Below are 288,358 nucleotides of genomic sequence, written 5' to 3' on the forward strand. Positions count from 1 at the left end.
GATGGCGAGTCCCGGGTGGTTGGGGCGGTCCTTCCTCTGGATCTTGTAGCTGTCCGGGATGGCGGTGTTGATGTCGGGGGCGGAGGCGGCGTTGGTCCAGGTCTCCGTGAAGAAGGCGATGTCGGGCGAGAGAGAGTCGTGTTGGTTCCAGATTTCCATGGCGTGTTTGTGTACGGAGCGCACGTTGAGGAGGATGCATCTTAGGGTGTCGCCGGTGTTTGCGTCGGTGGTGTTGAAGGCCAGGGCGGTGGTGAGGGTCTGGTGGCAGTGGAGGCAGAAGAACTGGCCGTGGGTTGTGTTTGGCGAGGCCTGTTAGCAGTCTCTGAGTCTTCCGGGGTTGAGTTAGAGGAGGGTGGTGGTGTCGTAGCGATGGATGGTTTGAGATCCGGGGTTCCTGGCGCTGGCCACGGTCGGGCAGCGGGAAAATGGCAAAGCTTGGGGCTGGCGGGGCCAAGGAGGGGGCATATGACGATTAAGGTGGGCAAAAATTAGAAGGAGGGCGGCAAGAGGGCGTGAGAAAAGATCAGAGGTAGAAGGGGGCGAGGAGCGGAGACGGGTGCAGCTTCAGGCAGGAGACTGGAGCGGGTAGCCGGTTTGAACCCTCACCAGGGGGAGGACTCGGTGCAGCGGAGAAGCGCACAGCAATGCGGAGCTGCTGGGGAGAGAGCTGGCTGGACCTGAGGTCAAGGTTTCCCTTAATAATACGTGTATCTGTTTATTGTGCCACATATAGTAAGACTACAGTACAATGTAATTTGACTCTACTTATTAATGATCTCATTCATTGGATTACATGTATGTTGTAGAGTTAATATGCATCGAAAGAGAACTGTTAAGATAGCGTGGCTGTGGGCCCTAAGCTTACAGTCGAGACATTTAATATTTATATGAAAGTTATTTTCTTGCATGTTTTCTCCTCCGCAGGTACAGATGAAAGCCATTCATTAGTTAATAAAAAGCACATTGTATTTCTGAGATAGTGAGGAGAGAAAGAATTGCCAAGGTCAAATAATTTTAATGAAGAGCAAAGGGAGCGCTACCAGTTGGTACCATCAGACGAAGGAACCCAAGGACGCTTTGGAAGCAAGGACCGAAGCATGGGAGTATTGTTCAGGGCTCCAAGTTTACTTCTGGGAACTGGAAAAGTACAGCGATGTGTATGAGGTTTGTTTCTCGGATGTTCTTTGTGCATTTTAATTACTGAACCCACCTTGGGTTCAGTCAGATACCCTTTAGATATGGAGAGGTACAGACCTCTGTTGACATCTTTTATTGGGTGGCTTCATGCTATACATGTTTCCTTACCTATAGAACTTCTACAGGGGTTCTGATGCTGACACCTTTCATGCTTCTTTAATTTGATTTGGGTTTTCCAATCCTTAGTTTAGTGTTAGGTTTATTAGTTATTTCAATTATGACACGGTACCTTAAGATTCAAATTCCTGTTAGCCCCTTTTCCTCTCAGGCTACTACAAATGTCTGTTGACCGGAGTTAAATTGGATGAAACGCCCCAGAGCGTTCCCATAGGATGCTTCAGGATTGGTATTTGGGGGCCACACAATAAGAACATGAGAGAGCCCTTACACACGTGTGCTGTCCACTTGCTGATGCAGGTCATACTTTGCATGCTGAAAAGGGTGACTTTCACAAAACAAAATTAAAATTCTTTGGGAACATTTTCTATGATGGGCGATGACTCGAGATCCAGCCAAAGTTCAGGCTCTGCCATCCTCCTCTCCTCTACGAGATGTAACCATGTTGCGTTCTTTTCTTGGTATGGTCAGTAACTGCTCCAGGTACATCCCTGACTTTGCGGCTGTAAGTGAAAGACATTACGAAATGGAATGCTTCATTTCATTGGTCACAGGAGTGTGATAAAAGTTTCAAGGCATTCAAACATGCAATTGGAAATGATAGGATATGGCCTACTTTGATCCAAAAGAGATTGTTGTGGATGCCAGCCCAGATGATTTGGGCACGATGTATGCCCAACATAGTGGCCATGCAAATGCGCGAAGGCACATTGTAGCGTATGCTAGCAGGAGTTTGTCTCGGACTGACCAAGCTTATTACCAATCTGAAAAAGAAAGCCTCGCTGTTGTGTGGGCCTTTGAACACTCATAAGTTTCTGTACGTAAAACATTTTACGCTTGTTAATGTTTGCCAAGCACTACTCACTATTTTTGGAAATCCAAACGCCAAGATGCCCCTCACATTGAGAGGTAGGGCTGCGACTGCAAGAGTATGACAACACTACTATTGTGTATCGGCTGGGAAAAGATCAAAACCCTGCAGACTACTTTTCTTGACTGCCGCTACACTATCAGGGTACCCCGTATCAGTGGCCAAGGCCTACTTTAACATCATAGTCAGATCCAGTACCCAGAGTCAGCCGCCCTGGCTGCTGCACCACACCTCTTCCCAGAGTGAATGGCGTTACCCAACGCACTCCGCTGCTAGCGGAGCTCCAAGTAGAGTGGCTGAAGTATTTGGTCACTTTTTGGAGTTCTGCTATGCGAAACTCTGATCACTCCACCCAGCTCTAGCTGCTACCAATGCAGGTAGACATATGCTTATACTCAAAGACATTATTGTGCATCAACCCTGGAGAATACATACTTGACATCTTGATAACGACATTCAATATAATAAATTTAAGAATGTGCATGATTAGCTGTCAGTTTCATGAGAAGGGACTATCTTAAGAGGTTCGAGAATTGTCATTTCTGAAAGTCTAAGACAACAAGTCATTGAAGTGGTGCATAAGAGACATTGTGGAATTGTCGTGACTCAGCAAGCCCTTTCGGGACTGTGTTTGGTTTCCCCATCTTGATGAGCGACTTGAGAGAGAGCTCTAGGCTTGTCATTTGTGTTATTGCTTATCTCCAAAACAACCCGGCATCCTTTGAACATGTCGGATCTTCCCAAACACATCTGGGAGAAACATGCAGTTGACTTCTTTTGACCCCTTCACAATGGCTATTACCTCATGGTAATCATAGACGAGCACTCCCGGTTTCCTCCGGTGGAAGACCTTTCATCAATCACTCATGATCGAGTCATTGAAAGACTAGAAGGCATTTGTGCAATCTGGTCTGTTCCGTCAATTCTAAAATCTGACAATGGCCCAGCATTCAATGGCCGGGAGTTCAAAGACGTTCTTACTTATTTAAATATCAAGCATCAGAAAAGGATACCTCTATGGCCACAGGCTAATGGCGCTGTTGAACGTTTTATGAGCAATCTTAAGAAGGCTAAACAGCGTGCTGCACTAGAAGGACTTGAGCTCAAGTCCATTCTTCAGTCTACTCTTCATGGATACCGATCTACTCCCCATTCTAGCTCCGGGGAAAGCCCGGCCACCCTGATGCTCGGGAGAGCCATGGGCACCAAGTTGCCCCAGTGGACCACTGAAAGAATAATTCATGCCAAGAAGGTTAAAATCAACAAATCATCTCACAAGTCCAGAATGAAGACTTATACAGACAAGTGTCGATGTGATCGAGACACTACCTTTCAAAAAGTAGATTGTGTCCTTGACAGACAAAGGCAAAGTTGCAAGTCTGATGCTCATTCGATGCTGATCAATTGCAAGTTGTGACGAGTAAATGACACACGGTGACGCTCACCGCCCTGGAAAGTCCATTACGAGGGATCCTCACATTTCAAGCACCTGCCTCGGAGTCTGTCAGTTCCAGACATTCGGAGTTAGACTCTGTTATCAGAGGGCCAGGAGAGCCCAAGGAGTGCAACTGTGTTTAGATTGCCAGTGCCAGGTGTGGTTGTTTGTCCTGTGTCTCCTCAGCCTCATGCAATGAGATCTGGAAGAATGGCTTGAGCGCCTTGACGACTCATCGAGGAACTATGATATAGATATGTTTTGCTTCTACCTTTTATTTAACAAAAGGGGGAGATGTAGGTGTCTTGTGTATTATAGAGCACGGGGATCCCTCTGGTCTCTAACGGACTACGTAGCCTAGTGACATAAGTGATTTGATGTGGTTAATGAAATTCATGAAGCAATACGTTCCAGTTAACGGTTATACTCTAAAGAATAAAGAAGTGTGATATCGAGCTCCATGTGTGGGGGTATTCATCTACATGCTACCAGGCTGGGAAGGACACGACACCCTCCAGCATCTCTCCGGATTGTCCAACTTGCCTTTTAACCACTTTGTAAATGAACCCTTTAACTGCTCCTTCATTTTCTGTCTCTCCTTCTCTGTAGACATCCTATCACATTTATTTAGTGCCTCGAAATCTATGTCTAGGTAACAGCTTTCTCTCATTCATTGCCTGTTTTACCAAAAATAGCTTTCTAATGTTAAAAGTACCCTCAAAGGGAAATTGAAAGTCCTTGTCACCAGAGGTATATTCATGCCAATGACGAATCCAGGTACTCGTTTAAAACCCAATATTCATCATCATCATCTCACACACATGCGAACTCTCTACAGGTATCTCCTGTTCCTTTATGGCAGGTTTGCTCGGAGCTTTAGGCTTTATCAACACAGCCCCCATTATACTCACTCAAAAAATCCCAAAACAAGCAAAACAAGCAAATGGACAATAACCAATCTCAATGCACCTTTGCTAAAGGTCAACCAATCACAGCACAGCTTTGACAGTAACCAACCTATGACAGCACAACGCTATGGTGACATCTCACCAATCCCTGTGTAACTCTATGGTTGACTAACCAATTGCTTTCTTTGTGAATGCGAAAACAATTGCACAACCTTTCTTACTGAACACACACCACATAAACCAAAAGAAATCCTTAATGATCAATCTAAATCGGAGAAAATCAGCATATTAGAATAAATAATCTCACAAACAATAGAAACAAGACTAGTACCACGGCAGCACTTGTCAATCTCAATTCACACTAAAACAAACTCCCGTCCAGCGGCAAGCTACCTCTGACTAGGGCACTTACTCCTGTGCACAGAAGAGCAAATAACACCAAACACTGGACAGAAGCTCAGTAATTCAGAAAAATCTCTATCTGTGTGTATATGGCACCTTGCAAAACACACTACTTTTATGTAGACAAGTTCAACAATAATATCTCGAGATCTTGGATTTCGGTGAATCCGATTACCAAACCAACCAATAATAAAACCAAAACATCTTCCACGCAAATCACAAATAAGAAAAGCATATCAATATCATAGTGATCAAACCACCAATTAAACTAAGAATCAACAATGCATAAGTAAAAACCTCACATGCAGCATAATAATCCATCACACATCACAGTCTACCATTCTTCAACAACACACCAAAATGCTCTCAATCACAAGATTCATCCCACACTATTCATACTTACAATCATGGTTGGGAATGGCTCTACATGTCAGTAACATGGAAAAATCCACCAGGAAAATCCACATGTAAAAATCCACAGCAACAAAGGACAGGGGAATAGAGAAATCTCTAAAGCAGAAATGAGGTGCTCTTATCTTGCAACCATCCTCTGCTACCAAACATTTGTGGGCATGGGGAATGCTGAAGATTTGTACACGGCAACATTTACAGTACTCCCACACAATGATGAATTGGAGACGGTGTTACAACTCAGTTTCATGAGGCAATGTGTCCCCAAGATAAGACACCTTGCTGCTTGTCAAAATACAATCAATTAAGTTGAGGCAACTCAATACGTGAGTTCTAGAGCAGGGGAATACATTTAAAGCATTTATTACAAACATTTATAAGGTGTGGTACAGAACTGGTAAATGCAAATGCATAGCGCCATTGCCCTAAAGTCTCTTAGCAGATAGAGCATTACAGAAGAATATGCAGAATCAGGAACAGTCTAAGCCTCAAATGAGCCACAAAATCAAAAGAGAAACGGACAGCATCCCTAATAGATTTGAACGTCTCAGGAAAGTGTCCTAGTTTACTCCGAGACTTGAGGGTTTATATACATTATTTTCAAAATTAAAAGTGTGAAATCATCAGGATGTGAGCAAAAGTGTTATATTCTTGGGAAATCTGAGAACTTTTTTTTTAAATGTCATATTGCCTTAGCACCTAAGCACTATCCCACTGCATGAATATTGATTCTGCCCACTATGTGTTAATGTCATCCGGAGATGGCAGGCAAACTAGTTACGTGAACAAAAGCAAGTTATAACGAATGAACAGGGTGCAGTGAGCTGGAGGAGGGACCAGGGCATTGAAATGTTACATGTCTATGTCCGCGTTGAAAGTTTTCATTGAGAGCAGCTAGAACAACATCAATTGAAATGAACAAACATGACTCTGCTTGACTATGTTTTGCAGAAATAATGACCAGTGAACCGTGCAGAGGGAAGACATCCATTTTGAACAAGATGGCATCTATTCCTAAATTGAGGCCTAGGTAACACGAGTCAGGAAAATATACCTCTGCAAGTCATAGGAAATACGTTTCAAATGCATTAGCACTATATCTGTATGCACTTTTAAAGTCAAGAGTAAATCCAAGAACAGATACAGACATTACCATTTTTTACACTAGAGATTTGTTTACCAATGGGAGAGTCGCCAAATTTCATTAAAAAACTCAGACACTCTGACAGAAATCCTCAAATATGGCAAATGTGTCTCTGGCACTTTAGTTAAAAAAAACTAAATTTTCCTCTGCTCCCTTAATAGAAAATCGACCACAAAGGTGGGTGAATTTATGTCTTGGCTATGGGCGTGATTACGATCTCAGCGGACGAGTTATTCCGTCACACTGATGACGGATATTCCATCCGCCGAAATATACATCTCATTATATCCAATGGGCTTTATATTTTGGAGGACAGGATAACCATCGCCGCTGTGACGGAGTACCCCGTCTGCTAACACTTGATCAGGACTCTTACAAAACACAGCAGAAAATGCTAACTATACCAAGAACACTAAAGGCCTGATACACAAAAGTAAGTTACACTTTCGAGCAGGTTTACTAAGTTTTGGCTATTCACAGAATCCGAGTGCAAATTACTCCTAAATAGTAATTTATACATCTCCACCACATTGAAGAGTTGGGGGGGCCTTCACAAACTGTAGGGGCTATTCACAAATCTAACTTACACTGTAGAGTAATTTACATGTGAAATTTACTCTCACAATTTTGAGTCACTTAACTACCTGTGGCTTTTCACAAAATCAGAGTGCAAAGTTACTCTAACGTGTAAGAGTAAAATACACCTGTAAATTACTCAAAGGTGTAAGTCACCTTTATGAATCAGGCCCTAAGACTCCGGTGCTTCGGTACCATTCTCTTTTAAACACATTTCATTTTCCTTTATCACCTTAAGTCTTGTTGGTGTGAGTCTTGAAATAAACACACTTCACCCACACTTCAAGGTGGCACCATCATTTCTCCTTCGGGTAAAGAACAGCAATTCTATCATGTATGCGGGAAACTTTATGTCCCATGGTAACTATTATTTATGCTGATGGGAAAGACATGAACTGATAACTTTATGGTGGGAGAGGATGAAGAAGAAAAAGAGTCTGCGTGCCGCCCTGGCAAATAATGTACAATGTAAAGCCTGTGGCTCAGGAGTGGTGTAGGAAGACGGAGGTCTGGTAAGGTCCTGGCCTGGCAGCTAGAATACAAGGTAGGAAATGAGGCTCAGGAGGGGTGTAGGAAGAGCGAGGTCTGGTAAGGTCCCACTACAGCAGCTAGCATACAGGGTAGGAAATGAGGTTCAGGGAGAAGTGTAGGAAGACCGATGTCTGTTAATGTCTTGCCCCGGCAGCAATGACTCACTATAAGGTTTGAGACTTGGTGGGCAGTGGAGAAAGGCAGAGGTCTGGCAAGGTCCTGTCCTAGCTGCTAGGAAGCAGTGTAAGACCTGAAACTCGGGGAGGAGTGGCAAAAGACAGAGGTCCAGAATGGTCCTGGCCTGGCAGCCTGGTCTGAGGCTCAGGGAGGGGTGTAGGAAGACAGAGGTCTAGTAAGGTCCTGCACCAGCAGCTAGGGTACAGGTTAAGACCCGAAGCTTGAGAAGGGGTGGTGGAAGATAGAGGTCTGGTAAGGTCCTGCACCAGCAGCTAGGGTACAGGTTAAGACCCGAAGATTGAGAAGGGGTGGTGGAAGATAGAGGTCTGGTAAGGTCCTGCCGTGGCAGATTATATACAGTACAAGGCCTGGAGATCAGAGAGGGGTGGAGGAAGAGAGAGGTCTGCTAAGGTCCTGCCCTGCCTGAGGCATAGGGAGGGGTGGAGGAAGGCAGAGGCATGGTAAGGTCCATCAATGCCTGAGGCACAGGGGTGGAGGAAGGCAGAGGTATGGTAAGGTCCTGCCCTGCCTGAGCCACAGTTTGGGGTGGAGAAGGACAGAGGTCTGGTAAGGTCCTGCCCTAGCTGCTAGGATGCAGTGTAAGACCTGAAACTCGGGGAGGAGAGGCAAAAGACAGAGGTCCAGAGTGGTCCTGCCCTGGCAGCCTGGTCTGAGGCTCAGGGAGGGGTGTAGGAAGACAGAGGTCTAGTAAGGTCCTGCACCAGCGGCTAGGGTACAGGTTAAGACCCGAAGCTTGAGAAGGGGTGGTGGAAGATAGAGGTCTGGTAAGGTCCTGCCCTGCCTGAGGCACAGGGAGGGGTGGAGGAATGCAGAGACATGGTAAGGTCCATCAATGCCTGAGGCACAGGGTGGGGTGGATGAAGGCAGAGGTATGGTAAGGTCCTGCCCTGCCTGAGGCACTGGGGTGGAGGAAGGCATAGGTCTGGTAAGCTCCTGCCGTGCCTGAGGCACAGAGAGGGGTGGAGAAGGACAGAGGTCTGGTAAGGTCCTGCTGTGCCTGAGGCACAGGGAGGGGTGGCTAAGGACAGAGGTCTGGTAAGGTCCTGCCATGCCTGAGGCACAGGGAGGGGTGGAGGAAGGCAGAGGTATGGTAAGGTCCTGTCCCGCCTGAGGCATAGTGAGGGATGACGGATGGCAGGGTCTGGTAAGGTCCTGCATTGCTTGAGGCTCAGGGAGGGGTGGAGAAGGACAGAGGTCTGGTAAGGTCATGCATTGCTTGAGGCTCGGGATGAGTGGAAGAAGACAGGGTCTGGTAAGTCCTACCTGCCTGAGGCACAGGGAGGGGTGGATGAAGGCAGAGGTATGGTAAGGTCCTGCTGTGCCTGAGGCACAGGAAGGGGTGGAGAAGGACAGAGGTCTGGTAAGTTCTGCCCTGCCTGAGGCACAGGGATGGGTGGAGAAGGACAGAGGTCTGGTAAGTTCTGCACTGCCTGAGGCACAGGGAGGGATGGAGAAGGACAGAGGTATGGTAAGGTCCTGCCGTGCCTGAGGCACAGAGAGGGGTGGAGAAGGACAGAGGTCTGGTAAGGTCCTGCTGTGCCTGAGGCACAGGGAGGGGTGGATAAGGACAGAGGTCTGGTAAGGTCCTGCCATGCCTGAGGCACAGGGAGGGGTGGAGGAAGGCAGAGGTATGGTAAGGTCCTGTCCCGCCTGAGGCATAGTGAGGGATGACGGAAGGCGGGGTCTGGTAAGGTCCTGCATTGCTTGAGGCTCAGGGAGGGGTGGAGAAGGACAGAGGTCTGGTAAGGTCATGCATTGCTTGAGGCTCGGGGATGAGTGGAAGAAGACAGGGTCTGGTAAGTCCTACCTGCCTGAGGCACAGGGAGGGGTGGATGAAGGCAGAGGTATGGTAAGGTCCTGCTGTGCCTGAGGCACAGGGAGGGGTGGAGAAGGACAGAGGTCTGGTAAGTTCTGCCCTGCCTGAGGCACAGGGATGGGTGGAGAAGGACAGAGGTCTGGTAAGCTCTGCCCTGCCTGAGGCACAGGGAGGGATGGAGAAGGACAGAGGTATGGTAAGGTCCTGCCCTGCCTGAGGCACAGGGAGGGGTGGAGAAGGACAGAGGTCTGGTAAGGTCCTGCCCTGCCCGAGGCACAGGGAGGGTGGAGGAAGGAAGAGGTATAGTACGGTCCTGCACCAGCAGCTAGGGTACAGGTTAAGACCTGAAGCTTGAGAAGGGGTGGTGGAAGATAGAGGTCTGGTAAGGTCCTACCGTGGCAAATAAGATACAGTGTAAGTCCTGGAGATCAAGGAGGGGTGGAGCAAAGGAGAGGTCTGGTAAGGTCCTGCCCTGCCTGAGGCACAGGGTGGGGTGGAGGAACGTAGAGGTATGGTAAGGTCCTGCCCTGCCTGAGGCACAGGGAGGGGTGGATAAGGACAGAGGTCGGGTAAGGTCCTGCCATGCCTGAAGCACAGGGAGGGGTGGAGGAAGGCAGAGGTATGGTAAGGTCCTGTCCCGCCTGAGGCATAGTGAGGGATGACGGAAGACAGGGTCTGGTAAGGTCCTGCATTGCTTGAGGCTCAGGGAGAGGTGGAGAAGGACAGAGGTCTGGTAAGGTCCTGCCGCACAAGGAGGGGTGGAGGAAGGCAGAGGTCTGGTAAGGTCCAACAATGCCTGAGGCACAGGTAGGGATGACGGAAGACAGGGTCTGGTAAGGTCCTGCCCTGCCTGAGGCACAGGGAGGGGTGGAAAAGGACAGAGGTCTGGTAAGGTCCTGCCGTGCCGGAGGCACAGGGAGGGGTGGAGGAAGGCAGAGGTATGGTAAGGTCCTGCTGTGCCTGAGGCACAGGGAGGGGTGGATAAGGACAGAGGTCTGGTAAGGTCCTGCCATGCCTGAGGCACAGGGAGGGGTGGAGAAAGGCAGAGGTATGGTAAGGTCCTGTCCCGCCTGAGGCATAGTGAGGGATGGCGGAAGGCAGGGTCTGGTAAGGTCCTGCATTGCTTGAGGCTCAAGGAGGGGTGGAGAAGGACAGAGGTCTGGTAAGGTCATGCATTGCTTGAGGCTCAGGGATGATTGGAAGAAGACATGGTCAGGTAAGTCCTACCTGCCTGAGGCACAGGGAGGGGTGGAGGAAGGCAGAGGTATGGTAAGGTCCTGCTGTGCCTGAGGCACAAGGAGGGGTGGAGAAGGACAAAGGTCTGGTAAGTTCTGCCCTGCCTGAGGCACAGGGATGGGTGGAGAAGGACAGAGGCCTGGTAAGTTCTGCCCTGCCTGAGGCACAGGGAGGGGTGGAGAAGGACAGAGGTATGGTAAGGTCCTGCCCTGCCTGAGGCACAGGGAGGGGTGGAGAAGGACAGAGGTCTGGTAAGGTCCTGCCCTGCCTGAGGCACAGGGAGGGTGGAGGAAGGCAGAGGTATGGTACGGTCCTGCACCAGCAGCTAGGGTACAGGTTAAGACCCGAAGCTTGAGAAGGGGTGGTGGAAGATAGAGGTCTGGTAAGGTCCTACCGTGGCAAATAAGATACAGTGCAAGTCCTGAAGATCAAGGAGGGGTGGAGCAAGAGAGAGGTCTGGTAAGGTCCTGCCCTGCCTGAGGCACAGGGAGGGGTGGAGGAACGTAGAGGTATGGTAAGGTCCTGCCCTGCCTGAGGCACAGGGAGGGGTGGATAAGGACAGAGGTCTGGTAAGGTCCTGCCATGCCTGAGGCACAGGGAGGGGTGGAGGAAGGCAGAGGTATGTAAAGGTCCTGTCCCGCCTGAGGCATAGTGAGGGATGACGGAAGACAGGGTCTGGTAAGGTCCTGCATTGCTTGAGGCTCAGGGAGGGGTGGAGAAGGACAGAGGTCTGGTAAGGTCCTGCCGTGCCTGCCGCACAAGGAGGGGTGGAAGAAGGCAGAGGTCTGGTAAGGTCCAACAATGCCTGAGGCACAGGTAGGGATGACGGAAGACAGGGTCTGGAAAGGTCATGCATTGCTTTAGGCTCAGGGATGAGTGGAAGAAGACAGGGTCTGGTAAGTCCTACCTGCTTGAGGCACAGGGAGGGGTGGAGGAAGGCAGAGGTATGGTAAGGTCCTGCTGTGCCTGAGGCACAGGGAGGGGGGGAGAAGGACAGAGGTCTGGTAAGTTCTGCCCTGCCTGAGGCACAGGGAGGGGTGGAGAAGGACAGAGGTCTGGTAAGGTCCTGCTGTGCCTGAGGCACAGGGAGGGGTGGAGGAAGGCAGAGGTATGGTAAGGTCCTTACACCCGCTTCCAGATAGGGTAACATTACTCCTGCGCTAGCATCCTTACACCCGCTTCCAGATAGGGTAACATTACTCCTACACTAGCATCCTTACACCCGCTTCCAGATAGGGTAACATTACTCCTGCGCTAGCATCCTTACACCCACTTACAGATAGGGTAACATTACTCCTGCGCTAGCATCCTTACACCCGCTTACAGATAGGGTAACATTACTCCTGCGCTAGCATCCTTACACCCGCTTACAGATAGGGTAACATAACTCCTGCGCTAGCATCCTTACATCCGCTTACAGATAGGGTAACATTACTCCTGTGCTAGCATCCTTACTCCCGCTTCCAGACGGGTTAACTTACTCCTGCGCTAGCATCCTTACACCCATTTCCAGATAGGGTAACATTACTCCTGCGCTAGCATCCTTACAGCCGCTTCCAGATAGGGTAACATTACTCCTGCACTAGCATCCTTACACCCGCTTCTAGATAGGGTAACATTACTCCTGCGCTAGCATCCTTACACCCACTTCCAGATAGGGTAACATTACTCCTGCGCTATCATCCATACACCCGCTTCCAGATAGGGTAACATTACTCCTACGCTAGGATCCTTACACCCGCTTCCAGATAGGGTAACATTACTCCTACGCTAGCATCCTTACACCCGCTTCCAGATAGGGTAACATTACTCCTGCGCTAGCATCCTTACACCCGCTTCCAGATAGGGTAACATTACTCCTATGCTAGGATCCTTACACCCGCTTACAGATAGGGTAACATAACTCCTGTGCTAGCATCCTTACATTCGCTTACAGATAGGGTAACATTACTCCTACGCTAGCATCCTTACACCCGCTTCCAGACGGGTTAACATTACTCCTGCGCTAGCATCCTTACACCCGTTTCCAGATAGGGAAACATTACTCCTGCACTAGCATCCTTACAGCCGCTTCCAGATAGGGTAACATTACTCCTGACCTAGCATCCTTACACCCGCTTCCAGATAGGGTAACATTACTCCTGCGCTAGCATCCTTACACCCACTTCCAGATAGGGTAACATTACTCCTGCGCTAGCATCCTTACACCCGCTTCCAGATAGGGTAACATTACTCCTACGCTAGGATCCTTACACCCACTTACAGATAGGGTAACATTATTCCTGCGCTAGCATTCTTCCACCCGCTTACAGATAGGGTAACATTATTCCTGCGCTAGCATCCTTACACCCGCTTACAGATAGGGTAACATTATTCCTGCGCTAGGATCCTTACACCCGCTTACAGATAGGGTAACATAACTCCTGTGCTAGCATCCTTACACCCGCTTCCAGATAGGGTAACATTACTCCTGCGCTAGCATCCTTACACCCGCATCCAGATAGGGTAACATTACTCCTATGCTAGGATCCTTACACCCGCTTACAGATAGGGTAACATTACTCCTACGCTAGCATCCTTACACCCGCTTCCAGACGGGTTAACATTACTCCTGCGCTAGCATCCTTACACCCGTTTCCAGATAGGGAAACATTACTCCTGCGCTAGCATCCTTACAGCCGCTTCCAGATAGGGTAACATTACTCCTGAACTAGCATCCTTACACCCGCTTACAGATAGGGTAACATTACTCCTGCGCTAGCATCCTTACACCCACTTCCAGATAGGGTAACATTACTCCTGCGCTAGCATCCTTACACCTGCTTCCAGATAGGGTAACATTACTCCTACGCTAGGATCCTTACATCCGCTTACAGATAGGGTAACATTATTCCTGCGCTAGCATCCTTCCACCCGCTTACAGATAGGGTAACATAACTCCTGCGCTAGCATCCTCACACCCGCTTACAGATAGGGTAACATTACTCCTGCGCTAGCATCCTTACACGCGCTTACAGATAGGGTAACATAACTCCTGCGCTAGCATCCTTACATCCGCTTACAGATAGGGTAACATAACTCCTGCGCTAGCATCCTCACACCCGCTTACAGATAGGGTAACATTACTCCTGCGCTAGCATCCTTACACCCGCTTACAGATAGGGTAACATTACTCCTGCGCTAGCATCCTTACATCCGCTTACAGATAGGGTAACATAACTCCTGCGCTAGCATCCTTACATCCGCTTACAGATAGGGTAACATAACTCCTGCGCTAGCATCCTCACACCCGCTTACAGATAGGGTAACATTACTCCTGCGCTAGCATCCTTACATCCGCTTACAGATAGGGTAACATTACTCCTGCGCTAGCATCCTTACTCCCGCTTCCAGACAGGGTAACATTACTCCTGCGCTAGCATCCTTACATCCGCTTACAGATAGGGTAACATAACTCCTGCGCTAGCATCCTTACATCCGCTTACAGATAGGGTAACATAACTCCTGCGCTAGCATCCTCACACCCGCTTACAGATAGGGTAACATTACTCCTGCGCTAGCATCCTCACACCCGCTTACAGATAGGGTAACATTACTCCTGCGCTAGCATCCTTACTCCCGCTTCCAGACAGGGTAACATTACTCCTGCGCTAGCATCCTTACTCCCGCTTCCAGACAGGGTAACATTACTCCTGCGCTAGCATCCTTACTCCCGCTTCCAGACAGGGTAACATTACTCCTGCGCTAGCATCCTTACACCTGCTTCCAGATAGGGTAACATTACTCCTGCGCTAGCATCCTTACATCCGCTTACAGATAGGGTAACATTACTCCTGCGCTAGCATCCTCACACCCACTTCCAGATAGGGTAACATTACTCCTGCGCTAGCATCCTTACACCTGCTTCCAGATAGGGTAACATTACTCCTACGCTAGGATCCTTACACCCGCTTACAGATAGGGTAACATTACTCCTGCGCTAGCATCCTCACACCCGCTTCCAGATAGGGTAACATTACTCCTGCGCTAGCATCCTTACACCCGCTTCCAGATAGGGTAACATTACTCCTGCGCTAGCATCCTTACAGCCGCTTCCAGGTAAATGGTTGAGCTTAGATCAGGTCTCCTTGCCTTCTTCAGGCTGGTCTAAATGTTTGACATGATTCCCCTGATGCCCAGAGGGGTCAGTCGCCCATTCACAGCTCTATTCTGAGATGTCTTTGCAGGGGTGGGTGGGCCTCCTCCATTACAGGGACCTCCCTCTGGACCACCAGGCCACCGAGTCTGTGGAAAGAGCAGCCCTGCTGAGCCAGCTCACAAAAGCTTCCAAATCATGGCTTTATCCGCATTAACATCCGTCTCTCAGCTTCTGTAGCGCCAGGAAGCCTTCGAGTGTAAGGTTGAGCTTCATAACTCCCCCCCTCCAAATACAAATGAGACACATACATTCACTCATACATACATGCATAAAGCACATGCGCAAGCCCTGTCTGCACTCGCATTTCTGAGGGAACGAGCTTGGACTGTTCTTTCACACTCGGTGCCTCGCGCTCTTTCTCTTGCACCAGCGCGTGGCAGGGACCTCCAATCAGGGAATGTTCACCACTGGTGGCTTGTCACCCGAAGGACATGTCAGATGTCAGGCTTTCAGCAGCAGACTCGTCCGTCCTCAAGGCAACGTGAACATGTATCATCTGTAAAAGAAACAACAATATCGTAAGCAAAGCTGTTTTACCACATAAAGGAGAACAAACTTTGACCCATTTCTTGAAATATTTTTTACAAGTAGCCCCACAAGCAGCATCTGCGATCAATGTTTCTTCACTGTTCTACCAGGAGGTTTTATTCTATTTTTAGAAAGGAAAAGGAATCAGGATGTGTGACTATGTAAAAAGTGCCTAAGAGTGGACTGCAGGGGCATTTCTGGGTGGGTGTACCAAAAAAGACATTTACTTATACATTTGTGGGCTTTTATCAACGATTTGTGGCACATTTCCACATGTGCTTCTGGCAAGAAAAGTAATAGGGATGTACAGAAAAGGAGAGAGGTTTCTGCACAAGGTATACAAGGTTCCGCAGTGGAGTAATATTCGCTAAAACACATTTGAATTGAAAATACAGCTAAGGAGTGGGTCACCTATTGCGATCACACCTGCAGAAATCCATACACATGTGAGCATGCAGGAATCTACAACAGTCAAAAATTTACTTGCCAATTCCTTAAATATTTCAAGAATTTCAGAAACTTGTACTCCAGCGCCAAACGTACAAGGAGCCCAGCAGCGCAAACTTCCAACTATGTCTGTTTGTCAAGCCATAGAGTGGCCACTGCGTGTTTGAAATGTAATTACTTTTTGTGTGTTGACCTTAAGCATGAATTATGTAGCCATTTTAGGAAACAGATTGACACCATCAAGTATTACTAAAGATGTTATGGATCACTAAACCTTGGCTTCCAGGTACAGTGTTTAATTTGAGCCGGTGGTTTCCGGAGCTCGGCACCGCACTTGATTGTCAACACCGGCACTAGTGACCATCTGCCACATGGTGGTGCTTTTTATCTAATTTAGAGATGAGCACAAAAACAGTTGTTTACTAATTCAACATATATTAAACAAGCATTTGCAATGTAATAGGTCTCGCATATGTGAAAGCTAGAGGTCTTTGTTTTGAATATGACAATGTTTTTTACTTTTGTTTTTTGTATGCAGTGGAGTAATATTTGCATATCGCTAATAATGAAATCAATCATGTCAAATATATCATACAGTACCAATGATCATGTACATAACAATAGTAGAAGTTATGGTACCGGAAGAAGGCCCATGGCAAGGGAGGTTGCGTTTCGATTAAGGGCAGGTGCCCTCAAAGGTGTGTTGAGGCATATTACCACATGTGTGGGGAAATGGTGCAACGTTAAACCATAGCTGCGTGTAATGGGTGAGAATGCTAAACATGGAAAGACTCCAACCTGCATAAAACAGAGCGGCGGAAGCAAATTTTCCGGGGAGCGAGTCAGGGCAGCCCAAGAAGATAAACTCACCAACCTGAAAATGAACCAAACGGGGCAAGGTAACTAATTGTAATAAGCACCCCGACGGAGACTGTCAATGTCCCTACATTGATAGTCTCCGTCGGGGTGCTTATTACAAGGGGCGTCACTTAAGAATGAGCGTGGTGTGTCAGGACCTCGAACGCCAGGATCAAGAAAGGTCAAGCAGTGAAGCTTGTAGTGTGCATTCTAGTCTCGCACGCTGTGTAATGACGCGGCCCGCGAGAGGAGAACGCGGGCGGGAGCACTGCGCATGCGCGAGCCACGAGGCGCGGAGATAGAGCCCGCCGCTGCGCGAGAAGGTTGTGTGGCCCGGCGCTCTAATGTGTATTTGTAGTTACTGAATAAATAGTGTTGTTCTACACAGCCTGCATCCTGTGCTGCTTGAGGGTACATTCCACCATTATTACAGTGGCGACGAGGGTGGGATTGCTGCAATCTTAACCAGCTGAAGGACCCTGAACCACCGACAGGGAGCACAGGCCAAGGCAACAGTAACAAGCAAAAGGGGAGGACTAGAAGCGGAGCGGTCCCCAAAGAACACACACGAAGAGCGCGGCAGAGGCAGTGAACACAAGGTACAGACCACGTGCAGAGGCCTATAGACAGGGGCGCAACTCCGATAAACACACGTGAAGCCCAGTCGCAGAGGCACAGACCACGTGCAGAGGCCTATAGACGACGCGCAACTGCGATAAGCACACGGGAAGCCCAGTCGCAGAGACCCTGGCGGAAGCGGCAGCAAGCAGCGCAGGGGGGGCCAAAAGAGAAGCGACAGCAGGAGCAGGGAAGACCAGAGCGGGGAGACACACCGGGAAGTCCAAGAGGCCCAGGCGCTGCGCCAAGTAGGAGGGAAGAGATGAGCACCCAAGGTTCCTCGCTAACGGCGCTGATACCATTTCTGCCAAGACCGGGAGAACCCCAAATGAAGTGGGAGGACTGGCGGGAATATTTTAAGAACTACCTGGCGGCCCTCGAAGATGAGAACGGTGAAGAGTTCCCCAGCGCGAGGAAGAAAAGAATACTCCTGCATAATTTAGGCCCGGAAGGCATAAGAGTCTACCAGAATCTAGTGCCACCACTCAGGCAAAACGCGGACGATGACGTATTCAAGCACGCCATGGAGGACCTTGATGCCCACTACCGCCCGGCGGTGAGTGTCTCTATAGACAGGTACAACTTCCAACAGAGGAAACAGGAGCCGGGAGAAACCATAGATGAATACGTGGCAGCCTTGAAGAAACTGGCAGTGACTTGCAAATATGGAGCCCTGCACGATGATTTCATCAAAGACCAAATCGTCATGCATACCACGAATAAAAGTGTGCAAGATAAACTGTGGGCGAATAGCGAGGCGCCTCTGAAAGACGTAATAGCGATGGTGAAGAAAGCGGAGTTGACCAAACGGTGTGCGGAGGCAGCAAAACGGGAAGTGGTCCCCAAAGTCATGGTGAACAGAGTGGATACAGCAGACGCGCAGGGAAGAAGCAGGCAACCGGCGCAGGAGGGCAGAGGACCCCCGAAGTGGAAAGGGAAGACGGGCCAAACGGGGAAGCAGGCAAAAGACAACAATGGAGCCTGTTACAGATGCGGCAGTCCCGCACACGCAGCCCAGGACAAGAGATGCCCCGCGTTCCGGGCGAAGTGTATGTTCTGCGGCATAATGGGTCACTACGAGAAAGTCTGCCGGAGGAAAACGAAGAGACCTGTGGTGAAGTATGTGGAGCAAGAGATACAAGGAGAGGAAGAAGAGCAAGAGGAAGACGTGGAGATCCTGTGCATTGAGGATCAGGTGCTCGGGATAGACGGGAAGAGAACCCGCAAACCCCAATGCGACATGACGATTGGAGGGGTGAACATCCAAATAGTAATAGACTCGGGGTCTCCATACACCATCATCCAGAGAACAGTATGGAAGGAGCAGTTCGAACCTACGCTGGGACCGAAGCTGGAACCCCCAGACATTCGGCCGGTAACGTACACAGGAGATCCAATACCCATGGTAGGGTACCGGAAACTGACCTTTGAATTCCGGGGAAGACAAGCTGAGTGCAAGCTGTACATAGCGGAGAAAGGCCCCTCTGTACTGGGATGGATGGACCAAGGGGATCTAGGGATCAAACTAGATCCGGGAGGCGACACACAAGTCCTCTTGACAGCGCCAGGGAGCTGGCCGGTACTGGAAGCAATGAAGCACAAATTCCCGAAGGTGTTTGGAGGAAAGGTGGGGAAACTGGAGAAATTTACACACAGGATAGTACTTAAGGAAAACTCCAGCCTGGTGTCCCACAAAGTCAGGAACATACCCTTGGCGGTGAGAGAAGTGGTGCAGACGGAGCTACACAGGTTGGAAAAAGAGGGAATAATAGAGCCGATCGACAGTGCGGAATGGCTTGCCCCCCTGGTAGTGGCGATGAAACCCAACGGGAAAGTCCGTCTCTGTGTGGACCTTAGGGAACTAAACAAGTGCCTCATAGTAGAGAAATTCCTGCTACCTCGTATTGAGGAAATGCTAGCCAAGACCAAAGGGATAAAATGGTTCTCCACCATCGACCTAACGTCCGCATATCACCAAATAGACCTGAATCCATCAAGCCGGAAGTTGACATCGTTTATCACACCCTTTGGGTGCTACCAGTTTCGGAGAATGCCATTTGGACTAGCATCCGCAGCAGCGGTGTTCCAAAAGCTGATGCATCGGCTGTTTCAGGACATTGAAGGCGTCCAGTACTTTCAGGATGACATACTCGTGATGGGGACAGACAGAAGAGACCACGACGAGAGGTTAGAGAAGGTACTCAGAGTGCTAGAGGACAAAGGCCTCACGGCGGAATGGGAAAAGTGCAGGCTGGGAATGACATCAGTCACCTACCTGGGGCACGAAATAGGAGGTCATGGCATCACACCCAAAAGGGCGAATGTGGAAGCGATATGCAAGGCGACCGCACCCAACAACAAAGAGGAAGTGAGGTCCTTCTTAGGGATGGCCGAGTACTACAGCAAATTCGTGCCACACTTCGCCACCAAGACCCATCACCTTCGACAACTAACAAGGGACAAAACAACCTACCAATGGACAGAAGACACACAGAAGGAATTCGAGGCACTGAAAAAGGACATCAGTCAAGCAGTACCTTTGCAAGGGTATGACCCTCATGGTCGGTCGATTCTGACGACAGATGCCAGCGAGAAAGGCCTAGGAGCTGTGCTCATGCAGGAAAGGAGCGATGGACAGGTGGAAACACTCAGCTTCGCGTCCAGAACCCTATCACCTACGGAGCAGAAATATAGTGTGATTGAGAAAGAGATGCTAGCGGTGGTGTGGGCGATGGGAAAATATCGCCAATTCCTATGGGGCACAAGATTCTTGCTGAAAACAGACCACAAGCCACTGGTAAAGGTGCTCACCTCAAGCGGGCATGCAGGGGCCACACCCCGCATAGCGAAAATGACAGTCAAACTGCTGGAGTACCGGTACGATGTGGAGTACATCCCGGGGACGAGGAACAAAGTGGCAGACTATCTCAGCCGAGCAGCAGCTATGGAAGGTGCCCCAGACATGATGCCCGAAGAAGACGAGATGGTGGCAGTAATGGATGACCCCGAGAGGGTGATAAGCAAACAAGAATGGATACAAGCGTATGAAGAAGACGAGGCCATCCGCAAGGTCAAGGAACACATAATAAAGGGATGGCCAGAGAAGAGACGGTTAGGAGAGGCTCTCCGGAAGTATTTCGAAGTGCGAGAAGAGTTATCGGTAGGAAACGAAGGAATATTCCTGTACAGGAGAGACAAAGTGGTCCCTCCAGAAACAGTGGTCCCCCAATTACTCGCAATGCTACACGAAGGGCACTTGGGAATCGTAAAATCAAAGGCGAGGGCTAAACACATGTACTGGTGGCCCGGAATGGACGCCCAGGTGGAGAGGCAAGTGAGAGAGTGCGGCCAGTGCCAGGGAGCCGACAAGACGCTAGTCCCACTACGGCCGGCGATAGGGAAATTCCCATTACCAAGTGGGCCATGGGAAGACGTGGCGGTGGACATCCTGGGACCAGTGCTGGACATCCACGGAACGCCCCAATACCTCTGTGTCCTGGTCGACAAGTATTCCAAATGGCCGGAGATTCACATACAGGAAGAGATGGAAGCAGAAACAGTGATAAAATTCCTCACTTCCGTTTTTCTAAGGGAAGGCATCCCCAGAACGCTATTGAGCGACAATGGACCCCAATTTAGGTCGGACAAATGGAACAAATACGCAGAACGCAATGGGATAAAATTGCTGCACACGGCGGTGTACCACCCGGCGAGCAATGGGCAGGTGGAGCGCTTTAACAGAGTACTGATGGGATCTATCCAAGCAGCCATCATGGTGGGGAAAGATTGGGAGAAGGAGGTTCAGAAAACAGTGTGGGACTACCGCATCACCCCCACAGGGACGGGGTACAGCCCCTTCCAAATCCTAAGGGGGAGACACCCCTTCACTAAAGACAACGTCATCTGGAGAGAAAAGACATTAACGAGTAACTGGTCGCCAGCAGTAGTGCAACACAACCTGGAGAAGGCCCAGAGGCTGTACTCGGAGCATTACAACAAGAGACGGACGGTCAAGAACGCCACTCTGGAGAAAGGAGAGTGGGTGAGAGTCAAGCTAGCGGTACAAAAGAAGAAGGGAGATAGCAAGTACAGTCCCCCTCCACAGGTAGAAGAGGCATACGAGAGAGCCGCCTTACTCAGTGATGGGAACGTGTGGTCCCATGACCGCATGGCGAAATGCAACAAGATCCTGAAGTGGCCAGAGGAAGAGATGGAGCAGTCAGGCCAAGGGACACTAACAAAAGACAATGAAGGAAACCAACACCCTGAAGGGAGAAGCGGACTGGAGAAAGAGAACAGTGAGGAGCTAGCACACCAGGGGTCGATGGTAATGGAAGAGCTAGTGACGGGGGAAGGCCACAGCCCGGACAGAGTGGGGCGAAGCGAACAACTTGGCCACAGCCCGGCTGCAAGCAATGAGTCTGGTAATCATGGCACCCCGGTAAGGCGCACTCGAACGGGCAGAGCGATTGTGAGGCCCAGCCGCTTCAAAGACTTTGAACTGGAGGGAGGGTGCATACCCTAGAGACTGCGAGGACAGTGTGTTATCAGGGCCATGGAAAAGGAGGGAGATATGTAGTGTGCGTTCTAGTCTCGCACGCTGCGTAATGACGCGGCGCGCGAGTGGAGAACGCGGGCGGGAGCACTGTGCATGCGCGAGCCGCGAGGCGCGGAGATAGAGCCCGCCGCAGCGCGAGAAGGTTGTGTGGCCCCGCGCTCTAATGTGTATTTGTAGTTACTGAATAAATAGTGTTGTTCTACACAGCCTGTATCCTGTGCTGCTTGAGGGTACATTCCAGCATCATTACAAAGGTGTCTCTATTAGTGAAATTACTAGGCATGCGTGCAGTGTGTAGGATGAAAAGAAGTAAAAGAAGTTTTAGGAAGAAAAGAAGTAAAATAAGAGAAATTAAAGAACATGGACAAGTGCGGCCATGTTGGAGTGGTATTTAGTCACTTGGGATAAAGCGCATGGACCTGAGTAAGACAATAAAATAAGCAGAAGTCATCAATTAAGACATGACACAGCAGCCACATCTTAATAATTACTAACCCTAATTAGAAAGTGAACAGTGCTGCCCTCAAAGAGCTCAAAGCTCACGAGCAAGAATGTTTTCTTACTTGTGGAAAAATATGTCTCTCCTTATCATACCTGTTCCTGCAACCGTAAGCAGACAAGGTCTGCGCCATCTTCACGAGGAGCACTAAGCCTGCCGCACCTTTTTAAGAGAGGACGAACAGCGCCTACTGTTTTCTGTTTAAGCGAATAATAACTAGTGTTTCACTACCATTTAATAGCGTCTTAATTAATTGAGTTAAGGGAAATAGACGCTACTTCTCCAGTCACCAAAATGGCCGAAGCAGCTTCATTAGTGAATTTCACGTGACCGTAATATTTCCTTTCATCATAGATTGAAGCTGTCTTGCCATGTCTGTGCTGCTACATAGACTGAAGCTGTCTCGCCATGTCTGTGCTGCTAGTCCCTCCCCTTGATCAAACACGAAGTGGAGCAGAATAAATTTTTCCCATTGCCTGTGCTGGATATGGGAATGTTTTGACCAGCAGCCATGAGAGACAAAAACAAGCCCTATCCCCCTTAAAAAGAAGCCCAAACTAAGTAATATCCTACGAAAATAAGCCCAACTGACAGTAAACATCGAAAATTGTAGGTAGTCTAAACAAATACAACCAACAGAGCTGTAGGCACGGCGTGGGAGGCAGCACTAACACAACTGTAGCATTAGGAGAAGGTGGGAGGGAGGAATTCTAAAGTTAAATCTAAGCACATACGGCTCCAAAGCTGAACATAGGCAAACAGTAACAGAGCAGGAAACCAAGAAAAAAATAGCCCCCCAAAGAACCGATAAAGAACCATAGCATAATGAGACAGTACTTAGTCACTGCTGCTTGGGAGGAACAGAAAATAAAAAGGAAGAACAAAGAGGCAGGACTGACCACTAGCAAGCAAGGATTTTTAAAGGACACTGAAACAAACAAATGAATAGCAGGGGGGTGGCTTTAAGTCCACAAGTTACAACAGGTCTCGAATGCTTGACCTAGAAATGACTAATACCTGACACCCCTGCCCTTCCTATAGCTTTGGGGGCCTGGAATACCCAGAGCTGTCACACTTGTAGGAGTGTAATGGTTGGTAGTAGTGTTGGTGCTGTCATTGGCGCATGGTAGGGGCAAGAGGTGGTGCAAGCTGCAGTGGTCTCCTGAGAAGGGCCCTGCCCCTTATTTTGTTTACAAATTCAGTGATGTATCACGTGTACGCCAAGTATTCCAATTAATATCTCTTCCACTGTACATATAACTCTTTTCAAGAGACAACACCCAACTATACAGACAAAAACCACAGTGCTTGTGCGCAAAGTCACAATTACAATCTTTGTCTTCAGCAGAGTTAAAGTTGGATTCCTTTCCTGATAAACAGATCTTACCCACTGTGAGAGACGCTGAATTTTGGTCAAAATTAGGTTTAGCAATATCATTGAGTGACAGCGACTTTCTCTCAAAAGCAGGTTTGATGTGTTGCCTGCCAGTGGTACAGAACTTTGGATTCGCTAAATCAGCTGAATTAAATTTGCCAGTTTGTAGTCCTGGGCAAAGCCATGCATTGTATTTATAGGAAGCCACAAATACAATGGTAGTCCATGTTTTTACCAAAGGAAGAAAGGTAAGGCCTTGATGCAAACCCTGTCTGAATCAGAAGATAAAGGAATATCTTGGTCGTGGCTTTCGGGAAAGTTAAACAAACTTAATTTGAACAAGAGCTATAAAGTGCCTTTTTACCCATTGAATCCAGCAGGTTTGCATGTCGATAAAATGAATCAAGCGGCAAATCTCAAGATACCCAAAATGTGTCTGCGGGAGACTTGGTCTACTTGACACTCCACAATAGAAAATACTATGCACTTAGCACCCAGAGCACAGGTCCAAAAAAGTCCACGGCATAGGGGGGTCAGTAGTGATTTTATCAACAGATTAGAATTGAAACCATGGGGTCATACCTATCACTCGTCATAATTAACATTCAATACATTTGCATTTATCAAAGCACAAAACTTTTCCTGTTGAAAATTTACAGACCACCAGGTCAGCAAAACAACCATGAAAAGTGCTGTAACACCTCTGGGTAAAGTTTGCGCTTTATGAAAAGGCATAAATAAATAAATAAATGCAAAGATCATGAAGCAGGATGGGACAAAGGCATCTGGTCTCTGGATCATTTATTGTGCCGGGTGGGAGGCCATGGGAGGGAGGAGCTACACAGAGGGAAGAAGCAAACACAGATGGTCAAAGAGAGCAGACAGCAGAGCCGGCTACAAAACATGCCCTCTGTAGAGTGGCTCACCAAAAAGAAACAAGCATTGGCTAAGCCAATAGGTCTTGCCTACGCAAGAGCTATTGGCTTTGCCAATGATTTAGCCATGTTGCACACCAGCGTGGCTGCTGTTCAGCGTGGCTAAAAGATAGTGGTTAAGGGAGACTGGTGTGGAGTGCTGTAAAGTAGAGAAGAGTGAAGTGACATGGAGTGGAATAGAGTAGTGTAGAGTTGACTGGCGTAGAGTGTCTGACTGGAGTAGAGTGTCATGGAGTGGGGTAGAGCAGAGTGGAGTGGTGTAGAGTGTGTTGTGTAGAGTGGAGATGAGTGTCATAGAGTAGAGTGACTTAGAGCAGAGTAGATGGTTGTAGAGTGGAGTGGCATAGAGTGTAGGAGGGTGGAATGGCATAGAGTGGAGTAGAGTGTTGTACAATCGTGTAGAGTGGAGGGGCACAGACTGGAGTTAAGTGGCATAAAGTGGAATGGAGTGGGGCAAATTTGGTTACATTGGGGTACATTGGAGTGAGGTAGATTGGAGTGCGGGTATTGGGTAGTTTAGCGTGGTAGATTGGGGTAGATTAGGGTGGAGTGGGGTAGATTGGGGTGGAGTGGGATAGTTGGAGTGTAGTAGATTGGGGCAGATTAGAGTGGGGTAGATAGGAGTGGGTAGAAAGGAGTGGGGTAGATCGGGGTAGATTGGAGTAGAGTGGAGTGGGATATACTGGGGTGAAGTGGAGTAGATTTGGAGAAGTGTGGAGTGGGGAGGATTGGAGTAGATTGGAGTGGAGTGGGGCAGACTGGAGTGGAGTTGGGTTGATATGAGTCGGGTACATTGGAGTGGATTATAGTAGGGTAGAATGGAATGGAGTGGCGGTAGATAGGTGTTGGTTGGAGTGGGGTAGATCAGAGTAGAGTGGAGTGGGGTAGATACAGGGAGTGGTGTGAGGTAGATTGGGATGGGGTGGAATAGATTGGAGTGGGGTATTTTGGGGTAGAGAAGAGTCGATTGGAATTAAGTGGAGTAGATTGGAGTGGGGTAGATTGGAATGGGATAGATTGAATTGGGGTAGTTTGGGGTGAAGTGGAGTAGACTGAAGTGGGGTAGATCGGAGTGAAGTGGGGTAGATTGGAGATACATGGGGTAGATTAGGTGGGGTAGAACGGGTAGAGTGGCGTGGGATATATTGGGGTAGACTGGAGTGGACGGGGGCAGATTGGGGAAGTGCGTAGTTCAGTGGACTGTGATAGATTAGAGTAGTGTAGGGCAGATTGAGTGGAATGGGGTAGATTAGGGTGGAGTGGGGTAGAGTGGCATGGGGTAGATTGGAGTGGGATAGATTGGGTGGATTATGTCAGGGTAGTCTGTAGTGAAGTGGGGTAAGGGGTAGATTGGAGTGGGATAGATTGGGTTTGAATTATGGCTGGGTAGTCTGTAGTGAAGTGGGGTAAGGGGTAGATTGGAGTGGGATAGATTGGGTGGATTATGGCAGGGTAGTCTGTAGTGAAGTGGGGTAAGGGGTAGATTGGAGTGGGATAGATTGGGTGGATTATGGCTGGGTAGTCTGTAGTGAAGTGCGGTAAGGGGTAGATTGGAGTGGGATAGATTGGGTGGATTATGGCAGGGTAGTCTGTAGTGAAGTGGGGGTAGATTGGAGTCGAGTAGACTAGAATAGAGTAGATTTGAGTGGAATTGACTAGAGTGGTGTGGGGTAGATTGGGATGGGTGTGGTAGTTTGGTGTGGGGTATATTGGTGTAAGGTGGATTGGATGGGGTAGATTGGCATAGGGTAGAATGGAGTAGGATGAATTGGGTTAGACTCAAATTGGGTGGCCTGTGGTAGATTGGAGCGGGGCAGATTGGGTATAGTGGAATGGATTGGGCTAGATTGAGATAGAGTGGAATGAGGTAGGCTGTGTGTATTTGAGTGGGTAGAGTGGAGTGGGGTGGATGGGGTAGAGTGGAGTGGGGTAGATTGGGTGGATTGGAGTGAGTGGGGTGGGATAGATTGGGGCAGAGTGGAGTGGGGTAGACTGGGTTGGATAGATTGGAGTGGAGTCGACATTGGAGTGTAGTGAGATAGACAGGAGAAGAGTAGAGTAGGGTAGAGTGGAGTGCAATAGGGTAGATTAGGGTAGAGTGGAGTTGGGTAGATTGGGTGGATTATAGTAGGATAGATTGGAATTGAGTGGGGTAAATTGGAGTGGGGTAGATTAAAGAGGGATGGTTGGAGTGGGTTAGTTTGGAGTTGGGAACATTGGAGTGGAGTAGATTGGAGTGGAGTTGAGTGGGCAAGATTGGAGGGAGTGGGTAGGTTTAGAGTGGAGTAGAGTGGGGTTGGGTAGATTGCTGTGGGTTGGGATGGAGCAGGGTAGATTGGGGTATATTGGAGTGGAGTAGATTGAAGTGGAGTAGATTGGAGCAGGGGAGATTGGGGACAGACAGATTGCAATAGGTTATATTGGGGGAGTGAGGTGGGGTAGATTGGAATGGGGTGTATTGGAGTGAAGTGGAGTGGGGTAGATTTGTGTAGAGTGGAGTGTGGAAGAGCGGAATGGGGTAGATTAGAGTGGAGTGGAGTAGACTGGGCGAATTGGAGTGTGGTAGATCGCAGTGGAGTGGAGTAGACTGTGGTAGATTGGAGTGGGGAATAATGCATTAGAGTGATGGAGTGGGGTAGATTGGAGTGGCGTGGGGTAGATTAGAGTGGAGATGAGTTAGAGTGATTGCAATGGGGTTAGAGAGGACTGGGATAAATTGGAATGGAGTCGGGTAAATTGGACTGGAGTGGAGTAAAATGAAGTGGGGTAGATTGGAGTGGGGTGGAGTCATGTAGATTGGAGTGGTGTGGGTTGGATTGGGTTACATTGGAGTGGGGAATGGGGTAGATTGGAGTGGATTGCAGTGCAGTGGTGTAGATCAGAGCAGAGTAGGGTAGATTTGAGTGGAGTGCTGTAGATTGGGGTGGGGTACATTGGAGTGGGGTAGACTGGGTTGGATAGATTGAAGTGGAGTCAAGATTGGAGTGTAGTGAGATAGACATGGGAAGAGCAGAGTAGGGTAGAGTGGAGTGTAGTGGGGTAGATTAGGGTAGAGTGGAGTTGGGTAGATTGGGTGGGTTATAGTAGGGTGGATTGGAATTGAGAGGGGTAAATTGGAGTGGGGTAGATTAAAGAGGGATGGTTGGAGTGGGGTAGTTTGGAGTTGAGAACATTGTAGTGGAGTAGATTTGAGTGGAGTTGAGTGGGCAAGATTGGAGGGAGTGGGTAGGTTTAGAGTGGAGTAGAGTGGTGTTGGGTAGATTGCCGTGGGTTGCGATGGAGCAGGGTATACTATTGGAGTGGAGTGTAGTAGATTGAAGTGGAGAAGATTGGAGCAGGGGAGATTGGGGACAGGCAGATTGCAATAGGTTATATTGGGGGAGTGAGGTGGGATAGATCGGAGTGGAGTGGGCTAGATTGGAGGGAGTAGGTAGGTTTGGAGAGGAGTAGAGATGGGGTTCGGTAGATTGCAGTGGGTTGGGATGGAGCAGGGTAGATTGGGGTAAATTGGAGTGGAGTAGATTGAAGTGGAGTAGATTGGAGCAGGGGAGATTGGGGACAGGCAGATTGCAATAGGTTATATTGGGGGAGTGAGGTGGGGTAGATTGGAATGGGGTGTATTGGAGTGAAGTGGAGTGGGGTAGATTTGTGTAGAGTGGAGTGTGGAAGAGTGGAATGGGGTAGATTAGAGTGGAGTGGAGTAGACTGGGTGAATTGGAGTTTGGTAGATCGCAGTGGAGTGGAGTAGACTGTGGTAGATTGGAGTGGGGAATAATGCATTAGAGTGGAGTTGGGTTGAATATGATGGAGTGGGGTAGATTGGAGTGGCGTGGGGTAGATTAGAGTGGAGATGAGTTGGAGAGATTGCAATGGGGTTAGAGAGGACTGGGATAAATTGGAATGGAGTCGGGTAAATTGGACTGGAGTGGAGTAGAATGAAGTGGGGTAGATTGGAGTGGGGTGGAGTCATGTAGATTGGAGTGGTGTGGGTTGGATTGGGTTACATTGGAGTGGGGAATGGGGTAGATTGGATTGGATTGCAGTGCAGTGGTGTAGATCAGAGCAGAGTAGGGTAGATTTGAGTGGAGTGCTGTAGATTGGGGTGGGGTACATTGGAGTGGGGTAGACTGGGTTGGATAGATTGAAGTCAAGATTAGGGTAGAGTGGAGTGTAGTGGGGTAGATTAGGGTAGAGTGGAGTTGGGTAGATTGGGTGGGTTATAGTAGGGTGGATTGGAATTGAGTGGTGTAAATTGGGAGTGGGGTAGATTAAAGAGGGATGGTTGGAGTGGGGTAGTTTGGAGTTGGGAACATTGGAGTGGAGTACATTGGAGGGAGTAGGTAGGTTTGGAGTGGAGTAGAGTGGGGTGGGGTAGATTGTAGTGGGTAGGGATGGAGTAGGGTAGACTGGGGTAAATTGAAGTGGAGTGGAGTAGATTGGAGTGGAGTAGATTGGAGTAGGGAAGATTGGGGACAGGCAGATTGCAATAGGTTTTTTTGGGGAGTGAGGTGGGGTAGATTGGAGTGGCGTGTATTGGGGTGGAGTGCGTTAGATTGGAGTGGGGTGGGGTAGATTTGAATGGAGTGTGGTAGATTGAAATGGGGTAGATTGGAGTGAAATGGAGTGGGGTAGATTTGGGTAGAGTGGAGTGTGGTAGAGTGGAGAGGGGTAGATTAGAGTGGAGTGGGGTAGTCTGGGTGAATTGGAGTGTGGTAGATTGCAGTGGGGTAGACTGTGGTAGATTGGAGTGGGCAATATTGCGTTAGATTGGAGGGGGTAGTTATGGTGGAGTGGGGTAGATTGGGGTGGCGTGGGTAGATTAGAGTGGAGATGAGTTGGAGAGATTGCAATGGAGATTAGAGTAGACAGGGATAAAATAGAATGGAGGAGGGTAAAGTGAATTGGGGTAGACTGGACTGGAGTGGAGTAGAATGAAGTGGGGTAGATTGGAGTGGAGTCAGGTAGATTGGAGTGGAGTGGGTTGGATTGGGTTACTGAGCCAAAGTGGAGTGGGGTGGGCTACATTGGGTTAAATTGGAGTAAAGTGGAGAGGGACAGATTGGAGTGGAGTGGGGTGGGTTGGAGTGGGGTAGAGAGGAGTAGGGTATGTGGTGTGGAATGGAGGGGCATAGAGTGGAGTGGCTTGTTTTGCCGTGGAGTGAGTGACGTAGATTGGAGCGGTATGGAGTTGAGTGGCGTGGAGTATAGAGTGTCAGAGTCGAGGGGCGTAGAGTGGAGTGGCATGTTGGAGAGTGGAGTGGAGTGGTGTAGAATGGAGTGGGATGGCATAGAGTGGAAGTGCATAGAGTGTAGTGGTGTAATGTGGAGTATGCATTATGTGGTAGTGCATTGCCACTACAGACAACACATTTTCAATTGAAATGACCATTACATTTGGACCGAAATATGATTTTCCTGCACACAATCGTTAATTTGTGCAAATGTCATCACCCAGTTTATTGATGTGTTTTGATTGCATTCAAATATTTGTTTCCACCACTCTTCGGAATTACAAAGAAAAGTGCCTAATTTGTACTAATTCTGATATATTATGAATAGGGCTCCTGGTTTTATGGTGTTTATTCTTTAAATATTCTCTTCTGTATTTATCCATATTTATTTTTTGGCCATCTTATTCACATATATCCATTTTTATTTTATGTTTTTAGAATAAGTGATTTCATAAAATGGCATATTTCCACATTAATTCAACTGATAAACAAGCACGCATACTTTGCTGCCTGTCGTGTCTTAGCAAATTAAGAGCCAAATATATTGAAATATTACACTCACTGGTAAATATCACCATTATATTACAAATCGATGTTAACTTGTGCATGTATTTAGGGAAAGCTCAATCTGTTTTCAACTTCCCATCCTGTCTGTCTACTCAGCTGTTGTCCTGGAAGTCACGAAAGACAGCATGGTGAGCCACCCACAAGAAGCACAATTTTCTGTATTATTCCACTTTTGAAAATAAATACAGACGGGAAACACATTGTTTTCTGTCTGTATTTATCTGTAAAAATCAGTAAAAATTTAAAACTGGGTGGCATAACTATGAAACATAAACACAGTTCAATTTTCTTTTGTTGTGTACCAAAAAAAACACTTGCTACACCCTCTCCCCTTACATGGATGCTCAACAGGATTGATACATAAATTCCCTGACTTTGAAGTCAGGGAAAAGTAAACACCAAGCTCCCTGGAAGAGAGAGCCTGACATGTGACCTCTGTCTTTGAACACACATCAAATGTGACAAGATAAGAACAAGCTTAAAAGGCCTGTTTACAGAAGGTGAGTTAGTTGAAGAATACAGTAAACACGATTTGGGCAATGGGAGGGACACACTCAAGCTGGAGAGCCTAAAGCAAATAAAGCCAGCAAATAGAAAGCAAGGAATGTGAGTAACAAACCACAAAAGCAATGATAAGCACTGGGCGGAATACATTCCTAGGTAAGCTACCTGAATTACCCCAAGATGTCTTTAGCAAACCAGACAGCTGTGCTGTCTGGTAGACTGTGACCTAAAAAGGACAGACCCACATTCACCCGCTCACAACACCAGAACATGATGTCATTGCCTTGGACAGCCACAGCTCTTGTCTATGGATCTACAGAATTCACAAATCAAAGTGCTTCTAAAATAAAAAAATACTACAAGAAAGAAGAATATCTTTTACTTAAACATGGTGGGCGGATCTTTGTGTACACTCTAGTAGAATTTGAGCAAACCCTCTGCCTGCATGTGGAACCTGCTGCGCCAGCCGGTAGGAGTTTTATCAATGTTATGTGCGATTTGTCATGCATCACACATTACCCCAAGGTCCTCAGTGTGCGAAGGCATGGCACAGCCTGAATGAACAGGAAGTGCTATACTCACAGGTGGGTCTAGCGCGGCATAGGGTAGAGGCAGTCAATCAGCAGAGGCAGTGCAATCAGAATAAGGAGTCCCGCCCCGACAAGAGCTGACCACAGGATGCAGCGGCTTCGGCATTCGCAGGCGCCTCCTCCTAGAGGGAAAAGAACTCTGGTTAATAGGAGAGCTGGTGGCCCACTCCCAGGTCTGATGTCACCAACCCCAGAGTAGGGGCGAGTAGGTTGATGCTACTCCTCCCTTCATACTACACCCCTCACCCTGAACATGTCTACACTGACTGCTCAGGTTAAATATATAGTGAACTCTCATGTCAAAGTTTTTATATAGTGTAATGGTCACTTGTTTCAATGGCACCTTGGAACTGTTTGGAATTAAAAGCCTGATAAGGGTTGTCCCTAAAAGCAGCGCTCTAATTGGAGTGTGAGGATTGGGTGACATGTGCATGTGTGCACGCGCGGGCATGTGTGTGTGTCCATGCATGCATGCATGCACGCATGTGTGTGTATGTTTCATATTATTTCATTTTATATAATGCGGACATGGGCCACGGGCAGCAGAGTGCTGTACAAGAGTACAGTTACCAACAATAAACACAAGAATATATCTGTGATACAGTACAGGAAAAATGAAAAAAAGACATTTAAAGGTTTGTGGGAGATCATAGATTTAGCTCAAGTGTCTTTCAAAGAGAAGAGTTTTGGGTTCATGTTTTGTTCAGCATGGCATGGGACCAGATGGAGGCTAAGAGAAGGGAGTTCCAGATTCTTGTAGCCTTCCTTAGAATGAGAGGTTCATGTATCGTTCTCATTTAAAGTGAGAGGCTCCAGAAGAAGGAATGTTGTGTTTCTTGAACACAGCATCGTACTCAAGTTATTGAATTTTCCAGTTCCGTAGATAGAGAAGAGGAATGCAGGGCCTTGTGGGTAGTGTAGGCAATTTTAAATTGAGGTCCAGCCTCAATAGGAAGCCACCAGAGGGATGGCAGGAAGGATGTGATGTAGTCATATTTCTTGTGTCCAGCATGTAGCGCTGCTCTGAGAGGAGCTAAGTGTGCTTTGGGGATGCCTGGGAGGAGAGAGTTCCCATAGTCTAGTCTGGGGAGAACCAACGCCTGAATAACTGATTCAACTAGAACCAATGTGTTGACCCCTGATTTTAATTCTTGTTCTGTAATGAGATGGCTGATCCTCCGTAAGCAGTCGCAGTTGGACCCGGGTGCTCTTGGACATGGTGTGATTGGACTATGGCGGTTGAGTCAATTGTGGAGGATGAAGTCAAGCAAATTAGTATTTTGAACTGTGGAGCGCTGGTACTCCAAGGCAGGGGGGTGTGAGAAGGTGGCCTGATATATGCTGTCCACTAGTTCTAGTGGGCACCTTGTATCAGTCCAAACAACCCCTTATGGTGATAGGTTAAAGACAACCTTTATTGAAAGCTACCCTAGTGGTAGCTGTGGAGAGCAGCCTTCAAGCTAAGTCTTGAAGGAATGTAAAGCAGCTTGTTTTACCAGTCTATAATCTCTTGAATGATCAAATGAAAGGACAACCACACCAGGTATATATTAAAAATATATGTATTTAGATTAAAACACACCCTTCTAGTCTATTTATGAGGCTGGAGTTCAAAGTACTTTGTTTACAAGTTAGCCATTATCAGTAATAGCACAAATACACATTTGGGCCCTAGGGGCGTACCAAACCATATACCAATAAAATGGTATAAGAACCACGACTGAACTAGACACAAGGCCTAGAGCCTGTAAAATTGCTGGGACCCCAAGGAACCACCCAAGGTAGTGACACAGGGGACCCACGGGGACTGTATGCAGTGTGTAAACACAACCCGGATTTAGGTTAACACACACCCCTCTAGTCTCTTTATGAGACTGGAGTTTGAAGTACTTCGTTTACAAGTGAGCAAGCATCAGTAAAAGCACAAATATAAGTTTGGGCCCTAGGCGCGTACCAAACCATATACCAAAAAAGTGGTATAAGAACCACAACTGGAATAGTCACTAAGCCTATTGCCTCTAGAATCGCTGGGACCCCAAGGAACCACCCAAGGTAGTGACACAGGGGACCCACGGGGACTGTATGCAGTGGGCAATGTCGCAGTTGGAAATTTAAAGACTAGGGACACTTAGAATCGAGTCAGGACCAAACCCTTTTGGACTTAAGAAGTTCTAGGGCTAGCACCCATGGGAGCACTGGAGTACTCGAGTTACCTCACCCAGGGAAGCAGGGTGCATAGGTGTCTTTTGGTGTCCGAAGAGATCCAAGCCTGGATCTAGGATGTAAGGAACCTGAAAGCAGAGGGGACAGAGTCTGGGTCACTAGCCAGTGACCAAGGGCAGGATGGACTAATGCCCACAGATGTCAGGTGCTTCAGGTTAGTGGATGGGTGTCTTGACTCTTCAGCTACGAGGTCCAGAAGGTGCCGATGACAACCAGGAGCTGTATTTGAGCTGTCCCACGAAGTCTGTCGAGTGCTGCAGTGTCGGCGACCAGATTGGACCCAACAAGCCTTGGCAACGGCAAGTCACTGGAAATCAGAGAAAGGACTGCGGTGCAGACCAGCAAGGTCTGAGGGACTCACCCAGTGAAGGTAAGTCATCGGGGCACATCTGCAGCAACCAGGAAAGCCCAAGTAGAAGAGGAGTTGCCTTCATGGGGACCTACTAGCCAACGGGCTAGTGATCGGAAAGGAGCCTCAATCTGTCGCACTTGAAACTGGCATACGGGTCACTCGTGGAGTGGAGGCCAGCAATCTTCGGTGCAGGAGGTGCTCAAGGCTGGGGCTACTCGGAGCCCAAAGCACAACTTCGAGGAAGTCCCAGAAGATAGTGTTGCTGCAAAAGTTCACGGTGTCCAGGGGTCACGGTTACACGTCACCCACGATAGCCACGGGCCTCAGCATTGCTGTGGACTCACGGTAGCCTTGGGGAAGTCTGGAAATCCACATCTGGGGATGCAAAGACTTCGGTGTCCGGCGGGAGCTTCAACGATGCAGACTGGTCAGTTGCTTCTTTGGTGCCTGCCAAGCAGGGGAGTCACTCCTTCACCCCAAGGGAGATTTCTTCCGTCTTCTAGTCGAGATAGAAAGTCGAAGATCCAGGATATATGTTGCAGAGTTTCTTCCAGGGTAATCTAAAGTCGCAAGGACTGGGTTCCCATACTTATACTAAGTTTTGGGGGTTGGACATACTCTAGGGACCCACCTATGGGAGGGTTTGGAAAGAGGGTTGGTTTCCTTTGTCTGGTTTAGGATAGCTTTGCCCCTGCAACCGGTTTGAACTGGACTATGCACAGGGACACCAAGTGTGCCCCCAGTGCAGGACTGCAAAGCACCAGAGAGTGCTCCAGCCCAGCCCCAATACACATCTGCCTATCTGGGGAGGTGGTTTCACCTCCCTGGGGCAGGAAACCTATTGTCCAGGCCTCCCCTGCCAGAGTTTCGGTCAGCAGCAGGAGGCCAGACCCGTGTCTGTGGCAGAGGCATCCATTTTGGGATGCCAGGGCTCAAGAAAGTCCTACCGGGTTAGACCAGTGTGAACATGTCTCTCCCTCTAGAAGGGTGGAATGCGGGGGGGGGGGTGGGTGTAGTATACCAAAGCGTTTGACACCAAACACGACATGTTTCTGTGCAGCCATCCCAAAGTTAGCATTTACCGCGAGGTTATAATGCACTTAGGAGTATATGTTCAGGCTGCACCACAAACAGCATCAGAGGAGGTACTCCGAGCGCTGCAGAGGGACTCTGATCATGCAGGGGCATCCTCTCTCATAAAAACCAAGCACTCTGCCTTCAGGATTGTTAAGGCCTGCCAAAGGAGTGACTTATAGGTTTTATATGTGTGCAATGGTAGTGATAAAGGTAGCCTATACCACTGTAAGGGGTGCATGCACACCCTTACCCAAGCTGCAGTAGCAGTCCCTGGTGCCATTTTGGAGTGCTTCCCAGGGGTGGCATAATACATGCTTCAGCCTCTGGTAAGCCTCTGAGGTACCTATGCCCTAGGTGCACAGTATACCATATACTAGGGGCTTATAAGGCACTCCAGAATCCAATTAGAAATGTACCTAATGTACATGGAAACCATTTTACAGAGAAAGCAGATAGACTGGGGCCCTGAATAGCAGGATCCCAGTCCAACTAAGTCATAAACCGGCAAAACACCAGGCAAAAAGTGGGGGCAACCATATAGTCAGATTCCACCTTCCTACGGGGGGATGGGGGGGGGGGGGGGGGGATTTTTTCCATTCTTGTACAATTAGGTTGGATTTCTTCAGTGATAAGAAAGAATTTTGTTTTCGGAGGGTTAAGTTTAAGGTGGTGACTTGAAATCCATGTTTGAACTCTTGCAAAGGTGTTGGATAGGAGGGTTATGTTGTCCGGGGATGAGACCTTTAGGTAGATCAAGGTATCGTCAACATATAGGTGAGCGAGGGTCCAAGAGTTCCTGAGGGTCTCACAGAGGGGCTCCGGAGAGAGGTTAAATAGGTTTGGTGAAAGTATCGAGCCTTGAAGAACCCCTTGTTGCAAAGTGACTTCATTAGAGACAGAGCTCCCAATTTTCACTACTTGTGATTGGTTCATCTCATAGGAAGTAAACCAGTCCAAAACTACTGCTTTGATGCCCATTCGATTCCACTTGATTCTCATGAAAGCACGATGGTTGATTGTATCAAAGGCTGTGAGAGATCGAGGAGAAAAAGGAGGCACGATTCCCCGCTGGTAAGGATGCAGAGTCATCAGCAATCTGCGGAAGTGCCGTCTCGATGCTGCAACCCTGCCTGGAGCCTGACCGGAGAGCGTCTAGGAGGCTATGTGTTTGGTGGGAGACTACTCAGCCTTTTATCACTTTAGGAAGGGAAGGGTAGAGGCTGGACGGAAGGTATCTAGGTGATTGAGGTCCAGTGATCATTGGTTTTTAGAGGGGATATTTGATGAACTTGTTGACAGAAGGGAAAGTACCTTGTTCGAGGGAAGCGTTGACCAGGGTGAATGGAAAGGGCAAACGCTGTTTGGTGAGATCTTTCCTTATAGAACCAGAGATAACATCAGAAAGTTGGTTAGATGGTTTCACCTTAGTTATGTTCTACAGAATTTATGACTCATAAAGTGGGGTGAAAGGAGACCAAAAGCACTCCAATTTGCAGGTTAATTTACTCTCAGCTATATTGTCAGAGGTGGTTGGCAGGGAAATGTCTATGGCCTTTACTTTTTGTTGAAGAACTTTGCAAAGTCATTGCATATGGCCTCAGAGGACATGGACGTGGTTGCAGTAATCAAGCTGTCTGCTTGATTACTTCAAACATATGCTTGAGTCTGTTCTTTGCTGAGTCGTGAAGGGATTTGATATGCTGCTTTGGTTCTGAAATGTGGTCGTTGTTTCTTTTTCCTGCAGTTCTGAGCCTGGCCAGATTTAGCAGAGAGGGTGAATGTCTCAATTGTTTTGCATGCAATTTGAGATACTTCCCCTATCGAAAAGGTCGTTTCAGAACCAAGGGGGAGAAGATTTGAGCCTTAGGTGGTTGCTCTTGAGATTTGTAAATTCCTCTATCAAAGTTTCCATGCAGTTATTAGATTTGTCGGTGGCAGTGCTGACATAAACTTGGGGAACTACAGAGTTGAGAGTAGGGTGAGCCTTGATCACAAGCATCTTTCTATTGATGGATCTTACATCTCGTTCTTTGGTTGACCAGAGGTTTTAGTGCAGGTAAAGGTCATTGTGAAGGGGATCATATGGTAGTCAGATCAATCTACCAGGAAGGAACCGTCTCCTGTTAGGTGGGGTGCTTTGAATATGATCAGATCCAGAAAGGAGCCCTTGCAGTGTGCAGGTTTCTGGCAATGTTGCAGGAGATCATTGTCGCTGAGAAAGGAGGAGAAGGTGTCCATTGGTTGTCTGCCCTTGGTCGCCAAGTTAAAATTGAAATCACCCAGGAAGGTGATGTTGGAATGTGATGAACTCCATGCATTCTTCAGAAAATGTGTTCATTTTGCTGGGAGGGGGATGAATAATGTTCCCCAGGGCCGGCTCCTGCACTGTCCCGGGGTGCCCACCCTGCCATAGCAAACTGCTTTGCTATTTGGAAGAGAGAGCATGTTAACTGCTCCCAGTGTGGAAAAGCAATGCCACGGTGCAAGTGCTCCCTATGTAAAATATATATGTTGGTTGGATTCCATGATTGGCTTATTTGGTTTACTATCAGCCCCTAGTAAAGTGCACCAGGAGTGCCAGGGCTTGTAAATACAAATGCTGCTGGTGGGCCTGCAGCACTGGTTGTGCCACCCACAGAAGAGTCCTAGTAAAATGTGTCTAAGGTCTGCCATTGCAGAACCTGCGTGCAGTCTGGTACTGTCATGCTGACTGCGCAAGTGCACCTACTTGCCAGTCCCTAAACCTTCCCTTAACTACATATTAGTCACCCCTCTGGTAGGCCCAAGGGCAGGGTGCATTGTAGGCATAAGGTAGGACATGCCCTGATGTGTGTGGCATATCCTAATAGTGAATTACAGCCATTTTCGTTTTTCACTATTGAAGGCTACCTGCTCTCCATAGGCCAGAATGAGCTGCTGGAATTATTACACTCTATAATCCCAGCGGACTCAGAGAGCATGGTAGAAAGTCAAGTTTAGTACGCCTGAACTCAGAATAATAAAATACTTCTTTTAGTAAAGTTTATTTTAATATCCTGTGTTTGTAAATACTACTTTTAGAAAGTTAGTATTTACTTGCCTAACCATTTCAGTCCGCCTCTGCTGTGTGTGTGTGCTGCCTAGTTTCAGTGAGGGGCAGGGCTGGGGAATTCCAGGAGACAGGGTGGCTGCCAGGTGGCGAATAGAGAGATTACACCTGGATGGGTGGGAGGAGTACACCTTGACTCTGAATAGGGCTGTGCTCTGCCACCACAATGCTGGCTCCACCCCCTGTGGAGCGGCTGATGTCTCTGCCCTGTGCACTGAAAGGAAAGAGCAGAGTCACCACAGCAAAGTGCTCCAAAACCGGACTGAGCCAGGCACAGGCCCCCTGGCCACAAAGAACAAAATAAACTGTGTATAAAAGAAGGAGCCCTGCTCCTAAGAAATTAGATCCTGTTTGCGCCAAGAAGAAACTCTGCCTGAAGAGAAGGACCTGGGAAAGCTGCATGGAGGAGTACTGTCTCTAAGCCTGAGAGACTGGCCTGTGGTGGGTGCCTTGCTGCAAGAAGGAGAGAGGAAGGAAAGACTGAAAGACTTTTTGTTCACTTGTGCATCTGAAACAATCTCCAAGGGCTTGCTTGTGAACTTGCCCCCTGAACTGCGCCCCAGGAACAGTGGGCGCTACCCCTCCCTTGAAGAAGCAAGCTGCTGCTGGTGTATTCCCCCCTTCAGCGCTGACTCCGGAGATCTGAGTGCGACGGGGAATCTGTCCCGCACTCCGAGAACCTGTGCGCCCCCATCCCGCCGAGCAAAGTGACCTCTGGACGACTGTGCCGCAGTTAGCACCGTAACGGCCTTCCCCGCCTGGCCTGAACACCGCGAACCGCTGCCCCCTCGAGCCGGAGCTCGCACCTCAAGAACGGACCATCCGGTCCAAGCAACGTGAGTCTGTGGCCCCCGAGCCGTAGAGCACCCCGTAAAGACCGCCTGCACCTGAGTTCGTCTCTCCAGGACGACGCTCTGCTGACAGCGCCTCGCCGCTGGATTCACCTCAAGCCGCCGCCCCCTCCCTCTTCAACATCGCAACGGACGTCGAAGTCAAGAGGCGCCCCACAACGCATTGCTGCCCTCCAAAAAGCAGGACCGCACCGCGACGTGGGACGCCCCCCTCTACGACTGCTGGTCCGCCTCGAACGCCCAAGAAGAAGCAGGGTACTGTGCGCTTTCCCAATCCCAGCATACAGGCAGCGTACGGCTGCCTCATAGAGAACTGTGCGCTTTCCAAAATCCCAGCGTACAGGCAGTGTCCGGCTGCATCGTAGAGAACTGTACGCCTCATCGTAGGCGAACCGTACGGCGCGTACTGCCCTGAAATCATCGGCCCCGTACGCTTGCTCATGTGGGAAGCGTGAGGTGTAGTGGGACTCTTCCGGTAAAGTGGTACGACGCGTACGAAGAGCGCTACGAGGCGCACAGACCTCAAAGAAGTGCAGCCAGCGCCCCAACCTTGCAGTTATAAGAACGGTGACATCCTAATACCGAATTGGAACATTGTGACAAGTAACTGGAACCGTTTTTAAAGCCTAAAAGACTGGAACTGAAGCCTGCTTAAGAAATCTATATAAAGAGATATATTTTTACAGATACAGTCGTGTGCCTCTGTGTGGTGGGTTGGTGATTATTGTGGAACATTACAAATGCTTAACCATATGTACTCTAGAGTTTAGCCTGACTGCTCGCGCCACACTACCTAGAGGGTGAGCAGGGGTTATTGTCTGGGAGTAATCCTTTGCCCTGACTTAGACGAGAAGGTCCCTGCTTGTCGCAAGTGCATACTTGCGCCAACAAGAGATCCCCGATTCTAACATTCAGATAGATTTACACCAGACTGTGCATATATTCAGGTAGATTTACACCAGACTGTGAATACATTCAGATAGATTTGCACCAGACTGTGCATACACCTGGATAGATTTTCACCAGACTGTGCATAAACCCAGATAGACTTACACCAGACATGGCATACATCCAGATAGACTTACACCAGACATGGCATACATCCAGATAGATTTACACCAGATTGTGAATACATTTAGATAGATTCTCACCAGACTGTGCATACATTCAGATAGATTTACACCAGACTCTGAATACATTCAGATAGATTTACACTAGACTGTGCATACATTCAGGTAGATTTACACCAGACTGTGAATACATTCAGATAGATTCTCACCAGACTGTGCATACATTCAGATAGATTTACACCAGACTCTGAATACATTCAGATAGATTTACACTAGACTATGCATACATTCAGGTAGATTTACACCAGACTGTGAATACATTCAGAGAGATTTACAACAGACTGTGCATACATTCACATAGATTTACACCAGACTGTGCATACATTCAGATAGATTTACACCAGACTCTGAATACATTCAGATAGATTTACACTAGACTGTGCATACATTCAGGTAGATTTACACCAGACTGTGAATACATTCAGATAGATTCTCACCAGACTGTGCATACATTCAGATAGATTTACACCAGACTCTGAATACATTCAGATAGATTTACACTAGACTATGCATACATTCAGGTAGATTTACACCAGACTGTGAATACATTCAGAGAGATTTACAACAGACTGTGCATACATTCACATAGATTTACACCAGACTGAACATACATTCAGATAGATTTTCACTAGACTGAGCATAAACCCAGATAGATTTACACCAGACTGTGCATACCTCCAGATAGACTTACACCAGACATAGCATACATCCAGATAGACTTACACCATACTGTGCATACTTTCCAACAGAATTTACACCAGACTGTGCATACATTCAGATAGATTTGCACCAGACTGTGCATAAATTCAGATAGATTTACACCAGACTGTACATACATTCTGGTAGATTTACACCAGACTGTGAATAAATTCAGATAGATTTACACCAGACTGCGCATACACCTGGATAGATTTACACCAGAATGTGCATACATTCAGATAGATTTACACCAGACTGTGCATAAACCCAGATAGATTTACACCAGACTGTGCATACATTCAGGTAGATTTACACCAGACTGTGAATAAATTCAGATAGATTTACACCAGACTGTGCATACACTTGGATAGATTTACACCACACTGTGCATACATTCAGATAGATTTACACCATACTGTGTATAAAGCCAGATAGATTTACACCAGACTGTGCATACATTCAGAGAGATTTACACCAGACTGTGCATACATTCAGATCGATTTACAGCAGACAGTGCATACACCCGGATAGATTTATACCAGACAATGTATACACCCAGATAGATTTACACCAGACGGTGCATACACCTGGATAGATTTACACCAGACTGTGCATACATCCAAATAGACTTACACCAGACCTGGCATACATTCAGATAGATTACACCGGACTGTGCATACATCCAGATAGATTTACACCAGGCAGTGCATATATTCAGATAGATTCACACCAGACTGTGCACATATCCAGATAGACTTACAACAGACAGTGCATACACCCAGATAGATTTACACCAGACAGTGTATACACCCAGATAGATTTACACCAGACAGTGCATACACCTGGATAGATTTACACAAGACTGTGCATACATCCAGATAGACTTACACCGAACCTGGCATACATTCAGATAGATTACAATGGACTGTGCATACTTACAGATAGATTTACACCAGACAGTGCATATATTCAGATAGATTTACACCAGACTGTGCATACATCCAGATAGATTTACACCAGACTGTGCATGCATCCAGATAGATTTACACCAGACAGTGCATATACCCAGATAGATTTACACCAGACAGTGCACACACCCAGATAGATTTACACCAGACCTGGCATACATTTAGATAGATTTACACCAGACAGTGCAGATGTTCAGATAGATTTACACCACACTCTGCATACATACAGATAGACTTACACCAGACTGTGCATAAATCCAGATGGATTACACCGACTGTGCATACATCCAGATAGATTTACACCAGACACTGCATATATTCAGATAGATTTACACCAGACGGTGCATACATTCAGATAGACTTACACCAGACCTGGCATACATTCAGGTAGATTTACACCAGACTGTGCATACATTCAGATAGACTTACACCAGACCTGGCATACATTCAGGTAGATTTACACTAGACTGTGCATACATTCAGATAGACTTACACCAGACCTGGCATACATTCAGATAGATGTACACCATACTGTGCATACACCTGGATAGATTTACACCAGACTGTGCATACATTCAGATAGATTTACACCAGAAAGTGCATACACCTGGATAGATTTACACCAGACTGTGCATACATTCAGATAGATTTACACCAGACTGTGCATACATTAAGATAGATTTATACCAGACTGTGCATACATCTAGATATATTTACAGCAGACTGTGCATACATTCAGATAGACTTACACCAGACTGTGCATACATTCAGATAGATTTACACCGGACTGTGCATACATCCAGATAGACTTACACCAGTCCTGGCATACATCCAGATAGATTACACCGGACTGTGCAAACATCCAGATAGACTTACACCAGACCTGTCATACATTCAGATAGATTTACACCAGACAGTGCATACACCTGGATAGATTTACACCAGACTGTGCTTACATCACACAAAGAGGCTGGAACATCTCTGGCCGATACAAATGAGATACAACAAGCAAACTTTATACAATGCTTCCAGATACATTGTTGGTATAAAACAGCATCTTGAGATATAGGGTGAGGTGATGCAGCATTGTTTAAGAACTTTTTAAGCAGTGTACAACTTTGGAAAATATGGCGATCATGTTGAAATCATCATATATTACATAAGTATTATATACTGGTTCGATAAGCATATAACACTCAGCACAAGTTTACTTTGCCATTTGTTTTAGAAACAAAGGGGCAGATTTACAAGCCCCTAGCTCCACCAGTGTGTCACTTTTCCCATGTTAAAAGTGACGCAAAATTGGCGGAATCGGCTTGTAAATCCGCCCCAATGGGACTTATTTACGTCTCTTTTTCCCATATAAATAGTGATGCACCGGCGGCGCAAGGGGATTGTAAATAAGCCCCTCAGAGTTCCATGTAATGACAGCTCGGTCGTGGAAGCAGGTCACAGTGCTATTTAACACAGGTCATGTTCTCCCCGCAGCCTGTCCTCCCACAACAAGGTACACATCCTTCCCCAGGCGAGGGGTCCTTGCAGCTTCTCAGGTTTGCTGTTCCTATTGCTTCTACTGATGTAAGTGCACATCACTGGTAGAGTGACTGTGTCAATCAATAATAGTTTGCAGGTATTAAGTGCACTGATAGTATTTCAGAGCTTTAACAATAATCAGGCGCTGGGCTGAGTGGGGACGCGTTTGCTAGAGAGTCAAGGGCTGGTGCTGCACGACTGACGAGAAGAGACTAGTGGGTGTCAAGGAGCGGCCGCGGCCCGTGCAGGTAAGTGTGGCCCGGTGGGGGGATTTCGACAGACGATGACGAGGGAAAAAATTATTATTTATTTAATTTCCCCTCGCTGTCGTCTGTCGAAAGTCAGACGCCCCCCCACCGGACCCCACTGCCCCAGCCCTCTTACCTACACGGGCCGCGGCAGTCAAGTAGTACTTTGATGGCTGGAAATGACAACGTTGACAAACACAGCTACTGTTCTGCTTGGCTATCTTCAGAAGGATGAGGCTTTAAGGAGCAGTAAATGGTTGTCTGTCTGGCACAAATGGCCGGACAGAATCTTGTGTGCTGCCATGGGTAGCCAGGGTGCTGGTGGTCATTCGGCGTTCTGCCATGGAGAGACTGACCAGAGCGTTCGTTGAGGGTTGACTAGTATGAAATCCAGAAGGTGGCCTGCAGTGTAGCAGATATTGTTTACATGTCTCTGAATAAGATACTGTCCGCTGCAAGGTTTAGTCGCAGTACTTGTGCTTGGCAGTCACTAAGAGGAAAAGGTCTTGGTGGACAGCAAGGTTTGCTTGGCTGGCAGGAAATCCAGTGGAAGCCTCTTGTGCTTGGCAGCATGGAAGATGTTGTTTCCAAAAAAGACAATGGAGAAGTGAGCAGTTGACTCAACTTAAGATCATTAAAAGAACCATTCAAAACAGCCCCTTGAGTGAGGGACAGGGCAAAGATAGACCACTCCAATATCGCATCTCCTTCCATGCAGGCAAAAAAATCACACCAACCTAGCCAACTCACAGCACGGCAATCTGACAAACACCACACACACACACACAATGGTTCCCTCTGAGGATGCCGACACACAAATGCTCATAAGACACAACAACAATCCTCAAACCACTCTCACATCTCCATAAAATCCTCACAGTCCAACACATTAGAAGGCAATGCCAATGGAAGATGTGCACCATGCAAACATTCAATGAGTGGAGTGGAGCTAGAACTGTTCTTTCTGGAATTACTGTCACATATTGTCCAGTGCTGTATTCAAAGCCATAAAACATCACCCGCATGCTGCACCATCATCCCTTTCACATACACCTTCCACCTCAACGAACACAAAAGAAAAGAACTCCACAACTATCGGTAACCTCGCATCCCCTTGTCTATCGCACAATAAGTCTACCTTTCAGACACAACTCCACGGTCCAACCCCTCTAATACAATGAGAGTCGCCACCACTCAGACATGCAGACCCAAAACATGTCTTCTAAACCTTTTAGGGAAGGTAACGATAAACAAAATGAACACATTCTCCGTCCTCCAACAGTTAACACCACCATCAATAGCACACCACCTACATCTTCGAAGGACAAAACTCACTCTACTGCAGCACAAACTCACACCACCTCTAACAAAATGCTTCAGACTACCTACTAATAAATGCTTCTTTTATTTCAAAAACAAGTACCACATACTCAGTCTACTGATAGACACAGAACCTGACTTACTGTTTATAACTGAATTATGGCAGGGGGAAGACATGTCACAGATACCGTATGCAGCTCATTCACCAGGCCATGAAACTGGGACACTGAATCACATAGGAAAAGAGGAGGCAGCTTTGTCATCATATTTCAAGAACGAACAAGTCTCGCGGAAGCTGAGGACTGTCTTTGCAGGGTTGTGAGGCCTTCATTGTCAGATGCGACCCCACCACAGTATTTTCATGTAACCTTCTCCTTCACTACAGACCACCAACTAGCAATGCAACCTCCCCTGCCACATTTCCAGACACAATCTCTTTAAATGTCTTACAATCTATTCAAGACCACACATTCTTGGTGACCTGAACATATGGTTTGACAAAACTGGTATGCCACACCCAGAACCATCCTCGCTGGCCTAGACACACACAATCTACAACAGCTCATTCCCAACCCCACAAACATCGCAGAACACACCTTAGACGTCACTTTAGGCACCCCAGACCTGCTCTCGTTCCAAAGGATGACTGCAGTCCCACGGACAGACCACTGCCTGATTGCTTTCCAACACAAGACACAACAACTCACTTTGGACAAACTTATCTTACCCGCAGCTACATGTCGAACTTGGAATAAACTGAATTTGGAGGAACTAGAAAACCTGCTTACTTCCAACAATATGTTCTGTACTAACACTCTATGGATGGCACCAGCAAGCTTGTGATCTCTCAATTCCACTTAAAGCATCCACACATAACAAAAGAAAACCTACCCCTTGGATGAATACAGAATTAAAAAAGATCAAAAAACAAAGGGGCAGATTTATGAGCCCCTTGCGCCTCATTTACGCCGCCGTTGCTTCACTTTTGTGACGCAGCGGCGGGGCAAATCCTGCGCCATGCTGAGGGGTATTTACAACGTGACGCATCTGGGAGATGCGTCACGTTGTAAAGCCCTGCGGCAGCAGTAGGCGTACCTGTGCAGGGGGGGGGGGGCGTTCCGTCGCAGGAACGCCTCCTAAAAGTGGCTGAGTGAAATCTACAAGATTTCACTCAGTCACTTTTGAGCCCATGCTGCGTCAAAACCCTGCGCCTGCTTGAAGCAGGCGTAAGGATTGACGCAGCATTGTAATGATAGGGCACCCCCAAGCCTTGCAGGAGCTGCGTCGCGCTTGCGACGCAACTCCAGCAATGTGCCGCCTTTCCGACAGGAGATGCGTCACGCATCGGCCCATCCGAGTGCCACGGTGCGCCGCATTGTAAATGCGGCGCATCAATGGTGGCGCACGGGTGGGCAGATGCGTCGCAACTCTTCTGGCGCATCTCTGCTGATTAGCAGAGATGCGCCAGACGTCATAAATCTGCCCCATATTGCTTATCTTCAACGGAACTGGTTAAAACAAGCAAACCTCAAGTCAAAATACTCCCATACAGACATAACAGAATAGGGAAACAGCCTTAATAACGAAGTTTTAAAAACGACTGACCTGAACAACGAATCTTAAACAACAATGACATCCTTAACCACGACTTACGCGAACACCGACTTTCCTGAACTACGAAAAAAAAGACCTCGTGACTGGCCAACAGATGGCACTATTGTAATTACAATCACAAACAAGCCTATACAGATTAGTTCCCGCTCATGGCAGATATTGGGCCCGATTCACAGAACTAACTTAAGACAGAATCCTAAACTTACAAACATTTTGGTATTCACAGAAGCCACTTACTCATCAATGAGTAAGTGCCTTCTGTGAACACCAAAATGAGTAAATGGTAGTAAGTTTAGGATTTTGTCTCAAGTTAGTTCTGTGAATCGGGCCCGAGGCCTTTGAATGCCGACTTACTTGTTGTGTCCTGCGAGACACGTTCTAGTGTCTCAACAGGCACAGAGTTAGTAGCCACTCCCCTATGGGAGTGAGCACACACACACCCGACACCCATCCATCACCGGCGTCACGAGTGACGTGACCCGGCTAATAAAGGGGCCCGAGTGCACGTGCTCGTGGCCAGTTGAATATCTAAAGATAATGTGTCCGTGTCAGTCCTTTAGAATCATGTGGGCCTAGGGCCCACAACACAACAATGGCGACGAGCGGGCGAATCCCGTGTGTGCAGCCGCTTTGTGGAAGCTGGTGAGGGGGAGAGCTGCCCGTGCGAGGGGCACCCCCCTGTGAATCAGCGAGAGATGGATAATCGCCTGTGGGGCATGTGAAGACGGTGACCGGGAGCCCACCCCCCACCGCCGCGAAGACCTGCGGGGCGTGCACCGTGCCCCGGGGTGAAGGTGAGGAAGTCGGGTGCCCACCTCGACCCCGTAGTGCCTGTCACTAACTGCACCCCCCACGACCAAGCGCCGGACGCGCCGCACCGTCTGAGGGCGGACAGAAGAGCCCCGGGGTGTGAGAAGCCAAGCGGGTGCCCACCCCGCGTCGGAAGAGCCGCAGACGGCCGCAGCAAGGGAAGAGACCCGTGGGAGCCCACCCCGCAGCTGAGGATGGAGGTGAGCCCGGAGCGGGACTGGAAGGTGCAGCGAAGTGGAGGTGAAGCGGGAGAGCGGGGTGGCTACCCATTCCCCCACCCCCGCGAAGGAAAAGGAACTTTGCCCCACCACGGAGAAAGCGATCTCTGGTGACAGCTCCAGTCCCCCCCCCCCCCGCGCAGCGAGGTGAACTGTGTGAGGCTGCTGCGGTGGGGGCAAAGCCGTGGAAAGGAGACAGCGGGCGGTCCGTGGCCGTGCAAAGCGGCCAGCGAGAAATTAAGCCCGCCACCCCGTCCCCGCGCAGCATGCGTATAGCGAGGCTGCCTGCGGATGAGAAAAGAGAGGGAGGTGGCCGTAGGCAGAGGCACTGGCAGCAGTGAAGAGCACCTCCGGAGGTGCCTGGTGTATGAGCAGCCTCTGGTGCCAGTGCCCCACCGTCCCGCAGAGAAGTGTTCGCATGAGGCCGCAATAACAACGTTACAACAAACAAATGATGGACGGAATGCTGACAATGCAGACATTCTCCTCCAGTCAAGAGATCTGGGTTAAATCCATCGATCTTTTGCCCACTACGCCACCCCAGTTTAGACATGGCCATATGCAAATCAGTCTTGACCCTGTGCCTCATGGGAACAGTCCAGCCCGAACTGCCAAGCCAGGTCTTCCCTGGACCGGAATCAAGCATCCTAGGACCGGTTTCTGGCTATCAGCCGTCATCAGCCAGGATAGCTTGACTCCAGTGGCGTAGTGAGCACGGGTCCCACGTCTGGGAATACCCATCCCACTTAGGGCGAAAAGCGTTACAACAAACAAATGATGGACGGAATGCTGACAATGCAGACATTCTCCCCCAGTCAAGAGATCTGGGTTAAATCCATCGTTCTTTTGCCCACTACGCCACCCCAGTTTAGACATGGCCATATGCAAATCAGTCTTGACCCTGTGCCTCATGGGAACAGTCCAGCCCGAACTGCCAAGCCATGTCTTCCCTGGACCGGAATCAAGCATCCTAGGACCGGTTTCTGGCTATCAGCCGTCATCAGCCAGGATAGCTTGACTCCAGTGGCGTAGTGAGCATGGGTCCCACGTCTGGGAATACCCATCCCACTTAGGGCGAAAAGCGTTACAACAAACAAATGATGGACGGAATGCTGACAATGCAGACATTCTCCCCCAGTCAAGAGATCTGGGTTAAATCCATTGTTCTTTTGCCCACTACGCCACCCCAGTTTAGACATGGCCATATGCAAATCAGTCTTGACCCTGTGCCTCATGGGAACAGTCCAGCCCGAACTGCCAAGCCATGTCTTCCCTGGACCGGAATCAAGCATCCTAGGACCGGTTTCTGGCTATCAGCCGTCATCAGCCAGGATAGCTTGACTCCAGTGGCGTAGTGAGCACGGGTCCCACGTCTGGGAATACCCATCCCACTTAGGGCGAAAAGCGTTACAACAAACAAATGATGGACGGAATGCTGACAATGCAGACATTCTCCCCCAGTCAAGAGATCTGGGTTAATTCCATTGTTCTTTTGCCCACTACGCCACCCCAGTTTAGACATGGCCATATGTAAATGAGTCTTGACCCTGTGCCTCATGGGAACAGTCCAGCCCGAACTGCCAAGCAATGTCTTCCCTGGACCGGAATCAAGCATCCTAGGACCGGTTTCTGGCTATCAGCCGTCATCAGCCAGGATAGCTTGACTCCAGTGGCGTAGTGAGCACGGGTCCCACGTCTGGGAATACCCATCCCACTTAGGGCGAAAAGCGTTACAACAAACAAATGATGGACGGAATGCTGACAATGCAGACATTCTCCCCCAGTCAAGAGATCTGGGTTAAATCCATCGTTCTTTTGCCCACTACGCCACCCCAGTTTAGACATGGCCATATGCAAATCAGTCTTGACCCTGTGCCTCATGGGAACAGTCCAGCCCGAACTGCCAAGCCATGTCTTCCCTGGACCGGAATCAAGCATCCTAGGACCGGTTTCTGGCTATCAGCCATCATCAGCCAGGATAGCTTGACTCCAGTGGCGTAGTGAGCACGGGTCCCACGTCTGGGAATACCCATCCCACTTAAGGCGAAAAGCGTTACAACAACCAAATGATGGACGGAATGCTGACAATGCAGACATTCTCCCCCAGTCAAGAGATCTGGGTTAAATCCATCGTTCTTTTGCCCACTACGCCACCCCAGTTTAGACATGGCCATATGCAAATCAGTCTTGACCCTGTGCCTCATGGGAACAGTCCAGCCCGAACTGCCAAGCCATGTCTTCCCTGGACCGGAATCAAGCATCCTAGGACCGGTTTCTGGCTATCAGCCGTCATCAGCCAGGATAGCTTGACTCCAGTGGCGTAGTGAGCACGGGTCCCACGTCTGGGAATACCCATCCCACTTAGGGCGAAAAGCGTTACAACAAACAAATGATGGACGGAATGCTGACAATGCAGACATTCTCCCCCAGTCAAGAGATCTGGGTTAAATCCATCGTTCTTTTGCCCACTACGCCACCCCAGTTTAGACATGGCCATATGCAAATCAGTCTTGACCCTGTGCCTCATGGGAACAGTCCAGCCCGAACTGCCAAGCCATGTCTTCCCTGGACCGGAATCAAGCATCCTAGGACCGGTTTCTGGCTATCAGCTGTCATCAGCCAGGATAGCTTGACTCCAGTGGCGTAGTGAGCATGGGTCCCACGTCTGGGAATACCCATCCCACTTAGGGTGAAAAGCGTTACAACAAACAAATGATGGACGGAATGCTGACAATGCAGACATTCTCCCCCAGTCCCTCACTACGCCACTGGAGTCAAGCTATCCTGGGTGATGACGGCTGATAGCCAGAAACCGGTCCTAGGATGCCTGATTCCGGTCCAGGGAAGACATGGCTTGGCAGTTCGGGCTGGACTGTTCCCATGAGGCATAGGGTCAAGACTGATTTGCATATGGCCATGTCTGAACTGGGGTGGTGTAGTGGGCAAAAGAACGATGGATTTAACCCAGATCTCTTGACTGGGGGAGAATGTTTGCATTGTCAGCATTCCGTCCATCATTTGTTTGTTGTAACGCTTTTCGCCCTAAGTGGGATGGGTATTCCCAGACGTGGGACCCGTGCTCACTACGCCACTGGTGTCAAGCTATCCTGGCTGATGACGGCTGATAGCCAGAAACCGGTCCTAGGATGCTTGATTCCGGTCCAGGGAAGACATGGCTTGGCAGTTCGGGCTGGACTGTTCCCATGAGGCACAGGGTCAAGACTGATTTGCATATGGCCATGTCTGAACTGGGGTGGTGTAGTGGGCAAAAGAACGATGGATTTAACCCAGATCTCTTGACTGGGGGAGAATGTCTGCATTGTCAGCATTCCGTCAATCATTTGTTTGTTGTAACGCTTTTCGCCCTAAGTGGGATGGGTATTCCCAGACGTGGGACCTGTGCTCACTACGCCACTGGAGTCAAGCTATCCTGGCTGATGACGGCTGATAGCCAGAAACCGGTCCTAGGATGCTTGATTCCGGTCCAGGGAAGACATGGCTTGGCAGTTCGGGCTGGACTGTTCCCATGAGGCACAGGGTCAAGACTGATTTGCATATGGCCATGTCTGAACTGGGGTGGTGTAGTGGGCAAAAGAACGATGGATTTAACCCAGATCTCTTGACTGGGGGAGAATGTATGCATTGTCAGCATTCCGTCCATCATTTGTTTGTTGTAACGCAATAACAACGGCAGAAAGTGAGGCCTGCTGGGGACATTCGCAGTGCAGCCGGGTGCATGCATGAGGGTGGAAGAGAAGTGCCCCGTTTGTGTGCATGTACCGGCAAAGGATGAATGCCGTCTGGTGAGATTGGACAGAAAGAAAAATGAACAAGAGGTGCACTTACCTTGCTGCAAATGGTAGTGCTTTGTGAGGGAAGTGACTATGAGCAATACAAGTCACGGAGGCACTCTCTGAATGAAGCGTGCGTGAGGCATCGGATGCTGGGGAACTGCCTGGGCCACGTTCCATGGAAAGCAACAGTGCCATCGTGTGGCCTATTAGCGGTACTGCACCCGCTAAATAAAAGAAAGGACTGTGTAGCACATGATGCCACAAGAAGTCATGCAGACACTGCAGAAGGAGAGGCAGCTCCATGGGTGTATTTGGAAAAAGAGGAAACACACTGCCAAGCACATGCACAGCAGCACAGGACCGGCTGTTTGCAGTACATGATTGAAGGACAAAAAAAAAAGTACTAGCAGAAAGAAAAGCAAGGCCCGCAGCATTTGCAGAGCTCCTGCGGCCAATCCAGGCTCTGGCAATGTGGACGCATCACAGGTAGCATTCAGAGAGGCACACAGGTGTCTGCAGTGTGAGGGCATTGGGTGCAAAGAAGGCAACACCCGCCACATGTCGCCCTCCATTTCTCTCCCCCCAACAACGCCTGCGAAAACAGGACAAACAGCAGCACCACGGAACCGAGAGAGGTCCCAGATAGAAGGTCCTATAGTTAGCCCTGCAGAGCCACCTAGTGGCCATCGAGCGGCACCACACCCGCTGAACGAATGAAGTGCAACAGACCCAGGAAAGAGTGACCGAGGAGCACAGAAGTTGATCAGAGAGAGTCAGTTCCAGGCTGCTGAAGGGAAGTAAAAGCGGGAGAAAGACTGGATACTGCAACAAGGAAATCCATACTGCAGTAAGAGACTGATGCATCCAGCAGAGAGCCTCAACAAGCTCCAAGTTGCCCAGCCAAGTATGCTGCCAAGGGTCCAGTGATGCCAGGAGCAACCAGAATGCAAAAGCCTCCAGCCAGCTGTCCCCATCTCGGCACACAAGAAAGACTGGTGCAGAGTGCAACCCCAGTGCCTGTTCGTACGCCACCGCAAGTGAGATGAGTGTGCCACACGCCCGTGGCGGTGAATGACCATCACCGCAAGGAGAAAGAGCAGGCACAGCCAGTGCCAGAAGAGGATGCCCTCGCAAAGATGAGCACGCAGTCTGAGACAAGCGCTGCATGCACCCAGAAGCGCGCCAGCACAGGGGCACGCCCAGAAGGAAGAGAGATCTCTCCAAAGAAGCACTGCTGGAATCAGCAGGGAGATCCCATACATCTCCACAGCAGCAATGAAGCAAACGAAGGGCGCAGTCAGAATCTCGCCGGAGCGATGCAACCAGAGAGAGCACAGAGAAATGGTTGCGCAGACGCACAGAAGCACGAATACTCAGAAGAGGGTAGAAGAGCGCCAAGTCCGAGGTGCGCGACAAAGGCCCCCAGAAGTTTGATTGCATGGGCAGTCGCCCAGGAGAGCAAGACCTCTTCGAAGAGAAAGGGCAAAACGCAGAACAGTGTCCTGCCTCACACTGCCTCACGCCGGAGTCGTCAGTGATCCAAGGCTAACGAGAGGAGAGTTGCACACCACTAGTGGACAGCCACCCCTACTAGCTCACTACTGCCCACGGAAGTCATTCCCTGGAGAGGGAACGCCCGGAATAGGGGCGTCAAGAAGCTGCCTGAAGAAGGAGCACCCAAGATGAGCGGCTACTCGCCATGCAGCTGAAAAGAGCGACTGAAGCCTCACCTGGATGGTCAAGAGACCATTGAAGTTAATAGACCCGTTGGCCTTGTTAGAACACGGTGCATGTCACTGCACCCTGAGGAGAAGCAGAAGAAGAGTGAAGATCGTGTCACCCCGACGAGCTGGACAAACGGAGGTGTGTCAAAGACACAGGAAGGAGAAGCAAGAGGACTCATGGCACCACAAGCCAAGAACACCATCAAAGACACCAGACAGCCACCAAGGCGGACCGATGGCCCTGGCGAGAGCACCAAGGGAGAACCACACGTAAGCCACAGCACGCGCAAACCGCGTTGCTCCCATCGCTTCACAGTGCGAGAAGATACAGAAGAAGCAATCATGTGCCTACGACGTCCATCCAGAAGCTTCATCTCCTAGTTAATCGTCACCACCTGTCGTCCATTCCCAATGGCAGCTATGTCATCAGTGCCATGTGCATGACACCGCACTCAGCAAGAAAACGTGGAAGTGTGACCGGAGGGTCCGCGCCAAGAATCGGACAACCAACTGAGGCCAGAAGGGGAAGTCACGATTGGCAGCCCGGACGATGAAGAGAACCTAAGCTACAACAGGAGTGAGTCCTGGCACAGCGACAGCAAGGGAAGAGGATGATAGCCCGAGAAGGAACTGGCAGCCGCACAGTGGGAGTCCGAGAGTAAGCCGCACAGCCTGTGCGAACCGAGTCTCAAGCCTTATGTTCCTCAGCGTGTTCATCACTCCTCCGTCATCAAAGTCCCACCAGCCCAAGAAGCACAAGTTGACAAATGCCAATGCCTCCCCAGAGAACATGGAGGTACCTGGCCACTCCCTGCCTCAGGTGATCGACTCCCGACTAGATGCCTGAACCCATCAAGGCAACCGCCATCGTCCAGATTCACCACACGGCTGGCAACGCCACCATGGCAGTCCTCATCAAGTGCGTCAACCGACACAATCTCGAAGACACATGGAGCGGAGTCCTTTGCTATTGCCAAACTAGCCAACAAGACAACTCAGAGGCTACCTGCTAACCTGGTCTGCACCTGAACTGCGGCAGCAAGAGCATGTCCTGACCAAGATCCATACACCCTTGAGGTTTGTGCGAGAGACTGGCTACTGGCTCCTCGGTGGCTTGCAGCTGCCCCCAGCCGGCACACACGCAGCCCCAATCGCAGCCTATCAGCAGTCCCGTGGCAAGCCCGAAGAAGGGCCTCCCCAGGCGGGAGAGCTGGAAGAGACATTGTTCCACCGACAGGTCACCGGACACAGCAAAGCAGCCTCATAGAGACTTCCAGCTATACAGAAATAATCCAGTGAACTTTCACCATGGACTCCAACCATGATCTTGACGCACCCAATCTATGAACTGTTTTTAATCACCACACACCATCCTCACGGTCAGCGGAATGAAGCCATCTGGGACCAAAGGGCATGATTCCACAGACACGCTACTAGAGTGCCGCGGACATCTTCAAGCAAGCATTCGTGTCCTGAATCACACAGGTTAAATGATGAAGGCTCGCCGAGATCGTCCTGCTACCGTTGGAGTCACCCGTCCTGGTCTGTTGTCTTCTGGATGCCTGACCCGAGAAACTGATGGACCGTGGTGTATATTTTATTGTTATTTCTCCCTACAGGTTGGACTAGGGAACTTTTGTTTTTATTAAAATTTGGGAGGAATGTTGTGTCCTGCGAGACACGTTCTAGTGTCTCAACAGGCACAGAGTTAGTAGCCACTCCCCTACGGGAGTGGGCACACACACACACCCGACACCCATCCATCACCGGCATCACGAGTGACGTGACCCTGCTAATAAAGGGGCCCGAGTGCACGTGCTCGTGGCCAGTTGAATAACTAAAGATAATGTGTCTGTGTCAGTCCTTTAGAATCATGTGGGCCTAGGGCCCACAACACAACACTCACTCAAGTTGCTTAAGCTAATTAACGAATTGCACCCAGCCGAAGAGGACCATCAAGGGAGTGAGGTTATTATTTCCAGCACAACTAAGACCCTCATTTCCCTGTCAGCTCTGTTTACAGTGTTCTCGCTAGAAACAAGTGATAAAGGAGACAACTAAAGATATTTCAGTGAGCAGAACAAAGATGCCACTTTTTTAAAGCAGTTGCCGCATATCTTCCTTGAACTGGGCTCAGTTGATAAGGGAACCCATCCCTTTCGAGCGACTTGTTTGTCATCCCTACATTGAAGATGTCATTAACAATAGTTATCAGTACAAACATCCGGACATTCACTCAATACACACGACGGTGCCCTTCAGGCATCTGTTCCTACCAAGATAGACTGAGGCACGGAAAGCATCGGAAGACCGTGCAAGCATTATGATGCATGGAAGAAGGAAAGATTTGTGCAGGCGGTTTGAGTCTATGGTAGCTATATAAAAGCATCTAAATTCTGAAGAGTGAATTTGTGAAATGCTGCTAAAAATATTATTGTTTTCCTGGAGAAATGCAACTATATCATAAGACCGAACATCAAAATGAGAACATTCTAATAAAATAAATGTTTACTGAAGCTTTCTAAATGTTTGATTCTGGAAAGCCATTAAATTGGAATATTTTTATGGTTAGGGAACTCGTGGTTAACAATGTAGTGGTTTGACATTGCTCGTGGTTTAGCCTTTGTGGTGAAGGAAGTTGTTGCTTAGGCAGTAGTTGTTTAATCATATATCACAAATCAAGAATCAAAAAAAGGTTAAAAAACTATGCTATTCCAGCCGAAATCACTCTGCAAAATTAAATCTCTCTCCAAAGAGGAGCAAACATGGAAGTCTGCTCCTCGCTGGCTGGAGATTTGCTACTGCCAGTTGGGAGCTGACTTGTGTACTGTTTCCCTGCCCACACTCCTACGGGCAGGGAAACAGAACACATACTGCTCCCACCTGGAGGGATCATGCAAAAAACAGCTGCTCCCTCCAAACAAGAGCAATGCTGGCTCCCGCACAATGTGGGGAGCTGGCTGGAGCTGCGGGGACTCTGGGGCTCCCCCTGTGTTGTTTGTGAGTACCCAGTGTGGGCACCAGGGCACCCTCCTGTAATTAATGCAGGGGGATGGAGTCCCAAGGGCCAAAATGGGCTCGGGGATGGGGCGGCCCCTCAAACTAACACATTCATTGGATGATGTCATCAGTGATGTCATAAATGATGCCATCGAACATATGACGAGTGATGTAATGTGTAAGGCCATAAGCAGTGCATGGCCGGGGCGCAGGTTATAGTTAGCTCAACTGGTGAATTTCTGTGTTTCACTTCACTTTAATTTTTGGTGTTTTCTGAGAAAAAAAAAGAATATATATATATATATATATATATAGAGAGATATATATATAGAGATATATATATATATATATATATTGACTGAAAAAACTATAGGTTTTACAGACGTTATAGTTAGGAATTAGCATTTAAAAAACCTTTGAAATTCACTGAAAAAACCATAGGTTTCAGGGACGTTATAGTTAGTTGGACTTTTGACTCACATAAAACCATAGAAATTCCCCCGTTATAGTTAGTTGAGCTAACTATAACTCGCGCACCCGCAATGCACTGCTGATGACGTCACATATTACATCACTCATGACATGGCCAGTGACATCACTGATGACATCACTGATATTCCCCATGGAAAACAGAAGAAAGTAAGAAAACAAAGTGAAGGTTTACTACTGCCAATGCTTGTTAATACCAAACAGTGTTCATTAGTAACCCTTGGTTGGAGTACTCTCACAGGTGTGGATTTACTACTGTCTCTAACCTCTTTCACAGACAGTCTGCAGATGAGTCCAAACACAGGCCACTGGCCCATAGAATGTTTGCTCTTACCAGTGCAGGTGACATTTACAGGCCGGCTTTCTCTCTGGCTGATCAGGTTCCTGGCGGTGCAGGTGACGGTGACCATCACAGCAGCATCTGTGGTAAGTTCTTGACCTGAGGCGTTCTGTTGAGTCCCATTCACACTCCAGGAATACAAGGGCGCTGTCCCATTGGCCACGAGGCAGATGAGCCGGACGGTGCCGTTAAGAGCACAAGTGGCTTCCATCTCTGGCTCAGACACAGGAACTGAAAAAGACAGACAGAGAAGTCTAAAATGGATGGTTCTGTATGGAGGAATCTTTGTGTTCTGCTGTGGGAGAGTTGTCGCTTGTGACAGTATTGACTTTGTGCTTCTTGGCACTTTAGCACTTGAGCTCTTGAAGCTCTGCCTGGGAGGGTTTTAAATCCCTTAGTTTAGGGTGTTCCTTATAATGGATTCCCTGCCCCACCCCCCATTCTACTCTTGGCTGGGTCCTGAAGGTCTCTGATTGGTCTATTTGTTGGACGTATCAGGCGCTCTATGGTCTAAAAACAATCTGTACAGAGTAACGTGGGCTGATTACTTTTCAGCAAGAAAGCCAAGCATGCTCTTGGCTCAAACTGGGATGAAACACTCGGCTATGACAACCCCTGAAGAAATCCCTCTAGCCGAGGAGCCCCCCTTACTCTGTGCCACCTCTTTGAGGTGTGTGGTCTCTCTCTCTGCTTCTGCGCTGCATGAGAGTGGGCGAGGGCTGTGATAGGACTCCCTCGACGGAAGGTGGGATAGGATCATCGCAGCTGAAATGGACGGCTGATGCATGGGAGAGGCCGAGGGTGCCCAGGCTTTGACCATCTTCTGGAAATAAATCAGGTTGTAAATTCATTCTAGTAGGAAGAGAGGAGGAAGCGGCTGATGTGACCAGCCTATTGCAGCAGAAGCCTTCTCTTTCTTACTCAAAGCGGGCTGGGTGACGGTACAACCCCCTTGCTAGATGGGCCTGGTGAAGCTCCAGGCAAACCTTTCAGTTTTCTCTACGTCAATGGACCTTTGTTGTAGCCTGAAAAGAAAAGGGGCTACTGACACATTTAGATTCCATAACCAGTGGGACCAGTGTGACCACACGTTGAGAGTCAGAGTCCGCATCTTAAAGTTGAAGTTAAAGTTTATTCATCATAAACTCAAAGCCAGGGTATTATAAATCAATCGCAAAACATACTGTAAATATACAGGATTATTAAGGGAAGACCACATTGAGGTACAATATTGGACCTAAGCAGTAAAGGACAAAGCAAGGTTTCCGTAATTGGAATGCAGGAAATTAAGAATAAAATCTGATGAGTGGACGAATGGCTTCGATCCTTCTCTCCAGACATGGAAAAGATTTACAGTATCTGGCTATCTCTGCACTAAACTAAGAGTTACGGAAACCCTATTAATCCAGAAGCAAGAAGTGTGTTAGCACCAGAACTCCTGTAGAAGTTCTGTAAATAAAGGATCGTGTACAGCACAAACCCACAATCCGAAGTCAGGAGAGATCCGCGCCTCCCGACGTCTAGAGGCTTCTGTCTGAGTGCAAAGTAGGGTCACTAATAAGAGACACACAGAGGGTTCGAGACACGTGACCTCACATGATTCTATCTCCTTTATTTAATTTCCCATGAAGGGTCTCGGGGCCTGGTCCGATACTCCCATATGGCAGTCTCCGCTTCCGAGGCGTCCCTTCCACAGATATTAACAACTCCCTTGCTCTTCTCATTACATGTAAGAGACCTCGCCGGTTCCTCCTCGCCTCACTATCTCAAGAATGCAATGTTCCTTCACTAGCTGAGAGTGCTGTGTCTGCACCTGGAAAGGAAAATACATCGGACCCCACTTTCACGCTCAATGTTAAAGGTCCCAACTGGAAGCTTAAGGGCCGCAGTCACACTAACTTAGCAAGATACGTTCAAAAGCATGTAATTGTGCAGCACACATATAATCCTGTACATACATCAATAACATATACAACTATTCATATATGTATGCATTGTACTTTCACACATGGATACACTTTATTAATTTGAGCAACAACTGACCATGCTATAGGCACGAGCCCGACACGCTCGCGATTCATTCTTTTGTAACCTGTGGAGAATGCACTGAATTAAATGCATTTTAGCGCAACCCCAGTACAATCTGAGCCTATTGATGAATTTTATTGATTGGCCAGTTGTCCCTAAAAGAAAATAGTTACTGCACATATCCGTTTAGAACATTGCATTACTGCACTTTCTATACCAGTGCACCTCGCATTCTGATTATAATTAATTTATGCGAGCACGTATGGCTAAAGGTATACACATATATACGTGTCCTCAACAAGATAAAAGAGTGGAGTCAAATGATGCTACTCCGCACCTTGCATAGTGAGTAAATTAGTAAGCGGAGCCTTCCCTACAGACAGTGGGGTGATTGTCAATCTCACCCGAGGGCTTGAGGTACCATTGAGAGTTGGGTGCCAATAAACATCTGTTATTCAGCGCCTTGAGACCCACGGGTGATAAGTGCGCTTTACAAATACACGTGTTATGTTATGTTATGTTATGGACAGGATATCAAGCTAAAGATTTATGATGGTGGATCCTATTTCTGCGAGTACCCTGAATGCAACCAGCAGTTCACGCGGTTCTCCTGCTCGGCTCCCCTTAAATGACTCTCAAAGTCTGAAGACCCAGTAATTGAATACATCAGTGCACTATTAAAGAACCGCCAAGATATGAGCAAGAGAAGGTCTCTGTAGACGTCCTGCATCTTGAGACTCAGGCGTTCACTCATGAAACCAGTCAATGCCATGTCAATGCCGGAGACATCCTCAAGCCGCCCACATGAAGGACTCGTGCAAACTTACCAAGCGACCCAAAGCCAGGCTCGCTGTCACCTCTGCTACGCCTCTCCCTGCGCTCGGTTTAGCAGCCGTGCTCTGACACCCCACAAGGCCACCCCTCACCTCCTGGATGAAGGCATCATCCCAGGGCTCCTCCACCCTCGCTTCTCCCCCATACACTCATCTCCCTCGTCTCTGAAATCAAGACCTTCTTTTCCAACCTTCAAAGAACTTTTATTTACTTAGCTTCACTCAAGAAAAGTATTCAGTCACGCCTCCCCTGTGTGATGCCCTCCTACGGCTAATCTGAGCATTTCCATGCAGCAAAGAAGATGCCCAAACCAGCAGAGCCTCTCACATCCTCTCTTCCAAAGCCCGGCTCTTAGAGTACCAATCCCACGCCCCAAAAACCCTCTTTGATTCTTGCACCTCGACTCCAAGGAGAGCGGAGTCCCAGCCTCCCTTTAAAGGTGTTCAAGTCAAAGATCTTATCTAAAAATGACTATTTCCCCCCCGTTTCCAACACTATGCCTTCACCCTACAGCTGCTGCTGAGACACCGGCAGATCAGCAGTCAAACAATCTCCTGGAGCCTCTAACTAGTACTCTTTACTGGGACCCGGTGAGCGACTCAAGTCAAGTCAAAAAAGGATCATCTCAAGCCAAGCTCATAAAACATAAACATAGATTAGATACACATAATAATAATAATACGAAAACATCTAAAAAAGGTCAAATCTGTACATTCAAATTCATACTTTCTACAAACAGAGGAAAAGGACAAGCGTAAACCAAAGCATGACGTATATGCTACGCAGAGCACCGCATCTGGAACAGCTGCCGACAAGTCTACTGTGGTTAGTTACAAGTCCTGCCCGACGTTCCTCCTAGTAAGCCATACTCTGTGCAAGACCCTGATCGGATAGACAACAGGTAATACAGAGGAGTCCGTTGAGTGTCCGCTCTGCCTCCAGGTATGACCTGAGCCCCACGTCTACGCATAGGGCGGATCCATCCTCTACCTGCACTTTGATAAGCAGTGCAGACGAAAGGGACACGAAACTTGGTTTGCTGCTGTGTTTACTGTTTTTGCTGTAAACTTGATATTCATTATTCTCTCTTCTGTCGCGGTACTTTAAATGTGAGCACCTCTCAGAGCACTTTTTCATGGAGCGACCACAGTAATATTTAGTAAATGTATGCACCATTGATGAAAGAATATACAAACTGAGCTGATTTCATATTTCTTTATGTAGTGGATTCATTTTCTTTCTCTCTCTAATTACTCAATTTGTGTTGATTTAAATACGGGATGTGATATGGTATTTTTGTACATTTGTATCCTTCTACAATAGGACTAATTGTTGCTTGTACCATACCGGCCTCAAAGGCTGGGGAAGATTTGAACTGTAGGAACTGTCAGTCAAGGTGCCCTTGTGGGGGTTTGGGTTATGAAAGAACGTCATATAATCCCACTATGCCCTCTTTAATGGCACTGGTGGGCGGCATCTACCGAGGGTGGGGGGCGGGCAATCAAAAGAAAAAAAGAAGAAAGAAGTGCACTTATGGATCCTGACGACGGTGACGACGTCCTCCTCACTCTGACCTCGTCTGCTGCTGGGACACAGTGCATGCCCCAGCAAACTGCCTCGACCAATCCGGGACTGCTCACGTGCTGTTAAGCAGCATGAGAGCAGTGCCCTGATTGGTGGCAGCGGCCTCTGTCGCTGCTCTCGAGGGTACTGGATGCCTGCACTTGCACTCAACCTAGCTGCGTTGAGAGGTTTGAAGTGCGCATGCATGGCTGGCCGACTCACGCCGGCCGGCCAAAGACACATGCGCACTTTGAACAGGTGCAGAAGGCAGCCCACTGCCCACCACTCCTCCCTGCTCACTGAGCAGGCCCTGCCCCATCCTGACACTCGGTTCAGAACGGGATGATAATAAAATGGTAATAAATTACCTTTTTTTTTTATCCCTGGGGCTTTGGGCGGCGCATAAGTGGGGCGACGCGCCTCAGGTCCAATGGAGGAGCCGCCCCTGTTTCACGTCTTCTTTAACACCATTTGCAACAGCAGGGGTTCATCCCATAGGGTTGACAAGCCCAAAATTGCAATCCATTTTTTAACATGCCTAACTCGTGGTGAGGAGTGTGAACCCTTTAACCCCAGTAGTTCTTCCAAACCCTTCTGTAGTAACCGGTCTTGTATTTATCTTGGTACTTTCTCCAAAGCTGTTCAGCCAGTGTGAATGTGCTGCATGGAATGTTGGTGTGATGGACATGATTGGAATGTCTGGGTGCCTGGATACTTGAGTGGGGCCGTTGGAGTGAGAAAGGAAACTGCTCCTGGTGGGGCTGCTTCACATGAACTCAACAACTTGTAACTACAACTAATAAATCTACCTGAAGTACATCACACTACCTGGACTTTATTACCACAGATTTTTGGCAACAATTTACGGAAGAAGAAACTTTGCGAGCTGCAAAAGGAGTTACTCAAAGAAGAAATCTTTAAAGGAAACCCACAGACACCAAGAAGATACCTCAAGACTGAAGTACCAAGCCTGCCAGCCCCACCAGTGTCCTTCACATTGGTCAGCCCCAGTCTGGGTGTAGTTCATTAGCATAAAGGACTTGTGTTTACTTTTAATCTGAAAACGTCCAAGAGCTGTAGTATGTCTAGCCGTGTGATCAAAGGAACAGCCATCCCCAAAGTATGCGCCTGCAGTGTGGAGTCAACTTTTATTGGTGACGTTTTAATATGATACAAGCTTCATATTTATGACATTGTACAAGCTTCAAAGTCATCTACGCGTGGGCTATGAAAAGGAGTTTCCTGCTCACTGTGCCTTCGTGTTCGACTTAATTGACTCTGTCAGCGTTGGATTTGACGAACGTAGCCAGTTTCACATTTGTCTGCTCCCAAAGTATCAGTAACATGTTTCAAAATACCTTGTAGAGAGCCACTCGGGCTCTCTACTACAATGTTGCCGTTTTCATGCATGCACACACCCCTCAGGGCGGGCTCGACCCGAGGGGATAAATAAACGGCCGGAGACCGCTCGGGGTCTTACGGCCACAAGAGTGAAAGTGAGAGTCTCGTGTACATTATTCAGCGCTGCTGCGGCCTAGTAATTTCCAGGCCATGCCGCGCTACATTGGTGACGAGGCCGGTCGCACCCCACGCGTGCCCGCCTACCTGTCTAGCTTCTGTCGGGAGCGTGCGGTGCCTACCCGCGCTGTCCTGCTCCCTTCTGCCACCGATTGGAGGGCACATCGCCTCCCACGCACGCACATATAGCCACAAGGCAGTCAGTGGCACGTGGTCACGCGCTAGCACGCGCACCCAGAAACCGAGTTTTGATACCCAGGCCACTCCCTCACGCAGGTACCCCAATGCACGGCCACCATGAGCAACCCGCCGACAGCTGGCACTGCTGCCCAGCAGGATGGAACAAATAATCCAAGTGGGGGTGCCAATGCGCCTCCCCCAGGACACAGCCACACGGCAGTTGCGCCTCTACCCCCCTCCAGTGAAGGTTCAGACCCAGCTACAGCTGCACCAAGATGGAAGGCATCGGTTGGACGGCTCAACCACTACTTCAAAGTGACAAGGGAAACAGATGGCAGTGTGAAATGGTTGCTTCTCAACTATTATGGAGGCGCAGTATCTATGACCTCTTCGAGACACTTCCCAGCACAGGAAATGACGACGACTACGATGCGGCGGTCACCGCGCTCAACAGGCACTTTGACCCTCAACTCAACCCCGATTTTGAAAAATTCAAGTTCAGAAGGGCGTGGCAGTTGGACTCGGAGTCTGTCGACATGTTCTATGCACGGCTCCGCCGGCTGGCCAGCACGTGCACGTTCACAGACCACCGAGAGGAGATACGGGACCAAATCATCCTGGGATGCCGCTCCAAACTCTTGCGGAAGCTGATCCTTTGTCAGCCAGGGATCTCCCTGGACGATATCCTGGTCCTGGCCCGCTCCCATGAGCTGTCGGACATCTGAGCAGAGGAGATGGAAGCCACCCTGCACACGCCTGTTGCTGCGTCACACGCGCCCAGGCACCCACCGATCAAAGAGGAGCGGGTGGAAGCAATCAAAAGACGCCCCACCACGACCCGACAAGCACCCAGACCGTCACCAGGAGGACCGTGTGGATAATGTGGAGAAGATCACCCCGCGACGGCCGCCTGTGGGGCAAAAGGGAAGACGTGCTCCCGCAGTGGCAGGCTGAACCACTATGCCAAGGTGTGCTGCGGCAGACGGTTCAGACAACGCTTGTCGCGTCTCAGAGGCATGCCACAACGGATTTGCCAGATCTCTTTCGACGATTCGCCAGCAACCATGGAGGACCAGCCACAGGAACGATGCCCGGTGTATGAAGATGATGACGAGGAAGTGTTTGTGGTGTTGTACGTCAGTAGAACGGACTGTCGCCGAAGGCAACCTCCCATGTGCTCCGCCTCAGTTGAAGGCACTGATGTACAAACCCTCATCGACACAGGCGTGTCCGTCAACGTGATGGACTCCGAGCAATATGATCGACTGTCACCTCGACCCCCGCTTGCGCCTTCCAAGGCCCGAATCTATACGTATGGAGGGACTGATCTGCTTCTTCTCAGAGGAGTCATTACGGCCAAAGTCACGAGTGGAAGCTACGCCACTGAGACCAGGATCCACATCACCGAGGGAAGAAAGGGGACACTGCTCAGTTGCCACACGGCTCAGGACCTGGGACTCGTTTTCTTTGCCAACCAAGATCACGACTCTCACGCTGAAGCGATGTTGAGGGAATTCCCCGCTCTCTTCAAATGACTAGGGAAGCTCAAGGGCAAGAAGTTCAAACTCCACATCGACCCCTCTGTAAGACCTGTGGCTCTCAGACACCGGAGGGTGCAGTTGAATCTTTGCCTGCAAGTGGAGGAAGAACTGAAAAAGCTTGAAGATCTCGATGTGACTGAAAAGGTCTCTGGCCCAACCCCGTGGGTGTCCCCGCTGGTCGTGGCTCCCAAACCCAAGCAGCCTGGAGCCATCCGGCTCTGCGTTGACATGAGGCTGCCAAACACGGCCGTGAAGAGTGAACGCCACATCACTCCCACAATGGATGACATAGTCGCAGACCTAAACGAAGCCAGGTGGTTCTCCAAGCTAGACCTGAATGGCTGCTACCATAAGCTGCAACTGGAGCCCGAGAGCAGGTATATCACCACCTTCTCGATGCACGTTGGTCTCCGAAGATATAAGAGGCTCAGCTTCGGAGTATCATCGGCAGTGGAAGTCTTCCAGAATGTCATCAGGGAAGCACTGTCAGGCTGCAAGGCGTGATCAACCTTAGTGATGATATACTAGTGTTCTCGAACATGCTCGAAGACCACCACCCTCATCTCCGAACCACCCTGAACAGACTAGCAGACTGTGGTTTAACCCTGCACAAGTCCAAGTGCTCGTTCTACCAAGAAACGGTTGACTTCTTCGGGTACACCTTCACCCGAGAGGGGCTCCTCGTGGACCCCAAGAAGGCCACAGCCATCCACGCAGCCAGCACACTGAAGAACCCCACCGAAGTGAGGAGTTTTCTTAAGATAGCCACCTACTGCGGGCAGTTCATTCCAAACCTGGCTGCCATGCCGGAACCGCTCCAGACCCTCACACGCCATGATCACAAATGGGAGTGGACTGGGGCTGCTAACAAAGCATTCAACGACATCAAAGCGGGGCTGCTAGACAAGACAGTGAGGGCCTACTGTCATCCAAAGCGGCGCACGCAACTGGTCATCGACGCCAGCCCAGTGGGCCTGGAAGCAGTCCTCCTTCAGGAACATGGACCTGAGACCTGGAGACCGGTAGCCTACGCAAGTAAAGCCCTCACCGACACAGAGACCAGATATGCTCAAATCGAGAGGGAGGTGTTGGCCATCAAGTGGGCGTGCCAACATTTCCTCTTGTATCTGTGCGGCCAGGAGTTTCACGTTGTGACTGACCACAAGCCCCTACTCCCGCTTTTTGAAGCTTCATCCTGGCTGGCGCCCCCGAGAATCGAACGATGGGCAGTGCAGCTGCAGTCCTACAACTTCAAGGTCATCTACCGTCCAGGGGGCCCACAACCCGGCTGATTATCTTTCCTGGCACCCTAAATCGACGGAGCCCTCAGATCAATCGACGGATGTGTGCAACACGGAAGTGTTCGTAAACATGGTGTCGCAAGTGGCGTGTCCCACAGCCATGACGCTCGAAGAAATTGGCCAGTGAGGAACTTCGATTTTCGATCGTTGTTAGAAATGGCGATCTCTGGTTGGCTAGGGCTTGCCCCAAAGCCAGGCAGAAACCACCACTCTAGTCAGGGCTGGGGAGTTACACGCCAAAGATAACCCCTGCTCACCCCCTTGGCAGCTTGGCACGAGCAGTCAGGCTTATCCCGGAGGCAATGTGTAAAGCGTTTGCGCGCGCACCCAGCAACAACACCCAAGGCCCACCACAAAGGAAACTCCACACAAGGTTATATATAAAAATAGTCTTTGTATTATACCAAAACACATTAGATAAAAACACACACTTTACAATGTGCCAACAGGCACGGGCGGAATTTACAGGGGATATGTACAAGACAGGGCCACCTGGACCACTGTCAGGAATAAGCACTTTTGGTACTAGCACGTTGTAGAAATATCACTTTAGAACATAGAATGTAAATCACTGTAGCACACAACCAGTAACTACTGGTAAATGTTAAGTACCACCTACGCAACCCTAGCCACCTTAGGAGAATATTACGCAGGGAACCAGGACCTCACTAGCACCACCTGTACTAGGAGAACAACAACCACCTAAGTATCACAATACCTGTAGGGGTATAAGCACATTATACATGATGCATCACAACACATTCAGAGGTGTAAACACAAGGCACATGATGCATAAAAACACATTCAGAGGTGCAGGAAAACACAATTGCGCCAAACTCACATAAGTCACCACCTGTGACTGTCCCTAGGCCAACTGGCCTTGTTGGGGCTAGGACGCCCTGTGTCCCAGTGTCAGGGGCCTAAACGGAGCAGCTGCCCACGAAGTGCTGGGCAGCTGTAGAACAATGATGGGGCCAACGCTGGAGCCTTGCAGGCTCTGGCCAACTGACTGTCCCCTGAGCCCCTCTGGGCTCTAAACAAAGGACTGGCCCCTTGGAGCCTCGCTGGCTCAAACAACAGGAAATGTCCCCTAGAGCCTCCGTGGCTCAAGAACAAGGTGCCCCCGTCGTTGGAGTCCCTCTGGACTCTGAGCAAATGTGGGGGCCAACGTTGGAGCGGCCCGCTGCCTTCCGGGGCCGCTCTGATTACAAAACAAATGCCACTTGGTTGGAGCGCCTAGCGCTCTAAATACTCATGCCCCCGACGTTGGAGTCCCTCTGGACTCTGCACCAATGTGCCTCGTGGGAGTCCTTCTAGACTCTGCACAATACTGCCCCCGTCGTTGGAGCCTCGGGGGCTCAAAGAAATAGACCGGTCTGGACAACTCCCGTCCGCTTCTCTGCTGCGGGGATCCCAGGAGCGCGGGGTAGGCTCCCGTCCGCTTCCTGGTTCGGGGAGCGCCCCACCCACACCAAGGCGGGCCTTCTTCTATTTACGGGTCGCCACAGGCAGCGCGACGGCCCAGGGCTCTTCAGCGGCGGCGGTGATACGGGGTAGGCTCCTGTCGAACTATGGCATAAGCGGGGTGGGCACCCGCCAACGGTAAAACAAAGTCGATAACGTGGAGGGCACCCGCTCACCAAGGGATATAAAAACGTGGGGTGGGCACCCGCTATAAGCAAATCACTCCTCAAGGCGGCACAAGTATGCGGGGTGGGCTCCCGCAATCAGGACAAGGAAACAAGCGGGGTGGGCACCCGCGATCAAGCACAATACGGGGTAGGCTCCCGTGATTTAATTAAAGGCAACAACAAGCGGGGTGGGCTCCCGCTTGGGAAGCAGCCAAAAAGCGGGGGAATCCCTACGTCGGGATTCCCTTGCAAAGGATCGCCGTCCAGCGCTGTTCAGCTCATGAAGGCGCTCCTCAGGGCGGCGAACACCAAGTCCAGTAGGTGATCAGGTGGAGAGCTTCCCCACCAACCAGGCAAGGTCCATGGAAAGTCTTGCAGATGCAGGGGGGCAAAGACTGGGCCCAGGGGCCAGCTCACAGGACCCTCCAGTAGGGAGGCAGTCCCCAGTGGCGGTCTCTCCTGGCGCCCAGCAGCAGCAGGCCCCCCCTCAAGTGAGGATCAGAAAGAGAACATTTTACTTCGGGTCACAGCCCCATTTTATACACAGGTTCACCTTTGTCTCAAGGTGCAGGGGAGGGCCGAACCAGTTACAACTGGTTCCTGAGCACTTTGTTTTGCTCAGCCCTCTCCCTATTCAGAGAACAGGCCAGGGTCATCAGTCGCACCACAGGGGGCAGAGCCAGCATTGTGTGGGGAAAGCCCAGCCCTATTCAGGTCCTAGGTGTACTCCTCCCACCCATCTGCCTGCTGATCTCCCCATTCACCACTGGGTGACTCCTCCTGAGACTGGGGATTCCCTAGCCCATCACATGACCTCAGCCAGCCAATCACGCGCCAGGCAGTCACTGCACATTTATGCCAGTGTCTAGAAGTGGCACTTCCCCACTAGCTACATAGACACCGCACACATCATCGCGCAGCATTTAATCACACAAGTCTGCACATACCAAACTCGGCCCTGTACTCCCCACGCATCAGGAACCACCAGGGACACATACATTCCCCCATGCATTCCTATGGGAGGGCCGGCCAACCTCACTACACGCACGCACTTTACCCTGGGACACAGCGGTAAAGTGCGCAGAAACCAAAAATCACTACCACCAGGTCACCAGTAAAAGCATAAAGTTTAGGGGTGAACCTGCCAGAAGGGCCAAGTCCAACAATCGTGATCGTATCGACCCGCCATTTTGTGATCCGCCGCCATTTTGTGTTGCCCTCACTCAGGCAGCACGACGATCGAAGTCTTTTTCTGCTTTTTCTGCAGCTTCGTGTCAAAATAAGCCTTCTGCCTCTATTTGCAAAGATGGTGTTAGGACTGGCCGAATACACTAATCCCTGTCTGGTTTTTCTAATCCCCGTCTCAACTATCTGTTGGTTCACACTATTCTCCTCTGACTTTATCTTATCGCCTGGCCTTCGCTGTCCTCTGCTTGCATTCTCTCGTTTCACAACTGTCCTCCAACACACACAAACGTATCTCGCCACCTGCAAGTTAATTGCAGATCAGTTAATGAATTAGCTCGTGGGGAGGATGACAAACACAGTTGGAGGAAAGGTTTCTTCGAGTCATCTGATACTTTGTTTTCAAACCTTTCCTATTGGTTCTGTTCTGTTTTCCAACTTTTCTTATGGGCTCTTTCTTATCTGTTCTGGGTGTGTATTTGGTTAATGTATATTTTACATATGTGCTAAAAGATATTGCGCCACGGAGTGAAGTGGCAGTCTCCTGAGAACCTACCTCGTGTACTTCTGGAACAACTGTACTAGCTGCAGCTAATAAATCTGATCTTTTACGCCGACAGAGTGTCCCGGTGTCTCTGTGTAGCTAAGCAGGAGAACCCAGGAGATTAAGGCGTACCCTGCGCCGCCAGGTCCAAAAGGTTCTGGTTCTTCAAATGGCGCCCAAGTGGGGCGGCTTCAGTGGTACCGGTTCTGCCCGAAGGTCGTGAGGAACCCCGCAAGAAAATTCTGGAGGAATCGCGAGAAACGTCAAGCGACCCCTGTATGTCGAAAGTGGTCTGAAGGTCTTTTGCAGCGGGGTTACTCCTTCCTGACGGCTACTAACGACTGCTGCCCTGACTGCCGCCCTGCTTTGGCCCTTCCTTTGATGATGTATGGTAAGGCGAGACGATAGACGGGCCTCTGTTGGTGTAAGAAGACGTCCTTAGTTAAGTATTTTGTGGGTCGCACCCACAATTTTGGTTCTTAGTTCCTTAGTAGCTTTTATCCTTAGATTCGACTATTGCAATAGCCGAAGCCGAGGGTATGTGCATTTGTTCTGCGTAAACTGAGTTTTACCCCCTTGAAGTTTGTGAACAGTCAGGTGAAATCACAAGATGCCTGGTCTGACTAAGTTTGGAAAACTTTGTTGCTTTGGTTGTAATAGGGATTCCCGGCTTGAGGACTCGTGTCCGATTCCTTCGGTTGGAACTCCCACATATGAGCTCTATTCTAAACATGGTGTTGGCCCCATTGCCTTTAATGAGGCATGGACCCGATACACGAAGAAAGATGGTGTTTTGAAATGACCAGAAAATGGTAGTTTCGATTCTGATGTGCTAGATAATTTGGAAGTAGTTCTATTCAAAAGAAAAGCCCGGCCGGCAATGTTTGACTCTTTCCGCCTTTGGCGTAAGGAAGCCAAACAGAGAGAAATTAAGCAAGCAAAACGAGATAGGAAAGCACAGGGTATGACAATTATACAGGCTGCCCAACAATTCAAAGATGATGAAATTAATAATGCGATGGAAATTTCAGAAAGACAGCATCATATGGCAATAGATAAATGTTATCCGGTGTTGCCTGTTTCCCCTTCCGATAATAAAAAAGATTTAGAAGAAGATCCCCTAATGTCCCATTTATTGAGGTTGCCTCCGCCCTATGCACAAGGTACTAATGCACCCCAGTTGTTACAGCCTGTTCAGCTACCAGTAGTACCTCCGCCTGTTCCAGCTCTTCCGCCTTTGCCTCTTTTAGTATCTCCGCCTCTAGCAGTTTTGCCTTTAACTTCAACTTCTTTGCCCTCATCTCCTGATCTTCGATCTCCTTTGCCTTCTGCTCCTTCTGCAATTATCGGTTCTCCTTCCATTAGTTCACCTAATACCTTGTCCCCTATTCTTATGTCCAATTCTCCATCTGTGCGTAAGCGTCTCACGGACACCGTCACTGGTATTCTATCTCCTTTCTTTGAAGCTTTAAATGTGTCTCCGGCTTTTGCTCGAAGACAGTCTCGTAGTCAGTTCCCAGATTCTGAAGAACGAGAAAGGTTGGACTCTCTCGCACGTAAATGGATCAAGAGGAGTCCCCAGTATAGTGCGCCTGATATTATGTCAACTTTCTCACAATGGAATGCGCCTACACAAAGATATGTTTTTAATGTAATGTGTGATACTCTCATTAAAGAATGGGAGGATGTGAATTCGAGTCCGATTCCACAAGATCTGTTAGATGTTCAGACTGATTTCGATAAAGGACTTGTGGTGGGTTCTAAGGTTGAGAAAGCTGTAAGGACACTTATTTCCTATAGATCCTTATTGTCCTCTCAGACTTTCCTTGATTCCGATCCGTCGGTTAGACTGACACTGAAAAATTATCCTATGAGAGAGGTTCCTCCAGTTTGGAAGGAGGAAGTTGCGGCTCAAGGTAATATTACAGCTATTCCTGCTCATTTTCAACGTATATGGGTACATGTTCCATGGAAATGATCTGAAGTTTTAGCTCTTAAGCAGACTCTACCGGATCCTCGTAAGAATCCTGCAGGTTATTATAAAGAATTATCACAGACGGTTGATGCTTGTTGCATCATGAATCTAGCTGATAGTGATATGTTGATGGGAAAGGTCGTTCCACAAGCATTATGGGCTAAGATTCGTAGAGAGGATCATGCTCAAGCATTAGGTGGTAATTGGGCTGCTATAATTGCCGCGGATGCAGCTCAAGTGGGTGGTGCTAAGCCTGATGCTTTAGTTTCAGAACTCCCTGGAAAGATTATCACATTAATGAAAACGATGAAGCCTGCCTTGAGAGTTAACTGGGATAAATTAGCAGCATGCAAACAAAAGAAAGATGAGAGTGTCTCTGATTTCTTTACTCGTTTTGAAGAGATATTTATTGATCACAGTGGTCAAGATATGGCTACAGAGGGTGGTCAGCCATTATTTGTGGACAAATTTGTATTTAATTTGCTTCCCGAGTTGTCACACAAATTGAAAGATTCTGAAAGTTCATGGGCTGTTTCTTCCTCTGCCCAGATATTAGCTACTGCACAATATTATGAAAATAGAGATAAAGAAGAAAGAGAAAAGCAAGAGAAAAAGACGAAAGAACTGAAAACGAAGGTTCTCTTGCAACAAGCTTATCCTCCTCGCTATGTTCAGCCTCAGTTTCAACAGCCTCCGCAGTTTCAGATGTTGTATCAAAAACCTGAGCCATATATTCCGCGACCTTTGTTAGGACCTAATCAATGTGCATATTGTAAAGAAGAAGGTTTTATTGCAGCGAAATGGAGCATTATCTGCTCCACGAGGTCGTGGTGGCCTCCAGTCAGCAAACAGAGGTCGAGGTCGAGGTATGTCGACTCAAGAACAACGTTCCCTTCCTCTTCCTAATTCCGTGAATTATTTTGATCAGCAGAATGTTAGGACTACACAGTATTATAATGAAGACCATTATATTGAAGGCGAGAATGAAAGTCTTCATGCTAACTAGGACAGCCATGGACAAAGTAAGGGAGTTGTGTCGATTCCAGTAGATCAGAATGGACCCTGTGTTAATGTCACTACAATGGGTGTTTCAGAGCCATTTCTCCTAGATACTGGTGCGATGAGAAGTTCTATCATTCATTCCAAACTCCCTGGGGCACCTTTGTCTGGCTTAACTAATGTTTCTGTAGGATTTTCTGCTGCCCCTGTTCGTAATCCGGTTTCCTGCCCTTTGCCTATTTCAATTGGCCCTTATGATTTGGAAGCTTCACTTCTTTTGACAAATGGTTGTGGTGAAAATCTGTTGGGTTTGGACTTATCAAAAAGGATGCATGCTACGATATATTGTTCTCCTTCTGGTGTACATCTTACTTTAGGACAGAAACTGATTTCTCCAATGTATTTGTCCAAAGATCAGTTTCCACCTGAATTGCTTTCTCTTCCGGCGACACTTTGGGCCACGGGTCCGAACGATGTGGGCTGTCTGGAAATTCCACCTTATGTTGTCACTCTTAAGCCTAATGTTGAATTGCCACGTATTCCGCAGTATAGAATTTCTACTGAAGGTGAAAAAGCGCTTTTGGAAATCATTCATGATTTGATTCAGAAGGGTGTGGTTGAGGAAACGAGAGATAACATATTCAATAGTCCTATTCTTCCTGTTCTTAAACGCACTGATCCTTCTCAGCCTCCTGTATATCGTTTCGTAATTGATCTCCGGGAGGTAAACAAAATTGTTGTACCACAATTTCCCGTAGTCCCAGATATCACTGCTTTGTTGACGATGATACCGTTCTCAGTTTAGTAGTAGTATAGTTAGGACTCCGAACTTTAGGACTCCTAAATGCCTTCTGTGAATATCGAAAGTCTTAAAATTAGGATTTTTCTCAATTTAGTAGTAGTAAAGTTAGGACTCCTAACTTTAGGACTCCTAAATGCCTTCTATGAATACCGAAAGCTTTAAAATTAGGATTTTTCTCAGTTTAGTAGTAGTAAAGTTAGGAGTCCTAACTTTAGGACTCCTAAACTGAGAAAAATTCTAATTTTAAGACTTTCGGTATTCACAGAAGGCATTTAGGAGTCCTAAAGTTAGGACTCCTAACTTCTGTGAATACCGAAGTGAGTAAGTGTCTTCTGTGAATACCAAAATGAGTAAGTGCCGTCTGTGAATACGAAAATGGTAGTAAATTTAGGATTTTGTCTTAAGTTAGTTCTGTGAATCGGGCCCTCAACCTGCACCTACACACCCATAACCTTAGACTCTAAACCCGCACCTACAAACCCATAACCTCAGACTCTTAACCTGCACATACAAACCGATAACCTCAGACTCTTAACCTGCACATACAAACCCATAACCTCAGACTCTTAACCCGCACCTACAAACCCATGACCTCAGACTCTAAACCTGCACCTACAAACCTATAACTTCAGACTCTTAACCTGCACCTACAAACCAGTAACCTCAGACTCCTAACCTGCAACTACAAACCCATAACCTCAGACTCTTAACCTGCACCTACAAACCCATAATCTCAGGCTCTTAACCTGTACCTAAACACCCATAACCTCAGACTATTAACCTGCACCTATAAACCAATGACCTCAGACTATTAACCTACACCTACAAACCCATAACCTCAGGCTCTAAACCTGCACATACAAACAAGTAACCTCAGACTCTTAACCTGCACCTACAAACCCATAACCTCAGACTCTTAACCTGCACCTGCAAACCCATAACCTCAGACTCTTAACCTGCACCTATAAACCAATGACCTCAGACTCTTAACCTGCACCTACAAACCCATAACCTGTGACTCTTAACCTGCACCTACAAACTAATAACCTCAGACTCTTAACCTGCACCTACAAACCCATAACCTCAGACTCTTAACCCGCACCTACAAACCCATAACCTCAGACTCTAAACCTGCACCTACAAACCCATAACTTCAGACTCTTAACCTGCACCTACAAACCCATAACCTCAGAATCCTAACCTCCACCTACAAACATGGAACCCCAGACTCCTCGTGTGGGCCTCCAGACTCAAAACCATAGACTCTTATCCTGAACCTACAAATCCTTAATCCCAGAGACCTTACATGGAACTACAAACCTATAACCTGAGGCACTCAATCTGTACCTATAAATCCATAACCTCAGAATCCTTACATGGACCTACAAACTCAGAACCTTATAATCCTTAGATGGACCTACAAACCCATAACCTTATAATCCTTATGTGGACATACAAACCCATAAACTGGGGTTCTCAATCTGGTCATACAAACCCATAACCTTATATTCTTAATCTGTACCTACAAACCCAAAACCTCATACTCTTAACCAGGCCCTACAAACATACAACCTCTGATTCCTTACATGTACCTCCAAACTCCAAACTATAGACTCTTAACTTGGACCTACACTCCCGTAACCTCAGAATCCACTTACAAATCCATAACTTCAGACACGTAACCTGAATCTACAAATCAATAACCCCTGAATCCTTACATAGACCTACACACCCATGAGCCCTTACTATTAACCTATATACAAACCCAAATTCTCAGAATCCTTCTGTGGACCAGTAAACCCATAACCTCTGAATTCTCACGTGGATTTAAAAACCCATAACTGCAGACTCTTAACCTGGACCTACAAACCTGTAACCTCAGAATCCTTAGTTGGACCTACAAACTCAAAACCTCAGATTCGTCAAATGGACCTACAAATTCAAAACCATGGACTCTTAACCTGCACCTACAAACCTGTAACCTCAGACTCCTAACCTGCACCTACAAACCCGTAACCTCAGACTATTAACCTGCACCTACAAACCCGTAACCTCAGACTCTTAAGATGCACCTACAAACGACTCTTAACCTGCACCTTCAAACCCATAACCTCAGACTATTAACCTGCACATACAAACCCATAACCTCAGTCTCTTAACCTGCACCTACACACCCATAACCTCAGACTCTAAACCTGCACCTACAAACCCATAACCTCAGACTCTTAACCTGCACCTACAAACCCATAACCTCAGACTCTTATCCTGCACCTACAAACCCATAACCTCAGACTCTTAACCTGCACCTATAAACTAATGACCTCAGACTCTTAACCTGCACCTACAAACCCATAACCTGTGACTCTTAACCTGCAGCTGCAAACTAATAACCTCAGACTCTTAACCTCCACCTACAAACCAATAACCTCAGACTCTTAACCTACACCTACAACCAATAACCTCAGACTCTTAACCTCCACCTACAAACCCATAACGTCAAACTCTTAACATGCACATACAAACCCATAACCTCAGACTCTTAACCCACACCTACAAAGCCATAACCTCAGACTCTAAACCTGCACCTACAAACCCATAACTTCAGACTCTTAACCTGCACCTACAAACCCATAATCTCAGACTCCTAACCTGCACCTACGAACCCAGAACCTCAGACTCTAAACCTGCACCTACAAATCCGAAACCTCAGGCTCTTAACCTGCACCTACAAACCCATAACCTCAGACTCTTAACCTGCACCTACAAACCCATAACCTCAGACTCTTAACCTGCACCTATAGACTAATAACCTCAGACTCTTAACCTGCACCTACAAACCCATAACCTGTGACTCTTAACCTGCACCTACAAACCAATAACCTCAGACTCTTAACCTCCACCTACAAACCAATAACCTCAGACTCTTAACCTACACCTACAAACCAATAACCTCAGACTCTTAACCTGCAGCTACAAACCCATAACCTCAGACTCTTAACCTGCACCTACACACCCATAACCTCAGACTCTTAACCTGCACCTACAAACCCATAACCTCAGACTCTTAACCTGCACCTACAAACCCATAACCTCAGACTCTAAACCTGCACCTACAAACGAATAACCTAAGAGTCTTAACCTAAACCTACAAACCCATAACCTGTGACTCTTAACATGCACCTAAAAACCCATAACCTCAGACTCCTAACCTGCACCTACAAACCCGTAACCTCAGACTCTTAACCTGCACCTACAAACCCATAACCTCAGACTCTTAACCTGCACATACAAACCCATAACCTCAGACTCCTAACCTGCACCTACAAACCCGTAACCTTAGACTATTAACCTGCACCTACAAACCCGTAACCTCAGACTCTTAACCTGCACCTACAAACCCATAACCTCAGACTCTAAACCCGCACCTACAAACCCATAACCTCAGACTCTTAACCTACACCTACAACCAATAACCTCAGACTCTTAACCTGCACCTACAAACCCATAACCTCAGACTCTTAACATGCACATACAAACCCATAACCTCAGACTCTTAACCCACACCTACAAAGCCATAACCTCAGACTCTAAACCTGCACCTACAAACCCATAACTTCAGACTCTTAACCTGCACCTACAAACCCATAATCTCTGACTCCTAACCTGCACCTACGAACCCAGAACCTCAGACTCTAAACCTGCACCTACAAACCCGATACCTCAGGCTCTTAACCTGCACCTACAAACCCATAACCTCAGACTCTTAACCTGCACCTACAAACCCATAACCTCAGACTCTTAACCTGCACCTATAGACTAATAACCTCAGACTCTTAACCTGCACCTACAAACCCATAACCTGTGACTCTTAACCTGCACCTACAAACCAATAACCTCAGACTCTTAACCTCCACCTACAAACTAATAACCTCAGACTCTTAACCTACACCTACAAACCAATAACCTCAGACTCTTAACCTGCAGCTACAAACCCATAACCTCAGACTCTTAACCTGCACCTACACACCCATAACCTCAGACTCTTAACCTGCACCTACAAACCCATAATCTCAGACTCTTAACCTGCACCTACAAACCCATAACCTCGGACTCTAAACCTGCACCTACAAACGAATAACCTAAGAGTCTTAACCTAAACCTATAAACCCATAACCTGTGACTCTTAACATGCACCTAAAAACCCATAACCTCAGACTCCTAACCTGCACCTACAAACCCGTAACCTCAGACTCTTAACCTGCACCTACAAACCCATAACCTCAGACTCTTAACCTGCACATACAAACCCTAACCTCAGACTCCTAACCTGCACCTACAAACCCGTAACCTTAGACTATTAACCTGCACCTACAAACCCGTAACCTCAGACTCTTAACCTGCCCCTACGAACCCATAACCTCAGACTCTAAACCCACACCTACAAACCCATAACCTCAGACTCTTAACCTGCAGATACAAACCCATAACCTCAGACTCTTAACCTGCACCTACAAACCCATAACCTCAGACTCTTAACCTGCACCTACAAACCCATAACCTCAGACTCTTAACCCGCACATACAAACCCATAACCTCAGACTCTAAACCCGCACCTACAAACCCATAACCTTATAATCCTTATGTGGACATACAAACCCATAAACTGGGGTTCTCAATCTGGTCATACAAACCCATAACCTTACATTCTTAATCTGTACCTACAAACCCAAAACCTCATACTCTTAACCAGGCCCTACAAACATACAACCTCTGATTCCTTATATGTACTTCCAACCTCCAAACTATAGACTCTTAACTTGGACCTACACTCCCGTAACCTCAGAATCCACTTACAAATCCATAACTTCAGACACGTAACCTGAATCTACAAATCAATAACCCCTGAATCCTTACATAGACCTACACACCCATGAGCCCTTACTATTAACCTATATACAAACCCAAATTCTCAGAATCCTTCTGTGCACCAGTAAACCCGTTACCTCTGAATCCTCACGTGGATTTAAAAACCCATAACTGCAGACTCTTAACCTGGACCTACAAACTCAAAATCATAGACTCTTAACCTGCACCTACAAACCAATAACCTCAGACTCTTAACCTGCAGCTACAAACCCATAACCTCAGACTCTTAACCTGCACCTACACACCCATAACCTCAGACTCTTAACCTGCACCTACAAACCCATAACCTCAGACTCTTAACCTGCACCTACAAACCCATAACCTCAGACTCTAAACCTGCACCTACAAACGAATAACCTAAGAGTCTTAACCTAAACCTACAAACCCATAACCTGTGACTCTTAACATGCACCTAAAAACCCATAACCTCAGACTCCTAACCTGCACCTACAAACCCGTAACCTCAGACTCTTAACCTGCACCTACAAACCCATAACCTCAGACTCTTAACCTGCACATACAAACCCATAACCTCAGACTCCTAACCTGCACCTACAAACCCGTAACCTTAGACTATTAACCTGCACCTACAAACCCGTAACCTCAGACTCTTGACCTGCACCTACAAACCCATAACCTCAGACTCTAAACCCGCACCTACAAACCCATAACCTCAGACTCTTAACCTACACCTACAACCAATAACCTCAGACTCTTAACCTGCACCTACAAACCCATAACCTCAGACTCTTAACATGCACATACAAACCCATAACCTCAGACTCTTAACCCACACCTACAAAGCCATAACCTCAGACTCTAAACCTGCACCTACAAACCCATAACTTCAGACTCTTAACCTGCACCTACAAACCCATAATCTCAGACTCCTAACCTGCACCTACGAACCCAGAACCTCAGACTCTAAACCTGCACCTACAAACCCGAAACCTCAGGCTCTTAACCTGCACCTACAAACCCATAACCTCAGACTCTTAACCTGCACCTACAAACCCATAACCTCAGACTCTTAACCTGCACCTATAGACTAATAACCTCAGACTCTTAACCTGCACCTACAAACCCATAACCTGTGACTCTTAACCTGCACCTACAAACTAATAACCTCAGACTCTTAACCTCCACCTACAAACTAATAACCTCAGACTCTTAACCTACACCTACAAACCAATAACCTCAGACTCTTAACCTGCAGCTACAAACCCATAACCTCAGACTCTTAACCTGCACCTACACACCCATAACCTCAGACTCTTAACCTGCACCTACAAACCCATAACCTCAGACTCTTAACCTGCACCTACAAACCCATAACCTCGGACTCTAAACCTGCACCTACAAACGAATAACCCAAGAGTCTTAACCTAAACCTATAAACCCATAACCTGTGACTCTTAACATGCACCTAAAAACCCATAACCTCAGACTCCTAACCTGCACCTACAAACCCGTAACCTCAGACTCTTAACCTGCACCTACAAACCCATAACCTCAGACTCTTAACCTGCACATACAAACCCTAACCTCAGACTCCTAACCTGCACCTACAAACCCGTAACCTTAGACTATTAACCTGCACCTACAAATCCGTAACCTCAGACTCTTAACCTGCACCTACAAACCCATAACCTCAGACTCTAAACCCACACCTACAAACCCATAACCTCAGACTCTTAACCTGCAGATACAAACCCATAACCTCAGACTCTTAACCTGCACCTACAAACCCATAACCTCAGACTCTTAACCTGCACCTACAAACCCATAACCTCAGACTCTTAACCCGCACATACAAACCCATAACCTCAGACTCTAAACCCGCACCTACAAACCCATAACCTTATAATCCTTATGTGGACATACAAACCCATAAACTGGGGTTCTCAATCTGGTCATACAAACCCATAACCTTACATTCTTAATCTGTACCTACAAACCCAAAACCTCATACTCTTAACCAGGCCCTACAAACATACAACCTCTGATTCCTTATATGTACTTCCAACCTCCAAACTATAGACTCTTAACTTGGACCTACACTCCCGTAACCTCAGAATCCACTTACAAATCCAAAACTTCAGACACGTAACCTGAATCTACAAATCAATAACCCCTGAATCCTTACATAGACCTACACACCCATGAGCCCTTACTATTAACCTATATACAAACCCAAATTCTCAGAATCCTTCTGTGCACCAGTAAACCCGTTACCTCTGAATCCTCACGTGGATTTAAAAACCCATAACTGCAGACTCTTAACCTGGACCTACAAACTCAAAATCATAGACTCTTAACCTGCACCTACAAACCAATAACCTCAGACTCTTAACCTGCAGCTACAAACCCATAACCTCAGACTCTTAACCTGCACCTACATACCCATAACCTCAGACTCTTAACCTGCACCTACAAACCCATAACCTCAGACTCTTAACCTGCACCTACAAACCCATAACCTCAAACTCTAAACCTGCACCTACAAACGAATAACCTAAGACTCTTAACCTAAACCTACAAACCCATAACCTGAGACTCTTAACATGCACCTAAAAACCCATAACCTCAGACTCCTAACCTGCACCTACAAACCCGTAACCTCAGACTCTTAACCTGCACCTACAAACCCATAACCTCAGACTCTTAACCTGCACATACAAACCCATAACCTCAGACTCCTAACCTGCACCTACAAACCCGTAACCTCAGACTATTAACCTGCACCTACAAACCCGTAACCTCAGACTCTTAACCTGCACCTACAAACCCATAACCTCAGACTCTTAACCTGCACCTACAAACCCATAACCTCAGACTCTTAACCTGCACCTACAAACCCATAACCTCAGACTCTTAACCTGCACATACAAACCCATAACCTCAGATTCTAAACCTGCACCTACAAACCCATAACTTCAGACTCTTAACCAGCACCTACAAACCCATAACCTCAGACTCCTAACATGCACCTACAAACCCATAACCTCAGACTCTAAACCTGCACCTACAAACCCATAACATCAGACTCTTAACCTGCACCTACAAACCCATAACCTCAGACTCTTAACCTGCACCTAGAAAGCCATTACCTCAGACTCTTAACCTGCACCTACAAACCCATAACCTCAGACTCTTAACCTGCAGATACAAACCCATAACCTCAGACTCTTAACCTGCACCTACAAACCCATAACCTCAGACTCTTAACCTGCACCTACAAACCCATAACCTCAGACTCTTAACCCGCACATACAAACCCATAACCTCAGATTCTAAACCTGCACCTACAAACCCATAACTTCAGACTCTTAACCTGCAACTACAAACCCATAACCTCAGACTCCTAACCTGCACCTAAAAACCATAACCTCAGACTCTTAACCTGCACATACAAACCCATAACCTCAGACTCTTAACCTGCACCTTCAGACCCATAACCTCAGACTCTTAACCTGCACCTACAAACCCATAACCGCAGACTCTTAACCCACACCTACAAACCCATAACCTCAGACTCTAAACCTGCACCTACAAACCCATAACTTCAGACTCTTAACCAGCACCTACAAACCCATAACCTCAGACTCCTAACCTGCACCTACAAACCCATAACCTCAGACTCTAAACCTGCACCTACAAACCCATAACCTGTGACTCTTAACCTGCACCTACAAACTAATAACCTCAGACTCTTAACCTGCACCTACAAACCCATAACCTCAGACTCTTAACCTGCACATACAAACCCATAACCTCAGACTCCTAACCTGCACCTACAAACCCGTAACCTCAGACTATTAACATGCACCTACAAACCCGTAACCTCAGACTCTTAACCTGCACCTACAAACCCATAACCTCAGACTCTTAACCTGAACATACAAACCCATAACCTCAGTCTCTTAACCTGCACCTACACACCCATAACCTCAGACTCTAAACCTGCACCTACAAACAAACCCATAACCTCAGACTCTTAACCTGCACATACAAACCCATAACCTCAGACTCTTAACCTGCAGCTACAAACCCATAACCTCGGACTCTTAACCTGCACCTACAAACCAATAACCTCAGACTCTTAACCCACACCTACAAACCCATAACCTCAGACTCTAAACCTGCACCTACAAACCCATAACTTCAGACTCTTAACCAGCACCTACAAACCCATAACCTCAGACTCCTAACCTGCACCTACAAACCCATAACCTCAGACTCTAAACCTGCACCTACAAACCCATAACCTCAGACTCTTAACCTGCACCTACAAACCCATAACCTCAGACTCTTAACCTGCACCTAGAAAGCCATTACCTCAGACTCTTAACCTGCACCTACAAACCCATAACCTCAGACTCTTAACCTGCAGATACAAACCCATAACCTCAGACTATTAACCTGCACCTACAAACCCATAACCTCAGACTCTTAACCTGCACCTACAAACCCATAACCTCAGACTCTTAACCCGCACATACAAACCCATACCCTCAGACTCTAAACCTGCACCTACAAACCCATAACTTCAGACTCTTAACCTGCAACTACAAACCCATAACCTCAGATTCCTAACCTGCACCTAAAAACCATAACCTCAGACTCTTAACCTGCACATACAAACCCATAACCTCAGACTCTTAACCTGCACCTTCAGACCCATAACCTCAGACTCTTAACCTGCACCTACAAACCCATAACCTCAGACTCTAAACCTGCACCTACAAACCCATAACTTCAGACTCTTAACCAGCACCTACAAACCCATAACCTCAGACTCCTAACCTGCACCTACAAACCCATAACCTCAGACTCTAAACCTGCACCTACAAACCCATAACCTCAGACTCTTAACCTGCACCTACAAACCCATAACCTCAGACTCTTAACCTGCACCTAGAAAGCCATAACCTCAGACTCTTAACCTGCACCTACAAACCCATAACCTCAGACTCTTAACCTGCACCTACACTCCCGTAACCTCAGAATCCACTTACAAATCCATAACTTCAGACACGTAACCTGAATCTACAAATCAATAACCCCTGAATTCTTATATAGACCTACAAACCCATGAGCCCTTACTATTAACCTGTATACAAACCCAAATTCTCAGAATCTTTCTGTGGACCAGTAAACCCATAACCTCTGAATCCTCACGTGGATCTAAAAACCCATAACTGCAGACTCTTAACCTGGACCTATAAACCTGTAACCTCAGAATCCTTAGTTGGACCTACAAACTCAAAACCTCAGATTCATCAAATGGACCTACAAACTCAAAACCATAGACTTTTAACCTGCACCTACAAACCTGTAACCTCAGACTCTAAACCTGCACCTACAAACCCGTAACCTCAGACTCATAACCTGCACCTACAAACCCATAACCTCAGACTCTTAACCTGCACATACAAGCCCATAACCTCAGACTCCTAACCTGCACCTACAAACCCGTAACCTCAGACTATTAACCTGCACCTACAAACCCGTAACCTCAGACTCTTAACCTGCACCTACAAACCCATAACCTCAGACTCTTAACCTGCACCTACAAAGCCATAACCTCAGACTCTTAACCTGCACATACAAACCCATAACCTCATACTCTTAACCTGCACCTACAAACCCATAACCTCAGTCTCTTAACCTGCACCTACACACCCATAACCTCAGACTCTAAACCCGCACCTACAAACCCATAACCTCAGACTCTTAACCTGCACATACAAACCCATAACCTCAGGCTCTTAACCTGCACCTACAAACCCATAACCTCAGACTCTTAACATGCACCTACAAATCCATAACCTCAGAATCTAAACCTGCACCTACAAACCCATAACCTCAGACTCTTAACCTACACCTACAAACCCATAACCTGTGACTCTTAACATGCATCTAAAAATCCATAACCCTAGACTCTAAAGCCGCACTCACAAACCCATAACCTGTGACTCTCAACCTGCACCTACAAACCCGTAACCTCAGACTCTTAAACTGCAACTACACTCCCATAACCTCAGAATCCTAACCTCCACCTACAAACATGGAACCCCCGACTCCTCGTGTGGGCCTCCAGACTCAAAACCACAGACTCTTATCCTGAACCTACAAATCCTTAATCCCAGAGACCTTACATGGATCTACAAACCCATAACCTGAGGCTCTCAATCTGGACCTATAAATCCATAACCTCAGAATCCTTACATGGACCTACAAACTCAGAACCCTATAACCCTTACATGGACCTACAAACCCATAACCTTATAATCCTTATGTGGACATACAAACCCATAAACTGGGGTTCTCAATCTGGTCATACAAACCAATAACCTTACATTCTTAATCTGTACCTACAAACCCAAAACCTCATACTCTTAACCAGGCCCTACAAACATACAACCTCTGATTCCTTATATGTACCTCCAAACTCCAAACTATAGACCCTTAACTTGGACCTACACTCAAGTAACCTCAGAATCCACTTACAAATCCATAACTTCAGACACGTAACCTGAATCTACAAATCAATAACCCCTGAATCCTTACATAGACCTACACACCCATGAGCCCTTACTATTAACCTATATACAAACCCAAATTCTCAGAATCCTTCTGTGCACCAGTAAACCCGTTACCTCTGAATCCTCACGTGGATTTAAAAACCCATAACTGCAGACTCTTAACCTGGACCTACAAACCTGTAACCTCAGAATCCTTAGTTGGACCTACAAACTCAAAACCTCAGATTCATCAAATGGACCTACAAACTCAAAACCATGGACTCTTAACCTGCACCTACAAACCAATAACCTCAGACTCTAAACCTGCACCTACAAACCCGTAACCTCAGACTCTTAACCTACACCTACAAACCCATAACCTCAGACTCTTAACCTGCACATACAAACCCATAACCTCAGACTCCTAACCTGCACCTACAAACCCGTAACCTCAGACTATTAACATGCACCTACAAACTCATAACCTCAGACTCTTAACCTGCACCTACAAACCCATAACCTCAGACTCTTAACCTGCACATACAAACCCATAACCTCAGTCTCTTAACCTGCACCTACACACCCATAACCTCAGACTCTAAACCTGCACCTACAAACAAACCCATAACCTCAGACTCTTAACCTGCACATACAAACCCATAACCTCAGACTCTAAACCTGCACCTACAAACCCATAACCTCGGACTCTTAACCTGCACATACAAACCAATAACCTCAGACTCTTAACCCGCACCTACAAACCCATAACCTCAGACTCTAAACCTGCACCTACAAACCCATAACTTCAGACTCTTAACCTGCACCTACAAACCCATGACCTCAGACTCCTAACCTGCACCTAAAAACCCATGACCTCAGACTCTTAACCTGCACATACAAACCCATAACCTCAGACTCTTAACCTGCACCTACAAACCCATAACCTCAGACTCTTAACATGCACATACAAACCCATAACCTCAGACTCTTAACCTGCACCTACAAAGCCATAACATCAGACTCTAAACCTGCACCTACAAACCCATAACTTCAGACTCTTAACCTGCACCTACAAACCCATAACCTCAGACTCCTAACATGCACCTACGAACCCATAACCTCAGACTCTTAACCTGCACCTACAAACCCATAACCTCAGACTCTTAACATGCACATACAAACCCATAACCTCAGACTCTTAACCTGCACCTACAAACCCATAACCTCAGACTCTAAACCTGCACCTACAAACCCATAACTTCAGACTCTTAACCTGCACATACAAACCCATAACCTCAGATTCCTAACCTGCTCCTACAAACCCGTAACCTCAGACTATTAACATGCACCTACAAACCCGTAACCTCAGACTCTTAACCTGCACCTACAAACTCATAACCTCAGACTCTTAACCTGCACCTACAAACCCATAACCTCAGACTCTTAACCTGCACATACAAACCCATAACCTCAGTCTCTTAACCTGCACCTACACACCCATAACCTCAGACTCTAAACCTGCACCTACAAACAAACCCATAACCTCAGACTCTTAACCTGCACATACAAACCCATAACCTCAGACTCTTAACCTGCACCTACAAACCCATAACCTCAGACTCTTAACCTGCACCTACAAACCAATAACCTCAGACACTTAACCCGCACCTACAAACCCATAACCTCAGACTCTAAACCTGCACCTACAAACCCATAACTTCAGACTCTTAACCTGCACCTACAAACCCATGACCTCAGACTCCTAACCTGCACCTAAAAACCCATGACCTCAGACTCTTAACCTGCACATACAAACCCATAACCTCAGACTATTAACCTGCACCTACAAACCCATAACCTCAGACTCTTAACATGCACATACAAACCCATAACCTCAGACTCTTAACCTGCACCTACAAAGCCATAACCTCAGACTCTAAACCTGCACCTACAAACCCATAACTTCAGACTCTTAACCTGCACCTACAAACCCATAACCTCAGACTCCTAACCTGCACCTAGGAACCCATAACCTCAGACTCTAAACCTGCACCTACAAACCCGTAACCTCAGGCTCTTAACCTGCACATACAAACACATAACCTCAGACTCTTAACCTGCACCTACAAACCCATAACCTCAGACTCTTAACCTGCACCTACAGACTAATAACCTCAGACTCTTAACCTGCACCTACAAACCCATAACCTGTGACTCTTAACCTGCACCTACAAACCAATAACCTCAGACTCTTAACCTCCACCTACAAACCAATAATCTCAGACTCTTAACCTACACCTAGAAACCAATAACCTCAGACTCTTAACCTGCAGCTACAAACCCATAACCTCAGACTCTTAACCTGCACCTACACACCCATAACCTCAGACTCTTAACCTGCTCCTACAAACCCATAACCTCAGACTCTTAACCTGCACCTACAAACGAATAACCTAAGACTCTTAACCTAAACCTACAAACCCATAACCTGTGACTCTTAACATGCACCTAAAAACCCATAACCTCAGACTCCTAACCTGCACCTTCAAACCCGTAACCTCAGACTCTTAACCTGCACCTACAAACCCATAACCTCAGACTCTTAACCTGCACATACAAACCCATAACCTCAGACTCCTAACCTGCACCTACAAACCCGTAACCTCAGACTATTAACCTGCACCTACACACCCGTAACCTAAGACCCTTAACCACAAACCCATAACCTCAGACTCTTAACCTGCACCTACACACCCATAACCTCAGACTCTAAACCCGCACCTACAAACCCATAACCTCAGACTCTTAACCTGCACATACAAACCCATAACCTCAGACTCTTAACCTGCACCTACAAACCCATAACCTCAGACTCCTAACCTGCACCTACAAACCCGTAACCTCAGACTATTAACCTGCACCTACACACCCGTAACCTCAGACTCTTAACCTGCACCTACAAACCCATAACCTCAGACTCTTAACCTGCACATACAAACCCATAACCTCAGTCTCTTAACCTGCACCTACACACCCATAACCTCAGACTCTAAACCTGCACCTACAAACAAACCCATAACCTCAGACTCTTAACCTGCACATACAAACCCATAACCTCAGACTCTTAACCTGCACCTACAAACCCATAACCTCAGACTCTTAACCTGCACCTACAAACCAATAACCTCAGACACTTAACCCGCACCTACAAACCCATAACCTCAGACTCTAAACCTGCACCTACAAACCCATAACTTCAGACTCTTAACCTGCACCTACAAACCCATGACCTCAGACTCCTAACCTGCACCTAAAAACCCATGACCTCAGACTCTTAACCTGCACATACAAACCCATAACCTCAGACTATTAACCTGCACCTACAAACCCATAACCTCAGACTCTTAACATGCACATACAAACCCATAACCTCAGACTCTTAACCTGCACCTACAAAGCCATAACCTCAGACTCTAAACCTGCACCTACAAACCCATAACTTCAGACTCTTAACCTGCACCTACAAACCCATAACCTCAGACTCCTAACCTGCACCTAGGAACCCATAACCTCAGACTCTAAACCTGCACCTACAAACCCGTAACCTCAGGCTCTTAACCTGCACATACAAACACATAACCTCAGACTCTTAACCTGCACCTACAAACCCATAACCTCAGACTCTTAACCTGCACCTACAGACTAATAACCTCAGACTCTTAACCTGCACCTACAAACCCATAACCTGTGACTCTTAACCTGCACCTACAAACCAATAACCTCAGACTCTTAACCTCCACCTACAAACCAATAATCTCAGACTCTTAACCTACACCTAGAAACCAATAACCTCAGACTCTTAACCTGCAGCTACAAACCCATAACCTCAGACTCTTAACCTGCACCTACACACCCATAACCTCAGACTCTTAACCTGCTCCTACAAACCCATAACCTCAGACTCTTAACCTGCACCTACAAACGAATAACCTAAGACTCTTAACCTAAACCTACAAACCCATAACCTGTGACTCTTAACATGCACCTAAAAACCCATAACCTCAGACTCCTAACCTGCACCTTCAAACCCGTAACCTCAGACTCTTAACCTGCACCTACAAACCCATAACCTCAGACTCTTAACCTGCACATACAAACCCATAACCTCAGACTCCTAACCTGCACCGACAAACCCGTAACCTCAGACTATTAACCTGCACCTACACACCCGTAACCTAAGACCCTTAACCACAAACCCATAACCTCAGACTCTTAACCTGCACCTACACACCCATAACCTCAGACTCTAAACCCGCACCTACAAACCCATAACCTCAGACTCTTAACCTGCACATACAAACCCATAACCTCAGACTCTTAACCTGCACCTACAAACCCATAACCTCAGACTCCTAACCTGCACCTACAAACCCGTAACCTCAGACTATTAACCTGCACCTACACACCCGTAACCTCAGACCCTTAACCTGCACCTACAAACCCATAACCTTAGACTCTTAACCTGCACCTACAAACCCATAACCTCAGACTCTTAACCCGCACATACAAACCCATAACCTCAGACTCTAAACCTGCACCTACAAACCCATAACTTCAGACTCTTAACCTGCACCTACAAACCCATAACCTCAGACTCCTAACCTGCACCTAAAAACCCATAACCTCAGACTCTTAACCTGCACATAAAAACCCATAACCTCAGACTCTTAACCTGCACCTACAGACCCATAACCTCAGACTCTTAACCTGCACCTACAAACCCATAACATCAGACTCTTAACCCACACCTACACACCCATAATCTCAGACTCTAAACCTGCACCTACAAACCCATAACTTCAGACTCTTAACCAGCACCTACAAACCCATAACCTCAGACTCCTAACCAGCACCTACAAACCCATAACCTCAGACTCTAAACCTCCACCTACAAACCCATAACCTCAGACTCTTAACCTGCACCTACAAACGCATAACCTCAGACTCTTAACCTGCACCTATAGACCAATAACCTCAGACTCTTAACCTGCACCTACAAACGCATAACCTGTGACACTTAACCTGCACCTACAAACCAATAACCTCAGACTCTTAACCTGCACCTACAAACCAATACCCTCAGACTCTTAACCTACACCTACAAACCAATAACCTCAGACGCTTAACCTGCACCTACAAACCCATAACATCAGACTCTAAACCTGCACCTACAAACACATAACCTAAGACTCTTAACCTAAACCTACAAACCCATAACCAGTGACTCTTAACCTGCACCTACAAACCCATAACCTCACACTCTTAACCTGCACCTACAAACCCATTTCCTGAGACTCTTAACCTACACCTACAAACCCATAACCAGTGACTCTTAACATGCACCTAAAAACCCATAACCTCAGACTCTCAACCTGCACCTAAAAACCCATAACCTCAGACTCTTAACCTGCACCTACAAACCCGTGACCTCAGACTCTTAACCTGCACCTACAAACCCGTAACCTGTGACTCTCAACCTGCACCTACAAACCCATAACCTCAGACTCTTAACCTGCACCTACAAACCCATAGCCTCAGACTCTTAACCTGCACATGCAAAACCATAACCTCAGACTCTTAACCTAGACCTACAGACCCATAACTTCAGACTCTTAACCTGCACCTACAAACCCATAACCTCAGACTCTTAACCCACACCTACAAACCCATAACCTCAGACTCTAAACCTGCAGCTACAAACCCATAACTTCAGACTCTTAACCAGCACCTACAAACCCATAACCTCAGACTCCTAACCTGCACCTACAAACCCATAACCTCAGACTCTAAACCTGCACCTACAAACCCATAACCTCAGACTCTTAACCTGCACCTACAAACCCATAACCTCAGACTCTTAACCTGCACCTATAGACCAATAACCTCAGACTCTTAACCTGCACCTACAAACCCATAACCTGTGACTCTTAACCTGCACCTACAAACCAATAACCTCAGACTCTTAACCTCCACCTACAAACCAATAACCTCAAACTCTTAACCTACACCTACAAACCAATAACCTCAGACGCTTAACCTGCATCTACAAACCCATAACCTCAGACTCTAAACCTGCACCTACAAACACATAACCTAAGACTCTTAACCTAAACCTACAAACCCATAACCTCAGACTCTAAACCTGCACCTACAAACCCATAACCTCAGACTCTTAACCTGCACCTACAAACCCATCACCTCAGACTCTTAACCTGCACCGATAGACCAATAACCTCACACTCTTAACCTGCACCTACAAACCCATAACCTTTAACTCTTAACCTGCACCTACAAACCAGTAACCTCAGACTCTTAACCTCCACCTACAAACCAATAACCTCAGACTCTTAATCTACACCCACAAACCAATAACCTCAGACGCTTAACCTGCACCTATAATCCCATAACCTCAGACTCTAAACCTGCACCTACAAACACATAAACTAAGACTCTTAACCTAAACCTACAAACCCATAACCAGTGACTCTTAACCTGCACCTACAAACCCATAACCTCAGACTCTTAACCTGCACCTACAAACCCATTTTCTCAGACTCTTAACCTACACCTACAAACCCATAACCAGTGACTCTTAACATGCACCTAAAAACCCATAACCTCAGACTCTTAACCTGCACCTAAAAACCCATAACCTCAGACTCTTAACCTGCACCTACAAACCCGTAACGTCAGACTCTTAACCTGCACCTACAAACCCGTAACGTCAGACTCTTAACCTGCACCTACAAACCCATTACCTCAGACTCTTAACCTGCAACTACAAACCCATAACCTCAGACTCTTAACCTGCACCTACAAACCCGTACCCTCAGACTCTTAACCTGCACCTACAAACCCGTAACCTGTGACTCTCAACCTGCACCTACAAACCCGTAACCTCAGACTCTTAACCTGCACCTACAACCCCATAATCTCAGACACTTAACCTGCACCTACAAACCCATAACCTCAGACTCTTAACCTAAACCTACAAACCCATAACCTGTGACTCTTAACATGCACCTAAAAACCCATAACCTCAGACTCCTAACCTGCACCTACAAACCCATAACCTCAGACTCTTAACCTGCACCTACAAACCCATACCCTCAGACTCTTAACCTGCACATACAAACCCATAACCTCAGACTCCTAACCTGCACCTACAAACCCGTAACCTCAGACTATTAACCTGCACCTACACACCCGTAACCTCAGACTCTTAATCTGCACATACAAACCCATAACCTCAGACACTTAACCTGCACCTACAAACCCATAACCTCAGACTCTTAACCTAAACCTACATCCCATAACCTGTGACTCTTAACATGCACCTAAAAACCCATAACCTCAGACTCCTAACCTGCACCTACAAACCCGTAACCTCAGACTCTTAACCTGCACCTACAAACCCATAACCTCAGACTCTAAACCTGCACCTACAAACCCATGACCTCAGACTCTTAACCTGCACCTACAAACCCATAACCTCAGACTCTTAACCTGCACCTATAGACCAATAACCTCAGACTCTTAACCTGCACCTACAAACCCATAACCTGTGACTCTTAACCTGCACCTACAAACCAGTAACCTCAGACTCTTAAACTTCACCTACAAGTCAATAACCTCAGACTCTTAACCTACACCTACAAACCAATAACCTCAGACGCTTAACCTACACCTACAAACCCATAACCTCAGACTCTAAACCTGCACCTACAAACATATAACCTAAGTCTCTTAACCTAAACCTACAAACCCATAACCAGCGACTCTTAACCTGCACCTACAAACCCATAACCTCAGACTCTTAACCTGCACCTACAAACCCATTTCCTCAGACTCTTAACCTACACCTACAAACCCATAACCAGTGACTCTTAACATGCATCTAAAAACCCATAACTTCAGACTCTTAACCTGCACCTAAAAACCCATAACCTCAGACTCTTAACCTGCACCTACAAACCCGTAACCTCAGACTCTTAACCTGCACCTACAAACCCGTAACCTGTGAATCTCAACCTGCACCTATAAACCCATAACCTCAGACTCCTGACCTGCACCTACAAACCCATAACCTCAGACTCTTAACCTGCACCTACAAACCAATACCCTCAGACTCTTAACCTACACCTACAAACCAATAACCTCAGACGCTTAACCTGCACCTACAAACCCATAACATCAGACTCTAAACCTGCACCTACAAACACATAACCTAAGACTCTTAACCTAAACCTACAAACCCATAACAAGTGACTCTTAACCTGCACCTACAAACCCATAACCTCACACTCTTAACCTGCACCTACAAACCCATTTCCTGAGACTCTTAACCTACACCTACAAACCCATAACCAGTGACTCTTAACATGCAACTAAAAACCCATAACCTCAGACTCTCAACCTGCACCTAAAAACCCATAACCTCAGACTCTTAACCTGCACCTACAAACCCGTAACCTCAGACTCTTAACCTGCACCTACAAACCCGTAACCTGTGACTCTCAACCTGCACCTACAAACCCATAACCTCAGACTCTTAACCTGCACCTACAAACCCATAGCCTCAGACTCTTAACCTGCACATGCAAAACCATAACCTCAGACTCTTAACCTAGACCTACAGACCCATAACTTCAGACTCTTAACCTGCACCTACAAACCCATAACCTCAGACTCTTAACCCACACCTACAAACCCATAACCTCAGACTCTAAACCTGCAGCTACAAACCCATAACTTCAGACTCTTAACCAGCACCTACAAACCCATAACCTCAGACTCCTAACCTGCACCTACAAACCCATAACCTCAGACTCTAAACCTGCACCTACAAACCCATAACCTCAGACTCTTAACCTGCACCTACAAACCCATAACCTCAGACTCTTAACCTGCACCTATAGACCAATAACCTCAGACTCTTAACCTGCACCTACAAACCCATAACCTGTGACTCTTAACCTGCACCTACAAACCAATAACCTCAGACTCTTAACCTCCACCTACAAACCAATAACCTCAAACTCTTAACCTACACCTACAAACCAATAACCTCAGACGCTTAACCTGCATCTACAAACCCATAACCTCAGACTCTAAACCCGCACCTACAAACACATAACCTAAGACTCTTAACCTAAACCTACAAACCCATAACCTCAGACTCTAAACCTGCACCTACAAACCCATAACCTCAGACTCTTAACCTGCACCTACAAACCCATCACCTCAGACTCTTAACCTGCACCGATAGACCAATAACCTCAGACTCTTAACCTGCACCAACAAACCCATAACCTTTGACTCTTAACCTGCACCTACAAACCAGTAACCTCAGACTCTTAACCTCCACCTACAAACCAGTAACCTCAGACTCTTAATCTACACCTACAAACCAATAACCTCAGACGCTTAACCTGCACCTACAATCCCATAACCTCAGACTCTAAACCTGCACCTACAAACACATAACCTAAGACTCTTAACCTAAACCTACAAACCCATAACCAGTGACTCTTAACCTGCACCTACAAACCCATAACCTCAGACTCTTAACCTGCACCTACAAACCCATTTTCTCAGACTCTTAACCTACACCTACAAACCCATAACCAGTGACTCTTAACATGCACCTAAAAACCCATAACCTCAGACTCTTAACCTGCACCTAAAAACCCATAACCTCAGACTCTTAACCTGCACCTACAAACCCGTAACGTCAGACTCTTAACCTGCACCTACAAACCCGTAACGTCAGACTCTTAACCTGCACCTACAAACCCATTACCTCAGACTCTTAACCTGCAACTACAAACCCATAACCTCAGACTCTTAACCTGCACCTACAAACCCGTAAACTCAGACTCTTAACCTGCACCTACAAACCCGTAACCTGTGACTCTCAACCTGCACCTACAAACCCGTAACCTCAGACTCTTAACCTGCACCTACAACCCCATAATCTCAGACACTTAACCTGCACCTACAAACCCATAACCTCAGACTCTTAACCTAAACCTACAAACCCATAACCTGTGACTCTTAACATGCACCTAAAAACCCATAACCTCAGACTCCTAACCTGCACCTACAAACCCGTAACCTCAGACTCTTAACCTGCACCTACAAACCCATACCCTCAGACTCTTAACCTGCACATACAAACCCATAACCTCAGACTCCTAACTTGCACCTACAAACCCGTAACCTCAGACTATTAACCTGCACCTACACACCCGTAACCTCAGACTCTTAATCTGCACATACAAACCCATAACCTCAGACACTTAACCTGCACCTACAAACCCATAACCTCAGACTCTTAACCTAAACCTACAAACCCATAACCTGTGACTCTTAACATGCACCTAAAAACCCATAACCTCAGACTCCTAACCTGCACCTACAAACCCGTAACCTCAGACTCTTAACCTGCACCTACAAACCCATAACCTCAGACTCTAAACCTGCACCTACAAACCCATGACCTCAGACTCTTAACCTGCACCTACAAACCCATAACCTCAGACTCTTAACCTGCACCTATAGACCAATAACCTCAGACTCTTAACCTGCACCTACAAACCCATAACCTGTGACTCTTAACCTGCACCTACAAACCAGTAACCTCAGACTCTTAAACTTCACCTACAAGTCAATAACCTCAGACTCTTAACCTACACCTACAAACCAATAACCTCAGACGCTTAACCTACACCTACAAACCCATAACCTCAGACTCTAAACCTGCACCTACAAACATATAACCTAAGTCTCTTAACCTAAACCTACAAACCCATAACCAGCGACTCTTAACCTGCACCTACAAACCCATAACCTCAGACTCTTAACCTGCACCTACAAACCCATTTCCTCAGACTCTTAACCTACACCTACAAACCCATAACCAGTGACTCTTAACATGCATCTAAAAACCCATAACCTCAGACTCTTAACCTGCACCTAAAAACCCATAACCTCAGACTCTTAACCTGCACCTACAAACCCGTAACCTCAGACTCTTAACCTGCACCTACAAACCCGTAACCTGTGAATCTCAACCTGCACCTATAAACCCATAACCTCAGACTCCTGACCTGCACCTACAAACCCATAACCTCAGACTCTTAACCTGCACCGACAAACCCGTAACCTCAGACTCTTAACCTGCACCTACAAACCCATAACCTCAGACTCTTAACCTGCACCTACAAACCCATAACCTCAGACTCTTAACCTGCACCAACAAACCCGTAACCTCAGACTCCTAACCTGCACCAACAAACCCATAACCTCATACTCTTATCCTGCACCTACAAACCCATAACCTGTGACTCTTAATCTGCACCTACACACCCATAACCTCAGACTCTTAACCTGCACCTACAAACCCATAACCTCAGATTCTTAACCTGCACCTACAAACCCATAACCTCAGACTCTCAACCTGCACCTACACACCGTAACCTCAGACTCTTAACCTGCACCTACACACCCGTAACCTCAGACTCTTAACCTGCACCTACAAACCCGTAACCTCAGACTCTTAACCTGCACCTACAAACCCATAGCCTCAGACTATTAACCTGCACCTACAAACCCGTAACCTCAGACTCTCAACCTGCACCTACACACCCGTAACCTCAGACTCTTAATCTGCACCTACAAACCCATAACCTCAGACTCTAAACCTGCACCTACAAATCCGTAACCTCAGACTCTTAACCTGCACCTACAAACCCATAACCTCAGACTCTTAACCTACACCTACAAACCCATAACCTGTGACTCTTAACATGCATCTAAAAACCCATAACCTCAGACTCTAAACCCGCACCTACAAACCCATAACCTGTGACTCTCAACCTGCACCTACACACCCATAACCTCAGAATCCTAACCTCCACCTACAAACATGGAACCCCAGACTCCTCTTGTGGGCCTCCAGAATCAAAACCATAGACTCTTATCCTGAACCTACAAATCCTTAATCCCAGAGACCTTACATGGATCTACAAACCCATAACCTGAGGCTCTCAATCTGGACCTATAAATCCATAACCTCAGAATCCTTACATGGACCTACAAACTCATAACCTTATAATCCTTACATGGACCTACAAACCCATAACCTTATAATCCTTATGTGGACATACAAACCCATAAACTGGGGTTCTCAATCTGGTCATGCAAACCCATAACCTTACATTCTTAATCTGGACCTACAAACCCAAACCTCAGACTCTTAACCAGGCCCTACAAACATACAACCTCTGATTCCTTACATGTACCTCCAAACTACAAACTATAGACTCTTAACTTGGACCTACACTTCCGTAACCTCAGAATCCACTTACAAATTCATAACTTCAGACACATAACCTGAATCTACAAATCAATAACCCCAGAATCCTTACATAGACCTACACACCCATGAGCCCTTACTATTAACCTGTATACAAACCCAAATTCTCAGAATCCTTCTGTGCACCAGTAAACCCGTTACCTCTGAATCCTCACGTGGATTTAAAAACCCATAACTGCAGACTCTTAACCTGGACCTACAAACCTGTAACCTCAGAATCCTTAGTTGGACCTACAAACTCAAAACCTCAGATTCATCAAATGGACCTACAAACTCAAAACAATGGACTCTTAACCTGCACCTACAAACCAATAACCTCAGACTCTTAACCTGCACCTACAAACCCGTAACCTCAGACTCTTAACCTGCACCTACAAACCCGTAACCTGTGACTCTCAACCTGCACCTTCAAACCCATAACCTCAGACTCTTAACCTGCACCTACATACCCATAACCTCAGACTCTTAACCTGCACCTACAGACCCATAACTTCAGACTCTTAACCTGCACCTACAAACCCATAACCTCAGACTCTTAACCCACACCTACAAACCCATAACCTCGGACTCTAAACCTGCACCTACAAACCCATAACTTCAGACTCTTAACCAGCACCTACAAACCCATAACCTCAGACTCCTAACCTGCACCTACAAACCCATAACCTCAGACTCTAAACCTGCACCTACAAACCCATAACCTCAGACTCTTAACCTGCACCTACAAACCCATAACCTCAGACTCTTAACCTGCACCTATAGACCAATAACCTCAGACTCCTAACCTGCACCTACAAACCCATAACCTGTGACTCTTAACCTGCACCTACAAACCAATAACCTCAGACTCCTAACCTCCACCTACAAACCAATAACCTCAGACTGTTAACCTACACCTACAAACCAATAACCTCAGACGCTTAACCTGCATCTACAAACCCATAACCTCAGACTCTAAACCTGCAGCTACAAACACATAACCTAAGACTCTTAACCTAAACCTACAAACCCATAACCAGTGACTCTTAACCTGCACCTACAAACCCATAACCTCAGACTCTTAACCTGCACCTACAAACCCATTTCCTCAGACTCTTAACCTACACCTACAAACCCATAACCAGTGACTCTTAACATGCATCTAAAAACCCATAACCTCAGACTCTTAACCTGCACCTAAAAACCCATAACCTCAGACTCTTAACCTGCACCTACAAACCCGTAACCTCAGACTCTTAACCTGCACCTACAAACCCGTAACCTGTGAATCTCAACCTGCACCTATAAACCCATAACCTCAGACTCTTAACCTGCACCTACAAACCCATAACCTCAGACTCTTAACCTGCACCGACAAACCCGTAACCTCAGACTCTTAACCTGCACCTACAAACCCATAACCTCAGACTCTTAACCTGCACCTACAAACCCATAACCTCAGACTCTTAACCTGCACCTAAAACCCGTAACCTCAGACTCCTAACCTGCACCAACAAACCCATAACCTCATACTCTTATCCTGCACCTACAAACCCATAACCTGTGACTCTTAATCTGCACCTACACACCCATAACCTCAGACTCTTAACCTGCACCTACAAACCCATAACCTCAGACTCTTAACCTGCACCTACAAACCCATAACCTCAGACTCTCAACCTGCACCTACACACCGTAACCTCAGACTCTTAACCTGCACCTACACACCCGTAACCTCAGACTCTTAACCTGCACCTACAAACCCGTAACCTCAGACTCTTAACCTGCACCTACAAACCCATAGCCTCAGACTATTAACCTGCACCTACAAACCCGTAACCTGTGACTCTCAACCTGCACCTACAAACCCGTAACCTCAGACTCTTAACCTGCACCTACAACCCCATAATCTCAGACACTTAACCTGCACCTACAAACCCATAACCTCAGACTCTTAACCTAAACCTACAAACCCATAACCTGTGACTCTTAACATGCACCTAAAAACCCATAACCTCAGACTCCTAACCTGCACCTACAAACCCGTAACCTCAGACTCTTAACCTGCACCTACAAACCCATACCCTCAGACTCTTAACCTGCACATACAAACCCATAACCTCAGACTCCTAACCTGCACCTACAAACCCGTAACCTCAGACTATTAACCTGCACCTACACACCCGTAACCTCAGACTCTTAATCTGCGCATACAAACCCATAACCTCAGACACTTAACCTGCACCTACAAACCCATAACCTCAGACTCTTAACCTAAACCTACAAACCCATAACCTGTGACTCTTAACATGCACCTAAAAACCCATAACCTCAGACTCCTAACCTGCACCTACAAACCCGTAACCTCAGACTCTTAACCTGCACCTACAAACCCATAACCTCAGACTCTAAACCTGCACCTACAAACCCATGACCTCAGACTCTTAACCTGCACCTACAAACCCATAACCTCAGACTCTTAACCTGCACCTATAGACCAATAACCTCAGACTCTTAACCTGCACCTACAAACCCATAACCTGTGACTCTTAACCTGCACCTACAAACCAGTAACCTCAGACTCTTAAACTTCACCTACAAGTCAATAACCTCAGACTCTTAACCTACACCTACAAACCAATAACCTCAGACGCTTAACCTACACCTACAAACCCATAACCTCAGACTCTAAACCTGCACCTACAAACATATAACCTAAGTCTCTTAACCTAAACCTACAAACCCATAACCAGCGACTCTTAACCTGCACCTACAAACCCATAACCTCAGACTCTTAACCTGCACCTACAAACCCATTTCCTCAGACTCTTAACCTACACCTACAAACCCATAACCAGTGACTCTTAACATGCATCAAAAAACCCATAACTTCAGACTCTTAACCTGCACCTAAAAACCCATAACCTCAGACTCTTAACCTGCACCTACAAACCCGTAACCTCAGACTCTTAACCTGCACCTACAAACCCGTAACCTGTGAATCTCAACCTGCACCTATAAACCCATAACCTCAGACTCCTGACCTGCACCTACAAACCCATAACCTCAGACTCTTAACCTGCACCTACAAACCAATACCCTCAGACTCTTAACCTACACCTACAAACCAATAACCTCAGACGCTTAACCTGCACCTACAAACCCATAACATCAGACTCTAAACCTGCACCTACAAACACATAACCTAAGACTCTTAACCTAAACCTACAAACCCATAACCAGTGACTCTTAACCTGCACCTACAAACCCATAACCTCACACTCTTAACCTGCACCTACAAACCCATTTCCTGAGACTCTTAACCTACACCTACAAACCCATAACCAGTGACTCTTAACATGCAACTAAAAACCCATAACCTCAGACTCTCAACCTGCACCTAAAAACCCATAACCTCAGACTCTTAACCTGCACCTACAAACCCGTAACCTCAGACTCTTAACCTGCACCTACAAACCCGTAACCTGTGACTCTCAACCTGCACCTACAAACCCATAACCTCAGACTCTTAACCTGCACCTACAAACCCATAGCCTCAGACTCTTAACCTGCACATGCAAAACCATAACCTCAGACTCTTAACCTAGACCTACAGACCCATAACTTCAGACTCTTAACCTGCACCTACAAACCCATAACCTCAGACTCTTAACCCACACCTACAAACCCATAACCTCAGACTCTAAACCTGCAGCTACAAACCCATAACTTCAGACTCTTAACCAGCACCTACAAACCCATAACCTCAGACTCCTAACCTGCACCTACAAACCCATAACCTCAGACTCTAAACCTGCACCTACAAACCCATAACCTCAGACTCTTAACCTGCACCTACAAACCCATAACCTCAGACTCTTAACCTGCACCTATAGACCAATAACCTCAGACTCTTAACCTGCACCTACAAACCCATAACCTGTGACTCTTAACCTGCACCTACAAACCAATAACCTCAGACTCTTAACCTCCACCTACAAACCAATAACCTCAAACTCTTAACCTACACCTACAAACCAATAACCTCAGACGCTTAACCTGCATCTACAAACCCATAACCTCAGACTCTAAACCTGCACCTACAAACACATAACCTAAGACTCTTAACCTAAACCTACAAACCCATAACCTCAGACTCTAAACCTGCACCTACAAACCCATAACCTCAGACTCTTAACCTGCACCTACAAACCCATCACCTCAGACTCTTAACCTGCACCGATAGACCAATAACCTCAGACTCTTAACCTGCACCAACAAACCCATAACCTTTGACTCTTAACCTGCACCTACAAACCAGTAACCTCAGACTCTTAACCTCCACCTACAAACCAGTAACCTCAGACTCTTAATCTACACCTACAAACCAATAACCTCAGACGCTTAACCTGCACCTACAATCCCATAACCTCAGACTCTAAACCTGCACCTACAAACACATAACCTAAGACTCTTAACCTAAACCTACAAACCCATAACCAGTGACTCTTAACCTGCACCTACAAACCCATAACCTCAGACTCTTAACCTGCACCTACAAACCCATTTTCTCAGACTCTTAACCTACACCTACAAACCCATAACCAGTGACTCTTAACATGCACCTAAAAACCCATAACCTCAGACTCTTAACCTGCACCTAAAAACCCATAACCTCAGACTCTTAACCTGCACCTACAAACCCGTAACGTCAGACTCTTAACCTGCACCTACAAACCCGTAACGTCAGACTCTTAACCTGCACCTACAAACCCATTACCTCAGACTCTTAACCTGCAACTACAAACCCATAACCTCAGACTCTTAACCTGCACCTACAAACCCGTAAACTCAGACTCTTAACCTGCACCTACAAACCCGTAACCTGTGACTCTCAACCTGCACCTACAAACCCGTAACCTCAGACTCTTAACCTGCACCTACAACCCCATAATCTCAGACACTTAACCTGCACCTACAAACCCATAACCTCAGACTCTTAACCTAAACCTACAAACCCATAACCTGTGACTCTTAACATGCACCTAAAAACCCATAACCTCAGACTCCTAACCTGCACCTACAAACCCGTAACCTCAGACTCTTAACCTGCACCTACAAACCCATACCCTCAGACTCTTAACCTGCACATACAAACCCATAACCTCAGACTCCTAACTTGCACCTACAAACCCGTAACCTCAGACTATTAACCTGCACCTACACACCCGTAACCTCAGACTCTTAATCTGCACATACAAACCCATAACCTCAGACACTTAACCTGCACCTACAAACCCATAACCTCAGACTCTTAACCTAAACCTACAAACCCATAACCTGTGACTCTTAACATGCACCTAAAAACCCATAACCTCAGACTCCTAACCTGCACCTACAAACCCGTAACCTCAGACTCTTAACCTGCACCTACAAACCCATAACCTCAGACTCTAAACCTGCACCTACAAACCCATGACCTCAGACTCTTAACCTGCACCTACAAACCCATAACCTCAGACTCTTAACCTGCACCTATAGACCAATAACCTCAGACTCTTAACCTGCACCTACAAACCCATAACCTGTGACTCTTAACCTGCACCTACAAACCAGTAACCTCAGACTCTTAAACTTCACCTACAAGTCAATAACCTCAGACTCTTAACCTACACCTACAAACCAATAACCTCAGACGCTTAACCTACACCTACAAACCCATAACCTCAGACTCTAAACCTGCACCTACAAACATATAACCTAAGTCTCTTAACCTAAACCTACAAACCCATAACCAGCGACTCTTAACCTGCACCTACAAACCCATAACCTCAGACTCTTAACCTGCACCTACAAACCCATTTCCTCAGACTCTTAACCTACACCTACAAACCCATAACCAGTGACTCTTAACATGCATCTAAAAACCCATAACCTCAGACTCTTAACCTGCACCTAAAAACCCATAACCTCAGACTCTTAACCTGCACCTACAAACCCGTAACCTCAGACTCTTAACCTGCACCTACAAACCCGTAACCTGTGAATCTCAACCTGCACCTATAAACCCATAACCTCAGACTCCTGACCTGCACCTACAAACCCATAACCTCAGACTCTTAACCTGCACCGACAAACCCGTAACCTCAGACTCTTAACCTGCACCTACAAACCCATAACCTCAGACTCTTAACCTGCACCTACAAACCCATAACCTCAGACTCTTAACCTGCACCAACAAACCCGTAACCTCAGACTCCTAACCTGCACCAACAAACCCATAACCTCATACTCTTATCCTGCACCTACAAACCCATAACCTGTGACTCTTAATCTGCACCTACACACCCATAACCTCAGACTCTTAACCTGCACCTACAAACCCATAACCTCAGATTCTTAACCTGCACCTACAAACCCATAACCTCAGACTCTCAACCTGCACCTACACACCGTAACCTCAGACTCTTAACCTGCACCTACACACCCGTAACCTCAGACTCTTAACCTGCACCTACAAACCCGTAACCTCAGACTCTTAACCTGCACCTACAAACCCATAGCCTCAGACTATTAACCTGCACCTACAAACCCGTAACCTCAGACTCTCAACCTGCACCTACACACCCGTAACCTCAGACTCTTAATCTGCACCTACAAACCCATAACCTCAGACTCTAAACCTGCACCTACAAATCCGTAACCTCAGACTCTTAACCTGCACCTACAAACCCATAACCTCAGACTCTTAACCTACACCTACAAACCCATAACCTGTGACTCTTAACATGCATCTAAAAACCCATAACCTCAGACTCTAAACCCGCACCTACAAACCCATAACCTGTGACTCTCAACCTGCACCTACACACCCATAACCTCAGAATCCTAACCTCCACCTACAAACATGGAACCCCAGACTCCTCTTGTGGGCCTCCAGAATCAAAACCATAGACTCTTATCCTGAACCTACAAATCCTTAATCCCAGAGACCTTACATGGATCTACAAACCCATAACCTGAGGCTCTCAATCTGGACCTATAAATCCATAACCTCAGAATCCTTACATGGACCTACAAACTCATAACCTTATAATCCTTACATGGACCTACAAACCCATAACCTTATAATCCTTATGTGGACATACAAACCCATAAACTGGGGTTCTCAATCTGGTCATGCAAACCCATAACCTTACATTCTTAATCTGGACCTACAAACCCAAACCTCAGACTCTTAACCAGGCCCTACAAACATACAACCTCTGATTCCTTACATGTACCTCCAAACTACAAACTATAGACTCTTAACTTGGACCTACACTTCCGTAACCTCAGAATCCACTTACAAATTCATAACTTCAGACACATAACCTGAATCTACAAATCAATAACCCCAGAATCCTTACATAGACCTACACACCCATGAGCCCTTACTATTAACCTGTATACAAACCCAAATTCTCAGAATCCTTCTGTGCACCAGTAAACCCGTTACCTCTGAATCCTCACGTGGATTTAAAAACCCATAACTGCAGACTCTTAACCTGGACCTACAAACCTGTAACCTCAGAATCCTTAGTTGGACCTACAAACTCAAAACCTCAGATTCATCAAATGGACCTACAAACTCAAAACAATGGACTCTTAACCTGCACCTACAAACCAATAACCTCAGACTCTTAACCTGCACCTACAAACCCGTAACCTCAGACTCTTAACCTGCACCTACAAACCCGTAACCTGTGACTCTCAACCTGCACCTTCAAACCCATAACCTCAGACTCTTAACCTGCACCTACATACCCATAACCTCAGACTCTTAACCTGCACCTACAGACCCATAACTTCAGACTCTTAACCTGCACCTACAAACCCATAACCTCAGACTCTTAACCCACACCTACAAACCCATAACCTCGGACTCTAAACCTGCACCTACAAACCCATAACTTCAGACTCTTAACCAGCACCTACAAACCCATAACCTCAGACTCCTAACCTGCACCTACAAACCCATAACCTCAGACTCTAAACCTGCACCTACAAACCCATAACCTCAGACTCTTAACCTGCACCTACAAACCCATAACCTCAGACTCTTAACCTGCACCTATAGACCAATAACCTCAGACTCCTAACCTGCACCTACAAACCCATAACCTGTGACTCTTAACCTGCACCTACAAACCAATAACCTCAGACTCCTAACCTCCACCTACAAACCAATAACCTCAGACTGTTAACCTACACCTACAAACCAATAACCTCAGACGCTTAACCTGCATCTACAAACCCATAACCTCAGACTCTAAACCTGCAGCTACAAACACATAACCTAAGACTCTTAACCTAAACCTACAAACCCATAACCAGTGACTCTTAACCTGCACCTACAAACCCATAACCTCAGACTCTTAACCTGCACCTACAAACCCATTTCCTCAGACTCTTAACCTACACCTACAAACCCATAACCAGTGACTCTTAACATGCATCTAAAAACCCATAACCTCAGACTCTTAACCTGCACCTAAAAACCCATAACCTCAGACTCTTAACCTGCACCTACAAACCCGTAACCTCAGACTCTTAACCTGCACCTACAAACCCGTAACCTGTGAATCTCAACCTGCACCTATAAACCCATAACCTCAGACTCTTAACCTGCACCTACAAACCCATAACCTCAGACTCTTAACCTGCACCGACAAACCCGTAACCTCAGACTCTTAACCTGCACCTACAAACCCATAACCTCAGACTCTTAACCTGCACCTACAAACCCATAACCTCAGACTCTTAACCTGCACCTAAAACCCGTAACCTCAGACTCCTAACCTGCACCAACAAACCCATAACCTCATACTCTTATCCTGCACCTACAAACCCATAACCTGTGACTCTTAATCTGCACCTACACACCCATAACCTCAGACTCTTAACCTGCACCTACAAACCCATAACCTCAGACTCTTAACCTGCACCTACAAACCCATAACCTCAGACTCTCAACCTGCACCTACACACCGTAACCTCAGACTCTTAACCTGCACCTACACACCCGTAACCTCAGACTCTTAACCTGCACCTACAAACCCGTAACCTCAGACTCTTAACCTGCACCTACAAACCCATAGCCTCAGACTATTAACCTGCACCTACAAACCCGTAACCTGTGACTCTCAACCTGCACCTACAAACCCGTAACCTCAGACTCTTAACCTGCACCTACAACCCCATAATCTCAGACACTTAACCTGCACCTACAAACCCATAACCTCAGACTCTTAACCTAAACCTACAAACCCATAACCTGTGACTCTTAACATGCACCTAAAAACCCATAACCTCAGACTCCTAACCTGCACCTACAAACCCGTAACCTCAGACTCTTAACCTGCACCTACAAACCCATACCCTCAGACTCTTAACCTGCACATACAAACCCATAACCTCAGACTCCTAACCTGCACCTACAAACCCGTAACCTCAGACTATTAACCTGCACCTACACACCCGTAACCTCAGACTCTTAATCTGCACATACAAACCCATAACCTCAGACACTTAACCTGCACCTACAAACCCATAACCTCAGACTCTTAACCTAAACCTACAAACCCATAACCTGTGACTCTTAACATGCACCTAAAAACCCATAACCTCAGACTCCTAACCTGCACCTACAAACCCGTAACCTCAGACTCTTAACCTGCACCTACAAACCCATAACCTCAGACTCTAAACCTGCACCTACAAACCCATGACCTCAGACTCTTAACCTGCACCTACAAACCCATAACCTCAGACTCTTAACCTGCACCTATAGACCAATAACCTCAGACTCTTAACCTGCACCTACAAACCCATAACCTGTGACTCTTAACCTGCACCTACAAACCAGTAACCTCAGACTCTTAAACTTCACCTACAAGTCAATAACCTCAGACTCTTAACCTACACCTACAAACCAATAACCTCAGACGCTTAACCTACACCTACAAACCCATAACCTCAGACTCTAAACCTGCACCTACAAACATATAACCTAAGTCTCTTAACCTAAACCTACAAACCCATAACCAGCGACTCTTAACCTGCACCTACAAACCCATAACCTCAGACTCTTAACCTGCACCTACAAACCCATTTCCTCAGACTCTTAACCTACACCTACAAACCCATAACCAGTGACTCTTAACATGCATCAAAAAACCCATAACTTCAGACTCTTAACCTGCACCTAAAAACCCATAACCTCAGACTCTTAACCTGCACCTACAAACCCGTAACCTCAGACTCTTAACCTGCACCTACAAACCCGTAACCTGTGAATCTCAACCTGCACCTATAAACCCATAACCTCAGACTCCTGACCTGCACCTACAAACCCATAACCTCAGACTCTTAACCTGCACCTACAAACCAATACCCTCAGACTCTTAACCTACACCTACAAACCAATAACCTCAGACGCTTAACCTGCACCTACAAACCCATAACATCAGACTCTAAACCTGCACCTACAAACACATAACCTAAGACTCTTAACCTAAACCTACAAACCCATAACCAGTGACTCTTAACCTGCACCTACAAACCCATAACCTCACACTCTTAACCTGCACCTACAAACCCATTTCCTGAGACTCTTAACCTACACCTACAAACCCATAACCAGTGACTCTTAACATGCAACTAAAAACCCATAACCTCAGACTCTCAACCTGCACCTAAAAACCCATAACCTCAGACTCTTAACCTGCACCTACAAACCCGTAACCTCAGACTCTTAACCTGCACCTACAAACCCGTAACCTGTGACTCTCAACCTGCACCTACAAACCCATAACCTCAGACTCTTAACCTGCACCTACAAACCCATAGCCTCAGACTCTTAACCTGCACATGCAAAACCATAACCTCAGACTCTTAACCTAGACCTACAGACCCATAACTTCAGACTCTTAACCTGCACCTACAAACCCATAACCTCAGACTCTTAACCCACACCTACAAACCCATAACCTCAGACTCTAAACCTGCAGCTACAAACCCATAACTTCAGACTCTTAACCAGCACCTACAAACCCATAACCTCAGACTCCTAACCTGCACCTACAAACCCATAACCTCAGACTCTAAACCTGCACCTACAAACCCATAACCTCAGACTCTTAACCTGCACCTACAAACCCATAACCTCAGACTCTTAACCTGCACCTATAGACCAATAACCTCAGACTCTTAACCTGCACCTACAAACCCATAACCTGTGACTCTTAACCTGCACCTACAAACCAATAACCTCAGACTCTTAACCTCCACCTACAAACCAATAACCTCAAACTCTTAACCTACACCTACAAACCAATAACCTCAGACGCTTAACCTGCATCTACAAACCCATAACCTCAGACTCTAAACCTGCACCTACAAACACATAACCTAAGACTCTTAACCTAAACCTACAAACCCATAACCTCAGACTCTAAACCTGCACCTACAAACCCATAACCTCAGACTCTTAACCTGCACCTACAAACCCATCACCTCAGACTCTTAACCTGCACCGATAGACCAATAACCTCAGACTCTTAACCTGCACCTACAAACCCATAACCTTTGACTCTTAACCTGCACCTACAAACCAGTAACCTCAGACTCTTAACCTCCACCTACAAACCAATAACCTCAGACTCTTAATCTACACCTACAAACCAATAACCTCAGACGCTTAACCTGCACCTACAATCCCATAACCTCAGACTCTAAACCTGCACCTACAAACACATAACCTAAGACTCTTAACCTAAACCTACAAACCCATAACCAGTGACTCTTAACCTGCACCTACAAACCCATAACCTCAGACTCTTAACCTGCACCTACAAACCCATTTTCTCAGACTCTTAACCTACACCTACAAACCCATAACCAGTGACTCTTAACATGCACCTAAAAACCCATAACCTCAGACTCTTTTTTTGATAAACAAGTTTTTATTGTTTTCTCGTGCAACAAAAAACAGTGAGCCTTTCAGATCAACCTTGTACATTAATCCCATCTGGGAATCAGTCCCCTTCACCGCCCCCCCACCCCCGAACCACCCCCCCCTTACGCCCCACCCCACCCTACCAATCACAATACATTCCCTAACCATTTCCCCCAAACCCTGCGATATTTTTTGTGGCAGCCCCGAGCCTGGTAAAGAGTCCGCTCCTGCGCCGCACACCAGTCCACCCCCGCGCTCCACCTGGTCAGACTAGGCGGTTGCGGCTGTTTCCATGCTGCCGCAATGTCCCTTTTTGCCACCATTAACGCTGTCATGAGAAACACTTTTTCGGCGCGCGTGCCGTCCAGGCCATCGGTGATACCCAGTAGGGTGTGTTTGGGGTCGTGCGGTACCTCCCACCCCAGGACCTCCGTCAAGTCAGTCTCTATACCACGCCAATACCCCTCCAGTTCCGGGCAGGACCATACCATATGGAGGAAGTCAGCCGGGTCAAAGCTACAGCGAGGGCAAGCTGCGTCTGTGGAGAGGCCCGCGCGGCGCAGGCGCGCTGGTGTAAGGTAGGCCGTGTGCAGGTAGTAGATTTGAATGAGCCGAAGTTTGGCGGAGGCCGTCACTAGCCTGGGAGCCATAAGGGCTTCCCGCCAATCGATCTCGTCCAGAGGACCCACCCATTCCTCCCAGCGCTCCTTCAGATTCTCCTGGGGCACAGGGGTATTGTTAACGAGGGAACGATATATTCTGGATATGCCTCCCCTTCCTAGGTTACCCATCAGGACTTGCGCCTCCGGGGGGCTATGGTCCGGCAGCCGGATGTCAAGCGGGGTGTGGGCCCTTATGGCGTGTCTCAATTGAAGGTACCTATAGAATTGGGATGGGTGGAGAGAAAAACGCGCCTGCAGTTCCGAGTACGAGCACATGCGCGCCCCCCGCCATACATCTCCCAACTGGGAGATGCCGAGCAAGTCCCACGGGTCAAAACCCTCCAACCCCGCAACCTCCCGCAACCATGTCCCATGCCAGAGAGGGGTGGCGCGCGTCAGCTTCCCGGTCCATCCGGTGTGGCGGAGTGCTGCCCGCCAAGCCAGGAAGACCGCCTTGGTGATATCGGGGCAGGAGGTGGGAATCGGGGCGCCGTACATGCGGTCCTGAACACTGGGGAGACCCAAGGCCTCCAGTTCCACCCTGTAGGCCGGATCAGACCATCCCCCCCCAAACCAGTCATGAATGACCAGAAGCCGGGTGGCCAGATAGTAAAGGTAGAGGTTGGTCATGCCCAGCCCCCCATCAAAGGTGGGGATGCGGCAGATCGGCAAGGCCAACCGTGGCCTCTTCCCACCCCAGAGGAACCTGGTGGCCATCCCGTCCAACTCACGAAACCACGACCTCGGAAAGGACACCGGAGTGTTCTGCAAAATATACAGAAACCGGGGGAGGATCATCATTTTGTAGAGCGCCACTCTCCCCAGCGGGTTCAGCGGGAGAGAATGCCACCGAGTAAGGTCCGCCTTGGCTCTCTTGACCAAAGGGGCCACGTTGAGCGCCCAGCTCAATTCCGGGAGGAGGGAGACCCCGATGCCCAGATACTTGAAGGACAGCCGGCGGAGGGGAATTGTGGACTGCCAGTCGAAGCATTCCCGGGAGGGGTGAAGGGGCACGAGGACCGACTTGTGCGAATTGAGGCGGAGGCCAGAGGCGCGGGCGAAGCGGCCCAGGATATGGAGAGCTCGAGGGCCCGAACGCGCTGGGTCGCCAAGGTACAGCAGAACGTCATCCGCATAAAGGGCGATCTTGTCCGCCTCAAGGCCCGGCCATTCCCATCCCCGAATGAGAGGGTCCGCTCTGATTAAGGCAGCAAGGGGCTCCATTGCGAGCGCAAAAAGAAGGGGTGAGAGTGGGCACCCCTGCCGCGTGCCCCGACCTATCGGGAACGCTCTCGACAGCGCCCCGTTAACCAACACTCTAGCGCGAGGGCGCGCGTACAGAACCCGCACCATCCCAACAAACTTGGGACCGAAGCCCATATGGGCTAATACGTCGAACAGGTAGGGCCATCCCACCGAATCGAAGGCTTTCTCGAAGTCGGCGAGCAAGAGAGTGAGGTAGGGAGATATGCGATGGCGGTGTGCCAGAGCTACGTGGAGGCGGCGGAGGCAGTGGCGGGTGCCCCGATCCGGCATAAAGCCGCATTGGTCCGGGTGCACCAGGCACGACAGGAGGGGCCGCAGGCGCTGGGCCAGAACCGCCGCATACAGTTTGATATCGGTATTGATCAGAGAGATCGGCCGGTAGGCCGACCTGTCCCTGGGCGGTGGAGTGGACTTAGGCAGGACCACAATCGTGGCGACGTCGGCCTCCGGCGGGAAGGAACCTCTTTCAATCGCCTCCGCATATAGGGCCCCCAGCCGCGGAACCAAATGTTCCTTGTAAGTGGCATAAAATTCCTGCGGGAACCCGTCCGGACCCGGGGTTTTCCCGGCGGATGTGCGCCCTATCGCGTCTCCGATCTCTTCAGGAGAGATGGGAACCTCCAGACTCTCCCAATCGCTGGGCCGCAGCCGGGGAAGGCGTAAATTACCAGCGGTGAGCAATGACGCCAAAGGCAGATCCGAAGCCCTTGCCCGGTAGAGTTGTAAATAGTACTGAGCGAAAGCGTCTGCTATAGCCACGGACGAGGACTGAAGCGTGCCCCCCGAGTCGGTCACCGCCGGGATGATGCGCGATGCCCTGGGATAAGTGACCAGTCGGTGCAGGAGCGCCCCATTTTTGTCGCCCCAGCCATATACCCGCGCCACCGAGGATTGCCAGAGAAGTTTAGCCGCGTCAAGTGACCGCTGACGAATCTCTTCGCGTAGGAGCCGCAGCTGCCGGGCCTCGGCCGGATCCCCGGAGTCAGAAACCGATTGTTCCAGACGCAGTGCCTGAGCCTCGCAGGCCGTGAGCCGCTGCAGCTGTGTCTGGCGATGTTTCACCACCTGCGCCTTGGCAACCCCCCGAACCGTGGCCTTACAGGCCTCCCAGAGGGTGCCCGCCGAGGAGACCGATCCGTCATTATCGCCAAAGTAGAGGGCCAGCGCGGATCCTACCTCCTTACGGAGCGTTTTGTCCTGCAGGAACCATGCATTAAAGCGCCACATTTGGCGAGCCCCGTGAGGCGGGGGGCCCAAGCCCAATAAAAGCGGAGAATGATCGGATATCCCCCGGGGAAGGATACGGACGTCTTGGATACCCGGGCAGTCGGCCGGGGGGACAAAGATCGCGTCGATACGTGCCTGAGAGTGGTGGGCGGCTGAGGTGTGTGTGTATTGTCGCGCGTGCGGATGCCAATAACCTCAGACTCTTAACCTGCACCTAAAAACCCATAACCTCAGACTCTTAACCTGCACCTACAAACCCGTAACGTCAGACTCTTAACCTGCACCTACAAACCCGTAACGTCAGACTCTTAACCTGCACCTACAAACCCATTACCTCAGACTCTTAACCTGCAACTACAAACCCATAACCTCAGACTCTTAACCTGCACCTACAAACCCGTAACCTCAGACTCTTAACCTGCACCTACAAACCCGTAACCTGTGACTCTCAACCTGCACCTACAAACCCGTAACCTCAGACTCTTAACCTGCACCTACAACCCCATAATCTCAGACACTTAACCTGCACCTACAAACCCATAACCTCAGACTCTTAACCTAAACCTACAAACCCATAACCTGTGACTCTTAACATGCACCTAAAAACCCATAACCTCAGACTCCTAACCTGCACCTACAAACCCGTAACCTCAGACTCTTAACCTGCACCTACAAACCCATACCCTCAGACTCTTAACCTGCACATACAAACCCATAACCTCAGACTCCTAACTTGCACCTACAAACCCGTAACCTCAGACTATTAACCTGCACCTACACACCCGTAACCTCAGACTCTTAATCTGCACATACAAACCCATAACCTCAGACACTTAACCTGCACCTACAAACCCATAACCTCAGACTCTTAACCTAAACCTACAAACCCATAACCTGTGACTCTTAACATGCACCTAAAAACCCATAACCTCAGACTCCTAACCTGCACCTACAAACCCGTAACCTCAGACTCTTAACCTGCACCTACAAACCCATAACCTCAGACTCTAAACCTGCACCTACAAACCCATGACCTCAGACTCTTAACCTGCACCTACAAACCCATAACCTCAGACTCTTAACCTGCACCTATAGACCAATAACCTCAGACTCTTAACCTGCACCTACAAACCCATAACCTGTGACTCTTAACCTGCACCTACAAACCAGTAACCTCAGACTCTTAAACTTCACCTACAAGTCAATAACCTCAGACTCTTAACCTACACCTACAAACCAATAACCTCAGACGCTTAACCTACACCTACAAACCCATAACCTCAGACTCTAAACCTGCACCTACAAACATATAACCTAAGTCTCTTAACCTAAACCTACAAACCCATAACCAGCGACTCTTAACCTGCACCTACAAACCCATAACCTCAGACTCTTAACCTGCACCTACAAACCCATTTCCTCAGACTCTTAACCTACACCTACAAACCCATAACCAGTGACTCTTAACATGCATCTAAAAACCCATAACCTCAGACTCTTAACCTGCACCTAAAAACCCATAACCTCAGACTCTTAACCTGCACCTACAAACCCGTAACCTCAGACTCTTAACCTGCACCTACAAACCCGTAACCTGTGAATCTCAACCTGCACCTATAAACCCATAACCTCAGACTCCTGACCTGCACCTACAAACCCATAACCTCAGACTCTTAACCTGCACCGACAAACCCGTAACCTCAGACTCTTAACCTGCACCTACAAACCCATAACCTCAGACTCTTAACCTGCACCTACAAACCCATAACCTCAGACTCTTAACCTGCACCAACAAACCCGTAACCTCAGACTCCTAACCTGCACCAACAAACCCATAACCTCATACTCTTATCCTGCACCTACAAACCCATAACCTGTGACTCTTAATCTGCACCTACACACCCATAACCTCAGACTCTTAACCTGCACCTACAAACCCATAACCTCAGACTCTTAACCTGCACCTACAAACCCATAACCTCAGACTCTCAACCTGCACCTACACACCGTAACCTCAGACTCTTAACCTGCACCTACACACCCGTAACCTCAGACTCTTAACCTGCACCTACAAACCCGTAACCTCAGACTCTTAACCTGCACCTACAAACCCATAGCCTCAGACTATTAACCTGCACCTACAAACCCGTAACCTCAGACTCTCAACCTGCACCTACACACCCGTAACCTCAGACTCTTAATCTGCACCTACAAACCCATAACCTCAGACTCTAAACCTGCACCTACAAATCCGTAACCTCAGACTCTTAACCTGCACCTACAAACCCATAACCTCAGACTCTTAACCTACACCTACAAACCCATAACCTGTGACTCTTAACATGCATCTAAAAACCCATAACCTCAGACTCTAAACCCGCACCTACAAACCCATAACCTGTGACTCTCAACCTGCACCTACACACCCATAACCTCAGAATCCTAACCTCCACCTACAAACATGGAACCCCAGACTCCTCTTGTGGGCCTCCAGAATCAAAACCATAGACTCTTATCCTGAACCTACAAATCCTTAATCCCAGAGACCTTACATGGATCTACAAACCCATAACCTGAGGCTCTCAATCTGGACCTATAAATCCATAACCTCAGAATCCTTACATGGACCTACAAACTCATAACCTTATAATCCTTACATGGACCTACAAACCCATAACCTTATAATCCTTATGTGGACATACAAACCCATAAACTGGGGTTCTCAATCTGGTCATGCAAACCCATAACCTTACATTCTTAATCTGGACCTACAAACCCAAACCTCAGACTCTTAACCAGGCCCTACAAACATACAACCTCTGATTCCTTACATGTACCTCCAAACTACAAACTATAGACTCTTAACTTGGACCTACACTTCCGTAACCTCAGAATCCACTTACAAATTCATAACTTCAGACACATAACCTGAATCTACAAATCAATAACCCCAGAATCCTTACATAGACCTACACACCCATGAGCCCTTACTATTAACCTGTATACAAACCCAAATTCTCAGAATCCTTCTGTGCACCAGTAAACCCGTTACCTCTGAATCCTCACGTGGATTTAAAAACCCATAACTGCAGACTTTTAACCTGGACCTACAAACCTGTAACCTCAGAATCCTTAGTTGGACCTACAAACTCAAAACCTCAGATTCATCAAATGGACCTACAAACTCAAAACAATGGACTCTTAACCTGCACCTACAAACCAATAACCTCAGACTCTTAACCTGCACCTACAAACCCGTAACCTCAGACTCTTAACCTGCACCTACAAACCCGTAACCTGTGACTCTCAACCTGCACCTTCAAACCCATAACCTCAGACTCTTAACCTGCACCTACATACCCATAACCTCAGACTCTTAACCTGCACCTACAGACCCATAACTTCAGACTCTTAACCTGCACCTACAAACCCATAACCTCAGACTCTTAACCCACACCTACAAACCCATAACCTCGGACTCTAAACCTGCACCTACAAACCCATAACTTCAGACTCTTAACCAGCACCTACAAACCCATAACCTCAGACTCCTAACCTGCACCTACAAACCCATAACCTCAGACTCTAAACCTGCACCTACAAACCCATAACCTCAGACTCTTAACCTGCACCTACAAACCCATAACCTCAGACTCTTAACCTGCACCTATAGACCAATAACCTCAGACTCCTAACCTGCACCTACAAACCCATAACCTGTGACTCTTAACCTGCACCTACAAACCAATAACCTCAGACTCCTAACCTCCACCTACAAACCAATAACCTCAGACTGTTAACCTACACCTACAAACCAATAACCTCAGACGCTTAACCTGCATCTACAAACCCATAACCTCAGACTCTAAACCTGCAGCTACAAACACATAACCTAAGACTCTTAACCTAAACCTACAAACCCATAACCAGTGACTCTTAACCTGCACCTACAAACCCATAACCTCAGACTCTTAACCTGCACCTACAAACCCATTTCCTCAGACTCTTAACCTACACCTACAAACCCATAACCAGTGACTCTTAACATGCATCTAAAAACCCATAACCTCAGACTCTTAACCTGCACCTAAAAACCCATAACCTCAGACTCTTAACCTGCACCTACAAACCCGTAACCTCAGACTCTTAACCTGCACCTACAAACCCGTAACCTGTGAATCTCAACCTGCACCTATAAACCCATAACCTCAGACTCTTAACCTGCACCTACAAACCCATAACCTCAGACTCTTAACCTGCACCGACAAACCCGTAACCTCAGACTCTTAACCTGCACCTACAAACCCATAACCTCAGACTCTTAACCTGCACCTACAAACCCATAACCTCAGACTCTTAACCTGCACCTAAAACCCGTAACCTCAGACTCCTAACCTGCACCAACAAACCCATAACCTCATACTCTTATCCTGCACCTACAAACCCATAACCTGTGACTCTTAATCTGCACCTACACACCCATAACCTCAGACTCTTAACCTGCACCTACAAACCCATAACCTCAGACTCTTAACCTGCACCTACAAACCCATAACCTCAGACTCTCAACCTGCACCTACACACCGTAACCTCAGACTCTTAACCTGCACCTACACACCCGTAACCTCAGACTCTTAACCTGCACCTACAAACCCGTAACCTCAGACTCTTAACCTGCACCTACAAACCCATAGCCTCAGACTATTAACCTGCACCTACAAACCCGTAACCTCAGACTCTCAACCTGCACCTACACACCCGTAACCTCAGACTCTTAATCTGCACCTACAAACCCATAACCTCAGACTCTAAACCTGCACCTACAAATCCGTAACCTCAGACTCTTAACCTGCACCTACAAACCCATAACCTCAGACTCTAAACCCGCACCTACAAACCCATAACCTGTGACTCTCAACCTGCACCTACACACCCATAACCTCAGAATCCTAACCTCCACTTACAAACATGGAACCCCAGACTCCTCTTGTGGGCCTCCAGAATCAAAACCACAGACTCTTATCCTGAACCTACAAATCCTTAATCCCAGAGACCTTACATGGATCTACAAACCCATAACCTGAGGCTCTCAATCTGGACCTATAAATCCATAACCTCAGAATCCTTACATGGACCTACAAACTCATAACCTTATAATCCTTACATGGACCTACAAACCCATAACCTTATAATCCTTATGTGGACATACAAACCCATAAACTGGGGTTCTCAATCTGGTCATACAAACCCATAACCTTACATTCTTAATCTGGACCTACAAACCCAAACCTCAGACTCTTAACCAGGCCCTACAAACATACAACCTCTGATTCCTTACATGTACCTCCAAACTCCAAACTATAGACTCTTAACTTGGACCTACACTTCCGTAACCTCAGAATCCACTTACAAATTCATAACTTCAGACACATAACCTGAATCTACAAATCAATAACCCCAGAATCCTTACATAGACCTACACACCCATGAGCCCTTACTATTAACCTGTATACAAACCCAAATTCTCAGAATCCTTCTGTGCACCAGTAAACCCGTTACCTCTGAATCCTCACGTGGATTTAAAAACCCATAACTGCAGACTCTTAACCTGGACCTACAAACCTGTAACCTCAGAATCCTTAGTTGGACCTACAAACTCAAAACCTCAGATTCATCAAATGGACCTACAAACTCAAAACAATGGACTCTTAACCTGCACCTACAAACCAATAACCTCAGACTCTTAACCTGCACCTACAAACCCGTAACCTCAGACTCTTAACCTGCACCTACAAACCCGTAACCTGTGACTCTCAACCTACACCTTCAAACCCATAACCTCAGACTCTTAACCTGCACCTACATACCCATAACCTCAGACTGTTAACCTGCACATACAAACCCATAACCTCAGACTCTTAACCTGCACCTACAGACCAATAACTTCAGACTCTTAACCTGCACCTACAAACCCATAACCTCAGACTCTTAACCCACAGCTACAAACCCATAACCTCGGACTCTAAACCTGCACCTACAAACCCATAACTTCAGACTCTTAACCAGCACCTACAAACCCATAACCTCAGACTCCTAACCTGCACCTACAAACCCATAACCTCAGACTCTTAATCTGCACCTACAAACCCATAACCTCAGACTCTAAACCTGCACCTACAAATCCGTAACCTCAGACTCTTAACCTGCACCTACAAACCCATAACCTCAGACTCTTAACCTACACCTACAAACCCATAACCTGTGACTCTTAACATGCATCTAAAAACCCATAACCTCAGACTCTAAACCCGCACCTACAAACCCATAACCTGTGACTCTCAACCTGCACCTACACACCCATAACCTCAGAATCCTAACCTCCACCTACAAACATGGAACCCCAGACTCCTCTTGTGGGCCTCCAGAATCAAAACCATAGACTCTTATCCTGAACCTACAAATCCTTAATCCCAGAGACCTTACATGGATCTACAAACCTATAACCTGAGGCTCTCAATCTGGACCTATAAATCCATAACCTCAGAATCCTTACATGGACCTACAAACTCATAACCTTATAATCCTTACATGGACCTACAAACCCATAACCTTATAATCCTTATGTGGACATACAAACCCATAAACTGGGGTTCTCAATCTGGTCATACAAACCCATAACCTTACATTCTTAATCTGGACCTACAAACCCAAACCTCAGACTCTTAACCAGGCCCTACAAACATACAACCTCTGATTCCTTACATGTACCTCCAAACTCCAAACTATAGACTCTTAACTTGGACCTACACTTCCGTAACCTCAGAATCCACTTACAAATTCATAACTTCAGACACATAACCTGAATCTACAAATCAATAACCCCAGAATCCTTACATAGACCTACACACCCATGAGCCCTTACTATTAACCTGTATACAAACCCAAATTCTCAGAATCCTTCTGTGCACCAGTAAACCCGTTACCTCTGAATCCTCACGTGGATTTAAAAACCCATAACTGCAGACTCTTAACCTGGACCTACAAACCTGTAACCTCAGAATCCTTAGTTGGACCTACAAACTCAAAACCTCAGATTCATCAAATGGACCTACAAACTCAAAACAATGGACTCTTAACCTGCACCTACAAACCAATAACCTCAGACTCTTAACCTGCACCTACAAACCCATCACCTCAGACTCTTAACATGCACATACAAACCCATAACCTCAGACTCTTAACCTGCACCTACAAAGCCATAACCTCAGACTCTAAACCTGCACCTACAAACCCATAACTTCAGACTCTTAACCTGCACCTACAAACCCATAACCTCAGACTCCTAACCTGCACCTACGAACCCATAACCTCAGACTCTAAACCTGCACCTACAAACCCGTAACCTCAGGCTCTTAACCTGCACCTACAAACACATAACCTCAGACTCTTAAACTGCACCTACAAACCCATAACCTCAGACTCTTAACCTGCACCTACAGACTAATAACCTCAGACTCTTAACCTGCACCTACAAACCCATAACCTGTGACTCTTAACCTGCACCTACAAACCAATAACCTCAGACTCTTAACCTCCACCTACAAACCAATAATCTCAGACTCTTAACCTACACCTAGAAACCAATAACCTCAGACTCTTAACCTGCAGCTACAAACCCATAACCTCAGACTCTTAACCTGCACCTATAAACCCATAACCTCAGACTCTTAACCTGCACCTACAAACGAATAACCTAAGACTCTTAACCTACACCTACAAACCCGTAACCTCAGACTCTAAACCTGCACCTACAAACCCGTAACCTCAGACTCTTAACCTGCACCTACAAACCCATAACCTCAGACTCTTAACCTGCACATACAAACCCATAACCTCAGACTCCTAACCTGCACCTACAAACCCGTAACTTCAGACTATTAACTTGCACCTACAAACCCGTAACCTCAGACTCTTAACCTGCACCTACAAACCCATAACCTCATACTCTTAACCTGCACCTACAAACCCATAACCTCAGACTCTTAACCTGCACATAAAAACCCATAACCTCAGTCTCTTAACCTGCACCTACACACCCATAACCTCAGACTCTAAACCTGCACCTACAAACCCATAACCTCAGACTCTTAACCTGCACCTACAAACCCATAACCTCAGACTCTTAACCTGCACCTACAAACCAATAACCTCAGACTCTTAACCCGCACCTACAAACCCATAACCTCAGACTCTTAACCTACACCTACAAACCCATAACCTGTGACTCTTAACATGCACCTAAAAACCCATAACCTCAGACTCTAAACCCGCACCTACAAACCCATAACCTGTGACTCTCAACCTGCACCTACAAACCTGTAACCTCAGACTCTTAACCTGCACCTACAAACATGGAACCCCAGACTCCTCGTGTGGGCCTCCAGACTCAAAACCATAGACTCTTATCCTGAACCTACAAATGCTTAATCCCAGAGACCTTACATGGATCTACAAACCCATAACCTGAGGCTCTCAATCTGGACCTAGAAACCCAAAACCTCAGACTCTTAACCAGGCCCTACAAACATACAACCTCTGATTCCTTACATGTACCTCCAAACTCCAAACTATAGACTCTTAACTTGGACCTACACCTCCGTAACCTCAGAATCCACTTACAAATTCATAACTTCAGACACATAACCTGAATCTATAAATCAATAACCCCTGAATCCTTACATAGACCTACAAACCCATGAGCCTTTACTGTTAACCTGTATACAAACCCAAATTGTCAGAATCCTTCTGTGGACCAGTAAACCCATAACCTCTGAATCCTCACGTGGATTTAAAAACCCATAACTGCAGACTCTTAACCTGGACCTACAAACCTGTAACCTCAGAATCCTTAGTTGGACCTACAAACTCAAAACCATGGACTCTAAACCTACACCTACAAACCCATAACCTGTGACTCTTAACATGCACCTACAAACCCATAACCTGTGACTCTTAACCTGCACCTACAAACCCGTAACCTCAGACTCTTAACCCGCACCTACAAACCCATAACCTGTGACTCTCAACCTGCACCTACACACCCATAACCTCAGAATCCTAACCTCCACCTACAAACATAGAACCCCAGACTCCTCGTGTGGGCCTCCAGACTCAAAACCACAGACTCTTATCCTGAACCTACAAATCCTTAATCCCAGAGACCTTACATGGATCTACAAACCCATAACCTGAGGCTCTCAATCTGGACCTATAAATCCATAACCTCATAATCCTTACATGGACCTACAAACCCATAACCTTATAATCCTTATGTGGACATACAAACCCATAAACTGGGGTTCTCAATCTGGTCATACAACCCCATAACCTTACATTCTTAATCTGTACCTACAAACCCAAAACCTCAGACTCTTAACCAGGCCCTACAAACATACAACCTCTGATTCCTTACATGTACCTCCAAACTCCAACCTATAGACTCTTAACTTGGACCTACACTCCCGTAACCTCAGAATCCACTTACAAATCCATAACTTCAGACACGTAACCTGAATCTACAAATCAACAACCCCTGAATCCTTACATAGACCTACACACCCATGAGCCCTTACTATTAACCTATATACAAACCCAAATTCTCAGAATCCTTCTGTGGACCAGTAAACCCATAACCTCTGAATCCTCACGTGGATTTAAAAACCCATAACTTCAGACTCTTAACCTGGACCTATAAACCTGTAACCTCAGAATCCTTAGTTGGACCTACAAACTCAAAACCATGGACTCTTAACCTACACCTACAAACCCATAACCTCAGACTCTTAACCTGCACATACAAACCCATAACCTCAGACTCTTAACCTGCACATACAAACCCATAACCTCAGACTCCTAACCTGCACCTACAAACCCGTAACCTCAGACTATTAACATGCACCTACAAACCCGTAACCTCAGACTCTTAACCTGCACCTACAAACCCATCACCTCAGACTCTTAACCTGCACCTACAAACCCATAACCTCAGACTCTTAACCTGCACCTACAAACCCATAACCTCAGACTCTTAACATGCACATACAAGCCCATAACCTCAGACTCTAAACCTGCACCTACAAACCCGTAACCTCAGACTTCTAACCTGCACCTACAAACCCGTAACCTCAGACTATTAACCTTCACCTACAAACCCGTAACCTCAGACTCTTAACCTGCACCTACAAACCCATAACCTCAGACTCTTAACCTGCACCTACAAAGCAATAACCTCATACTCTTAACCTGCACCTACAAACCCATAACTGCAGACTCTTAACCTGGACCTACAAACCTGTAACTTCAGAATCCTTAGTTGGACCTACAAACTCAAAACCTCAGATTCATCAAATGGACCTACAAACTCAAAACCATGGACTCTTAACCTGCACCTACAAACCTGTAACCTCAGACTCTAAACCTGCACCTACAAACCCATAATCTCAGAATTCTTAGGTGGATCTACCAACCCAAAACCTGAGAATCCTCACATGCACCTATGAACCCTTAGCCTCAGACTCTTAACGTTGACCTACAAACCCCTAACCTTCGAATCCTTACGTGGATCTAGAAACCCATAACCTCAGATTCTTAACCTCGACCTACAAACAGTGAAGCTCAGATTCCCTATGTGGACCCATAAACTCAAAATAATAGACTCCTAATTTGAACCATCAAACCCATAACCTCAGAATCATTACATGGACCTTCAAACCCATAACCTCATGAACCTTATTTTGACCTACAAATCCATAACGTCAGAGTCCCTACATGGACCTACAAACCTATACTCAGACTCTTCACCTGGAAGTGCAAGCATGTGATCTCAGATTCTTTACGTGGATGTGCATATCCCAGCCCCTCAGTCCCCTCATCTGATCTCCAGACCCTCAAACCTGGATGCTGAGACCCCAACTCTCGCGCTCCGCACCTGGGCAAGTGATATCGGTGGGGTCGCTCCGCTCCTCGCTGATCTCGTTCCTTGCGCTGCAGGTCACATTTCTCAGGACAGACCGGTAGCCCCTCATTGTTTCCTTCGTGGGGGTCCATGACGGGGTCTCATCTAGGCTCCAGGAGAAGGAAGGATCGGTTCCGTTCTTCACACTGCAGGACAGCTGGACACTGGCGTTAGGCCAACAGGTGTAATTCACCTCAGGGATGGACACAGGCTCTGAGAATGAGAAAGGTTACAGGATGTGAACTTGTGAGGTCTCTGTACAGGATGTGTGGTGGCTGCTGCGGGGTGAGCGGTCTAAATGTGGGTTACCACAGAATGAAACCTGTGAGATGATTTATGTGCTGGTGGGAGTCCTCTTTCTCTCACCTTTTGCTAGTCTCCTTTTCTATATGTTTTCTTTTCTTTCACTTAATTGGCTTCTCTTAATGTTTTTTCTTCTTATTCCACCCAGTACATTCAGAATAAACCAGAGACCATCACATCCGGTTCCACTCATACCCTGCCAGAATTCACAAGGAACTTGTGATTATTACAATCGATGACTGAAAGCTACGGTGGCCTGGCTGGTCTTTAAGGCAGGGCACGTGCTTCACTATTTCCCTGCTTCCGCTAGTGGCTATGACTGCAGAGGGCTCTGACGACAGACAGTTGTCCCTGTTCTGGGAGGGTCAGGTTTACTGCATCCTGAGCGTGTCTTCTACTGGCATGGCCAAGGCACTGAGAAGGACCTTTAGTTGCTTTTGATCCCCTTCAGATGCCAACTGATGACGACTGTAGGAGTGAGGACAGACACCCCAATGTTTGGCACAATCTCTTTAATATCATGACCAGGTGATGCCTGTTACCTGCCTGTTCCCAATTTCAGAGCCATAGAAGACTAAAGGGCCAATTACGATGCCGTAGGAAATGTCTCCGACCCTTGGTCGGAACCGTTCCTACGGCATCGTAATCTCGTCATTTCCAACCGACCCATTTAAAATGAGTTGGTCGGAAATGAATCCAAACGGGATTTCCGAATGGCTTACGTCAGGCTCGGAGAGCCCGTCTGCTATTTGGAATAGGGCCTGTAATCCCAAGGGTGGCTCTTTCCGTCCAAGGGATTACGAAGGCAGATTCCCAAGGCCTTTCTGTGCTGGCTTTTCTGACACAGAAAGGCTTTTGGAAGTCGACTTTGGGGGCCCCTAGCAGGGCCCCCATGAGTGCAAGGCCTCCGGATGATGGCCTAGGGGGCACCCATGGTGCCCCCTGTTGATCCCTGCACCCGGTGGCAGACACCTTGAGGTGCTTGCCATGGGGTGCAGGGATGAACTGCACCTCTGCTCTATACAAGGGGAGCATGCTTTCCATTCGGGATGCATGCTCCCATTGTAAATAATAGGATTGCAACTGAACAGTGTTCACTTGCATCCTACTTGCTGGTTTTGGACCGCCAACAGAAGGTCGGTCGGTCCCACTTCCAGATCGATGTCGGATGGACTCATGTACGTCCGACATCGAAATCGGCCCCATAATCTTTCCTGAGCCCCTGTTATTCAATTTTTATATCACTCTCTTGCTCATCTGTCTTTTGAGTTTTTATCCTACATCTACCTGGATGGTAAACTACTCATTTGGTTGTTGTCCAACCTTCTGCATCTCAGGCACAGCTTCAAACCTGCCTTCGAGCAGTCGCCAGCTGGACGAGTCTGGCTGACGCCCAGCTCTACGGTACTTGCTGTTGACAAACCTAACATATGGTCTAAGCTTGTTGGCCATTGATATGGGCACCACGCAACACCAAGCACATCTGCACACAGTCATGGATTTATTATGGACAGTGCTCTGTCCTCGAAGCTCCAGGCTTACTAAGTCATTTCCTGTTTTTTCTGGCTGGGTAGGCTCTGTGAAATATTCCCAATGCTATCACTGCACCCCAGTAAAACTGTCTACAATGGTTACTGCTGGTATTACTGGAACCCACCAGAAATGACCCTTCCCAGGTACAGGCTGGCCAAACCCCAGCTCATACAAGCAGTGGCTTCTTGCTCCTTCTAGGAAGAGCCGCTGAGACAGCATCGCGAGACGCCTCATTTATTAAAATGTCTTTTTATATGCCTCAGGGCAATACATTCAACGGGTCTGTTTTTAATTCAGGCTTGAGTGTGAAGCACTTCAAATCTGACCCTTTAAATCTGACTCTCTAGTGCCGGGAAACCTCTTGAAGTCCTTCTTTGTGCTTTACAAACCTTGATTCTATTTAGTAGCCGTTTTAAAATTTGTTGAGGAGACACAATAGATGACGGTGAGCTGTAGATAGAAAAACTTTCATACAGACAGTAAATACATATGATATATTTGCATCAGAATAGGAGAGGTGTGCTAACACTTTGATGTGCCAGGGGTCAGTCTAGCAGCTTGTCGGGAATCATCATGCAGAATAAAAACTTTAATTTCATGGCGTCTTCGGGGCTCTGCTGGGGTTAGCTTTAAGCTCTCATTTAATCTTTTTCTGCATGCTGTTTATAACTAATGCCCCCCAGTGGGCCTCGCTTAGTGCGTTTGTTCACTCGCTGCATGCTGGGACTTGTAGTCCGTACAGGAACCTCAGTTAGTTCCGTGCAGTCAATCGCAATAAAATAAAGCTTATTATCATCCTTTGGATTGAAGTGTTGGCAGCCAATTAGAGCCAAGCTCGTGCTTGTGTAGTTAGGTCCCGCCCAGATATATAAAGATTTCTTTCCTTTAATATCTCGAAAACTACTGAACGGATTTACACCATTTAAAAAAAAAGGTGCAATGCTTTTTAGGTCTCGCCTAGCGACACAGCGAATGCGCTGCCACTTCACAAACACCACTGCACTGCCCTAAACCCTAAAACACTATCCCAGCACGACCCCCTACACTGCACGAACCCCACTGCACTGCCCTAAACCCTCATACACCACCCCAGCACGATCCCCTACACTGCACGAACCCCACTGCACTGCCCTAAACCCTAAAACACTATCCCAGCACGATCCCCTACACTGCACGAACCCCACTGCACTGCCCTAAACCCTGAAACACCACCCCCAGCACGATCCCCTACACTGCCCGAACACCACTGCACTGCCCTAAACCCTGAAGCACTACCCCCAGCACAACCCCTTACACTGCCCGAACACCACTGCACTGCCCTAAAGCCTGAAGCACTACCCCCAGCACAACCCCTTACACTGCCCGAACACCACTGCCCTAAACCCTGAAACACCATCCCAGCACGATCCCCTACACTGCCCGAACACCACTGCACTGCCCTAAACCCTGAAACACCACCCCCAGCATGACCCCCTACACTGCCCGAACACCACTGCACTGCCCTAAAGCCTCAAACACCAGCCCCCTGCAGGACCCCCTACACTGCCCGAACACCACTGCACTGCCCTAAACCCTGAAACACCACCCCCCTGCACGACCCCCTACACTGCCGAACACCACTGCACTGCCCTAAACTCTGAAACACCACCCACATTGCCGAAACACCACGGCACTGCCCTAAACCATGAAACACCACCCCAGCACGACCCCCTACACTGCCCGAACACCACTGCACTGCCCTAAACCCTAAAACACCACACTCAGCACGACCCCCTACACTACACGAACACCACTGCACTGCCCATAACCCTAAAACACCACCCCCAGCATGACCCCCTACACTGCTCGAACACCACTGCACTGCCCTAAACCCTAAAACAGTACCCCCAGCACGACCCCCTACACTACACAAACACCACTGCACTGCCCGAAACCCTAAAACACTACCCCAGCCCGACCCCTTCACTACACAAAAACCAATGCACTACCCTAAACCCTAAAACTCTACCCCCAGCCCGACCCCCTACACTACCCAAACACCACTGCACTACCCTAAACCCTAAAACACTACCCCCAGCACGACCCCCTACACTACCCAAAGACCACTGCCCTACCCTAAACCCTAAAACACTACCCCCTACACTACACAAACACCACTGCACTACCCTAAACCCTAAAACACTACCCCCAGCACGACCCCCTACATTACCCAAAAGAACTGCATTACCCTAAACCCTAAAACATTACCCCAGCAGTTCCCCCTACACTACCCAAACACCACTGCACTACCCTAAACCCTAAAACACTACCCCCAGCAGTACCCCCACACTACCCAAACACCATTGCACTACCCTAACCTCTAAAACACTACCCCAGCAGTACCCCCTACACTACCCAAACACCACTGCACTTCCCTAAACCCTAAAACACTACCCCCAGCACGACCCCCTACACTACCCAAACACCACTGCACTACCCTAAACCCTAAATCTACCCCAGCACGACTCCTACACTACCCAAATACTACTGTACTACCCTAAACCCTAAATCTACCTTCAGCACAACCCCCTACACTACCTAAACACCACTGCACTACCCTAAACCCTAAAACACTACCCCAGCACGACCCCCTACACTACCCAAACACCACTGCACTACATTAAACCCTAAAACACTACCACCAGCATGACCCCTACACTACCCAAACACCACTGCACTACCCTAAACCCTAAAACACTACCCCCAGAACGACCCCTACACTACACAAACACCACTGCACTGCACTGCCCTAAACCCTAAAACACTACCCCCAGCACAACCCACTACACTACACAAACACCACTGCACTACCATAAACCCTAAATCTACCCCCAGCATGACCCCCTACACTACACAAACACCACTGCACTGCCCTAAACCCTAAAACACTACCCCCAGCACGACCCCTACACTACACAAACACCACTGCACTGCCCTAAACCCTAAAACACTACCCCCAGCACGACCCCCTACACTACACAAACACCACTGCACTACCATAAACCCTAAAACACTACCCTCAGCACGACCCCCTACACTACCCAAAAACCACTGCACTACCCTAAACCCTAGAAAAGTAACCACCACCCCATGCCCAATCCCCCATACCTCTCACTCCTCATGGTTCCCTCTCCTCGTGGTTCCCTCTCCTCGTGGTTCCCTCTCCTCGTGGTTCCCTCTCCTCGTGGTTCCCTCTCCTCGTGGTTCCTCTCTCCTCGTGGTTCCCTCTCCTCGTGGTTCCCTCTCCTCGTGGTTCCCTCTCCTCGTGGTTCCCTCTCCTCGTGGTTCCTCTCTCCTCGTGGTTCCCTCTCCTCGTGGTTCCCGCTTCATGTCGTCTCTGAGGGGCGGTGCACGTCGTTGTGAGGAAACAGAACAGCCTCTTTTTCCTTACAACGACGTGGATTGACTACATTTTTTTAGAACTCATGGTCATATACCATAAATACCTTTACAACAAAATTTGTTGTAAAGGCATGCATGGTAAATGACCATGCGGTCTAAAAAAATGCGTAGTAATGACTTCCCGATGTACAACCCATGCGAGGTAATGCATGCGTTGTAATGGTATCGCGAAGTAAAAAATTTGTTATAACAGTTGTTTACCGATTGAAGCTGGCCCCTGTTCTTCAGTTCTGAGCGACCCTTGACCTTCCCTGGTAGGTCGCTCCCCCCCGCTGCAGCTCCGCCTGCACCCCCGCTGTCATCTACTGCCGCCGTTGAAGTCGAGGCCCTCCACCACCCGCAGGCTTCCACCTGCGCCTCATCCCTGGTGGTCAGTGGTGGCCTTAGGTTCGTATCCACTTTGCTTGTGTGCCTGTAACTGTCTGCCCGCTCCTCTTCTGTGCCCCCCTGCCCCCCGCTCGCCGCTTTGCTTCTGTGCCCCCTTTTAATTCCGTACCCCTCGCCAACTTCTGTGCCCCTTCTTATTTTGTACCCCTTGTGCTGTCTCCTGTGCCTTCTATGACTTCTGTGCCCCCTTTCATTTTGTACCCCTTGTGCTGGCTTCTGTGCCCCCTTCGTGAGTCCGTGCCCCGTACCTGTCTCCTTTCCCCCGTCCCCGCCGCTGCTTCCCCTGCGGCCCCGCCCCCTCCACGCCCATTCGCTCCACCCGACATTCACCTCCCGCCTCCCAGCTTCTCCTCCCTCCCCACCTCCCCATATATGGCGGCCGCTGCGCGGTAAGGAGGGCGACCCTTGACCTTCCCTAGTAGGTCGCTCCCCCCCGCTGCAGCTCCGCCTGCACCCCCGCTGTCATCTACTGCCGCCGTTGAAGTCGAGGCCCTCCACCAACCGCAGGATTCCACCTGCGCCTCATCCCTGGTGGCCAGTGGTGGCCTTAGGTTCGTATCCGCTTTGCTTGTGTGCCTGTAACTGTCTGACCGCTCCTCTTCTGTGCCCCCCTGCCCCCCGCTCGCCGCTTTGCTTCTGTGCCCCCTTTTAATTCTGTACCCCTCGCCAACTTCTGTGCCCCCTTTTATTTTGTACCCCTTGTGCTGTCTCCTGTGCCTTCTGTGACTTCTGTGCCCCCTTTTATTTTGTACCCCTTGTGCTGACTTCTGTGCCCCCTTCGTGAGTCCGTGCCCCGTCCCTGTCTCCTTTCCCCCGTCCCCGCCTCTGCTTACCCTCCGGCCCGCCCCCTCCACGCCCATTCGCTCCACCCGACACTCGCCTCCCGCCTCCCAGCTGCTCCTCCCTCCCCATATATGGCGGCCGCTGCGTGATGAGGAGAGCGACCCTTGACCTTCCCTGGTAGGGCGCTCCCCCCCCTGATGCAGCTCCGCCTGCACCCCCGCTGTCATATACTGCCGCCGTTGAAGTCGAGGCCCTCCACCACCCGCAGGCTTCCACCTGCGCCTCATCCCTGGTGGCTAGTGGTGGTCTTAGGTTTGTATCCGCTTTGCTTGTGTGCCTGTAACTGTCTGCCCGCTCTTCTTCTGTGCCCCCCTGCCCCCCACTCACCGCTTTGCTTCTGTGCCCCCTTTTAATTCAGGACCCCTCGCCAACTTCTGTACCCCGTTTTATTTAGTACCCCTTGTGCTGACTCCTGTACCTTCTGTGACTTCTGTGCCCCCTTTTATTTTGTACCCCTTGTGCTGACTTCTGTGCCCCCTTCGTGAGTCCATGCCCCGTGCCTGTCTCCTTTCCCCCGTCCCCGCCGCTGTTTCCCCTGCGGCCCCGCCCCCTCCACGCCCATTCGCTCCACCCGACACTCGCCTCCCGCCTCCCAGCTGCTCCTCCCTCCCCACCTCCCATGATATGGCGGACGCTGAGCGGCCGCGCAGTTGGCGCGCCGCTGGCGTGCCGAAGGCGCGCCTAAGGCAAGCCTGTCTGCGCCTGTCCGCGCCCGGACGGCGCCCAGCGCCAGAACCCCTGCCCCCCGCACCAGCCACGAAGACCGCCTCTGCTACGACGCCAACATCCTCGTCGCTCTCAACCCAGGAAGGACCCACACCTGCTGCAAGGCCGCCCCGAAGCGCACCCACGGTCCCTTCACCTGCCTGAAATACAGCTTCTCTTGCCTCGAAAGCGCCGAGACACCCACCACGACGGAACCCAACCAGCTTAGATTCATCCTGATCAACACCCGCTCCGCACACAAACACGCCGTCGAGCTCTGGGACCTACTCGACACCGCATCCCCGGACGTTCTTGACCGAGACCTGGATGAACAAAGCCTCCTTGCCAGACATCGCCACAGCCATCCCCGACGGGTACAAGATCACCCTCAGAGACTGCACCAACAGGGCCGGAGGAGGAATCGCCATCATCCACAAAAACACCATCAGGGTCTCAACAAACACTAACGACATCCTCAGCACCGCCGAACACATGCACTTCCAGATCCACACGGACCCCAAGACCACCCTAGGAGGCACCCTCGTCTACAGACCGCCAGGACCCTGGCCTCAATTCTGCGACTCCATCGCCGACCTCATCAGCACACACGCGCTGACCTCCACAGACTACATCCTCCTCTGAGTCCTGAACTATCATCTGGAGAACAACAACGACAACAACTCCTCCACCCTGATCGACAACCTCACCAACCTCGGACTAAAACAGCTCGTCACGACGCCGACCCACATCGCCGGTCACACACTTGATGCCATCTTCTCCTCCAGCCCCCACGTCACCTTCAGCCACGCCTCCGAACTCACCTGGACAGACCACCACTGCATCCACTTCTCCTTCCAAAAACCCCTTACACACCACCGCACCCCACAGACTGCTGCTGGGGCAAAGTCACTGAAGAACAACTACAGAGAAGCCTCGCACTCAACCCTCCGACCAATCCCACCAACCCCGATGATGGTGCACTCACCCTCGAACGCTGGATGAACGACTGCGCCAACACCGTAGCCCTGCTGAAAAAACCCACCAACAGAGACACCAGCAAAAGAGCCAACTGGTTCACCCCGGAACTCCTCGACTCAAAGCGCACCTGCAGGAAATTGGAGAACATATGGCACAGCGACAAGACGCCAGACAGCCACGCTGCCCACAAAGACGCCATCCGCAACCACCACCACCTGACCTGCTAAGGGAATATCATGGGCTGGTGTTAATAGGAAGCCCCTAAACTTCAGAGGTATAACCATCCTCCTGGTGGCTCCAGGCTTGGGGTCGCCACACTCTGAGTATAGGAGTCCATCATCCCAATAGATCCTATGGAGTCCACTAGCATTCCCAGCAGCCTCAGGAGCAGCCTGCTGTCTGAGGAATTTAAGAGAAGGGCAGCTCAGCTGCTCCTGGCTCAGATCTGCCCTGGAAGGGCCCCCTGTCCCCAAGAACTCAACCTGATCAGGTTCAAGCTCAACTGGGACAGTTCCTTCCTCAGGACTGAGATCATCTCCCTCAAAAGACTGATCTGCTTTCTCAGTCAGGGGGGAAGACACTGCCTTACCCCTACTGCTCCTTTTCTTGGGAGGTGCCTGGTCCATTTTTCCAGGATCCAGGGCCTGTTCAGCTTTTGACACTTTGGCCTGTGACCTGGTCACAGCAAACACATGTGCAGGGATTCCCAACATTTCTGCATGGGACTTAAGCTCCACTTCAGCCCAAGCTGAAGTTTCTAAATCATTGCCAAGCACGCATTCAACAGGGAGGTCTGCACTTACCACAACCTTCTCAAGGCCAGTTAACCCTCCCCAGGAGAAATTGACAACTGCCGAGGAATGGTCTGTCCTGAAATTGCTAGCATTGGTCACTTGGTACATCTCACCAAGTATGATTTGTTCACGGGCCACAAGATCTTTTGTCAGATCAGATCAGAATACGCTTTATTTGATTAAAAAAAATATATATATATTAAACCATAAAAGCACAATACGTATTAAAAGAACATACATTACATCAAGATAATTTGAGTAAAAAAGATTAAAAAGAGCTCAGACAGGGCCCTTCTTTCAAATACAATGCCCAAGTATGAAAAGTGGTTAGTAAGTTCGAGTTTCCTATTATTAATGAAGAAATTTCGACACTTGATACTAGGATCACAGCATTTCATTGTGAACATCATTTCCTACGCCGATGACACCCAGCTGATTCTCTCCCTCACCAGAGACCCCGACACCGCCAAAGCCAGCCTACACGAAGGGATGAAAGACGTCGCCGAGTGGATGAACATCAGCCGCTGAAGTTGAACACGGACAAGACAGAAGTCCTCATCCTGGGACCGTTGCCCTCCGCATGGGACGACTCCTGGTGGCCCCCGGCCCTAGGCACCGCACCCAAGCCAACGTACCACGCACGCAACTTGGGCGTCATCCTGGACTCCTCCCTTTCGATGACTAGACAAGTCAACGCCGTCTCCTCATCCTGCTTCCACAACCTCTGCATGCTCCGCAAGATCTTCCGATGGATCCCGACCGAGACCAGGAAGACTGTCACCCAGGCCCTCGTCACCAGCAGACTAGACTACGGAAACACCCTCTACGCCGGTACAACAGCCAAGCTACAGAAAAGACTTCAGCGTATCCAGAACGCCTCCGCCCGACTCATCCTGGACGTCCCCCGTCGCAGCCACATCTCGAGCCACCTGAGAGACCTGCACTGGCTCCCTGTCAACAAGAGGATCACGTTCAGACTCCTCACCCACGCACACAAATCCCTCCACGACCTAGGCCCAAAGTACCTCAACGACCGCCTGACCTTCTACACGCCCACCCGCCTGCTACGATCCGCGAACCTCGCCCTCGCCGTCGTCCCTCGCATCCAGAGAGCCACCGCCGGAGGAAGATCCTTCTCCTACCTGGCGGCTAAGACATGGAACTCCCTGCCCGTCCGCCTGCGGCTAACCCAGGACCACCTCGCCTTCAGGAAACAGCTCAAGACCTGGCTGTTCGAGCAGTAGCAGACCCCCTCCCCCTAGCGCCTTGAGACCCTTCCGGGTTAGTAGTGCGCGATATAAATTCCATGATTGATTGATTGATTGATTGGTTAATGTTTACATGAGGGTCAAGATTTGACATGTAGGCAGAAAAGCTAGAGATAACTTTTTGTAGGCCAAGGGGGGTATGAGCCAGTAAGACAGCATCGTCCGCATATAATAATGCTCCGATTGGTCGTCTATCAGTACATGGTAGATCCTGACAGTCACTACTCAGTTTTACTCCCAGGCTGTTAATATAAAGGGTGAACAGGAGGGGCGCTAGCACGCACCCCTGCCGCACCCCCTTCTTTACAGGGAAGCTGTGGCTGAGTTTGCCACCTCTTCCGTAGCACACCCGGGCCCTGGCATCTAGGTAGGACTGTTTTAAAAAATGTAAGATAAGTGAATCAACCCCCATGGTCTCTAAAATACTCCATAGCTTCTGGTGGTTGACGCAATCAAAGGCTGAACTCAAATCAACGAAACACAAAAATAGGCTCCCCCTTTTGGACTGTAGATATATTCCCAGCAGGAGATTCATGTTCAGTCTCTGTTCAACAGTGCCCAGACCTTGACGGAAACCATACTGTAACTCTGAGATTATGCCCTTTTCCTCCACCCAGAGCTGGAGGTGGTTTAAGACAACACACCCGGCTACCTTTGCAAAAGAGTCCAGAAGTGATATCGGTCTATAACAGGACGGGTCGTCGCGATTCCCTTTCTTATAGATAAGGACAAGTATGGACTCCGTCCAGGTGGCTGTGAATCCCAAGGTGCAGCAGGCCTTTAGGACTATTTCTAGCAGGGGTCTCCAGAGCGCTGGACTTGATTTAAATAAATCCACTGGTATGCTGTGTGGGCCCAGGGCTTTACCACCCGTACTCGCATTTATAGCTAATATCACCTCCTGGGCATCAAAATCAATCTCAATCGGAAGATAATTTGAGAAGTTGGCGCTTAAGACCTCTTCATTTTGGGGATCCACCAGATTATTATAAAGGCTAGAACAGTGAGTCACCCATTTATCCTCCCCTATTGTTATTTCGATGCTGGGCTGTGAGAAGGTGGCCTGATATATGCTGTCCACTAGTTCTAGTGGGCACCTTGTATCAGTCCAAACAACCCCTTATGGTGATAGGTTAAAGACAACCGTTATTGAAAGCTATCCTACTGGTAGCTATGGAGAGCAGCCTTCAGGCTAAGTCTTGAAGGAGTGTAAAGCAGCTTGGTTTACCAGTCTACAATCTCTTGAATGACCAAATAAAAGGACAACCACACCAGGTATATATGTAAAATATATATATTTAAGATAAAACACACCCCTCTAGTCTCTTTATGAGGCTAGAGTTCAAAGTACTTAAGTCACAAGTCATTATTCAACAGTAAAAGCACAAATACACGTTTGGGCCCTAGGGGCGTACCAAACCATATACCAATAAAGTGGTATAAGAACCACGACTGAACTAGACACAAGGCCTAGAGCCTGTAGAAGTGCTTGGACCACAAGGAACCACCCAAGGTAGTGACACAGGGGACCCATGGGGGACGCGTGCAGTGTGAGAACACAGCCGCGAATCGCCGTTCACTTCCATGGGGAAAGTCGCGTTTGGAAATTAAGAGTTTAAGCACACTTAGAGGATGACTATGAGCGAACCCTTTTGGACTTAAAGGTGTCTAGGGCCAACACCCATGGGAGCACAGGAGTACTCGAGTTACCTCACCCAGGGAAGCCGAGTGCATAGGTGTCAAATGGTGTCGGGTCGCGTCGCTGTTTTCAATGGAAGCTGCTCAGGAAGTGCTGCTGCCGTGAAGAGGAGAAGTGTCCGAAGAGATCCAAGCCTGGATCTAGGATGGAAGGAACCTGAAAGCAGAGGGGACAGAATCTAGGTCACTTTCCAGTGACCGAGGGAAGGATGGACCAATGCCCACAGATGTCAGGTGCTTCAGGTGAGTTGACGGGTGTCTTGATTCTTCAGCCACGAGGTCCAGGAGGCGTCGACGACAACCAGGAGCTGGATTCGAGCTGTCCGACGAAGTCTGTCGAGTGCTGCGGTGTTGGCGACCGGATTGGACCCAGCAAGCCTTGGCAACGGCAAGTCACTTGGAAATAGAAAAAGGACGTCGGTGCAGACCAGCAAGGTCTGGGGAACTCACCCAGCGAGAGTAAGTCGGGGCACGTCTGGAGCAACCAGGAAAGCCCAATCAGAAGAGGAGTCGCCTTCGTGGGGACCTACCAGCCAATGGGCTAGCGATCGCGAAGGAGCCTTGAGCAGTCGCACTGGAAACTGGCCCATGGATCACTCGTGGAGTGGAGGCCAGAAATCTTCAGTGCAGGAGGTGCTCAAGGCTGGGGCTACTCGGAGCCCAAAGCACAACTTCAAGGAAGACCAGGAAGATGATGGTTCACCAAAAGATTACGGTGTCCAGGGGTCACAGTTCCATGTCACCCACGATAGCCACGGGCCTCAGCTTTACTGTGGACTCAGGGTAGCCTCGGGGAAGTCTGGAAATCCACCTCTGGGGATGCAGAGACTTTGGCGTCTGGTGGGAGCTTCAGAATTGCAGACCGGACAGTTGCTTCTTTGGTGCCTGCCAAGCAGGGGAGTCACTCCTTGACCCCAAGGGAGATTTCTTCAGTCTTCTAGTTAAAGTAGAACGTCGAAGGTCCAGGATATATGTTGCAGAGTTTCGTCCAGGGTAATCCCAAATCGCAAGGACTGGGTCCCCTACTTATACAAAGTTTGGGGGTTGGGCATACTCTAGGGACCCACCTATGGGAGGGTTTGGAAAGAGGGGTGGTTACACCCATTTCCTTTGTCCGGTTTCGTGCCAGAGCAGGGGCAGGTAGCCCCTGCAACCGGTTTGAACTGGACTATGCACAGGGACACCAAGTGTGCCCCCAGTGCAGGACATCAAAGCACGAGAGAGTGCTCCCGCCCAGCCCCAATACACATCTGCCTGTCTGGGGAGGTGGTTACACCTCCCTGGGACGGGAAACCTATTGTCCAGGCCTCCCCTGCCGGAGTTTCGGTCAGCAGTAGGAGGCCAGACCCGTGTCTGTGGCAGTGGCATCCATTTTGCGATGCCAGGGCTGTAGAAAGTCTTTACCGGTTAGACCAGTGTGAACATGTCTCTCCCTCTTGAAGGGTGGAATGCTACCCCCACCGCCAGAACTGGTGGGGGGGGGGGGTAGTATTCTAAAGTGTTTGACACCAAACACGACATGTTTCTGTGCAGTCAGTCCAAAGTTAGCATTTACCGCAAGGTTATAATGCACTTAAGAGTATATGGTCAGGCTGCACCACAAACAGCACCAGAGGAGGTACTCTGAACGCTGCAGAGGGGCTCTGCTCATGCAGGGGCCCCCGTCTCACATAATAACCAAGCACTCTGCCTTCAGGATTGTGAAGGCCTGCCATAGGAGTGACTTATAGGTTTTATATGTGTGTGCAATGGTAGTGATATATGAAACCAAGCACTCTGCCTTCAGAATTGTGAAGGCCTGCCATAGGAGTGACTTATAGGTTTTATATGTGTGTGCAATGGTAGTGATATATGTAGCCTATACCACAGTAAGGGGTGCATGCACCACCTTACCCAGGTAGCAGTAGCAGACCTGTGGTGCCTTTTTGCAGTGCTTCCCAGGGGTGCTTCAGCCCCTGGTAGGCCTCTGAGGTACCTATGCCCTAGGTACATAGTATACCATATACTAGGGGCTTATGAGGCACTCCAGAATCCAATTAGAGATGTACCTAATGTACATGGAAATCATTTTAAAGTGGAAGCAGCTAGGCTGGGGTGCTGATTAGCAGGGCCACAGCCAGACTAAGGTTGAAAAACAGTGAAACACCAGCAAAAAGTGGGGGCACCCATGTGAAGCAGATCCTACTCTCCTACACATGACAAACAAGAAGAGCTGCACCAAGCGTACGATGAGTATCATGACGGCAAAGGTTTGCCAGTCACCCCAAATCACTGCTAGTCATCACCACCTGTTGGACAGTCGTCTCATGACAGCCACTCCATCATCTATCATGTGCATCACTACCATCCCAGTGGCATCAAGTATCACGACGAGTCCTGCACCACTGCCATACCGAGCGACGACCTGAAGATACAGTGACCATCTGTTTAACTGGCGCATATCCTGATCCTGGTAGAGAAAGCACGTTCTGACCAAGACACATCCACCCCTGAAGTTTGCACGAGTGACGAGGCGGTGGCTCCAGAGTCAGAGCCCATATGCAATCCCGGAGCATCGCATCCAAGGGGCCTCCCAGAGCGTGAGAGATGGACTTTACTTTGCCCCACCAATGGATTCCAGGAGGTAGCCAGGCCGTACAACCGAGACTTCAACAGGTCCCAGAATGCCAAGACTGTCGTCAAGGGATCAAGCGACATCATCGTCAGGTGTTTACAATGTACTCCCTCTACGCTCCTGATGCACCTCTTTTGAACAATAAGTCACTAATTGCCTCACATCATGAGTACGCTGGACTGACGAACATCACTTAGGTGGACTATCACTTAACTAGCGCCAAGCTGAAAGGTCCGGACTTAAAGGATGAACATGTGCCCAGATATCTGGGTGCCCCCAGCTGCACCTTTCCACAGCTGTCCTGCGAGCTACATCTCTGAACTGTGACATTTCCTTTATTGTAGTTGTTTTCTCATTCCTTCCCATAGGTTGGACTCTCGTTTGTTGTTTCTCATTTTTATAAAATTTGGGAGGAATGTTGTGTCTTGCTGGACACAGTCTAGTGTTTCTTCCAGCCACTCCCCCGAGGGCTGGCCCACACACACACCCCCTCACCCATCCAACAGGGGCGTCACCATCAGGTGACCCCGCAAATAAAAGAGCCCGAGTGCACGTGCTCGTGGCTAGTTGTTAGTACCACATTAACGTGTCCGCGTCATCTTTTACACAGCATGTGGGCCTAGGCCCAGAACCTAACAGGGGCCGTTTAATCAGGCTGATTTTCCCGTGTTTAGTTTGAGGCTGAAAGCTGCATTAATTATTAGGCGGCAGCGTGCACGTAAATTAGAATCATTTAGAGATAAAGGGCACAGTGCGGTCAGGATTGTTAGGTTGGAAACTAGTTACATATTGCGAAATCATGGCAATCGTGGCCGTGATCCTGTGATTACCTTGTTTTAGAGCTCAGTGGCTCCCTCGGAGGACGAGCGGAGAGAGCACGCTTCTACTGTTAATGTACAAACATAGGTTAAGAATGATTCAGTACACCATGCCTACTAGTTTAACTCAGGGTGGAGGGGTGGGAGAGGGTGTTCGGGAGGGTGAGGGGGAGGTGGGAGGATGGGAGAGGGAGAGTGGGGGGATGTGTATTTGTTTTTAGTGTTAATTTGTACTTATGTTATTGCTTATGTTATTGCCTATGTCATGTTCCAGCGCGTATCAGGTCCATTTTATTGCCAATGCCTATGTCGATTACATTGCCGCGATCCTACCTATGCTTCTGTCATATTCCAATACACTCCAGACTCAGACTCTTCATACTGCCAACATCCACGCTGGGGTGGCTGTCACGATCCTGATAGTGTTTATGTCCAGTCGCAATACACTCCTGACCTAGTATTATTCACTTGTTGTTGCCCTTGCAGATTGTACTTCTATCCTCATGCTAGTGAAGTGAAGGTTGGGGCGTCTCCGGCGAGTGTGAGGGAGGACCGAGTAGACACTGTTGAGAGCAGTTTGTTTTCAATCCACCATGTTGGCTTTGATTAGTTATGTCATTACCCGCTATTGATACTCCTATAGGCGTGACGAGAATGAATAACTTGAAAATGCTCTCTCTCAATGTCAAGGGCCTAAATCAGCCAGTTAAGCGCCAAAAGATTCTGGAATATTTACGTAGGCAAAAGGGTGACATTGTGATGTTGCAGGAAACTAAGCTTGAGGCCTCACAATTTCATACTCTTAGGAATAAATTCTTTGTTGAGGTCGCAGGGTCGGAGGCGATAGGAAAGAAAAATGGGGTCCTGACATTGATTGCGAAAAAATCTAACGTAGATTTGCTCTCCTTTGACTCGGACTCAAAAGGGCGGTGGGTTACGACCAAGTTGTCTAAGGACGAAACTGAATTTTATGTGACAAATGTTTATGCCCCTAATACCTGTGATCTATCCTTCTGGTCTGATCTGGCTAAACAAGTAGAGACTATCCCGGATTCAGCCATTCACATTATGGCAGGGGACTTTAACCTCCCATTTGACCCTGTGTTGGACAGGGACTCCAGATGTTCCTTCCGTAGCAATAAATCTCATAAGGCCTTCACTAATCTGTGCACTCGATTCCAGCTGGTAGATACATGGAGGTTACAGAACCCTGATGGGAGGGACTATACCTTTTACTCTCCACCACATGACTCATTCTCCAGGATCGATTATCTATTTATAACAAAGAATGGCATTCCCAGAATGGAAGAAACATCTATAGAGCCAAGGGTCTTATCCGATCACTCATGTATCTCCTTGTCCATTTCCAATGTTAAGTCTTCTGCCAGACAATCAATCTGGAGGTTTAATGAGGAGGTCCTCGATAAAGAACAATATAGGGTGGAGATAGAGTCCGCGATTGGTGACTACTTAGAACATAATGGCAGGGGGGACACTTCGGATCTGATTCGGTGGGAGGCGCTAAAGAGTACAATAAGAGGGGTAGTTATTAAAATAAAATAAGAAGAAACACCTGTCAGATAGGAAAGAGGACACAATGAATAAACTAGCTAATAAAAAGTACGAATATAACAAAATAGTCAGTGAGAGAGCAGGGATTTGGTTGACTAAGAGGAAGCAATTCAAACTCTGTGCGTCCAACAAGGCAGGGAAAAGCCTCGCGGCATACCTCAAGTTTAAAGTTCAAAAGAATACGATAATTTCCATCAAAGACCAGGGGTGGAACAGCACACTCTGACCCGGTGGAGATAGCGGAAGTATTCAAACAATTTTATGAGCAACTTTATGCCAAGAACAAGGAGGTAGTTGATTCCAAAATAGACGGTTACTTGGATGATTGCAAGCTCCCCTCCCTGTCCACTGTAGATCGTGATGGCCTTAACGGTCCCATCACTCTTCAGGAAGTAGAGATGGTCATTAAATCGTTAAAATGCGGTAAGGCACCCGGACCGGACGGGTTCACCGCTAGATTTTACAAGAGCTTTTCCCCACTACTATCACGACCACTCTTACACCTATTCCAAGAAATCAGTACTGTGGGGGAAGTGAGGGGAAGTGAGGGGAACGTTGTCGGAAGCCATCATTGCGGTACTGCCAAAGGAGGGGAAAGACCCGGCGCTACCAAAGAATTATAGGCCTATCTCCCTCATTAATCTTGACTGTAAGCTTCTAGCCATGATTTTGGCCAATCGGCTTCAAAAGGTCCTGCCCAAATTGATACATGCCTCACAGGCGGGGTTTTTAAAGCATAGACTGTCGAGCGATAATACCAGAATACTGGCGCATGTACTTGAAAGGGCAAGACTGTTACCTACACCCACGGTTGCAATCACGCTTGATGCAGAGAAGGCGTTCGATAGGGTCGATTGGAACTATTTGAAGGCAGTCCTAAATAAGTTCAACCTGGGTCAAACTTTTACAAAGATGGTGATGTCTTTATACTCCTGTCCCTCGGCGAGAGTTAGGGCTGGCGGATCATTTTCCTCCTCGTTTCACTTACACCAAGGCACCAGACAGGGTTGTCCTCTCTCACCCTCACTGTTTCTATTGGCCATTGAACCCTTTCTCTATCGATTGAGAAATAACGATGGTATTGCTGGTATCCCATTTGAAGAATGTACAATAAAGTTGACCGCATATGCGGATGATGTTTTAATAGTCTCAGAAAGGGCGGAAGAAGCTATACCGGCTCTTCTTTCTACCATTGACGATTTCTCCAGGGTGTCAGGATACAAGCTGAATAAAGATAAAACAGAGGTTAAATTGTTGAATACTTTTGGTAATAAAGAGATCATGGGGGACTCAGGCTTGACGTGGCAGCCAGGCTGCTTTAAATACTTGGGATTGGAATTTGATAAGGATCTAGTCACAACTTTGGGGGTGAACGAAACCTTGATTCTGAAGAAAATATCTAAATTATTAGAGGGATGGTCTCCGAAATTCCTGTCATGGTGGGGCAGGGTGGAAACCCTAAAAATGATGGTGACACCATTGGTAAATTATCTGGCGAGCATGTTACCGATGACGTTCTCGGAGGCCTTCTTGACAAAGGTGGATGGGCTGTTTGGGGGTTCCTGTGGCAGGGGAAGAAACCCAGGATATCTATGAAGAAGCTACAGCTATCAAAAGAAAAAGGCGGCCTGGGTCTGCCTAGCTTTAGGAATTACCAGACGGCCTTTCTGTGTAAGCAGGGGGCGCAGTGGCTGAGTGAGGACGCGGACTACACCCCGCTGTGGATTGCGATTGAAAAATCTCTGGCTGGTGATGCCCCCCTAACAGCATTTCTTTCAATGGATCTGTCCCATCTGCCCCATTCCAAATACATATTACTGAATACGAGAAGAGCGCTTCTGAGACTAGATCAGACTCATAAAGCAGGTGTGTTATGGAGGAAGTCTACTATGGGATCGTTATGGTATAATCCGTCGTTTAAAATGGAAGGGAAGCCTCTGCAGTGGAGAGATTGGTCTAGGAAAGGCATTAATCTGGTTAAGGACTTATTTGAGGAAGGACAACCATTACCATTCTCCTCGCTTCAGGCCAGCCACAACCTGTCACCGATGGATTTTTATGACTTTTTGAAACTCAAGGTCGTTTTGTCTACTCGCTCCCTCAGCTCGAGCGACCCTTGGTTTAAGACCCAGGTTCCACGACTCATGAGGTCGGGTCACTTTGTCTCTAGAATCTATAAATTACTCCTCCCCGCCCCAAGGAAGGCATACAAGAAGAATGAATCCAGGTGGGAATCTGAGCCTAACTCTACTGGTTTGGTATTTGACTGGGACTTGATACATGCTGCTGCCCTGACGAATAAGATCTCCCCAATTCTGGCCCAAACCAAATACATGCTCCTTAACAGGACATACTGGACGCCAGAAAAACTCCATCGGCTGCATCTGAGGGATAGCCCCCTATGTTGGAATTGTAATTCAGCGGTGGGTGACTTGGCTCATATGCTTTTTGGGTGCTCTGCACTAGGTCTGTTTTGGGGGAAAGTGTTCGACTGCATAGACCATACTTTTAAGATCAAATCCAAGAGGGAATTTGTCTATGTTCTGTTGGGGGTGCTGGATCACGAGCTTCCTAATGGCAATGACCGTCAGTTGTTAGACATTATGCTTACTCTAGCATGCAAGGTGGTACTATGTAAATGGAAGAGCGCCTCTGAGGTCTCATTCAGGGTTTGGCAGGAATGGCTCTCGTTCCTAAGAGGAGCTGATAATCCAGCGCTACACTCATCCCCGTGGCGCGCTCCCAATAGGAGGCTCTGGAAATCCCTGGACAGTTCATCGTTCTCATTTGACCCGCCCTGAGGGGAAGGGACGAATTATGTCTACTAGATTATAGAGTACAGGGTGTGGCGGATTCTGAAGGAACCACATGATATAAGGCATAGGCTGATATGACGCTCACTTACCATAATGCAAGCGGAGTATGGGGACCGATATGGGATTCATGGCATGGCTTGGTCTGAACCAATCTCATTCAATTAAATTCATTTCGTTTCTTTCGTTTATTTAATTATTTATTTCATTTATTTCATTTATTTATTTCATTTAATTCATTTAATTCATTTAATTCATCTCATCTCATTCATTTAATTCATTTAATTCATTTAGCTCCAGTTTCAGTATTTCCAATTTCAGTTTCATTACAAGTTTCACTATAAGGTTGCTCATGATATTCGGATGCAAGGTCAGAATTATAGTCCTGATGATAGTTCTGATGTACGGATCTTATTGCTATGTATTTAGGTCTATGAATCCATCTTTGTCTGGGGTGGGGGCGACTCCCCTAGCGACTCGCCAGTTCGATTCGCCAGTTCTCAGGGGCTCTGGGATTGCATATGTCATTTATTGTCATTTATTGTCATTTATCGTCATTATTGTCTTTTATTGTATGTCCTTGATTTCTTTCTCAATAAAAAAGATTTGAAATTAAAAAAAGAATGATTCAGTACTTCAATTATTCAAAAACTAGCGCACCAAAACATGCGTGTGGCTTCATGATTTCAGACATACCAGTGAGAAGTCTTCCTTGCTGCTCGTGTCATCTCCGTCTGACGTGCTGCGGTGGCGCCGGCCGGTATTAGAGGCATTAAATACCCTGATTAGCATATGGGCATAGTAGAGAGACTTATTGAACAGGAAAGGCATGTGATGTTTATTGAGGGTGTCACTCTAAGTACTGGCACAAATGTTAATTGCGCAGTGTGGGTGAGGATAAATTATAATATATTATTAGAATTGGGGTGACTTCTGGAGTAATACATATTTGGTATTATGACCAATATAGTTGATCAGGTTGACTGTTAATGTTTGGTGTCATCCCTAATTGTGGATGTTTTTTGTGGAGTGCGCAAAAATCCGCAGCTGTGATCCATGAGCTTTTATAATCCTTGACGGTTGATCCCCCCCTATTTGGTGTCTCTTGTTTTTTTAATGAGAATGTTGTTCCACGTGCTGTGTTGTTGGTCTGGTATGAGTGTGCCATATCTTGGGGTGTACGCTAGTTGTCTTCTGTTCGTGGATTATCATGAACTTTATTGTTCACTGGCAAAGGTGTGCCAAGGTGTATTATCGTTCATCCCTACCTTATACGTTTTCGGACGGTGCACCCAGCGTTGCTCTTTTTCAAAAAGGATACGCTCTGAATTGTTGTTCTTTATGGTCACTGTTTCTAGAATGACCCACCGGATTTCATCAGCTTTGTGTTTAGTGTTGATGAAATGGGTGCTCATCTTTGTGGTGGTATTTTATACATTTTATTTTGCTCTTGGGTTCAGGGATCCTTTATTGGATTTTTCTGCAGGTCATCCCAATATATTTCAGTTTGCATGGGCATGTAATCATGTATATTACATGAGTGGTGTTACAGTTTGTGAACTGTAGTAGGGTCCATTTGAGGTCAGGAGTCAGTTGCAGAGTTTTTATCATTTTTGTGAGGTTGCAGACTGAGCATGACCCACAGGGGTTGTGGCCAATAATGGGGGCTAGGTTCCAAGCCTCCCTTACGGACTCTGTTCTTCTTTTTGTTACTGGCAGTGGTCTTGTGTGGACTAGTATATCACGGATGTTTCTAGTCCGTTTGTTCGCAAATCTGGGTTTGGGCCATTTAAGAGCTCCTGATGTTAGGATACGCCGGTTCCGGTTTACAATTTCCTTGACCGTATTTGAGACAGTGTTGTATGCTGTTACGCAAGTTAGTATGTCCTCATTTTGTTCTTTAGTGGTAGTCTCTAGAAGGTTCTCTCTATGTTGATTCCTAGCTCTCTTCTCCATGTATGACTTTTCATGGGTAGTCCCTTGCTTTGAGTTTCGGGCTCAGGTCTTTAGATTGAGTTTTATAGTCCTGAAGTTTGCTGCAAATTCGTCTAATCCGGAAGAACTGGCCGTATGAGAGGTTCATCCTCAGAGGGCGTGGGTGGAAGCTATTGAAGGACAACAGACTGTTTTTGGCTGTGGGTTTGTAGAATGTCTTTGTCTCTATGGTGTCATTTTCTATGTATATCGTGATATCCAGAAAATCCAGAGTGCGTCCATCTGCTGTATATGTGAATTTGAGGAACTCGTCTCTGCTGTTGATCCAATTATGGATTTCTGGCAACCTCTCTGAGGTGTCATTCCAGATCATGATGATATCGTCTATGTAACACTCCCAGAATAGTATCTTGGTTCTGTATGGATTGGTATGGCAGAGTATATGTGTACTCTCAAAATCACTGACATAGAGGCCTGCTATGCTTGGGCGAATGTGCTGCCCATTGAGCTCCTGTGTGTCTGCTGGGGTGGGCGGAATTTGCGGAAGCGACTTCTGAAAATTATCGCGAAAATGTTAAAAATCTCCGCAAACAAGCGGAAATATCGCGAAGATGCGGAAGTTTTTTTCCGGCATGTTCGCGAGATTTTCTGCATGGTTGCGGGTCGCCAACTTACCCATGTGGTTGCTTGCGGGCGCGGCCATCTTGTTTTCAGTTGTCTCGCGGTGCATGATCGCGAGAAAAAAGACGTGATCGCGCGGCGCATGACGTCACTGCGGACGCGAACTGTCGCGAGACAGCGCAAATGGCTAAAACAATACAACATCTCATGGAGAACGCGACCGGATCGGGAAAACTTGTCGGCGAACGCGGGGATTCAGGTAAGGCGATGGCGCGCGCGCGAGAATGTATTATTTTACAGCGCGAGCAAGAACCAAATTATCGCAAAGCTGCGGAATGCGGAAATTTTGACATTTCCGCGCTCTCCGCGGAACGCGGAAATGCCAAACTATCGCAAATTCCGCGAACGGAACGGAAATTTTGCCCAGGCCTAGTGTCTGTAGGAACAGTGTGCCGTTGTATTAAAAAAAAAAATCAGCATTCTAATACAAAGTGTCTGGGGCTATTGTGCTTCCACTCTTGGTTGAATAGGATGTTTTTGATTGTCCCAATGATGATGCTTTTCACGTAGAAAATAAAAGTGGACAACCAAGATACACCGCTATTACGAGTAAAACGTGAATGAGGGTTTTTTTAGACGGCAAGAACCCTAGACCCTGGTAAAAATAGGACAGGGGATCCATTCTCCCTTGATTACTTGCTAAGCAAGAAAATACCCACTTTCTAAAAGTGGTATTTTCAAATACACAACATAAAAATCCTCTTTACTAAAAGATGGATTTTTACATTTGGAGTTCAAGCATAATAAACTCAATTTCTCTATCTTGTCCCAATGGGAAGTTATACTTGTAAGATGTTACCAAGTATCTCCCATTCTATCCTATGGGACAGATGGCCTTTCTGTTTTGAAAAACAAAATACACTGTATTTCACTATCAGGACATGTCACACGCACCAGTTCATGTCCTACCTTTCACATACACTGCACCCTGCCCACTGGGGTACCTTGGACCAACCTTAGGGATGTCTTACATGTAAGAAAAGGGAAGGTTTGGGCCTGGCAAGTGGTTGCACTTGCTAAGTCGACTTGGCAGTCACAACTGCACACATACACTGCAGTGGCATGTCTGAGAATCCTTTGGAAGGCTGCTTGTGTGGGTGGCACAATCAGTGCTGCAGGCCCACTAGCAGCATTTGATTTACAGGCACTGGGCACACACAGTGCACTATACTAGGGCCAAACATGGAAAAACTAATTAAATTACATAATTTACCAGGAAAGCATGTGCACTTTAGCACTGAATAGCAGTGGTAAAGTGCCCAAAGTCCTTAAACCAACAAAAACAGGGTCAGAAACAGCAGGCCAAAAAGCAAAATGTCTGGGGTAAACCCCCTGAAAAAGCCAAGTCTCACACATATTATTATTTTTGTTAGTATCATGCTTAGTTTGAACAATATTTCTCATATACTTGATCGATATACCACACTAGGATTATCCAATCCGCTGCACCACCACCGAAGATAACACAACACCGATCATGGAACTCCTCAACTTCCAACTCCATACCGACCACAAAATGACCATCAGAGGCATCTTCGCTTTCAGACCCCTAGGACCATGCACCAGCCTCTGCGATTCCATCACTGACTTCATCGCCTCACTAGCCATCAACTCCAAGCACTACATCTTCTTCGGAGACCTCAATTTTCACCTGGACAATCCCAAAGACACTAACTCTGCCAACCTCCTGGAACACATGGGCAACATCGGCCTCACCTAGCTGGTCACCAGCCCCACACACAGAGTGGGACACACACTAGACCCAATTTCCATGGCCAGGGACAGAGTCAAATACAGCCATGACACAGAACTCACCTGGGCAGACCGCTTCATTGTCCATTTTACCATTGCAGGATCACCACACACCGCTACCAGCCCCCCCAATACACCCTTACGCAGCTGGAATAAAGTGACATAGACCCAGTGGATGGACACCCTCAACACCACCCAGCCTGACCCCACAACCAACCAGGAACAAGCAGTCCAGAACTTCACCACCTGTATCACCAAGGCTGCCAACCGAGTCGCCTCCACCAAACAAGTCAGTTGGTAAACACCAGAACTCAGGACAATGACATTCAGCTGCAAACAACTGGAGAAAAGATGGCACACCAGCAGAGACACCACAGACCAAGCCATCTTCACGTCAGGCCTCAACAAATCCCACCAACGACTCAAAAACATGAAAAAAGATGCCCTAGACAACCGCATCAAAGCAATCACCAACCACATCAAGGAACTATTCAGCATCGTCAGAGAGTTCTCCTGCCCTACGTCTACTGAGAACATGATTTCTCCCTCACAGAAACTCTGCCACACTCTAACAGACCATTTCCACAACAAGATCTACCATCTAAAAGAACTTCAAGCCCCAACCCACTGACCTCCACATCCTCCTCCATCCAATTAAAGCCTACCATGATGAGCCACTCACCGCATAAGAACAGCTCACCACACAGAACACCACAGCCATCCTGAACTCTATCGACTCGGGATCACCCATGGACCCCTGCCCCCCACCACCTCTTCAACCTCGGCGGCAAGAACATCAGTTGCCAACTCATTCCCATCCTCAATGCATCCATCGCCACAGCCACCTTTCCCAATGCATGGAAACATGCAGAAGTCAGACCTCTCCTCAAGAAACCCTCCGCCGACCACTGCGAACTCCAAAACTACGCTGCATCTTGCTACTCCCTTTCCCCACCAAAATCCTCTGGAAGGCCATCAAGCAGCAGCTCACAGAACACATGGAGAGAAACAACTTGCTCCAGGCCTCCCAATCCGGTTTCCATGCCAGCCACAGCACCCAGACCACCCTGATCACTGCCACTGATGACATCTGCATCCTCCTTGACAGAGGAGAATCGACAGCCCTGTTCCTCCTCAACCTCTCCTTAGTGTTCGACACCATATCCCACCACACACTCATCAAGAAACTGCACAACATCGGGATTGAAGGAGATGCCCTCAGATGGATCGCATCGTTGCTCGCGGGACTAACTCGGAGAATCTGCCTACCTCCCTTTTCCTCATAACCCAAGAGCACCATCTGCGGTGTCCCTCAAGGTTCATCCCTCAGCCCCACCCTCTTCAACGCATACGTGACACCGCAAGCCAACATCGTCAGAACCCACGACTTCAACATCATATCCTTTGCAGACAACACCCAGTTCATCCTCTCGCTCTCTGCAGACCACACCACTACACAGACCAACTTCCACAACTGCATGTAGAACATCGCCGACACTGACAAGACCAAAGTGCTGATTTTTGGTAACAATGCCTCTCCATTGAAAGACACCTGGTGGCGCACGAACTCCGACCCACACCCACAGCGACAGACCATGCCTGCAACCTCAGCATCATCCTGCACAGCAAGCTCACCATACAGCAACAGATCAACACAGTCTCCTCCACCTGCTTTCACACCCTCCACATGCTCCGAAGAATCTTCAAATGGCTCTCCTTCAACATGAGGAAAACCGTCACTCAAGCCCTAGTTACCAGCTGGCTGGACTGTGGCAACGCACTGTACGCAGGAACCACCACAGATCTCATGAGGAGTCTACAGACAATACAGAACTCAGCAGCCAGACTCATCCCCAACCTCCCCAAACAGACCAACACAACCTCACACCCTAGGAACCTCCACTGGCTCCCCGTCCAGAAGAGATGCCAATTCAAGATACTGATACACGCCTACAAAACCCTCCATGACCTCGAACAAGCATACATTAACCACCGCCTAAACTTCCACCAACCATCCAGAGACCTTTGCTCTGCCGCTCTCGCCCTCGCATAGACACCGCTTATCCACCGAAGACACAGCAGAGGCCATTCCTTCTCCTACCTCTCGGCCAAGTCCTGGAACGGCCTTCCCCTCCACCTCCGGACTTGACCCTCGCTGGTAGAATTCAGTAAGAGACTCAAGACCTGACTTTTCAACAGAACCCTGCAACGTAGCTCCTGGATACCCTAATGGGAGATCGCAGCACTATACAAATACTGTTTGATTGACATTATCTCCTGGTCTATGTTCTGAACATTTTACAACTGCTATCTCCTTTGGTTTCAAAATCGGTTTCAATAAATCAAACATATAGGCACTGTTCTTGGTTGGGGCACCTGAGGATGTCATGAAACCCCCTTGAGACCATGGCTGTCCAAAGTCATGCACATCCATATTGGCTGTCTGTGTTTATTGTCACATTCGCAATCTCTTGTCAATGCTAACAACTCTGCTGAAGTAAAGCAGAGACGATGCCTCTGATCTCTGTAAAGCTCTTGGAGTCCATTCCAACACCTGGATCTGCACCAACTAGGTGATGGCACCTGCGTATCCAGGAAAATTCTCACCGCGCTGGGTGTAAAGCAGGGCTGTGTGCTAGCACCACAACATTTTAACCTGATCATCGCTGATCTGTCGCAATCCCTTGATTCCTGGATGGCGCCAGGAGCCAGGCACTCTGCCCATTCAAATTTCCACAAGTTAGTTTATTCTCCTTTGGAACACGATACACTTAGGATGTCTTTAGCACCTTGCAATGAGCACGATTGAGCCCAAGACGGACTATAATTCTGCTGTAAGTCGTGTGGTTAAGAGATCAACCCCGTGGGATCCACCGTGAAGCTACCCCTCCAGACTACAGAATACAAACTTTTAAGTTTGAACTGCCGCTCCTTGGCTAAACACCATGCTGACGTGTTTGATCTGATTCGAGATCACACCCTAGATACTGTGTTCCTGACGGGGACCTGATTAATCCTGGACTCCGTGGCGGAACCAGCCCTTGCACTTCCTCCTAGTAACCATTTGAAGAATTTCAACAGTCAGTGGTAGAGGTGGGGATAATGGAGTGATTTATAGAGAATTAATCTACCACCCCCCACCCTCAGGCCCTTCCAAAACTTTTAAAGAGGCATTAACCAACTGGATGGCCTCACTGACCATTAAGTCATCTAACTTTAACAAAGTAGGCAACCTTAACCTACATTTGGAAACCAGGCAGGAGGGTGATATTGTTATTTTCTTACATGAGTTCGCAGCATGTCGGCTAATGCAAAGAGTTTCTGGTGCCACACATTCAGCGGGGCACCTTCTCGACCCAGTTTTATTGAATCGTCATTCCTTGAGGGTACTTAACCCTCTCCCTATGACTTGGGCAGATCATTTTTTGATCCCTATGTCCATCTTCTTAGCAGGCCATGATCAGTCTTCCTACTCAGTCCCTATTTTTAAACATCCGTGGCATAAGCTCGATCTCCAAGAATTTGCAGACTTTCCCAACTGCTGGAAGTCACGAGGGCTAAAATCTCACCCACATTGTCCTATGGCGGCGAAATGTAACCGGGTAAAAACAGCGGCTTACTAAACAAACTTGCTGCAAGGATAAATAAAAGTGTCCTACGCCTGCCAAGGTTTTCATTCACTGCCCAGTTTAGGCCAGAACTGGGCCTCTCTGACCAGAGGGCAGACAGTGCCTATCTCAACCTGAGCCACAAACTACAGGTGTCTAGGGGAAGCTGCTTGGAGCCATTGTTATGGGCCGAAATACACCTGCTGCTCAAGTCAAGCACATCACCAGTATCTTGTGGACTGTCAGCACCTCCTAAATGTGGAGGAACTCTTGAGACTCCAACTGCTGCTACTTTGAGGGTTCTTCTCACAAGTTTCTGAGTTGCTAAAATGTGGATTTGAATTTTGTAACAAAGGAATGCTTCTTGTTTCTAATATAGTTTCTTTATATTGTTCATTCAGATTTTTACTATTGAACTATTGTCCTGAAGAAGGTGATGAAACACCTCAACACCGAAACGCCGTGTCGACAGTTTGCTCTTTTAAACAATGTATTTTATCAAAATGTTGAAATATTAATGAATGTTTTTAAAGCTGTGCACAAATAATGCAGTATAGTAAATCATTTGTGATAATTGAGTCAAATTAAAAAAAAAAAAAAACTGATTTTTACTGAGCATTCCTTTTTCATATTGTTTTTTTATATTGCTTTTCTTAACACTGTGTTTTTGATATTTATGTTTTGTAATTTAGCAACCTGGAAATTTAGTAATCATAGCCTTGATCACGGATTTGTTGTATCAGTTTTTCTTGTTCAAATTCGGGGAAAAGGGAATCGTGTTGTTTTTTCTATAGATATACCCATCCTTTTCCAAGTATCAGGATACCTCCCTTACATTGGGACACGTTGCTATCATTGGAAGCATCTGAGGCAGACCCTTCCCATAGCTAAGGCAGGACTCCGGAGATGACAATTGAACAAACCAACACATCTCTAAAACATTGGTGGATCAGCGTGCACGCTCTGCTGGCACACAAGAAAATACAAGATTGTGCTTTCCAAAGGGGAGTCGAACTGCGGTGTTAAAACAGAAGCCCAGGCTTTCTCATCTTGGATTCCAGAGACAATTTGTGGTTCCAAATTTGGGGAGTGTTCAGAATGATATTATGCCACAGAGGAGAATCTCTACCATTAAGGTGTGGCCTCAGTCAGTTTTCTGTTCCACTCTGTGTCACCATTGAAGCAGACCTACAAAGCTTCTGGGCTCATACCAGAAGCTGGGGCCATTAGCGTAATACTGAAATAGCAGATTATGACTTTGAATGAAGTCCAGGAGATGTATGCAATGAGAAGCAATCAAGGGGAAACTCAACATGGACTCACTCAATCTGGCCTCGCAGCAGACTGATCCTTGAGTGATGTGGAACCAACTTTTGACAAAGTCTTTTTATTCCTTGATTGGTTATACGAGCCCCTTTGCCAGCACGTGTTTCGTCTCAAGCTGTTGGTGTCACAGCAGACTTCCTCAGGGCAAGATTTTGGTCTCTCCAGGTGGACTTTAATTTATAGTCTCTGTCAAGTTCTACCAGCAGTTGTCACGTCAGACTCCAGCTGTCCTATCGCTGTTCATGAAGTTGTTATTAAAAAGGGGGTTGATGTATTTGTTACTAGGTGTGTACGTTCTCTCAGGTAACCGGTCCGCCGCGAGTGTCGTCGAGAAGTGTGTGGCTTAAATTTGTTTGTGATATCCTGTCTATACATTTGGTGGAGTGCGCCGACCTCCCAGCCATCGCATTGTTTTGTGCTGTTGTTCCAACTTTTGACAAACACACAGCAAGTTAAATACGACCTTACATGCAATCCTAGACACAAAATAATCAATACTTGAAAGTAAATGGGATTTGGTGGGGCGATGGAAGCGGGGTTGTTGAGAGATGACCCCAAGAGGCTGGTAGACAGAGTTGAGAACAACGAGTCGGTTCTCACTTCTACATGCCCAATGGTAAAAGAAATGTAACTGCAGTTTAAAGCGCTCTCTACCTCACTTTCATCGCATTACTGCGTCTTTCTCTTCCCACCCCTCTCTTACCATCTAGCCTCTCTACTTACCCCACCCTTTGTTTGCTAGCTCACCTCTCCACCCTCCTGCTCTTTTTACCTACTTCCTCTTCAACTCTCTCACTACCTTACCCCATACTCATGACCCATCGTTCTTTACCTCTGTCTCTACCTATTTTTATCTGTCTATCGTTACCTCCACTCTCATCTCTCGTCTAGATTTCAACCCTGTAGGTAATATCTCGCTGTACCACTTTCTCTTTATATATCTCTCTAATTCACCTTTCTCTCGACCTCATAATTATCTCTCTACCTCACCCCTTTTCTCTTTCCTCTCCTCTGTTTCAACCTGATCTCTGTTTCTCTAACTCAACTCTGTCTCTCCACTTGATCTCTAATCTCTCTACACCTCGTCCCTCTTTCTGCCCTTCACCCACTCTCTCCAGTTCTCTCTGCCCTTCACCCACTCTCTCTGGTTCTCTCTGCCCTTCGCCCACTGTCTCTCCATGTCTCTCAGCCCTTCGCCCACTCTCTCTCCAAGTCGCTCTGCCCTTTGCCCACTCTCTCTCCAAGTCTCTCTGCCCTTCGCCCACTCTCTCTCCAAGTCTCTCTGCCCTTTGCCCACTCTCTCTCCAAGTCTCTCTGCCCTTCGCCCACTCTCTCTCCGTGTCTGTGTGGCCTTCACCCACTCTCTCTCTTTGTATTTCTACCCTTCACCCACTCTCTCCGTGTATATCTACCCTTCACCCACTCTTTCTCCGTGTCTCTCTACCCTTCACACACTCTCTCTCCGTGTATGTCTACCCTTCGCCCACTCTCTCTCCATGTCTCTCTGCCCTTTGCCCACTCTCTCTCCATGTCTCTCAGCCCTTCGCCCACTCTCTCTCCAAGTCTCTTTGCCCTTTGCCCACTCTCTCTCCATGTCTCTCAGCCCTTCGCCCACTCTTTCTCCAAGTCTCTCTGCCCTTTGCCCACTCTCTCTCCATGTCTCTCAGCCCTTCGCCCACTCTCTCTCCAAGTCTCTCTGCCCTTTGCCCACTCTCTCTCCAAGACTCTCTGCCCTTCGCCCACTCTCTCGCCAAGTCTCTCTGCCCTTTGCCCACTCTCTCTCCAAGTCTCTCTGCCCTTCGCCCACTCTCTCTCCGTGTCTGTGTGGCCTTCACCCACTCTCTCTCCGTGTATCTCTACCCTTCACCCACTCTCTCCGTGTATATCTACCCTTCACCCACTCTCTCATTGTGTCTCTCTACCCTTCACCCACTCTCTCTCCGTGTATCTCTACCCTTCGCCCACTCTCTCTCCATGTCTCTCTGCCCTTCGCCCACTCTCGCTCCGTGTCTCTCTGCCCTTCGCCCACTCTCGCTCCGTGTCTCTCTGCCCTTTGCCCACTCTCTCGGTGTCTCTCTGCCCTTTGCCCACACTCTCTCCATGTTTTTCTGCCCTTCACCCACTCTCTCTCTGTGTCTCTCTGTCCTTCGCCCACTCTCGCTCTGTGTCTCTCTGTCCTTTGCCCACTCTCTCTCCGTATCTCTCTGCACTTCACCCACTCTCTCTCCATGTCTTTCTGCCCTTCGCTCACTCTCGTTCCGTGCCTCTCTTCCCTTCGTCCACTCTCTCTCCGTGTCTCTCTGCTCTTCGCCCACTCTCGCTCTGTTTCTCTCTGCCCTTTGCCAACTCTCTTGGTGTCTCTCTGCCCTTTGCCCACTGTCTCTCCATGTCTTTCTGCCCTTCACCCACTCTCTCTCTGTGTCTCTCTGTCCTTCGCCCACTCTCGCTCTGTGTCTCTCTGTCCTTTGCCCACTCTCTCTCCGTATCTCCCTGCACTTCACCCACTCTCTCTCCATGTCTTTCTGCCCTTCGCTCACTCTCGTTCCGTGCCTCTCTGCCCTTCACCCACTCTCTCTCCGTGTCTCTCTGCCCTTTGCCCACTCTCGCTCTGTGTTTCTCTGACCTTTGCCCACTCTCTCTCCGTATCTCTCTGCCCTTCACCCACTCTCTCTCCATGTCTTTCTGCCCTTCGCTCACTCTCGCTCCGTGTCTCTCTGCCCTTTGTCCACCCTCTCTGTGTTGAAAGAACTAACTCACCTAACTACATAAAATAAAAGTCTGCCATCTGCATTTTAGATGATGTGCTTTGCAGGAGACGCTTTAACCCTCCACGCTACTTTGCCACATTTTGACTCGAGAAACACAGGTCTCTCCATCAAATGCCGTACCCCCCAAAGTTATTCTTACCAATATTATTCTTCCCTGGGATTTACTGGACCCACAAAGATCTCTGCAGCAGGTGCCTTACCCCATAAGATAGTTTCAAATGCAGACTTTGCAACCAATTATGCAGATTAGACTTACTGCTACCTGTCTCCTTATTTTCAACTTCTTTTTGACAGAGTTTTTAAAAATAAGGGCCTCATTTGCAAGAGACCTCACTTTTTATGTCACCCCTGTGGTGAAGGCCTCTCAATAATATCTTTGAAGCGACGCAAAGCCACGCAGCGTGGATTTGTGTGGCCTCATAGATGTGGACTAAGACAAAGCAGCGTAAATGCCTAACTCTCCGTCAAGGAGGCTCTCCATGGGTGTTGCGGTGGGTGTTCCACGCAACACTCATGATCTTTTTTTTACATGTTTTTTTTTTGTGGTAAAATTTTTATTGATGAATAAAACATTTGTCATGCACATATATCGTGATATACCGTTCGTCATTTAAAGGAAAAAAAACATACTGTGGAAGATACAATACAGCCAGGTATTACAGTTTCATGAATTTCTTTTGTGTCATTTCAAGTTCAACAGTTGGTGAGATGCATAGTTCTCCCCGATAGGCATTCCAGGCCCCCCACAACACCCATGAATTTTGACACATTTCCAGATTTACAGGCAGGCCCGGACTGGCAATGCCGGGCACCGGGCAATCCCCCGGTAGGCTGCCAGGGGTGGGGGCCGGTTTTTTGGCAGGGGGCCGGTTTCAATGCTGGGGCCGATTTTTTGGTCCGACGACGTGACGCCGCCGACGGCGTTACTAAGATGGAAATCACTACTCTGATCGACTCTCTGTGTGTCACGTCACGTCTCTCCTCACTCCGCGTGGGTGCGGGACAGTCTGCAAAAAGCACAATTTTATTCATCACCAGTCAGAGTTCACTGACATCATCACTCGCCTTCGCCTGCTGCAATAATTGTATTATTTATATCACCTGACCTGCAATGCATTAGTATTAGGGGGTGGGTGGGTGGGTCGTCACTCGGGCGCACAGCGCGCAGTCGCAGAAATCTCCTCCTGCGCCAACCCGCGCGTGTGCGCAGACCGCGGTGTCAGTTCAACCCACCCCCACCATAGGGTGGGGCGGCCTGGTGACATGCGCATTGGCGTTACACAATAAAAAGTGCGCGTGACCCCGGCCCGACCAAGGAACATTCCAGAATCCAGAGACCAACACACAACAGCCAGCCACTAAGAACAAGACAGAGCCTCCTGAGGAAAAGAGGCACGGGCACCCCATAATTTATTTCTAAATTAATTCTAGCCTCTGTCTGCTGCTGTGACACCTGTCCCTCCCTCACTAGCACACCGACTGTCCGCCGTCGACTCGTCGCCCGCCACCCGCCGAGGTGAGTCAGTGACACTGTGACAGTGTCTACATGGCATGCATGGCATTGGTTGGCAAATTGAATGGTATTTGTTTGGCACTACTGTGGGCCGGGCCGGGATTAAACAAAGGGTATAGCGTATCGGCCTCGCTTTCCCGCCCGGCCCAGGGCCTTCCTTGGCCTGTCCCTTATTTTTTATTGATGCCCGGCCGGTCAGCGCAGCGCACCAGCACCCTGGGGGCCCCTGGCCTGAGTCTGGATTGTGGATTTACTTAGATTAGAGCCAGCCAGGCAAGGCATTTAGATCACTGAGCACTGCAGGCAGGCCTCCTTGCTGTTCGTGAGCAGGGGCCAGGGGGCGGACAACACAGCGGCGATGCCATTGCCTGGTAGGTAGTGGTGCAGCCTGCTAGCATAGCCGGAGTCTTGCTCGCAGCCTCAGGCACAGGCAGGCCTGGCCGCCTGAGCCAGCCACTGGCTCTTACCTTTACACCTTTCGTTGGCCGTGAGGGGAACGGCTTGGTGGGGACAACAACAGTCTTGGCATCTTTGGCGCTTCTTAGAACAAACATCGCCGTGAGGGGAACGGCCTACATTTCCCAGTAGCGGTAGCGGCCGCGCACACCAGTGATGTCACGCGGCCGCGCCGGACTTCTTCAAAGTCTGCCAGGGGCCCCCGCAGCGCGGGACGCGCGCGGGCAGCGCCCGGGCGAAGCCCGGGCCAAGGGCGGGCCCGTCCTTGCCCGTCCCAGACCGGACCAGACTGGGCTGGGCCATTCCCCTAATATCGACATAAGGACCTCGGCGCATAAGTGTGGATCTGCGACACGCTATTCACACTGGACACGGAGGCTGTGGCCTGAGGCAGACACCAAAAGGAACTTGTTTCCTAGAAGTGACAACAACCCTTGATGCGCTGGAGCACCTTGTAGGCGCATAAAGTATCCAACACCTTTTTGCAGTGGACTCGCTTAAACCCGCTACAAGTTCGGGTAAGACTGGTTTGGACACTTTCTCTTGAACTTTGCCCTGGAAGTAACCATCTTTGCAACTGTTGCCCTTTTTATTGTCATTTTTTACTTAGTGATCAGCTTTCCCTTCTTCACAGTTAGATTTGTGCCAGTCCATATAAGTAAAGTAGTACAATGATGACGAGGGGTAGCAAAAATGGTTTAACACATGTCTCTGGCCCAATTGATCAATATTTTACCAGGGCGAACCAGGCAATTAACCAAGGCATATCACTCTTAGAACGTAGGGTATCTCAAGACCTGGCCCTAGCGAGACGTTCTTCTATAGGAACATTAGCACTATCTAAATCACCCCTAAATCCAAGGGAGTCCAGGCCTCTAATTATAGCACAGGCCGAGACACATGGTATCTCTAACACTGTCGACCTCTCGGCATCCCTGGCCTCATCGGATTTACAATCTAGTGTGACTCTAGAGAGGACGCCAGCCCTCTTTAGGAGCCCAAGGCAGGTGTCTCCCACCACCGACGTATTAAGGGGCAAGAGGGAAGGTGCTATCCCTAAAACCAAAAAGGCTAGGGAAGCGAACAAATGTAAACGCAAATTTGCTAAAAAAGGCCCCACCAGCCGCCCACAAAGCAAAAGTGCTCTCACACAGGGAGGGATTATGGACACTCCAGCCTCTTCCTTGAATTCAATCATGCCTAGGGTATCTGCTAGATTGAGGGAGGGATGCAAGACCTGGGAGGCTAACGACCTTCTTTTGTCTAGAATTGACGAACTTATTAAATCCTATATACAACCCTTAGAAGTATCTCTTCTAAACATTGAAAAATTGTTGGCGTCTGGGAACATATCTCCCTCGACCGTTCCTCCCAATGTAGGGACGGGTGTCGAGCCGATTGTACCTAGGGAGCCCAACAACGTATCTACAAGGTCGGAACTATTACCACCCAATAATTTGAACAAAAAACCTAAGCCAGCCGTAGGTGACCGCAAGAAGACTGCGGAGCCTGTCAAATCCCAATCCCCAGTTGTAAATTTGAATCCCACACCATCTAAATCTCCTGGGGTAATGAAAAATTTTGATAATGACAGGGATGGTAATGGCCAGCACATACATCTACCACCCGAAGCTGGCCCATATGTTGTTATTATGACAGGTGTCCCAGGCTTAAGGCCCAATATAGAGGAGCCCTTAGGGTCCCTAAAAAACAAGGTTCAGCATTGGCTCACCATTAACAGACCGCTCCCACCCTTTTGTGCAAGTAAGATTCTAATGGTACGCAGGGTGTCCTGGGTAGGTAGTGAAAAGAAACGGACTCGGGGGGACTGTGTTATTGTTAACTTTGACAATCCATACACGGCGGATTATATCTGCCGCCGTGGCTCAAGAGTCAAGCAAGATGGAATTGAGACGAGAAGGCTTTCCTTCTTCTATTCCTCCCTTAATTGCTGTCGTGATCCAGGAAGGGGTGGATTCCAAGATGCAAACTGGGTTGTTAGAAGGGTGCGGGATGGTTGGCAGGACGATGGGAGTAGGATTACACCTTTTACTGTAGACTGGAGCGATATACCTCTGAATAACAGATATAGTTGCCTGGACTTGGTAGATTGACCATCATCATGTATAAGGCATGATGTGGAGGTTGCACACCATATATTTTATTTCAGTGGTTGAATAAAAACCACTTGAGGTGCAACAGTGGTAAAACCGAAATCATTCCATTAGGCCGGGATTCTCTCTTTTGCCCGAAGGACTGGTGGCCCAAAGACTCAGAGGCCCCACCTTGTGTAGTGTCTTCCGCGCGCAATCTGGGCGTGCAATTTGATGTAACTCTATCCTTTGATGATCACGTCAGGACTACGGCCGGCTGCTGTTTCGGTCTAATTAAATCCCTAAAGAAATTTTTTGACTTCCTCCCCATTGCCTCTAGGAAATCAGTCGTGGTAGCATTGATACTTTCCCGACTCGATTACTGTAATGGGTTGATGGCAGGAGTGAAAAAGTCTACTTTGAAGAAGCTGCAAAGTGTACAGCACGCTGCGGCAAGATTGGTGTTAAAACTCCCCAGGAAATCCTCAGCTTCAACTGCTTTAAATTCCCTTCATTGGTTGCCTCTCCACAAGAGAATCTTTTTTAAACTTTTACTTCCAGTTTTCAAATCCTTGAAAAATATAGGTCCTAAATACCTAATTAAACGCTTCATTCATTATGATCCCGCACGATGCCTACGATCCTCAGGCGCTAACTTTACCAGGATTCCGAGATACAAATACAAAACTAGGGGTGGAAGAACTTTCACAGTCCTAGCAGCTAGGGCTTGGAACAAACTGCCCTTAAACCTTAGACTGACAGAGACCGAGCATCTTTTTAGGAAACAATTAAAGACCTGGATTTACCAGCAATCTGATACTTATGTGTTGGCAGCTATTTAGATTTCTCATCACCCGAACCCTATACGTATGCTCAGCGCCATGATGCTCCCTCCGGAGCGAAAGTTTGCGCTTTATAAATACCCAAATACAAATACAAATACAAATACAAATCTTTTCCAACCAATCTCAATCTCCTGACAGCCCTCCAAAAACTACCATTGGCACTAATTCCACTTCTCTAACTCAGAAGCCCGTCGTTCATGAAACCCTGCAGGCCTCATTTTCATGTCTATGTCCAACTCCTAGACTAGTCGCTTCCATATCCCCCAAAGATTGTGTTAGTTCCCCTAAAATTCATGCTTGTTATTCATTGGATACGATAAAGATTCTAAGTTGGAATCTAGCGGGTCTCCAAAGGAAACTGTGTTTACCCGAGTGGAGCGCCCTTGTGGAGGCTCACACGATCTGTTTTTTTCAGGAGACATGGACTCTAGAACCGACTCATCGAGTTGGATATGTTACGTATTTTGTTCCAGCCAATCTCCCCAGAAATGGCAAAGGTCATCCATCTGGAGGCTTGCTTATATGGGTAAATATTGCCCTGAATTGCCGAATAGATCAGAAAAAAATGTATTCGCCTGACATTCTAGGTATTTCTCTAAGAGGTCCCCACATGGGTCCCACCCTTGACCTGTATAATGTCTACGCAAGAGGCATTAAACATGGTTCATTGTCCTCAACAGTGTCTTCCCTTGAATGGGAACTCAGGAACAATTCAGCTGTAGCCCAAGTCCTGGTTGCGGGAGACTTTAATTGCACCTACGAGCCTCTCACAACGGACGATATCTCTGACTCAGGTGAGGATGATGCTAGATGGGGTATTCCCATCCTAACCATCCCCCTGATCAAAAAATTGTCACAAGCAGCGATCCAGTTGAATGCTCTAACGTTGGAATTTGGCTTAAGAGCTGCCAATGGCCGCACAAATTCTGACTCTATGGGTGCGGCCACATTTAATAGAGACAAGCATACTTCAAGGATTGACTATATTATGCTTGACTTTTTTCTTTGGGGCTTGGTCCAGGATATGATAGTCTTGCCTACTATTGAAAGCGATCATAATTCGCTTTCTCTCTCCCCGGCCGAATGAAGTGATTAAACCATCTTCTAGGTCATTAGAAACTATCTCTGTCTCCTCGTGTGGGAGACGTTTGAAGTGGAAAATGGTCGCAGGGGACGAAGCCAAGCTTAACACTATTAATACAATTCTTATGGCTTCCCAAATCGAATTGGATAATATCGACTTAACCCCTCCCCTTATAGAAAGGATAACATCCATCTTTGAGGGAACTCTTGAGACCATCGGCAACGTTTTCACCAAAAAGAACTACGTGGGGAAAAAAACTGTAGCCCGAAATCTTGGGGGTAAGCAGGAATGGTTTACACCTACCTGCAGACATGCCAAAACTACCCTGATCCAGGCTATTAAAAGCAAAATCCAAGCAGATGTCCAGGGAGCCAGGAAAAATTACAAGGAAACCCTGGCAAATGCTAGAAAAGAGTGGGACCTAGAGTATTGGTCTACGCTAAAAGAGGCTTGTTCTGGAAAGGATCCTAGACGCTTTTGGGAATTAATCAGAACCAGAAATAGTCCGGATAATGAGCGTATAACATGCAACATTACTAACCAGGCGTGGGTTACTAATTTTTCCAAATTATATTCTAATCAAGCTAGTGACATTCTCTCAACTCCTTTTAATGAAGAACAAGCCCGGTTGACGGAGCATATTAACTCTGCTGTCCCTCTCATGAGAACTGAGCATTCCATTGGCAATCTATGTCCAATTACACCTTCTATTACCTGTGGGTCAGAGCTGGTCAGCTTAGATTTTTCTATCAAAGAAATTGAATATGCAATCAGTACCATTAGGCCTCAAAAAGCGGCTGGTCCTGATGGCATCCCTGGGGACCTGTTGCGCTTTGACATCCTGAAATGGGGAAAACTGATTCACACTCTCCTTAATGCTATTAGCAGAGGTGCACCCATCCCCGCATCATGGAAAGGCGCGGAGGTTGTGCCTATCTTTAAGAAAGGGGCTAGGGACGATCCATCCAACTATAGACCCATAAGCTTGCTTGATGTAACCCAAAAGGTCGTTGGCAAGGTGCTGTTGGTCAGATTACTCCAATGGATCGACGAAAACAGCATCCTTTCCGACCTCCAGGCAGGCTTTAGAGTAGGTACTGGCACAATCGAACAAGCCTTTAGGTTGTTGCTAGTCTACTGGAAGGTGGTGGTCCTGGCCAAGGGCAGTCTTTATCTCGCATTTATAGACCTGAAGACTGCCTTTGACCAAGTACCGAGAGAGACCCTTTGGCGAGTGCTCACTGATCTGGGGGTTCCGTACTATCTACTATCCCCAATAGTCAAGATGCATGAAAATACCTATGCGCAGATCAGATGGGGCAGTGAGGGAGAAAAAACGGACAGAATTCCGGTGGAGAGGGGGGTTTGCCAGGGCTGTGTGTTGGCTCCCACCCTGTTCTCTCTTTACGTGAATGGTGTGGTTGAGCACCTGCTGAAAGATCCTGCAGACGAACCATCCCTGGCTGGGGAACGTATTCCAACCCTCCTCTTCGCGGACGATACACTCTTACTCTCAAAATCCCCAATGGGCCTCCAAAAATTATTAAATAACTTCCAGTCTTTTTGTGGAGAAAGGGGTCAAGTAATTAACACGGACAAGACGAAATTTCTTGTGATGAATCCACCCAAGAAACCTGTGCGCCTTCCAAGGTTGAATACCGTACCCCTAGAGAGGGTGGATGTGTTCGATTATCTTGGCATTCGCCTTACACATAATATGCTCTGGCCCCCCATTTATGCAAAATGCTGCTAGCCCATAAAAGGGTGACAGGGGCACTCCTAAAGGAGCAGCGCTCTTGCGCAATTAGACCCATAGCCCCTGTCATGGAAATGTATACAGCAAGGGGAGTCAGCTCCGCTCTTTATGGGGCCGAACTGTGGGGCTCATGTAACTCTAGTGAATTGGCAAGATCTGAGAGAAAGTTCTGTAGGGCCATTATGTCTCTTCCCCAGGGTACCCCTACGACCCCACTGTTGCTTGACTTGGGTTGCGGTCCAATTGATGAGTTGGCGAGATTTCGCCCACTATTGTTATGGGCCCGGCTGTGGCGTGTTCCGGAACTAGCAAAATATGCTAATGGTCTCTCTGAAGTTATGTCACTTCCCGGGTGGTATAAGATCAAATGGTTGAAAGATATGAAAACCCTCCTTTGCAATCTAGGTCTGAGCTCTGCATGGGAAAGCAGGTCTTCCCCGCCGAAAGCCACACTTAAAATCCTATATTGGAACTGGATTACATCCCAGCGGAACGCTAACTGTAGGTTGGGTAGACTCATGGAGGACTTTCTGACCTTTAAAGACCTACCCCTCCGGGAATTATATTTAGATATCATAGAGAGACCTTTCGATAGAACCCTTTATTTTAAATTTAGGTCCGGGACTCTTCCACTTCATGCTCTCACATCCGGTTGGAATTTCCCTGCACAGACTACAGAATTTTGTCCCTTTTGTATATCCAGAACTGAGACTGTAGCACATTTCCTATTCGAATGCCATGTGTATGCACTCCCAAGAAGTAGATGGCTCAAACACTTGTGCCGCTCATTAGGTACCAGACAGCATGTTGAGGCACTACGCATTTTAAGGTCTGACTGCCGGCCATTATACGCCTGTGCCCTTTCCAAATTTTTATCCTGGGCATGGCGTATTAGAACTAACAGGCTTAAAATAACTGTTTAATACGTTTTTATAACTTATTTATGATACTTTTCACTATTTAATGTAAAAAAATTATTTTTAAGCTGAGATGAATAGTTTTTATTGTAATGCTTTTATGATATTCTTTTATCGAAATAAAGCCTTGATGATGATGATGATTGAATTAATTACTATTAATTCGTGTTGTTAATTATATTTGATACAACTCGTTGAAAATGTTATGTTTTAATGCTTACTTTTGATTTTTAAATTACTTTCAGTAAGCTCTTCTACACATGTTATGAGGATTCATTGAATTTTCTTCGCAGGTTTCACCGTTCTTTCTAAGATATAACTTAATTTTGTGAAATTTCTAAGCATAGATGTTTGACACCTGCATTTTCATTAATGATTCTTTCTGTAAACTCTTGAGTTTTTATTCACAGAGGTTCAGTGCACGGAACCCTGTACGTGATGTTTTATTGGCCTTGACCCAGAAGTATAAGCTATTATCCTAAAATGTGGACAAAGTGACAACCCAAGTCACCTTCTTGTCAGAAATGTGCGCAGAGGGGACGCGCGAGCGCGCGAATCAAGATGGCCGCCACTCGGTGAGCTACTCCGCGTTTTCGCCCGTTTTTTATATATAAAACGCCGAAAGTCTGTCAAAATTTTGTTCTAAAGGAGGTCGCTGCGCTAATTACAGGCTTACCAGCATTGTGAAGGGGTTTCAGCTCGTTTTCATCGTGGGAAGTCGTGTTTCTGGCTCCCTGGTTCCTGCTCCGAGCTCTGCTTTGAAGGACTGCCTGGTTAGTCTGTCAGGGGGGCGGAGCATACTTCAGGAAAGGGCCTGGCTTGGGCCTAGCCACACCCCTAGTCCAGTTTAGCTGCTGCACCAGTATTTTGAAGGATTGCTTTGCTCCTTTTCGATTTTTACTCATAATCTACTCATTTTTAATCAAATTATATTATCTTTTCTCAAAAATGGATAACAAAAATAAAAGAAAACAGCAGAGTTCACCGCCCCCAATAAAATCAAAGGTGGGGGAGTCATCTGAACCCTCGCTTTCTTTAATTTTGGAGGAAATTCAGGCTCTTCGTACTAGTACAGAAACTATTGCGACTGAAATAAAAAATGTACGAAAGGAAATGGCGAGTTTGTCGATGAAAATCTCAGACAACTCAATTAAAATACAAGACAATAAAGTTAAAGTCGATGCTCTTACTCCACTTGTGGCGAAAATATCACCTCTGTGCTCACAACTTCTGGACTTGGAAAATCGCAATAGACAATACAATCTTCGCATATTTAATTTACCAGAAGAAGTTGAGGGATCTAACTGTCGACTATACTTAGAGAACTTACTTCCTGGTCTTTTAAATGTCAAATTTCCAGAAAAATTTGAAATCGATAAGGCTCATAGAATTCCTTCACGTCGCAATCCTCAACATAGCAAGCCTAGACAAATGATATTTAAAGTTCTCCGTCACCATCATTTGGTTCTGATCAGAAAAGCAGCTAGAGAAATTCCTTCATTGTTGGTCAATGGTCACAAAATCTTTATTCATCAAGATTTTGCCAAGGAAACTGTTGCAGTACGTAAGGGTTTTACTGATCTTCGCCCAAGATTGAGAAGCCTTGGATACCAATATGGCCTTTTTGACCCTTCAACTATGCGCATTTGGAAAGATAATTTTTCAAAATCCTTTCAGCGTCCTGAAGATCTTCGACAATTTCTGGATCAGCAAGTACAGCAAACTATGGACACTCAGGGTCCTATCACTTGATTCTTTCATGTATGATCTTCTTTGACAGATTTATATAACTCCTAATAGTTTGGGCTCCAGCGGTTTCTGGCCATGCTTGTAGAGCGTGTGTGCGTCCCAATCTTCATATTTATGTGTTTTGTTTGTCTTTTTTGCTATGTTTTATTTCTTCCATTCCCTTTTGTGTGTTTTGGAGCTACTTTCTTCTTAACATTTGTGTCTTTTTCTGACCTTCTTCTTTCTAACCCTTTTCTCTTTTTATTTTGTCATGGCTAATATTAAAGTAGTGTCACTGAATGTTAAAGGTTTACGCCATCCTGTGAAACGTACAAAAATGTTGGATTATTTAGGTAGTTGCAAAGCTGATTTTTGTTTTTTGCAAGAAACTCATATAGATGATAAAATTTTAAACTATATGAAGAAAAAATGGGTTGATATTATTGTTTCTTCTCCTGCTATTGGCAAGAAAAATGGTGTAGCTATATTTTGTGCGAAAAAAGCTCATTGCCAAGTTTTGAGCAAAATTACAGATACGGATGGGAGATATTTAATTGTTAAGGTTAAAGTTCATGATTCTATCTTATTTTTATTAAATGTTTATGGCCCTACTGCAGATGACCCTGTTTTTTGGGCTACTCTTTCAACGGAGGTGGTTAAAATTGGTAATGTACCTTTAATTGTTGCAGGTGACTTTAATGTCATATCTGATCCGTTATTAGATAGAATATCTCGTACTAAATTCCACCCCCCTAAGGTTTATTTTGCTTTTAAATTATTTCTTCAAACCACTAAGTTAGTTGATATTTGGCGGTTACACTTTCCTACAGAAAAATGTTTTACTTTTTTTTCTAACCCACATAATTCTCATTCTAGGATCTATTATATATTAGTTTCGAAACAGCTGATCAACTGTGTTAGTAACCCCAAGATTGGCAACATTGATGTCTCTGACCACGCAATGGTTTCTTGTATTCTAAATTTAAATCCAACCTTTACTAACCAGCCTAGATGGAGAATGAATTCTGGTATAGCTCTCAATTAACTTAATAAACCAAAGCTCCTCTCTGCCATTCATGATTTTTTTCAATTTAACCCTGAAGGAACTACTTCTTTGGTTAATAGATGGGATGCTTTTAAAGCTTATATTAGAGGGGTAACTATTTCTATTATGGCTCACGAAAATAAGACCTTTAATGCAAATATTAAAAAACTAGAAAAGCAAATAGCGCAATATGAACGACTTTTTATTTCGTCTAATGACCCTCAATATAGAAGTAAGTTGCAAAAGCTTCGATATGAATTCAATACAATTCTTAGTAATAGAGCTGGTGTTCAGATTTATAAGGCCAAAGCTAAATTTAGTTTTAATGCAAACAGATCTGGAAGATTGTTAGCGAATTACTTACGTATCAAAAAGGATAAAACTCAAATTACTTCTATTCATGGATCCAATGGTAAAATTGCTTTATCTCATAAAGATATTGTGAATGAATTTTTGGATTTTTACTCTAAGTTATATGATAAACCTGAATTTCATAATGAATCCTTAGTTGATTCTTTTTTATCCTCATGTGGTTTACCTAAAATTTCTCCATCAGATAAAATGGGGCTTGACTCTCCAATTACTAAGGAGGAAATTTTGACCGCTATAAAATCTCTTAAAAAGAATAAATCTCCGGGTCCTGATGGTATCCCAGCGGAGTTTTATAAAGAGTTTCCATCCCTTCTTTTACCCTTATTATTTCAACTATTCACAATGTTTGGCTCTACGGGAATTACTTCAGGATCCTTTACTGAAGCTTTAATTATCGTTCTTCCCAAACCTGATAAAGACCCCACCCTTGTATCTAATTATCGCCCTATTTCTTTAATTAATCAAGACTGTAAATTATATGCCAAAATATTAGCCACACGATTATCCCCTGTACTAGATTCTATTATACATTCGGATCAATCTGGTTTTATGAAGAATAGACACTCTGCAAATAATACAAGAACGTTATTACATGTCATTGAACAAGGTCTTACGTTAACTACTCCTTCAGGAATTATGGCTTTGGATGCTGAAAAAGCCTTTGATAAATTGCATTGGCAATTTTTATTCCATGCTTTATCATCTTTTAACTTTGGAGATAATTTTATTCGTATGATTTCAGCTCTATATTGTGCTCCTACTGCTCGTCTATTTATTAATGGCCAAATTTCAAATCAATTTTCCCTTTTTAGAGGTACTAGACAAGGATGTCCCCTTTCCCCGCTACTGTTTTTAATTGGCATTGAACCTTTTCTTACATCTATAAGAAAATGTGATAACATTAAAGGAATTATTATTAATGAGATTATTATTAAAACGTTAGCGTATGCTGATGATGTACTTTTATGTATTAGTGACCCCTTATCCTCATTTCCTTCTTTATTAGAGATTATAACAAAATATTCTATGGTGTCTGGCTATAAATTAAACACTAATAAAACTGAATTTTTCCCTTTAAACATTTATTGTACTCCCGACATGATACCTATGAATGAAATTGTTTGGCAAAAGACTAAATTAAAATATCTTGGTATTTTATTTTCCTCATCTATAAAATCTACAATGACTTTAAACTGTAAGTTTGTCTTAGATTATATTAAAGATAAAACGTCTAAATTGGCTTTGCTACATCTTTCATGGTGGGGTAGACTAGAATCTATTAAAATGAATATTGCTCCAAAAATATTTTATACTCTTTCCATGATTCCCTCTCAGTTCCCATTAAAATTTTATAAAGATATTGATAAACTTCTCTCCAAATTTCTTTGGAATAACAAATCACCTCGCATTAGTTATAAAAAATTAAAAATGTCTAAATGTAATGCTGGATTTGGTATCCCAGATTTTTTTCTGTATCATAAAGCTTTTATTTTAAAACAAAGTGCCATATGGTTTAGTCATTTCCCTTTACATAATCCACCCTCTTGGCTCCTAATTGAAAAATCTATGGTGAAGCCGTTCCCATTACCAACGCTGTTAACTATGTCCAACACCTCCTCAGTTTTTCATAAATCTATCGTTCTCAAATCCACTAAATTGGTTTTTAATGATTTAGATTCTATTTTTCTATACCCCATGTATAACACTGTTGAATTATCATTATGGTATAGCAATATCATTAAACTAAATAGGAACATTAGATTTTGGTCTTCATGGATCAAAGCGGGTATTTTTTATCTTAAAGACATTTATTCCAACAATACCTTTATACCGTTTGAGGATCTACAAACAAGGTTTGGTTTAACCCAATCTGATCGTATTAAATATGAATATTTAATTAATTCAATTTTAGATTCCTTTCCACAAGCTATTCCGACTAGTGTTACAGCTGATCTATCCGTGTATATCCAAACTATATCGCTGAAAGCTAATGGTGTTTCCATTTTATATAAGAAATTATCTAATACGTTAGGAAGTAACATAACGATGATTGCATCCTTCTGGAATAATGAACTTTCACTTACATTGTCTAATGATTCATGGGAAATTATATGGATTAGAAGTATTTCTGGTTGGTTACCTGTCTCACTTTATCAAACCAATTCCTATATATTATTTAATTCTTTATGGACTCCAAAACGTTTATTCCAGGCTAAACTCCTTCAATCTGACACTTGTTGGCATTGTAAATTACATCCTGGTTCGTTACGACATATGCTTTTTGATTGCCCTTTAATTGCAAAATTCTGGACAGAAGTTTGGGATTTTATTAAGAAATTGTTGCATATACATGAAGACTTATCATATAAAATGTTAATTTGCAAATCAGTTACATTATCCCAATCTCTAAGTTCTTTTGAATGTAGGCTTTTTGATTTTTTTATTTCTGCTGCGTTAAAATCTATTACCTTTTGTTGGAAAGATGTTTCTAAGTTATCAGTTCATGCTTGGTGGTCTTGGGTTATCTTTACAAGACGAGGTGCTCAATTATCTTTGTCTGGGGTTAATCATAATCCTATTTCCTATCACTCTTTTTGGAGTCCTGTTGATCTCTATTTTGCATCTTAGGGGTATGTTTATGTATTGTAATGCTTTTTACGATTTTTATACTAATTAATATGTCATAGTAGCTCTATTTATTGCTTACTCAATAATTTGTTATTAGATGTTTCCCTTCCCCCCCTCCTTTTAAGTTTATAAGAATATGACCAATTTCTTTTCTATTGGAATGAATTTGATAATTTTTGTATGTCTATGTTGTTGATGTTCATTATAAAATTTCAATAAAATATTTTGAACACAAAAAAGAAATGTGCGCAGTGAGTTCTTTTTCTTTCAAACAATGAACTTATTCTGTTCTTTTTCCATTGCGCGGCTTTTGCGGAGGGTTTTGTGCACTGGGTTATTTTGCTGTCGCTTCACAGCCCGATTTTCCATAACTGGTTTTCTATCAGGCGGTGGTTGGGTTGGACTCCTTTAAATTCAGCCTCATTGTCTTCGCCCTCATAATAAGCAATAGGGTCGCCTGTCTGCAAACCTTCCACACTCTGTAATTCCTTTTTTTCAGTCGCTTTAAGGAGATGATGACTTTCTTTACATTTCTGGGTTCACTTCAGCTGTAAAGTTGGCAGATACGGGGTTTCCACCGTATTCACAACCGTCAGGACACCAACCAGGCCTTCAGTCCCGAGTGTTTCTTCGATGGTTTAATATGGAGGGAGATTTGCCCCCTTGGGTTCCTACCATTCAGTGTATTGTATAACTAGCGTGGGGGCAATGAATACTACCGCCGAAGCCCAGTGCTTGTCATAAGTTATCTTGATACCATGTAACAAGGTGACATCGCTAGCTTGAGTCTAGACTGAGCGACCAGCAGTCGGTTGCACATTAATACAACCATAGTCACCCAGGACTGAGCGACCAGCAGTCGGTTGCACATTAATACAGCCATAGTCACCCAGGACTGAGCGACCAGCAGTCGGTGGCACATTAATACAACCATAGTCACCCAGGACTGAGCGACCAGCAGTCGGTGGCACATTAATACAGCCATAGTCACCCAGGACTGAGCGACCAGCAGTCGGTGGCACATTAATACAGCCATAGTCACCCAGGACTGAGCGACCAGCAGACGGTGGCACATTAATACAGCCATAGTCACCCAGGACTGAGCGACCAGCAGTCGGTGGCACATTAATACAGCCATAGTCACCCAGGACTGAGCGACCAGCAGTCGGTGGCACATTAATACAGCCATAGTCACCCAGGACTGAGCGACCAGCAGTCGGTGGCACATTAATACAGCCATAGTCACCCAGGACTGAGCGACCAGCAGTCGGTTGCACATTAATACAGCCATAGTCACCCAGGACTGAGCGACCAGCAGTCGGTTGCACATTAATACAGCCATAGTCACCCAGGACTGAGCGACCAGCAGTCGGTTGCACATTAATACAGCCATAGTCACCCAGGACTGAGCGACCAGCAGTCGGTGGCACATTAATACAGCCATAGTCACCCAGGACTGAGCGACCAGCAGTCGGTTGCACATTAATACAGCCATAGTCACCCAGGACTGAGCGACCAGCAGTCGGTTGCACATTAATACAGCCATAGTCACCCAGGACTGAGCGACCAGCAGTCGGTGGCACATTAATACAACCATAGTCACCCAGGACTGAGCGACCAGCAGTCGGTGGCACATTAATACAGCCATAGTCACCCAATAGTCTGTCCAGCGGAGGCATTTCTAACCATTTTTGCATTTTTTTTGATCTCATACGTATAATGTTGAAAGTGAGCCTATCGTATCAGAATCAAGCAGGCTGGGTAAATAGACAGGTCTTGAAAATATGATTTAGGGTGACTTAGCAAACAAGTATGAACACTTGACCATACTCCAGTGTTACACAGCTCTGCTGCTAGTGTTCAGCAGAACTGTCGAGCTACCCCTTCCACTTCAGGAAGGAGCCCCATCTCGGCCGCTGGTGCACTGCACAACCCTGTTGCCTGTCACATGCACTAAAATGTTCTCCTTGTATGTCAGGAACACTTCTGATGTACCTTTGCATGCTTACATATATTACTTGTGTTATTTAATTAAAAAAAGTATCACTTTTATCACAGAATGTACTTTATTCAGCCCCACGGGGCCTCCAAGCTTCTATAACCGCGCAGGCAGGTGAGACATGAAGTGTGGGGCTGGGGGAGGGGAGCACATAGGCATTGGGGAAACATCGGAGCATCCTGAGATCATGTGATCTGCTGGCGTGCACATGGCGTGATCACTAGATCCCCCCAGTGCACGATCAGCGATCACTCGTCCCGCGAGAACTACAGATTATTAGAATCTCAAAAGCAAGTAACGGATCTGCGCCTTACCCTGAAGCTGCAGCTGGAAGCACTCAGAGAAGACGAATCCATACTGTTTCAACGTCACATCCACGCTGTACTTTCCTGTGTCCTCTGGGGTTACTTTTGACAGCTCCAGGCTCCCGTTAGGAAAACCCTGGCTGTTGGGCCGGCATCTCTGAACCTCGACTCCAGCTCTGATCTTAACCACAAGCTGGGACCTGTTCTTTTTCCACTCGTAGCCACAATTCCCACCAGGACAGAGGGCCACCTCTGAGTCACTGAGCTGAAGCAGGGCGGTGCCCCCGGGGGCCACATACACCATGGCACATGCCTCTCCTCCAGCAGACAGACCTGTAGGAAGGAATGAGAGAGACAGAGGGGACACGTGAGTCACTGTGAACAACACGGAGGTGCGCCGGTGTTGCTGGCGGGGAGTAACATACAACCGGCTGCATTCATCACGCACACGCACGCACGCACCACGCACACACATACACAGACACACGGCCAGCGCTGGCCTTCATCTTCAGGGTTAGGAATGATGGAAGGTGGCATCGGGCTCTGCACCCCGAGACCTGGCCCTGGGGGGCAGATGGAGGGGTGCTGGAGCCACGAGGCCCCATCTGAAGTCAAGGGACAATCTGTGGAACCCTGGAGGCCACATCTGTGGGATTGTAACCAGCTCAGAAGCCACATCAGAAATGTTCTACCAAGAACTGGAGACCGCATCTGGAGCGATGAGTTAATCTGTCTAACACTAGAGACCGCATCTGCAGTGATGAGGTAATCTGTCTAGCCCTGGAGATCGCATCTGCAGTGATGAGCTAATCTGTCTAGCACTGGAGACCGCATCTGCAGTGATGAGGTAATCTGTCGAGCACTAGAGACCGCATCTGCAGTGATGAGGTAATGTGTCGAGCACTGGAGATCGCATCTGCAGTGATGAGGTAATCTGTCGAGCACTAGAGACCGCATCTGTAGTGATGAGGTAATCTGTCGAGCACTAGAGACCGCATCTGCAGTGATGAGGTAATCTGTCGAGCCCTGGAGATCGCATCTGCAGTAATGAGGAAATCTGTCGAGCACTAGAGACCGCATCTGCAGTGATGAGGTAATCTGTTGAGCAGTGGAGGCCGCATCTGCAGTGATGAGGTAATCTGTTGAGTACTGGAGACCACATCTGCAGTGATGAGGTAATCTGTTGAGCCCTGGAGATCGCATCTGCAGTGATGAGGTAACCTGTCGAGCAGTGGAGGCCGCATCTGCAGTGATGAGGTAATCTGTTGAGTACTGGAGACCACATCTGCAGTGATACAGTAATCTGTCGAGCAGTGGAGACCTCATCTGCAGTGATGAGATGATCTGTCGAGCACTGGAGACCGCATCTGGAGTGATGAGATGATCTGTCGAGCACTGTGAACCCTAGACCTCGGTCCAGGCCAGCACTCTCCCCAGCAGCTCCGCATCCTCCGCCGCATCGCCCAAGCCCAGAGCGCGGGGTTCACGCCCGCAACCCGCTCCCTTGCAGAGGTGAGCAGAAGTGCTCCCTCCCCTGCCTTCTTTTTCGTTTTTCTCCTGCTGCCCACAGGTTTCTATTCCCCTGGTGTTAATTAAATTTGTATTCTTCCTGCAAACCCCAGTTTTCCGCTGCTGATGCCCCTGCGGCCCCTCCCCTGACACAGCCCCCACTCCCGCCTGCCTACCTCCAGTCCCGCCCTCCTCCCTACTTAATGGCGGCTGCTGCGCGGTCACGCCGCTGGCGCGCCAAAGACGCTCCTAAGGCAAACCCGTCTGCGCCCATCCGCGACCCAACCGCGGCGAGCTACAGGAACCCTGGTTCTCCGGAACCCCGCCGATACATGTCCGCTGCCCTCCACGCACTCAACCCCGGAAGACACAACAACTGCCAAAGAGCAACACCAAACACCACCCAAGGACAGTTCTCCTGCAGACACTGCCGACGATCCTTCACCATCGACAGCGCCCCCATGACCGTCGAAGACTTGCGGGAAGCCTGCACCACCCGAGCCCTGACATGCATTATCCTCAACGTATGCTCCCTACACAGACACACCATAGAGATCTGGGCCCTGCTTGACACCCTCTCACCCCACGTCGCCTTCCTCACTGAAACCTGGACGAATGCCACCTCCGGCCCGACATCGCCACCGCCATCCCCGACGGATACAAGATCCAGAGAAGGGACCTCCCGCACCGCCCAGGAGGAGGTGTAGTGTAGTTCCTATATCCCTGATAGGCTCTGCGCATTGGAATAACATGCACTATAGATTTGACATAGGACTGAGGTCAGTATGTCTTTATCGAGTATATTAAACTTAATTACTTGTGTGTGCCAGCTAACTCAGAGCTCACTAGAAACTTCTCGAATGAACAAGAGGGGATTAGTCTCTGACAACCGTATAAACATGACAAGTTTGTTTCCCTTAGAGTCAGAACAATCTCAGAACCGTGGAAACAATAGATAACAGTTTCACTCAGTCAATCGTGCATGCTTCGTTTCTACAGAGATGCACAAAAATAGAGAGACGGGCGTTTCAATAAAAAGGGTTTATTGAACACTCTTATTTCTCATGCAAGAGACATGATCTTCTACAATCGTAAGACAGGCTGCGAAGTACAATACGTACAGAGTTAGCAGTAGGATAAAATAATACAGAAATAGCATGGTTTGTAGCTATGACATATATTAATTAAAATACATACATAAATAACAGAAGCTAAAATGTGATACTCATCTGGTGCTTCTAAATAGTTCTACCCCAGTGTACCTAACCTAAGTGTAGGTCGAGGTATGAAGTAGGTGCTGTGTTCTAAAGTATAGCTAGCTATATTTTAGTTTAGCCAAGAGTTGCCAAAAGTTTCTCTAGGTTCTAGTCCGCTCCATACCTTAGAATAAGAGAGGTTGGAATCTCTTTCCGGGACTCGATATCTAACACCCCGCAAGGGGAGTCAGAAACACTGGAGCTGGATTCTCTGCGAGGAGGATGACAGCGTCTGGTCAGTGCATCAGGCTGGGACTCGATCTCCTTCCGAACTTACTGTGGCGAACCGCGTAGCAGTCGTACTGGATTAGAGTGGATCAGGCCGAGGACCGTGGTTTGCCAGGTCAAGTGCAGGTATATTTTAGGCCTGGGCAGAAAATTCCGTTCCACTCGCGGAATTTGCGGAATTTGGGTAATTTCGCGTTCTGCTAAGAACACGGAATTCCTAAAAATTCCACGATCCACGGCTTTGCAGAATTTTTTGCATGTTCGCGCTTTCAAAATGCGTGTTCGCGAGATATTTCTCACCGAGCATGCAAACAGTGTTCACGAACAGGAAAAAAGCAATGCGAACGGGCGGAAAAAGCAATTCCGCGTGTTCGCGGAACTTTTGCGTGCTCGCGGAGATTTTTTACCATTTCGCGGAGCTTTGCGTAGCGCGACTACGCAAATAACGCCCACCCCTAGTATATTTATACCTTGAAGGTGTGTAGGAATGCCAGTATTGACGTAAAAGTCGGGCAGAGGAACGTCGTGAATGAAACCCTAAGGAATAGATGTTCATGCATTATAATGAGTTCTTGGAGAAATCAATATCCAAGCAAGGGAAATTCCTAAAGGCTTAAGAGTCTGGTTTTCCAAGAACTCGTTGTGATGTGGATGGACGGATGTAGGTGACCATGCCTGTATTTGGTTAGCATGGACAATGCCTAAATAAGGGCTGGATTTTCTATGCCTAAATAAGGGCAATATGAATTGTACCTATATTAGGGCATAAATCATGAAACCTATATACGGAATCTAAATCGACACACAACACCCACTCCAGTTTCGTATGAACGACATTACTAAATTCTAAACATACTAAACATATCTAAAGTAGAGTATCGCATGATTTGCTGAAACATGCTAAAACATATCTAAGAACATATGTCCTAAAAATGCATTACAAAACCATTGCTATGCATAAGGTGCTGTACATATTAAAAGCAATGTTTCATTCTTAATATAAGGTCACATTGGAATGCGAAATGAATGAACCATAAATATATACACACAATGAAATGGTTCGTTGATACAGAAGAAAAAGGGCGGAAACCATTTCATATCAGGATATACAAATCAATTGTTGTTTATGACAAGGTGGCATGCTGTCCCTGGAAGTTTGTCAAAGAATTCTGTTCTCTATGAAAAGTTCTACTATAAGCAGATTACTGTGCCAAAATTGAAAAATACAAATTTGGCAAAAAAAAATAATCATAGGAAAAAAGTTCCAATGTCAGTCCCTTGTTTGAAAAGAATAAAGGCCAAATTCAGAGTCTCTGTGGAAGTTGGAATACCTTGTTTAGAAGATTAACAGCACATAGATGAGAAGCATCACCTTCAGCATTGGAAGCATCAGCAATGTTCGTATCGGATGTTACCTGCATACCTGTTGTTTCCTCTAGTACCTCAGCAGTAGCAATTTGCGTCTGTGAGATCTCAATGAATGCCGTCATCAGGATTGGTAGCCACTGGGGACAACACAGAGCATGGGCCGATACCGGTTCCAGCAGAGTATCGATATCCGTAGGCATGACTGATGGGAGTGTTAGACAGACGTCTAGCACACATTCTTCACTGCATAGCAGGCAGCGTAAAACAGGTAAGATGCAATTTTGCCAGATTGGTCTGAATGACAGAAACCATGTGGTATTTAATTCTCGTAGATGAGGTAAACCCAAAATGTGGACGATGCGCTCACGACACTTCATCTTCAATAGAGCTCTCTCCATGGCGAATTGGGTGTCGCTGGTGATGTGGCTTGCCATATCGTAGCAGTAGGAGCAAAAATAGGATCCCTGCGACGAGTGCTAAAAGGAGCGGCAGTCCGCCAAACACAGAGTGCACGAAGTTTGGAAAAATTCAGAGGACTGCTTGAAATGGTGCTAACAGTCCTGCACACACGTTCTTAAATACATGTATAATACCGCTTGTATCAGACATGTTTAAGACACGACCTAACATTTCTGAGAAATGTACAGGGCAGTTTGAATACAAAAGGGCATGTATCTCGGCAGAAGTCCTTGCGACTTGCAGATCATAGGTTTCTTTGGCCGAGGTCAGTGGCACAGGGCCCGATTCACAAAACTAACTTAAGACAAAATCCTAAACTTACTACCATTTTGGTATTCACAGAAGGCACTTACTCATTTTGGTATTCACAGAAGGCACTTACTCATTTCGGTATTCACAGAAGTTAGGACTCCTAACTTTAGGACTCCTAAATGCCTTCTGTGAATACAGAAAGTCTTAAAATTATGATTTTTCTCAATTTAGTAGTAGTAAAGTTAGGACTCCTAACTTTAGGACTCCTAAATGCCTTCTGTGCCTTCCTCGAGTCTATGATGACCTGCAGTCGTCTGAGTCATTCTTGGCAATGCCGAAGCCTGATTGAGCTCTCCGGATGGCCGTCGGTGAGCGGGGATGAGGCTCTCTCCTCCTTGACTTCCCTCTGGGCTCGATTGCTGCTGCTTGCCCTACTGCCAGCCCTCCGGTTCCACCTCCCTTTGGACGTCCGATGCCTGTCTTTCCTGCCCTGGTGGCCCCACCGATCAATGCTTGCCTTCCGGCCCCTTGCTGCTGTTTCCTGGGTCCTGCGGCTCCTCTCCAGGGCTGCAGCTGTGGCGTGTGGATCGTTCCTCCCCGTCGGAGCTTCCTCCAGAGTGCCGTGACGCCAGTGCCCTGCTTTTCTCTCTTCCAGCTTGTTCTCCCTTTTGCGTGCTGCGCGCTCCCTCCGGACACCGTAGCCGCTTTTCCCCTCCCAGAGCTGGTGCCTGTGCTGACTTCTTCCCCACTTTAATAAACTTAAGAGGGAACAATGACTTCCAGCCTTTCCCCCTTCTACTTCAGGTGACTTGCCATCCTCATTCCGCCCTGCTCCTGGGGTAGGTGTTCCTTTTTTGATTTCTGAACGGATGTGCTCGCCTGCAGCCCCGCCATTTTGTTATGGGGTCCTTGGGGTGCTTGACCTGATCCCTCTATCTTGCGGTTGCCTTAGACTTCCAGATTGTTCCTCGCCGCTTGGTTTGCTCCTCTTCCGCCTTATGGACCTTTAAAATTCCTCCAGTAACCGATGTTAACTGTATTTTGATGCAATGTTTTTAATCCCTGTTCATCCTCTTGTATTATGCCCCTTTTCTCTTTCACCCTCTACCCCCTCTGCTCCATTGTTTCTGTTTTTCCTGTTCGCAAATTGCTCTAGTATCTGATGTAACGGAATATTGTTTTGTTCTCAACCTCATGTAAAGCGCTCTGATACCTCCGGGTCTAGCCAGCGCTATATAAAACTCATCAAATAAATACATAAATAAATACCCTGACAAAGGAGAGAACCGCTTAGTGCGTTTTCACAGTTTGTACCGCTAAGAAACACTTCACGTCCCCCACTCCAACATCTCTGTGTGTAAGGTAAATCCCAAAATGTCTTGATGTATTCTTTATCCAATCTTTCATATTTGCCTGCTGGTATATGTTTTAGGCAATATTGAAAATGGAAAGATGTAACATGCAGAGTAATTTTACCATGTATGATCCACTTAGTAGCTGGTTTTTCTGCCACTGTGAATGGTAATTTCTCCAGTTTTTCAATGCTCGGCACCATATAGTCTGCTCCCCTTTGTGCCAGTTTGACCTGTTTATCAGTGAGATTGAATTCTGAAAACAGTGACGTAGTGTTGATTAAACGCCAAGGCACATAGCCTGCACGCAAGTTTCGAAGCGTCCAGCCTAATAGCATGATAGAACGTAGCTGAGACTGACCATGTTGCAACATGACCAAGGGCCATATGTAGGTAGCTAAATACCGGCCGGTAACGGCCAAAAATCGGTAATTTTCCCGTTACCGACCGGTATATAGCCCTTTCTAATGTAGGAAGCAGGTTTTAAGGATTCAGTAAAATACTGAATCCTTAAAAGCTATGTAGGAGGCACTCAAGTGAGTGCATTTTTGCATTCAGGATTCATTATTTACCACCAACTACAAGTTGGTGGTAAATACTGAATACCTTTAAGAAAGCAATAATTTACTTTTCTCAAGGTGCCATGTGGCAGACATACATGCCCTTAGGGCATGTATGTGCGCCACATGTGCACACATGCACGATTCAGAGGTGCAACAGGGTGTCAATGTGCCACCCTGCCACCCTTGAATATGCTCCCCCTATTACCGATTCGGTATTTACCGAATCGGTAATAGTGAATGGCTTCCCATTCATTCCTATGGGCCTCCAGGCCCATAAGAATTAATGAGAAGATGATTCCTTATTACCGAATCGGTATTACCGAATCGATAATAACGAATATTACCGATTCAGCATTTTTTTACCGAATTATTAGCTACATATGAAATACCGATTCCTAAATACCGAATCGGAAAAATTCGGTATTTAGGAATCGGTATTTCATATTTACCTACATCGGGCCCCAAGTCTTGTTCCATGATATCTATGACAGAAGATACAATGCTGTCCAATGAATATATCCTGGACGACAGAGTTGTTAACCCATTGTCTACTACAGAGGGAGATCTCTCTAAATTAATATGATCAATTTCTCGTATTCGTTCTGCAGTGTCTGCTTGGGTGACCTTCCATGCTTCATTATAAGCAGCGTAGATACCGGCATATATGAAAAGTTTTTGATGCGGTTTTCTTGGTCCTAGTAAGAATTCCCTAAGGTCTGAGCCTTCTTTAAGTAAAGTTAAGTGTTGTTTCACATCCTCTAGTGTAGCTTTCTGTAGCCAATCAAGGCATAGTTTCCCTACACTGCATGTTGTTACTACCCATGGATGCTGTCTTTGAACATAGCGTGAGTCTGGCCTGTTAAAAAGTGAAACCCTGTGTTTTGTTCAGGAATCGATCTTGACAGTTGTTTGTGTCTGTGGGGCAGAGCAACCATTTTTTCCATTCAGGATCTGATCTGTTTTGATGCAAAATATTATGTACGTCGACCTCCCCCTGTGTAGTGCTTTCACTTGTAGGTGCAGGTATGGACGGAGTGTTCATGTCTTATATCTTGGCTATTCCAAGGCATGATGTTTGTTGGACAGTGTTGTTCAAAAACATAATTTGCTCAGGGATGATACGGGCTCTAAACAAAGCTTCTATTCCCTATACTTACCAATCTTTAGTACCCCAGACAGTTTTCGTCTCAATGTTGTCTTCCCAAAAGTCGAAACCCTGTCTAGACAGTTGGGTAATAAAGGCTGCAGAATACATATGTTTTGTATTTGTTAACATATTTTTCGTTCCTGTCTTGTTCCCATTTTTGAATGAAAAAAGTCTGTTGCTTGTTCTTTGAAAGTTCCTTGTGCTGGCGTCGTTTCAGGCTCGCTGGGATCCTCAGAAAACGTATCAAAGTTAATGAAATAGCCAGAAGCAGTTCTGTCAGCTGCTGGAATTGCATCCGTATTTGATGAAATTGCTGGAATCAGTTGATCACTTGTTACTTCATTGTAGACAGGTGTATCAGGACAAACTGTTATGTGGGTCTCAAGAGGTATAAGTTCCATAGCATTGTTGCTTAGTCCTTTACATCTCACTGCAGAATCTTCAAAGGTGATGAGTCTCTCAGTTTGAACCTCTTGGATTGTAGCCAGCGGAGTGCGTCTGCTACATTGTCGGAGTCCACTTGGCCTACTGCTTAGTATCGGCCACATAGTGTGGTTTGATCACGTCGATGGACACAAATCTTTTCTCCTTTTTACCAGCAAGGGGCGACAAAAGTACTGTTCTTGATTCGTGGATTGCTAGTACAGGTACAGGTTGTCTGTAAGAAGGCCCAAATTCCTTCCTGTCCGCGATCTTTTCTCTGACTAGATCACCAAGCTTTGGTATCCAGACAGGCCTTGCTGGGATGGCCGGTTTTTCCCCAGTGGTGGTTGGCTTCAGGAACACATTGCTTTGTTTCATTCTTAGTTCATTTAAGTCCTGTAAAACAGCCAAACGATCTTTGATATCAAACTTTTTATTTTCCATCACTGTGCCTTGCATATTAAGGTCTGGTTCCAACATTCTAGTACCAAATAGGACCTCATATGGAGTGATACTCCCTAGAGAACCTCTTGGCAAGTTATTAAGTGCGCGCTGGACCCCATAAAGATGTTTAACCCACCCATCACCCGAACCTAATACCCTAGCTGTTATAGACTGCTTTATATACCGTTTTTTTCTTTCCACAACAGAATTTCCCTCAGGATGGAATGGAGAAGAATACCGCAATGCTACGCCCAAACTGCCCATTGCTTCTTTGTAAACCCTAGAGCTAAACGCAGGACTCTGGTGTAGGAGAGTAGGATCTGCTTCACATGGGTACCCCCACTTTTTCCTGGTGTTTCTGTGGAAATATGGATTTTTCTGATCAGTTATGTCCCCTATCTTGGACCCCAACGGTTCTATGTGCATGTCACAAGTACATGTATGTTCCCTCCAGTTCCAGTTATGAAGACGCAAATACATGTGCGTCCACCGTCAACATGTCCTCTGTCAGATCCGCCATGAATAGGCCAGATATTCCATTCCTAAGTATGAAAGGCCACCGGCTTTGTATGGTTCACTTATGCCATTTTACAGTCCAGGCAAGTAGGCCCTGATTCTGTCATCAAACTCCTCTTGCCTTCTGTCTCTGAAAACTCGAGTCTGAGCCTGCATCTGTGACCATGAACTTTTGTCTCATTCTCTGCGCGGCTCACGAAGCCTGACATCAGCCTATTCTCTGCCAAGAACTGTATTTCACCTTCGAATTATCTGCTTCACTCCTTAGCCGATGCATTCCTGTCTAGCAAATTAAGTAAACATTCTTCCAGCTACTGAGCAAAGGCTCGGCTTCTCTGTCCTCATGCAAGTAATTCATAGCCCCGTTACCATGGAAAATTACTACCCCCTCGCATTTAGTGTAGACACTTAGACGCTTGTACACGCACGCACCGTCAGTATAGAATAGATTCTGTCCGAGAGTCCTTCTTTTGTGGATAACATAGTTCTTTAAACATAGGATGTTAGATATGATTTGGGATTAGGTTGACTTGACCCCCCAGACTTTTCGTCTCCACATGTAGAGCTAAATGTCAAGTCCCCTTCACCCCCTAGTTACACGTCAATTACACGTCATGCTGCTGCGCGCGCATCTATGCCAAGTATTATCTTATAGATCCACCTATATATGACATCATAACCAATTATGTTCCTTTTTACTCCTTATTACACCCATTTTCGGTTACGCATATGAATCGTCATTTTCCTTATCAATTGTTACGCCTACTGCATTCGCTTCATTGTAATGTATGTACTATAAAAGTCACTTCTTGTCAATAAAGTATGTACTTCACTTCCTGAACCCCCGTGGTGATGGAACTTGGAGCAACCGATTATAATCGTCCATTGGAATAAAGCCCATTCCGAACCTCTAATACCACGGATTCTGCCTCTCATTTTACTGAGCTATTTTATTATGTTATTGTATCAAATTAAGTCCCGGTAAAGGAATTTTATTTACCACATGAATGGCGCCCGAACAGGGACACTTTCTCATCTCACGCGCCGGCGGTGAGTTGCAGGCCCGGTCTCCTGCCACAGCTGGACGGACAATAACGCGTACCAGCAGGATTTCCTGTATCTCCCTCCGGTCAAGCGGGGGCGACTGAGGCTGCGATCAACACCCAGACGAGGCGGTGAGAAGTGCGAAGTATCCCGACCAGAGCCTAGCTGAGAGAGCAAGATCCGAGGTATACAGAGGCCCACCAGTTCGAAGTCGAGTCCAGTTTCCGACGAGTCGAGTCGAGTCCAGTCCGGTTCAAGTTCAGTTTGCCGAGGCCTTCCGTTTCCGAAGCTACCCGGTGAGTACCATTACTGGGGAGGCATTTCTGACGTGCACATAGGTTGTGCCGGTCAAGACGGGTTTGGGTACACAAATCCGGTCTGCACTGTTTTTAGCAGTGTATATGTACTGTTTAGCAGTATATCAAGTATTCCGAAGTATCTAGTTATTGTCAAGAAATTAAGCTTGGTGATTAGTTATGCAGACGATCATCATTGTTGGTTATTTTAAAGGTTAAAAAAAAGAAATGTTTAATGTTTAATGTTTAATGTGTTAAACGTCCTGCATATTGTGGTATGAATGGTTGTTCATTATTGTGCTTTTGTATTAAGTGTGTTCAAGATTAAGTATCGGATCAGTTGTCAATATGCCGCTCTTTTCGAAATTAAGACAGATCACTACTAGAAAAGGGGTACTCGAAGACGCCGTCCCTATTCCTCCTAGGGACACTCCAGGGCACTTCATGTATCACAAACATGGCTTAGACGCTATATTATTCCTTGATTTATGGGTAGACTATACCAAGGAATTACCAGAAAGTCAGAGGTGGCCCGCAGCGGGGACCTGGGATGCAGAGTGCATCATGAAAGTCGAGGAAGAGTTATGGAAAAGGAAAGTCAGACAGTCACAGAAAGACGCCGTTGAGTTATGGCGTAAAGAATCTCATAGACGCACAGAAAAAGCACTCCGACAGGAAGAAAAGAATAAAGAGAGTTCAAATAAAGTTCGAGAAAATCTATTAATTGAGGAAGGTATCCGAGTGAAATCAGAACAAGTAGATAGACAAAGAAATGCCCTTATGAATGGTATGTACCCCCTTCTAGCCGAAGGATTACCTAAGGCTACTCCAGAGATACCGAAAGACTTGCCACCCCCATTATTCCCAATAAAGGTACATCCTAAGGGGCATCCTAGAACCGCAGAAGATGTTTTTCTTTCCTCATATTTAGATGACGCAGCTCCCGAGTATGCTAATTCCGCCCCACATAGACCGCATACCAGGGAGGTCCAACGCCAAGATCCAGCACCCGTACCCCTACAGCAACAGATCGAGTCACAAGTTCCGGCAAGCACATCTGTTTCTGCATCTGTTCCTACAGCTACTTCTATAGCTGTGTCCACACCTATAGTTGCTGTGTCACGTTCAACGAATCCTTTCACACCCGACACCCCAGATGGGGCTGCGGGAGGTGCTACCAATACTTTTTCTACGCCACCCAGAATAAATAAACTTACTTTTCAAGAGTCAGCACATTCACGTACCCCCAAACTCGTAAATGCCCGTACGCTTAAGGAACTTCTTATAGATTGTAGATATGACCCTGTGCCCGGCAAAGAGGACGAAATGACCCTGGCATCATTACGTATCAGACGAGCCGCAGTGTATTTAGGGAAGTTACCAGGAATGACTGCGCATCTAGATAAAATATATCATTTTGTCCAAACAGGGCGAGATCCAGAATGTATTAACAGAGCTATGGAATACCAGAAAGTGGAGATACAGGGGGAACTGGTACGTTTCCTCATAAATTGTGTGATCAGAAATCAAGACCGACCGGGGGTAGACCCGGAAGCAATGCAAATTCTTACCAGATGGAGCCAGAATATATCAGAAGGTAGACATGATAAGAAAAATTGTATAATAGCCATGTGCCGAAAGATCCGTAAAGAAATAGAACGCCTACACGAAGAAAGATTAGAGGTAGACGAGTTCGAACAAAGCGAGGAAGAAGGGTCAGGACTGCCCGCGAGACAGTCGGACACCATAGCCTATGTAGGTAGAGGAAGATCTTGTAATAGTAATAGATGTCTTACTGACTCGATACGTCCGATATGTCCAGATAATAACAGGAATTTCCAAATACCTATAATTAATATAAGGTCTAACGAGCATTCGTTCCAAACCGCCGACAAACTACTCCGAGAACGAAGGGGTTATCATTTTCTCGATTCTATGGATGAACAAGATTTAGCCAGGGCAGCTGTCCATTGGGTGGACAGTCCCGGAAAATATAGTGATGATACAGTAGCACGCACATTTTTGAATCTCACCCCAGATGAACAGAGGTTAGCTGGGATTTATATGATTCAACAACTCATTATACTATATCGGAGTCAGCATTCGGACCCTGGTCCCTTACCTGACATATTGACTGAATTGCTTATGAATAAATGGAGAGGTTCAGGTACTAAATTAATTAAAGAAATTCTAGAATCAAGAAAGCAGTATATTCTTTTTGTATGTTCAGACCGTGTCTCATTACCCGTCAAGGAAAGAACCACGTATTACATGGATAGACAGAATCCTTTACGAGAAGTGCACCCAATAAAAGGCGAGGACAACGAGTTCAAGCGCGTATTTGTATATACGCCCATATCGAAAATAGAATTGTTAGAAATGAAGAAAGTGGTACCCAGTCATGACAAAGACCCAGCGGGTTTTCACCGAGAAATTAAAGACATGTTACTCATGGGAGAGTATACCTATCCCGACATTATGACAATATTAAAGGTATTGATGCCTGCTGGCATTTATGAAAAACTCAGGGAAAAAGAGTGGGAGGTAGGAGACCAAAAGATAGAATGGTCAGTATTAGAAGCAGAAGAAAAGGCCCGAACTGCAGGAGCAGGACTTGGGGATAAAACTAAAGCACTACCAAGTTTACTAGTACAGGTACTGCCACGTTTATTAACTACGAAAAAGGAAGATTGGGGTACAATTTCAGCCTGTAAGCAGAAGCAAGATGAAGACACTAGTGATTACTATGCCCGATTTGAAAAATGTTTTGGTATAAATAGTGGCATAAAAGCAAGTAGCGAATCATACCCGCATCTGTTTGTAACAAAATTAGTAGAAAATGCCCTGCCCCAAGTAAAGAATAGAGTATTAAAATTCGAGAGTACCTGGCAAGGTAACACTCCATCACAAATGTTACAAATGTTACAGTACCATCACAATAGAATTAGAGAGGAACAAGAACATGAACACAGACGCATGAAAGACACGAAAATGAAAATGCTAGTTTCCCAGACAGTTCCAGCTGAAGGACATAAAAAGGGTATGACACATTCCGATTCAGCAGGACCTGTAAAAGGGACATGTAATTATTGTAAAAAGCCAGGTCATTACGTACACGATTGTCCAGTTTTAAAACATAATATCGCCATAGGTAAAACACAAGAAAGACCACGGCCACTCAGACAAGATCAGAATGAACAAGGAGCTCCGCAGCATGCACAGGCCATGCCAGCCGCACAACAGCCAATACAGTTTGTGCCAGCTGCACCAGCGCTGCCTGTTGCTGCCACACAGACAACAACACGACAAATGTATCAGACCGCACAGTATGAATATCCTGAGTATCAGCGTTACGCATGAAAAAGCCTAGAGAGGGAAATTGACTTACCCCTTATTGAAATCCCAGTAGATCAAGAAGGACCTTATGTACATAGTGAATTATTAGGCCAAGATAGAAAATTTTTACTCGATACAGGGGCAACTCGAACAACTATAAAACGTAGTGAAGTTCCAGGGGCACCCCTCTCAGGCTCTCAGAATATTTCCCTTGGTTTTTCAGGAAAACCTATTGTTAATGAAGTATCACAGCCTCTTCCACTTACGATAGGACCTTTGACCCGAACTACAGATTTATTGCTTACTAAATCATGTCCCGAAAATCTGTTAGGAATAAAAACACTGAAAGCTCTAGGAGCTATAATATGTTGTTCTCCGGAAGGAGTAAGATTGTTTTTACGTGATTTTAAAGGTCACTATGTGTCTAGAGACATGGATTCCCGACTGCAGACTTTACCTACACATCTATGGGCACAAGGCCCTACTGATGTTGGATGCATGAATATTACACCATATCGAGTCACATTAAAGGCAGGAGTGGTGCTACCACGAATGCGACAATACAAGTTACCACCAGATGCTGTAGTGGCTTTACTACAAATCATTGACGAGCTTATTACCCAAGGAGTGGTTGTGGAAACCGACTCCAATGTATGTAATTCACCGATAATTCCGATTCTTAAACGAACAGATCCAAAGGCCCCGCCAGTCTATCGATTGGTTATTGATCTGCGCGAGTTAAACAAATGCATTGTGCCACAATTTCCTGTGGTCCCAGATATCTCGTCATTACTGACAGCTATTGATTCCGAAGCGACATTCTTTACTGTAATCGATCTCAAGAATGCCTTTTTCAGCGTCCCAATAGATCCGGAAAGCCAATATTTGTTCGGATTTAGTTTAAATGGGCGTAGCTTTAAATTCTCACGCGCACCTCAAGGATTTACAGAAAGCCCCAGCATCTATAGCCAAGCACTGAAACGAGAACTAGACAGTATCCACATGCCAGTTAACACTGCTCTGCTTCAATATGTCGATGATCTGCTGATCACCGCGAGAAGCGAACCGGAATGTGAAAAAGCATCACTGACAGTTTTACAATTTCTAGCCGAAAAGGGGCACAAGGTGTCCCCTTCTAAGCTGCAATTCTGTGTCCAGCGAGTTGTTTATCTTGGACACTCGCTGTCCAAGGAGGGAAGGCAGCTTACACCCGACCGCATTCAGTTAATAGCTAACATGCCGATACCCAAGACGCAAAAGGAGGTGCGGGCTTTCATAGGCCTCACTTCATATTGCAGGCAGTGGATCCCTCAGTATGCATTTCTCGCAAAACCACTCATTCAGTTGACAACACAGGAGGCAGCCGCATCGACTGTTCTCCCTTGGACTCAGGAACATACACAAGCTTTTGAAAGCCTAAAGAAAGCTTTATGTCAAGCACCTGTTTTAGCAACACCATGTTACAGAAAACAGTTTACACTTTTTGTTACAGAACGCGAAGGTACTGCCTTGTCAGTACTCACACAGGAACAAGCAGGAGCACACAAACCATGTGCTTATTTTTCTAGTACATTAGATCCAGTAGCCCAGGCTTTGCCTGCATGCCTAAAATCAGTGGCAGCGACAGCTTTAGCAATCAGACAAAGCGATGCCATAGTGTTAGGACATCCATTGACAGTTCAAGTACCACACGCAGTGGAGGTTCTTGTAAATAGAACGCAAACACAACACTTGACTATAGCGCGACTTACAGGGTATGAACTTACATTGTTTCAGCCACATATAGAAATCAGACGCTGTAACACATTGAATCCTGCCACACTGTTGCCAGTAACCGGAACAGACCCACTAGCTCATGACTGTATTGAAGTTATTACAATAACGACGAAACCCAGACAAGACTTAACCGATGTCCCATTGTCAGATCCAGATCTGACGTTGTATGTAGATGGTTCATGTATGAGAACAAGTACAGGAGAGTTAGTGGCCGCTTATGCAGTCACAACAGACACTGAAATCATTGAAACTAATCGTATAAATACCTTGTCAGCTCAAGCAGCAGAGCTCATCGCTCTGACACAAGCCTGTATTCAAGCCACGAATAAAAAAGTCAACATATACACTGATTCACGTTATGCATTCGGAGTTGTACATGACTTCGGCGTGCTGTGGCGAGAGAGAGGTTATTTAACTTCCCACGGTGCCCACATTCAGCACGGACCCCTCATTCATGCCTTATTAGATGCAATACATCTACCCACTGCAATATCGATTATGAAATGTAAGGCTCATACGAAGGTTACTGATATCATTTCCCAAGGCAATGATCTAGCCGACAGAACAGCTAAACAGACTGCTCAAACTCAAACCCCCGACATGACAAAGACAATAGTCCCGATACCGACACATTGTATGACAGTTAAAGATCCTACTCTTGACGTAATTGACATACAGACACATGCTACACCAGACGAAATAAAGAAATGGACTGAATTAGGAGGGATCCGAACGGACCAAGGATGGATGATGAAGGAAAAGTCTGTATGGTTCCTTCCTGATTCAATGGTCCAAGTTATAATTAACACTACACATAGTCCAGCACATCTCGGAGAAAAAGCTATGCTAGACAGCATTCAACACATTTGGTTCAATAAACATTTGCGAGCAGCAGCCAAACAAAAGGTCCGTACCTGTATGATCTGTTGTCAGTTTAACCCAGGAAAAAGCGTTCCCGTAGAACAGGGTGGATTTCATCCTCCTAATCACCCTTTTGAAGTCCTCCAGATGGATTATATCCAGATGGAACGATGTCGAGGATTCAAATATGTTCTCGTAGTTGTCTGCGCTCTGTCCCGTTGGACGGAGGCATACCCGGTTTCAGATTACACTGCCCCGACTACTGCCAAACAGTTGGTTCGAGAATTCTTCCCACGATACGGTTTACCACGTGTTGTTCACTCAGATAACGGCCAGCCGTTCTCATCCGAATTAATGAAACATGTCTCACTTCTGTTAGGTTATCAGTGGAAATTCCACTGTGTCCGACACCCCGAAGCAGCAGGTCTCGTAGAAAGACATAATCAGATACTGAAAATCAGATTGTCCAAAATATGCAGAGAGAAAGGTGTCGACTGGGTAGTAGCGTTACCAGTTGCACTCTTTTACATGAGAATGGTAGCACACTCTCGAACAGGGCTATCCCCGTATGAGGTGATCTTCGGCAGACCACCAAATATGTGGGGGACGCCCATACCACGCAAAATAACTGATATTGACTGTAATATGCTGACAGATTACCTGGCTTCCTTGATGTCTGCACTACAATCTTGTCGTTCACAGGTAGCTGCAGCCTTTCCCGACAACACTGAGGTGAAACCCCATGACGTAGTTCCGGGGGACCTCGTACTTGTGAGGAATTTCGACCGAAAGACTCAGCTGGAGCCCAGGTGGAAGTCACCCAAGTTGGTCCTGCTGACCACAAGAACAGCCGTGAAGATTGAAGGCAGGAAAGGCTGGATTCATTCAAGTCATATCAAGAAATTTCATGGACTTCCTGCAGATGTAAACAGCCCACCTCGTGTGTCTTCACCCATTGACTCAAAACTTCCTTTTGTTGAACAGAGCAACTCTGAACACTATAAACTAAAGCTTAGGCCCAACCAGTCGAGCAATTTGATTGTTTAAGTCCTCTCCAAGGTGAAGCGGTTGAATTGTCTCTGACATGTATCCCTTGGACCTGAGTAGAGAAAGCACCCGGAAAATGTTGAAACGACAGGCGTATTGTAAATCACTGCGTAGCCACTGCATAGTGACATTATTAATCTTGTTTTTCTTGAGTCTTTTAATAATAACTGCAAGTATATTGTTGCACATATATTACCCTATTGCCAGAAATGTTTACAATGTTACTGCTGAACATTCTTTTAGTGACTTACCTCCGCATGAATTGTCTTATAGACTTGCGCTGCGCAATAACACTTTCATTAGTATGTTACATCATTCCCATCAGACTAGTAATGCAACTAATTGTTGGGTGTGTGGCCGGCTCCCTCCCTATCAGAATTATGAAGGAGTCCTGCCTTTCTTTCCACATCCGTTTACACATAATGGCTCCTGTGGAGCATGGTTTAGTTTAATCAATTCCATAGACTCAGACACAGCAGTTTACCAAGATCATTGGGTATGGGGAAACCTGAACCTAGTTTTACTCAAGGTCTGCTACCCTGACAAGGAGGGCCGCCCCAAAAGAACAGGAACTGATCTAGAAAATGAAGTATATGGATTAGGTAATTTTACACCTAATCTCATGATTCTGAATGTCGAATCCGAAGTTGAACTAATTTTGCCCACCATGTCAGTATTCCCAGTAAAGGGTGAATTGTGTGTAAGAAAGGTTGGTTCCATACATATGGGCCATAGTAAATGCACTACTATAGTAGAATTCAGTGATCAAGGCAAATCTTCATTTAGAGCTTATCGCCACTCCTACTTTATATGTGGTCAGACTGCATATATGCGTCTACCTCTAGATTGGGATGGTACCTGCTACATTGCATTCCTTTTGCCACCTGTTTTCCTAGCTCCTCCTGATTATTACAGAAATATTCATTTAGTACACAATAGAGAGCGGAGAGATCTCCCAATTGTCGATTATACTGAGACGGCATGGGACAAGTATGTAGATTTCAATAAAGGCATCTTTCCCTATATAGGTACTGTTACTAATAGTAAGCTGATACGTAGATTAACTAGAACCCTTGAAGCAGTAGTGAATGAGACTATTTCCGCCTTAGGCAATTTAACAGAAGAGCAGTCTGCTATGCGGATTGTTGTGCTTCAAAATCGTCTTGTCCTTGACGTCATCCTAGCTGATAGGGGCGGAGCTTGTAGGGTCATCGGATCAAGCTGCTGCGTATTCATACCAGAAAATTCGCCATCTGTATATAAAGCCATAACTCGCCTTCATAAGATTGTAAGCCAGATACACCAGAACCCAGGCACTTGGACGTGGTCCGGTTGGTTTTGGAGTGTGATATCAGCCTGGGGATGGAGAGTTTTATCCTTCCTAGGTATTGGCCTTCTCATACTATTCAGTTGCTGTCTATGTCTACAATGTGGACCAGCGATTTGTGGTCTGTGTGCCACATCGTGTATTCCACCACCAAGATTTCATTCATCACGGAAGAAGAAAGAAGAACAAATGATGTTATATGAACAGATCAATGGATTGATGAAGATTGATATCTCTTAACGGGCAAGTAGGGGACAAGGAGGGAATGTGGAAATATGGATTTTTCTGATCAGTTATGTCCCCTATCTTGGACCCCAACGGTTCTATGTGCATGTCACAAGTACATGTATGTTCCCTCCAGTTCCAGTTATGAAGACGCAAATACATGTGCGTCCACCGTCAACATGTCCTCTGTCAGATCCGCCATGAATAGGCCAGATATTCCATTCCTAAGTATGAAAGGCCACCGGCTTTGTATGGTTCACTTATGCCATTTTACAGTCCAGGCAAGTAGGCCCTGATTCTGTCATCAAACTCCTCTTGCCTTCTGTCTCTGAAAACTCGAGTCTGAGCCTGCATCTGTGACCATGAACTTTTGTCTCATTCTCTGCGCGGCTCATGAAGCCTGACATCAGCCTATTCTCTGCCAAGAACTGTATTTCACCTTCGAATTATCTGCTTCACTCCTTAGCCGATGCATTCCTGTCTAGCAAATTAAGTAAACATTCTTCCAGCTACTGAGCAAAGGCTCGGCTTCTCTGTCCTCATGCAAGTAATTCATAGCCCCGTTACCATGGAAAATTACTACCCCCTCGCATTTAGTGTAGACACTTAGACGCTTGTACACGCACGCACCGTCAGTATAGAATAGATTCTGTCCGAGAGTCCTTCTTTTGTGGATAACATAGTTCTTTAAACATAGGATGTTAGATATGATTTGGGATTAGGTTGACTTGACCCCCCAGACTTTTCGTCTCCACATGTAGAGCTAAATGTCAAGTCCCCTTCACCCCCTAGTTACACGTCAATTACACGTCATGCTGCTGCGCGCGCATCTATGCCAAGTATTATCTTATAGATCCACCTATATATGACATCATAACCAATTATGTTCCTTTTTACTCCTTATTACACCCATTTTCGGTTACGCATATGAATCGTCATTTTCCTTATCAATTGTTACGCCTACTGCATTCGCTTCATTGTAATGTATGTACTATAAAAGTCACTTCTTGTCAATAAAGTATGTACTTCACTTCCTGAACCCCCGTGGTGATGGAACTTGGAGCAACCGATTATAATCGTCCATTGGAATAAAGCCCATTCCGAACCTCTAATACCACGGATTCTGCCTCTCATTTTACTGAGCTATTTTATTATGTTATTGTATCAAATTAAGTCCCGGTAAAGGAATTTTATTTACCACATTTCACTGTTTTTCGACCTTAGTCTGGCTGTGGCCCTGCTAATCAGGAACCCAGCCTGGCTGCTTCCTCTCTAAAATGGTTTCCATGAACATTAGGTACATCTCTAATTGGATTCTGGAGTGCCTTATAAGTCCCTAGTATATGGTATACTATGTACCTAGGGCATAGGTACATCAGAGGCCTACCAGGGGCTGAAGCACGTCTTATGCCACCCCTGGGAAGCACTCCAAAATTACACCAGAGGTCTGCTACTACAGCCTGGGTAAGGTGGTGCATGCACCCCTTACTGTGGTATAGGAATACCTATATAGTGTAGGTAGTGCAGTACACCACACCACACTAGTAATGTCTAATCAGCCAGGAACCAGTGGATCCCTGCCAGAAGCCAGTGGGCTGCTCCCCTATAAATATGAGGATCTCACCTTTGCTCAGCTTAGGGCATTATGTTCCATTAGGAAGCTGAAGACAGGCAAAAGGCCAACCACCCAGCATCTCTTGCAGATACTCAGGATGGATGATCTCTCAGGGCCTAGTGGGCCTGAAGGGGTAGGCAGAGTGGGTGGGGTAGCAGTTGAGGGTGGGCCTGGGAGTGGAACTCCCCCTGGCCCAACCTCTGCTGTTGACCAGTCTGATGAAAATGATCAGGATCTGGACAACCTAGCTCTCCTGGATGAGGATGATGAGGATGAGCACAATGGTCCCCTCTTTGTCCCTCCAGGAAGAGTTGAAAGTAGGGTTAGAAGGGATAGATCTCTCTCAAGGGAGTCTGTCCAGTCTACCTCATCTGTAGGGACCCCTGTTTCTTCTCACAGAGAGAGGGAAACCTCCCAGGAGAGGAGAGCGAGACTGCTGAAGTATGAGTAAGTTCAGCTTCACCTCAGAAAGCAGCAGATGACCCTAGAAAAGGAAGCCCTTGAGCTCTACAGAGCTAGAAAAAATGGAGGGACTAGAGTCCCTTGGTGGCAGCAACGTCCCTAGAGATAGGGAGAGGTCTAATGGCCATAGAAACCTAAGTAAGATTGTCCCTCCCTACCAGAGTGGGGATGACATCCATAAATGGATAACTGCCTTGGAGAGGGCCTGTAAAGTACAGAAGGTCCCTCAAGGTCAGTGGGCAGCAATCTTATGGCTCTCCTTCACAGACAAATGTAGAGATATGATCCTCACTGGAAGAGAAGAGGATGCTGATGATTACAAAGTCCTGAAAAGTGTGAGACTTCATAAGATTGTACAAGCTGATAATGAGGGAGTAGATTCTTAATAACTGTAAAAATCAGCTGTTGCACCAGTACCTGGTAGACTCTGATCTGACTTCTCCCCAAGAATTGGGAAAGAAGGCAGAAAGAAGGCAGACAATGGGTCAGAAATAGGGTGAGGCAGAAGCTACAGAACCAAGGTGGTGACCCAAAGAAGCAAGATTCTAAGAACTCTGACAATGGTGGGGAGAAGGGTAAAGACCAGAAGTCTTCACAAGGTCCCCAAAAATATTCTTCAGGTGGGGATTCACAGTCCAACAAAGGGAAAGGCCAAAAGAAACCATGCTGCAAAGTCTGTAAGCAAAAGACACACTGGACCAGTGATTGCACCAAGTCCAAAGAGAAAACTCCAGCCCCCACCAATGCCCCTAAGGCACCTGCTCCCCCTAGTGCAGTTACAATTGGTGGTGGGAATACACAAGCCAAGGGTATAGTAGGGTTGACCCTGGGTACTGAGTTGGGCTCTGGCCTAGTCAGAGAGACCACTCAGGCTGTTCTTGTCTGTGATGGGGGCATGGATATGACCTCCTCTGTGAGTCCCACTAACTTGGGCAAGTACAGGCAACAGCCTTTAATCAATGGCTTTTGCATTCAGGGACACAGGAGCAAGTGTCACTATCGTGACAAAAGATCTTGTGGATCCTGGGCAGATTATACTTGGTGAAACGTACTAAGTGACCAATGCTAGCAATGTCAGAACAGACCATTCTCTGGCGGTTGTTAACTTCTCCTGGGGAGGGGTAACTGGCCTTAAGAAGGTTGTGGTGTTGCTTGCTTGGCAATGATCTAAAGACTTCAGCTTGGGCAGAAGTAGAGCTCAGGACTCATGCAGAAATACTGGGCATCCCTGCAGATGTGTTTGCTGTGACCAGGTCACAGGCCAAAATGTCTGAAACTGAACAGGCCTTGGATTCTGGAACAAGTGCCATCCAAGAGGAGGAGCAGAAGGATTAAGGCAGAGCCTTCCCCCATGACTCAGAAGGAGGATCAGTCTTTTGAGGGAGATTATCACAGTCCTGAAGAAGGAACTGTCCCAGAGGAGCTTGAGCCTGATCAGGTTGAGTTCTTGGGGACAGGGGGCCCTTCCAGGGCAGATCTGAGCCAGGAGCAGCAGAGCTGCCCCTCTCTTGAACCCCTCAGACAGCAAGCTGCTGCTGAGGCTGCTGGGAGTGCTAGTGGTCCCCATAAGGTGTATTGGGATGATGGACTCTGGTACTCAGAGTGTAGAGACCTCAAGCCTGGTGCCACGAGGAGGTTGGTTATACCTCTGAAGTTCAGGGGCTTCCTATTGACCCTAGCCCATGATATCCTTTAGCAGGTCACCTGGGCCAGAACAAGACTTGGGACAGACTTGTCCCTCACTTTCACTGGCCCCACATGTCTGAAGACACAAAGGAGTTTTGTCGCTCCTGTGTAACCTGCCAAGCCAGTGGCAAAGCAGGTGGCAAAACAAAGGCCCTCCTGATACCACTACCTGTGGTGGGGCTGCCCTTTGAAAGAGTGGGGATTGACATTGTTGGTCCCATGGATCCCTAAACAGCATCTGGGCATAGACGTATTCTGGTGGTAGTGGATCATGCTACCAGGTACCCAGAAGCTATTCCCCATAGGACCACTACAGCACCTGTGGTGGCAAGGGCCCTCTTGGGAATTATCTCAAGAGTGGATTTTCCTAAGGAGGTGGTATCAGACAGAGGTACCAACTTCATGTCTGGTTACTTAAGAGCAATGTGGAAGGAGTGTGGATTGACTTACAGATTCACCACACCCTATTACCCACAATGTAATGGTTTGGTTGACATGATTAAAGGGCTCCCAGAAAAGCTTAGGTGAAGATAGGACAGTCTCTTGCCCTGCCTTTTGTTTGCATACAGGGAGGTGCCACAAAAGGGGGTTGGCTACAGCACCTTTGAACTTTTGTTTGGTCACCCTGTCAGGGGTCCTTTGTGTTTGGTGAAGGAAGGATGGGAGTTACCTCTCAAGCCCCCAAAGCAAGACATAGTGGACTATGTACTTGGTCTCCGCTCCAGGATGGCTGAGTACATGAAAACGGCACCTAAAAACCTTGAGGCTAGCCAGGAATTGCAAAAAGCATGGCATGACCAAAAGGCTGTACTGACTGTTTACCAGCCAGGACAGAAAGTGTGGGTGTTGGAGCCTGTGGCCCCAGCAGCTCTCCAAGACAAATGGAGTGGACCCCACACAGTTGTTGAACAGAAGGGAGAGGTTACTTACTTAGTAGACCTAGGAACTCCCAGGAGTCCCACAGGGTTCTCCATGTCAACAGGCTAAAGCCATATGTAGACAGGGCTGACATGGGCTTGCTCATGGCTACTGATGAGGGACAGGAGGAAGAGAGTGAACCACTCCCTGACCTCCCCTCACAGAACCCTGTTGATGGGTCAGTTGATTGTGTGGCCTTGGCAGGGAGCCTCACTGCCCAGCAACAAACTGATTTCACATAGGTGCTTAATCAGTTCAGAAACATGTTTTCTCTGACTCCAAGTCAGACTACCTGGTGCACTCATGAAGTGGACACTGGGGACAGTCTGCCTATTAAAAATAAGATTTATAGGCAACCTGACCATGTCATAGTACTTGGTTTTTATGTGAGAGGGCGCCCCTGCATGAGCAGAGCCCCTCTTCAGAGTTCGGAGTACCTCCTCTGATGCTGTTTGTGGTGCAGCCTGACCATATACTCTTAAGTGCATTATAACCTCGCGATAAATGCTAACTTTGGACAGGGTGCACGGAACATGTCGTGTTTGGTGTAATAAACTTTGGAATACTAGCCCCCCCCGCCAGTTCTGGCGGCGGGAGTAGCATTCCACCCTTCTAGAGGGAGAGACATGTTCACACTGGTCTACCCGGTAAAGACTTTCTAAAGCCCTGGCATCACAAAATGGATGCCACTGCCACAGACACGGGTCTAGCCTCCTGCTGCTGACCGACACTCCGGCAGAGGAGGCCTGGACAATAGGTTTGCTGTCCCAGGGAGGTGTAACCACCTCCCCAGACAGGCAGATGTGTATTGGGGCTGGGCGGGAGCACTCTCTAGTGCTTTGAAGTCCTGCACTGGGGGCACACCTGAGGTCCCTGTCCTTAGTCCAGTTCAAACCGTTTGCAGGGGCTACCTGTCCCTGCTCTGGCATGAAACTGGACAAAGTAAATGGCTGTAACCAACCCTCTTTCCAAACCCTCCCATAGGTGGGTCCCTAGAGTGTGTCCAACCCCCAAACTTAGTATAAGTATGGGAACGCAGTCCTTGAGACTTTGGATTTCCCTGGACGAAACTCTTCAACATATATCCTGGACCTTCGACATTCTATTTCGACTAGAAGACGGAAGAAATCTCCCTTGGGGTCAAGGAGTGACTCCCCTGCTTGGCAGGCACCAAAGAAGCAACTGTCCAGTCTGCAACTCTGAAGCTCCTGCCGGACGCCGAAGTCTTTGCATCACCAGAGGTAGATTTCCAGACTTCCCCGAGGCTACCCTGAGTCCACAGCAAAGCTGAGGCCCGTGGCTATCGTGGGTGATGTGGAACCGTGACCCCTGGACATCATGATCTTTTGCCGATCCATCATCTTACTGGTCTTCCTCGAAGTTGTGCTTTGGTTTCCTAGTAGCTCCAGTCTTGAGCACCTCCTGCACCGAAAATCTCTGGCCTCCACTCCCGAGTGACCCGTGGGCCAGTTTCAAGTGCGACCACTCGAGGCTCATTTGCAATTGCTAGCCCATTGGCTAGCGGGTCCCCATGAAGAAAACTCCTCTTCTGATTGGACTTTCCTGGTTGGTCCAGATGTGCCCCAACTTACCCTCACTGGGTGAGTCCCCCAGACCTTGCTGGTCTGCACCAACGTCCTTCTTCTATTTCCACGTGACTTGCCGTTGCCAAGGCTTGTTAGGTCCATCCTGGACACCGCAGCACTCGACAGACTTTGTGGGACAGCTCGAATCCAGCTCCTGGTCATCGTCGACACCTCCTGGACCTCGTGGATGAAGAGTCAAAACACTTGTCAACTCACCTGAAGCACCCGGCATCTGTGGGCATTGGACTATCGTGCCCCTGGTCACTGGTAAGTGACCCAGACTCTGTCCCCTCTGCTTTCAGGTTCCTTCCATCCTCGATTCAGGCTTGGATCTCTTCACGGCAGCAGCACTTCTTTGCCAGCTTCCATTGAAAACAGCGACGCGACCCAACACCAAAAGACACCTATGCACCCGGCTTCCCTGGGTGAAGTAACTAGAGTACTCCGGTGCTCCCGTGGGTGTTGGCCCTAGACACCTCTAAGTCCAAAAGAGTTCGCTTGCAGTCATCCTCTAAGTGTCCTTAAACTCTTAATTTCCAACTGCGACTTTCCCCATAGAAGTTAACGGTGATTCACGGCTGTGTTCTCACATTGCACGCGTCCCCCGTGGGTCCCCTGTGTCACTACCTTGGGTGGTTCCTTGTGGTCCAAGCACTTCTACAGGCTCTAGGCGCGTGTATCACGTGAGTGTTTTGTAGTCCGTTTCACAACTGAACTACTTGTTCCCAAAGCATTTTATGCTTGATTGTGCCACCTTTTGCATCTTTGAAACCATTTTGAAGCCAATTCTGCAAATATTCACTGTAACATTGAACACAATAAAAATAATCGCACACTATGAGTGTGGAGAATTCGCAATCCATATTTTCAAGTGCCTTCTTGAATGCTTGTAGCTCAGCTCGCTGAGTTGTACAGTCTCCTAGAGCTTGCATTTTTGTGACCATTGGTCTGTATTTGCCATTGAGCATACGACCTTTAACGATCGCGCATGCTGCACAATAAGCTTGCTTACCCCCGTAGCGGATTGTGCAGATCCGTCAGTATAAATTATAAATTCGTACTGATCAAGAGGGAGAATTTCAGTAGGCAGAGGACATTCGTGTTCGTATTGCAGGAATGATTGTGTTTTCAAATAAGGATCAAAACATATTCAACATCAGTTGCAGCAAGAGAATTAACCCATTGTATCCATCTCGGATGTAAAGCTTTTGCATTCAGAATGCTAGCTTTTGTAACTGCCTCTAAGGCTGGTACAAGAGTCATGACCATAATGCGTTTCCCCTGTGTTAGGGCTCTTTCTTTCGATAGAGCGGTTTGAACTGCTGTCAGAATTTTTTTTGTAGAAGTGAATTTCATTTCTGCTTGTGTATACAAGTGGGATTTGTATGCAATTGGTACTTTTTCACCTTCGTTAAAAGCTAAATAGGTAAATCCACATTGACCTGGAATGATTCGGATCACTAAGTTGCATACGTTTACGCGTGTTTGCAAGTGTTTCGTTGCTAACATGTCTGTTTGAAGTGAACGCAAAATTTCTGTGTGTTTTTGTGTCCAATGTGTGATTTTAAAATCAGGTTTGATTAATTTGTAGAGAGGTTTAACCCTCTCTGCGTAATTTAAAATGTAAGTTCTTCCGAAATTCAGGAAACCTAGAATCGACTGTAAGTTTTTCAGCGTTTTTGGAGGTTGGAGCAGTGCATACTTTTCTAAAAGTTAGCTTCCAGGCTTTTGCCTTAACTTGAAAGTTCATATCCTAGGAAAAGGACGTTGAGATGTGCAATTCTTGATTTTTTTAAATTGAATTTGTAACCCTCAGAGGTGAAGCCCAGTATAATGGTGCTCACCCTGTTCAAGTGCCTGTCCAGGTCATCTTCTGTCAGATTTATATCATCGACATATGACAATGCCTCGTCATCATAAGTTTGTAGTAACTCTGTTACTCTTGCTGAGAATAACCCTGGGCTGTTTTTTAACCCCTGTGGGAGTCGACAAAATTGATACTACATCCGCATTATTGAGAAAGCGGTCAAATATCTACTTTCAGGTGCAATATTTTGACAAAAGAAACCATTTGAAATGTCTAATGTGGTTTTATATTTTTTACGCACAATGTTATTCATTACTGCTGTACCGTGTGCATTTTGCACTGCAAAGGTTTGGGAACAAGAGTTTAGGTGTCTGTAATCCAAAACTAGACAATATGTATTGTCTGGTTTGGAGACAGGAAACAAAGGATTGTTCATTGATGAGGTGCAGGTTTCAATCACCTCCTGGTATTCAAGTTGATCTAAGATCTCCCTGACCTGTTTTTTTAGCTTCCTGCTTAACTGGGTACTGCCTTTGTGAAGCTGGTTGATTTTTTAACTGGATCTTATGGTGAGGTGAGTCCTCATCCCATCCTACATGATTTTTGTATAAATCTGGGGCATGGGCCACTGCCCCTTTCCTGGCATAAGTATATTTTAAATGTACTGGAACATGGTCGGAGAAAGCTGGCATGATGATGTCTTCGCCATGTGGGCACTCTCTGACAAATTGTGGTGGCCAGTTCTTTTCTGCTAGAAGTATATCATAACCCCTTGAAAGTCTCTCCCAAAAGAGTGCTTTCACTTTTCTTGGTATGTCTCCCTCCATCCGGAGTGTATTCATATAACCTACGTGGAGAACTAACCCTGGTGTCTACAGTCTCAACTTGTATGTCTTCATTCAAGTCCACTGTCTCCACAAGTCCCTTCAGGTTCTGGCGAACTACTGTAACTTCTGCTGCACTGTCCAACATTGTCTAAGCCCATTCTCCGTTCTTGAGTTGTGTTCTCAGAATTCTCGGCATGTCTGATCTTTAGATCTGCTACTTTCTTCTTGGAGAATTGAGGTTTTGGTTTGTTTTTCTGAACGTGTTGATCGTCTTTGGACTTCACGCGTTCTTCTTTGTGATCCGACCGTCTGCTTCTTTCAGATGTCTGTGACAATATCTGAAAGGTATGAGAGGAGCGTGTATCAGTATCCTGATATCTGTCAGGATTTCTCAAATTATCCCTATTCCTGAGGTTGTACCTCCCTTGAGAGGGCTCCTTTTGAGGAGACCTACATCGGGATTGAGAATGCTTCTCTTTGGAATGCTGTTTGCTATTTTCCCACTTCTTTTTAGAAGAGGGTGTAGTGTTTTTAGTAAAGACCTTATCAGGACTTTCAGACAGTTGTGGTTTAACTGGTTTCCCTCCCAAACTGTCTCTGCCTAATTCTTCATAGGATTTTTCAATTATTCTGGCTAGTTCTTGTGGTTGTTCTGTTACATCAAATTCCCTTAGTTTCTGGCTGATTGCCACTGATGCTGCTTCTCCTTTAATATTAGATAATATTATTGTTGAGACACGGTCGAAATTTTTAAGTAACTTCATACCTAAATTCAGAGCAGGCTGGGCCCCGTATTCGCTTTGAATTTGACGGAACACCATGTGTTTTTGTGTAGATGGCAGCAAAGACTGTGCCCCAAGAGGAGCAGTCTTCCAGATGTGGTGTGATCCCCATTGGTAAACAGATTGTTAGAATTCTGTTTTTTCAAAAGGGTTAGTATTAGGAAATACTGCTTCGATTTGAGTAATTGTTTGAGCTATCCAGAATGGAATTTGTTCACGTTTTGTGGGCCTTTTACCCATGACTGCGTGTAAAGTCTGTGGAGTGACTTTCTGTGTATTCCCCTGGTGAGTATTATGTTGTGGAATAACTAATGGTGGTTGTACTGTAAAAGTCCGCATGACATATTGAACCAATAGTCTGTAAATTTTAATTAACTCCTTGAGTTGAGCAAGTAATTTTACATCTGTCATTTCTTCAATGTCAGGATGTGATGTGTAGCCGGCTAAAATCGGCCATGTAGCTCCTGGTCTACCCAGTGGACCGAGACTGGTAGGTAATGTGATTGTAATGTTTTAGGGCGCCTTTAAACCAGAGCTCATGCTCCTGGTATGTGAGTGGAATTTCAATATCCTCGAAAGGAATATATTCCTCAGGTGGTTCATCTTCTTTGTAGAAGTGAAACATTTTAGTTACTGGATTTGATTCTGGGAATACTATCCATGAATAGAATACCTGTGTCTGGTGAGATTCATGTGCCTCTATTACAAAAACTGTTCTACCAACTCTAGGTGTTAGGCCATGTTTTATAAGTTTTAGAGTAATGGCCCTCCTTAAATTTGCATTTTCATCGGTTTCATTAAAACCTGTATTATTAAAAAGTACTGCGACATCATCGGGTACAGTTCCACCAGTTTCAGTGTCTGTGCCGTTTTCGGACATTGTTTAATGAAAGTTGCAGAGCAAGTTTCAAGGGAACAGAGATAAGGTGCACAATATTTTGGAACACTGTATCCTTCAACGTTGACCAAACCAAACAGCTAATACATAGGACTTTTGCCCTACTCAGCTATGGCGGATATTATCCCTAACATCATAAGAGGTGGTATGCACACCATCGTTTCTCTACATATAATCCATATTATCAAACTTTAAAGAGTTGCGAAACTGGGCTGTGCCTTGCCCTAATGCACCATGATCAGTACAATGCTGTGGGGAGCGCGTGCGAACGCTCCACTCCCAGACGCACAGCGTGAGTGGATATTATATCCTGCTACTTGATTCAACTTTTCAAACTTATTCAAATTCATCGCATTTAATCCACAATCTTTGCCAGAACTTTCATGCCGTCCTTTTCCTTATCCACATATATAGCGTCCTACATTTTGAATGCTTCCCATATTTCGGTGTGCCCATCCGGACCTCTTCGTAAATACGAACAAAATGCAGAGAATCATTGAGAGCAGCATCTTCTTTATTAGGAACCCAATGCATTTCGGGCTTATAACAAGCCCTTCGTCAGGGGTGACTGAAAAGTAACAGTTTAAAAAAACCATTACTAAATGTCTTCTGTGTAACATAATCCTCACATCAATTCATGATTCATTTTACAAATCAATGTCCTCCTGTATTTATTACTCTAACCGTAATCAGAATCAATTGCTTTTGAACTCAAACTTTCTACCTCCCCTTAAATACCAATCTATTTTTATTCACTCCCCAACCCGTGCTGTGAAAAACTGTGCATGTGTAAAACTACGTTCCCCTCTGATGTCAAACCCCTTCCTTTCTATACTTCGTATAACCACCTATTCCCCCATCAACAAGTCGCATTCTCCCCATTATTATCCCCACTCACTCCAGACGTCTTATGGAGTATTATCAGTAGGGGTCTCTGAGAAAAGCACGACTGAGTTACTTCAGTATCTAGCGTTAAATTAGTGCCTTACCAAACCGTTGGGTGCCATGTAGTGTAGTTCCTATTTCCCTGATAGGCTCTGCGCATTGGAATAATATACACTATAGATTTGACATAGGACTAAGGTCAGTATGTCTCTATCGAGTATATTAAACTTAATTACTTGTGTTTGCCAGCTAACTCAGAGGTCACTAGAAACTTCTCGAATGAACAAGAAGGGATTAGTCTCTGACAACCGCATAAACATGACAACTTTGTTTCCCTTAGAGTCGCAACAATCTCAGAATCGTGGAAACAATAGATAACAGTTTCACTCAGTCAATAGTGCATGCCTCGTTTCTACAGAGTTGCATAGAAATAGAGAGTCGGACGTTTCAATAAAAAGGGTTTATTGAACAGTCTTATTTCTCATGCAAGAGATATGAACTGCTACAATCGTAAGACAGGCTGCGAAGTACAATACGTACAGAGTTAGCAGTAAGATAAAATAATACTGCAATAGCATGGTTTGTAGCTATGACATATATTCATAAAATACATACATAACACAGGCTAAAATGTGATACTCATCTGGTGCTTCTAAATAGTTCTACCCCAGTGTACCTAACCTAAGTGTAGTACGAGGTATGAAGTGGGTACTGTGTTCTAAAGTATAGCTAGCTATATTTTAGTTCAGCCAAGAGTTGCCAAACGTTTCTCTAGGTTCTAGCCTGCTCCATACCTCAGAATGCGCGAGGTTGGAATCTCTTTCCTGGACTCGATATCTAACACCCCGCAAGGGGAGTCAGACACACTGGAGCTGGATTCTCTGCAAGGAGGATGACAGCGTCTGGTCAGTGCATCAGGCTGGGACTCGATCTCCTTCCGAACTTGCCGTGGCGAACCGCGCAGCAGTCGTACTGGATCAGACTGGATCAGACCGAGGGCCGAGGACCGTGGTTTGCCAGGGCAAGTGCAGGTATATTTATACCTTGAATGTGTTTAGGAATGCCAGTATTGACATTAAAGTCAGGCAGAGGAACGTCATGAATGAACCCCTAAGGAATAGATGTTCATGCATAATAATGAGTTCTTGGAGAAATCAATATCCAAGCAAGGGAAATTCCTAAAGGCTTAAGTGTCTGGTTTTCCAAGAACTCGTTGTGACGTGGATGGACGGATGTAGGTGAGCATGCCTGTATTTGGTTAGCATGGACAATGCCTCAATAAGGGCTGGATTTTCTATGCCTAAATAAGGGCAATATGAGCTGTACCTATATAAGGGCGTAAATCGTGAAACCTATATACGGAATCTAAATCGACACACAACAGAGGACTCGCCATCGCTCACAAGACCTCCCTTTGAGTTTCCACCTCCAACACAAGCGATCTCCACTCCAATACATAACACCTTCACTTCCAGATCCAGACCAACCCCAGGACCATGCTATGGGGCACCCTCGCCTACAGACCCCCCCGGACCATGCACCCAGTCCGCAGCCACTATCGCCGACCTCGTCACACCCCACGCCATCACATCCACAGTCTACATTCTACTCGGAGACCTCAATTTCCACCTCGACAACCTCAGCGATCCTGACTCCATCTCCCTTCTCGACAACCTCTCCAACCTCGGACTGAAGTAGCTCGTCACCACCCCCACGCACAGAGCAGGACACACACTCGACCCCATCTTCGCAGGAGGGACAAACATCCATTTCAGCCAAACCTTGTAGGCCCCGTGGACAGACCACCACTGCGTACACTTCACCTTCAACACTTCCACCAGACCCAAACCCCCCGTGCCCGCCTCAAAGGAACTGGAGCAAGATCACAGAGGAGCACCTTAACACCACCCTCCACCTAGACCCACCCAGCTCCATGACCGACGCCAATCCCACAGCCAAGGAATTTCACCACAGGATTTCCAGCTGCGCCAACAAGCTCGCACCTCTCTGCCACCCCGGCAAACAACGCCCCCTGAAAGCTGCCTCTTTCACCACCAAACTCCAAGTAGCCAGGCGCTCCTGCAGATGCCTCGAGAAAACCTGGCGTATCCGGAAAACCACGGAAGACCTGAACAGCTACCTGAAGGAATAAACAGAACATTTGTAAAGCGCACTACTTACCCGTGAGGGTTTCAAGGCGCTGAGTGGGAGGGATGCTGATCTAATAGCCAGGTCTTGAGGAGTCTTCTGAAGGTTAGCAGGTCCTGGGTCTGCTGAAGGAGGATGGGGAGGGTGTTCCAGGTCTTGGCGGTGAGGTGGGAGAACGATCTGCTGCCGGAGGTCACTCTTTGGATGCGGAGGACTGTGGCGAGGGCGAGGTCGGCAGAGCGGAGCTGGCGGTTGGGGGTGTAGAAGCTGAGTCGTCGGTTGAGGTATGCTGTTCTGGTGTTGTGGTGTGCCTTGTGTGCGTGGGTGAGGAGTTTGAAGGTGATCCTCTTGTTGACGGGGAGCCAGTGCAGGTCTCTCAGGTGGGGTGTGATGTGGCTGCAACGAGGGATGTCGAGGATCAGGCAAGCAGAGGCGTTTTGAATGCGCTGGAGGCTTAAAAGACACCAAGCGGACTTTCATCAAGAACAAAATCCACACCAATGCAACCAGTTTAAAGAACTCTTCAACGTTATACAGCAATTCACCAAACCCCCCAGTGAAGCCACGGACATCACACCATCCCAGGAACTCTGCAACAAGCTAAGCTCCTACTTAAATCTGAAATTCAAGACCCTCTATGACAACTTCAGCGAACAGATGCTGGACACCACCCCACTCGCCACCACCACCTACAAAGAACCGATCATCACAACCTGGAATCCTGCCACCGTCGAACACATCACCGTGATCATGAAGAACACCCATTCAGGAGCCCCCACGGACCGCTGCCCACCATACATCTACCACAGGGCCGCTGCCGCCATCTCACCCAAACAAGAATGTACCATCAACGCGTCTTTCGAATCCGGCATCTTCCTCGATGACTGGAAGCGGGCGGAGGTCAAACCTCTCCTCAACACCCTCTACGCCGGAATCAACCGAACTCTTCTCCACAAGCTCCCACCCATTGAGAACGCCGTAGCCAGACTCGTCCTTGGAACCCCACGGCACAAACACATGACCCAACTCCTACAAAGCCTCCACTGGCTCCCAGTCGAGAAGAGAGTAACCTTCAAACTGCTCACCCATGCTTACAAATCCCTCCACAACATCGGACCCAAATACCTCAAGGAGAGAGCCTCCTTCCACGTACCCAAGAGGAACCTTCGCTCAGCAGACCTCGCCCTTGCAGAGACCCTCCATATTCGCAGAACCAGAGCAGGCAGAAGAGCTTGCTCCTACGTCACAGCCAAATCCTGGAACGAGCTCCCTGTCAACATCAGATGCTCTCCCACACTCCACACCTACAGGGAGAACCTCAAGACCTGCCTTTTTGACTGAACCGGAGCTGCACCCCCCCCTCCAGCGCCTTGAGACCCTCACGGGTGAGTAGCGTGCTTTATAATTCCCTGATTGATTGATTGATTGATCTGGAGTGATGAGGTAATCTGTCGAGCACTGGGGATCGCATCTACAGCGATGAGGTAATCTGTCGAGCACTGGAGACCACATCTGCAGTGATGAGGTAATCTGTTGATCACTGGAGATCGCATCTGGAGTGATGAGGTAATCTGTTGAGCACTGGAGACCTCATCTGCAGTGATGAGATGATCTGTCTAGCACTGGAGGTCGCATCTGGAGTGATGAGGTAATCTGTCTAGAACTGGAGACCTCATCTGCAGTAATGAGGTAATCTGTCTAGCACTGGAAATCGCATCTAAAGTGATGAGGTAATCTGTCTAGGACTGGAGATTGCATCTGCAGTGATGAGGTCACCTGTCGAGCAGTGGAGACTGCATCTACAGTGATGAGGTAATCTGTCGAGCACTGGAGATCGCATCTGGAGTGATGAGGTAATCTGTCGAGCAGTGGAGAACGCATCCACAGTGATGAGGTAACCTGTCTAGCACTGGAGATTGCATCTGGAGTGATGAGGTAACCTGTCAAGCACTGTAGACCTAATCTGCAGTGGTGATATGATCTGTCGAGCACTGGTGATCGCATCTGGAGTGATGAGGTAATCTGTCTAGCACTGGGGATCGCATCTGCAGTGATGAGGTAATCTGTCGAGCAGTGGAGACCGCATCTACAGTGATAAGGTAATCTGACTAGCACTGGGGATCGCATTTGCAGTGATGAGGTAATCTGTCTAGCACTGGAGACCGCATCTACAATGATGAGGTATCTGTCAAGCAGTGGAGAACGCATCTACAGTGATGAGGTAACCTGTCTAGCACTGGAGATCGCATCGCAAGTGGTGAGATGATCTGTCGAGCACTGGTGATCGCATCTGGAGTGATGAGGTAATCTGTCTAGCACTGAAGATCGCATCTATAGTAATGAGGTAATCTATCTAGCACTGGAGTTAGCATCTGCAGTGATGAGGTAATCTGTCGAGCAGTGGAGACCACATCTACACTGATGAGGTAATCTGTATAGCACTGGGAATCGCATGTGCAGTGATGAGGTAATCTGTCAAGCACTGGAGACCGCATCTACAATGATGAGGTAACCTGACGTGCAGTGGAGGCCGCATCTGCAGTGGTGAGGTAACCTGTCTAGCACTGGAGATCGCATCTGTAGTGATGAGGTAATCTGTCAAGCAGTGGAGACCGCATCTACAGTGATGAGGTATCCTGTCTAACACTGGAGATCGCATCTGGAGTGATGAGGTAATCTGTCGAACAGTGGTGATTGCATCTAGAGTGATGAGGTAACCTGTCTAGCACTGAAGATCGCATCTACAGTGATGAGATAATATGTCTAGCACTGGAGATCGCATCTGCAGTGAAAAGGTAATCTGTCGAGGAGTGGAGACCGCATCTACAGTGATGAGGTAATCTGTGTAGCACTGGGGATCGCATCTGCAGTGATGAGGTAATCTGTCGAGCACTGGAGACCGCATCTACAATGATGAGGTAACCTGTCGAGCAGTGGAGACCACATCTACAGTGGTGAGGTAGCCTGTCTAGCACTGGAGATTGCATCTGTAGTGATGAGGTATCTGTCAAGCAGTGAGGACCGCATCTACAGTGATGAGGTAACCTGTCTATCACTGGAGATCGCATCTGCAGTGGTGAGATAATCTGTCGAGCAATGGTGATCACATCTGGAGTGATGAGTTAATCGGTCTAGCACTGAAGATCGCATCTACAGTGATGATGAAATCTGTCTAGCACTGGAGATCGCATCTGCAGTGATGAGGTGATCTGTCGAGCAGTGAAGACCGCATCTACAGTGATGAGGTAATCTGTCTAGCACTGGGGATCACATCTGCAGTGATGAGGTAATCTGTCGAGCACTGGAGACCGCATCTACAATGATGAGGTAACATGTCAAGCAGTGGAGGCCGCACCTACAGTGGTGAGGTAACCTGTCTAGCACTGGAGATTGCAGCTGTAGTGATGAGGTAATCTGTCAAGCAGTGGAGACCGCATCTACAGTGATGAGGTAACCTGTCTAGCACTGGAGATCACATCTGGAGAAATGAGGTAATCTGTTGAGCAGTGGAGACTGCATCTAGAGTGATGAGGTAACCTGTTAAGCACTGGAGATCGCATCTGGAGTGATGAGGTAATCTGTCGAGCACTGGAGATCGCATCTACAGTGGTGAGGTAATCTGTCTAGCACTGAAGATTGCATCTGCAGTTATGAGGTAATCTGTCAAGCAGTGGAAACCGCATCTACAGTGATGAGGTAACCTGTCTAGCACTGAAGGTCGCATCTGCAGTTATGAGGTAATCTGTGGAGCAGTGGAGACCGCATCTACAGTGATGAGGTAACCTACTAGAACTGGAGATCTCATTTGCAGTGATGAGATGATCTGTCGAGCACTGGAGATCGCATCTGGAGAGATGAGGTAATCTGTTGAGGACATGAGACCTCATCTGCATTGGAGATCGTATCTGGAGTGATGATGTAATATGTCTAGCACTGGAGATCGCATCTACAGGAATGAGGTAATCTGTCTAGCACTGGAGACCTCATCTACAGTGATGAGGTAACCTGTCTAGCAGTGGAGACCGCATCTACAGTGATGAGGTGACCTGTCTAGCACTGGAGATCGCATCTGGAGTGATGAGGTAATCTGTCTAGCACTGGAGATTGCATCTACAGTGATGAGGTAATCTGTTGAGCACTGTGACCGCATCTGCAGTGATGAGGTAATATGTTGAGCAGGGAAGACCGCATCTACAGTGATGAGGTAATCTGTCGAGCACTGGAGACCGCATCTGCAGTGATGAGGTAACCTGTCTAGCAGTGGAGGCCGCATCTGCAGTGATGAGGTAACCTGTCTAGCACTGGAGATCGCATCTGCAGTGATGAAATCATGTGTCGAGCACTGGTGATCGGATCTGGAGTGATGAGGTAATCTGTCTAGCACTGAAGATCGCATCTATAGTGATGAGGTAATCTGTCTAGCACTGGGGATTGCATCTTGAATGATGAGGTAATCTGTCGAGCACTGGAGACCTCATCTGCAGTGGTGAGGTAATCTGTTGAGCACTAGAGACCGCATCTACAGTGATGAGGTAACCTGTCTAGCACTGGAGATCGCAATTGCAGTGATGAGATGATGTGTCGAGCACTGGTGGTCGGATCTGGAGTGATGAGGTAATCTGTCTAGCACTGAAGATCACATCTACAGTGATGAGGTAATCTGTCTAGCACTGGAGATCGCATCTGGAGTGATGAGGTAATCTGTCAAGCACTAGAGATCACATCTACAGTGATGTGGTAATCTGTCAAGCCCAGAAGGTCACATCTGCAGTTATGAGGTAATCTGTCGAGCAGTGGAGATCTCATTTGCCATGATGAGATGATCTGTCGAGCACTGGAGATCGCATCTGTAGTGATGAGGTAATCTGTTGAGGACGGGAGACCTCATCTGCAGTGATGAGATGATTTGTCGAGCATGGGAGATCGCATCTGGAGTGATGAGGTAATATGTCTAGCACTGGAGATCGCATCTACAGGGATGAGATGATTTGTCGAGCATGGGAGATCGCATCTGCAGTGATGAGGTAATCTGTTGAGCACTGGAGACCGCATCTACAGTGATGAAGTAACCTGTTGTGCAGTGGAGACCGCATCTACAGTGATGAGGTAACCTGTCTAGCACTGGAGATCACATCTGGAATGATGAGGTAATCTGTCGAGCACTGGAGACCTCATCTACAGTGGTGAGATGATCTGTCGAGCACTGGAGATCGCATCTGGAGTGATGAGGTAATCTGTCTAGCACTGGAGATCGCATCTACAGTGATGAGGTAATCTGTCGAGCACTGGAGACCGCATCTGCAGTGATGAGGTAATATGTTGAGCAGGGAAGACCACATCTACAGTGATGAGGTAATCTGTCAAGCACTGGAGACCGCATCTACAGTGATGAGGTAACCTTTCTAGCACTGGAGATCGCATCTGCAGGGATGAGATGATGTGTCGAGCACTGGTGATCGGATCTGGAGTGATGCGGCAATCTGCCTAGCACTGAAGATCGTATCTACAGTGATGAGGTAATCTGTCTAGCACTGGAGATTGCATTAGCAGTGATGAGGTACTCTGACAAGCAGCGGAGACCGCATCTACAGTGATGTGGTAATCTTTCGAGCAGTGGAGATCGTATCTACAGTGATGAGGTAATCTGTCAAGCACTGGAGACCGCATCTACAGTGATGAGGTAACCTTTCGAGCAGTGGAGACTGCATCTACAGTGATGTGGTAATCTTTCGAGCAGTGGAGATCGCATCTACAGTGATGAGGTAATCTGTCGAGCACTGGAGACCGCATCTACAGTGATGAGGTAACCTGTCGAGCAGTGGAGACCGCATCTACAGTGATGAGGTAATCTGTCAAGCAGTGGAGATCGCATCTGGAGTGATGAGGTAGTCGGTCTAGCACTGGAGATCGCATCTACAGTAATGAGGTAATCTGTCTAGCACTGAAGGTTACATCTACAGTGATGAGGTAACCTGCTAGCACTGGAGATCTCAATGCAGTGATGAGATGAACTGTCGAGCACTGGAGATCACATCTGGAGGGATGAGGTAATCTGTCGAGCACTGGAGACCGTATCTACAGTGATGAGGTAACCTGTCTAGCACGGGAGAACGCATCTGTAGTGATGAGGTAATCTGTCGAGCAGTGGAGTCTGCATTTACAGTGATGAGGTCATCTGTATAGTACTGGAGATCGCATCTGGAGTGATGAGGTGATCTGTCGAGCTCTGGAGACCGCATGTGCAGTGATGAGGTAATCTGTTGAGCAGTGGAGACCACATCAACAGTGATGAGGTAACCTGTCTAGCACTGGAGATTGCATCTTGAGTGAGGGAGTAATCTGTCGAGCACTGGAGACCTCATCTGCAGTGGTGAGATGATCTGTTGAGCACTGGGGATCACATCTGGAGTGATGAAGTAATATGTCTAGTACTGGAGATCACATCTGCAGTGATGAGGTAATCTGTCGAGCACTGGAGATCGCATCTGCAGTGATGAGCTAATCTGTCTAGCACTGGAGACCGCATCTGCAGTGATGAGGTAATCTGTTGAGCACTGGAGACCGCATCTGCAGTGATGAGGTAATCTGTTGAGCCCTGGAGATCGCATCTGCAGTGATGAGGTAATATATCGAGCACTAGGGATCGGATCTGCAGTGATGAGGTAACCTGTCTAGCACTGGAGATTGCATCTGCAGTGAAGTGGTAATCTGTCGAGCACTGGAGACCGCATCTGCAGTGATGAGGTAATCTGTCGAGCACTGGAGACCGCATCTGCAGTGATGAGGTAATCTGTCTAGCACTGGAGATCGCATCTGCAGGGATGAGCTAATCTGTATAGCACTGGAGACCGCATCTACAGTGATGAGGTAATCTGTCAAGCAGTGGAGATCGCATCTGGAGTGATGAGGTAGTCGGTCTAGCACTGGAGATCGCATCTACAGTAATGAGGTAATCTGTCTAGCACTGAAGGTTACATCTACAGTGATCAGGTAACCTGCTAGCACCGGAGATCTCAATGCAGTGATGAGATGAACTGTCGAGCACTGGAGATCACATCTGGAGGGATGAGGTAATCTGTCGAGCACTGGAGACCGTATCTACAGTGATGAGGTAACCTGTCTAGCACGGGAGAACGCATCTGTAGTGATGAGGTAATCTGTCGAGCAGTGGAGTCTGCATTTACAGTGATGAGGTCATCTGTATAGTACTGGAGATCGCATCTGGAGTGATGAGGTGATCTGTCGAGCTCTGGAGACCGCATGTGCAGTGATGAGGTAATCTGTTGAGCAGTGGAGACCACATCAACAGTGATGAGGTAACCTGTCTAGCACTGGAGATTGCATCTTGAGTGAGGAAGTAATCTGTCGAGCACTGGAGACCTCATCTGCAGTGGTGAGATGATCTGTTGAGCACTGGGGATCACATCTGGAGTGATGAAGTAATATGTCTAGTACTGGAGATCACATCTGCAGTGATGAGGTAATCTGTCGAGCACTGGAGATCGCATCTGCAGTGATGAGGTAATCTGTCAAGACCTGGAGATCGCATCTGCAGTGATGAGGTAATCTGTCGAGCACTGGAGACCACATCTACAGTGATGAGGTAATCTGTCTAGCAGTGGAGATCGCATCTGCAGTGATGAGATAATCTGTCGAGCACTGGAGACCACATCTACAGTGATGAGCTAATCTGCCAAACACTGTAGACCGCATCTATAGTGATGAGATAATCTGTCAAGCACTGGAGACCGCATCTGCAGTGATGAGGAAATCTGTTGAGCAGTGTAGACCGAATCTACAGTGATGAGGTAATTTGTTGAGCACTGGAGATTGTAGAAAGGAAGGACCAAAGGAATCTCCTCTGACTCTGAATCAGATGAACGAGGGTGAAGACATAAAGGAGACCCTTCAACCAGGGGTTGGTTAGAACATGTATGTCTACTGCCTGCCGCTCATGGTACCTGGGTAAGAACAGGTGAAGCTGGGGTTCTGATGTGTTGCAAATGAACGTACCAGAGGGTCTTCCACCTCCTGTATATTTCCTCGAAGATGACAGGACTTAGGACACAATTCTGGGAGCATGGAAAGGTCCTCCTGAAAGAGTCTGCCTGAGAGTTCGGAGGACCCTTGATGTGACTGGTTCTGAGGTTTCAAGATGGAGCAGACATAGATCTGTTGTGTTACTGATTCAGAGAACTATCTAGTTAGATAGGACCCAGTTAATACGCTGTCGGTACGAACTACCAAACTTTTCCCTTCAATCAATCAATCAAGTGATTTGTAAAACGTGGCTACTCACCCAAAAAGGTCTCAAGATGCTGGAGGTGGGGGGAATTGGGGGGGGGGGGTGAGAGCTGTTGATCTGTCGCAGGGACTGTGGTTCAGTCGGAGAGTCAGGTCTTGAGGTCCTTCCTGAATTGAGGCAGTGTCAGTGACTGCCTGAGGTGGAGAAGCAGGTGTTCCAAGTCTTTACTGCGAGGTCGGAGAAAGATCTTCCCCTGGCCGTGGTCTTGTGGATACGTGGGATGGCAGCCAGGGCCAGTTGAGCGGAGGTCTCTGGTGGGTGCGTGGAATGTGAGGCGCGGTTGAGGTATGCGGGTCTGAGTTGTCTAGGGCTTTGTAGGCGTGTGTTCAACAACTAACCCAAAAGTTTAATAGATCTCCAAACCGCCATCAACTCCCACCAATTGGAGTATCTCCCTTGCTCCAAAGCGCCCAAGAGACCCTGATACCGGTCCCAAAACCAGGCTGCTGGCATCTATGGCTAGTTAAATTAGGTTGGGGGTAGGCAAAAAAAGTTCCTGAAAAGGATAGACATCATCCACCAGGAAAGACTCTCCCAGATGGAAAGGTTGTCTGAGTTCAGACTTTATACTTCTGCAGGAAAGGAAGACAGTGATCTAGTAAGTGACACACCAAATGGAGTGGTGACTAAGGCATGATACTCAGCACTGACACCTTTAAAGAAAAAGAAGGACAGAAATAGAGATTGGCATCCTTGTTTTCTAGAACAGTGAAGAGCCTAGATGGCAAAGAATTAATATGTGCCATATTCCCTTGAATTCATATCCATTCCCTTGCTGGTGCCTTCTCTTTCGGCTTCAATGCCAGAGGTTCCAGAGCTTGATTTTACTGTGTTCTGGGTGCAAGATGAGTCTCTGAACTGTTTTGAAAGTGGCACCCACATATTCCAACCTCTACGGTAGACAGAGAAGGGACTTGGGTCGGTTGATCAGAAATCCTGGAGTGTCTGTATGGTGGAGACTGTACGTCCTCTGACTGTGCATGGTAGAGAGGCTGAATCAATAAATTGGGCATATACGGGTGGACTATCACCCCTTATGCATGAAGAAGACCCAATACTGGAGCCAGGACCTTGCTAAAAACCCTAGGAGGGGTCCTGAGCCCAAAGAGCAGCCCTCAGAACTGCAGTGTAAAACCTGAGGAATCCGATGAGGGGGCTATCGGGATATGGAGGTAGGCACCCTGAAGATCTATTTTTGTCCGGAAATCCCCCCAGGAAATCCAAGGGAAGACTTGTTGAAGTGTGTATGGTGGGAATGAACTGGTTCAAAAATCTCAAGTCTATAATCATACATAGTCACCCAAGGCTTTCAGGAATAATACTCTGGAATTACATATAGAACCCCTCTCTGGAACAGTGTAAGTTTGCCTTTGTGAATACTGGAACGTAGTGAAATCAGACATTTGGTCTAAGTTTACTTTTGTGAATACCGAAAAGTAGTAAAGTTAGACTTTTGGTCTAAGTTTACCTTTGTGAGTACTGGAGAGTATTAAAGTTAGACTTTTGGTCCAAGTTCACCTTTGTGAATACTGAAAATTAGTAAACTTACACAAAAGTGTAGGTTTACCTTTGTGAATTCCGTGAGATGGAGGTTTCCACACAAGGGTTGCCAGTAAGAGATCTACAACCTAAGATTGTAGTGAATCATTCTCTCCCTTGGCCAGACGATCTAGCCTACCTGGAGCTGAACCTCTGTCCAAGTCCTTCCACTCTTGTTTAGGGACACCCTGAATCTCAGGAATCGCTTGCACCTTCGGAAGGGAGGGTCTTTGGAACAGCTGAAACCCTTCACCTCTTGTACTAGGCTGATCTCTCTCTCTGAAGGTAGCTGGAGATTGGAGGAGAGATGTGAAATGACTGGACGAGGGTCCTCCCTTAAGATATATGTCCTCTAGGCGCAGAAGGATCACCAACAAAAGCGGTGTCATCCTCATATTCTGGAGACACCCAGGAGGAACAAGATGGTGGAGAACTGACAGAATACCGTGGCTTGTCTGAGGAAGACAGAGGATAATGAGAAAGAGACTCTCCTGCGATGCCGGTTTTACACCCCAGACAAGGATCTTAGCATATCCTTCAAACCTCTCTCCAGGACCGGGGGAGAATAAGAGCCTCTGACCCCCGAGGAAGGACAGGTATGGTTTGAGTTCCTTGAATGCTTGCCCATGCTGAACCAGCCGGTAGCCATCAGGAGTGCAACATACACTGAGGAATTGAAGTAATATACCTGATATACACGAGGAGGCCCTTCGGTGTCTGTAACAGTTACAAACAAACAACATGAATGGTTCTACAGTGTACCTCTAGCTACACCATGTGGATATCTGCAACACCGTCAGCAAAATCCAAAGGTAGGCAGATTCCCAGTGTAAATTCAACAGGCAAAGACCAACAACACCAAAGAACCCTTGAAAAAGGGAATGATGCTGAGGCCCTGCAATTCAAACTGGAGGAGGAGGGCATAAACTGTACACAATGTGACGGACAAGCTCCAGCTAACCACAAACAGAATAAACAGATGGAACGCATCATTTAACAAACGCTGAGGACCCTCAGCACCCAAATTACAGAGGTCGCCTCACGCAAACCTCCAACAGCCCTCCTCAGGGAAGCAAAAGGGCACATAAAAAGGACGGACGGTGTTTTGAAATGTGAGGTGCTTTATGGGTACTTTATCCATCCAAACATTGAAATAAAAGAATCATCCAAACAATCATCCACCAACACTGGAGAACTAACACCAGCACCCATAACCGTCAGCCACAGAAACAGAAAATCAGCACCTACAAACCATCAGTCATAGAAAGAGAAGAGTTCTCACCAGAAGCAACAATCCCAAACATAGAAATAAGAGAAGACAAAACACCAGCACCCAGAGCCGTCAGCCACAGAAACAAAACATCGGCACCCACAAAAAAATCAGTTATAGAAACAGAAGAGGTAACAACAGAAGCAACAATCACCAAACATTGAAATATCAGAAGATCCAACATCTGTACCCATTGCCATCAGCCACAGAAACAGAAGATCATCGGCAGCCACAAACCATCAGTCATAGAAACAGAAGAGGTAACATCAGAAGCAACAATCACCAAACTTAGAAATAACAGAAGACCCAACATCTGTTCCCATTGCCATCAGCCACAGAAACAGAAGATCATCGGCAGCCACAAACCATCAGTCATAGAAACAGAAGAGGTCACACCAGAAGCAACAATAACCAAACATAGAAATAACAAAAGATCTAACACCGTGCTGGTGTTAGATCTTTTGTAATTTCTAGCAGTCAGCCACAGATACAGATGCTCATCTGCACACACAATCCATCAGTTATAGAAACAGAAGAGGTACCACTAGAAGCAACAATCACCAAACATAGAAATAACAGAAGACCTAACACCAGCAGCCATAGCAGTCCACCAAAGAAACAGAAGATCATCGGCACCCCCAATCCATCATTCATAGAAGCAGAAGAGGTCCCACCAGAAGAAACAATCACCAAACATAGAAATAACAGAAGACCTAACACCAGTACCCATAGCTGTCAGCCACAAAAACAGAACATCAGCACCCACAATCAATCAGTCATAGAAGCAGAAGAGGTCACACCAGAAGCAACAATCACCAAATGTAGAAATAAAGAAGACCAAACACCAGCACCCATAGCAGTCAGCCACAGATAAAGAGGCTCGTCGGCACCCACAATACATCAGTCATAGAAACAGAAGAGGTACCACTAGAAGCAACAATTACCAAACATAGAAATAACAGAAGACCTAACACCAGCACGAATAGCCATCAGCCACAAAAATGGAAAAACTAGCACCACCACCCTCAATATTCAACCACGGAGAGAGATGAATTAAGTCCAGCACACACAGACCTGAGCGACAGAAACAAAACTAAGGCCGGCACCTACAGTCAGTGAAAGAGAAGAAGTAACTCTAGCACCCCACCCAACAGTTATAAAGAGTGAGGGTGAAAGACAGCCCTCAATCACATAAATTAAGGACCTAATACCCACATTATCAACCATAGAAAGCAAAGAACTAAAGAACTACTGCCAGCACCCACAGCAATGGGGATACAGAAACAGAAAACCTAGCACCACAAGACCTAGAACCAGCACCTTTAGAGTTCAGCCTAAGAAAGGGGTGACAGAGGGCCAAAACATGCAGTCATCTGCCATAGAAAGAAAAGAACGAATATCGTCACCCAAAGCCACCAGCCACTGGCACAGAGGAAGTAGCAGCACAAACAAGAGACACATTCACAAACAGAAGGCCTACCATCAGCACTCACACCCATGAAACACAGAAATAGACGATCTACCACCAGCATCCATAGACCTCAGCACAGAACGTTAACGTATAACTACGCCCACAGCCAGCAGTCACAGATACAGAAAACTAGCAGCAGGACCCATATGCCTGGAAACTGAAGAACCAATACCAGCACCCATATGCATCCACCCAACCACACAAACAGAACATGTACCACCAGCACCTACACACCTCAGCACAGAACGTTAACATATAACTACACCCACAGCCAGGAGGACAGAAACAGAAAAACTAGCAGTAGAATATATACCTCTAGAAACAGAACAACTAACACCAGCAGCCACATACCCTGGCCATAGCATAGCACTTGTAAAGCCATCACCCACAGCAGCAGAAGACAGAAGAGCTACCACCAGTACCCAGTGCTACCACCGGAAAAAGGAAAGCATATTCTATAGGGTATTTCAAAGAAGCTGAAATTGCCTTACCAAAGTATGCGAGGAGGAGCAGGAAGAGACAGAGCACCGCCATTGAAGCTTCTGGGGCGAGGCAGCAACTGAGCTGTCTGGGAGGGGATGTTAAAATACATCAGAAATAAAGAGGAAATACAACTCAAGCAGGAAACACTAGAATGCTGCACACATGAAATGGAAAGTGAAAGACACCACAGAGGGGCATCACATCACACCACTGCACAAGCAGACAAGAGTCTCAGAAGTCTGTGCACAAAGGCAGATCACATCACACCACTGCACAAGCAAACACGAGTCTCAGCAGTCTGTGCACACAGGCACATCACATCACACCACTGCACAATCAAACATGAGTCGAAGAAGTCTGTGTACACAGGCACGTCACATCAGACCACTGCACAAACAGACAGGAGTCCGAGCAGTCAGCGCATGCACGCACATCACATCACACAACAGCACAAGCAGCAACCAGTCTCAGCAGTCTGTGCTTGCACGCACATCACATCACACCACTGCACAAGCAGGCACGAGTTTCAGCAGTCTGTGCACACAGACACATCACATCACACCACTGCACAAGCTGACTCAAGTCTCAGCAGTCTGTGCACAGAAGCAGATCACATCACACCACTGCACAAGCAGACATGGGTCTCAGCAGTCTGTGCACACAGAGACATCACATCACATCACACCACTGCACAAGTAGACACGGGTCTCAGCAGTCTGTGCACACAGGCACATCACATCACACCACTGCACAAGTGGACACAAGTCTCAGCAGTCTGTACACTCAGGCATATCACATCACATCACAACACTGCACTAGCAAAAACATGAGTCTCAGCAATCTGTGAATACAGACACCAGATGACACCGCAGTTCAAGTACACACGAGTCTCGTCAGTCTGTGCACACAGGTACATCACATCACACTACTGTACAAGTAGACACGAGTCTCAGTAGTCTATGCGCATAGGCACATCACATCACACGACTGCACAAGCAGACAGAGTCTCAGCAGTCTGAGCACAGAGGCACATCACACCACAGCACAAGCAGACCCAAGGCTCAGCAGTTTGTGTACAGAGAAATGTCACATCACACCACTGCACAAGCAGACAGAGTCTCAGCAGTCTGTGCACACAGGCATATCAAATCCCATCACTGCACAAGCAGACACGAGTCTCAGCAGTCTGTGTACATAGGCACGTCACATCACACCACTACACAAGCAGACACGAGTCTCAGCAGTCTGTGCACACAGGCACATCACATCATGCCACTGCACAAGTAGACACAAGTCTCAGTAGTCTGTGCACACAGGAACATCACATCACACCACTGCAAAAGCAGACCTCTGACTGCACAAGCAGACACGAGGCTCAGCAGTCTGTTCATATATACACATCACATTACATCACTGCACAAGCAGCCATGAGTCTCAGCAGTCTGTTCATTCATGCACATCACAACACACCACTGCACAAGCAGACATACCCTCAGCAGTCTGTTTATGCATGCATATCATACCACACCACTACACAAGCAGCCACGAGCCGCAGCAGTCTGTTCATGCATGCACATCACACCACACCACTCCACAAACAGCTACGAGTCTCAGTGGTCTGTGCACACATGCGCATCACACCACACCACTGCACAAGCAGCCGTGAGTCTCAGCAGTCTGTGCACACAGGCACATCACATCACACCACTGACTGCACAAGCAGACACAAGTCTCAGCAGTCTGTGCACACAGGCACATCAAACCACTGCACAATTTGAGATGTAGTCTCAGCAGTCTGTGCACACAGGTATATCACATCATGCCACTGCACAAGCAGACATGAGTCTCAGCAGTCTGTTCATGCAAGCATGTCACATCACACCACTGCACAAGCAGACAGCATCTCAGCAGTCTGTAAACGCAGGCACATAACATCGCACCACTGCACAAGCAGACATGAGTCTCAGCAGTCTGTGCACACAGGAACATCACATTACACCACTTCACAAGCAGACATGAGTCTCAGCAGTCTGTGCACATAGGCACATCACTTCACACCACTGCACAAGCAGACACGAGTCTCAGCAGTCTGTGTACACAGGCACGTCACATCACAACAGTGCACAGAGACACATCACTTCACACCACTGCACAAGCAGACACGAGTCTCAGCAGTCTGTGTACACAGGCACGTCACATCACAACAGTGCACACAGACACATCACTTCACACCACTGCACAAGCAGACATGGGTCTCAGCAATCTGTGCACACAGGCACATCACATCATGCCACTGCACAAGCAGACACGAGTCTCAGCAGTCTGTACCTACAGACACCAGATGACACCACTGCACAAGCAGACAGGGTCTAAGCAGTCTGTGCACACAGGCACATCACATCACACAACTGCACAATCAGACACAAGTCTCAGCAGTCTGTGTAAACAGGCCCATCACGTCACACCACTTATCAAGCAGAAAGGGTCTCAGCAGTCTGTTCATGCATGCACATCACACTACACCACTGCACAAGCAGCCACAAGTCTGAGCAGTCTGTGCACAGAAGCACATCCCACCACTCCACTGCACAAGCAGCCACAAGTCTCATCAGTCTGTGCACACAGGAACATCACACCACACCACTGCACAAGCAGCCACGAGTCTCAGCAGTCTGTGTACACAGGCACATCACATCACACCACTGCACATACAGTCTCAGCAGTCTGTGCACAGAGGCACATCACATTACACCACTGCACAAGGAGACACAAGTCTGAGCAGTCTGTGCACACAGGCACATCACACCACTGCACAAGCAGACAGAGTCTCAGCAGTCTGCATCAGAGGCACATCACACCACTGCACAAGCGGACACAAGTCTCAGCAGTCTCTGCACACAGGCACATCACATCACACTGTAGGAGAGTAGGATCTGCTTCACATGGGTACCCCCACTTTTTGCTGGTGTTTCAGTTTTTCGACCTTAGTCTGGCTGCGGCCCTGCTAATCAGGACCCCAGCCTAGCTGCTTCCTCTCTAAAATTGTTTGCATGTACATTAGGGACATATCTAATTGGATACTGGAGTGCCTTATAAGGCCCTAGTATCTGGTATAATATGAACCTAGGGCATAGGTACCTCAGAGGCCTACCAGGGACTGAAGCATGTATTACGCCACCCCTGGGAAGCACTCCACAATGACACCACAGGTCTGCTACTGCAGCTTGGGTAAGGGTGTGCTTGCACCCCTTACAGTGGTATAGCCTACCTATATCACTACCATTGCACACACATATAAAACCTATAAGTCACTTTAACAATCTGAAGGCAGAGTGCTTGGTTTTTATGTGAGAGGGTGCCCCTGCATGTGCAGAGCCCCTCTGCAGCGTTCGGAGCATCTCCTCTGATGCTGTTTGTGGTGCAGCCTGACCATATACTCTTAAGTGCATTATAACTAGGGGTGGGCGGAATTTGCGAAATTCACTTTCGCAAATTATCGCGAAAATGATCAAAATTATCGCAAGCACGCGAAAATATCGCGAAGATGCAGAAGTTTTTTTCCCGCATTTCGCGAGATTTTCTGCATGGTTGCGGCTTGCCAACTTACCCATGTGGTTGCTCGCGGGCGCGGCCATCTTGTTTTCCGTTGTCTCGCGGTGCATGATCGCGAGAAGAAAGAAGTGATCACGCGACGCATTACGTCACTGCGGGCGCGAACTGTCGCGAGACAGCGCAAATGGCTAAAAACAATACAACATCTCATGGAGAACGCGACCGGATCAAGAAAACTTGTCAGCGAACGCAGGTATTCAGGTAAGGCGATCGCGCGCGCGAGAGAATGTATTATTTTACAGCGCGAGCAAGAAACAAATTATCGCCAAGCTGCTGCAGAATGCGGAAATGTTGACATTTTCGTGCTTTCCGCGGAACGCAAAAATGTCAAATTATCGCAATTTCCGCGAACGGAACGAAATTTTAGCCCAGGCCTAATTATAACCTCGTGGTAAATGCTAACTTTGGGATGGCTGCACGGAAACATGTCGTGTTTGGTGTCAAACGCTTTGGAATACTACCCCCCCCCCCCCGCCAGTTCTGGTGGCAGGGGTAGCATTCCACCCTTCCAGAGGGAGAGACATGTTCACACTGGTCTAACCCGGTAGGACTTTCTAGAGCCCTGGCATCACAAAATGGATGCCTCTGCCACAGACACGGGTCTGGCCTCCTGCTGCTGACCGCAACTCCGGCAGGGGAGGCCTGGACAATAGGTTTCCTGTCCCAGGGAGGTGTAACCACCTCCCCAGACAGGCAGATGTGTATTTGGGCCAGGCGGGAGAACTCTCTGGTGCTTTGAAGTCCTGCACTGGGGGCACACTTGGTGTCCCTGTGCATAGTCCAGTTCAAACCGGTTGCAGGGGCTACCTGCCCCTGCTCTGGCGTGAAACTGGACAAAGGAAATGGGTGTAACCACCCCTCTTTCCAAACCCTCCCATAGGTGGGTCCCTAGAGTATGTCCAACCGCCAAACTTAGTATAAGTATGGGAACCCAGTCCTTGCGACTTTAGATTACCCTGTATGAAACTCTTCAACATATATCCTGGACCTTCGACGTTCTACTTTGACTAGAAGACGGAAGAAATCTCCCTTGGGGTCAAGGAGTGTTAGAAATGGGATTTCTGGCTGGCTAAGGCGTGCGCCAAAGCCAGGCGGAAACCACCACTCTAGTCAGGGCAAGGAAGTTACACGCCAAAGATAACCCCTGCTCACCCCCTTGGTAGCTTTGCACGAGCAGTCAGGCTTATCCCGGAGGCAATGTGTAAAGCGGTTGCGAGCGCACACAGCAACAACACCCTAGGCTCACCACAAAAGAAACTCCACACAAGGTTATATATAAAAATAGCCTTTGTATTATACCAAAACACCTCAGATAATATTCACACAATTTACACTGTGCCAGCTGGCACTGGGCAGAATTTACAGGGGACTATTTACACAGGACAGGGCTACATGGACCACTGTCAGAAATAAGCACTTGGTAGAAATAGCACTTTTAGAAATAGAATAATTGTAGCACCAAATAATCATTGTAGAACACAACCAGTAACCACTGGTAAAAGGTAAGGACACCCTATGCAATCCTAAACACCTTAGGCATATATCACGCAGGGAACCATGAACTCACTAGCATAACCTATACTAGGAAAACAATCTCCTAAGCATAGACACATTTAGAAATAGAAATAAGCATAAAGGCAATGCACATTACGCAAAAGTACGCATGTAGAAATAACCATATACCCTAGGTGAGGGCCCAACACAGACAAACTGTCCCCAGGCCAACTCGGCCTCTCAGGGGCTCAAACGCCCTTTGTCCAAAATGTCATGGCTGGGCTGCGCAGGCAGCCAAGGAAGAATGCGCAAGGATTTTGAGGGCCTAAATGATGCAGCTGCCCACTAAGTGCTGGGCAGCTGAAAACCTGAGCCTGGCACCAGCGTGCCTCCTGGCTCTCCTCTGGGCTCTAAAAACAGTAGGGCCCAAAACAATGTGGGAGCCCTGTAGGCTCTAAGAATAAAACAACTGTGTCCTTTGAAGCCCCACTCCGGGACTTCTCAACCTAAATGCCCCCAAACTGTTGGAGTCCCGCGCTAGGACTCAGCAAGACAAAATGCTCCCAATAGAAATCAGTGCAGGGGAGCCCCCCTCGGGGGACTCTTAGAAACCAATGCCCCCAACGTTGGAGCAGTCCGCTGCCCTGCAGGACCGCTCAGGGTGCTGTGCCTTTACTTGCACTAAAACTGAGGGCACCAAGAAGTGCCCCCCAAGTCTCCCTGGGACTTCTAAAGACAATGTGGCCCAAAAAGAAGTAAATACTGGCAGGAGGGGGGGGGGGGTGGGCGGGCACCGGCAATGTGCCCCGACGCCCCCTCTAACAACTGCACCTAGGAGCCCTACTCACCGGGCTCTCACAGGGCTTGGGGAGGGCTAACACGGTTCCCCCTTCAGCCCCCACTCACCGGGACTTTGACGGGCTGCTCCGGTCACGGTGGGAGGCTCTCTGCTCCTGTCGTGGCGGGATGCTGCAGGATCAGCAGGAGAGCCCCCCTCTTCCCGGGGACTCTCTCCTCCTCAAGTGCGGCGGGGGCAGGCACCGACAATGTGCCTTGAGCCCCTCCGCTTTTGGTCTTCTGGAGCAGCGCGGCTCTCCCTTCACTAGGGGAGCCTCGCTGACAACAGCGCTTCCCTGATGCGGCAGTGCGGGACGAGCCTCACCGTTGGTAGGGACGCCCTCGCAGCGGGAGCCAATCCCAGCGCGGCCTTGGCAGTGGTACGTCACGGCCTCCGGGCCTACGGCGGTAAGTTTTCCTCTTCCTTCACCGAAGAGCAGGGTGGGCTCTCGCCTTCGTTCAATTTGAATCCAATGGCGGGGTGGGCACACGCAACAACGAGCACCACGGCGGGGTGGGCACCCGCCAAAATTATATTAAAGCGGCAGGAGGCGGGGTGGGCACCCGCCTCCAAGGAACCGGTGCGGGGTGGGCTCCCGCTCGCGTTTTCTTAGCGTCGAGATGCAGGGTGGGCACCTGCTTGATAATTAAATTCAAGATGTGGCAAAAACGCGGGGTGGGCACCCGCTTTAAAGCAATCCAAAAGCGGGGGTAACGCGGGGTAGGCACCCGCTATCGAGGCAGCAAAAGCGGGGGAATCCCTACGTCGGGATTCCCTCGGAAACTATTGCAGCTTCGTGCTGCCGTGGAAAATCAGGAGCGCTTCTCCTCTTGGGCCACCAAATAGAGCGCTCACCAGGCCATAAAAATAGGTCGCTCCCCAGGCGCTAAACACAAAGTCCAGAGGGTGAACATGTGGAGAGCTTCTCCAAATACGAGGCAAAGTCCAGGGAAAGTCTTTCAGGAAGGGGGGCAAGGGCTGGGCCCAGGGGCCAGCTCACAGGGCCCTCCAGGCAGGGAGGCAGTCCCCAGTGATGGTCCTCCTGGCGCCCAGCAGCAGCAGCAGGCCCCCCTCCAGTTAGGATCAGAAGAACAGAACCCCCTACTTGGGGTCACAGCCCCTTTTTATATTCACATCTTCTTTGTCTCCGGCTGCAGGGTTAAGGAAAAAACAGATGCAACTGGTTTTGGAGCACTCTGTTGTGCTCAGCCCCTCTCCCCATTCACTGGACAGGCTAGGGACATCAGTCACACCACAGGGGGCGGAGCCAGCATTGTGTAGGGAAGACCCAGCCCTATTCAGGTCCCAGGTGCACTCCTCCCACCCATCTGGATGTAAATCTCCCTATTCACCACTGGGGCAGACACATCCTGACTCCTGGAGCCAGGCTCACCAGCCAATCACAAGCCAGGCAGTCATTTCACCTTTATTACACAGACATGCCAGCTTCTAGAAGTGGCACTTCTACACTAGACACAGTAACGCCGCACACATCATCACGCAGCATTCAATCGCACGAGTTCGCACATACCAAACTCGACCCTGCACTCCCCACGCATCAGGAACTACCATGGGTACACACATTCCCCATGCATTCCTATGGGAGGGCAGGTCAGTCTCACTCAATGTAACACAGAGCGCACGTACTTTACACGGGGACACCGTGCTAAAGTGCCTAGGGGTCTAAAACCACTAACACTCCATAGGGAAAAAGCTAGGATAATTGCAAAACGTTTAGGGGTGACCCTGCCAGAAGGGCCAAGTCCAACAAGGAGTGACTCCCCTGCTTGGCAGGCACCAAAGAAGCAACTGACTGGTCTGCATCGCTGAAGCTCCCCCCGGACGCCGAAGTCTTTGCATCACCAGAGGTGGATTTCCAGACTTCCCCAAGTCTACAATGAGTCCACAGCAAAGCTGAGGCCCGTGGCTATCGTGGGTGACGTGGAACCGTGACCCCTGGACACCGTGAACTTTTGCAGCAACATCATCTTCCTTGTCTTCCTCGAAGTTGTGTTTTGGGCTCTGAGTAGCCCCAGCCTTGAGCACCTCCTGCACTGAAGATTGCTGCCCTCCACTCAACAAGTGACCCGTGGGCCAGTTTCAAGTGCGACCACTCAAGGCTCCTTTGCGATCGCTAGCCCGTTGGCTAGTAGGTCCCCACAAAGGCAATTGGGCTTTCCTTGTTGCTCCAGACGTGCCCTGACTTACCCTCACTGGGTGAGTCCCTCAGACCTTGCTGGTCTGCACGACATCCTTCTTCTCTTTCCATGAGACTTACAGCTGCCAAGGTTTGTTGGGTGCAATCTGGTCGCCGACACCGCAGCACTCGACAGACTTTGTGGGTCAGCTCGAATCCAGCTCGTGGACTTCGTCAACACCTCCTGGACCTCGTGGCTGAAGAGTCAAGACACCCGTCAACTCACCTGAAGCACCCGACATCTGTGGGCATTGGTCCATCCTGCCCTTGGTCACTGGCAAGTGACCCAGACTCTGTCCCCTCTGCTTTCAGGTTCCTTCCATCCTAAATCCAGGCTTGAATCCCTTCGGACACTTCTGCTCTTCACGGCAGCAGCAGTTCTTCGCCAGCTTCCATTGTAATCTGCGACGCGACGCGAACCGACACCAAAAGACACCTATGCACCCGGCTTCCCTGGGTGAGGTAAAACGAGTACTCCGGTGCTCCCGTGGGTGCTAGCCCTAGAACTTCTTAAGTGCAAAAGGGTTTGGTCCTGACTCGATTCTAAGTGTCCCTAATCTTTAAATTTCCAACCGCGACATTGCCCGTAGAAGCTAACGGGAACCCGCGGTTGTGTTTACACACTGCACACGGCCCCCGTGGGTCCCCTGTGTCACTACCTTGGGTGGTTCCCTGGGGTCTAGGCCTTGTGTCTAGTTCAGTCGTGGTTCTTATACCACTTTATTGGTATATGGTTTTGTACGCCCCTAGGGCCCAAACGTGTATTTGTGCTATTACTATTGATTGCTAACTTGTAAATTAAGTACTTCAAACTCCAGTCTCATAAAGAGACGAGAGGGGTGTGTTTTATCTTAAAATACATATACTTTAAATATATACCTGGTGTGGTTGTCCTTTCATTTGATCATTCAAGAGATTATAGACTGGTAAAACAAGCTGCTTTACATTCTTTCAAGACTTAGCCTAAAGGCTGCTCTCTCTAGCTACCACTAGGATCGCTTTCAAGAAAGGTTGTCTTTAACCAATCACCATAAGGGGTTGTTTGGACTGATACATGGTGCCCACTAGAACTAGTGAACAGCATATATCAGGCCACCTTCTCACAAGTAGGATTGACCCTGGGTTCTGAGATGGACTCTGGCCTAGTCAGAGTTCCAACTCAGGCTGTGCTTGTCTGTGATGGGGGCATGGATATGTCCCCCTGTGTGAGTCCCAGTAATCTGGGCAAATATAGACAACAGCCTTTGATAAATGGAGCAGAAGCTTGGGCATTCAGGGACACAGGAGTAAGTGTCACAATGGTGACAAAAGTTCTTGTGGATCCTGGGCAGATTATACTTGGTGAAATGTACCAAGTGACCAATGCTAGCAATGTCAGAACAGACCATTCTCTGGCAGTTGTTAACTTCTCCTGGGGAGGGTTAACTGGCCTTAAGAAGGTTGTGGTAAGTGCAGACCTACCAGTACAGTGCTTGCTTGGCAATGATCTAGAGACTTCAGCTAGGGCTGAAGTGGAGCTCAGGACACATGCAGAAATGTTAGGGATCCCTGCTCATGTCTTTGCTGAAACTAGGTCACAGGCCAAAATGTCTAAAGCTGGACAGGTCCTGGATTCTGGAATAATTGACCAGGTGCCTCACAAGAGGAGGAGCAGTAGGGTTAAGACAGAGCCTTCCCACCTGTAGGAGAGTAGGATCTGCACTTATGTTGCCCCCACTTTTTTTCTGATGTATACACTGGTTTCTGGCTATAGTCTGGCTGGGTCCCTGCTAATCAGGGCCCCAGTCTCTCTGTTCTCAACTTGGTGTGCATATTAGATGCACTAGTGATTGGATACTGTGGTACCTTATGAGCCCCTAGTATATGGTACCTTAGGTACCTGGGGCATAGGTACTTCACAAGCCTACCAGGGGCCGCAGCATGTATTATGCGACCCCTGGGAAGCATTCTCAATCTGACACCACAGGCCTGCTACTGCAGCCTGTGTGAGGTAGTGTTAGCACTCCTCACAGAGATATAGGTTTCTATATCTCACCATACACACACATATAAACCTATCAGCCACCCCTATGGCAGGCCCTATCAATCCTGAGGGCAGGGTGCTTGGTTTACAATGTGAGGGGGTGCCTCTGCGTGAACAGGGCCCCTCTGCAGCTGCCAGAGTCTATTCTCTATGGCTGTTTGTGGATGCGGTTAAACCATATACTCTTAAGTGCATTAAAATGCTAACTTTGGAATGACTGCATCAAAACATGTCTTGTTTGGTGTCAAACAACTTGGAATCATACCCCCACATCAGCCCATGATGTGGGAGCATGATCCCACCCTTCTAGAGGGGACGACATGTAAAACGACAGAAATCCTATAGAGCCCTGGCATCACAAAATGGATGCCACCAGCACAGACAATGGGCTACCCTCCTGCTGCTGACTGAAACTCACAGTGGAGGGAGCCCAACAAAAGGTATCCTGTCACAGGGAAGTGTTACCACCTCCCAGACAGGATTTAGTGTATTGGAGCTGGGTGGGTGCATTCTTAGAGTGCTTTGAAGTCCTGCACTGGGGGAACAGTAGGCTACTCTGTGCATATGCCAGCTCAAACCAGTTCAGGGGCTACCTGCCCCTGCTCTGGCATGAAACTGGACAAAGGGAAGTGGGTGTAACCACCCCCTACCCTGACCCTCCTAGAGGAGTGGTCATAGAGCTAGTCCCTCCCCTATCTTCACTATAAGATAGCAAGCATTGCCATTGCAAAACAGATAACCCTGGACGACGCTCTACAAAGAAGAATCCTGGCCCTCCAACGTTCCACTACCTTTGGAAGACAGAAGAATCTCCCTTGGAGTCAAGGAGTGACTCCCCTGCTTGGCAGGTACCAAAAACCTTAATCAACGGTTGCAAACTATCCCGCTCCCGCCGGAGTTCGATGTCCCTGCAGCCCTAGAAGTGGATTTCCTGACTTCTCAATGGCCATTGTGAGTCCCCAGCAGAGCTGTGGTGAGTGGACCCCACGAGTGACGAGGAACAGCAATACCCGGGGACTGTACACTATTGTCAAGTGCAATCTCTTCACGACGTTCTACGAACTTGTGCATTGGACCATCTGTGGCCCAAACCTCTAGCAGGTTTTGCACTGAAAATCAGCAGCCTACCCCGTCCTGAGTGACCGTGGGCTCCTGTGAAGCATTTCCTGAAGAGGCATCTTTGCGATCCCTTGCCCGTTGGCTTGTGGGTCCCCCAAAGACTTTCTTATCAACTCAAAGAGCTCCCCTAGTTGCTCCAGGCCTGCCCTCACTTACCCTTGCTGGGTGCATCCCTCAGACCTTGCTGATCTGCACCATTGACTTTCTTCCCTCTACACGAGACCTGCAGTTGCCATGGCTTGTTGGCTCTAATCCGGTTGCCAACATGGCAGTCAGCTGCAGACATTGTGGAGCACTCTGAATCCAGCTGCTGTTCATCGTCGATCTCTCCTGGACCTCGTGAGCTAAGAGTCAAAACACCATCGACGACCTGAAATCACCCGACATCTGTGGTCATCTATCTTCCTGGCCACCGGTCACTGGCAAGTGACTTTGAACACTGTCCCTTCAATTTTCAGGTCTTCTGCATCTTGAATCTACCCTTGGATTCCACCGGACACTTCTCCAGTCAACGCAAGCAGCAAGTCTTCTTTGGCCTCCACAGAAAACAGCGGCGCGACCCGACACCAAAAGACACCTATGCACCCGGCTTCCCTGGGTGAGGTAACTCGTGCACTCCAGTGCCCTAGTGTGGGTTGGCCCTTGAATTACTTACCTTGTAAGTGGCTTGCTTGTAGACTTCCTCGAAGTACCCTAAAACTTTAAAAACAAACCGCGACTTGCACTATTATAATCAATAGGGAACCCGCGGCTGTGTTCACACACTGCACATGTCTCCCATGGGCCTGTTACTTACCTGCTAACACTGCAGTTGTGAAGCCCCAGCAATTTCCCAGGCCCTAGGCCTTGTCATTTTGCAAGTCGACATTCTTATACCATTTTTTTAGTATATGGTCTGGTACGCCCCTAGGGCTCCAGCCATATTTGTGCTTAACTTATTGAGAAACGTTGAATTGTGAATGTGTATCTGGCTTCTAATCTCATAAAGAGATTAGTAGAGTGTGTCTAGTAATAAATACATATATATTTGATATATATACCTGTGTGGTGTCCTTTCATTTGGTAATTCAACAGATTATAAGGTAAAACAAGATGCTTTACATTCCTCTGAGACTTAGCCTGAAGGCTGCTCTCCACAGCTACCACTAGGATAGATTTCTTTAAAAGGTTGTCTTAAACCTATCTACCATAAGAGTCGAATTGGACTGGTGCAAGGTGGCCTCTCTAACTAGTGACCAGCATATGCCAGGCCAATTTATCACATTGGTGGGCAGCATGTGGGATTCCAGCTTGCCATTGTTTTACCAGAAAATCTCTATTTGAATTACTAACTGAAAACCACTAAAGGTACTCAAGGTATATATAAAGTCAAGCTTAGTATCAATAAGGTCTACTGAACTTAGAGCTGTTTGTGAAGGGAGAGCACACCCTTGCTACAGCTCAAGCTAGGTTCAGTAGGCCACAAACTAGTGTAGGTAATACAACACTGCACAACACTAGAATGTCCTTAAAAGGTGGAGCTAGTGGGTCCACCCAGCCTCAGTACAAGGACATGACCTACACTGACTTGAAGGCCATGTGTGTTGAAAGATCTGTTAATAGCAGATGACCTTAGGTCAGCTCTAGGAGCTGACAGGTCTGAACCAGGGGATGGGTCAATTACAGTGTCTGGGTCTGATGATGAAAATCAGGATGACCAGGATTCTGTGATTGAAGGGCCAGACCCAAAAAGGTCTGAACAGGACAGAGGAATCCTCCCTAAGAGGACTGATAGAGTGGAAGAGAGATTCTGCCCATCAGAGGAACTCATACTTTCATAGAGAGACCTCCTCTGAAAGAAGGTACAAGATGCTCCAGTATGAGGAAGCTAGGCTTACCCTCAGAACCAGGCAATTGGCCTTAGATAGAGAAGCCTTTGAGCTCCAGAGAGATTCTAGAAAAGAGGGGTTAGATACCCCTGGTGGCAGCAACAGTGTCCGTAGAGGCAGAGAATATATTCCAGACCATAGGAACCTGTCCAAGGTTGTTCCTCCCTACCAGAGTGGGGATGATATCCACAAATGGATAACTGCTATGGAGAGGGCCTGTAAAGTTCAACAGGTCCCCCAGAAGCAGTGGGCAGCAATCTTGTGGCTCTCCTTTTCTGATAAAGGTAGCGACAAGCTCCTCACTGTTAGAGAAGAGGATGCTAATGATTATGAAGCCCCGAAGAGTGCTTTAATAGATGGGTTTGGCTTAACCACTGAACAGTACAGGTTGAAGTTCAGAGACACCCAGACAGCACAGACTCAGGATTGGACTGACTTTGTTGATTGTGCAACCAAGGCTCTAGAAGGTTGGCTGGTTGGTAGTAGAGTTACTGATTTTAAGGGATTGTATAATCTTATGAGAGAACAGATCCTTAATAATTGCCAAAACCAGTTGTTGAATCAATACCTGGTGGACTCTGATCTGACCTCTCCCCAAGAATTGGGAAAGAAGGCAGACAAATGGGTCAGAACCAGGGTGAGGCAGAAAACCCAGAACCAAGGGGGTGACACTAAGAAGCAGGATCCTAAAGGCTCAGATAAAGGTGGGGATAAGTCAAAAGACCAGAAGTCTTCACAAGGGCCCCCAAAATCATCTGCATCTGGTGGGGATTCACCGTCTACAAAAGGAAAAGGCCAAAGGAAGCCCTGGTGCAAATTCTGTAAACAGAAAGTGCACTGGACTTCTGATTGTACCAAGTCCAAAGACCAAACCACCACCACTCCAGCCCCTAAGGCAGCTGTTCCCCCTAGTGCAGTCATTGGTGGAGGTGGTAACCAGAATAAGGCTGTAGTATTGTTGGCCCTGGGTTCTGATGTGGACTCTGGTCTAGTCAGAGTACCAACACAGGCATTGTTAGTTTGTGAGGGAGAACTTGATATGTCCTTCCTAGTGAGCCCCAGTAATCTGGGCAAGTACAAACAGCAGCCTATCATAAATGGCAAACAGGCTTTGGCATTCAGGGACACAGGTGCTAGTGTCACCATGGTGGCAGAGGATCTAGTGGACCCTGCACAGATCATCCTGGGTGAAATGTACCAGGTGACCAATGCAAGCAATGTCAGGACCAACCATAGCCTGGCAGTTGTGAATTTCTCCTGGGGAGGGGTAACTGGCCTCAAAAAGGTAGTAGTCAGTGCAGACCTCCCTGTCAAATGTTTGTTGGGCAATGATCTGGAGACTTCAGCCTGGTCTGAAGTAGAATTATGGACTCATGCTGAGATGTTGGGCATACCTGCAGAGGTGTTTGCTGTGACCAGGTCACAGGCCAAAATGCATAAAGCTGAATCAGCTCTGGATCCTGAAACTATGGACCAGATGCTACCCAAGAGGAGGAGCAGTAGGGTAAGGCTGTGCCATCCCCTCTGTCTCAGATCTCAGATTCCCCTCCTGAGGGAGGAGAAGCAGATCCTGAAGAAGGAACTGCCCCAGAAGGACTTGAGCCTGATCAGGGGGATCTTCCAGGGAAGATCTGAGCAAGGAGCAACAGTGCTGCCCCTCTCTTGAACCCCTCAGACAGCAAGCTGCTGCTGAGGCTGCTGGGAGTGCTAGTGGGTCCCATAAAGTTTATTGGGATGAGGGACTCCTATATTCTGAGGCTAGATATCCTACCCCTGGAGCCACCAGGAGGTTGGTAATACCTCAGAAGTTTAGGGGGTTCCTCTTGACCCTAGCACATGACATCCAATTGGCAGGACACCTGGGCTTAAACAAGACCTGGGACAGGCTTGTCCACATTTTCATTGGCCACACATGTCTGAGGACACCAAGGAGTTTTGTCGCTCCTGTGTCACATGCCAAGCCAGTAGCAAGTCAGGTGGCACAACAAAGGCCCCCCTGATACCACTACCTGTGGTGAGGGTTCCCTTTGAAAGGGTAGGTATTGACATTGTTGGTCCCCTTGACCATCCAACGCATTTGGGCACAGATTTATACTCGTGGTAGTGGATCATGCCACCAGGTATGCAGAAGCTATACCCCTGTGGTAGCAAGAGCCCTCATTGGAGTTTTCTCCAGAGTGGGTTTCCCTAAGGAGGTCATATCTGACAGAGAAACAAACTTTATGTCAGGATATTTAAAGGCAATGTGGAAGGAGTGTGGTGTCAATTATAAATCCACTACTCCCTATCACCCACAATGCAATGGGTTAGTTGAGAGATTCAACAAAACCCTAAAGGGAATGATTAAAGGCCTCCCAGAAAAGCTTAGGCGAAAATGGGACCTTTTACTTCCCTGCCTTCTGTTTGCATACAGGGAGGTTCCACAGAAGGGGGTTGGCGACAGCCCTTTTGAACTTCTGTTTGGGCACCCTGTTAAAGGACCCTTATGTCTGGTGAAGGAGGGATGGGAGTTACCTCTCAAACCTCCCAAACAGGATGTGATGGACTATGTACTTGGTCTCCGCTCCCGGATGGCAGAGTATATGAAGAAGGCAACTAAAAACCTTGAGGCTAGCCAAGAATTACAAAAAGCTTGGCATGACCAAAAGGCTGTCCTGACTGTTTAAGGCACCGGCACCCGGTATTACCAGGAGTGGAAGAACCTGACCACATGTTTATGGTAACACCAACCCGAAAAATTGCGTGATATTTTGGCTGAAGCTGCAGACAAATCTCATCCTGCTTTCTTTATCTTGCTTGTAAAAGCATATAATGCGTCCAGTTACTAGAGATATTTTTTGCGTCTTTTATCCCCTATCCCTGCGTTCAATTGTAGGTGGTAAATGTATGTAGAACGACCCCATGGATTGGTAAATTCTGTATTGTTAGAAATGGGATTTCTGGTTGGCTAGGGCTTGCGCCAAAGCCAGGCAGAAACCACCACTCTAGTCAGGGCTGGGGAGTTACACGCCAAAGATAACCCCTGCTCACCCCCTTGGTAGCTTGGCATGAGCAGTCAGGCTTATCCCGGAGGCAGTGTGTAAAGCGTTTGCGCGCGGACACAGCAACAACACCCTAGGCCCACCACAAAGGAAACTTCACACAAGGTTATATATAAAAAAAAGAGCCTTTGTATTATAATAAACGCATTAGATGATAATCACATAATTTACACTGTGCCAACTGGCACTGGGCCTAATTTTACAGGGGACTATTTACACAAGACAGGGCCACATGGGCCACTGTCAGAATTAGCACAAATCACCAATTTTAAATGTAGAACATATACCAACTGTAGCACAAATTATAATTGTAGAGCACAGCCAGTCCCTACTGGCACAATAATGACCTCAGCATTATCACCAAAAATGTTCCAATTCTTTAAGAGGATGCCACAGTTCTTATAAATGCAAGGCTTTGTCGTTTACTGCACTTCTTTTAGGTCTGTGCGCTTCGTAGCGCTTTTTGTACGCTTCGGATAGACTGGAATTAAACTAGGAAGCGCACAGTTCTCTACAATGCAGCTGTACGCTGCGTGTAAGCCACAGTACCTTGCTCTTTCTTGGCGGTTCGAGGCGAATCAGCAGGCGTAGAGGGGGCGTCCCACGTCGCGGTGCGGTCCTGCTTTTCGGAGGACAGCGATGCGTTGTGGGGCGGCTCTGGACCTCGATGTCCGTCTCGATTTTGAAGAGGGAGGGGGCGGCGGCTTAAGGTGAATCCAGCGGCGAGGCGCTGTCAGCAGGGCGTCGTCCTGGAGAGGCGAGCTCAGGTGCAGGCAGTCTTCACGGTGTGCTCTACAGCTCGGGGGCCACAGACTCGCGTTGTTTGGACCGGACGGTCCGTTCTTGCGGTGCGAGCTCCAGCTCGAGGGGGCAGCAGTTCGCGGTGCTCAGGCCAGGCGGGGCAGGCCGTTACGATGCTAACTGCGGCACAGTCGTTCAGAGGTCACTTTGCTCGGCGGGATGGGGTGCACAGGCTCTCAGAGTGCGGGACAGATTCCCAGTCGCACTCAGGTCTCCGGAGTCAGCGCTGAAGGGGGAAATACACCACAGCAGCTTCCTTCTTCAAGTGAGGGGTAGCGCCCACTGTTCCTGGGGCGCAGTTCAGGGGGCAAGTTCACAAGCAAGCCCTTGGAGATTGTTTAAGATGCACAAGTGAATAAAAAGTCTTTCAGTCTTTTCTTCCTCTCTCCTTCTTGCAGCAAGACACCCACCACAGGCCAGTCTCTCAGGCTAGAGACAGTACTCCTCCATGTAGCTTTCCCAGGTCCTTCTCTTCAGGCAGAGTTTCTTCTTGGCGTCAACAGGATCTAAAGAAAAGCAAAAGGTCCTAAAAGTCCTGGAGGTATCAGGGGGGGGCAAAACAGCCCCCAGCAAAGGCAGAAGGGTCCCAAGAAGTCCTGGGCATAAAGAAATGGAGCAGAAAAGCTCCCAGCAAAGAAAAGTCCTCCAGGGCATCCAGGGGCAGGGCAGGGCCCAGGGAGGCAAGCCTTCCCCTGAGCCCCAGCAGCAGCACGCCCCTGGTAGATTCAAGTCCAGAACAAGAAAATTTTCATGGGGTCACAGCCCCTCTTTTATACACAGAATCCTTTGTCTCCAAAGGTGCAGGGAAGGGGCGAACCAGATGCAACTGGTTCCTGAGCACTTTGTTTTGCTCAGCCCCTCTCCCCATTCACAGGACAGGCCAGGGACATCAGACGCACCACAGGGGGTGGAGCCAGCATTGTGGAGGGAAAGCCCAGCCCTATTCAGGTCCCAGGTGTACTCCTCCCTGCCATCAGCATGTAGATCTCTCCACCCACCACCGGGGCAGACCCATCCTGACTCCTGGAGACAGACACACCAGCCAATCACAAGCCAGACAGTCACTGCACATTTATTACACAGACAGGCCAGCTTCTAGAAGTGGCACTTCTACACGAGACACCGTAACGCCGCACACATCATTGCGCAGCATTCACTCTCACGAGTTTGCACATACCAAACTCGACCCTGCACTCCTCTCACATCAGGACTTAACACGGTCACTCAGATCCCCCATGCATTCCTATGGAAGGGCAGGTCAGTCTCACTACAACATACACAGAGCGCACGCACTTTCCACTGGGACACAGTGTGAAAGCGCCTAGAAGCCTAAAACCACTAGTACAACATAGGAAAAAGGCTAGCATAATGCAAAAAGTTTAGGGGTGAACCTGCCAGAAGGGCCAAGTCCAACATGTATGATTTACGACTTTCAAAATTCCACAAAGTTAATCTGCCACAGGGTGGACCAAAAGGGGCATTTAGCGGCCGAACTTCCCAGTAAGCGTTTCAATTGGTTAGAAAACAAAAGACCCTCCCCCGAAAGGTTTAGCAACCTATAGCAGAAGAACGCTAGAAGAGACCACAACTACTGATGCACCGGAAGTGACCCTTTCTGCTCATAATGCAGCCCAGCCACAGTTGAACCGAATTTGCCTCCCGTCACACTACCTTGCTAACCGGAAGATAAGGCAGTGAACCCGGAAAAAGTATTGCCCAAAGCAGTGCGTAAGTCGTCGTCGTTGTAGATTGTCCTTTTGAGTGTTGACTGCCGCCTGGGAGAATGGAGCATACGGTCTCCGATACGTTCTAATTGGAGAGTGGAGGTCGGAAGAGGAGAACAGCATAGTAGGGGCAGGCAGTACCTGTGAGCGGGTCAGTGTCCGCAGTGGGTGTTTCTTTTAGCTGAGAGCCAGATTTGAAAATACAAAAAAATGAGACACACCACAAACATAAGACTGGAACTGCAATTTAGCAGTGAAATGGCCACAAAGCGATACTACAGTAAGTGAGCCTCCTGGCGTGGGAAGACTTTAGTGACCCGTATTATAAGGTTAGTCTATGCCCGATGACATTACGGACACCTTGATTCAACGCTAGGGTGTGGGTGGCTGTGTGTGTGTGTGGGAGGCTCTATGTGTGTGTGGGTGGCTCTGTGTGTGTGGCTCTGCGTGTGTGGCTCCATGCGTGGTGGCTCTGTCTGTGTGTGGGTAACTCTGTGTGTGTAGGTGGCTCTGTGGGTGGCTCTATTTGTGTGTGGGTTGCTCTATGTGAGTGGCTCTGCATGTGTGGGTGGCCATGTGTGTGGGTGGCTTTGTGTGTGTGGCTCTGTGGGTGGGTGCAAATGCAATAGGTCTCGCATTGGAGAGTGATTAAGCTATTGACATTGTAAATAACAATGCCGTTTCTTTAAATGTTTTAAAAACAAAAACATAAACAAGAATAATGTCATGAGCAATGCCACCAGCTCTAACTTCACCAATGCCGAGACCATTGCATTGTAAATGCTTGTTGTTGAAATGGCCACCCTGAAAGTTATATCTTTAAACACCAAAGGTCTTAGCCATCCAGCGAAAAGACAGAACATCTTTAACTATTGCAGTAACCTTAGAGGTGATATGGTGTTCCTCCAGGAAAGAGAAAGTGATAACAAGGACGCACTGTTAGTGCACAATGGCCGGGTGTTTGACTTGACCTGCTCGGCTGCAATAGCTAAAAAGAACAGTGTCCTCATTCTAACATCGAATAAATCAGGCTCCTTTGTTGTTACCTTGGAGCTAGGCAACAAGTGAAGGTGGCTAGTTACTAGACTTAAGTGTGGCGGAGACTTGTGCTTGTGACATGAATGCCCCAGATGGAAATGTCTCACAAATATCACATTACCAGCTGTCCCATCAGGTCACAAAGCAATGAAAAATGAACCGCAGATTACCTCACATTTCAGGTAAGTAGTGCAGGATGTCACGGCGGTCTCAATGTTCACCCATGTGCTCGGCTCCCAAGCGTCATTTCTCGACACACACCGTCATGCATGACACGTAGGACAACTCCCATAGAAATTAATCATGCGCAAAAACAAAACTAACAGTTAATAACTATAATTACAGCTTGGCAGCGACAGGCAGTCGGGTGGTATTTCCCCTATTCTCATCGGAGCGGGGGAAGCCAGACATGTGCGCGGGGTGTCATCAAGAGTTCCTCAATCTGCTGAGTTAAGTGTACAAGTCAGCTATTCCGGGAAAACAATGAGGGGCTGTGCGGGGAATGGCCCGTGTCCCTCCGCCAGGCCCACACTCTAGGGCATGGCCCATCCTGTGGTCTTCTGAGTCTATAGCCCTCCTTCCGGTGTACATCATCCTGCCGTAGACTGCACAGCAACTCAATGAGCCGGTCAGGGCATCAACCTCCGAGATCATCGCAGGAGCATCGAGGTCCAGCATCTGTCAAGAAGCAACATCCTCCTCGCCAGGCCCTCCATCCACGAGCAGGCCACCCATCCACGAGCAGGCCACCCATCCTCCATCCAGGAGCAGGCCCTCCATCCACGAGCGGGCCCTCCGTCCAGGAGCAGGCCCTCCGTCCAGGAGCAGGCCCCCCATCCTCCATCCACGAGCAGGCCCTCCATCCAGGAGCAGGCCCTCCGTCCACGAGCAGGCCCTCCATCCAGGAGCAGGCCCTCCATCCAGGAGCAGGCCCTCCATCCAGGAGCAGGCACTCCATCCAGGAGCAGGCCCCCCATCCAGGAGCAGGCCCTCCATTCACGAGCAGGCCCTCCAGCCACGAGCAGGCCCTCCATCCACCAGCAGGCCCTCCATCCACCAGCAGGCCCTCCATCCAGGAGCAGGCCCTCCATCCACGAGCAGGCCCTCCGTCCAGGAGCAGGCCCTCCATCCACGAGCAGGCCCTCCATCCACGAGCAGGACCTCCATCCACGAGCAGGCCCTCCATCCAGGAGCAGGCCCTCCATCCAGGAGCAGGCCCTCCATCCAGGAGCAGGCCCCCCATCCAGGAGCAGGCCCTCCATCCACGAGCAGGCCCTCCAGCCACGAGCAGGCCCTCCATCCACCAGCAGGCCCTCCATCCACCAGCAGGCCCTCCATCCACCAGCAGGCCCTCCATCCACGAGCAGGCCCTCTGTCCAGGAGCAGGCCCTCCATCCACGAGCACGCCCTCCAGCCACGAGCAGGCCCTCCATCCACGAGCAGGACCTCCATCCACGAGCAGGCCCTCCATCCAGGAGCAGGCCCTCCATCCACGAGCAGGCCCTCCGTCCAGGAGCAGGCCCTCCATCCAGGAGCAGGCCCTCCATGCACGAGCAGGCCCTCCATCCAGGAGCAGGCCCTCCATCCAGGAGCAGGCCCCCCATTCTCCATCCAGGAGCAGGCCCTCCATCCACGAGCAGCCCTCCATCCAGGAGCAGGCCATCCATCCACAAGCAGGCCCTCCATCCACGAGCAGGCCCTCCATCCACAAGCAGGCCCTCCATCCAGGAGCAGGCCCTTAATCCTAGTGTAGGCCCTCCATCTACGAGCAGGCCCTCCATCCAGGAGCAGGCCCTCCATCCAGGAGTAGGCCCTCCATCCACGAGTAGGCCCTCCATCCAGGAGCAGGCTCTCCATCCACGAGCAGGCCCTCCATCCAGGAGTAGGCCCTCCATCCACGAGCAGGCCCTCCATCCACGAGCAGGCCCTCCATCCACATGCAGGCCCTCCATCCACAAGCAGGCCCTCCATCCACGAGCAGTCCCTCCATCCAGGAGCAGGCCCTCCATCCACAAGCAGGCCCTCCATCCACAAGCAGGCCCTCCATCCACGAGCAGGCCCTCCATCCACGAGCAGGCCCTCCGTCCAGGAGCAGGCCCCCCATCCTCCATCCACGAGCAGGCCCTCCATCCAGGAGCAGGCCCTCCGTCCAGGAGCAGGCCCTCCGTCCACGAGCAGGCCCTCCATCCACGAGCAGGACCTCCATCCACGAGCAGGCCCTCCATCCACGAGCAGGCCCTCCATCCAGGAGCAGGCCCTCCATCCAGGAGCAGGCCCTCCATCCACGAGCAGGCCCTCCGTCCAGGAGCAGGCCCTCCATCCAGGAGCAGGCCCTCCATGCACGAGCAGGCCCTCCATCCAGGAGCAGGCCCCCCATCCTCCATCCAGGAGCAGGCCCTCCATCCAGGAGCAGCCCTCCATCCAGGAGCAGGCCATCCATCCACGAGCAGGCCCTCCATCCACGAGCAGGCCCTCCATCCACAAGCAGGCCCTCCATCCAGGAGCAGGCCCTTAATCCTCGTGTAGGCCCTCCATCCACGAGCAGGCCCTCCATCCAGGAGCAGGCCCTCCATCCAGGAGTAGGCCCTCCATCCACGAGCAGGCCCTCCATCCAGGAGCAGGCCCTCCATCCAGGAGCAGGCCCTCCATCCACGAACAGGCCACCCATCCACAAGCAGGCCCTCCATCCACAAGCAGGCCCTGCATCCAGGAGCAGGCCCTCCATCCACGAGCAGGCCCTCCATCCAGGAGTAGGCCCTCCATCGACGAGCAGGCCCTCCATCCAGGAGCAGGCCCTCCATCCACGAACAGGCCACCCATCCACAAGCAGGCCCTCCATCCACAAGCAGGCCCTCCACCCAGGAGCAGGCCCTCCATCCACGAGCAGGCCCTCCATCCAGGAGCAGGCCCTCCATCCACGAACAGGCCACCCATCCACGAGAAGGCCCTCAATCCACGAGCAGGCCCTCCATCCAGGAGCAGTCCCTCCATCCACGAGCAGGCCCTCCATCCAGGAGCAGGCCACCCATCCTCCATCCAGGAGCAGGCCCTCCATCCACAAGCAGGCCCTCCATCCACGAGCAGGCCCTCCATCCAGGAGCAGGCCCTCCATCCAGAAGCAGGCCCTCAATCCTCATGCAGGCCCTCCATCCACGAGCAGGCCCTCCATCCAGGAGCAGGCCCTCCATCCAGGAGCAGGCCCTCCATCCACGAGCAGGCCCTCCATCCAGGAGCAGGCCCTCCATCCAGCAGCAGGCCCCCCATCCAGCAGCAGGCCCTCCATCCACGTACAGGCCCTCCATCCACAAGCAGGCCCTCCATCCAGGAGCAGGCCCTCCATCCACGAGCAGGCCCTCCATCCAGGAGCAGGCCCTCCATCCAGGAGCAGGCCCTCCATCCACGAGCAGGCCCTCCGTCCAGGAGCAGGCCCTCCATCGACGAGTAGGCCCTCCATCCACGAGCAGGACCTCCATCCACGAGCAGGCCCTCCATCCACAAGCAGGCCCTCCATCCAGGAGCAGGCCCTCCATCCAGGAGCAGGCCCTCCATCCACGAGCAGGCCCTCCAGCCACGAGCAGGCCCTCCATCCAGGAGCAGGCCGTCCAGCCACGAGCAGGCCCTCCATCCAGGAGCAGGCCCTCCATCCACGAGCAGGCCCTTCATCCACGAGCAGGCCCTCCAACATAGTTTCTCACATCTCCAGGTCATGCTCTGCATTCTCATCACGAAAAAGCTACAATGGTTCTGTCAGGTGTGAATAATTGCTTTACATATTGCAGAATGAATCAATAAAGTGATTTAAATAGAAAAATTTGCAAGGAAGAAAAAGCTGAAACACACAGAGAGACAATGCTATATGCAAAGACATACATTTTTTATTCTTTTTCAAAAGAATTTTTGAATATTTCATATGGCTGTTTACAATTCAAAAAAATATGTATAGGTGACATAAGTGCTCCAGTGACATAGGTGAATAAGTGCCATATACACATGGGTGATGACAAGACAAAGTTATATATACAAAATTTACAAAAGAAGCATTTCCTTAATATTGCCAGTGTGTTGCTAAATCAGTGTCTCTGTAAGGGTATGAGTGTCTTTCACAGTTTCAACCTAGAGACCCGAAAGAACTGGCTCCGTATTGATAGTCGCCGTTTCGACCCTGAATTAAGCGCATCTAGTGAAGCGTCATGGCGGGTCTTCCTCAGGACAGGAAAAAAAGCCTAGAGGGAAATCAATTTGAATGTGTCAGGCATGTCTCAACTAAAGGCGTCAAACGAATGACAAGTACCTAAGTGAAGGTACTCACCAAACTAGTCGTGTATCAATGGACCAGAGAGTAGAGCGAAGCGTGGATTTAGTCAAGTGCCTGAAGTAGTCAAGGGTGAATCATTAGACTACTAACTAATGAGACGGCCCATAAAACAAATTAATGACAACAAAACCAGACTCGAGCTAGGGAAGGGTAGCAAACATCTTACCTTATTTATTAAGGTGATGAGTGGATGTCTGGCGGCACCCAGTAGTATCCCGCAAGACCTGAATGGTGTTAAAAATGATGCAACGAAGAATCTTCAAAACGTGCCAGGAATTCATAAAGTGATCATGTTTGAAACTCGCGGTGGCTTGTATCTTAAGTGAAGTTATAATGTACCTCAATTTATTTCAAGGAGTGTCCAATCACCCAAGGGAAACGCATTGTCACAGAAAGTCGGGCATTAATATGCAAGAGGGGACCTGAGCCAAATAGCTTAGAAGAGAGCGTTCGGCTGGAAACTAATGTACCCGATGCAGATGGAGCAGTTAAGTTATATCACCGGCAGATCAAGTGTGTGTACTCGAGTGCCGGTACATGAAGGAAATTGACCGGTACGTCTGACGTCGAAATGACATGCGGCGGCGTGCACGGAGGCTCGCAGCAGCTAGATGTAGCTGTCAGAAGGATGACTCTGGTGTAGTTGCATAAGAAACCAATCTGGGTGTTTCTGACTTCCAATATCTACAAAAGAGGGACGCAATACATAAGGCCTTATACAGTTAACATATTCAGACAGCCTCACCGAAGTGACATATAAAATTACAATTAAAAATTCACGTTCAACCTTGTACATCGTACTTATGTATGCCAGTGCAGTTTTAAAGCCACGGTGTATCATATATCTAACATAGATATTCTGAAACATGCAAGAAAGGACTTAAATGACAAAAGGTATTTGGACCCTTGAAATTACAATTGAAATAATGTTACCGCATGTTGATTGTTTTAATACAACAATATCGAATAACAGGTGTGAGACCTACATTGTGACATTTTGTTAACAATGGTAGTTATCAAGCGGTTGTCAATTACTTAAACAGCTTGGAACCTCCCCATGGCATACATAGAGAATGCCGGGCATGGTCTGGGAGCCAATGGTGTGGGCCGCTACTCTAAAGAAGCCCTGTTCTGTGTCCTAAGCCATAAAAACGCCTAGCACTTCATGAGTGTTAACTACAATGTAATAGGAGGGGAAAGTGTCAGTTCTGTGGTAGTTGGCTGGTTTGTCTGAAGGTTTCCTCCATTGCGTTCAACCCGCTGGTAACTGTGTCCAGAGAATGTATCCATCTGCATTCTTTAAAGTTTAATGTGGTGCCAGCGTTCCCTCTTCTAGGGTGTAGGTGAATTTTTTCCAGTACCCACCGTTTCAGGGTGTCTAGCGAGTGATTATTGCTGCTGAAATGTTCCACAAGTGGGTCACCGTGTACCTTGCATTTGATTCTACTGTAGTGTTGCAGTAGCCTGATCTTAACCTTCTGAGTTGTTTGCCCCACATACACTTTATCGCACGGACACCTGATGGCTTATATTACATGTGTGCTGTTGCAGTTAGTGTGGTGTTGAGTTTTATATGTCCTGTTATCGTGTGTGAATGAATTACATTCAATCGTAAGGGGGCAGGCCTTACATTTGACGCATTTGCAGTGTCCCTGAAGTGGTGGAAGGCTCAACTGACTTCTGATGTCTGGTGGTCGTGGGGTTTTTTAAGTGGGCTTTTACGACAAAGCCCAATACATTCTTGCCCCTCTTGAAAGCAAAAATAGGGTCCTCTCTACTGTGGAGTTCAACAGCCACCAGATTCCAGTATCTCTTCACAATCTTTTTGATCTAATTACTTTTGGGATTTGTGGTAAATAAAAATTCCTTTACCGGGACTGAATTTGATACAGAAACATTATAAAATAGCTCAGTAAAATGAGAGGCAGAATCCGTGATATTAGAGTTTCGGAATGGGCTTTATTCCGGTGATCGATTATAATCGGATGCTTCAAGTTCCATCACCACGGGGGTTCAGGAAGTGAAGTACATACTTTATTGACAAGAAGTAACTTTTATAGTACATACATTATAATGAAGTGAATACAGTAGGCGTAACAATTGATAAGGACATTGACGTTTGGTCTGCGTAACCGAAAAATGGGTGTAATAATGAGTAAAAAGGAACATGATTGGTTATGATGTAATACATAGGTGGATCTATAAGATAATACTTGGCATAGATGCGCGCGCAGCAGTATGACGTGTAATTGACGTGTAACTAGGGGGTGACGGGGACTTGACATTTAGCTCTATATGTGGAGACGAGAAGTCTGGGGGGTCAAGTCAACCTAATCCCAAATCATATCTAACATCCTATGTTTAAAGAACTATGTTATCCATAAAAGAGGGACTCTCGGACAGAATCTATTCTATACTGACTGTGCGTGCGTGTACAAGCGTCTAAGTGTCTACACTGAATGCGAGGGGGTAGGAATATTCCATGGTAACAGGGCTATGAATTACTTGCATGAGGACAGAGAAGATGGGCCTTTTTGCTTGGTAACTGGAAGAATGTTTACTTAAACTACTAGGCAGGAATGCATCGGCTGAGGGGGAGGCAGATAATTCGAAGGTGAAATACAGTTCTTGGCAGAGAGTAGGCTGATGTCAGGCTTCGTGAGCCGCGCAGAGAATGAGACAAAGTTCATGGTCACAGATGCAGGCTGGACTGGAGCTTTCAGAGGCAGAAGGCAAGAGGAGTTTTGATGACAGAATCAGGGCCTACTTGCCTGGACTGTAAAGTGGCATAAGTGAACCATATAAAGCCGGTGGCCTTTCATATTTAGGAATGGAATATCCGGCCTATTCATGGCGGATCTGTCAAAGGACATGTTGACGGTGGACGCACATGTATTTGCGTCTTCATAACTGGAACTGGAGGGAACATACATGTACTTGTAACATGTACATAGAACCGTTGGGGTCCAAGATAGGGGACATAACTGACCAGAAAAATCCATATTTCCACATTCCCTCCTTGTCCCCTACTTGCCCTTCAAGAGATATCAATCTTCATCAATCCATTGATCTGTTCATATAGCATCATTTGTTCTTCTTTCTTCTTCCGGGATCTTGAATGAAAATCTTGATGTGGAATGCACGATGTGGCACACAGACCACAAATCGCTGGTCCACATTGTAGACATAGACAGCAACTGAATAGTATGAGAAGGCCAATACCTAGGAAGGATAAAACTCTCCATCCCCAGGCTGATACCGCATTCCAAAACCAACTGGACCAAGTCCAAGTGCCTGGGTTCTGGTGTATCTGGCTTACAATCTTATGAAGGCGAGTGATGGCTTTATATACAGATGGCGAATTTTCTGGTATGAATACGCAGCAGCTTGATCCGATGACCCTACAAGCTCCGCCCCTATCAGCCAGGATGACGTCAAGGACAAGACGATTTTGAAGCACAACAATCCGCATAGCAGACTGCTCTTCCGTTAGATTGCCTAAGGCGGAAATAGTCTCATTCACTACTGCTTCAAGGGTTCTAGTTAATCTACGTATCAGCTTACTATTAGTAACAGTACCTATATAGGGAAAGATGCCTTTATTAAAATCTACATACTTGTCCCATGCCGTCTCAGTGTAATCGACAATGGGGAGATCTCTCCGTTCTCTGTTGTGTACTAAATGAATATTTCTGTAATAATCAGGAGGAGCTAGGAAAACAGGTGGCAAAAGGAATGCAATGTAGCAGGTACCATCCCAATCTAGAGGTAGACGCATATATGCAGTCTGACCACATATAAAGTAGGAGTGGCGAGAAGCTCTAAATGAAGATTTTCCTTGATCACTGAATTCTACTATAGTAGTGCATTTACTATGGCCCATATGCATGGAACCAACCTTTCTTACACATAATTCACCCTTCACTGGGAATACTGACATGGTGGGTAAGACTAGTTCAATTTCAGATACGACATTTAGAATCATGAGATTAGGTGTAAAATTACCTAATCCATATACTTCATTTTCTAGATCAGTTCCTGTTCTTTTGGGGCGACCCTCCTTGTCAGGGTAACAGACCTTGAGTAAAGCTAGGTTCAGATTTCCCCATACCCAATGATCTTGGTAAACTGCTGTGTCTGAGTCTATGGAATTAATTAAGCTAAACCATGCTCCACAGGAGCCATTATGTGTAAATGGATGTGGAAAGAAAGGCAGGACTCCTTCATAATTCTGATAGGGAGGGAGTCGGCCACACACCCAACAATTGGTGGCATTACTAGTCTGATGGGAATGATGTAACATACTAATGAAAGTGTTATTGCGCAGCGCAAGTCTATAAGACAATTCATGCGGAGGTAAATCACTAAAAGAATGTTCAGCAGCAACATTATAAACATGTCTAGAAATAGGGTGATATATGTGCAACAACATACTTGTAATGATTATTAAAAGACTCAATAAAAACAAAATTAATAATGTCACTATGCAGTGGCTACGCAGTGATTTATAATACGCCTGTCGTTTCAACATTTTTCGGGTATTTTCTCTACTCAGGTCCAAGGGATACATGTCAGAGACAATTCAACCGCTTCACCTTGGAGAGGACTTAAACAATCAAATTGCTCGACTGGTTGGGCCTAAGCTTTAGTTTGTAATTTTCAGATTTGTTAGGTTCAACAAAAGGGAGTTTTGTATCAGTCTGTGAGGGAGTGCAGGGCACAATGTCTATATCCGAGGATAGTCCATGAAATTTCTTGATATGGCTTGAATGAATCCAGCCCTTGCGGCCCTCGATCTTCACGGCTGTTCTTGTGGTCAACAGGACCAACTTGGGTGCTTTCCACCTGGGCTCCAGCTGAGTCTTTCGGTCGAAATTCCTCACAAAGACAAGATTACCCGGAACAACGTCATGGGATTTCACCTCAGTGTTGTCGGGAAAGGCTGCAGCTACCTGTGAACGAGAAGATTGTAGTGCAGACATCAAGGAAGCCAAGTAATCTGTCAGCATATTACAGTCAACATCAGTTATTTTGCGTGGTATAGGCGTCCCCCACATATTTGGTGGTCTGCCGAAGATCACCTCATACGGGGATAGCCCTGTTCGAGAGTGTGCTACCATTCTCATGTAAAAGAGTGCAACTGGTAACGCTACTACCCAGTCGACACCTTTCTCTCTGCATATTTTGGACATTCTGATTTTTAGTATCTGGTTATGTCTTTCTACGAGACCTGCTGCCTCGGGGTGTCGGACACAGTGGAATTTCCACTGATATCCTAACAGAAGTGAAACGTGTTTCATTAATTCGGATGAGAACGGCTGGCCGTTATCTGAGTAGACAACACGTGGTAAACCGTATCGTGGGAAGAATTCTCGAACCAACTGTTTGGCAGTAGTCGGGGCAGTGTAATCTGAAACCGGGTATGCCTCCGTCCACCGGGACAGAGCACAAACAACTACGAGAACATATTTGAATCCTCGACATCGTTCCATCTGGATATAATCCATCTGGAGTACTTCAAAAGGATGATTAGGGGTATGAAATCCACCCTGTTCTACGGGAACGCTTTTTCCTGGGTTGAACTGACAACAGATCATACAGGTACGGACCTTTTGTTTTGCTGCTGCTCGTAAATGTTTATTGAACCAAATGTGTTGAATGCTGTCTAGCATAGCTTTTTCTCCTAGATGTGCTGGACTATGTATAGTGTTAATTATAACTTGGACCATTGAATCAGGAAGGAACCACACAGACCTTTCCTTCATCATCCATCCTTGGTCCGTTTGGATCCCTCCTGATTCAGTCCATTTCTTTATTTCGTCTGGTGTAGCATGTGTCTGTATGTCAATTACGTCAAGAGTAGGATCTTTAACTGTCATACAATGTGTCGGTGTCGGGGCTATTGTCTTTGTCATATCGGGGGTTTGAGTTTGAGCAGTCAGTTTAGCTGTTCTGTCGGCTAGATCATTGCCTTGGGAAATGATATCAGTAACCTTTGTATGGGCCTTACATTTCATAATTGATATTTCAGTGGGTAGATGTATTGCATCTAATAACGCATGAATGAGGGGTCCGTGCTGAATGTGGGCACCGTGGGAAGTTAAATAACCTCTCTCTCGCCACAGCACGCCGAAGTCATGTACAACTCCGAATGCATAACGTGAATCAGTGTATATGTTGACTTTTTTATTCATGGCTTGAATACAGGCTTGTGTCAGAGCGATAAGTTCTGCGGCTTGAGCTGACAAAGTATTTATACGATTAGTTTCAATGACCTCAGTATCTGTTGTGACTGCGTAGGCGGCTACTAACTCTCCTGTACTTGTTCTCATGCATGAACCATCTACATACAAGGTCAGGTCTGGATCTGACAATGGGACATCTGTCAAGTCTTGTCTGGGTTTTGTCGTTATAGTAATAACTTCAATACAGTCGTGGGCTAGTGGGTCTGTTCCGACTACTGGTAAAAGTGTGGCAGGATTCAATGTGTTACAGCGTCTGATTTCTATATGTGGCTGAAACAATGTAAGCTCGTATCCTGTAAGTCGCGCTATAGTCAAGTGTTGTGTTTGCGTTCTATTTACAAGAACCTCTACTGCGTGTGGTACTTGAACTGTCAATGGGTGTCCTAACACTATGGCATCGCTTTGTCTGATTGCTAAAGCTGTTGCTGCTACTGATTTTAGGCATGCAGGCAAAGCCTGAGCTACGGGATCTAATGTACTAGAAAAATAAGCACATGGTTTGTGTGCTCCTGCTTGTTCCTGTGTGAGTACTGACAAGGCAGTACCTTCGCGTTCTGTAACAAAGAGTGTAAACTGTTTTCTGTAACATGGCGTTGCTAAAACGGGTGCTTGACATAAAGCTTTCTTTAAGCTTTCAAAAGCTTGTGTGTGTTCCTGAGTCCAAGGGAGAACAGTCGGTGTGGCTGCCTCCTGTGTTGTCAATTGAATGAGTGGTTTTGCTAGAAATGCATACTGAGGGATCCACTGTCTACAATACGAAGTGAGGCCTATGAAAGCCCGCACCTCCTTTTGTGTCTTGGGTATTGACATGTTAGCTATCAACTGAATGCGGTCGGGTGTAAGCTGCCTTCCCTCCTTGTCCAGCGAGTGTCCAAGATAAACAACTCGCTGGACACAGAATTGCAGCTTAGAAGGGGACACCTTGTGCCCCTTTTCGGCTAGAAATTGTAAAACTGTCAGTGATGCTTTTTCACATTTGAGTTCGCTTCGGGCGGTGATCAGCAGATCATCGACGTATTGAAGCAGAGCAGTGTTAACTGGCATGTGGATACTGTCAAGTTCTCGTTTCAGTGCTTGGCTATAGATGCTGGGGCTTTCTGTAAATCCTTGAGGTGCGCGGGTGAATTTAAAGCTACGCCCATTTAAACTAAATCCGAACAAATATTGGCTTTCCGGATCTATTGGGACGCTGAAAAAGGCATTTTTGAGATCAATTACAGTAAAGAATGTTGCTTCGGAATCAATAGCTGTCAATAATGACGAGATATCTGGGACCACAGGAAATTGTGGCACAATGCATTTGTTTAACTCGCGCAGATCAATAACCAATCGATATACTGGCGGCGCTGTAGGATCTGTTCGTTTAAGAATCGGAATTATCGGTGAATTACATACATTGGAGTCTGTTTCTACAACTACTCCTTGGGCAATAAGCTCGTCAATGATTTGTAGTAAAGCCGTTACAGCATCTGATGGTAGCTTGTATTGTCGCATTCGTGGTAGCACCACTCCTGCCTTTAGGGTGACTCGATATGGTGTAATATTCATGCAACCAACATCAGTAGGGCCTTGTGCCCATAGATGTGTAGGTAAAGTCTGCAGTCGGGGATCCATGTCTCTAGATACATAGTGACCTTTAAAATCACGTAAAAACAACCTTACTCCTTCCGGAGAACAACATATTATGGCTCCTAGGGCTTTCAACGTTTTTATTCCTAACAAGTTTTCTGGACATGATTTAGTAAGCAATAAATCTGTAGTTCGGGTCAGAGGTCCTATCGTGAGTGGAAGAGGCTGTGACACTTCATTAACAATAGGTTTTCCTGAAAAACCAAGGGAAATATTCTGTGAGCCTGAGAGGGGTGCCCCTGGGACTTCACTACGTTTTATAGTTGTTCGACTTGCCCCTGTATCGAGTAAAAATTTTCTATCTTGACCTAATAATTCACTATGTACATAAGGTCCTTCTTGATCTACCGGAATCTCGATAAGGGGTAAGTCAACTTCCCTCTCTAGGCTAGTTCATGCGTAACGTTGATACTCCGGATATTCATACTGTGCAGTCTGATACATTTGTCGTGTTGTTGTCTGTGTGGCAGCAGCAGGCAACGGTGGTGCAGCTGGCACAAACTGTATTGGCTGTTGTGCGGCTGATATGGCCTGGGCATGCTGCGTAGCTCCTTGTTCATTCTGATCTTGTCTTAGTGGCCGTGATCTTTCTTGTGTTTTACCTATGGCGATATTATGTTTTAAAACTGGACAGTCGTGTACGTAATGACCTGGCTTTTTACAATAATTGCATGTCCCTTTTACAGGTCCTGCTGAATCGGAATGTGTCATACCCTTTTTATGTCCTTCAGCTGGAACTGTCTGGGAAACTAGCATTTTCATTTTCGTGTCTTTCATGCGTCTGTGTTCATGTTCTTGTTCCTCTTTAATTCTATTGTGGTGGTACTGTAACATTTGTAACATTTGTGTTGGAGTGTTACCTTGCCAGGTACTCTCGAATTTTAATACTCTATTCTTTACTGGGGGCAGGGCATTTTCCACTAATTTTGTTACAAACAGATGCGGGTATGATTCGCTACTTGCTCTTATGCCACTATTTATACCAAAACATTTCTCGAATCGGGCATAGTAATCGCTAGTGTCTTCATCTTGCTTCTGTTTACAGGCTGAAATTGTACCCCAATCTTCCTTTTTCGTAGTTAATAAACGTGGCAGTACCTGTACTAGTAGACCTGGTAGTGCTTTAGTTTTGTCCCCAAGCCCCGAACCTGGACCTCGGGCCCTTTCTTCTGCTTCTAATGCTGACCATTCTATCTTTTGATCACCTACCTCCCACTCTTTTTCCTTGAGTTTCTCATAAATGCCAGCAGGCATCAACACCTTTAATATTGTCATGATGTCGGGGTAGGTATACTCTCCCATGAGTAACATGTCTTTAATTTCTCGGTGAAAACCCGCTGGGTCCTTGTCATGACTGGGTACTACTTTCTTCATTTCTAACAATTCTATTTTCGATATAGGCGTATATACAAATACACGTTTAAACTGATTGTCCTCGCCTTTTATTGGGTGTACTTCTCGTAAGGGATTCTGTCTATCCAGGTGATACGTGGTTCTTTCCTTGACAGGCAATGAGACATGCTCTGAGCATACAAAAAGAATATGCTGCTTTCTAGATACTAGAATTTCTTTAATTAATTTGGTACCTGGACCTCTCCATTTATTCATAAGCAATTCAGTCAATATGTCAGGTAAGGGACCAGGGTCCGAATGCTGACTCTGATATAGTATAATGAGTTGTTGAATCATATAAATCCCAGCTAACCTCTGCTCATCTGGGGTGAGATTCAAAAATGTGCGTACTACTGTCTCGTCACTATATTTTCCGGGACTGTCCACCCAATGGACAGCTGCCCTGGCTAAATCTTGTTCATCCATAGAATCGAGAAAATGATAACCCCTTCGTTCTCGGAGTAGTTTGTCGGCGGTTTGGAACGAATGCTCGTTAGACCTTATGTTAATTATAGGTATTTGGAAATTCCTGTCATTATCTGGACATATTGGACGTATTGGGTCAGTATGACATCTAGTCTGATTCCTATTACAAGATCTTCCTCTACCTACATAGGCTATGGTGTCTGACTGTCCGGCGGGCAGTCCTGACCCTTCTTCCTCGCTTTGCTCGAACTCGTCTGTCTCTAATCTCTCTTCGTGTAGGCGTTCTATTTCTTTACGGATCTTTCGGCACATGGCTATTATACAATTTTGCTTATCGTGTCTCCCTTCTGATATATTCTGGCTCCATTTTGTAAGAATTTTCATTGCTTCCGGATCTACCCCCGGTCGGTCTTGATTTCTGATCACACAGTTTATGAGGAAACGCAACAGTTCCCCCTGTATCTCTACTTTCTGGTATTCCATAGCTCTGTTAATACATTCTGGATCTCGCCCTGTTTGAACAAAATGATATATTCTATCTAGATACGCAGTCATTCCTGGTAGCTTCGCTAAATACCCTGCGGCTCGTCTGATACGTAATGATGCCAGGATCATTTCGTCCTCTTTACCGAGCACCGGGTCATATCTACAATCTATAAGAAGTTCCTTAAGCGTACGATCACTTACGAATTTGGGTGTACGTGAATGCGCTGACTCTTGGAAAATAAGTTTATTTATTCTAGGTGGCGTAGAAAAAATATTGGTAGCACCTCCCGTGGCCCCGTCTGGGGCGTCGGGTGTGAAAGGATTCGTCGAACGTGACACAGCAACTATAGGCGTGGACTCAGCTATAGAAGTACCTGTAGGAACAGATGCAGAAACAGATGCGCTTGCCGGAACTTGTGACTCGATTTGTTGCTGAAGGGATACGGGTGCTGGATCTTGGCGTTGGACCTCCCTGGTATGCGGTCTACGTGGGGCGGAATTAGCATACTCGGGAGCTGCGTCATCTAAATATGAGGAAAGAAAAACATCCTCTGCGGTTCTAGGATGCCCCTTAGGATGTACCTTGATTGGGAATAATGGGGGTGGCAAGTCTTTCGGTATCTCTGGAGTAGCCTTAGGTAATCCTTCGGCCAGAAGGGGATACATACCATTCATAAGGGCATTTCTTTGTCTGTCTACTTGTTCTGATTTCACTCGGATACCTTCCTCAATTAATAGATTTTCTTGAATTTTGTTTGAGCTCTCTTTACTCTTCTCTTCCTGTCTACGTGCTTTTTCTGTACGTCTATGAGATTCTTTACGCCATAGCTCAACGGCGTCTTTCTGTGACTGTCTGACTTTCCTTTTCCATAACTCTTCCTCGACTTTCATGATGCACTCTGCATCCCAGGTTCCCGCTGCGGGCCATCTCTGACTTTCTGGTAATCCCTTGGTGTAGTCTACCCATAAATCAAGAAATAATATAGCGTCTAAGCCATGTTTGTGATACATGAAGTGCCCTGGAGTATCCCTAGGAGGAATAGGGACGGCTTCTTCAAGTACCCCCTTTCTAGTAGTGATCTGTCTTAATTTCGAGAAGAGCGGCATATTGACAATCTGATCTGATACTTAATCTTGAACATACTAAATACAAAAGCACAATAATGGACAACCATTCATACCACAATATGCAGGACGTTTAACACATTAAACATTAAAACATTAAACCTTTAACTGAAACAACAATGATGATCGTCTGCATAACTAAATCACCATGCTTGATTCTTGACACTTACTAGATACTTCGGAATACTTGATATACTGCTAAACAGTACAGATACACTGCTAAAACAGTGCAGACCGGATTTGTGTACCCAAACCCGTCTTGACCGGCACAACCTATGTGCACGTCAGAGATGCCTCCCCAGTAATGGTACTCACCGGGTAGCTTCGGAAACGGAAGGCCTCGGTAACTTGAACTTGAACCGGACTGGACTCGACTCGCCTCGTCGGAAACTGGGCTTGACTTCGAACTGGTGGGTCTCTGTGTACCTCGGATCTTGCTCTCTCAGCTAGGCTCTGGTCGGGATACTTCGCACTTCTCACCGCCTCGTCTGGGTGTTGATCGCAGTCTCAGTCGCCCCCGCTTGACCGGAGGGAGATACAGGAAATCCTGTTGGTACGCGTTTATTGTCCGTCCAGCTGTGGCAGGAGACCGGGCCTGCTACTCACCGCCGGCGCGTGAGATGAGAAAGTGTCCCTGTTCGGGCGCCATCATGTGGTAAATAAAAATTCCTTTACCGGGACTGAATTTGATACAGAAACATTATAAAATAGCTCAGTAAAATGAGAGGCAGAATCCGTGATATTAGAGTTTCGGAATGGGCTTTATTCCGGTGATCGATTATAATCGGATGCTTCAAGTTCCATCACCACGGGGGTTCAGGAAGTGAAGTACATACTTTATTGACAAGAAGTAACTTTTATAGTACATACATTATAATGAAGTGAATACAGTAGGCGTAACAATTGATAAGGACATTGACGTTTGGTCTGCGTAACCGAAAAATGGGTGTAATAATGAGTAAAAAGGAACATGATTGGTTATGATGTAATACATAGGTGGATCTATAAGATAATACTTGGCATAGATGCGCGCGCAGCAGTATGACGTGTAATTGACGTGTAACTAGGGGGTGACGGGGACTTGACATTTAGCTCTATATGTGGAGACGAGAAGTCTGGGGGGTCAAGTCAACCTAATCCCAAATCATATCTAACATCCTATGTTTAAAGAACTATGTTATCCATAAAAGAGGGACTCTCGGACAGAATCTATTCTATACTGACTGTGCGTGCGTGTACAAGCGTCTAAGTGTCTACACTGAATGCGAGGGGGTAGGAATATTCCATGGTAACAGGGCTATGAATTACTTGCATGAGGACAGAGAAGATGGGCCTTTTTGCTTGGTAACTGGAAGAATGTTTACTTAAACTACTAGGCAGGAATGCATCGGCTGAGGGGGAGGCAGATAATTCGAAGGTGAAATACAGTTCTTGGCAGAGAGTAGGCTGATGTCAGGCTTCGTGAGCCGCGCAGAGAATGAGACAAAGTTCATGGTCACAGATGCAGGCTGGACTGGAGCTTTCAGAGGCAGAAGGCAAGAGGAGTTTTGATGACAGAATCAGGGCCTACTTGCCTGGACTGTAAAGTGGCATAAGTGAACCATATAAAGCCGGTGGCCTTTCATATTTAGGAATGGAATATCCGGCCTATTCATGGCGGATCTGTCAAAGGACATGTTGACGGTGGACGCACATGTATTTGCGTCTTCATAACTGGAACTGGAGGGAACATACATGTACTTGTAACATGTACATAGAACCGTTGGGGTCCAAGATAGGGGACATAACTGACCAGAAAAATCCATATTTCCACAGATTAAAGGTGTTTACACAAACAAGGTTGTCGTTCCCCGGGTCTTTGGGTTTAACTTCCAAGAGAGTGTCCCTGGGACAGAACCAGGCTCATTTACTGGCACGCTTGAGTAGTCCCATGGGGTATTCTCTTTCCTTCAAACGTTGTGTAAGGGTCTCAGTTTCCATGAAAAAATCCTGTCTGTGGGTACAAATGCTTCTTAACCTCAGAAACGGCCCATATGTCAGATTATCTCTGAGGCTTCTGGGGTGATGTAAGTCGTACTTCAATAATCTATTCCGCTCCGTCGGCTTCCTATATAAGGAGGCAAAAATCATTCCATCTTCAACTCTGAACGTGAGATCCAGAAAATTGATGGCCTCGTTGCTGTAGGCAATGCTGAATTGGATATTGGTAGACCTACAGTTTAGGCAATCCTTAAAGGCAATGAGGTTTATTTCAGTAGCGGACCAGGTCATTATCAGATCATCAATATATCTCTTCCACATTGAGATGTTATCTATGAAAGGGTTATTGAGATCGTAAAGAAGTTCCTCTTCATAATGATTCATATAATCTCTGCTGCCACTCCAATAAGAAGAATCATCAATGATTCCTTAACTACCGGAATATTTCCAGAAGGACTCAAAAAATCACACAAACGCCCTTTAGTGAAGAAAACAAACTTGGACCAGCTGAACCCTGACAACTACAGACCCATTACAAATGGACCTTTCCTGTGCAAACTGATTGAAAGAGCAGCGTTCGCCCAAATGTCACAATTCATTGAAGAGAATGACATACTCTCAGACTAATGGATCTATATATTTATCACTTTCTTCTAATTTAGCATTTCAAATGCACTACCCTATTTATAAGCCTATACTTCTCTCAATATATCCTCTTGCCCAACCTTCTGACTCATCTCAAACTTCTTTCTACTACTATTTCCAATGCACTACCCTATCTCTCACCCTATACATCTATCAATATATCCTCTAAATCCACTCTCTCATTTATCCCAAACCCCACACCACTACTATGATCCCCAAAATAACCCTTTCTAGACTCTCTCCTACTCTACCCCTCCTTGCATCATCTGACACCTCTTTTACTATATCGATCCCCCAAAACAAACCTTTATAAACTCTCCCCTCTGACTCTTCCCCTCAAAAACCCCTTTTTACTCATCCAAAAGCCTCCTCCTACTGCTATGACTTCAAAAAAATAAATAAAGAAATCTCACTCTTCTGTCCCTCCACGATCCTTTTCAATCAAGATAACAGACTAACATGTTCACCTCTTTATTTCCATATTCCACTGCACTAACTCACCACTAATCCTTATGGGTTCCAGAGTTGTGTGCTACTCACCAATGAAGTGCCTCAAAACCCCATCAAGGGGTAGCAAGCGCTATATAAATACAAACCTCTTTCCCTCTTCTATTCCGCAACCTGCCCTTCTCTATCCAAATAACTGACTAACATATCCACCACTCAAATTACTTCATACTTCACTATACTCATTCTTTCAACACTAAGGGCCCGATTCACAGAACTAACTTAAGACAAAATCCTAAACTTACTACCATTTTGGTATTCACAGAAGGCACTTACTCATTTTGGTATTCACAGAAGGCACTTACTCATTTCGGTATTCACAGAAGTTAGGAGTCCTAACTTTAGGACTCCTAAATGCCTTCTGTGAATACCGAAAGTCTTAAAATTAGGATTTTTCTCAGTTTAGTAGTAGTATAGTTAGGACTCCTAACTTTAGGACTCCTAAATGCCTTCTGTGAATACCGAAAGTCTTAAAATTAGGATTTTTCTCAATTTAGTAGTCCAACGCTTGATCCTGTGGGATGCTGGTATATAGGGTCACCATGAGTTGTGTGTTCGTGTCAAACGGTTGGCCCTCCACCAGCTGGATGATGTGCATGCTATCTTTCACAAATGACTTGGTTTCAATTACCCACGGCTGAAGGAAGTTGTTGATGTACTGGTTAATTGGTTCCCGAATTGAGCCACAGCCCGAAACAATGGGTCTTCCTAGTGGTTTAATCAGGATTTTGTGGATCTTTTGTAGCGTGTATGTTGTAGGCATTCTGGGATCTTTTTTGTTGAGAAACTCATGTTCCAGTTCACTCAAGAAGCCCTCCATCAGAACAATCTGAGTGAGGTCCTTTGTCAGCTTCCTGACTTACGGCATGGCATCCCTTGAAATTGGAGTGTAGCTTTCACAGTCGCCCAGTTGTTGCAATATCTCATTTGTGTAGTCAGTAGTGTTCTGAACAACTACGGCGCCCCCCTTGTCCGCTGCCTTAATTACAATGGTGTTATTGGCTCTGAGAGAGTCCAGAGCCCTTCTTTCGCCCTTGGTCACATTGTACTCAATGTATTTCCTGTTGGCCAGGAGATCCATCGTTTCTTTGAGTACAATTTGCTCATATGCCAGGATTCGGGAGCTCATTAGGTATGCTGGCGGAGTGAACCTGGAAGGTAGCTGAAGAAGGACAGCTATATTCTTTATTGCAAAGTAATATTAGAGTCGGATCTTTCTAAATAATCTTTGCTATTCCAGTTTGATATTGAATGAATCAGGAGGGGCTGTGGGAATGAAAGTAAGACCCCTGCAGAGAACCTGTTTTTCTGCAGGGGAAAGATTGTAATCGGAAAGATTTATGATTGCATCTGGTGTGGGGTGTGAGAGGTTGGCCTGATATATGCTGTCTACTAGTTCTAGTGGGCACCTTGTATCAGTTCAAACAATCCCTTAAGGTGAAAGGATAAAGACAACCTTTACTGAAAGCTATCCTAGTGGTAGCTATGGAGAGCAGCCTTCAGGCTAAGTCTTGAAGGAATGTAAAGCAGCTTGTTTTACCAGTCTATAATCTCTTGAATGACCAAATGAAAGGACTACCACACCAGGTATATATTTAAAATATATGTATTTAAGATAAAACACATCCCTCTAGTCTCTTTATGAGACTGGAGTTCGAAGTACTTAAGTTACAAGTCAGTATTCAGCAGTAATAGCACAAATACACGTTTGGGCCCTAGGGGCGTACCAAACCATATACCAATAAAGTGGTGTAAGAACCATGACTGAACTAGACACAAGGTCTAGAGCCTGTAGAAGTGCTTGGACCACAAAGAACCACCCAAGGTAGTGACACAGGGGACCCACGAAGTGGCGTGCAGTGTGAGAACACAGCCGCGAATCGCCGTTTACTTCTAAGGGGAATGTCGCGGTTGGAAATTTAGAGTTTAAAGACACTTAGAAGATATCTATGAGCAAACCCTTTTGGACTTAGAGGTGTCTAGGGCCAACACCCACGGGAGCACCGGAGTACTCGAGTTACCTCACCCAGGGAAGCCGGGTGCATAGATGTCAAATGGTGTCGGGTCGCGTCGCTGTTTTCAATTAAAGCTGCTCAGGAAGTGCTGCTGCTGTGAAGAGGAGAAGTGTCTGAAGTGATCCAAGCCCGGATCGAGGATGGAAGGAACCGGAAAGCAGAGGGGACAGAGTCTGGGTCACATACCAGTGACCAAGGGCACGATAGACCAATGCCCACAGGTGTCGGGTGCTTCAGGTGAGTTGACGGGTGTCTTGACTTTTCAGCCAAGAGGTCCAGGAGGTGCCGATGACAACCAGGCGATGGATTCGAGCTGTCCCATGAAGTCTGTTGAGTGCTGCGGTGTCGGCGACCATATTGGACCCAACAAGCCTTGGCAACGACAAGTCACTTGGAATCAGAGAAAGGACGTCGGTGGAGACCAGCAAGGTCTGGGGGACTCACCCTGCAAGGGTAAGTCGAGGAACATCTGGAGAAACCAGGAAAGCCCAATCAGAAGAGGAGTTGCCTTCGTGGGGACCCACTAGCTAATGGGCTAGCGATCGCAAAGGAGCCTCAAGCGGTCGCACTGAAAACTGGCCCAAGGGTCACTCGTGGAGTAGAGGCCAGAAATCTTCAGTGCTGGAGGTGCTCAAGGCTGGGGCTACTCGGAGCCCAAAGCACAACTTCGAGGAAGACCAGGAAGATGATGGAGCAGCAAAAGATCACGGTGTCCAGGGGTCATGGTTCCACGTCACCCACGATAACAACGGGCCTCAGCTTTGCTGTGGTCTCAGGGTAGCCTTGGGAAAGTCTGGAAATCCACCTCTGGTGATGCAAAGACTTCGGCGTCCGGCGGGAGCTTCAGTGATGCAGACCGGTCAGTTACTTCTTTGGTGCCTGACAAGCCAAGGGAGATTTCTTCAGCCTTCTAGGCAAAGTAGAACGTCGAAGGTCCAGGATATATGTTGCAGAGTTTCGTCCAGGGTAATCTAAAGTCGCAAGGACTGGGTTCCCATACTTATACAAAGTTTGGGGGTTGAACATACTCTATGGACCCACCTATGGGAGGGTTTGGAAAGAGGAGTGGTTACACCCATTTCCTTTGTCCAGTTTTGTGCCAGAGCAGGGGCAGGTAGTCCCTGCAACCGGTTTGAACTGGACTATGCACAGGGACACCAAGTGTGCCCCCAGTGCAGGACTTCAAAGCACCAGAGAGTGCTCCTGCCCAGCCCCAATACACATCTGCGTGTCTGGGGAGGTGGTTACACCTCCCTGGGACAGGAAACCTATTGTCCAGGCCTCCCCTGCGGAGTTTCGGTCTGCAGCAGGAGCGCAGACCCATGTCTGTGGCAGTGGCATCTATTTTGTGATGCCAGGGCTGTAGAAAGACCAGTGTGAACATGTCTCTCCCTCGAGAAGGGTGGAATGCTACCCCCGCTGCCAGAACTGGCGGTGGGTAGTATTCCAAAGTGTTTGACACCAAACACAACATGTTTCTGTGCAGCCAGTCCAAAGTTAGCATTTACTGCGAGGTTATAATGCACTTAAGAGTATATGGTCAGGCTGCACCACAAACAGCATCAGAGAAGGTACTCAGAACGCTGCAGAGGGGCTCTGCTCATGCAGGGACACCCTCTCACATAAAAACCAAGCACTCTGCCTTCAGGATTGTTAAGGCCTGCCATAGGAGTGACTTATAGATTTTATATGTGACTGCAATGGTAGTGATATAGGTAGCCTATATCACAGTAAGGGGTGCAAGCACCACCTTACCCAGGCTGCAGTAGCAGACCTGTGGTGTCATTTTGGAGTGCTTCCCAGGGGTGGCATAATACATGCTTCAGCCCCTGGTAGGCCTCTGAGGTACCTATGCCCTAGGTACATAGTATACCATATACTAGGGGCATATAAGGCACTCCAGAATCCAATTAGATATGTACCTAATGTGCATGGCAACCATTTTACAGAGAAAGCAGATAGACTGGGGCCCTGAATAGCAGGATCCCAGTCCAACTAAGTCATAAACCAGCAAAACACCAGGAAAAAAGTGGGGGCAAGCATATAGTCAGATTCCACCTTCCTACATGGGGTCTCTTGCAGTTCCGTTGTTAGGCAAATTCACGGGCGTGGGGTTATTCACTGACGATGGTATTTCTTCTGGGATGGTAGGAGTAATTGAATGCCCAATCATCTGTACAAGGGGAGCAACCACTTCCATCTGCGGGATGCTGGTCGGGATGGTTACCATCTGTATGTTTGCCGGCGTGTCTGGATCTCGTCGTGCGATTCTTGTGGGTAGAACCTGACTCTGGTATTGCCTCTCCGGTTGAAATTGCCCCTGTTCCATCCCCTCGTTCTGCCCCAATTCTGTTCCTGCTCCCTCCCTCTGTTGGGGTTCTGTTGCTGGTCCCTAAAAAATTCTGAGCCTCTGGGTATCTCTGACCAGAATTAGCTTGGCGACTTGTGGAGGGTCTGTCAGATTCAGTGTCAGACCCGCTACCGAAGGAGGAGTCTGAGAAAGTGGCAAACCTCCTGGGGCCCTGTCTGCTTCTGGTTGTGAGGAATCCCTGACTATCCTGCTGGTAATAATTGTCAGCTAAGTAAGAGTATGTCACCTTCTTGTCGTAGTTCCTTATATCCTTCGCCAGTTTGTCCAATTTTTTATTGAGTGTTATTGTGTTAAACTCTGTTATTACTTTCTCTCCCTCCTGGGATTGCTAATTTAGATCGTTATAAGCTGCTTCGCTGAATGAAATGCAAATGTTAAAGTGTAAGGGATGCTTGGGAGCAGTTCTGGCTTTAATGAATCTAATCACTCCAAGCTTTGTGATGACAAAGTTTTGTTTTTTTGAGTGGAAGTGCAAAGCGTTAACAACTGGGCTGGGAAGTGCTTGCTTTTAATTTTAGCTGCATTTACACAGCCCTTGGTGCCCCTAAAGAGGTGTTGAACAGACAGCTATGGAAAAAAAAGTTTGCATTACATACACTCTGGTATTACTAAATTCTACATTTTGGAAGCACCATTTTATTGTAAAACTATTTCCACCTTTTGCAGCCTTCTATCTTACACTGTGTAATGTAAGTATAAAATAATGACTTACATATTCACAGTGCTTTCTGTCACAGGCTGGGACCTCATAGCACTAAAAGTACACATCACTATTCTCCACTGAACCAGCCAAGATGTAATTCTGTGGAGCTCTCTGGTGACACACAGACCTCTGCAGTGCATTCACTAATTGAATTTCATCATGTACTGCAGTGCATTTCCCACTGAGTAACAACTCTTTAATTTATTTTTCATTTACACTGCCCATTATTTTTTATGTAGATACCTGATGGTGAAAGACCTCATAAAACAAAAAGAGGGCCTCATTTATGAAAATAGTTGCATCGCTGCGACAAAACAGTGATGCGAGAGTTTTCACTGCGCCCTCCTTGTGACAATAGATGTGCTGCATTTAATGTATGGTGCACCATGTTGTAAGGACTTACAGATACGTCAGTATTTCTAGCGTATCTGTAGGGGCAAAAGTGACACATTGCTGGGGTGTGTCTGAAAACAGACGCAACTCCAGCAATGTGTCCTTTGAAATGGGGCAAGTCCCATGTGAAAGGGCTTGCATCAGTCTCACGCCTGCTGCGAGCCAGGTGTAAGATATTGACACAGTAGCGTCCTAGACGTGTTGCAGTGAAATCCTATAGATTTCACTGCGTCACTTCTACAACCCTTTATTGCGGGGGAACGCCCACCCTGCAAACATTATACCTGACACAGGTATAATGTAGCGCAGAAGTGACACATCTGCTTAGATGGGTCACTTTGTAAATATGGCATAACGTGGTGCATTCCTTACGCTGCAACAGCTTCACAAAAAGTGACGCAATGGTGGCGTAAAAGTGTGGCAAGCCTTCATAAGTAAGGCACAGAATATTTTGGGGATTATTAATGAGAGGCTCGCATTGCCAGAGCTTCACTTTTTTGACCCTCCAGTGGCGCAAGCCTCTCAACCATACCTATGAGGCGGTGCAAAGTCACCCTGCATGGCTTTGCATGGCCTCATAGATGTGGAGGAAGACATAGCAGCGCAAGTCACTGTTTTAAAATACTCAGCATCAAGGAGGTGTTCCATGGGCTTTGTGTGGGTTCCCACGCAACACCCATGAATTTTGATGCTGCCCCATATTTACAAAATCACGTAAACCTGGGGAGCTTCAAAAACGGACGCCTCCCCAGTGGAGGTGTAAAGAGGAGAAATGTTTTCAGTTCTCCTAGTTTTTTTCTCTTTCCATGTGTGCTGCATTCTGCAGCTCACATAGAAAGAGTAATACGCCTCTATGGATTGTTTTTGTGAAGGAAGGCGCCCCTTCCTGTACAAAAACAATCCTGCCTGTGGTGGTGCTAGGCAGCAATTTGTGCCCCAACGCAAGGGAAAAGGACAGGAACGCACCATATTTCAAAAATACGCCATTTCCTCATAAATTAGGCCCTTTGTTTTTAGCTACACCTTTGACTACACCCCCACGCTCACTGACCTTTGGTTTGCTAAGCACTGTTTAATATTATTGTTTAATATTATTTCCCCACAGTAAAAATGATTTTCTGTAGGAATTGGGGTTGTTTATAGTTGTCAATAGTTGTCGATGATGAAGAGCACAAGGTTCTCGATTTTTTTGTCAGAATGGGGTCCTTATGCCTAAAAAAAGTTTGACAAGGGGATCTCGGCATCAAAAAGTTTGAAGACCTCTGCTCTAAGGCTTCCTTTGCATTGGATAGGGATCTATCATCAAGATTCTTTTTAAGCTCTGCTATTTCTCGTGTGAGCTTTTTAACATACTCCAGTGCGGTCTCCACCCAAGCACCATCCAGTGCCTGGAGCAGTTGTCGGCAACATAGCCGAATCCTTCTCTAAACTTAGGGATATCTATGAATATTCCTGGTTCGTTTCTCACTTGTAAGCCCTTTGGAATTATGTTGGCCTGCAAATATTTGGTTAACACATGGCCATGCAACGGGACCTAATCAGTTTGTTTTCTAGTCTCTTAAGTTTGGCCACTTTTTCGTTAAGGGGGTGTCAATTGGTATAGTACCCCCCACTAGCACATTGAAATCACTTTGTTCTTGTATCAATCTAGTGATATAATCTTCGCTGTAGGACAAAGTTTCTCTTTCTGACATGCTTTCAACAATAACAGAATCAATAACAAATGCACAGCTTAGGCAGTGAATGCAGACAAAACAAGACCCCCATAGGTATCTACCTGCGAAAGGCAATGTAAAATAACAATGGTGTTGTAACCCTATGGCCCTCAGTACCTGGGTAAGTATACAAAAAGGCTACAATGGTTCTGTCAGGTATGAATAATTGTAATAGGTAAACAGCCATATAAAATATTCAAAAATTCTTTTGGAAAAGAGTAAAACATTTATGACTTCGCGTATACCATTGTCTCTCTGTGTGTTTCAACTTTTTCCTCCTTGCAAATTTTGCTTTTTAAATCACTTCATTGATTCATTCTGCAATATGTAAAGCAATTATTCATACCCGACAGAACCATTGTAGCTTTTTCATATATTTTACAATGCATTCTCTTCAGCTACATCCCATTCTCGCAGGTTCACCCTCCACTTATCTAGCTGGAGAGGTATAGGGTCGTTCCAGTATTTGGCAAAGCAGTGTTTAGCCAGTACAAGTCCCAGGAGGGTAAATTTATGTTGCAAACAAGTACCCAACTTGGGTATCGGGAGCACGTCTAAAAGACAATGTTTGACTGACGCCTCGATACTCACACCTGTGACCTCTCACAGCGCACATAGCACCACCCGTCAATATATCTGAAGTCGAGCACAATCCCAGGTCATATGTAAAAATGTTGCAGGTCCCACACCACACTGGGAGCACATGAAGGGTGCGCTGCATCAAAACCATGACAACCTCTGGGGCATTAGATACGTGCGATGTAAGTAAAAGAACTGGGTGATCTTAAAGCATGTGTTACTAGCCACCTCTCTGACCTGTGCGAATGCCCGCTTCCACTCACCCCCTGTGAGCGGCAACGATAAATCAGCCGTCCATCTGTATTCAATTTTTGGCACATCAATACTGCGATCCTCCTTCAGGGTCCTATATATGCGGGAGATTAGTCCCTCATAGGAGCCCGGGCTGAGTAGCCTTGCAAAGGTGAGCGTTTCCTTTGGATCATCTGGGAACGCGGTCCATATCTCGCGAGATGTGCATGATAGTTTTGCGTAATTTAAGAAATGGCCATCCTGCACTCGAAAACAGTCCTTTGCATTGTTGAAAGAAAGGAAGGTCCCGTTGAGGTACAGGTCCCCAGCTGTCATACACCCCGCTTCATGCTACTGCGTGAGATTCATGACAGACTGTATTTGATGGAAACTCTGGATCCATCGGAGGGGGAGCACCTAAGCCTAGGGGGCCCTAAGCATGACCCGGGTAAACACCCGTTCCCAGGCCCCGCGACCTGACGTACCACAAACGGAGAATCCGGGAGAGTTTGTTAGCCCATCATGAGGTACCTCAGGAGCTCTGCCTACACACCCCAGTCCGCCAACAGCGCCTTCTCTATTTCGGGACCCTCGGTGCACCACTGTGCAGCAGCCCAGCAAGATGATAGAGATTACAGGCAGGGAGACCTATGCACCCCGAGTCCATATCCAATTTAAGCACCTCCAGTTTCACCCTAGGGCGTTTCCCGGCCCACTCCAAGAAAGTAATGGGAAAAAAGATCGAAGAATGACGAACAATGGCCCAAGTTAATTCACGAATTCAAACAAAAATTTTGCGCCAAGTTTTGGCAATCAATCAACAGAATCGAGCGACTAAATTATCATGGAATAGACTCTAACATAACAGAGGATGTCTGGGTAGATTACCTCTTCAACCGCTTTAACAATAAAGTGCAAGAGGATGAAGAAGCAGACAAGGAAATGGGGAAAGTGAGAAGGGATAGAAGCAACATTAAAAGGGATGAACCGACACCAAACCCCGCTCCAGCCGAGCCATCTGACTCCTACGGGAAAACACAACATCATCAGGAGGGAGCCCCGACGGTAGGCTTAGACCCGTTATCCTCCATCAAAGCAGAATGCTATGGCCCAACAGCATTTCAGATAAAGAGGCAAATAGCCAGTGGCAAACTTGCAGGTGCCCCAGGCCCTAACAGCATCCCCCCAATGCTGTACAAACATGACGCGGAATTCTGGAGCAAAGCACTATCGCCGGTTTTTAAAGACATAAACTGTACAACAGTCCCGGAGTCCTGGAAAGGATTAATCATCAGTCCAATTTTTAAACAGGATGACAGGAAAGCTCCAAATAACTATTGACTAATCGCTCTCGTTGATGCAGCAGCAAAGTATTACACAGGAACAATCCTGGACAAACTAACATCTTGGGCAACAGAAAACTCAATTATCCCAATAAACCAAACTGGGTTCTGCCGGGGCCAGGGAACCAAAACCATCATCATGGCACTAGCCTTGCTAATGGACGCAGCTAAAGAGGCAAAACCCCCCTATTTCTATGTTTTATTGACTACACCGCTGAGTTTGACCTTCTTGACCGAGTCAAACTTTGACAAAAACTGTAAAGTTGGGGGATACCAAAACCACTCCTGGACCGGCTCAAACTGTAATGTACAGACACTTGGATCAGGATTAGGCTAGGAGCAGGGACACATCTTTCCAAACGAATCGCGACCTCTAAAGGGCTAAAGCAGGGGTGCGTCCTACCGCCCCTACTTTTCAACCTTTTCCCAGCTGATCTTCCAGGGGAATTGGACAGGAGCACATCACATGCTCAAAAATCGGGAAACATCTTACTGTCAAAACTGCTTTGCACGGAAGACCTATTGCTGACCCCCATGGGTCTTCAACACCTTTTGAACACAACAAACAGCTTCTCACAATGGAACGCGCTTCAAATTACTCTAAAGAAAACTAAAATCATGGCAGTAAATTATCATTAATAAAAAATCAACTGGTATTTAAATGGGCAATGTCTGGACCAGACTACCAACTACAAATATTTAAGAATACTTCTGGATCACAATAGCTCATTTAAACCCCAGCTGAAGTCCCTGCGGGGGAAGGGAATTATGACCTACCTAGTGATGAAACCACTGAAGAAAATGTTGCCCGACCTAACACTTGATCCCTTGTTACAGGTACTACGAGCAAAATTGCAGCTGACATTAAGATACGGAAGCAAATCTCTTAAAGGTAAAGATGCTGCAGCTCTGGACATATAGACTAGTCAATTTGTTGCGGAACCTAGAACTAATTGCAATACAATTTCTGTGATTGGATTGTGATTGAAATTTTTCCGTAGAAAACGATGGTGAAAAGTCTACCACTCTATCATGACGCGTTAATCCAATATGGCGGATTTTTCAAAATGGCTGCCCATTATTTGAGATATAGGGTATAACTGTTTATATGCCCATGTGTGGTATCATTTTATATGTTTTTATGGACGGGAAAGTCAAAAATAACATCAAAAATTGTTTCTGATGACCATAATATCAAATAATCGCGGAATATGTCAGATAGACAAAGTTTGTATAATTTTTTCGTTGACTTATATGACAAAGTGTGAAGGGACGTAAATATTACAATTAACTTTTGAAATAAAAAGTTTGCTATTGTTTGTGTTTTGTTTTGTAACTTTGTTGTTATTGTTTGTTTTTTTGTTAATCAAAAATGTTTAACTTATGTGTTACAGGTTCCTGCGAGTTGCTGTGAGATACAGTGAAAATGGACGTAGAAAAGTGTTTCATTTGTGATGTGGTATTTCAAGAAGATGACGATGTATCTGTACTCACTGAAAGAGGAGTGACTGGAATAAAAAAAACATGCAAGGAGAGAAAAATATCTAAGTTTCACGTTTGTGTTGGGCAGAAAGTTCACAAGAAATGTAGAGCGCGTTTTGTTAACTTGAAAACTCTGTTCCAGGAGAAAGAATCAGATCCCACAACTTCTCGTGTTCTACGGTCGTGTGAAACCCCGTTTGATTTTAGAAAAAAATGTTTTTTCTGTGGTACTGAGTTAAGTTTATACTTCAGGGAGAGGAAAAAAAATGCGTGGTTTAATGCACGAACAGTTGAATTCAAATCATCAGTTTTACAAAAATGCAATGAACGCAATGATGAATGGGCAGACAAAGTTAAGAGACGTATCCAAAATGTGTCTGATTTACATGCTGTAGATGCATGTTACCATAAACAGTGTTACGTCAATTTTTATACTGGAAAATTCCCGGGCAGTTCACTGATAACCCTCCAATATCTTCAGGTCGACCAGAGGACTCAGTTCGCCAGGAAACTTTTCTTCAAGTACTTAAATACATGGAGGCAAATGATGAAGAACAAACTACTGTTAAAGAACTTGTTAATAAAATGCGAGAATTACTGCCAGAAGATAGTGAACCATACGGTTCGAAGTATATGAAACAAAAACTTAAAGAGCATTTTGAAGATGAAATCTTCATGGGAACAGTTGCAGGGACTGCTGATGTCGTTACTTTTAAAAGTACAGCTGCTCATGTATTGCAAGAGTACCACAGTCATAGCCATGAAGATGTTGAAGAGGATTGAAACAAACTCCTTATGGCAGCTGCTGAAATAATAAGAAATGATATTAAAGACATCCCTGTAGAACCAGAAACATATCCACCCATTGAAAACATGAGTAGTGTTGACTATAATGTGAGCTATATTCCTGATTGGTTAAGGCTCTTATTATCAGTTTTTGTTACTGATAAAACCAACAGAGAGAGAAAAGTAGATTCTATAGGACAGACAATTATGCAAGCTGTGCGCCCACGAGTCTTAGTTGCACCGTTGCAGTTAGGGCTGGCAGTTCAATTACATGACAACACAAGCTCGAGATTTGTAGTTGAAGCAGTAAATCATATGGGATTCTGCAGCTCCTATTCAGAAGTTCTTCGTTTTGAACGTTCAGGTGCAGCAGAAAGAGGAAATACTATACCTGTCCTTGTGGAACCTTCTGAAAGTCCTCCGAAATTTGTTCAATATGCAGCTGATAATATTGATCACAATATTATTACAGTAGATGGCCATGGTACTTTTCATGGATGGGCATTATCGCCACTGTGACTCCAACTGGAACATTTTCAACGGTCATTAAGAAACGTTGCTAACATGCCCGAAAATATGCAGTTCGTCATTGATGGTGGGTGGTTACTACATCGCCTTCCTTGGTGTCCGAATTAGACATTCCATGAGCTGCTTTGTGCCTATGAGAGATATGTGCTAACAAAGTATGGCCAGGCAATAATAGTATTCGACGGATATGGAGATACGTTTTCTACAAAATCAGAAGCCCATCTAAAAAGAAACAGAGGTATTGTAGGACCTAAAGTAAATTTCATAACTTCTACCTCCATCGCCATCCAGAAACAATTATTTCAGAGTAATAATGAGAATAAACAAGCCTTCATTGATCAATTATCGCAAAAGTTACAAGAAGCTGGGTGTAAAACAAAACAAGCTCATAGTGATGCAGACTTCATGGTCGTTTTGGAAGCTATTGAGTCGATCAAAACTCATCCTACAGCCATTGTTGGCGAGGACACCGATCTTCTCATACTACTCCATCATCATTTTCAAGAAAACCAATTTGATATTTTCCTTTGCCCAGACCCTAAGAAATCTTCCAAAAATATAACTGTATGATATTAGGAAATTAGAAAAAGCTTTAGGTAATGACGTCTGCTCTCGCATCTTATTTGCTCACGCCGTATTAGGATGTGATACCACCTCCAAACCATTTGGATTAGGAAAACGTGACTCCATAAAGTAGCTAAGAAAATCAGGCAGCTTCAAAGAAAGTGCTGCCGTATTCCAAACTTCACAAAAATCAACAGAAGAAATTGCTGGTCTTAATGCTATTATAGAGTTGTATGGAGGACTAACAGGAGACAGCACACTGCATGATATGAGACTTCGAACTTTCACTTCAAAGGCAACAAAATCAACAATACATGTGAAACCGGAAGTCTTGCCTCCTACAGAGGATGCCTGCAAATATCATTCACTCAGAGTATATCATCAGGTGCGGCAGTGGATGGGTCTTCATATGGATCCATTACAGTGGGGATTTGAAGTGAAAGATGGAAGATTGGCTCCCATCTGAATGAGTCAAGCATCAGCACCAGATCATTTATTTAAATTTGTGACATGTGGCTGCAGCAAGAGTCAATGTGCGACTCTGCAATGTATATGCAAAAGACAGGGAATAGTGTGCACAGATGCGTGCACGGATTGCCGAGGAATAAGCTGTTGCAATTCCATGGAAGTGGACATGGACGATGATTGAAATCATACTATTCTTGTACTGAGGAGTGCTCTTTGAATTTATCTCTTTAACAATTTTCATTTGTCAGTGTCATATTGAGAAGTGCTATATTATCTAGTTGAAATTTGTTTATCCTTTTCAAATGATGTTAAAAAAATGTAAATAAAAAATAATGTAAAAACTATGTGTGGCATATTAACTTATAATTATCGTTGTTTATTGTATTAATCCCAATTTGATGTTATAGTCATCAGAAACAATGTTTGATGTTATTTTTGACTTTCCCGTCCCTAAAAACATATAAAATGATACCACACATGGGCATATAAACAGTTATACCCTATATCTCAAATAATGGGCAGCCATTTTGAAAAATCCGCCATATTGGATTAACGCGTCATGATAGAGTGGTAGACTTTTCACCATCGTTTTCTATGGAAAAATTTCAATAACAATCCACTCACAGAAATTGTATTGCAATTAGTTCTAGGTTAGCCCATTTTTTGATCTAATTTGACTAGACTAATAGTAATAACTAATTCCTACAGAGCAATTTTTCATGTAGCAAAATATGTTTCACTGGCCCAAATACGGTTAGAATGTGGGCTCCAAAAACAATCGTTGGAAAGAAGGGGAGCATACTTAAAAAGTTGGCACAAGATCCGTAGTGCCAAGGCTGGATTCTTAATTCCACATCTTTGGGTCGAGTTGCTTCGCCACGGAAAATCACAGGCCATGGAATATTTGTTTGACTCCCTTTAAGATACTGGGATTGTCGGATTCTTGGGGAACCCCAACAGATCATCCATCCTTCAAAAAAATTATGAAAAAATCAACACAGATGGTATCTGTCTTAGAAGACAAGGAAACGCTTGCTAAAAGGGCACCTGGCTGGATGGTGCTCAGTGATTGTGAAATACTCAAACCGCAATCTTACTTGAAAATAGGAGTCAAAATAAAGACGAAGGAAACATTTTTAAAGCTACGACTAGGTGTCATTCCGATAATCCCACATCTTCGACCATAGGAAAGGAGAGGAGGTCCGCAGCCTTGTCGCTTATGCGGAAGCGGTAAGGAGGCTATCATCCATGTCATCTGCACCTGCCCTAATCTAAAGGATATAAGAAGCACTTTATTACGACCACTCTTCAAGCGGCATGGCATCCGGTCCTGCAGGCAGGCAGTAAAACTGTGCTTCAATCCAGCCGAGGTACAGCTAAACTGCCGGCTCACAAAAGGTTTTGAAACAGTAACTAAGAGACTCGAAAACACACCACATGAGGACACTGTCCATAAAATGTAGCTGAATTGGACACCCCTCGATGCCAGACCTAAAAAGCCAACAATAGCATCTCACAGTCGCACCAGCACTTTAAACCAACAATGGCTATATGCGCAAAGCAACGCCTTGATGCTAGACCCAAAAAGCTAACAGCACCTTACAGTGACACCGGCACTTTAAACTAACGATGGCTACATGCAGCTCACAAACAATTTTTTGAGACAGTAACTAAGAGACTCAAAAACACACCACATGAGGACACTGTCCATAAAATGTAGCTGAATTGGACACCCCTCGATGCCAGACCTAAAAAGCCAACAATAGCATCTCACAGTCGCACCAGCACTTTAAACCAACAATGGCTATGTGCGCAAAACAACGCCTTAGTGCAAAAACCCCCAAAATTAACAACTGCACTTTACAGTCGCACTGACACTTTAAATTTGAGATGGCAATAAGCGCTAAACTATGCACTTTATTTCGCTGTACAAGGACAGCTGCTCAAATCAGGACTACTAATGCCAAGCTAGCTTTTTCTGCAGTACAAGCACCTTAGACTTACTGACGAGCATAATGCCTAATTGTGTAATTTTAAACAATGTTTAACAATGTTTTTTTAAACTGTTTTACTTACTGAATTGCGAATAAGATTTTTTTTATTGTATGTGTATGCAAAGGTTTTAATTAATCATGCATAATAAAAATTACTTAATTACAGTGCCATCCGCTGCAAATCGTGCCTCCATACATCCTCCACCCATATCAAAAACTGGTGATGGCTGTGCAGGCACAGAACAGCGGGATGGGCAGGAGAAATGACAGATTGTGAACAGGAGGTCTGCGGAGCTCCTCAAGCTGCGCACGCTTCAGCCGCCATCTTGGCCACGCCCTCTTATCACTAAAACTCTATGGTAGCCCTGCTCCCTCCAGTCAGCTCGAATTATCCTGGGTACACTATGGATATTATTTTGAATAGCCAATCCAACTTTAATTCAGACCTCCTAGAGCTCATAAAATCATGAGTAGCATGGGTGTCACACAAACTTGATGATATTTGGATATTGGACAGATAGAGAATTTACCTATTTCTCGTCCCTACATCTAAGTTTTGTCAGAATCAATTATATATTCATTGATCCCTCTTTCTTAGAGGAGACAATTCACTCATCAATTGAACCCATAGTGGTGGTATTGGTAGTGGTGCTATTGGTGTTGGTGGTATTGGTGGTTGGGGTGGTAGTGGTATTGGTGGTGGTGGTGGTATTGGTGGTGGTGGTGGTATTGACAGTGGTATTGGTGGTGGTATTGGCGGTGGTGGTGGTATTGGTGGTGGTGGTATTGGTGCTGGTATTGGTCTGGTGGTAGTGGTATTGGTGGTGGTGGTATTGATGGTGGTGGTGGTATTGGTGGTGGTGGTATTGATGGTGGTGGTGTTTGTGGTGGTGGTATTAGTGGTGGTATTGGTGGTGGTGGTCGTATTGGTGGTGGTATTGGTGGTGGTGTTATTGGTGGTGGTGGTAGTGGTGGCGTTGATGGTGGTGGTGTTGTCGGTGGTATTAGTGGTGGTATTGATGGTGGTATTCGTGATGGTGATATTGGCGGTGGTGATGGTATTGGTGGTGGTATTGGTCTTGGTGGTATTGGTGGAGGGGTGGTATTGATGGTGGTGGTATTGGTGGTGGTGGTGATATTGGTGGTGGTGGTGGTATTGGGGTTGTTGTTAATAAAACAGGCTTTTGAAAACAACCAGTCAAGTGGCTTTAGTACAGATGACATGTAACATAGATGTGCTGTTGTCAGCTTTAGCCCATTGCACAGGATTATGTGCTACCAGGAATTCACTTGACTTAATTCGCTAATCATTTCTAAATCCATTTTACTTCGGGGGGGGGGGGGGTTGACATGAGATATTGCTGGGTTAAAGTGATTGAAACAGGTGCCCTTTTCCACTGGGGCGGCCGTGCTGCTAAAAAAACTCAAGCGGTTTCAGCTGAAGCAGCGCATGTCCGGCCTGCAGTAAGAAAAACTCAGTAAAGTAAATAGTGCTTACACACTAAATAACAGGTCCCATGTAATAACTGAAATACAGGAGCCAGTCGCCATGGGTGGGTACAAATGAAGACAAGGCCGTACTAAGGAGGGACTAACAAGCCTATTAACGAATCCAAAGGCAGCATTCACCAAAGACAATGACACAAGCCAATGAAAAATATGGGAGGAGAGTGGGTGCGGCTTCTCTCCCATACTCCACTACAGCAGTTTCACAGAGCAAGCGGCGCATGCGCACTGCCGCTAGGCTTAACCTAAAAAGCAGCAATTGTCAGAGGACATTGCCTGACATATGACCTCGGTCTTAGAACTTCAGCAAATGTGATAAGGAAAAAACAAAATGTAAAGGCCTTTTTAATGCTCTTTCTCCTTCTGACCCCTGGTTTTGTTATTTTGGCGGTGCTGCAGCACCCCCACGTACATTTTCTTCCATCGCCCTTACTCTCCCTCAGCAATGGAAGAAATCTACAGACTATCAGGAATCCGTCGAGCCAACAGCAGAGGAAGCTCCTTCTCACACCTGGTGGCCAAGGCTTGGAACAACCCCCCCTGCAATTCAGAAGGGTGATAAAGACCTGGATGTTTCATTGATCAGACCTCCACGCACGAACCAACATCTCCAGTGACTCAAGACCCTCACACGTGTTGTGCCGCTTTACAAATGTCTGATTGATTGATCACAATGGCAGATTTATTTTAGCACCTATTTTTAAGTGGAAGGGTGTGATTAGGTCTCGCCTACGCAGCGCGCATGCGCTGCGTAGGAAAGAGACCTTTAGTAATCGGCACAGCTTTCCCAGCAAAAACGTGCATGTGTTGCATTGCTTCCAATGGCAACGCGTGCACGTCTGGCGATTCACTTGCAGCAGCGTGCAGCTGGCGCCATATGTTATCAATTATCGCGCCTTGCTGCTCACTCCCGCAAGGGAATCGCGCAGGCCCCCTCCTCTCTGGATGTTTACAATTAACAGCTCTCCAAATGGCAGAAACTGCATGAGTGGTAAATCTTCCGCCACCTCCATCCTCCCTACCAAGGTCTGGAGGAAAATCCACCAAAAACTCAGCTGGGTCAAAGACCCACTGCAGACAGGCTGATCCACCATGTCAGGCAGAACCACCTCTGTGAAAGACCCCTCTAAAAGTGCAACAGAATTTTTATAAAATAATGATGTTAGTGTCTGTGGCATTCTGGGAGGATAACTGTGACTCTGGGGTGCATATTTAGACCATTCTGATGCCGCGCTGCACAGCAGGGGGAAACGGCAAGAATGTGCCGTATTTAAGCAATACGGTGCATTCCTGTCCTTGCCCCCAGTGCTGGCGACATTTCGTCAGCCTAGCGCCAACGCAGGCACCCTTGCAAATTGATGTAAGGGTGCCTGTTGTAGGCAGAATTGTTTTTGTGCAGGAAGGGGCACCTTCTTGCACAAAAATAATCTCTAAAGGTGTTTTCCTCTTTCTAATGTGCTACACAAAGCAGCACACACAGAAAGAGGAAAAAACGAGGATTAATAAAGATATTTCTACTTGCTGCACCTCATCTGGGGAGGCGTATCTTTTTGGCACAATTCCAGATCAAACATGTTTGATAAATCTGGGAATACATCATAATCCTTGGGTGTTACGTGGGAACACCCACCGCAACGCCCATTGAAAGTCTCCCTTGCACAGAGTAAAGCAACGCAGGGATTTGCGCTGCGTTGCCTTACTCCACATTTATAGGAAGCCAGTCAAAGCCACGCGATGTGTTTTTGCGTGGCTTCATAAATGTGACTTAGAGGCTCGCATCACTCGTGCACCACTTTGCATGGTGTAGACGTGTCGCAGGCCTCTCATAAACATGCCCCTTGGTATTCAGGCCCTGGGAATGTCGTCCCACAGTGAGATCACACTTCTACTTCTCAGACGTAATAGGGGAAAATCCCAAAGGCATGAGGACTCTGATGTTTCAGTGCTATTCTTTCTTAAACATATTTTCTCACTTAGCCCGCATTAAAATTAGGTGGTTTCTACCATTTATAATGTATTTATGGGACAGGAGAAGGGCAATCCTGTGATGTATGCTGGGGCAGATGCAAAACTGTATGCCGCAGGGTGTCTATTAATTATGCTTGCAGACAAGCCATGATTGATCCCTTTATTTAGAGAGTGAAAGAAGAAAAATATGAGCCATGCCCTGCCCTGGGGCATGGGGAGGGTGCAGGGCGATAGAGGTTTGTGTCCTCTCCTGGCAGCTATGATACAGTGAGCAACAGTTTGGGTAAGATCCTGCCCTGGTAAATAAGATACAGTGTAAGGCCTGAGACTTGGGGAAGGAGGGGTGGCAAAAGACTGGGGTCTGGTTTGGTTTTCTCCTGGCAGCTGTAATACACCCTGAGGCTTGGGGGAGGGATGAAGGAATCTAGAGTTTGGGTCAGTGGTTGAAGTGGGTGGGATCGGCAGGGCACGGCGTGCCCCTACTTTGTTAATTCCACAGATTCCGATCCCCTACTTTGTTATTTTAAACTGGCTTTCCAGGACGGCAGTAATAGCCAAGGCCTAAAGGTAAGGCTCGGCATTCGTGGCCGTTCGAGGATGGGCGGGTGGGCAGAGAAGAAAAAGCACTGAGTCTTTTCTTTTTAGGTCTCGCCTGGCGAAAGCAGCGCATGCGCCGCCCTCGCTATCGCGAGTACCTTTTGGAATCGATTCTGCCGAGGGCTTTCGTGCACGCGTCTGCATGGACAAACATGGCTGCTCTTGCCATTTGTCCATAGCAGACAGCATGCACATGTCTGTAGGGGGCAGAAGCCATTAGACACCAGGGATTGTATTAGTGTAGTTGGGGAGCGGCCACTTGGGCAAGGGTCGCTCCCCTTGTGGGAGCAATATGTTTTTGGGGAGCGGCCCTTTCGCAACAGCCGTTTTCCTTTTGGGGAGCATTTATTTGGGCCGTTTCTGACCCCTTGGAAGGGCAGATCGATCCAAATAAACAATTAATTTATGGTATACCCACTAGACCACCAGGGATTGTTTTGTGTTGTTGGGAGCGGCCCCTTGGGCAAGGGTCGTTCCCCTTTATCGGGTATTTATTGTGGTTGTTTCTGCCCCTTTGGGAGAAGATCGGCCATATGTTTTCAGGCCCATCTGTGCCCTAGGGGGGCAGAAGCCAGTAGACACCAGGGCTTTTTAAATGTTAGTGTTGGGGAGTGACCCCTTGAGCAAGGGTCGCTCCCCCTTTATGAGGGTGAATGTTTGGCCTGTTTCTGCTCCCTGTGGGGGCAGATGGGCCTTATTCTTTTAGTCCCACCTACCACCTTTGTTTGGCTGGTGGATAGCATGTGGACTAGTGCATCATTTGCATATGTGATTGTAATGGTTTTTTTTACTCCTTTTTATTCTAGTGTAAAGCTTTTGATTCCTGTTTGCGGTTTCGGCAGTGGTTGTTCTGCAGTTTTGCGTAGTTGCATTTTTTTGGTAAGAAAAACTTTTTGTTGTATTTACTCCAAATGAGTATTATTGTCATGCATGAATGAATTTTTTTGCAAGTGGCGTCATAATGGCAGCATATATAGTTAGTGTTTTGCGCTGTGTTTTGCATTCTCTTATGTGTAATTTTCTTTTCTTTTTCTTTTTTAGTGGGATATTGTTAATCCTTACTGTGTCTGTGCAGAGTAGGTGGTGGTGAGTCTAGCTGCTTCTGGCAAGTGTGTGGTATCGTTTTGGAGTATATAGGTCTTTCTGATAGACATTTTGTCTATTAATTATTTTACAAAGTGTTTGTTGTTGTTGACTTGTTTGACAAGTTACCTTTATTAGTAAGGATTATGGCTAGCCATAGAAAGACTGCTCAGCAGGTTGTTGGTATGCTGCTTGAATCTTCCTCTGAGCAGGATTATGAGACTGACAGTGCGTCTGAGGGAGAGGAGGGAGGGGAAGATTCAGGCAGTGAGTTTTCTCTCCACATGGAATCATTGGATCATGAAGATACTCTCAGTGGAGATGAAGCTACTCTCAGTGCGGATGAAGTGCCTGTTTTAGAGGAGGATACTGCTGTGTCGATGGTGCAAGAGGCATCTGGATTGCAGCCTGAGGCTGCTAGGCTTCCTACTGGAAGTGCTGGACTCTGGGTTGATCCAAACATGGTGCAGCCGGGATTGCCTGCCTTTAGTGTGGATGCAGGGTGTAGAGTGGATTGCGAATTTCTTTTGCCTATACAGTTCTTTCAGTTGTTTATGGATGATGTATTTTTGGCTGAAATTGTTGAGCAGACTAATTTGTATGCTGAACAGTTTTTGAGGGACCACAGTGCCAAACTTAAGCCCCACTTTAGAGCTACCCAGTGGACTCCCACAAATCTGGATGAGATGAAGAAGTTTTTGGGTTTTACTTTTTTGATGGGCTTGATAAGGAAGCCGTCCATGGCTTCATATTGGTCTACCAGTCCCTTGATGGCAACGGCCATATTTCCTGCGATTATGACCCATGATCGGTATTTACTTTTGCTTCGGATGCTGCATTTTGTTGATAATACTTTGCCGTTGCCACGAGATCACCCTGACTGTGACCGTCTTTTTAAGATTCGACCTGTTCTTGATCACTTTACAGATCGATTTTCAGAGATCTATACTCCAGGGAGAGAAATATCTATTGATGAGTCTTTGGTCCTGTTCAAGGGCCGTTTGGTTTTTAGGCAGTACATCACTAGCAAGAGGGCACGTTATGGAATTAAGCTGTATATGTTGTCTGAGAGTAGGACAGGATATGTTTTTAATTTCCGTGTGTACACTGGTAGGGATTCCACTATTGACCCCCCTGGTTGTCCGTCCACTTTTGGAGTTTCAGAGGAAATTGTGTGGGATCTTGCTAGAGGACTGTTTAACAGAGGCCACCATTTGTACCTTGATAACTTCTACACTGCTGTGCAATTGTTTAAGGAATTGTTCAAAGTGGACACCTTTGCTTGTGGCACAATCCGCTCTAACCGTAAAGGTTATCCAAAAGAGCTTGTTTCCAAAAAACTTCAGAGGGGGCAGTGCAGTTCCTAGCGTAGTGATGAACTACTAGCTGTGAATTTTGTGGACAGAAGGGATGTGTACATGCTGACTACCATCCATGATGAGAGTACTTCACCTGTGGCTGTTTGGGGTCAGTTTGCTGAAGTACGCAAACCTGTGTGCATTTTAGACTAAAATAAGCACATGGGTGGTGCTGATAGAGTAGATCAGAGGTTGGAACCTTACACTGCTATTCTTAAGGCGTACATTTGGTACAAAACGTTGGCCATCCATCTCTTCAATTTAGCAACTTTCAATGCTTTTGTTGTGTACAAGGAGTGTTCTCCTGAGTCAAAGTTGACTTTTGTTCAGTTTCAGCAGTCTGTGATAGGAAGCCTTGTTGTTGTGGAACAGGCAAGTGTTCCTAGAGTTGGAGTGGTGGAGGATGTGGCTAGATTGAAAGATCGCCACTTTCCTGATTTAATTCCTCCCATGCCCAAAAAAAAACAATTTCTGTAAGAGATGTAGAGTCTGCTTACGAAGAGGTGTGCGGAAAGAGAGTCGTATGCACTGTGCTGATTGTCCTTCTAATCCTGGGCTGTGTGTGCCCTCATGTTTCAGATTGTATCACACTAAAAAGAGTTTTTGGGAGCAACCGTGAGTCTAATAGTGTACTGCCTGGTCTGTATGGTTTAATATAGTTGTTCAGTTTGGTGAACGACCAAAATATAGAATCCAAAATATAGACAGGACAGAATATCGACTCTAAAATAAATATAGATAGGAAAGAATATCGAATTATCAAAATATAGATAGGTCAGAGTATCGAAATTGGGGTATGAAATATCGATTTCCATAATATCGAATTTAAAATATAGATTTCCATAATATCGAATTTTAAAATATAGATTTCTATAATATCGAATTTTTTTAGTGTTATGTATGGTAGTCTATGTGTTAAAATTATATATTATTTTTGTAATGTACGTTTAATTTTTTTAAACTAATGAATGTTATGTAATTTAATTTTTGTGTAATTTAATTCCGTAGCGGGTTGTGGGTTTATAGGGGAATAGGGTGGGAAGTAATTTAATTATGGTAAATTAAATATTAATTATATGTATATGTTTTGATAATTAATTGATTGTCAATTAATTTTTATTCATTGGTAATTAATTTATATTAATTGATTAATTAATAATTATGTTAATTGTATTTTTTATTATTAGGAGCGGGTTGTGGGTTTATAGGGGAATTGGGTGGGAAGTAATTTAATTGCATTAAAGTAAACATATAATTTTTTATTTATGTGTATTGATAGTTAATTGATAATTAATTATTAATTGGTAATTAATTTGTATTAATTGGTAATTAATTTGCATGAATTGCTAATTAATTTTTATTAATTGCTAAATAATTTTTATTAATTGATTAATTGATAATAATGTTAATTGTATTTTTTATTATTGGGAGTGGTTTGTGGGATTATAATTAATTATTAATTGGTAATTAATTTTTATTAATTGGTAATTAATTTTTTCCAATGGTAATTCATTTTTATTAATTGGTAATTATTTGTAATTAACTTTTTATTGGTATTGATAAATAATGTAATCTTATTTTAATATTAAATCATTACTTTCCCTACTGTTGCACTCTCAGGAGTGGGAATAGTATTTTTTACCCTCCCGCTATCCAACTCTTTCCCTACTGTTGCACTCACTGGAGTGGGAATAGTAATTTTTACCCTCCCGCTATCCAACTCTTTCCCAACTGTTGCACTCACTGGAGTGAAAATAGTAATTTTTACCTTCCCGCTATCCAATGCTTTCCCTACTGTTGCACTCTCTGGAGTGTGAATAGTAACTTTTACCCTCCCGCTATCCAACGCTTTCCCTACTGTTGCACCCACTGGAGTGGGAATAGTAATTTTTACCCTCCCGCTATCCAACGCTTTCCCTACTGTTGCACTCACTGGAGTGGGAATAGTAATTTTTACCCTTCCGCTATCCAACGCTTTCCCTACTGTTACACTCTTCGGAGTGGGAATAGTAATTTTTACCCCTACAGTAGCCAACGTTTTCCCTACTGTTGCACTCACTGGAGTGGTGATAGTAATTTTTACCCTCCCGCTATCCAACTCTTTCCCTACTGTTGCACTCACTGGAGTGAGAATAGTAATTTTTACCTTCCCGCTATCCAATGTTTTCCCTACTGTTGCACTCTTTGGAGTGGGAATAGTAATTTTTACCCCAACGCTATCCAACGCTTTCCCTACTGTTGTACTCACTGGAGAGGGAATAGTAATGTTTCCCTTCCCGCTATCCAACGCTTTCCCTACTGTTGCAGTCTCTGGAGTGGGAATAGTAATTTTTACCTTCCCGCTATCCAACGCTTTCCCTACTGTTGCACTCTTTGGAGTGGGAATAGTCATTTTTACCCCTACGCTATCCAACGTTTTCCCTACTGTTGCACTCACTGGAGTGGGAATAGTAATTTTTACCCCTACACTATCCAATGCTTTCCCTACTGTTGGAGTCACTGGAGTGGGAATACTAATTTTTCCCTTCCCGCTATCCAACGCTTTCCCTACTGTTGCACTCTCTGGAGTGGGAATAGTAATTTTTACTCTCCCGCTATCCAATGCTTTCCCTACTGTTGCACTCTTTGGAGAGGGAATAGTAATTTTTACCCCTACGCTATCCAACGTTTTCCCTACTGTTGCACTCACTGGATTGGGAATAGTAATTTTTACCCCTACGCTATCCAACGCTTTCCCTACTGTTGCACTCACTGGAGTGGGAATAGTAATTTTTCCCTTCCCGCTATCCAACGCTTTCCCTACTGTTGCAGTCTCTGGAGTGGGAATAGTATTTTTTACCTTCCCGCTATCCAACGCTTTCCCTACTGTTGCACTCTTTGGAGTGGGAATAGTAATTTTTACCCCTACGCTATCCAACGTTTTCCCTACTGTTGCACTCACTGAAGTGGGAATAGTAATTTTTACGCTCTCACTATCCAACAAAATCTCTACTTTTTTTACATTACTTTTATTATTTTTACATTTTAAGCTTTTTTATATTATATTATGTATGTTTTATTTAATTGTTTTTAATATTTAATTACTTTTATATTATTTTTAATACATTTAAAAAATTCGATATTTTAGCTAACTATATTTTAACATTCTATATTTTGGAATCAATATTTTAGTACTTACCTGTTTGTAGATAGGGAGTCGATATTCTGTCCTTCTATATTTTGGGCATTCTATATTATGTCCCTTGATATTTAGTCACTGAACCGTTCAGTTTCACGTTTGGCAATAGAATTATGTCTTTAGTTTCTGCTGTTATTTTTGTAGTTACAGTTTGGTATCTAGTTGCAATTGGTTTGTGTTTTCTTTCTTGTTTAAAAAGATTTATGACGGTGTGCGTGGACTGGCGGTTGGCTGGCGGTGTGTGTGTGGACTGGCGCTTGGCTGGCGGTGTGTGTGGACTGGTACTTGGCTGGCGGTGAGTGGACTGGTGCTTGGTTGGCAGTGTGCGTGGACTGGTGCTTGGCTGGCGGTGTGTGTGGACTGGTGCTTGGCTGGTGGTGTGCGTGGACTGGCGATTGGCTGGCAGTGAGTGGACTGGCGCTTGGCTTGCAGTGTGCTTGGATGGGCGCTTGGCTGGCGGTGTACATGGACTGGCGCTTGGCTGGCAGTTTGCGTGGACTGGTGCTTGGCTGGCGGTGAGTGGGCTGGCGCTTGGCTGGCGGTGTGCGTGGATTGGCGCTTGGCTGGTAGTTTGTTTGGACTGGCACTTGGCTGGCGGTGAGTGGACATGGCGCTTGCTTGCAGTGTGCGTGGATGGGCGCTTGGCTGGCGGTGTACATGGACTGGCGCTTGGCTGGCAGTGTGCGTGGACTGGAGCTTGGCTGGCGGTGAGTGGGCTGGCGCTTGGCTGGCGGTGTGTGAGTAGTGACCAGCTGCTGGTCACTACACACACTGCTAGCCAAACGCCACTCCAGTCAATCCGTGAGTTGGTGTGGTTGCTGTGTCAGGAATGTGAGCGTGTGAAAGTGATGGGCTTTTGAATGGCGCTGTCTGCTGGTGTGAGTGTTGTAACGTGCTGGGCCCGCGGCTGGCGGTATTCTGTTTTTGTCAAGCAGGGTGTACTTTGTCCCTTTTTGTGAATGATGTAATGTGTTGGTTTTGTGCCTGGTGATGTGAACGGTCTTGTGTATATCATGTATGAAAGGTGTGTGAATGGCCTGTAAAGCGGTTGCTGCCTTGACATGTGTAGGAGAGTAGGATCTGCACTTATGTTGCCCCCACTTTTTTTCTGATGTTAACAGTGGTTTCTGGCTATAGTATGGCTGGGTCCCTGCTAATCAGGGCCCCAGTCTCTCAGTTCTCTCTAAACAACTTGGAGTGCATATTAGATGCACTAGTGATTGGATACTGTGATACCTTATGAGCCCCTAGTATATGGTACCTTAGGTACCAAAGGCATAGGTACTTCACAGGCCTACCAGGGGCTGAAGCATGTATTATGCCACCCCAGGGACAGGGAAGCAGACTACATCTGGCACCACAGGCCTGCTACTGCAGCCTGGGTGAGGTAGTGTTAGCACTCCTCACTGAGGTATAGGTTCCTATATCTCACCATACACACACATATAAACCTATCAGTCACCCCTAAAGGCAGGCCCTATCAATACTGAGGGCAGGGTGCTTGGTTTACCATGTGAGGGGGTGCTTCTGCATGAGCAGGGCCCCTCTGCAGCTGGCAGAGTCTATTCTCTGTGGCTGTTTGTGGATGCGGTTAAACCATATACTCTTAAGTGCATTATAACCTACCGGTAAATGCTAACTTTGGAATGACTGCATCAAAACATGTTGTGTTTGGTGTCAAACAACTTGGAATCATACCCCCACACCAGTAACTGGTGTGGAAGTATGATCCCACCCTTCTAGAGGGGACGACATGTACCCACTGTAGAAACAGAGTAGAAATCTGAAAGAGCCCTGGCATCACAAAATGGATGCCACCAGCGCAGACACTGGGCTGCCCTCCTGCTGCTGACTGAAACTCGCAGTGGAGGAGGCCCAAAAATAGGCATCCTGTCAGAGGGAGGTGTCACCACCTTCCAGACAGGATTTAGTGTATTGGAGCTGGGTGGGTGCACTCCTATAGTGTTTTGAAGTCCTGCACTGGGGGAGCAGTAGGCTCCTCTGTGCATATGCCAGCTCAAACTGGTTCAGGGGCTACCTGTCCCTGCTCTGGTGCGAAACTGGTCAAAGGGCAGTGGGTGTAACCACCCCCTACCCTGACCCTCCCAGAGGAGTGGTCATAGAGCTAGTCCCTCCCTTTCTTTTAGTATAAGATAGGGAACCCTTGCCATTGCAAACTAGATATCCCTGGACGACACTTTACAAGAAGAATCCTGGTCCTTCGACGTTCCACTACCTTTGGAAGACGGAAGAATCTCCCTTGGAGTCAAGGAGTGACTCCCCTGCTTGGCAGGCACCAAAACGTTGAATCAATGGTCGCAAACTTTCCCATTCCAGCTGGAGCCCGAAATCCCTGCAGCCCCAGAAGCAGATATCCTGACTTCTCGACGGACATTATTTGTCTCCAGCAGAGCTGAGGCAAGTTGACCCCATGAGTGACGAGGAACAGCAATACCCGGGTACCGTGCACTATTGTCAAGTGCAACCCCTTCACGACATTCTATGAACTTGTGCATTGGACCATTTGTGGCCCAAGTCTCCAGCAGGTTGTGCACCGAAAATCAGATGCCTACCCCGTCCCGAGTGACCGTGGGCTCCTGTAAAGCATTTGCTCATGAGGCGTCTTTGCAATCCCTTGCCCGTTGGCTTGTGGGTCCCCTGAAGACTTCCTGATCAAACCAAAGGGCTCCCCTGGCTGCTCCAGGCCTGTCCTCACTTACCCTTGCTGGGTGAGTCCCACAGACCTTGCTGGTCTGCACCATTGACGTAATTCACTTTCCACAAGACTTGCTGTTGCCAAGGCTTGTTGGCTCCAATCTGGTTGCCAACACCTCAGTAAGCTGCAGACGTTGTGGGACACTCTGAATCCAGCTGCTGGTCATCGTCAATGCCTCCTGGTCCTCGTGAGCGAAGAGTCAAAACACCCTTGATCACCTGAAATCACCCGACTTCCGTGGGCATCCATCTTCCTGGCCCCGGGTCACTGGCAAGTGACTGTGAACACTGTCCCTTCTGCTTTCAGGTCATCTTCATCCTGAATCCAGCCTTGGATTCCACCGGACACTTCCTCAGTCTTCGCAAGCAGCAAATCTTCTTTGGCTGCCATAGAAAACAGCGACGTGACCCGACACCAAAAGACACCTATGCACCCGGCTTCCCTGGGTGAGGTAACTCGTGCACTCCGGTGCCCTAGTCTGTGTTGGCCCTCGAATTACTTACCTTGTATGTGGCTTGCTTGTAGACTTCCTTGAAGTACCCTAAAACTTTAAAAATCCAACCGCGACTTGCTCCATTGAAATCAATAGGAAACCCGCGGCTGTGTTCTCACACTGCGCGTGTCTCCCGTGGGTCTTTTACTTACCTGCCTTGGGTGGATTAGTGAAGCCCCAGCAATTCCCCAGGCCCTAGGCCTTGTCATTTTGCAAGTCGACTTTGTTATACCATTTGTTTTGTATATGGTCTGGTACGCCCCTAAGGCCCCAGCCATATTTGTGCTTAACTTATTGTGAAACGTTGATATTTGAATGTGTTCCTGACTTCTAATCTCATAAAGAGATTAGTAGAGTGTGTCTAGTAATAAATACATATATATTTGATACATATACCTATGTGGTGTCTTTTCATTTGGTAATTCAAGAGATTATAAGGTAAAACAAGCTGCTTTACATTCCTCAGAGACTTAGCCTGAAGGCTGCTCTCCATAGCTACCACTAGGATAGCTTTCTTTAAAAGGTTGTCTTAAACCTATCTACCATAAGAGTCGAATTGGACTGGTGCAAGGTGGCCACTATAACTAGTGACCAGCATATGCCAGGCCAACTTCTCACAACGTGGCTTTATAGCTCACGAGCTGCGAGTCATTGTTTCAGTTTTTTGTCCTTTCAATTATTGACAGTGCATTTCATTTTTGCGAAATCTCTTGTTAATACAATCACTCGCCCTTGTGCCAAATCCAACCAGTATGTGTGCGCTTGAGGAATAGATGGCTGTGCAGTAATCTTTGTCTGTTTTGTCTCTCTGCCAAGCTGTACATTTCATTCAAGAATAACCTAACAACTGTAGTTTTTGTCGTAAACTAAACCCTCATGGGAGTGCATGGTGATGTCTCTCTTGTGGACTTCAACAAGTTATCTTACCCACAGTGTCCTGCAAACCTCAAAATGTGACATTTTCCTTGCATTATTTTGCCCAAATTTTCACACGGCGGAAAGTAACACATTTTGAACCCCCCTGCATTTCTCCAATATCCCAATAGAAATAGTACCTCACTTGTATGGGTGGGCCAAGTACCCGCAGCAGGGAAGGGCCCAAAACCTATTGATGTGACATCACAATTACCAATCACAAACCAACCTGGTTTTGCAAGGGGGGTCTCATGAGTTTTTGGTCAGGGTCTCGGCGGCCATCTAGGGAGACCTACCAAACCCACACATTTCTGAAAACTAGACGCCTGGGTGCTCCCAGGGAGGTATGGCTTGCGTGGATCCCCCAAAGTTTCCTTACCTAGAATCCCCTGCAAACCTCAATTTTAGCTGAAAAAATCACTTTTTTCACACATTTTTATGTGGGAAAGTTGTGGCATCACCAGGCTCAATCAATCAATCAATCAAGACATTTCTAGAGCGCGCTGCTCACCCGTGAGGGTCTCAAGGCGCTGAGGGGAGGGGGGGGGGGTGCCGCTACTGCTCGAAGAGCCAGATCTTGAGGTGTTTCCTGAAGGTGAGATGGCCCTGGGTCAGTCGTAGGTGTATTGGGAGGGAATTCCAAGTCTTCGCTGCCAGGTAGGAGAATGATCTTCCTCCGGTGGTGGTTCTGCGAATCCGTGGGACGGTGGCGAGGGCGAGGCTGGTGGAGCGGAGCTGGCGGGATGGGGTGTAGAACGAGAGGCGGCTGTTGAGGTATTCGGGGCCCATGTTGTGGAGTGCTTTTTGTGCGTAGGTGAGTAGCCTGAAAGTGATCCTTTTGTTGACGGGGAGCCAGTGGAGGTTTTTCAGGTGGGCGGACATGTGGCTGTGGCGAGGGATGTTGAGGATGAGTCCTGCGGAGGCGTTCTGTATGCGCTGGAGACGATGCTGAAGTTTGGCAGTGGTTCCCGCATATAGAGCGTTCCCGTAGTCCAGTCGGCTGGTGACAAGGGCCTGGGTGACTGTTCTTCTGGTTTCGGTGGGGATCCATCGGAAGATCTTCCGGAGCATGCGCAGGGTGTTGAAGCATGAGGATGAGACGGCGTTGACTTGCTTGGTCATCGTGAGGGAGAAGTCCAGGATGAATCCCAGGTTGCTTGCATGGTCCGTGGGTGTTGGAGCGGTGCCCAGTGCCGTGGACCACCAGGAGTCGACCCAGGCTGATGGGGATTGTCCGAGGATGAGGACCTCCGTCTTGTCCGAGTTGAGCTTCAGACGGCTGTGCTTCATCCATACCGCTACTTCTTTCATACCTTCCTGAAGGTTGGTTTTGGCGATGTCTGGGTCTTTTGTGAGGGAGAGTATCAGTTGGGTGTCGTCAGCGTAGGAGATGATGTTGATGTTGTGTTTGCGTGCGATGGTGGCGAGGGGGCTCATGTAGATATTGAAGAGTGTTGGGCTGAGTGATGATCCTTTGGGTACGCCGCAGATGATCTCGGTGGCCACGGAGCGGAAGGGGGGGAGGCCGGAGAGGAATGAGGTGACCCATTCCAGGGCCTTTCCTTGGATTCCAGTGCTGTCGAGGCGGTTTATTAGGGTGTGGTGGCAGACGGTATCAAAGGCTGCTGAGAGGTCTAGGAGGATGAGAGCGACTGTTTCTCCGTTGTCCATCAGGGTTCTGATGTCGTCCGTGGCTACGAGTAGGGCGGTCTCGGTGCTGTGGTTGGCTCGAAATCCGGACTGGGAAGGGTCGAGTGATTTGTTTGTCTTGAGGAATGCGGTCAGCTGTTTGTTGACGGTCTTCTCAATGAGTTTAGCTGGGAAGGGAAGAAGAGAGATGGGGCAGATGTTTTTGAGGTCTTTGTGGGTTTCATCAGGAGGGCGTTGATTTCTGCGTGTTTCCAGCTCTCAGGGAAGGTGGCTGACGTGAAGGAGCTGTTTATGATGTTCCGAAGGTGGGGTGCGGTGATGGTGTCGGCTTTGTTGAAGATGTGATGGGGGCAAGAGTCGGAGGGAGAGCTGGAGTGGATGGTGTTCATGACGTGGATAGTGTCTTCACTGTTGATGGGGGTCCAAGCGCTGAGGGTGGTGGCAGGGGTCGCTGGTTTGGTGTCCGGAGTTGGAGTTTGGGGTCCGGAGCTGTCGTGTATATCTGCGATCTTGCGGTGGAAGAACGAGGCGAGGGAGTTTCAGAGGTCTTGTGAAGGGGTGATGTCGTCGTTTCCCACCACCCAGCATTGCCCCAGGTCTCCTGATAAAAATGGTGCCTCACTTGTGTGGGAGGCCCAAGTACCCGCGACAGGGAAGGGCCTAAAACATTTTTTGATAGGCAATGTGAGGTACCATTTTTCTCGTAAGACTTTGGGGAACGCGGGGTGGGTAGAAATTTGTGGATCCACTCAGATTCCAGAACTTTCCACCACAGAAATGTGGGGGAAATTTGTTTTTTTTGACAATTGTTTAGGTTTGCAAGGGGTTCTGGGTAACAGAACCTGGTGGGAGGCAGTCAAGTCACCCCATCCTGGATTCCCCCGGGTGTCTAGTTTTCAAAAATGTATAGGTTTGCTAGGTTTCCCTAGGTGCCGGCAGAGCTAGTTTTACAAAAACTACAGCTAGAAACTTTGCAAAAAAACGGTAAATTTTCATTGTGAAAATGTGGTATGTTCACATTGGGTTTTGAGCCATTTCCTATTATGGGCACTATGCCTACCCACACAAATGAGGTACCATTTTTATCGGGAGACTTAGGGTAATTCAGATGTGCAAAGCAATTGTTATTACCTATTGATTTTTGATGCATTTCTGCCTTCC

General features: G+C 47.0%; 1 protein-coding gene across 2 annotated transcripts; it reads right to left on the reverse strand.

Annotated features, from left to right (window-relative positions):
- Positions 1–5,695: 5,695 nt before the first annotated feature.
- Positions 5,696–218,138, reverse strand: LOC146799841 (cell adhesion molecule CEACAM21-like). 2 transcript variants are annotated; one of them, XM_085620737.1, is made up of 7 exons: positions 218,065–218,119; positions 205,022–205,441; positions 171,955–172,278; positions 123,341–123,580; positions 57,223–57,459; positions 31,743–31,872; positions 5,696–15,536 (listed from the first exon to the last, which is right to left on the reverse strand). In XM_085620737.1, exons 3-6 carry the CDS (start codon positions 172,247–172,249, stop codon positions 31,751–31,753), a joined length of 894 nt encoding a protein of 297 aa, XP_085476863.1. In that variant the 5' UTR covers positions 172,250–172,278; positions 205,022–205,441; positions 218,065–218,119; the 3' UTR covers positions 5,696–15,536; positions 31,743–31,750. The 2 variants fall into 2 exon arrangements, with proteins under 2 accessions (XP_085476863.1, XP_085476862.1); XM_085620736.1 differs by lacking the exon at positions 205,022–205,441 and having other exon boundaries at positions 218,065–218,138.
- Between the last annotated feature and the right edge of the window lie 70,220 nt (positions 218,139–288,358).

This window comes from Triturus cristatus, chromosome 8 (assembly GCF_964204655.1).
Source record: "Triturus cristatus chromosome 8, aTriCri1.1, whole genome shotgun sequence".
In the NCBI taxonomy this organism is placed as follows: domain Eukaryota; kingdom Metazoa; phylum Chordata; class Amphibia; order Caudata; family Salamandridae; genus Triturus; species Triturus cristatus.

What these genes read in the sequence shown, in the direction of transcription:
- LOC146799841 (XM_085620736.1), bottom strand. Translation starts at nt 218,107, where the DNA reads ATGGCGGTGCTCTGTCTCTTCCTGCTCCTCCTCGCATACTTTG. An exon ending in CACCGATATCACTTGCCCAG is followed by an intron (nt 57,460 to 123,340) that starts GTGCGGAGCGCG and finishes TGTCTTTTTCAG; the next exon opens with TTCCTGTGTCTGAGCCAGAG. An exon ending in TGTAAATGTCACCTGCACTG is followed by an intron (nt 31,873 to 57,222) that starts GTAAGAGCAAAC and finishes TTTTCCCTCTAG; the next exon opens with GAGGAGGCGCCTGCGAATGC.